The sequence below is a fragment of the Scyliorhinus canicula genome, chromosome 7, assembly GCF_902713615.1.
Source record: "Scyliorhinus canicula chromosome 7, sScyCan1.1, whole genome shotgun sequence".
NCBI classification, from domain to species: Eukaryota; Metazoa; Chordata; class Chondrichthyes; order Carcharhiniformes; family Scyliorhinidae; genus Scyliorhinus; species Scyliorhinus canicula.
The window spans coordinates 116,003,555-116,291,912 of NC_052152.1; the positions used below are offsets into that span (position 1 = coordinate 116,003,555).

Below are 288,358 nucleotides of genomic sequence, written 5' to 3' on the forward strand. Positions count from 1 at the left end.
GGCAGCCTGCAGAGTCCTCGGGGTGGGGGGGGGGGGGGGGGGGGGGGGGGGCGCGTGATCTGGCCCCGGGGGGTGCCCCCACGGTGGCCTGGCCCGCGATTGGGGCCCACCGATCCGCGGGCGGGCCTGGGCCGTGGGGGCACTCTTTCCCTCCGCACCAGCCATGGCGGAGTTGACAGCGGAAGAACACCCCTGCGCATGCGCTGGGATGACGCCAGCACACGCTGGCGCTCCCGCGCATGTGCCAACTCGCGGCAGTCAGCGGAGGCCCTTCGGCGCTGGTTGGCGTGGCACCAAGCCCTTCCACGCCAGCTGGCGTGGAGCCAAATGCTCCGCCGCTGGCCTAGCCCCTGAAGGTGCGGAGGATACCGTACCTTCGGGGTGGCCCACGGCGGAGTGGTTCACGCCACTCCTCGGCGCCGGAGTGGCCCGCCCTGTCGGTTCGCGGAGAATCCCACCTCCCGAGTGAAATGGAATACTCTCCACTTGCTTGGATGAGTGCAGCCCAACATCACTCAAGGAGCTTGACACCATCCAGGACAAAGCTGCCCGCTTGATTGCTCCCCCTTCCATAAACATTCAAACCGTCCACCACCGATGAACAGTGGCAGCCGTGTGTACCATCTACAAGATGCACTGCTGTAACTCACCAAGGCTCCTCAGGCAACACCTTCCGACCCACAATAACTACAATTTGGAAGGACAAGAGCAGCAAATACCTGGGAACGCCATCACCTGGCGGTTCCCCTCCAAGTCACTCACCATCCCGACTTGGAAATAGATCGCCGTTCTTTCATCCTCGCTGGAGTGACATCCTGGAACTCTCTCCCTAACAGCACAATAATTGCACTTACACCTCAAGGACTGCAGCGGTTCAAGAAGGCAACCCACCACCACCTTCTGAAGGGCAAATAGAGTGGGCAATAAATGTTGACCTAACCAACAATGCCTACATCCTATAAATGAATTGAAACAAAATGTCTGTCCCAGTGTCCTACTCTCGCACTCTCCTTTAGGTGCTGGTGACTGCTTGTCCCAATATCCTCCTCTCGCAGTCTTCTCTAGGTGCTGATCGGTGCTGGTTACTGCTGGTCCCAGCGTCCTCCTCTCGTGCTCTCCTGTCGGTGTTGCTGATAGTCTGTCCCGATGTCCTCCTCCCTCACTCTCCTCTCGGGCTGCTGACTGTCCCAGTGTCCTCCTCTCGCACTCTCCTCTAGCTTTTGCTGACTCTCCCGGTGTCCATCTCTGACACTCTACTCTAGGTGCTGACTGTCTGCTCCGATATCCTCCTCTCGTACTCTCCTCAAGCTACTGCTGACTGTCTGTTCTGCTGACCTCCTCTCGCACTCTAGTCTAGGTGATGACTGTCTGCTCGGATGTCCTCCTCTCACTCTCTCATCTAGGTGCTGTTGACTGTCTACCCCGGTGATCTTCTCTCACACTCTCCTCTCTCGGTGCTTGTGGTGAATGTACTTCATATAATTCACACTGTATAGTATTGTGTCCTTGTGGACTCTGTCTGTGAGCCGTTGCGCGGCTCTGCCCTCAGGGGGAGATGAGGAGCTTGTACAGGGCTCCACCCTCGGCTCTGCCCATGGCTCTGCCCATGGCCCCTTCCACAACTGGAAGTATAAAGTGCTGCAGCCGAGTGAGCCTGCCCTCAAGTTCTTCTGGTCCCAGGCAGGCTCAGTTGTAAGTCTATTAAAACCACAGTTTACATCCACTCGTGTCTCGAGTGACTTGATGGTCACATCAGTGCTTTTATCTGTCCCAGTGTTCTCCTCTCACACTCTCCTTTAAGTGCTGCTGACTGTCTCACTCAATGTCCTGCACGGTGGCGCAGTGGTTAGCATTGCTGCCACATAGTGCCAACAACCCAGCTTCCATTCTGACCCCGGGTGACTGTCCATGTGGAGATTGCACATTCCGTGACTGTGTGGGTCTCAGCCCACAACCCAAAATAATGTGCAGGGTAGGTTAATTGGTAATGCTAAATTTTCCTTAATTGGAGAAAAATAATTGGGTACTCTAAATTTATGTTCTCTCGCACTCTCCTCGAGGTGCTGCTGACTGTCCAGGTGTCCTCTCACACTCTCTTCTAGATGTTGCTGAATGTCTGTCCCTGGCACATCTGATGGGCAGCGGGCAGAACAAGGCAGAACCATTCCACCTGGGACACAGGAGAAGCAGCCTCATGTCCTGCCGATTCTCGCCCTCCCGCGCATCCTTCTTGCATGAGGAAGACTGACGTTCATCTCCCTCAACCAGCACATCGCCCCTCTGCCATGTGATGTTGTGGAGGATGCTGCAGGCCTCTACGATGTGAAAGACTCTCCTCGCACACAATCCTTGTGGAGGGCCCCTCCAGAGCGGTGCAAGCACCTGAACCGCATCTTCAGGATGCCGAAGCATCGCTCGATCCCAACCCTGGTCGCTGCATGGGCGTCTTTGGAGCATATCACCACCTCGGTCTGTGACCTCCAGATAGGTGTCATCAGTCACAACCGCTGTGGATAATGCATGTCTTTCGAGAGCCAACCCCCCAGCTGGGGTAGGTCACCTCGAATAAGTCAGGAACCATTGTGTGCCAGGATGAATGTGTCATGCACACTGCCTGGGTATCGGTTGCAGACGTGTATGATGCGCTCCGGACGGTCACACACCAAATACACGTTTAATCGAGTGGAACCCCTTTCGGTTTGTGTAGAGCGGCCTGTCATGGGCCTTTTCTTGTGGGGCAACATGCATCCCATCGATAACCCCCTGGACCTGGGGCATCCTGACGAGTTCAGTTCACATTGCATTTGATATATTGCACTGACCAGGCCGATAGGGCAGCCGTGGCGGCACCGATGCACCTGTTCGCTGAGCTCTGAGATTCCGGTCAGGTCTCCACTCGGCGCCTGGAAGGACCCCATTGCGTAAACATTCAGGGTGACCTTCGCCTTGACGGCCACCGGGAGCAGGTGTCCGTCCCCATTCCCCTGCAGTGCCAGTTGTGCCATGACCTAGCAATATGTCGCACTGTCCATCTGCTCAGCCGGAGTCTTCGACAATATGCCCGGTCCAGTAGGTCCTTGAATGACAGTCGCTGCCGGTTCACATGAGGCCTCATGTGGTGCCTCCTTAGCACCTCCTCCTCGGCCGTTTGTGTGGCCGGCTCTCCATCTTAACCGGCTGGCTCCTGTTCCTCTGGGGCAGACTCCTCTACTAAAGGCTCCTCCCTCAGCAGCTCCAGCTCACACAACCTCAGTGCATCCCCCAGGGCTGCGGCGACTAAGATGTAGGCCAGCATTCCTGGCTGAATTCCGAAGTCCATTGTCTTCAGTGGGTGAACGACAGACATGTTAGCATGGTGCGTACCCTCGTCCCCATCCTGGTCCACCGGGCTACACAGTGGCCCCAGTTTGCACTGAAGCCCTTGCCCCCGCATGTGCACCTACAGGCCCCCCCCCCATCCCCACATTCACCTTGCCGTACCTCCTGACACTGTGTCCACCGCATCCCTGGCCCTGTCAGTGTCCCAAACCATGTAGGCCTCTGGGCCTGGCACCTGTCACTACTGCCAGGGATACCGGTGGCTGGCACAACACTCATGCCGGCGCTACGCTCCGTGGCACCTGCCCTGCGCCCTCCTGTGGGGCTACTGTGGGCTTTGCCCTTGGGTGGCCACATGCACTTCCACTGGCAGGTGGCGGCCAGTTGGGGGAGGGGGGAGTGGCTCGTTGGGGTAGGGAGGTACCCGGTCCCATGGGGGGGGGGTCACCTTAGCCCCACAGCCCATCTCCTGGCAACACCCATCAAACCCGCTGCCCCCCCCAGGCTTGGCGGAGGCACAACGCCCCCCCCAGCCCTGGCAGCAGCAGGACTTACAGCCTCTGCGTGTCCGGCCTCGTCACTGTCCCTCGCCAGCCAGTCTTGTTTCCCGATTTCTAAAAGAACAAGGGACACTTGTCGTCGGGAATTCTCCCCAGCAGTAGCGGAGAATTGCGGAGGCACCGGAAAATACCGGGTCCAAGCCCGTTAATGATATCCATACACTGTTTACTGTACGTGCGGAGTAGAACGCATTGACGCCATTGTCGAGGCCCCAGAGCATTGAAAATTAGTGTGCACCAGCGCCCGGAGGATTATGGGATGTGCTCCCACTGTCGTTGGCAGGGAGGGTTCAGACTGTGAAAATGACGGTGCTGCCAAAGCTCTTATTTGTCTTTCAGAGCCCCCCAATCTTGGTCCCAAAATCATTTTTTAAGCAAGTCAATGCTTTGATTTTGGGGTTTGTATGGACGAGGAAAGCCCCAGGGGTTAAAAAGGTATTGCTGGAGTGGGGCGAGACGGGGGGATGGGTTGCTGGCCTTGTCAAATATAATGACTCATGTGGTGAATGTATAATGCATAATTCATACTGTGTATCACTGTGCCCCTGTGGGCTCCGTCTGTGAGCCGTTGCGCGGCTCTGCCCACAGGGGGAGATGAAGAGCTTGTACAGGGCTCCACCCTTGGCTCCGCCCATGACCCCTCCCACTACCGGAAGTATAAAGTGCTGCGGTCTTGTGAGTCTGCTCTCAATTCTTCTGGTCGCAGACAGGCACAGTTGTAAGTCTATTAAAGCCACAGTTTACTTCCTCTCGTGTCTTGAGTGAATTGATGGTCACATCAATTTAATAGACTTAAAAAAACCACCATGGAATCAGCCCTCAAACCTGACCGACTAGAGCTCGACCCGCAGGCCGCAGAAGCGAAGGAAATCTTTCTACACTGGCTTCGGTGCTTCAAGGCCTACCTGGCTGCGTCGACTACCTCCGCTACTACTGAAGAGCAGAAACTCAGTCTCCTACACGCACGGATGAGCCATCGCACCTCTACACAACTCGATAGTACCGACTCGTACACCGAAGCCCTCGCTATACTCAACCGCCTATACAACGGTGCACCGTTGCGACATTAACAATACAGGGCGCCAACTACTCTAACTTCCAGTTGTACGTACTCCCAGACCTCTGCGCCCCCCTCCTACTCGGGCTCAATTTTCAATGCAACCTTAGAAGCCTCACACTCAGCTTCAGTGGACCCCTGCCCCCTCTCACTATATGCAGCTTAGCAACTCTAAAAATTGAACCCCCTCCGCTCTTCGCTAATCTCACTGCTAATTGCAAACCCGTAGCCACTCGCAGCAGGCGGTATAGCCTGCAGGATAGGGTATTTATCAGAGCCGAAGTCCAGCGGCTCCAACGTGAGGGAGTCATAGAGGCCAGTAATAGTCCCTGGAGAGCTCAGGTGGTGGTCGTCAAGACCGGGGAAAAGTTCCGGATGGTGGTTGATTACAGCCAGACCATTAACCGGTTCACGCTCCTCGATGCAATCCCGGATTGCAGACATGGTGAATCAGATCGCCCAGTGCCGCATCTTCTCCACGGTGGATCTGAAGTCTGCATACCACCAGCTCCCAATCCGCCCGGAGGACCGCCACTTCACGGCGTTCGAGGCAGATGGCCGCCTCTTCCATTTCCTCCGGGGCCCCTTTGGCGTCATAAATGGGGTTTCGGCGTTCCAACGCGCGATGGACCGAATGGTGGACCAGTACGGGCTGAGGGCTACATTTCCATATTTAAATAACGTCACCGTCTGCAGTCATGACCAGCAGGACCACGACACCAACCTCCACCGATTTCTCCAAACCGCCCAGAAACTCAACCTCACATACAATAAGGAGAAATGCGTTTTCCGCACAACCAGACTAGCTATCCTCGGCTATGTCGCGGAAAAAAGGGTCCTTGCGCCTGACCCGGACCTTATGCAACTCCCTCTCCCTCATTGTTCCAGGGCCCTCAAGTGGTGCCTTGGATTTTTCTCCTATTACGTCCAGTGGGTCCCCCAGTATGCGGACAAAGCCCGCCCACTATTTAAGACCACACTCTTCCCACTGTCAGCCGAGGCCCGCCAGGCTTTCAAATTGCATCAAGGAAGTCAACGCCAAAGCCGCCATGCGGGCGGTGAATGAATCCGTCCCCTTTTAGGTGCAGAGCGACGCCTCAGAGGTCGCTCTCGCCGCCACTCTGAACCAGGCAGGGAGACCGGTAGCTTCTTCTCCCAAACCCTCTCCGCTTCAGACCTTCGACACTCCTCAGTCGAAAAAGAAGCTCAAGCCATTGTGGAAGCCATACGGCACTGGAGGCACTACCTCGCAGGTAGGAGGTTCACCCTCATCACCGACCAGAGATCGGTTGCCTTCATGTTCGGCAACTCGCAATGGGGCAAAATAAAAAACAATAAAATCTTGAGGTGGAGGATCAAACTCTCCACCTATACTTATGACATCATATGTCGGCCAGGGAAGCTCAACGAGCCCCCAGATGTCCTGTCCCACGGCACATGCGCCACCGCGCAAGACGACCAATTACAGACTATCCACAATGACCTCTGCCACCCGGGGGTCACCCAGCTCGCCCACTACATCAAAGCCCGAAATCTGCCTTTCTCCACCAAGAAGGTAAAAGCCATCACCAGGGATTGCCCGATCTGCGCGGAGTGCAAACCGCACTTCTATAGACCAGACAAGGCCCACTTGGTGAAGGCTTCCCGGCCCTTTGAACGCTTGAGCATCGATTTCACAGGGCCACTCCCCTCGACCATCATAATGTGTACTTTCTGAACGTCAGACGAATTCTCCCGTTTTACGTTTGCTATCCTGTGCCCCGATATGACCTCCCATACAGTCATCAGAGCCCTGCACAGTGTCTTCACCCTGTTCGGCTTCTCCAGCTACGTCCACAGCGACAGGGGTTCGTCCTTCATGAGCGACGAGCTGCGTCAGTACCTGCTCGACAAGGGCATTGCCTCGAGCAGGACTACCAGCTATAACTCCAGGGGTAACGGGCAGGTGGAGAGGGAGAACGCCACGGTCTGGAAGACCGTCCTACTGACCCTACGGTCCAGGAATCTCCCGACCTCCCACTGGCAGGAGGTCCTCCCCGACGCGCTCCATGCAATTAGGTCCCTCCTGTGCACTGCCACTAATCAGACCCCTCACGAGCGATTATTTGTTTTCCCTAGAGGCACTACCATGGGGGCTTCGTTCCCATCTTGGTTGAGGACACCGGACCCGGTTCTCCTCCGGAAGCACGTCCGGACACTTAAAACGGACCCACTAGTAGAGAGGGTACTACTGCTACACTCGAACCCACACTATGCCTTTATAGAACACCCCAACGGCCGGCAGGACACCGTATCCCTCCGGGACCTGGCGCCTGCAGGATCCACCACCACCACCACCAGCACTGCCGAGTTACCCCTCACATTACACCCCACCCGACCCCCCACGCCCTGCGCCCCCACTCCAACAGGTTTCCTACGCCCCCCTTCGCCCGTCGCAGCGGTCAGGAACGAAGCTCTGAACGAACCACTCCCGGAGCCCACCCTCAGATCCACACCGCCCGTCAGCACACAGCCATCCGAAGCGGCTGCAACCCCAGTGCTCCGCCAATCCCAGCGGACGACTCAGCCACCGGACCAGCTCAATCTGTAACCCGTCACCCCCGCCGGACTTGATTTTTTAACAGGGGGTGAATGTGGTGAATGTATAATGCATAATTCACACTGTGTATCACTGTGCCCCTGTGGGCTCCGACTGTGAGCCGTTGCGCGGCTCTGCCCACAGGGGGAGATGAGGAGCTTGGACAGGGCTCCACCCTCCGCTCTGCCCATGTCTCCGCCCATGGCCCCTCCTACTACCAGAAGTATAAAGTCCTGCAGCCTTGTGAGTCTGCCCTCAGTTCTTCTGGTCGCAGGCAGGGTCAGTTGTAAGTCTATTAAAGCCACAGTTTACTTCCTATCGTGTCTTGAGTGAATTGATGGTCACATCAATTTAATAGTCTTAAGAAAACTACTATGGAATCAGCCCTCAAACCTGATCGACTAGAACTCGACCCGCAGGCAGCAGAGGCGAAGGAAATCTTTCTGCACTGGCTTTGGTGTTTCAAGGCCTACCTGGCTGCGTCGACTACCTCCGCTACTACAGATGAGCAGAAACTCAGCCTACTGCACGCACGGGTGAGCCATCACATCTCTACGCAACTCAACAGTACCGACTCGTACACTGAGGCCCTCGCTATGCTCCACCGATTATACGTGCGGCCTGTAAACGAGGTCTACGCGTGGCATATTTTCGTTACCCGCCACCAACGCCCCGCACAGTTGCTAGAGGACTACCTGCGCGATTTAAAAGCCCTTGCATGGGAATGTAACTTTCAGGCTGTAACTGCCTCCCAGCATATGGAACTCGCTGGAATCCGTCCCCTTTCAGGTGGAGAGCGACACCTCAGAGGTCGCTCTCCCTGCCACTCTGAACCAGGCAGGGAGACCAGTAGCCTTCTTCTCCCGAACCCTCACCGCTTCGGAACTTCGACACTCCTCAGCCGAAAAAGAAGCTCAAGCCATTGTGGAAACCGTACGGCACTGGAGGCACTACCTCGCAGGTAGGAGGTTTACCCTCATCACCGACCAGAGATCGGTTGCCTTCATGTCCGACAACTTGCAAAGCTGCAAGACAAAAAACAATAAAATCTTGAGGTGGAGGATCAAACTCTCCACCAATAATTATGACATCATATATCGGCCTGGGAAGCACAACGGGCCCCCAGATGCCCTGTCCCGCGGCATATGCGCCAGCACGCAAGACAACCGATTAAAGACTATCCACAACGACCTCTGCCACTCAGGGGTCACCCACCTCGCCCACTACGTCAAAGCCCAAAATCTGCCTCTCACCAAACCCCACCCCGGTATCCCCTGCTCCGCTCACCATACCCCACCCCGGTAACCCCTGCTCCGCTCACCATACCCCACCCCGGTAACCCCTGCTCCGCTCACCATACCCCACCCCGGTAACCCCTGCTCCGCTCACCATACCCCACCCCGGTAACCCCTGCTCCGCTGACCATACCCCACCCAGGTAACCCCTGCTCCGCTGACCATACCCCACCCCGGTAACCCCTCTCCCCTCAGCATACCCCACCCCGGTAACCCCTGTACCGCTCACCATACCCCACCCCGGTAACCCCTGATCTGCTCACCAAACGCCACCTCGGTAACACCTGCTCCACTCACCATACCCCACCCCGGTAACCCCTGATCTGCTCACCAAACGCCACCCCGGTAACACCTGCTCCACTCACCATACCCCACCTCGGTAACCCCTGCTCCACTCACCATACCCCACCCCGGTAACCCCTGATCTGCTCACCAAATGCCACCCCGGTAACACCTGCTCCGCTCACCATACCCCACCCCGGTAACCCCTGCTCCGCTAACCATACCCCACCCCGGTAACCCCTGCTCCACTTACCATACCCCACCCCAGTAACCCTGCTCCGCTTACCATACCCCACCCCAGTAACCCCTGCTCTACTCACCATACCCCACCTCGGTAACCCCTGCTCAGCTCACCATACCCCATCCCAGTAACCCCTGCTCCGCTCACCAAACGCCACACTGGTAACGCCTCTCCGCTCAGCATACCCCACCCCGGTAACCCCTGTACCGCTCACCATACCCACCCCAGTAACCCCTGCTCCGCTCACCATACCCCACCCCAGTAACCCTGCTCCGCTCACCATACCCCAGCCCGGTAACCCCTGCTCAGCTCACCATACCCCACCCCAGTAACCCCTGCTCAGCTCACCGTACCCCACCCCGGTAACCCCTGCTCTGCTCACCATACCCCACCCCAGTAACCCCTGCTCCGCTCACCAAACGCCACACTGGTAACCCCTCTCCGCTCAGCATACCCCACCCCGGTAACCCCTGCTCTACTCACCATATCCCACCCCGGTAACCCCTGCTCAGCTCACCATACCCCACCCCGGTAACCCCTGCTCTGCTCACCATACCCCACCCCGGTAACCCCTGCTCCGCTCACCATACCCCACCCCGGTAACCCCTGCTCCGCTCACCATACCCCACCTCGGTAACCCCTGCTCAGCTCACCATACCCCACCCCAGTAACCCCTGCTCCGCTCACCAAATGCCACACTGGTAACCCCTCTCCGCTCAGCATACCCCACCCCGGTAACCCCTGCTCTACTCACCATATCCCACCCCGGTAACCCCTGCTCAGCTCACCATACCCCACCCCAGTAACCCCTGCTCTGCTCACCATACCCCACCCCGGTAACCCCTGCTCCGCTCACCATACCCCACCCCGGTAACCCCTGCTCCGCTCACCATACCCCACCCCGGTAACCCCTGCTCCGCTCACCAAACCCCACCACGGTAACCCCTGGTTCTGCTCACCATACCCCACCCCAGTAACCCCTGGTTCTGCTCACCGAACCCCACACCGACAGCCCCTCCATCCCCGCTCACCAAACCGTACCCTGGGAAATCCGACTCTGCTCACCAAACCAATTACCTGGCACCCCTGGTTTTGCCGATTGCCCGGAACCCCTGGTTCTGCACACTAAACCAACATTTGCCACCCCCGGGTCTGCTGACCATTGACCCCTTGATTTACTCTTAGTGTTTTGACATCACTGCCAAGTTAAAGGGCAGCACTCCTGAACTGGCTCCGCATCTGATAGGTCCAGCCATAAATCGATTAATGTGTCTCACCATTCACATCTGTTGATAACACAGGTTCCACACGCATGATGTCACATATTGCACTCAACTCGCCATGGTGACCTGATCCACGTTGTTATCCAGTGACATTGAGGTCACTAAGTCTGTGCAGAGAAGCCACAGGTCAATGATAAACTCTACCATTAATCTTCCTCCTAGATCGAGATCTCTCCCTTTGACCATGACACTTTACCTCTATAATCAGCTTCTTGACATTGATATTGTCGTTGTCCTGAAGCAATGATTTCGAACCAGCCGCAATCTGGACCTTGATCCTCTCCAGCTGCGGAGGGACACCCCTGATAATATGTTCGAGGACACTTAGTGTTCCCAGTCTCGTTTGTGAATTATTGATCTCCAGCTGGGGAAGGAGGAATTTCATGAGTGAGTTGCCATGGCCTTGGGCTGGAATGATGAAACAGCCAAGGATCTGATTTTGATTCTCTGCCACAAGCCATTTGTCACAATTAATTGGAACACAGAGCTGTTCATGCAAGTTCCTGAGTAGACCCTCTACCTGTGTTCTCAAACTTTGACTTCCCGTATTGATGGCAGCAACAAGAGTAAGACACAGATGCTGGGTGAGAGCAAGGTGTTCAGATTAACACACATACCGAGGCAGCATTCCAGGAATTAATCTTGGCAATTCTTCCTCTTTTGTCATCAGGGCAATGGTGTCACCAAGAACTTCTACTGCTTTGATATTTAATGGAGACTCCTCTTTCTCACTTGTTGAAGAGCAGCTCATGGGGTGTTCATCTCAGTGGTGAAGGATTCTTTTGTCATTGGCTGTCTGTGGCTCTTCACATTATCTATATAGAGTAGGATTTCTTGCTAAATGTCCCTAGTGCTCTGAGAGACACAGATTTAATGTTATCTGATGTTACTTCCATTAGTACAGGAACCATACGACCAAAGGTGTTCTTCATGAAAGGTACCATGCCATGGACATTGGCTGCTGACAGCATCCTTAATGTTTTTATCATATAAATGGAGGATGGAGATCCTTTCTTCATATCTTTACTGCCATCAATTCTTCTAAACACCTTTAATGCAATGGTCTCTATGAGGTTACAAGCAGTTTCCTTGCTTTGTTGATGTTCTATCAATGTAGTCATTCTGAGGGAAGCTGAAGTGATGACTGACTCCTCCACAGACGGCCCAATGTGGCTGAGATTGTCTTTGATGAGCATCTCCTTTGGTGTTTAGATCAATAGTCATCTGATCATCAGGGAGCCTGACATGTTGCTGGAGGTAGTAAGTGCAAGTGAGGAGGGGATATTCTGGTCACTAATGGCCCATTCTATATATGGTCTGGGATGTTTTATATCGAGTGCTGTCATCATTGTCATCCATCTCCTTGAATAGAGCCATCATCTTTTCACTTGGTGTCAGGAACATTTTTGTGCTCTCGATGGTTTCTTCAGCTCTTGCAATTCTCACTATAGACAGGAAATAAGGACAGAAAAAAAATGTCATTTCAACTATTGGCCATCTCTAGAAAACCAGCTCCCCCTGTCTATCTATCGAGTGTATGGTAAACTCCTCCAACCTTACCTGGTGGAGCGTTCCAAACAACGATCACTATTTGAGCAATAACCTTTTCTCCTGCCCCTCCACCACTTTCCCTATTTTTCCAGTAGATGTTGTAAGCAGATATATTTGGTCTCCACTCCTGACCACTTTGCTGCCATACCTTTCCTGAGCACCTTGTAGTTGGAAATATTTGCATCTTGTAGCTGGGAATATTAACTTCCGAATTCTCTCCTGCTTTGAACCAAGTCCCTCCCTGTTTTTGCTGATCGATCATAATCCCATGTGATGATGCGTGCCATCACCTCCTCAGGTTTCCTTACTATACTCATGCATTTACATATATAAACTCCAAACAATCTTAAGCTGATTTACCTTCACCCCTGTCAAGGGAAGGTATTGTGTCTAAGATAACAGGAGTGGTGCGTGAGATTATGGATGTGTGTGATGGGGAATATGTTGTTTCTGAGATTACTAGAGTGGTGTCTGAGATTGGAAATGATGTGTGTAATCTCGGTGGATGGCAGCACATAACCTCATAGTTCTCATGTAACCTCAGTGGATGACAGCACCATTTCAAGGCCAGTAACTTCTAGAATAAATGTAGAAAATCTTTGATCTGCTGGATTTTCCTGAGATGCTCAATGCAGAGATCCGGTGCCCAGGATATTCCTCAAATAAATCCCTGTTAGAATGTAGAACCCTCTCAACCCTCTCATACTGCTTCCAACCCTAGGACTCCCCACTGATTCCAAACCCTCCCTTGTGCCGTCAGACAGTCTCCAGTGTCCATCCTTTCACAATCACGCTTTACTCACTCGAATATATTCAGAACATTTAAACATTCAGTTTTTATGAACTTCATATTTTACTAATCAGAATGATAATAATCAATTCTACACAGAAAAAAGGCAGCCCTTTCCAGATAAACAGCATCATTTATAACATAATGAAAACAACTGCAGAGGAATTCTGCCAGGGGGACAATGTTTTGCTGTGAGCCTGCGGTTTGAGCTTTGTTCTGGGGTCACTGTCTGCCCTCCTGCACGACATCTATCACGCCATCTTGGACAATGCTACAGCTATCCTGCTGAACCCTGCCAAGGAGATTTACCCAAAATGGTACCAGGGATGAAAAGCTTCATGGAGCGATGAGAGAAACAGGTCTTGTTCTTCACAGAGCAGAGAACATTAAAGATCTGGTGTAGGGTGGATACGTTGGTTTGAGTAGGGTGATCATTGCTCGTCACAACATCGAGGGCCGAAGGGCCTGTTCTGTGCTGTACTGTTCTATGTTCTATGTTCTAAATCTCAATTTGATCTCCCTTCGTTCTTCTAAACTTTCGGGCATGTATATTTTTTAAATTTACAGCACCCAATTCTTTTTTTCTCCAATTACGGGTCAATTTAGCATGGCCAATTCACCTACCCAGTACATCTCTTTGGGTTGTGGGGGGGGGGGGGGTGTGTGTGTGTGTGTGTGTGAGACCAACACAAACACGGGGAGAATGTGCAAACTCCACATGGACAGCGATCTGGGGCTGGGATCAACCCCGGGTTCTCGGCACCATAAGGCAGCGTTGCTAACCACTGCACCATCATACTGCCCTTAACTCTAGAGAGTATAGGTCTAAACTGTACAATCTCTTTTCAAACCCTCATCTCTGGAATCTATCTAGTGAACCTTCTCTGAACGGCCTCCATTACCACTGCATCTTTCCTCAAATAAGGGGACCAAGACAGCACAATACTCCAGGTGCGGTCTCACCAAGTGCCTTGTACAGTTGCAACAACACCTTCTTACCTTTCTACTCTATTCCTTTAGGTATAAATGCCAAAATTCCATTTGCTTTATTTATTATCTGCTGTACCTGTGTTGAAATCTACCATGCGGTTTAAGTCTAGTCTCGTATACACTTTGAACTCAGTATAAATTTAAGTTACACGTCTCGGGTGCGAAATTAAATCTTTTATTGTGTCCACTGATTATAATTGAGAGTTTGAGATCTTCTTGTGGTTGCAAATCAAATGTTCTCAGTAAAGTACTTGCCAGCAGAAGACTTTAAGATATATAATCGTCTTAGTAGTTTACAAACAGATTTAACTTTCAAAATACCGTAATGGTTTCATGCTCAAAGCAAAAACAGCTTGCGCAGACTTTAAGAGTTAGAGTGGAAATATGAAAATATGAAATAAAGATAGCGAGTAATTAGGTAAAAGGTATAGAGTGATCCTGGATGTAAAATGGCTGCCCGGACCTCTATGTTTAAGGAGAATGTTATCAGTCTGACTCCATCTGTCCCTACCCCTGCAACGTGCTGATTGGCTTGGATGAGTCTCAAATGCAATCAGCTCTGGTTTCTGCTGGTTTTTCTGCTGACTGCTATACTTTCATAGGCTGAACAATGGTAGATTCATGTTGTCATGGTGCTTATTTTAACCTTGATCAGATTGTGGTAACGAAACTAATTTGAACTTCTGAAAATATGTTCATTAGAACAATGGACAGTTTATAATGTCAATTTAACTTTTCAGTAGAAATGTTGCATTTGCTTCTAGCTAGCCTGTAGATGTTTCAAATTCTGTTCTTTTATTACTGCAAGCTGTGTGTTTTTGTAATCTAAGGTTATGCTTGAAGTCTTATGTTGAAATCCATTTTAAAATGGATTTCAAACTGGGCTTTAGTATACATCAAAATGGCTAAAGCAATAACCCTTTTAACTATCAGAAATAGCTGGTTCCTTTCAGTCTGCATGCTAGTTTTCTGTGACTCATGAATGAGGACTCCCAGATTCCTCTACAAAGGAGCACTCTGAAGTCTCTTCCCATTTAGATAATAAGTTGCCTTCCCATTTTTCCGACCAAAATGCATGACCTCACACTTATCCACGTTAAACTCTATCTGCCAAGTTTTGACCCTCTCTCCTAACCTATCTATGTTCCTTTGTAAGGTTTTTCTTTCCTCATTGCAACTTACTATCCCATCTATTTTTGTGTTGTCTGCAAATTTGGCTATAGAACCTTCTAACCCTGATATAAGTCGTTTATATAGATTGCAAATAGCTGGGGCCCAAGGACCGAACCCTGTGGCACCCCACTAGTTACATCTGACCATCCAGAAAAAGACCCATTTATCCCAACTCTCTGCCTTCTGTCCGCCAGCCAACTTTCTATCCAAGCTAACAAATTACCCCGAATCCCATGTTGATTAACATTATGAATTAACCTTTTGTGTGGCACCTTATCAAACGCCTTCCGGAATTTCAGATATACTACATCCACAGGATCTCCATTATCCACTTGGCTTGTTACAACTTCGAAGAACTCCAGCAAATTAGGCAATCATGATATGCCCTTCATAAAACCATGCTGATTCTGATGGATAGCGTTTTGACTTTCCAAATGTTCTGATATTACTTCCTTGATAATTGATTCTAACAATTTCCCAACAACAGATTGTTAAACTAACTGGTCTGTAATTTCCCACATTCTGCCACCCTCACTTTTTGAATAGCATTTTTCCAATCCACTAGTTAATGTGAATCCTCACAAGGGCCTGGTGCCTCCCTAATTTACCCCATACCTCAGATAAATACTCTTTGTTCCCTTTTCCTGCTTTCCACCCTAAATTCCAATGGATTTTTAAAAATTATGCTAATTTTCCATGGACCGTCCATTGTTGTACATTGGTCGCTGTATACCTCCTCTCATTTCTTCCAACAATATCTTATAGATACCTTCTGATTCAAGGTGATTAAAGGATTGATACTCACCAGCTGCGACTGAGAGGATGTGACGTGGAGATGTTTAACTCTGGGTTAATGACTAATTTCCATCACTCCAGGATTACCCGGGGTTCCCCCCGGATGTCGGCCTGCATGTGTTCCTATGGAAACGGGAGAGCAGGGATGTATTCCTCGCTCTTCAGCCCCATTTTCCTTGTCTTTGTTTTATTTATTGTGACTATTTCCTGTTGAATCTGATGGACAATCTCAATGTTAAAATATTCCAATTCTTGGTGTAATTTTAATACAAGAATTAATTATTTCATTTACTCACAGCTTGAGGTCACATTTTGTCTCCTGATGACTTTGTGCTGATATTGGGAAGAAGAACTAACTGTCTGGTTCAAATCTGTGCAATTTAAGAACAGAGTAACAATAAGAAAACAGTTTTCAATGTCCACAGATTTGATTCAATTTCAAAAATTATTCAGAAACAATTGATTTACGTCCACAGATCCTGAAGTGGTTATAAACTGAGTGGTGTTAATAAATGATTTGGATCTCCACAGATGTTGAAGATTTTGGTAAGCATTAAACAAACTTGCTCCTTATTTGTCGAGAGTTTTTCAACAACTGGGCTTCAACGACTGGTGAAAACAACTTCACTCTGGGTTGCCGTGGTTGTCACTGTGATGTCATGTGACATCCCCTCCTCCATCATAATGTGGAGTGATGATGTAGCTCCAGTGTCGAGAGCCCATATAAGGACTGCACTCACCTGACTGTCCCTCTCCCACCTATCACCTGACCTTTTTCTCTCCTGCCCGTCACCTAAGCTTTCCCTCTCCTACCTGTCACCTGAATACCCTCTCACCTGCTTGGTCAGCACTGGGACCCACATTAATTAACATTAAAGCAATCCCCTCAAACCATCTCTGCTTTTAGTGCCTCCGATAATGCACAGAGCGAAACCTGTACAGCACCAGGTGAGAGATACTGTCCTGGAAGTGTAATGGTGGCATGGAAGTCAGGGCTCATGGGAAATAGGAGCAGGAGGAGGCCATTCGGCCCTTTGAGCCTGCTCCCCCATTCATTATGATCATGGCTGATCATCCACTCAGCAACTCCTCACTTTCCCCCATATCATTTGACCTCTTTAACCCCAAGAGTTACATCTAAATTCTTCTTGAAAACATACAATGTTTTGGCCTCAACTACTTTCCGTGGTCCCAAATTCCACAGACTCAGAACACTTAGATGAAGAAATTTCTCTTCATCTCAGTCCTAAAAGGTCTACCCCGTATCCTCAGACTGTGACCCCTGCTTCTGGACACCCCCACCATCAGGAACATCCTTCTTGCATCTACCCTGTCTAGCCTGGTTAGAGGTTTATACGTTTCTATGAGATCCTCCGCCTCACTCGTCTTATCTCCAGCAAATACAATCCTAACCGACTCAATCACTCGTCATACGTCAGTAACACCAACCCAGGAATCAGTGTGGAACATCTTCTCTGCACTCTCCTTACAGCAACAACATCTTTCCTTAGATAAGGAGACCAAAACTGTACACAATACTCCAGGTGCAGCCTCACCAAGGTATAATTGCACCAAGACATCCCTGATCCTGTACTCGAACACTCTCTCTTTGAATGCTAACACACCATTTGCCTTCTTTACCATCTACTGCATCTGCATGCTTACCTTCGGTGACTGATGTACGAACACACCCGGGTCTTGTTGCACATTCCCCTCTCTCAATTTATAGTCATTCAGATAATAATCTGCACATGGAGCTGTTAGCGGAATTTGGGGGCTTCTCGAATTTGGGGGCTATAAGTTAAATTTAGGCAAGAGTGAGGTATTTGTAGTACACCTGGGTGATCAGGAGGAGGGAATTGGGAGACTCCCGTTTAAGAGGGCAGTGAAGAGTTTCAGATACCTGGGGGTGCAGGTGGCCAGGAGTTGGGATTTAAAAGGTGGGACATGGTGCCGCTATCGTTGGCGGGTAGAGTGCAGTCCGTCAAAATGACAGTTCTCCCGAGGTTCTTGTTCCTTTTTCAGTGTTTGCCCATCTTTATCCCTAGGGCCTTTTTTAGAAGGGTGACTAGCAGCATCATGAGCTTTGTTTGGGCGCATGGGACCCCGAGGGGAAGAGGGTCTTCTTGGAGCGGGGTAGAGATGGGGGGGGCTGGCGTTACCCAATCTCTCGGGGTATTATTGGGCGGCCAATGTGTCGATGGTGCGCAAGTGGGTAATGGAGGGGGAGGGGGCAGCATGGAAACAGATGGAGAGGGCGTCCTGTGGAGATACAGGGCCTGGGGGCCCTGGTAACGGCGCCGTGGCCGCTCCCTCCTACGAGGTATACCACGAGTCCGGTAGTGGCGGCTACCCTCAAGATTTGGGGGCAGTGGAGGCGACATAGGGGAGAAGTGGGGGGCTCGATGGAGGCTCCGTTAAGGGGGAACCATAGGTTCGTCCCGGGGAACATTGATGGGGGATTTCAGGGTTGGTACAGGGCGGGCATCAGACAGCTGAGGGACCTGTTTATTGATGGGAGGTTTGCGAGCCTGGGGGAGTTGGAGGAGAAATTTGGGCTCCCCCCGGGGAACATGTTCAGGTATCTGCAGGTAAAGACATTTGCTAGGCGGCAGGTGGAGGGATTCCCTTCACTTCCCGCGAGGGGGGTGAGTGACAGGGTGCTTTCCGGGGTCTGGGTCGGAGAGGGGAAGATATCTGATATCTACAAGGTTATGCAGGAGGCGGAGGAGGCATCAGTAGAGGAGCTGAAAGCTAAGTGGGAGGGGGAACTGGGAGAACAGATCGAAGACGGGACATGGGCTGATGCCCTGGAGAGGGTTAATTCTTCCTCCTCGTGTGCGCGGCTTAGCCTCATCCAATTCAAGGTGCTGCACCGGGCCCACATGACTGGGACGAGGATGAGTAGGTTCTTTGGGGGTGAAGACAGGTGTGTCAGGTGCTCGGGGAGTCCAGCGAACCATGCCCATATGTTCTGGGCATGCCCGGCACTGGAGGAGTTCTGGAAGGGGGTGGCGAGGACGGTGTCGAGGGTGGTGGGATCCAGGGTCAAGCCAGGATGGGGACTCGCGATTTTAGGGGTTGGGGTGGATCCGGGAGTGCAGGAGGCGAAAGAGGCCGGTGTGCTGGCCTTTGCGTCCCTAGTAGCCCGGCGAAGGATCTTGCTACAATGGAAGGATGCGAGGCCCCCAAGCGTGGAGACCTGGATCAATTACATGGCGGGTTTCATTAAGCTAGAGAAGATCAAATTCGCCCTGAGAGGGTTGGTACAAGGGTTCTTTAGGCGGTGGCAACCTTTTCTCGACTTTCTGGCTCAACGATAGGGTACGGGGACAGTAGCAGCAGCAACCCGGGGGGGTGGGGGGAAAGGGGGAGGGAAAAGGTGTTGGGGGGGGGGGGGGGCGGACGATGACTATGTTTGTTTATTTAATTTAAATTTATTTTTAAGTTCTTCTATTGTTCATTGGGGTTGGGGGGGGGTGGGGGATGGGATACATGCGTCGATACGGTCTGGGGGTGATACAGTTATTATGGGTTATTTTGTTGCATTTCATTGTTTGTCGTTACGTTTTATATTTTCTGTAAAAAATTCCAATAAAAATTATATTAAAAAAAAAATAATAATCTGCATTCCAGTTTTTGCTACCAAAGTGGATAACCTCACATATCTCCAAATGATACTGCATCTGCCATGCATTTGCCCACTCACTCAACCTGTCCAAATCACACTGAAGGATCTCTGCATCCTCCTTCCAGCTCACCCTCCAACCCAGCATGGTGTCATCTGCAAATTTGGTGATATTACATTTAGTTCTCTCATCTAAATCATTAATATATATTGTGAATAGCTTGGGTCCGAGTACCGATCCCTGCGATATACCACTAGTCACTGCCTGCCACTTGGTAAAAGACCTGTTCATTTCTACTTTTTGCTTCCTGTCTGCCAACCAGTTTTCTATCCATCTCAATACATTATCCCCAATCCCCTGCACCTTAATTTCACGTGCTAATCTCTTAAACGGGACTTTGTCAAAATCCTCCTGAAAGTCCAAATAAACCACTGGCTCCACCTCATCAACTCTACTAATTACATCCTCAAATATTTCCAGTAGATTTGTTAAGCATGAGTTCCCTTTCATAAATCCATGCTGACTCTATCCAATCCTGTCACTGTTTTCCAAATGCTCCACTATTAAATCTTTGATAATGGACTCCATTACCGATATCAGGCTTACTGGTGTATAATTCCCTGTTTGCTCTCTATCCCCCTTTTAAAATAATGAAGTTACATTAGCTACTTTACAATCTCTAGGAACTGTTCCAGAGTCTATAGAATCTTGATAGCTGACCACCAATGCATTCATTATTTCTCAGGCCATTTCCTTAAGTAACCTGGGATATAGATAATCAGGCTTTTGGATTTATCAGCCTTCAATCACATCAATTTCACCAATACCAGTTGCCTACTAACACTAATTTCCTTCAGTTCCTCCTCCTCCTCACTAAACCCTGGGCTCCAGAACATTTCTGGTACGTTACGTGTGTCCTCATTTGTGAAGACAGAACAAAAGAATATCTTTAGTTGGTCAACCATTTATTTGTTTCCCATTATAATTTCCTCTGTTTCTGACCTCATGGAATCATACATTACAGAAGAGGTCCTTTGGCCCTTCAAGCATGCACCAACAAAAAACCTGCTCTAATATACACTAATCCCACCTCCCGGCACTTGGCCTACAGCCTTGAATGTTATGACATTTCAAGTGCTCATCCGAGTACTTTTTAAAGATTGTGAGGTTTCCTGCCTCAACTACCTTCCCAGGCAGTGCATTCCGGATTCCCACCGCCCTCTGGGTGAAAAATAAATTCCTCAAATCCCTTGTAAACCTCCTGCCTTTCACTTTAAAATTCTGTCCCCTTGTTCTTGACCTTTCAACTAAGGGTAGTACAATGGGTAGCACTGTCACTTCACAGCGCCAGTATTCCAGGTTCAATTTCCAGTTTGGGTCATTGTCTGTGCGGAGTCTGCACGTTGTCCCTATGTCTGCGTGGGTTCCCTCTGGGTGCTCCAGTTTCCTCCCACCAGTCCTGAAAGATGTGCTGTTAGGTCATTTGGATATTCTGAATTCTCCCTCCGTACCCGAACAGGTGCCGGAATGTGGCTTCTAGGGGCTTTTCACGGTAACTTCATTGCAGTGTTAATGTAAGCCTACTTGTGACAATAAAGATTATTATTACTATAAGGGGATTGGCTGCTTTTTATCCAGGCTTCCTGTGCCCCTCATTATCTTCATCAATCTCTTTCTCTTCATATACCTATAGATTTCATAGAATTTACAGTGCAGAAGGAGGCAATTCAGCCCATTGAGTCTGCACCGGCTCTTGGAAAGAGCACCCGACCCGAGGTCAACACCTCCACCCTATCCCCATAACCCAGTAACCCCACCCAACACTAAGGGCAATTTTGGACACTAAGGGCAATTTTGGACACTAAGGGCAATTTATCATGGCCAATCCACCTAACCTGCACATCTTTGGACTGTGGGAGGAAACCGGAGCACCCGGAGGAAACCCACGCACACACGGGGAGAACATGCAGACTCCGCACAGACAGTGACCCAAGCCGGAATCGAACCTGGGACCCTGGAGCTGTTAAGCATTTGTGCTATCCACAATGCTACCGTGCTGCAAGCTTACTTCAGTTAACATTTCTTAATAATTCCCATTGTGGTCCTTTGCTGAATTCCAAATTGCTCCCAATCCACACGTCTGTTGTTTTATTTTTGCACCAGATAGGAATGAACAATTGTTGCAATTCACCCATGAATGTTTACCATTGCTTATCCACCATTATTCCTTTAAGTAAAGTTTCCCAATCCATCATAGCCAACCCGTACCTCATACCATTGTAGTTTCCTTTATTAAGATTCGGGACGCTAGTAGTAACTGTCTATTTAAACAGTGCATTGTGTTAAACAGTCTGTTTAAATAGAGCTTGAGTGCAAACGTTCTTTTAAACAGTGTGCTACTGCACTTAAAACAGTGCCCTATATTTTTTTTTATAAATGTTTTTTATTGAGTTTTCATGTTTTATATATGACAAGTTACAAATTATTAGAGAGAAAAAAAAAGAAAACACAAAAATTTAACATGTATATTTACAGGTAAGCATCTTTATATCAACAATTGTGGCCGCCCCCTTTAGCCAGCATACATATTTTACATTCCCCAATATGGCTGAGGCACATGTTTATAGGCATTTATTTATAGTTTGGTTTTGGGCCTTAGCTTGCCATCAAACCCCCATAACGAACCCGTAACCCCCCCCCCCCCCCCCCCCCCACCGGCTACCTTCCCCCGATTCCCGTCCATTTTCCCCTGATTCTTGGCCACCCGGCTATTCTTCCTTTTGTACGTTGGCCACAAACAGGTCCCGGAACAGTTGCATGAATGGCTCCCACATTCTATGGAAGCCGTCGTCTGACCCTCGGATGGCGAATTTGATTTTCTCCATTTGGAGAGATTCCGAGAGGTCGGACAGCCAGTCTGCAGCTCTGGGCGGTGCTGCTGACCGCCAGCCAAACAGGATTCTATGGCAGGCGATCAGGGAGGCAAAGGCAAGGGCGTCCACCCTCCTCACCAGGAATAGATCTGGCTGGTCTGAAACCCCGAAGACCGCCACTATCGGGCATGGCTCCACCCTCACCCCCACCACTTTGGACATAGCCTCGAAGAAGGCTGTCCAGTAATCCACAAGTCTGGGGCAAGACCAGAACATGTGGGCGTGGTTGGCCGGGCCTCTTTGGCACCGTTCACATCTGTCCTCCACCTCCGGGAAGAACCTGCTCATACGGTTTCTCGTTAAGTGTGCTCTATGTACCACTTTTAGTTGCGTCAGGCTGAGCCTTGCGCACGTGGAGGTGGAGTTGACCCTATGCAGTGCTTCGCTCCAGAGTCCCCACTCTATCTCCATCCCTAGGTTGTCCTCCCATTTCCTTCTTGTTGCGTCCAGTACGGTGTCGTCCCTTTCTACCAGTCGGTCATACATGTCGCTACAGTTCCCTTTCTCTAGGATACTTGCGTCCAGTAGGTCTTCCAGTAGTGTCTGTCGTGGCGGTTGTGGGTACGTCCTTGTCTCCTTTCGTAGGAAGTTTTTGAGCTGCAGGTACCGTAGCTCGTTCCCCCCAGCTAGCCGAAATTTCTCTGTCAGTTCGTCCAGTGTTGCGATCCTGTCGTCCGTGTATAGGTCCCTGACTGTCAGTGTCCCCCCATCCTGCCTCCACCTTTTGAAGGTGGCGTCAGTCAGTGCTGGTGTGAACCTATGGTTGTTGCAGATGGGAGCCTTGTCCGACATTTTGGTCAGGCCAAATTGCTGCCGCAGTTGGTTCCAGGATTGGAGGGTGGCTGTCACCACTGGGCTGCTGGAGTGTTTTTTGGGTGGGGATGGGAGTGCTGCCGTGGCGAGGGCCCGGAGGGAGGTCCCCATGCAGGAGGCCTCCTCCGCACGCACCCACTCAGCCTCTGGCTCCTGGATCCATCCCCTTACTCGCTCGGCTGTTGCCGCCCAGTGGTAGAATTGTAGATTCGGGAGGGCTAGCCCCCCCCTGGATTTTGTTTTTTGTAGGACCTTCTTTGGGATCCTAGCATTTTTACCCCCCCATACGAACGCCATGATAAGTTTGTCCAGCGCTTTGAAAAAGGCCTTGGGGATGTAGATCGGAATGGATGTAAACAGGAAGCTGAACCTGGGCAGTACGTTCATTTTGATCGTCTGGACTCTCCCCGCGAAGGAGAGCGGGAGTGTGTTCCATCTTTGCAGGTCCTTTTTAACTTCCTCCGTCAGGCTGGTGAGGTTCCATTTGTGGATCCCTTTCCAGTCATGGGCTATTTGGATCCCAGGTAGCGGAATTTGTGTTGGGCTTGTTTGAACGGCAGCCCCTTTAGTGCTGCCCCCCCCCCCCCCCCCCCCCTTGCGGGTGTACTGGGAAGATCTCATTTTTGCTCATGTTGAGTTTGTAGCCCGAGAAGGCTCCAAACTCTTTCAGGAGCGCAATGATTCCGTCCATGCTGCTTTGTGGGTCCGAGATATAGAGGAGTAGATCATCCGCATAGAGTGAGACTCTGTGCTCTCTACCTCCCCTTCGGATCCCCCTCCAATTTTTTGCTGCCCTGAGTGCGATTGCTAGCGGTTCGATTGCTAGTGCGAACAGCAGCGGGGACAGTGGGCATCCTTGTCTGGTGCCCCTGTGCAGCTGGAAGTATTGGGAGTTGGTATTGTTGGTCCGTACACTCGCCATGGGAGCATTGTATGGGAGCTTTACCCAAGCGGTGAACCCTGTTCCAAGCCCGAACCGCTCCAGTACCTCTATGAGGTATTTCCATTCGACTCTGTCGAAGGCCTTTTCTGCGTCCAGGGAGACGATCACCTCTTGTGTTCTCTCCCCGGAGGGGGTCATTATCACATTCAACAGGCGCCTGATGTTTGCGGTAAGCTGTCTACCTTTGACGAAGCCCGTCTGGTCCTCTGTGACCACCTCAGGTACACAGTCTTCTAGCCTTTTGGCTAGGATTTTGGCCAGTATTTTGGCGTCTGCGTTCAGCAGAGATATGGGTCTGTATGACCCACATTCCATTGGGTCTTTGTCTTTCTTAGGTATCAGCGAGATTGAGGCCTGTGCTAACGTGGGTGGCAGACAGTGCCCTATATTAATCAGTTTACTTAAACATTGTCCTGCAGTAAACAATGTTTATTTGACAGTGCCCTACAGTAACCAGTCTGTTTCAACAGTATCCAACTGCCTTTTATTTAAAAAGTGCTCTACAGTTGGTTAATCAGTGTACTAATCTAAACAGTGAGTTGAACAGTTCCCTTCATTGAAAAAATAATAATTTAAACAGTACCCTAAAGGAAACAGAGTCTGTTTAAACAGTGCCATACAGGAAAGAGACCATGTAAACAGTGCCTCTAAAGGAAGCAAAGTCTACTTAATCAGTGCAAATCACAGGGTTCCATTCTGAATAGGACAACCAATCACAGAGGCTCCCTCCAATTATACAGCCAATCAAGTTGAGCTCACAATCCTTTTTGGACTCATTGTGTCGGTGGTTCTTGTATTGTTCTTGACGAGTGGCCTGATTTATATTACAAGAATACTTGTAGCTAAAGCTATAAATAATTTATTAACATTAACTGTGGGTAAATTAAACCTCACTCTGACATTCACTTATATACTCGTCAGACTCCTAATGGTCAGTCAGTGCATTACAACACAACCATTATATCACAACATCCCCTTTTCTTTGAAAGAATAAATTAATATTTTATCATCAGTATATTTACATGTGATATCATTAGCCTACGAGTCTAACAGTATTTTTTTTAATTTATAAAACTGGTTTAACAAATATATGTACATATATATTTATATTTACAATGTGTGTGTGTAAATATATATATACAGCAAGCATAGTGTGTACAAATAGTCCAAATCTACAAATTTAGTCAATCAGGTTTTCTTCTGACTCTGGTTGATCTTCTCAAAGTTTGACCTTGCTGCTCAGAAATTGTAGATTCAATGTTCTCCGTGACATACTCATGCTCAGGAACTGCTGAACTATCTGACACTAGTTTGCGCTGATTCTGACGTAGATTCGTCATCCATCACATTGTTGTTAAAGTCTTCTCTGGTTTTCAAGAGTGCGTGATGATTTCTTCTTAAAACCAACCCATCTTCTGCCTGTACATTGTAGGAATGAGGTGCTACTTCTCAACCAATTGCCTGAATCTTCTACTCTCACAATGTCATCACTACTCAGAGGTGATACAGTTCTAGATACTCTATCATATAACTTCTTTTGTTTTGCTTTAATGTTTTGCATCCTCCTCCTTCATTGCCAAGTATGGAAGTGTGGTATTCAACCTTCTATTCATGAGTAACTCTGCTGACGATCTACTGTGTGACAATGATGATGCTCTGTAACTCAATACTGCGAGATAGGGATCAGATCAGCTGTCCATTGCTTTCTTCAACAATTGCTTCACAATATACAACTTTTTCGGCTTTTCCATTGGCTTGTGGGTACAACGGACTCAACGTGACATGATTGAAATCATACGTCACTGCGAAGTGTTGCCACTCTTTGCAGCTAAAGCATGGACCATTGTCACTCATGGCGACTTGCGGAATTCTGTGTCTAGCATAAATTGACTTGGTATGCAGTATTACACTGCTAGACATTATGCTTGACAGTAGAGCCATTTCGGGATAGTTTGAAAAATAGTCTATGATCATTAAATAATCTTTCCGTCAGAGGTGATAGAGATCAATAGCTACTTTCTGCCATGGTGTTGTAGGTAACTCAGATATTTGCATAGGTTCTCTTGTTTGCTTGCAACGATACGCCTGGCATGTGTCACAACAACTAACCATCCTGTCAATATCCTAGTTTATACCTGGCCAGCAAACAGTCACAAGTTTTCCGTTTACATTTTTCGATCCCCAGATGTCCTTCATGTATCTGCTTTATCGAAGGATAATTATGGGAAGTTTAGGGAGCCTTGAATAAAGAGGGATATTGTGAACCTCGTCAAAAAGAAAAAGTCTAGAAGGGTGGGAACAATCAAAATCCTTGAGGAATATAAAGTAAATAGGAAGGTACTTAAGCGGGAAATGAGGAGGGCTAGGAGGGTCATGAAAAGTCCTTGACAAGTATGATTAAGGTGAATTCCAAAGCTTTTTCTTCATATGTAAAAAGAAAGAGGATGGCCAGGGAAAGGATTGGACCACTTAAGGACAGTAGGGGGAATCTATGTGTTGAGCCAGAGGAAATGGGCGAGGTCCTAAATGAGTACTTTGCATCAGTGTTCACCAAAGAATAGGGCTTTGTGGAAGATAATTCTTGGGTAGGGTGTGTGGATAGCCTGGGTCATGTTGACACCAAAAAGGAGGAGGTATTGGATGTTTTAAAAGACATTAAGGTTGATACGTAACCTGGGCCGGATGAGATTTACCCCAGAATACCTTTTTGGAAAAAGGCGGCAACTGGAGTGTTTTCCTCCAAGAAGACACCGCCATTACTGAGAAACATTTCAGAAGCTGTGCTGCTGGATCGTGAGCCTGACAAACTTTAACTGTTTGTTCCAAAGATACTCCCAATTCCCTCAGCAACCGTTCCCTCAGCTTATTTTCATTCACACCAAACACAATCTGGTCCCGAATTATGGAAGATTCCACTGCAGGAAAATTACAGGTTTTAGCTTTTAACTTTAAATCAGTGATGAAGTAATCTATGGACTCTCATATCTTTTGTCAACATGATATAAACACTTATCGGTCATAAATTTAATTCTTTCTGGGGCTGCAATATGCATCAAATCTTCGAATGACTTAACTAAACCTTTTTCTATCTTCATCATTTGCAAATTTAAATGTCTTAACACAGCAGTTGCTTTGGGCCCAGCGGCTGTTAGGATCATTGCTATCTTACTCAAATCTGATTGACCTTCTAAATTCACTGCAGTAAGAAACAAATTAAGTTGTTGTTTAAACACACACCCGTTGTTGTCCACATCACCATGAAATCTGAGACTCATTGGTGACCCCAATGACTCCGTGATGTTAATTCTTGCAATCTGCAAAATCTTCAAATCACTGTGGGCCTCATAGCAGGCTGATAGGTTTTTTTTCCTCAGTGTTTAATACCATCCAATCCTGGTACCATGTCATTTTCTTGTCAGATGGCCTGATTTATATTACAAGAGCACTTGCAGCTCAAGCTATAAATGATTTCTTAACATTAACTGTACAAATGGATAACAGTAAGATCAAGCACTAGAAACCTCTCTCCATCTTCCTTCAGCCAGTCTGAGGGGTCACCTGAGTGTAACATTCACTTATATTCCAGTGAGACTCCGAGTGGTCGGTTGGTGAATTACAGAACAACCATAATATCATTACACCGAATGCTTCAGACTGAAGGGGCAAAACTTTAAAACTGAGATGAGGAGAAATTTCTTCAGCCAAAGGGTGGTAAATCTGTGGAACACATTGCTGCAGAAGGCTGTGGAGACCAAATCACTGAGTGTCTTTAAGACAAAAATCGGTAGGTTCTTGATTAATAAAGGGATCGGGGGTTATGGGGAGAAGGTAGGAGAATGGGGATGGGAAACACAGCAGCCATGATTGAATGATGGCGGCATGGTGGCACAGTGGTTAACACTGCTCTCTCGCGGCAACAAGGACCTGGGTTTAATCCTGGCCCTGGGTCACTGTCATAGAACATAGAACATAGAACAGTACAGCACAGAACAGGCCCTTCGGCCCTCAATGTTGTGCCGAGCCATGATCACCCTACTCAAACCCACGTATCCACCCTATACCCATAACCCAACAACGCCCCCCCTCCCTTAACCTTACTTTTATTAGGACACTACGGGCAATTTAGCATGGCCAATCCACCTAACCCGCACATCTTTGGACTGTGGGAGGAAACCGGAGCACCCGGAGGAAACCCACGCACACAGGGGGAGGACGTGCAGACTCCACACAGACAGTGACCCAGCCGGGAATCGAACCTGGGACCCTGGAGCTGTGAAGCATTTATGCTAACCACCATGCTACCCTGCTGCCCCTCTATGTCCATGTGGAGCTTGTAAATTCTCCTCGGATCTGTGTGGGTCTCACCCCCACAACCCAAAGATGTTCAGGGTAAATAGATTGGCCATGCTAAATTGCCCTTTAATGGAGAAACAAGAATAATTGAGCACTTTTAATTTATTTTTTAAAAGCTATGATTGAATGGCGGAGCAGTCTCAATTGGCCAAATTGGCCGAATTCTGCTCCTATGTCTTGTGATCTTATTCAGATACTTTCAGGTGCTTGAATTTGTACGCAAGAAGCATCCTTCAATTCCCCTGGCACCAGCGTCCTTGCTTATGGATATGATCCTTTTCTTTACAAGCTAGGGGAGTGAAGGATCTCAGTTGTTGGCAATGGAGCGGGCATCACTATAAGTACAGAGGAAATGGGTGGAATGTTCTTGTCGGATGGCCTTATTTATATTACAAGAAAACTTGTAGCTAAAGCTATAAACGATAGATGAATACAGCATGATCATGCACAAGCAACCTTTCTCTTCCAGCTCTCCAGTCAGTCTAAGGTCACCTGACTCTAACATTCACTTATATACCAAGGAGACTCCTAGTGGTCAGTCGCTGAATTACAACACAACCATGATATCACGACAATGGGAGGACGAACTGGGTTTGGTCTTCAAGGGACGGTGTGATGTGAACCTCTTCATAGGGGTAACTTCAGCTCCTGTTGTGCAAGGTTAAGTCTGATGCAGTTCAAGATGGTGCACAGAGCGCACCTGACCAGGGTGCATATGAGTGGTTCTTCTTGGGGGTGGAGGATAGGTGTGAGCAGTGCTCTAGCAGACCAGTGCTCGAGCAGACCGGTGAACTACACACACATGTTCTGGTCCTGCTCAAACTTGTTAATTATTGGGTCTCCTTTTTGTAACAATATCAGGGATTCTGGCTGTTAAGCTGGAGCCATTCCTGTTCGCGGCCATTTTAGAACAGTCGGACTCGCCGATGCTGCAGGCAAGGATGAAGGTACATGTCTTGGCCTTCGCCTTGCCAGTAGCCCAGAGGTGAATCTTGCCTGGATGGAGGTCTCTGGTGCTGCCTAAGGCTTTGGCCTGGTTCGGCGACCTGATGGAATTTCTGTTCCTTGAGAAGATCAAGTATGCCATGAGGGGGGGGGGGGGGGGGGGGGGGTCAGTGGATGGGCTTTACTCAAGATGACAGCCGTTCATTGCCTTTTTCAGGGAGCTGGTTACTATCAGCTGTTAGCATGGGGGGGACAGTGTATAGTCAGCCTATTGGGGTCTTCTTTGTTGGGGGGGTGAGACTGGAGATGGATGTGGGGGGGTATTCTCGGTATAACACTGGGTTGGGATGGGTTGTGTTGTATTGGAGATATTTTTGTAATAATGAAAATTTTGTTTGGATAAAAATATTTTTTAAATCCCGTGAGGGTTTGAGTTGAGGTTCAACAGAAACGTAGGGTTCTATCTGTGTTTTTTCAATGGAGGCTTTTATTAATCAGTTGTAGTTTTGAGTGTTCTGTTGCTTCATTGCATTAGTTTAAAGTTCTTGTATTAGGACAGTGTTTCCACTGGGGGTCAGGTTATGTTTCCACCAGATTTGCGTAGCGTGCCCAGATTTGTGCTCTAGCTGGTTGGATACAAGCTTCCGCAGTTTAGGCCAGCGTCACTTTAAAAACATTTGTTTCAAAGTCTGACTTTAAATCACTGCTGTCAGAAAACAAAGCAGCCAGATGATAGCAAGAGCTACAAGTGGTCAGGAATGTGCTGATTTACTGGATGGACATCAAAGTAACAGGCTCGCCTGTAAAGGAAGAGGACATTGAGATTCCTTTGGGATTTGAGCTCAGTATAGATCTGTGTAATGTGGAAACATTGCAGGATGATAGTCCTGTTAGTCATCATGCTTTGACTTTTGTTCTCTCTTTATTTCAGAGTCCCAACCCTTCAGTGTAAAGGCTCGAGACAGAATCTGCTACGTGCCTGCCCCATCACCAGAGACCATGAGAATTTGGATGAATGTCATTGTGACAGGAGCTGAAGTTTATGCTCAGTTCATGGTTTAAAGGAGGATTTCATATAATTGTAACCTCATTGTGCATGCTAAGATTTTAATATATATGTGTGTGTGTGTGTGTAGGAAAGGAAACTCTTTTTAAAATCCCTGCTATAGCTTTATCTATTTTATCTTGAAGGTTGTGACAATCATACAGTTGTGATTGTTAAAGAAACAAATTGTTTGATGTCGTTGGAGCAGGTTTCTGCTTATACTTAAACTTGACACTTATATATGTGTCCAGGTGTGTATGCGTGTCTCAGTGTCCGATATATGTGTCCAGGTGTGTATGCGTGTCTCAGTGTCCGATATATGTGTCCAGTTGTGGGTGTGTCCCAGTGCCTGATATATGTGTCCAGGTGTGTGTGTGTGTGTGTGTGTGTATGTGTGTCTCAGTGTCTGATATATGTGTCCAGGTGTGTGTGTGTGTGTGTGTGTGTATGTGTGTCTCAGTGTCTGATAAATGTGTCCAAGTGTGTGTCTTAGTGTCTGATATATGAGTCCAGGTGTGTATGTGTCTCAGTGTCCGATATATGTGTCCAAATGTGTGTGTGTCCCAGTGTCTGATATATGTGTCCAAGTGTGTGTGTGTCTCAGTGTCTGATATATGTGTCCAGGTGTGTATGTGTCTCAGTGTCTGATATGTGTCCAGGTGTGTATGTGTCTCAGTGTCTGACATATGTGTCCAGGTGTGCGTGTGTGTCTCAGTGTCTGACATATATGTCCAGGTGTGCGTGTGTGTCTCAGTGTCTGACATATGTGTCCAGGTGTGTGTGTGTGTCTCAGTGCCTGATATATGTGCCCAGGTGTGTGTGTGTCTCAGTGTCTGACATATGTGTCCAGGTGTGTATGTGTCTCAGTGTCTGATATATGTGTCCAGGTGTGTGTGTCTCAGTGTCTGATATATGTGTCCAGGTGTGTATGTGTCTCAGTGTCTGATATATGTGTCCAGGTGTGTGTGTCTCAGTGTCTGATATATGTGTCCAGGTGTGTATGTGTCTTAGTGTCTGATATATGTGTCCAGGTGTGTATGTGTCTCAGTGTCTGATATATGTGTCCAGGTGTGTGTGTCTCAGTGTCTGATATATGTGTCCAGGTGTGTATGTGTCTTAGTGTCTGATATATGTGTCCAAGTGTGTGTGTGTCTCAGTGTCTGATATATGTGTCCAGGTGTGTGTGTCTCAGTGTCTGATATATGTGTCCAGGTGTGTATGTGTCTCAGTGTCTGATATATGTGTCCAGGTGTGTGTGTCTCAGTGTCTGATATATGTGTCCAGGTGTGTATGTGTCTCAGTGTCCGATATATGTGTCCAGGTTTGTGTGTGTGTGTGTGTCTCAGTGTCCGATATATGTGTTCAGGTTTGTGTGTGTGTGTGTGTGTCTCAGTTTCGGATATATGTGTCCAGGTGTGTGTGTGTCTCAGTGTCTGATATATGTGCCCAGGTGTGTGTGTGTCTCAGTGTCTGACATATGTGTCCAGGTGTGTATGTGTCTCAGTGTCTGATATATGTGTCCAGGTGTGTGTGTCTCAGTGTCTGATATATGTGTCCAGGTGTGTATGTGTCTTAGTGTCTGATATATGTGTCCAGGTGTGTGTGTCTCAGTGTCTGATATATGTGTCCAGGTTTGTGTGTGTGTGTGTGTCTCAGTGTCTGATATATGTGTCCAGGTGTGTGTGTGTCTCAGTGTCTGATATATGTGTCCAGGTGTGTGTGTCTCAGTGTCTGATATATGTGTCCAGGTGTGTATGTGTCTTAGTGTCTGATATATGTGTCCAGGTGTGTGTGTCTCAGTGTCTGATATATGTGTCCAGGTGTGTATGTGTCTTAGTGTCTGATATATGTGTCCAGGTGTGTGTGTCTCAGTGTCTGATATATGTGTCCAGGTTTGTGTGTGGGTGCCTCAGTGTCCGATATATGTGTTCAGGTTTGTGTGTGTGTGTGTGTGTCTCAGTTTCGGATATATGTGTCCAGGTGTGTGTGTGTCTCAGTGTCTGATATATGTGCCCAGGTGTGTGTGTGTGTGTCTCAGTGTCCGATATATGTGTCCAGGTGTGTGTGTGTCTCAGTGTCTGATATATGAGTCCAGGTGTGTATGTGTCTCAGTGTCTGATATATGTGTCCAAGTGTGTGTGTGTCTCAGTGTCTGATATATGTGTCCAAGTGTGTGTGTGTCTCAGTGTCTGATATATGTGTCCAGGTGTGTATGTGTCTCAGTGTCTCGTTATGTTCTCGCTCATACGAAACAAGGCCAGTGAATAGCGGAATTGGCCAAAAACGACAGCTGTGCAAGTGCCATACAGTTTGCGATACAACTGGCCTGCTCCCTTAGGTGAAATCGAGATCTCACCATAGCTTGATGAGAAACCACTTATCACCACATAAGCACCAATGCCATACAATTAACGAGAGCCACCCCATATCCAACAGCCTCCCGTCAGTCAGCGTCATCCCCAACAAATACTCCTTTTGAAAAACAGGAACCTGGCGGATGGGCTTTCTTGGGGAGCCAAGGAGGTGAGTAACCATCTTTGCTCACAGCCAAAGAGCCTGGGGGCATTGGGATTGCCACGCTAGTGCTCGGTTGCGTGTGAGGGACCCTCGGCTGGGGGTGGGGGCCCAACTTAGGGGTGGGCCATCATATGAGGGTTGAGGGGGCAAACGGCAGGCAACTGCTCTTGGCACCACCGTGCCAACCCCTGGAACGTTTACCCATTCCGGGGGCAACTCTTGTCCCTGCCCATCTCCCCAATGACCACCCATAACCCCCACCAACTGCCGAGGCCTCTGGCTGTGCAGCTGAAGACTATTTCTGATAGGGAATTGGCAATCCTGATTAAGTGAGCAATTTACACATCCCAAGTGGATACCACTGAGTGGGGGGGGCCATGTAGCATGTGAGAGTCATTGCCCAGCATCCCAATCACAACTTGATGCCTCGACACTGTGTTTGAACACTACGGGAGGCAACACCACACACACAACATCCGAGCACCCAGGGGATGACACACAGCTCCGGTGACATGTCCATGGCCGGAGGGTGGGTGACTGCCATGTTGAGGGGGGATGCATGGAGAGATGGGCAAAGGGTTCGGAGGTCAGCTCGCATTGTGGAAAAAAGTGACAGAGGCATCATTTGGGCGAAAAGGTGTTTAATGTGTTTTACAATCCACCACTCTTCCGATGGTGCTGCCCCTCATACACCCAACCCCCAGACCCTCTCCTCCCCATCCCCTACCTACCACCCCCACCCCCTCCCGCCTGCCCTGATGCCCACAACGATCCTCAACGTGCTTGGCCCTCCGAGGTCTACCACTACGTCTAGGTGTTTCCCAGGATGCACATCTGTGGTGGAGGCAGCCAGCTACTTACCTCGCCCCGTGGCTTTTGATGCCCCTGGCGGGCATCCTCTGGGAGCTCTGAGGCTGGGGGCCATGGCACACTTGTCGATGGCACATGCACAGCTGTGCAACCCAGTCCTGTGTGCTGACTTCAAGACGCAGCCTTATCAGAGGGGTGGAACTCGGGGAATTGGTGGCCACTGTCGCCACTCCATGGGACGGGTCCAGGTTGGTGTCCAGCGCCCACTCCTCCTGGCCAGTGCGCATAGGGCCCTGGGGCTCACCATGGATGGAGGGGTTGCCCCTGCATCATATGTCTCTGCCAGCCCTGGGCGGTTCCCCATAGTCCACACTATTGTGTCAACACCTTTGGCGATGCTCCTCAGTGACTGGGACATGCTCAGTGTCCGATATACTTGTGCATGTGGGCAGCATGGTAGCACAGTGGGTAGCACTGTTGCTTCACAGCGCCAGGGTCCCAGGTTCGATTCTCAGCTTGGGTCACTGTCTGTGTGAGTCTGCAGGTTCTCCCTGTGTCTGCGTGGGTTTCCTGCAGGTGCTCCGGTTTCCTCCCACATGTCCCAAAAGACGTGCTTGTTAGGTGAATTGGACATTCTGAATTCTCCCTCACTGTACCCGAACAGGTGCCAGAATGTGGCGACTAGGGGCTTTTCACAGTAACTTCATTGCAGTGTTAATGTAAGCCTATTTGTGACAATAAAGATTATTATTATTATATGTGTGTATGTCTCAGTGTCTGATATACATGTCCAGGTGTGTGTGTCTCTGTGTCTGATATACCTGTCCAGGTGTGTGTGTCTCGGTGTCTGATATACATGTCCAGGTGTGTGTGTCTCAGTGTCTGATATACATGTCCAGGTGTGTGTGTCTCAGTGTCTGATATACATGTCTGTGTGTGTGTCTCAGTGTCTGATATATATGTCCAGGTGTGTGTGTCTCGGTGTCTGATATACATGTCCAGGTGTGTGTGTCTCGGTGTCTGATATACATGTCCAGGTGTGTGTGTCTCTGTGTCTGATATACCTGTCCAGGTGTGTGTGTCTCTGTGTCTGATATACCTGTCCAGGTGTGTGTGTCTCAGTGTCTGATATACATGTCCAGGTGTGTGTGTCTCAGTGTCTGATATACATGTCCAGGTGTGTGTGTCTCAGTGTCTGATATACATGTCCAGGTGTGTGTGTCTCAGTGTCTGATATACATGTCCAGGTGTGTGTGTCTCGGTGTCTGATATACATGTCCAGGTGTGTGTGTCTCGGTGTCTGATATACATGTCCAGGTGTGTGTGTCTCGGTGTCTGATAGATATGTCCAGGTGTGTGTGTCTCAGTGTCTGATATACCTGTCCAGGTGTGTGTGTCTCGGTGTCTGATATACCTGTCCAGGTGTGTGTGTCTCTGTGTCTGATAGATATGTCCAGGTGTGTGTGTCTCAGTGTCTGATATACATGTCCAGGTGTGTGTGTCTCAGTGTCTGATATACATGTCCAGGTGTGTGTGTCTCAGTGTCTGATATACATGTCCAGGTGTGTGTGTCTCAGTGTCTGATATACATGTCCAGGTGTGTGTGTCTCGGTGTCTGATATACATGTCCAGGTGTGTGTGTCTCGGTGTCTGATATACATGTCCAGGTGTGTGTGTCTCGGTGTCTGATAGATATGTCCAGGTGTGTGTGTCTCAGTGTCTGATATACCTGTCCAGGTGTGTGTGTCTCAGTGTCTGATATACATGTCCAGGTGTGTGTGTCTCAGTGTCTGATATACATGTCCAGGTGTGTGTGTCTCGGTGTCTGATATACATGTCCAGGTGTGTGTGTCTCAGTGTCTGATATACATGTCCAGGTGTGTGTGTCTCGGTGTCTGATATACATGTCCAGGTGTGTGTGTCTCAGTGTCTGATATACATGTCCAGGTGTGTGTGTCTCAGTGTCTGATATACATGTCCAGGTGTGTGTGTCTCAGTGTCTGATATACATGTCCAGGTGTGTGTGTCTCTGTGTCTGATATACATGTCCAGGTGTGTGTGTCTCTGTGTCTGATATACATGTCCAGGTGTGTGCGTCTCAGTGTCTGATATACATGTCCAGGTGTGTGTGTCTCGGTGTCTGATATACATGTCCAGGTGTGTGTGTCTCAGTGTCTGATATACATGTCCAGGTGTGTGTGTCTCAGTGTCTGATATACATGTCCAGGTGTGTGTGTCTCTGTGTCTGATATACATGTCCAGGTGTGTGTGTTTCGGTGTCTGAAATACATATCCAGATGTGTGTATGTTTGACATACATGTCAGTGCTCAGTATAACTTTTACTGGTATGTGTGTGTTGATGTGGAATACACATTTCCAGGTGTGTGAATATGTCACCTGGAATATATGCCCAAGTGTGAGCGGCCTTCTCTAATCACTTGTCGGAGAATCCTGCTCGGCTGGTGATCAGCAGCACCACCCACAGCTGCAGACTGGCTCGCTGACCTTTCGGAATTTCTCCACCTGGAGAACATAGAACATTGAAAAATACAGCTCAGAACAGGCCCTTCGGCCCACAATGTTGTGCGGAACCTTTGTCCTAGATTAATCATAGATTAATCAAAGATGGAGAAGATTAAGTTTGCTATCCGAGGGTCGGAGGAAGGCTTCCTAGATACATGGGGGCAGTTTGTTGGCCTGGTCCAAAACCTGCTCGAGGCCAGCAATGAGGAGAAAGATAGGAAAACGGGAGAGAGGCAAAGAAAAAGAGGGAAGACAAGGGGAAAACTAAGATCGACGGGAACCAAAGGAACGCCCAACCTGGGGGGAAGGAGGGAGGAGGGGAGGAGGAGAAAGAGGAAAGGCTGGAAAGTCACAAAAACGGAGAAGATGTGGGGGGGGGGGCAACCCCCCTCCCAGATCACAAAGCAAACACCGCAAGGGGGGGGGGAGGGGAGAAAAGGGAGGGAGGGGAAAGGGGGAGGACACTTGGGGGCAGGGGGTGCTGGAGGTGGGGGTGGAAAGGACCAAGGGCCAAGTCAGAGGGCAGCGAAATGTACATGAAGTAAATTAAGGGAAGGACAGGATAAACCTTTCTGTGCAATAAAATAAATTAACGTCGTAAAAAAAAAAGTATGGAACTGTTTAGAAATGGGGAAAATGCCAATAAAAAGATTTTTGTTTTAAAAAAGAGTGAGCGGCCTTGACTGGGGCACTGAAGATGGAAAACCTACCTCAAAGTGTACTGCCAGGATTTGATACATACTAAACGGTTAGCTGGCCTACATTATACATAAGATCGCACGTACATATTTCAAATAATAACCTGCTTTTATGATGGGAGTTTCCCCGGGGGCAGCATTCCTGCCAATTTCAAAGACCCATTGGGACAAATGTCTAGTGCCTTAAACTATTGAGGATCTCTGTCAGTGCTGTATTATGTGATGTTGGGCTCTTGCCCACACATAAGCACACAGTTTGTTTCTCCAAATAGCTGTATAATGTTTCAAAGTAATCAGCCAATTTTCAAGATGGTCTTTGTACTGTTAATAATAAAAAGGCAGATGATGGCAGTAATTTTATATCTTGTCCATCAGCACTGACGTGAACCTCTGGCAGGTGCTGACAGTTCTTGTGGCCTCTACACGCTCAGAAAATTGATGCCAATACATTGAGATTAATGGCCAAAAGTTAGTGATAAGATCACCATGTTTCACAGAGATTTTATTATTAAACTAAACAAACCCCATTATATTGCAGTCATGATTGGATTAGTCAGTTTATCAGCTGATTCAACGTTCAATATTTATTCAGTAAATTTTTTAAAGTATATGTACGGAATAAAAATACCAAAGTAATTTCATATGTTATACAGTTCAGATTATTTTCCTATTTAAAATGTATTTGATATAGGAAATTCATATTCTCCGTGTATGATGAGGTACACACATTTATTATAAAGTTACAGATTTGTGCTCATTCATAGTTATATTTTTTCATTTGTCCTGGTATCAATAATATATATTGTTCAGAGAGTAGCTTTGTAGTTGCCAGAGAGAGTCTGGAAGTGTGAGGCTGAACTTCTCTTCGTGGAACAACTGACTGTATTCCACTTGCGACCTTATACCTGCCCAAGGGTTTTGCTGCCAATAGCTGCTTTATGCAGTTCTTCTGCAAGCTCCTCCAGTCTTTCCCTGAATTCTAAATTTTCGTATAGCCTTTTGGGAATGTTGGTCATTCCATAAAGTAGGCCGTAGAGACAGCCTGCAATTGATCCAGTGGCTCCACTCTCACCTGTTGGTATGAAACAAGATATTAAGTGTTTTCCTTCAATTGGTTAGGAAGTGTTGTTCTGGCTGAATGGCAGCAGCCAGTTTGTACACAGGAAGAATCCTGTACAGCAGAAAATCTCTTTTGATGCTGGCTGAGTGTGCAATATCAGCTGATGATATGGATCGTAATTGCATACTGATGCTTGAATACTAAGAGATGCCTTGATGGCACCAAGCATTATGGAGCCTCAGGGATTCTTCTCATGCTGAACATTATGTCCAGAGAGATACTCCAGAGAGCCTGAAATAAAAGCACCCATTGTACCCCCTGAAGGTATATTGGATGCAGCAGTCATAAGGCACCAGGAGAAATCCTGAACCCGCAAACGGATACTCATTTTGATATTTCAGGAGGGTTCAGTTGTGAACGTCATATCTGAGAAAGGATGAATTGGCCTTTTTAGGGAGTACAGCGCAACTTCATCAGGGCTACATTATGAGGCAAAATTGCATAAACGTAGGTTATATTCCTTTGCATCTGGAAGACTAAAGTGTAATTTAATCAAAATGTTTAAAAGGATTTGATAGGGTCACTATAGAGAAGTTATTTACTCCGGTGAGAGCGTTCAGAACTAAGGACCATGATTTTAAAATGCAAACAAGTCTGTTCAGAAGGGAAATCAGGGAAATGGTCAAAACAATAGTGAAAATTTGGAACCATCTTCATCCAAGAAGGGTGCTGGGGAACAATTGGAGCTTTTGAGATAAAGGGCAATGGAGTTTTATTTTGCTGGGGCCATCAAGGGCTTTATAGCAATGATGGATGAATGGAGTTGAGATGCAGATACAGCTATGATCTAATTGAATGATATATTTACGGCATCCAAATAATTTGCACTAAAAGCTGATTACCTTCCTCAATTACATTCCTCAACATTCTGAATGACTCACGGCTTCATGTATGGACAGTGAGGGCAGCACGGTGGCCTAGTGGTTAGCACAACCGCCTCACGGCACTGAGGTCCCAGGTTCGATCCCGGCTCTGGGTCACTGTCCGTGTGGAGTTTGCACGTTCTCCCCGTGTCTGCGTGGGTTTCGCCCCCACAACCCAAAAATGTGCAGAGTAGGTGGATTGGCCACGCTAAATTGCCCCTTAATTGGAAAAAATAATTGGCTAATCTAAATTTATTTTTAAAAAATGTATGGACAGTGTTTACGTCATTTTTCATAATATCTACAGTGCAGAAGGAGGCCATTCAGCCCATCGAGTCTGCATTGGCTCTTACCCTTCCCGACCGCACACCTCCACTCTATCCCCATAACCCAGCAACCCCATCCAATACTGAGGGCAATTTAGCATGACCAATCCACCTAACCTGCACATGTTTGGACTGTGGGAGGAAACGTATGAACTGAAATCATGAAATGTATTCCACCTGATGTCATATCTGACTTGTCATAGTCATATGAGGCAAGATCACTGTAGGCTGCCATTTCTAATCTGTTCAATAAATACTTGTACAAGAAGGGGAGTAGAGATAACCCCGGTAACTATAGGCCAGTGAGCCTTACTTCTGTTGTGGGAAAAGTCTTGGAAAGGTTTATAAGAGATAGGATGTATAATCATCTGGAAAGGAATAATTTGATTAGAGATAGTCAACATGGTTTTGTGAAGGGTAGGTCGTGCCTCACAAACCTCATTGAGTTCTTCAAGAAGGTGACCAAACAGGTGGATGAGGGTAAAGCAGTTGATGTGGTGTATATGGATTTCAGTAAAGCGTTTGATAAGGTTCCCCACGGTAGGCTATTGCAGAAAATACAGAGGCATGGGATTCAGGGTGATTTAGCAGTTTGGATCAGAAATTGGCTAGCTGATAGAAAACAAAGAGTGGTGGTTGATGGGAAATGCTCTGACTGGTGTCCAATTACTAGTGGTGTGCCAAAAGGATCTGTTTTGGGGCCACTGCTGTTTGTCATTTTTATAAATGACCTGGAGGAGGGCATAGAAGGATGGGTGAGTAAATTTGCAGATGACACTAAAGTCGGTGGAGTTGTGGACAGTGCAGAAGGATGTTATAAGTTACAGAGGGACATAGATAAGCTGCAGAGCTGGGCTGACAGGTGGCAAATGGAGTTTAATGGAGAAAAGTGTGATGTGATTCATTTTGGAAGGAATAACAGAAAGGCAGAGTACTGGGCTAATGGTAAGATTCTTGGTAGTGTGGACTAGCAGAGAGATCTCGGTGTCCATGTCCATAGATCCCTGAAAGTTGTCACCCAGGTTGAGAGAGTTGTTAAGAAGGCGTACGGTGTGTTAGCTTTTATTGGTAGAGGAATTGAGTTTCGGAGCCACGAGGTCATGTTGCAGTTGTACAAAACTCTGGTGCGGCCGCATTTGGAGTATTGTGTGCAGTTCTGGTCGCCACATTATAGGAAAGATGTGGAAGCTTTGGAAAGGGTACAGAGGAGATTTACAAGAATGTTGCCTGGTATGGAGGGAAGATCATATGAGGAAAGGCTGAAGGACATAAGGCTGTTTTTGTTAGAGAGAAGAAGGTTAAGAGGTGACTTAATTGAGGCATACAAGATGATCAGAGGATTAGATAGGGTGGACAGTGAGAGCCTTTTTCCTCGGATGATGATGTCCAGCATGAGGGGACATAGCTTTAAATTGAGGGGAGATAGATATAGGACAGATGTCAGAGGTAGGTTCTTTACTCAGAGAGTAGTAAGGGCGTGGAATGCCCTGCCTGCAACAGTAGTGGACTCGCCAACACTAAACGCATTCAAATGGTCATTGGATAGGCACATGGACGATAAGGGAATAGTGTAGAGGGACTTTAGAGGGGTTTCACAGGACGGCGCAACATCGTGGGCCGAAGGGCCTGTACTGCGCTGTAATGTTCTATGTTCTATGTACTCTCACTGTACCAGCCTCCCCGAACAGGCGCCGGAATGTGATGACTAGGGGCTTATCACAGTAACTTCATTTGAAGCCTACTTGTGACAATAAGCGATTTTCATTTCATTTTAATTTTTCATTTCACTGAGAAGACACTTAAGAAGCTCTGGGATAAAAGCAAATTACTGCGGATGCTGGAATCTGAAACATAAAGAGAAAATGCTGGACTATCCCAGCAAGTCTGACAGCATCTGTGGAGGGAGAATGGAGCTAACATTTCGAGCCTGGATGACTCTTTGTGAAAGCTTTGACGAAGCTTCACTGTCCTTAACTTGAAGCAAACAGTTCAGTGAACTCCTACCTCTAAACAATTTCCTTCGCCAGAGACTTAGTGGGTCACTGCTATTAAAGCAAAGGGGAATTTGATTAAAATATGTTTTGCAGTAACCCAAGGTGACCTCCATCCTTCAATCTCAGATTGTCAATGCTGCCCTGATTCCTGGGAATCTCCGGCAAATAATCCATGGTTGCATTGAAGCCTCTTACCTCCATGAAACATGGCATGATTACACAGTTCTGTCCAGTCACCCCCAGCAAAGAGGAGGGCATCATAGGCTATCATCGGAGCATCATGTCCTCTCCTCCCACCCACGCCTTCGGAGCTCCATTCCTTGTATACCTTTGATGGAGTAATTTGATATTATTCTTTTGTCTCCGGTTCTTTATTTGTATCATTTATTCTCCCAGTCCCTCCCTTCCATAATATATACACAATAACAAAATTCCTGAAAATTCTGAAATCTAAAACAAAGACAGAAAATTTTAGGGATATTCAGCAGTCCCTGCAGAGAGAGAGAAACATGCTTAATATTTCAGGCTAGTGACCTTTCATCAGAACTGGAAAAGTTAAAAACCTGACAATTTTGAAGCAAGTACTGGGAAAGGAACAAAGAGGGAGTACAGGGAGCGGATGGGAGGCAGAAGAGATTAAATTTAAAATGTGCTGATGGTGCAAGGCAAAAGGAGAGTGGCAGTGGGACAAGGAAAGAAACAAAATAGGGGTCTCGACATGAGGTTCTCAAATTGAGGTCCACAGAGAATTCCCAAGGACCTGCAAACTAAACCGCCTTTGTCACAAATTTCACCTGAAACATTGAAATAAAATGGTTTGTAAGCGAAGATTGCCTCAATACTGATAAATGAAATGATATTAACACTAATGATAACTTCCTCCACTCCGCTCACTGCCAAACCAATATCGATAAATCTCACCTCTATGGATATAGATTGTTCCTTTCTGGAGCTTTCCAGCCAAAGATTCTTTGTGCTAATCATGTGACACATTAACATCTAATTTGTTCAGAGAAATAGGTAGAATTGTCTTTTGAAAGCAGGCTTTGGTTTTAACCAATGGAGGTAGTTTTAGAGAGAATCTATTGGTAACTATTATTTAATCATTACAATAGGATCCCTAATCCTCAGGAACCCATTGAGGAAGGTAGATGTTGACGGCTCAGTAGCTTATTGGCTGGAGGCTCTCAGCTTCAGGTAAACGGCGATTGGATAACACATTGTAATGATCCTACCCACTATCTGTGATTCAATCAAGTCTACAAGGAAAAGAACATTGATTCCAAACCTATCCTTCTAGAATACAGATATAAAACCAACCAAGCTTGGCCTACCTAGTGCCACACTTTCTGGATCCCTCCATGTACAAATATGCCAACTGACTGCATACTGAGGATGCCACTGCCTCTCCCCTTACAAAGTCTTTCCACCAGTGTGCTTTAAGATCTCTTGCAGCTACATTCCAACACTGTGGCATTATGGCAATGCTCACTCTATCCCTGCGCCACCACAATTATAAAATCTTCAGGAGTCCCGAGGGTGTTACACAAATGAAGTTTCTTTGGCAAATAAAAATAAAGGCCGCAACCTCGCACACAAACATAAGTCACAGCCGGGACCACCGATCCTGGTCGACTTTTAAGTGCAAGATTCATGAGCCCCAGCTACTGAGCCTCCACCATTTAGCGGGGGAGCCCCTGTTCCAGGAGCCACACGGGGAGGTAAATTGGGTCACTCCCCCATGGGTCTCATGAGAGTTATTAATTCCTTCCCCCCCAAAAGTCCATTGGAGGTGGAGGAGATCTCCTTCGCTGCTTTGCCCACGGCTATGTTTCCAACATCTGTGGGGATGGCTCGAGGCCCATTTCGGGGACATCGCTTGCGCGCCGATTGTCTGAGGGTCCTGTCGGCAGTCACTCCCTGACCAAACTGTCATCCGAGATTATGGATGATTCATCTCTTTCTCTTGTGCTGAGGAATTCAAACATGGTGCGGATGTCCAGAATTGCAGCCGTAGGTTTTCCTCGTCGGCAGTGTAACACGTTCAGGAGTCCCAAGAAGGTTACACAAACAAAAGTTTATTTGGCAAACTAAAATAAAGACTGCAATGTGGTGTACAACACATCAGTCCCAATGGGGACTATCCATCATGCTGGTTCCAATCCTGACCAGCTTTTAAGTACACGATTCACCTGTTCCAGCTGTTAGGCCTCTGCCCCTCAGCAGGGGAGCTTGTATTCCATGAGCCTCACAGGAGATCACTTGGGTCATCCCGTGGGTCCCATGAGGGTTATTACAACAATACAGAGCCAACCTACTTGAGTGGTCATCTCTAGTGGTCCTCAGCACCTGGTACACAGCCAATCAGAGTGGGCAATCGTGAGAACACTCATTAACCAAAATGGTGGAAAGTAAGGCCACACTTTGACAAGATTCCCCGCCAGCTGGGAGACCTTTGCCAGGTGGGAAACAATTCTATTTGGCCATGTAGAGCTTCAAAATAACAGGAATTTAATTCAGATTTCAATATCAAATGCACCAACCTGATCTCTTTTCTCTGCGTCGTAATTCTTTGGAAATGTTGGTGTGTTCTGCCCTTCCTGTGCAATTCCTCTTTGTTCCAAATACGACTGCCACTTGGTTTCAAAATAAAACCAATTTTCTTGGTATTCTGAGGTAAAAGTTGCATTTTATTGAGTCCACTTCTACAATTTCAGGATGCCACTGAACCATTAAACAAAGAAAATAATTGTTCTTACGATATTTTCTTTAGAATGTTGCTAAAAAGGGAGACATGTTGCTGAAGTTTTTCATCTCACACTCATCAGGACAAATACAAAGAGTGCAAATTTCAAACAATCACAAAAATTTATTCTACAGGAGAAAAGAGTGTTGATTGGCTAGCAAGTTGACTTTAATTGGCTATGGCGTTGTCACGGAGAAAGCAACCATTTGAAATTTGGCATTCTTGTGTTTGTCCTGATAAGTGTGAGATGAAAAGCTCCAACAACATATCTTTCTTTTCAGCAATATTTTATTTTCTTGATTCCTCCTCCACTGAAGCCAGAGATTTGTCCGAAGTTTCCCTTGTCAAGGCAGCACACTTATCCTAGGCCTTTCCTACTGAGTCTGTGCATCTCCTAGTCTATCGTACTGAGAACTGGGGTTTGAGATCTGTACAAGGCCTCCCATGCTCAATGGCTGGTTATAACCAAATCCATAAAAGTATTTCTGGCAACTGGGTCTTCCATCTGGGGGTAACAATCAGCATCTCACCCTGTGGTGGGGAATAATGTAATCTAACTGTCACACGTCACAAAATAGAGCATTAAAATGAAACACCAACAGTCTTTGCCACCATCAGTGTGAGGCAACCCCACTTGGGTTAGTTTGATGTTACCATCATTCTCCATTTTCAGATGAAAGTTGAACAATGCTCTTATAGTTTTGACTCGTTTTATATTAATACTATTGATTTACAGCTAATTTAAGGATCAGATTTCACACTAGTTTGACAGCCGATTGTCGATTTTTCAGAGTCAGGTGATACTATCCTTCAGCTGGACTCTCTGGCCTTGGTTGTAAGAGGTCACTGGGACCAGCAGGAGAATGGTCAGGCTAGGTCCCTGGCACCTGCCTGCCTGCCACAATAGAATTTGTTTCTAGATTGTGAACTGACAGCTCCAAAGGGCCTCATGGGAAACTTGTTACTGCTTTCTTACAGGCCGCAACCCCGACTTTCCCTTTCCTCCCCACGCTTCCATTAATATCTCCCTCCATTTAAGCTCTCCTCCTGGAATCATAGCCATCATCTCGCCTTACTATCACATGTGGCTCCTCAATTTCCATCATCTCAATCACAGAGAAGGCCCATCTCTGGTCACTTTTATCTCTTCCAGCCATTTTCCCCTTCTACCTTCCTCATGTATCTGCCCTTGTAAGGAAAACACTGCCCCCAAGTTACCTACAATTGCCTGACCTTTGACCTTTAGTCACCACAGTATATCTGAAGTTTCTGATATCTTCAGTCATTTCCTCACTTTCACCTATGATGCACTTTTCCTTGGTTAAAACTGTTTTGGGCGCGATTCTCCCAGAGAGGGTGAAATCGTAAGGCTGCCGTCAAATCCGGGCGGGTTTGACGCCAGCCTCCCCCTCCCCGACCGGGAACCGATTCTGGTCCCCGGTCGGGGCTAGCATGCCGCCACCGTAAACTCTGGCATCGCGGGCTTAACGAATTTCGTTAAGCCCGCTTGCCAGAGTTTGCGCCGGCTGACGCGTCACATGACGTCAGCCGCGCATGCGCGGATTGGAAGACTCCAACCCGCGCATGCGCGGATGACGTCATCGCGCATTTGCGCGAAACCCGCGCATGCGCGGGCCGGGATGCCCCTCAGCCGCCCCGCGAAGTGATACAGCGGGGCAGCGGAAGGACAAAGAGTGCGCGGGTATCGGACCCGCTGCCCGCGATTGGTGCCCACCGATCGCGGGCCCATGGCACCCTTGGCACGGCCGTGGTACTGCCGTGCCAATCGGTGCCATGGTTTTAAAAATCGGCACTTTACGGCCGTTTTTACGAACGGCCAGACCAGGTGTGTTTGCCGTTCGTAAAAACAGCCGTAAAGGGCTTGGAACTCGGCCCATCGGCCAGCTGAGAATCGCTGCTGGCCGTAAAAAAAGGGCGGCGGCGATTCGTGTCGGGAGTCGGGCGCGGGGGGGGGGAAGAATAGCGGGAGGGCGTCAGACTAGCGTGGCCGTAAAATTTTACGAACCCCGCTATTCTCCGCACCGTCGTGAGTGCGGAGATTACCCTGGTCAGTGTTCTGGTATGACCACCATTATCTTTATTGCACAGTGCGGAGACTTGAACCCGAAAAATACATAAATGTATATAGGGCCCAGCTCTTCACCAAAACTGCCCACTATTCCAGGACCTCCAGCTTCCCTCCTGCAAACATTTTCATTTAGCCCCTCTCCCCCCCCCCCCCCAGTCCACCCTCACAAGTGCAATGATCTGATGGAATGTTTTGGGAGATTATCTGTTCAGCTGAATCTGTCACAACTCTGTCTTTTCCCTAATCCACTGAGCTAAACGACCTCTAAGATCCACCACCAGCCCCCCCCCCCCCCCCCACCCCCCCGCCCCCGGCACCCTTGCCCTCACCCTGAATTTTATGCACTTTCTTTCCATCGGACCACAGAATCTCTACAGTGTAGAAGGAAGTCAATCGGCCCATCGATTCTGCGCCGATCCCCTGAGAGAACACTGTGCCCAAGCTCACTCCCCCGCCCTATCCCTGTAATCCTGCCTAATCTTTGGACACTAAGGGGAAATTTTAGCATGGCCAATCCACCGAACCTGCACATCTTTGGACAGTGGGAGGAAACCGGAGCACCCGGAGGGGACCCACACAGACATGGGAAGAGCATGGAGACTCCACACAGACAGTCACTCAGGCCGGAACTGAACCCGGCTTTCTGGCGGTGTGAGGCAGCAGTGCTACACTACCTATCTTCAACCGCTCTTTGAGCTCACTTGCGCATGATCTCTTATTAACATGTTGCCACTAGGAGACATAAGATCATAAGAAATAAGAGCAGGAGTAGGTCACTTGGCCCCTTGAACCTGCTCAATAAGGTCACGGCTGATCAGATTTTGGGCTTTACTCCACTTTCCTGTTTGTCCTCAATAGCCTTTGACTCCCTTATTGATCAGAAATCTGCTGAACTCAGCCTTGAATATATTCAATGACCCAGCCTCCACTGCTCTCTGAGCAAGATAAGTCCACAGACTAGGGACCCACTGAGAGAACAAAAATCCTCCTCATCTCTGTCTTAAATGGGAGACCCCTTATTTTTAAACTGTGCCCCCTAGTTTCATCCTCTCCGCATCCACCCTGTCAAGCCCTCTCACAATCTTCTCTGTTTCAATAAGATTACCTCTCATTCTTCTAAACGCCAATGGGTACAGGCCCAGCCTGGCTGACCTTTCCTCATAAATCACCAAAAACCCAGTGTCATTTTCCACATGTTCACTGAGAATATTCAGCTCTCCCCCCAGCACCACCTCTCTCAAATCCTCCAAGATTTGTCTTGTCGGCTTGTTTTTCCAATATTTAGATCCCACCACAAACTCTGTTCCCTTTCCACTTACCAACTGCAACCTTCTCTCTGGCCACTGTCTGAGACTGATACTGATTGTCCAAAACCGGGCTATCTTATTCGGCCACAGCCTGAGCTTCCCACCTCATACCACCTCTGCTGTTAAGACAACCAATTCCCCCTCTGTAATATGGCTGACCCCTGCCCCTGCCTCAATACATTGGTTGCTGAAACCCTTACCCATTTCATTTTTTTTTCCAATTAAGGGGTAATTTAGCATGGGCCACTTCCTCCTTCACTTCTAGCATCCCACAAGAACTCTATATTTCTCCAAGCTGCCTTGGACATTTCCAAAAACTGTTATGTCTTCAACTGCCCATGTCCCAGGCTCTGCAATTTTCTTCTTAAATCTTTCTGCTTCTTTCTCCTCCTTAAAGACCTTAGAATCATAGAATCCCTACAGTGCATAAGGAGGCCATTTGGCCCATCCAATCTGCACTGACCCTCTGAAAGAGCACTCTACGTAGTCCCATTCCTCCACCCTTTCCTCAGAACCCCGCCTAACCTTTGGACATTAAGGGGAAAATGAATATGGCCAATCCACCAAACCTGCACATCTTTGGACTGTGGGAGGAAACTGAAGCACCCGGAGGAAACCCACACAGACACAGGGAGAAAGTGCAAACTCTACAGTCAGGCAGCACGGTAGCATTGTGGATAGCACAATTGCTTCACAGCTCCAAGGTCCCAGGGACAGTTCCGGCTTGGGTCACTGTCTGTGTGGAGTCTGCACATCCTCCCCGTGTGTGCATGGGTTTCCTCCGGGTGCTCCGGTTTCCTCCCACAGTCCAAAGATGTGCAGGTTAGGTGGATTGGCCATGCTAAATTGCCCTTAGTGTCCAAAATTGCCCTTAGTGTTGGGTGGGGTTACTGGGTTATGGGAATAGGGTGGAGGTGTTGACCTTGGGTAGGGTGCTCTTTCCAAGAGCCGGTGCAGACACGATGGGCCGAATGGCCTCCTTCTGCACTGTAAATTCTATGATAATCTATGATAAGGCTGGTATTGAACCCGGGTCCCTAGCGCAGTGCTACCCCTTCTCCATAACCTACCTAATTCAGAGTTTAGTCCCCGAATATCTTCTTTAACTCGGTGCCAATCTTTAATTATCCACCTGTGAAACACACTGGTACATTTTCCGCTGTTAAAGCTGCTATATAAATGAAAGATGGTGTGCAGAATATCGCCTGAATGTGCATCATAGTCACATCCTGGGGACTCACTTCAAATCCCAGATGCAAGAAACAAAGGCCAATCCATAGAAACATTTCATGGAATCTCTCCCACAGATTCAGATCTTAAACTGAGTTGCTTTTAATACAATATTTCTGTTAGACCCCCACCCTGCTCCCACCATAAAGCTCTTACCTGACATGTGACGGATGGTTTTCCTGCAGTAAGCCTCAGCCATACCAACAACCTTTAACATCCCCCTTCCCCATTCCACCATGGGCTTCCTCTGGACAGCATAGGATGCGAACAGAGCTGTGCACAGTGATCCCAGGAAACCTGCCATGAATAGAGACAAATGAGTGTGACAGGGGGGTGGAGGCAAATTCAGCAGCATCTCACCTAAGTGGACGCAAGTGAATATTCCCTCAAAAGAGAAAAACTATTCATTACGTCTTCACTGGAGTGATATCTCTAATTCTCTACAGCACACTTAGGGAAGACCTTGTGTACAGAATAGATTTAACAGGGTAGGACCAGGGATGATTTATGGGCAGCATAATAGCGCAGTGATTAGCACTGCTGCCTCATAGCGCCTGAGATCCAGGTTCAATTCCGGCATTGGGTGACTGTGTGGAGTTTGCACGTTCTCCCTCGTGGGTTTCCTCCAGGTGCTTTGGTTTCCTCCCACGGTCCAGAGATGTGCATGTTAGGTGGATTGGCTATGTGAAATTGCCCCTTAGTGTTGAAAGATGTGCAGGTTAGATAGGGTTATGGGCATAGAGCAGGGCCTGGCCCCATGTACGGTTCTCTTTCAGAGGGTCGGTGCAGACCAGATGGATCAGCTACCTCTTTCGGCACTGTAGTGATTCTATGATAGATTTCAATTGTGTGCAGAGATTAAAGCAGTCAAGAAGAGATTTAACAGAGGAGTTCAGAACGGTGAGAAGCTTTCAGAGAGTAGATGGGGAGCTGTTTCCAGGAACAGAAGGCTTTGTAACCAAGAAGACACAGCTTTAAAATAATTGGCAAAAGTACCAGATGAGAAATGAGAATTTGTTTTCCCTCAACTTGCTTAAATCAACTGACTAGTCACTGGGGACTTGCTCAAACCTTCGTGAGAGTTATTGGCTGTGGCACCAGCCCACATCACTGTCTATTTAATTCATGCTTTGCTTCTTTGTCACAATTTCAGCCTCTTTCATCTTTCATTCTCAGACATTTATAATTTCCCAGTCAGATGATTGATGGGCCCCAAGTAACATGTCAGATCATATGAACATAGAAACGAGTATTGGCCATTTAGCAACACCTGAGCCTGCTACATTATTTAATTATATTATGACTGAAGTACACAACTTCAGTCACCCACATTTGCTTCACATCCTTCGCTACTCTTAGCCAACAAAAAACTTATTGGTCGCCAATTGGCAACCCCAATTGTGCCAACATCAATAGCCTTTTGGGAAGAGATTCAGATAAGCTTTGGACATAAACTTTTTCACTCCTGAATGACCAATTTTCTGATTGTGTCCTCGTGCTCTGAATACCCCCAACAGAGGTCATTAGATGTTACAGCGGTACATCACAGAGAGAGGCCATTCAGCACATCAGGATCTCCATCAGCTCTTTCAAAGAGCAATCCATTTAGTTCCATTCCCGCATGCTTTCTAAATGTCCCTGCAATACTCTTTCTTCAAATATTTAACTAATTTGAATGCTATTCCTCAACCTGTGAGTTGGTCCACAATCACACTATCAAATTTTTTTGAACACTTTAAACATTTTTATTCGTTCACTCTTCAATTAATAGCAACAATTTGTAGTTATATAGTCCTTTTCCTGTGGTAAAATGTGCCCAGGCACTTCTCAACAGCGATTATCAAACAAGGGTTAGCACCGAGTCACATCAGGATGTATCAGGGCAGATGACCAAAAGCTTTGTCAAAGGCAGAGATTTTAAGGTGTGCCTTAAATCTAGGAACATAAGAAATAGGAGCAGGACTAGGCCATCCTACCCTTCAATCTCCTCCACTATTCAATAAGGTCATGGTTGATCTGATTGTGGTCTTAACTCCTCTTTCCTGCCTGTCCCCATAACCCTCAACTCCCTTTTAGGTTAAAAAATCTATATAACTCAGCCTTCAAAATGTTCGATGAATCAGCCTCCACTGTTTTCTGGAATGCAGATATTCAAAGATAACAACCGTCTGAGAGAAAATAGTCCTCTTTATCCCCCAGTTCCCCACAAAGGGATCCTCTCAGCATCTACTCTGCCAAGACCCCTCAGAATCACATATGTTTTGTCTCTCTTTCTTCAAAACTGCAATACATAGATACATAGAAGATAGAAGCAAGAGGAGGCTTTTTGGCTCTTCAAGCCTGCTCCACCATTTATCACGATCATGGCTGCTCATCCAACTCAATAGCTTAATCCTGCTTTCTCCCCATAACCTTTGACCACATTCGCCCCAAGTGCTATATCCAGCCACCTTTTGAATATATTCAATGTTTTAACATCAACTACTTCCTGTGGTAATGAATTCCACAGGCTCACCACTCTTTGGGTGAAGAAATGTCTCCTCATCTCTGTCCAAAATGGTTCACCCTGAATCCTCAGACTGTGACCCCTAGTTCTAGACCCACCCACTATCGGGAACATCTTTCCTGGATTTACCCTGTCTACCTGTTAGAATTTTATAAGTCTCTATGAAATCCCCCCTCATTCTTCTGAACTCCAGCGAGAACAATCCCAACCTAGTCAATCTCTCCTCATATGACAGTCCCGCCATCCCTGAAATCAGTCTGGTCAACATTCGCTGCACTCCCTCGAGAGCAAGAACATCCTTCCTCAGAAAAGGAGACCAAAACTGCACACAATATTCTAGGTGTGGCCTCACTAAGGCCCTACATAATTGCAACAACACAGCCCTGCTCCTGTACTCGAAACCTCTCGCAATGAAGGCCAACATACCATTAGCCTTCTTTACCGCCTGCTGCACCTGCATGCTTACCTTCAGCGAATGGTGCACAAGGGCATCCAGGTCCTGCTGCACACTCCCCACTCCCAATTTACAACCATTCAGGTAGTAATCTGCCTTTCTGCGTCCAAAGTGAATAACCTCACACTTATCCAAATTATACTGCATCTGCAATTGATTTGCCCACTCACCCAACCTGTGCAGATCATGCTGTAGGATCTCTGCATCCTCGTCACAGTTCAGCCTCCCACCCAACTTGGTATCATCTGTAAACTTTGTGATGTTATACTTTGTTCCCTCATCCAAATCATTAATCTATATTGTGAATAGCTGGAGTCCCAGCATTGATCCCTGTGGCACTTCACTAGTTACTGCCTACCAATTTGAAAAAGATCCATTAATTCCTGCTCTTTGTTTCCTCTCTGCCAAACTGGTTTCTATCTACCTCAATACACTTGCCCCAATCCCATGAGCTTTAATCTTGCGCAATAATCTCTTCTGTGGGACTTTGTCAAATGCCTTTTGACGGTCCAAATATATCACATCAACTGGCTCCCCTTTGTGTTAGTTACACCTTCAAAGAATTCCAACAGATTTGTCAAGCATGATTTCCCCTTCATGGATCCATGCTGACTCTGACTGATCCTGCCACTGCTTTCTAAATGTTCCGCTCGAAAGTCATTGATAATGGATTCAAGAATTTTCCCCACTACCTATGTTAGGCTTGCTGGTCTATAATTCCCTGCTTTCTCTCTACCTCTCTTTTTGAATGTTGGAATATCATTAGCAACCGTCCAATCTGCAGGGACTATTCCAGAGTCTACAGAATCCCTTGAAGATGACCACCACTGCGTCTACTATTCCCAGAGCCATCTCTTTAAGCTCTCTGGGATGCAGATTCTCAGGCCCTGGGGATTTATCCGCCTTCAATCCCATCAATTTTCCCAGCACCATTTCTGTACTAATGTTGATCTCCCCCTGTTCTTTCCTCTCACTAAACCTTTCATTCTCCAACATTTCTGGAATCTGATTTGTGTCCTCATTTGTGAAGACAGAACCAAAGTATATATTCAATTGCTCAGCCATTTCATTGTCCCTTATTAAACATTCCCCTGTTTCTGTCTATGTAGGGGGCCTATATTTGTCTTTACCAATCTCTTTCTTTTCACATATCTATATAAACTCTTAGTGTCAATCTTTATGTTCCCTGCAAGCTTACCTTTGTACTGTACTTTCCCCTTCTTAATCAGTGCCTTGGTCCTTCTTTGCTGAATTCTAAACTGCTCCCAAACCTCAGACTTATTATTTTTCTTGGCCAATCTGTATGCTTCTTCCTTGGATCAGGTACTGTTTCTAATTTCCTTTGTAAGCATGGATTGGCCCTCTTACCCATTTTTCTTTTGTGCTAGACAGGAATGAATAGTTGCTGTAGTTCCTCCATGAGTTACATGAATGTTTGCCATTGCCTATCCACTGTCATCCCTTTAAGTAACTCTCCCCAATCTATCAAGGCCAACTCACGCCTCATATCTTCATAGTTCCCTTTATTAAGATTCAGCACCCTAGTCTCTGAATTAACTACTTCACTGAGTACAGATAGGCCCAACACGTTCAACCATTCCTAAAAGATAACTCTTAAATCCCAAGAAACGAACCTAGTGAACCTTCTCTTTATTGCCTCCAGTAGAAGTATATTCCTCTTTAAATAAGGAGGCCAGAATTGTGCTCAAAGTGTGGTTTCACCAGTCCACTGTACAGTTGAAGGAAGATTTCTCTATTTTATACTCTATTCCCCCTTACAATGAAAGCTAAAATACCCATTTACCTTCCTAATTATTTGTTGTAACTGCATGCTAACCTCTTTTGATTCATGTTTGAGAACACCCAGATCCCTCTGTACTGCAGCATTCTGAGATCTCTTTCCGTTTATATAATATTTGATTTTCTATTCTTCTTGCCAAAATGGATAACCTTATGTTTTCCTACATTATGCTTCATCTACCAATTAATTTGCCCACTCGCTTAATCTATCTATATCCCTTTGTATCCTCCTCACAACTTGCTTTCCTACCTATCTTTGCATTGCTAGCAAATTTGGCTACCATATACTTGGTCCCTTCATTCAAGATAGTTCTATAGACTGTAGGTACTTGAGGCCACAGCACTAATCCCTACAGCACTCCACCATTTACAGTTTGCCAACGAGAAAACCATTCATCCTGAATCTCTATTCCTTGTTCATTAGCTAATCCTCTATCCATGTTAATACATCACCCCCAAGATGACTTCTTATCTTGTGTCATTACATGACATTTACCTCTTCCCCTTTATCAGCCCTCAAAGAACTCGAGTAAATTAATCAATCACAATTTCCCTTTCACATAATCAGATTGACTCTGTCTGATTGTATAATGTTTTTACAAATGTGCTGACACTACCTCCTCAGTAATGGATTCCAGCATTTTCCCAATGACAGATGTCACCTCTGGTGTCAGAATTCTGCTTGGAAACCACCCACAACTTTATAACCTTTATCCCCGATCCAACGAGTCATATTGAGAGCACTGGTGTGGTGTTTGTCTTTATTTGATACATGTACACTCTTGTTAAGTAGCAGCAAGAAACATACAAATGCCCCCAACTCCCCATCAAAGCTGATCTTGGATTCCCACCAAGCATGGACGAAGTCTAAACCACCTATTAAACATGAGAAGAATGAAAAAGCCACAGGAGTGCATGGGATCCCAGCAGAGATTTTCAAACATAGATGGGAAGAGATCGCCCATTACCTCCATCAGCTGTTCCTGAAAACCTGGGACAGAGAAGAAATTCCTACCGACTTCACGAATGCCATCATCACCACCATATTCAATAATGATAATAATCTTTATTGCCACAAGTAGGCTTACATTAATACTGCAATGAAATTACTGCGAAAAGCCCCTCGTCGCCACATTCCGGCACATGTTTGGGTACACAGAGGGAGAATTCAGAATGTCCAAATTACCTAACAAGCACGTCTTTGGGGGAGGAAACCGTGGCACCCGGAGGAAACCCACGCAGACACGGGGAGAACGTGCAGATTCCACACAGACAAGTGACCCAAGCCGGGAATCAAACCTGGGACCCTGGCGCTGTGAAGCAACAGTGGTACCCACTGTGCTACCGTGCCACCCATGAGAGAGAAAGCAGACTGCAGGAACTACCAAGGAATCACACTACTTTCCATTGCCGGGAAGATCAACGCCCAAATCATTTCTAGCCGTCTTCTCCCAGTCTTCCCAGGGTTAGGTGGATTGGCCATGCTAAATTGCCCGTAGTGTCCTAAAAAGTAAGGTTAAGGGGGGGGTTGTTGGGTTACGGGTATAGGGTGGATACTTGGGTTTGAGTAGGGTGATCATTGCTCGGCACAACATCGAGGGCCGAAGGGCCTGTTCTGTGCTGTACTGTTCTATGATACTGGGGCTCAAAGTATTAAATCACGAAGGCAATTTTGTATAAACCTGCCTTGTAATCCCGTGACTTCACTTGCCTTATTCCACTCTTAACTATCCAGTCATAACCAGAGGGTCACCACAATGGCTTCTCTTCTTGCTCCTGCTTTGTCATCTCTGGGGCGGGATTCTCCCCTACCCGGCGGATCGGGGGGTCCCGGCGGGATGGAGTGGCGTGAACCACTCCGGCGTTGGGCCGCCCCAAAGGAGGGGAATTCTCCGCACCTTTAGGGGCCAAGCCCCAACATTGAGGGGCTAGGCCCGTGTCGGAGTGGTTGGCGCCCCGCCGGCTGGCGGGAACGGCCTTTGGCACCACTGACGTCATACCGGCGGCTGCTGACGTCATACCGGCGCATGCGCATGGGAGGGGGTCACTTCCGCCTCCGCCATCGTGAAGACCATGGCGAAGGCAGAAGGAAAAGAGTGCCCCCACGGCACAGGCCCGCCCGCCAATCGGTGGGCCCCGATCGCAGGCCAGGCCACCGTGGGGGCACCCCCGGGGCCAGATCGCGCCCCCCCCCCCTCAGGACACCGGAGCCTGCCCGCGCCGCCTGGTCCCGCCGGTAAGGTAGGTGGTTTGATTCACGCCAGCAGGACCGGCATGACAGTGGCGGGACTTCGGCCTATCGCGGGCCGGAGAATCGCCGAGGGGGGTGGCCCGCCAACAGGCGCGGTGCGATTCCCGCCCCCGCCAAATCTCTGGTGCCGGAGACTTCGGGACACGGCGGGGGCAGAGAATCCCGCCCCTGGTGTCCCCCAAGGACCTATCCTTGGCCCCTTCCTATTTCTTATTTAAATGCTGCTCCTCCATGATATAATTTAAAGGCATGGTGTTAGTTTCCACATGAACACTGACGACAACCAGCTCTACCTCACCATTACCTCTCTCAATTCCTCCCCATTTCTAAATTGTCAGCGTAATCCAACCCCAAAAACTCTTTGAGACATTTTCACTCCTCCAATTCTGGGGATCTTCCAACCACACACCACCTCTAAACTTGGCTATTCCAATACCCCCCCCGGCCAACTTTCCATCAAACGCCCTAATGAAACTTGAGCGTATGTAAACTATGCTGTCTTACCCTAACTTGTTCCAGATCCCCTCTACCCATCGTCCACCCTTGAGATCTTTATACATCTTCAATTCTGGCATTTTGTGCATCAGCACTATTAATTTCTCTGCTATTAGCGGCCGTGCTTTCAGCTACCTTCGCCCGAAGCTCTGGAGTTCCATTAACACCCTCCAACCCTCTCCACCTCCCTCCCAAACCCTTTACGTTGCTTCTCAAAGCTTAACTCTTCGATGAAGCTTTTGGTTGTCGGCCCTGATATCTCTTTATGTAGCTTAGTGTTAAGTTTCAATTAATAAAACTCCTATCAATCACTTTGGATTATGGGCGCTATCATATCCAAGTTGTTGTTGCAATTACATGGAGTTGATGATTACCTGAAGGATGATTATCTGATTCACTATTGTCTTATAGAGGAGGATAGCTGTCACTCTTGCTTAGTCCGATCGAGTCATGACTGCAGGTCCACAGCAATGTGATTGACTCGTAACGGCCCATTAGCTAGTCACATGGTCATATCAAACTACAACAGGAAAATACACTGTCGATTTGGCTATACCACATTGGCTGCAGCGGTTTGAGAAGGCAGCTCACAAGAATTAGGGAAGAGCAGTAAATGTTGGCTTTGCCAGAGGGATTCCAGGGGAATCTCGTTATCGGGCCACCATCTTGAACGGGCAGCCTGATAGCTAAATCCTGTAGCCGGCACCCCCCCCCCCCCCCCCCCCCCCTCTCCACCCCTCCCAAGCACAAACCGGTCCTGACCCTCCCACCTCGCACCGCAAATCACCCCCTATCCCCCCTCTGCACCACAAATTGGCCCTGACACCCCTCCCCGCACCACAAATCTATCTTGAATACCCCAACCTGAGCCCTCCCCTCACTGCACGACAGTCCTCCATCCCCGAAGTACGGAGGTGACCCGATCCGCCCCTCCCGGGATCCCTATAATAGTGGCCCACCCAGGAACCCCTTTAATAGATAGACCCCCCCCCCCCCCCCCCAGAAACCATGGATTAGGGGGACCTCCCAGGGACACCTGTAATAGGGAATTGTGTAATGGGGCTCCTCACAGGAACACCCTGTCCATGGGAAATCCCTCCACACACTGACGACCCCCACCCACCCCCCCTCAGGAAAAAGGTCCGCTTCTGGAATCTAGAGCGCAGTCTAGACTAGGGCAGTAGGAAGCATTAAAGAACAAAGAACAAAGAAGAGTACAGCACAGGAACAGGCCCTTCGGCCCTCCAAGCCCGTGCCGAACATGTTGCCCGACTAAACTACAGTCTTCTACACTTCCTGGGTCCGTATCCCTCTATTCCCATCCTATTCATGTATTTGTCAAGATGCCCCTTAAATGTAACTAACGTCCCTGTTTCCACCACTTCCTCCGACCGCGAGTTCTAGGCACCCACTACCCTCTGTGTAAAAAACTTGTCTCGTACATCTCCTCTGAACCTTGCCCCTCACATCTTAAACCTATGCCCCCTAGTAATTTACCCCTCTACCCTGGGGAAAAGCCTCTTACTATCCACTCTGTCTATGCCCCTCCTAATTTTATAGACCTCTATCAGGTCACCCCTCAACCTCCGTCGTTCAGTGAGAACAAACCGAGTTTATTCAACCGCTCCTCATAGTTAATGCCCTCCATACCAGGCAACATCCTGGTAAATCTCTTCTGCATCCTCTCTAAAGCCTCCACATCCTTCTGGTAGTGTGGCAACCTGAATTAAACACTGGCCTAACTAAGGTTCTATACAGCTGCAACATGACTTGCCAATTCTTATACTCAATGCCCCGGCCAATGAAGGCAAGCATGCCGTATGCCTTCTTGACTCCCTTCTCCACCTGTGTTGCCCCTTTCAGTGACCTGTGGACCTGTACACCTAGATCTCTCTGACTTTCAATACTCTTGAGGGTTCTACCATTCACTGTACATTCCCTACCTGCATTAGACCTTCCAAAATGCATTACCTCACATTTGTCCAGATTAAACTCCATCTGCCTTCTCTGCGCCCAAGTCTCCAAGCGATCTAAATCCTGCTGTATCTTCTGACAGTCCTCATCGCTATCCGCAATTCCACCAACCTTTGTATCGTCTGCATACTTACTAATCAGACCAGTTACATTTTCCTCCAAATTATTTATATATAGCTGTAATACTTACCTTGCAGCTCCAAGTGTCCATTCCTCGAAGGAGAGCAGCTGTTCCTGTATTTAGTTCCCTCAGATCCACTATTTGAAAGTCATTCATACCTTTCCAGTAGTGGTCTATGATTGACAGCTCGTAAAAGCCATCTGCAGCTTTGATCTATTCCTATCCTTTCATGCTTCAGAGGCCTAAGTGGTGACCCCCCCCCCCCCCCCAATGTTTGGAAAGATTGACCACATTAAAGAGATGAAAGTGCAGTGAAATCACACACTTGAGTGATTGGAATGCATTTATTGCAACTTACATCTCTTTGATGTAAGTTTTTCACCCAAAGGGTTGTGAATCTATGGAATTCCTTGCCCAGTGAAGCAGTAGAGGCTCCTTCATTAAATGTTTTCAAGATAAAGATAGATAGTTTTTTGAAGAATAAAGGGATTAAGGGTTATGGTGTTCGGGCAGGAAAGTGGAGCTGAGTCCACAAAAGATCAGCCATGATCTCATTGAATGGTGGAGCAGGCTCGAGGGGCCGGATGGCCTACTCCTGCTCCTAGTTCTTATGTTCTTATCTGGTCAATGTTCACAAACATTGGGGTGTCACCACTGAGGCCACTGACACTTGAAAGGATATGTATGGATCAAAGCTGCAGAAGGCAAAAGATATGTTGGCTGTTATTAGAAGGGGGTTGGAGTTTAAAAATAAGGAAACTACAATTGCTATTGTTGTATTGGGTTTTGTTGAGACCACACTAGGAGTGCTCTGTACAATTTTGGTCTCTTTATCTAAGGAAGGATGTTCTTGCCTTAGGAGGCGTGCAATGGATCATTAGCTAGATTGGTTCCTGGGATCAAAGGGCTGTCAATTTAACAGGCTGAGCCTACAATCTCTGGAGTTTAGAAGAATGAGGGCTTAGTTGATACTGAGAAGCTGTTTCCCCAAGATGGTGTGCCGAGAAATATTAACCATACTCTTAGGAAAACGGCCTAGCCATTTCAGACTGAGATGAGGATAAATATTCAATGGAAAGGAAGATATTCAAGATTGCCAAAACTACTGAGGAATTAAACACCTCCCTCATAGCTTCAAGATATGGGAGAGAGCCATGGACCAGAGACTGAGAAAGATAGTGGAAATTCATGAAGGTCGGTTCAGAATAATTCCCAAATAGAAGCATCACCAATAATATTTCTTCTTTTAGACAAGTGTTAGAGAAATACCAGGAAGGCCAATGCAGCTCAATAATCATTGAGCTAGAGAAAACTTATTACTGGGCATCTAGGGAGGTAGTGTGAAGATATGTTAAAGTTCATGGAATCTCTAAGAAGTATGCACACGATTACAGGACATGTACAAGGACTCAAGTACCAGCCACAAGGAAACAAACAGTGTGGGGACAGCAGAATTTTCAAAGCCAAAGTTGGATTGCACCAAGGAGCCCCTTCCTCTTCCTCATTGTCATGGATGTTTTAACTAAAGCTAGTGAGACAGGAAGTGGCATGGTCAATGATGTTTGTAGATGGCATTGAGCTATGTGGTGGGGATGATACAAACATGACCAAGTATCTAGAGAAAAGCACTGGAAGACAGTGATAGGAAGATCAGACAACCAAAGTCCCAATTTCTGTACTGTATGTTTGAGCTGAGGGAAGAGGATCAGACTGAAGATGTAAAGATTCTGGATGAAGACTTGGAGAAAGTGAATAGGGTTAATGAGGGGAGAAGATGGAGGTATGGAAATGGAAATCAAACAATGAATTTTTCGCTCCATTTGGAGTCATTGAAAGAAGGGCGGTGAAGTGTTATGTGATGGAAACGCACTTCAGAAACTGAAACAAAGGGCAGAATTCTCTTTGGGCCAGAAAACCGGTCTGAATCCCACCAGTTTGTTCCAGCGTGATTCCCATCACAGTTCTCCCATCTTTAGTTCTTTTATAGCACCTTGGGTGAAACTCACCGTGAAAGTGTGTGGAACCTGAAGACAGAAAGCCCGGCCTCACAGAGATCAGGGTGCCCTTTTTAAAGGACACTCCAATCTCAAAGTGAGAGTACAGGTATCTCCTCCCCAAAGATCGTTCGCATCAGGCCCCTCCTAAAGGTTCTCCCTTCGGGTCTTGCCCCCTTCTAGCCTGCATCAAACCTTCCTCTAATTGCTGGCACAAATCCCTCTAATGGGATCACCAAATGCCCCTGCCCTTCATGCCTCACCACCTTTCAGGCCCACGCCCTCTTTCAAGCCCCATCCTTTGACAGTGCTCGTTGGCACCCTGGCAGTGCCAACCTCCAACTCTGTATAAGGATATGGACCAGACCCCGGGCGGAATTCTCCGCAACGCCCGACGCCGTCATGAAACCTGGAGTGTTTCACGACGGCGTTGGAGGCCGCTCCTTGCCCCCTATTCTCCCCCCCCCCCCCCCCCGAGGGCTAGGAGCGGCGTTCCGTAAATCTCGGCCGCCGGGCATTGATGCTGGCGTCAAGACGGCACGCCGAGAATGACGCGGCCGGCGGCGCCTAATGACATCAGCCACGCATGCGCAGGTTGGCTGGCTCCAACCCGCGCATGCACGGTTGCCGTCTTCCCCTCCGCTGCCCCGCAAGAAGTGGTGGCTTGATCTTGCTGGGCGGCGGAGGGGAAAGAGTGCGTCCCTTGGAGACGCCGGCCTGACAATCGGTGGGCACCGATCGCGGGCCAGTCTCCTCCCGAGCACGACCGTGGTGCTCGATCCCCTCTCCGCCCCCCACAGGCCCCAAACTTACCTTTTGCGCCATGTTCACGCCGGCAGCGACCAGGTGTGGTTGCCGCCGGCATGAACAGGTCGGGAATGGCAGGCCGCTCAGCCCGTCCGGGCCGGAGAATCGCAGGTCGCCGTGAAAAACGGCAACCTGCGATTCTCCGAGCGGCGTGTCGCAAAACGCATAACGCAAAACGCGACACGCCATTTTGGGGGGGTGGGAGAATCGCGGGGGTGCCAGAGCGGCCCTCCTGCAATTCTCCCACCCAGCGTGGGAGCGGAGAATCGCGCCCCCCAATTTTTGTCAGACACTGGGCCAGATCCCAATTTGTGTTTAAATTCCAGGCGGGAAACCCCAAACAATATTTCAATTTGTAAAACTGTGAGGAAAGGATATTTTACCCTAGGAGGGATGACTCTGACCAATATGTATCTTTCATGTTAAAACAAACTTTAATTTAAACACAAAATTAACCACATTATCATCAAAGAAATAGCTTTACCATTAACAGTTAAATAGTGCTCAAATAAAAAGAAAAATTTTAACTTATGCCATGAATATTCCAACCAACCAACCCCAATACAGTTCAAAATCCACTCATAAATAAAGTTTACAATGAAATGAAATGAAAATCAGAGTTACTTGCTGTTTTCTGTATAGACCTTTTGAGAGAGACCCTTTCAGGAACACTGAAAATCCTTCTGTCTTGTCAGACTCAAATCCTATGATAAAACTGCCAAAACTACAAACAGACCTGGCTCCTCCCATTAATTACATCATTTGTACCCCAATAAGATGTCACATGATCTGTTTAGATAGGACTAAACACCTTCCCTCAAATTATCTCCACGCCAGGGAATTGTCCAAATGTCAATAATATTCCATTAGCCATTTATAAGTAAACAAGGCAATGGTTAGAATTAATAATCACCTCACTTTTATCACACCTTAATTACAGCTTTAACAGACCAACTGCTTGTATGCATTTTAAACCTGGATTTTTAAAATAGCTTCACTGCCATAAATATAAAATAAAATACATAACAATTTCCTACATTCATCACCTGGTAGTGCCAACCTGGCACCCTGGCACTGCCAAACTCGCAGTGCAAGGTTGGCACTTCCAGGGTGCCAGGGCCCTGTCCCCAAATACCTGGGGCTCCAATGGCCTCCGAGCCCCTAAGTATGGGTTTCATGTCTGCTCTCCATTGGTGGAGATTAGTAGTGATTTCCGCCAGCCTCACGCGGCAACAAGGGGGGGGGAGGATCCCAGCAGCCAGGAGATTCTGGTTTGAGCGTATTTAAATGCCGATTTAAATATGCTTGCCTGGTTCACGTCCAGCGAGGGTGTGAACTAGATTGTGTACAGTGCCGCCGATCGGGAGCATTGCACTCTGTTCGGCACCCACGCAAACTCCATTTCGGGGCTCTCCCGCTATTATCCGGGAATAATGGGGTGTCCGCCAAAGAATCTACAAGTCAGTTGTGAGACTGCCCTGGTTATACAGTGCAAAAACTTGGGTAACATCAAAAAGAGAGGAACAACAATTGGATACTCATGAGATGTGGATGTTGAGATGGATGTGTGAAATAATACGAAAGGACAAATCAGGAACCAGCACATCAAGGGGCCAGTGAAGATCGAGCATCGAAAAAGTAGCTGAGAAGAGATTGAAATGATTGAGTTATCGGTTGTGGAGAGAGGGAGAAAATGTGGTGAGGTGAGTGATGTGGATGGGACTATCAGGAAGAAGAAGAGGAAATCTTGACCAGATGGGAAGCTGTGGTGGTGGGAGACTTAAACACAGCGGAACTGGAAGAGGAATGGGGGACTGGCAGGACTGGACTGACTGGATAACTATCATTGTGGTGACCAAAGTAAAATAGGAGAAGCCAAAAGGAGACTCAGGAGAAATGTCTTCACTTAAGGAGTTGTGAACCTTTAAACTTCTGTACCCCAGAGGGCTGTGAACATTGAGTACATTCAAAAGAGAGGGTGATGGACTTTTGGGGAATGAGGGAGTGGAGTGATTCATAGATGGGGGGTGTTCATGTCCAAGATCAATCATTATTTTATTGAATGGGAGAAGAAGTTTGAAGGGTTGAATGCTTTACTTCTGCTTTTGTTTCTAACGTTCTAAGACAGAGATGAAGGGGAAAAGAATCTTCTCTCAGAGGGTTGTGAGGCTTTGGAATTCTCTTCCTCAAAAGGTGTTTGAGCCAGAGTCTGCGGATATCTTTAGGGAAGAAGTAGATAGATGCTCGATAAGAAAGGGGGTGAAAGGTTGTTGAATTAGGCAGGAATATGAAGCTGAGGCTAAAATTAGAGCAGTCATGATCTTATTGCATGGCAGAGCAGGCTCAATAGGCCAAATGGCCAACTCCTGCTCCTAATTCATATGTTTGTATTACCTGTGGGATGATTACGAATGGGGTGATTACCTATGGGGGGGGGGTGATTAACTGTGGGGTGATTACCTGTTTGGGGGGGTAACTGTGGGATGATTACCTGTTGGGGGGGGGGGGGTAACTGTGGGATGATTACCTATGGGGGGGGGGTGATTAACTGTGGGGTGATTACCTGTTTGGGGGGGGGTAACTGTGGGATGATTACCTGTTGGGGGGGGGGGGGGGGTAACTGTGGGATGATTACCTATGGGGGGGGGTGATTAACTGTGGGGTGATTACCTGTTTGGGGGGGGGGGTAACTGTGGGATGATTACCTGCTGGGTGATTACCTGTGAGGGGGTGTGATTACCTGCAGGGTGTTTACCTGTGGGATGGTTGTGTGTCATTCGACCTGATTCAATGCTCACTTGCACAAGATTGTCTAGTTTCTCAGGTTGGCAGTATCTCATCCCGATGCACATGGCCTTTGTGGCTGCACCAAATCCCGACCCTTCAGAAAACAGAAATTGGGAGAGAAGAGAGTTCAGTTCTGTGGTCAAGCGTTGAGATGCTGCGGTTTGTCATTTTAGCATGCAGTGCCACGTGGGTACACGTACCTTTCACATTAAAAGGTGTGTGCCATCCCAGGATATAGTTATCAGGTTTGAGCTGAGTGCAGCCCTCAACAGTCGCTGGGTCTGGCCGTCTCTTATGGATTTTTTCAACAACATCAACATAAACCTTCACCATTTCGCGATAAAGATCCTCGAGGCACCAGAAATCTGAAAGTTCAGTTATGGACAAAGTTAATTCTTTTTTGAACTCTTAGAAATGTAGTTTCTTATTTCTCCACGGGCTCACCATCCCCATCTGCTCAGTCCTACAACCTTCTGAGACCTCTGTACTCCTCCAATTCTCCTCACATTTGCATCCCTAATTTAACACTCTTGCTGGTCATGTTTTCAGCTGTCTCGGCCTTAAACTCTGAAATTCCCTCCATAGATTCCTCCAAACACTCTACCTCACTTGTCCCTTGGTTCGCTTGCTAAAACCTAACACTTAGACCAAATATCTGGTCACCTGTCCCAATATCTCCTCATATGGTTCAATGTCAAATTTTGTCTGATAATCACTCCTTGGGACATCTTCCTACACTAGAGGTGTTACATGAATCCAAGTTACAGTTTGCCCTTATTTGGCCAAGCTAAAATAAAATTGATTAGAGAGGAGAGAATGGATAGATATTGAGAATCGAGAGGATTGCGCTAATAGGGGATGCGAGCAACAGTAATAATAATAATCATCACTTTTTTCACAAGTAGGCTTCAATGAAGTTACTGTGAAAAGCCCCTAGTTGGACCAGTGTTGGAGCCATTCAAAGGCACAATGGATGGAATGTTATAGCCCCTCCTGCCGGAGATCCCGCTGGAGTGAATGGACTTTTGTGGCTTTTCACGTTTTCTTGCTCGGTCCTGCGCCGTGATGGGGCAGTAAGATTCTGCCCCAGTGTAAAATAGAAATCAGCAGGGTGGGTAAATAAAAGCCGGCCCATAAACAGATACATTTTTCAAATAATGAGCATAACAAAGAAGGATGCTGTTTATTAACAAAAGGAAACAAAGAGATTGTTGACCAGTGACATACAGTTTGATTTCTGAAATGTGTGTGTGTGTGTGGATAATGGAACTATTCTTTGAGCTGAGGAGAAATTTCTTTACCCAGAAAGTGGTCGGCTTGCGGAATTCTCCTCCACAGAAAACAGTTGTGGCCACAACACTTTGGGCTGGATTCTCCTGCCTCACCCACCGCAGGAACGCCACGGGCGAGCCCCGTACAATGGAGAGCTCCATTGACCTCTGGTGGGATTTTCCGATCGCCGGGCGAATGCGGCCGGAGAATCCCGCCCTAGGTTTTCAAGAAGCAGTTCGATATAGCACTTGGAGCGAAGGGGATCAAAGGATATGGGGGGGAAGGTGGGATAATGCTATTAAGTTGGATGATCATAATGAATGGCAGAGCAGGCTGGAAGGGCCAAATGGCCTCCCCGTGCTCCTATTTTCTATGTTTCTATAGTGTTTGTGTGTGAGCCATACCTAGGCCCATAGTCCTCCTTGACAATGTGAATTGCTTCCCTGGTTAATTTTGGAGTATCCCCTCTTACTGACTTATCCCTAAATTTGCAGCATGTACCTTGGATTGGTTATTTCAGGGGCAGCCAGCTGGCAAGAATCTAAATATGAATATGAACAGGTCCTCCAGCCTCATGCTTAAAGAGTGATACACAAATGGAGTGTTTGACTCTGTTTATTTTCTGTTACATTAGTTTCCACGCTCATTACCATGGACTCTAATCTGCTACATGCTATTATGGGTGCCCGCAATCATATCTGAATAATGTGAATTATCAGTGGAACAGGATTCGGATGTCAAGCTAGTGAGTGAATGCAAATTCCTAGAATATCTCACATTCCATTTGAGTGTGAACGATCCGCAGCTCTTAGAAATAAGAGCTAGACAATGGGGGGCAGGGGGGAGGGATCTGTGTAAAGTACTTCCAAACACATTCAAAACTTAGGGATACTTTTTAGCCAATTTGATCATCAGTATTTTCCTTCAGTTCACCTTTGATCAAATAAACACTCAGTGTGAACAGCCAGGCATAAGAAATGGAGATAGCTTGAAGGGTTCTTTGATATAAACAGAGCACAGGGTGCTCCTCTGTGTCTTCAAGGCTGAGATTGATATACCTTTGGGCTCTGGGAAATCAAGGGATAAGGTGGAAGGGTGGAGTTGACGTCAAACTTCAGCATGATCTTATTGACTGGCGGAGGAGGTTCGAGGATCTTATGAGCTAGTTAATGCTGCACCCATTTCATGTGCTCTTGTGCTCAAAGGTGGCAAGTCAATGTTATTCTGGGGAGGGAGTTATTTTGGGGAGGCAGTGGTAGAGTGGTATTGTTGCTGGAATAGTAATTCAGAGACCTGGGTTCAAATCCCACCATGGCAGATGGTAGAATTTGAATTTAAAAAGTCTAATAATGACCATGAAACCATTGTTGTAAAAACCCATCAGGTTCACTATTGCCCTTCAGGGAAGGAAATCTGGGGGCCTTACTTGCCTGTCCCACAGGTGACTCTAGACCCACACAGTTGACTCTTAACCACCCTCTGAAATGGCTGCTCAGTTCAAGGGCAATTAGGGGTGGACAACAAATGCTGTCCTTGCCCACATCCCATAGAAGGATGAAGAAAAAAACATCTATCAGAAAACACTCGAAGATGCAAATAATATGGAAGGGGCGGAATAACATTTTAATCTATTTGTTCAAGGGATGTAAGAGTCGCTGGTGAGGCCAACATTTATTGCCATGCCCCAAATCCTCTTGAGAAGGTGGTGATGATTCACCTTCAGCTGCAGTCCATGTGATATTCTGTACTTATTGTATGTATGCTGTGGGAGTATTCTGGAGGTACTGTGTGTAGCATTGTGGATAGCACAATTGCTTCGCAGCTCCAGGGTCCCAGATTCGATTCCGGAGTCTGCACATCCTCCCCGTGTGTGCATGGGTTTCCTCCGGGTGCTCCGGTTTCCTCCCACAGTCCAAAGATGTGCAGGTTAGGTGGATTGGCCATGATAAATCGCCCTTAGTGTCCAAAATTGCCCTTCGTGTTGGGTGGGATTACTGGGTTATGGGGATAGGGTGGAGTTGTTGACCTTGGGTAGGGTGCTCTTTACAAGAGCCGGTGCAGACTCAATGGGCTGAATGGCCTCCTTCTGCACTGTAAATTCTATGATATCTATGATAATGTGGAAGCATTTTGCACACACTATACATAAATTATATATATTCAATATATATTCTACAAGTACTGGATGCATATTTTTGGATTAGTCTGCAGGTAGCATGTTTACACTGTATTGTATAAAGTCGAGATTGTGAGAATACTCTGGGAGTATTCTTCAGGCATTGCGTATATACTATGGGGTTGCTCTATAGGTACTCTCTGTACCTTATAGAAGCTAAGCACTCCCACAAGTCAGGTACCATGCTGACTCCAAACAGTGTGTTCCAGTATTACAGAACAGGACATTCATCACATTTGATATCGGGCGGGATTCTCCCTCCTGGGGACTAAGTCCCCAAGCCCGCCAGAAAACAGGTGAGAATCACTCCGGAAGTTTTCCTCGAACATCCGGGGTGATTCTCTGTTTTCCAGGGGGCTAGCAGAGCCCCAGCATGCGTCCCACAGCCAGCGCCGGCTCTAGGGTTGCTGGCGCCCCGGGCAAGCTGAACTTCGGCGCCCTTGGGGGAGGGGGGGGGGGGGGGGGGTGAGGCCAGGGGGGGCGGGGGTGAGGCCAGGGGGGGCGGGGCCGAGGGGCGGGGCCGAGGCCGAGGGGCGGGGGGGGGCGAGGCCGAGGAGGGGCGGGGGGGGCGAGGCCGAGGAGAGGCGGGGGGGGCGAGGCCGAGGAGGGGTGGGGGGGAGCGAGGCCGAGGAGGGGCGGGGCCGAGGAGGGGCGGACCCGAGGGGGGGGCGGACGCGGGGGGCGGACCCGAGGCCGGTGCGGGGGGGGCGGACCCGAAGGGGGGGCGGACCCGAGAGGGGGGCGGACACGCGGGGGGCGGACCCGAGGCCGGTGCGGGGGGGCGGACCCGAGGGGGGGCGGGGGGGGGGGACTGAGCGGGGGGGCGGACCGAGCCGGGGGGCCGCCCTGGGGGCGGGGGGCCACCGCGCATGCGCTGTTTGGCACCGGCCCAACTGCACATGCGCGGGACCCGAGTCTCTGGCGCCCCCGAGCACATGGCGCCCCGGGCGACTGCCCGAGTTGCCGGTGCCTTGAGCCGGCCCTGCCCAAAGCTCAGGCTGCCGGCGAGGCCCTGCTAGCCAGGCCGCATGGCTGTGCTTGCGCAGGGCGGCAGCAAGCGGGTCCGCAAATGCGCAGAGTGGCCCACCTCGGCATGGGCACCGCCGATATGGCAGAACCACACAGAGGCCCGCGCGGAGGAAGGTAGGTTCCTCCCAGATGGCGATGGCCCGCTGAGGCCCCCCCTCCCCACCGGAGTCAGATACCCCCCCACCAGGACTGCCACTACGGCCGTGGATCCCAGCTCCCGGTGGGTGGTACCATATATAAACCACGCTGGCGGGGTTGACTGCGGAGAATCCCCATAGGGGTCTGTTCCAACAGCCCCGACTGGCGGATCCGCGGAAGCGCCGTTGTACCAAAGTTCCGGCACGAACGGCTATTCTCCGCCCCCGCGCCAATCGCGGTTCCGGCCGAGAGGGTCGGAGAATCCTGCACATGATCTCCACCACATGGGGCGGGATTTTCCGATAATGGGGCAAAGTGTTGACGCCGCCGTAAATACCGGGGCGTTTTATGACGGCATCAACGGGCCCCATAGTCCACCGATTCAGCGGCCCACAAGGGGCCAGCACAAGCACCAAGAGAAGTGCCCAGGGGAACGGCCTGCAATCAGCGTCCGATACGCGGGACGGACACAGAGGACACGGACACACACAGGGGACAGACACACAGGGGGCGGACACACAGGGGACGGACACACAGGGGGCGGACACACAGGGGACGGACACACAGGGGGCGGACACACTGAGGCCGGACACACAGGGGACGGACACACAGGGGACGGACACACAGGGGGCGGACACACAGGGGGCGGACACACAGGGGACGGACACACGGGACAGATACACAGGGGGCGGACACACAGGGGGCGGACACACAGGGGACGGACACACGGGACAGACACACAGGGGGCGGACACACAGGGGGCGGACACACAGGGGACAGACACACAGGGGACGGACACACAGGGGGTGGACACACAGAGGACGGACACACAGGGGGCGGACACACGGGACGGACACACGGGGGGCGGACACACAGGGGACGGACACACAGGGGGCGGACACACAGGGGGCGGACACACAGGGGGCAGACACACAGTGGACGGACACACAGGGGGCGGACACACAGGGGGCGGACACACAGGGGACGGACACACAGGGGGCGGACACACAGAGGGCGGACACACTGGACGGACACACAGGGGACGGACACACAGGGGACGGACACACAGAGGATGGACACACAGGGGGCGGACACACAGAGGGCGGACACACTGGACGGACACACAGGGGACAGACACACAGGGGACAGACACACGGGCGGACACACAGGGGACAGACACACAGGGGACAGACACACAGGGGGCGGACACACAGGGGACGGACACACAGGGGACGGACACACAGGGGACAGACACACAGGGGACAGACACACGGGCGGACACACAGGGGACAGACACACAGGGGACAGACACACAGGGGGCGGACACACAGGGGACGGACACACAGGGGACAGACACACAGGGGACGGACACGCAGGGGACGGACACACAGGGGATGGACACACAGAGGACGGACACACAGGGGACAGACACACGGGACGGACACACGGGACGGACACACAGGGGACAGACACACGGGACGGACACACAGGGGGCGGACACACAGGGGACGGACACACAGGGGATGGACACACAGGGGACGGACACACAGGGGGCGGACACACGGGACGGACACACAGGGGGCGGACACACAGGGGACGGACACACAGGGGGCGGACACACAGGGGGCGGACACACGGGACGGACACACGGGACGGACACACAGGGGACGGACACACGGGACGGACACACGGGGCGGACACACAGGGGGCGGACACACGGGGGGCGGACACACAGGGCACGGACACACGGGACGGACACACAGGGGACGGACACACAGGGCACGGACACACGGGACGGACACACAGGGGACGGACACACAGGGGATGGACACACAGGGGGCGGACACACAGGGGGCGGACACACAGGGGGCGGACACACAGGGGATGGACACACAGGGGGCGGACACACAGGGGATGGACACACAGGGGGCGGACACACAGGGGGCGGACACACAGGGCACGGACACACGGGACGGACACACAGGGGACGGACACACAGGGGACGGACACACGGGTCGGACACACAGGGGACGGACACACAGGGGGCGGACACACAGGGGGCGGACACACAGGGGACGGACACACAGGGGGTGGACACACGGGGCGGACACACAGGGGATGGACACACAGGGGACGGACACACAGGGGGGAGACACACAGGGGACGGACACACGGGACGGACACACGGGACGGACACACAGGGGGCAGTCACACAGGGGACGGACACACGGGACGGACACACAGGGGGCAGACACACAGGGGACAGACACACAGGGGACGGACACACAGAGGACGTGATGTGTTAGGCAGGTTGGTTCGATGTGGACTGCACTCGATGCAGGGAAGCTAGAAACAGACGTCTAACACTGGAAAAGATGCAACATTGTTTTATTTAATGATAGAAGTGATAAACATATTCAGCTGTGGGTCGACACTATACTAAACTGACTGGAGACCTAGTAGTAGCCTGACCAGACTTACTAGCTACCGCATGGCGTTTGCACTGGCGAGCACGTGGACTCTGACTGTCTCAGTGGCTGGGCCCAGAGAGAGCGGGAAACCTCGTGCCCTCTGGCTTTATAGTGGTAGTGTCCTGTCTGGTGATTGGCTGCACTGTGCTGTGTGCTTACTGGTCATCCTGTGTGTCAATCACTTCCTGTCTGCACTCCATTATATACATAAGTGGATATTATGACATCTCCCCCCCTTTTTTTTTTAGATAAATAAATATATATGCATATGACTGACTATATACAACAGGTGTCTAAATTAACATATATACATAGGAAGGTGTCGATAGTGCAGATACATGGCCAACGAAACAATATTTACAGAGGTTAAATCGATGAAGTCACAAAATTTACAAAAGTTCAGTCTACAGATTCAGTCTTTGTGGTGGGCGACGGATTCTTGTCGATCGCCGCAGAGGTGGATCAGGAGCCGCCTGCACGTGGATAGGTGGGATCGCTGCCATCGCGGTGGTCGTGGGGACGGCAGGATTGCTGGTAGATCGGTGGCCTCGTGGCAGGGTACGTCCGGAGGAAGCATCGTAGGCGGCGGGGCACTTCGGTCAGGTAGCGGGCATGGAACTCTTCGCAGTGCCCGTCTGTAGCGCCATAGCAGGGAGCCATCAGCCATGCGGACAAGGAACGATCTTGGGGCCACTTGTTTGATCACAACAGCTGTGGCTGACCAGCCACCCTCAGGCAACTGGACACGAACATGATCAGTAGGAGCCAGCTCGGGTAGATCCGTGGCATGAGCATCGTATGTGGCTTTCTGTTGGGCCCGTGACTGCTGCATTTTCTGTACGACCGTGAGGTGGTCAAGGTCTGGAACATGGATGGCTGGAACTGTGGTCCTCAGAGTGCGATTCATGAGCATCTGCGCTGGAGACAACCCAGTGGGCAGCGGGGTTGCTCTGTATGCCAGCATCGCCAGGTTGAAGTCGGAGCCTGAGTCTGCAGCTTTGCACAGTAACCGCTTTATAATATGGACCCCTTTCTCAGCCTTCCCGTTTGACTGTGGGTAGTGGGGACTGGAGGTTACGTGATGGAAGTTGTAGGACTGTGCAAAATCAGACCATTCCTGGCTGTAAAAGCAAGGACCTTTGTCACTCATTACCGTGAGCGGTATCCCATGCCTGGCGAACGTTTCTTTGCAGGCTTTGATCACCGCCTTTGACGTGAGGTCGGACAGTTTCACCACTTCTGGGTAACTGGAGAAGTAGTTGACCAGGAGTACGTAGTCACGCCCCTAGGCGTGGAAAAGGTCTACACCTACTTTGGACCATGGAGAGGTGATGATCTCGTGCTGTTGCAGCGTTTACTTGGGTTGAGCCGGTTGAAACTTCTGACAGGTGGGGCAGTTGAGGACTGTGTCCGCAATGTCCTGGCTGATGCCCGGCCAATAGACCGCCCCCCGAGCTCTGCTTCGGGATTTCTCAACCTCAAGCTGACCCTCATGGAGTTGGCCCAGCAGCATAGCCCGCATGCTGTGAGGAATTACGATCCTGTCGAGTTTCAGAAGGATTCCCTCCACCACCGTCAGGTCGTCTTTTACGTTATAGAACTGGGGACATTGTCCCTTCTGCCGGCCATTGGTAAGGTGCTGCATCACACGCTGCAGCAAAGGATCCTTGGCCGTCTCTTCACGAATTTGGACCACCCGTTCGTCAAAGGCCGGAAGGTTGGTGGCACACAACTGTCACCTTCTTGAGGCGAGCGATGTGTTCCTGGGGCGTTGTGGACCAGATAATTACGTCGTCAACGTATACTCGCACTCTCTCGATGCCCTCCATCATCTGCTCCATGATGCAGTGAAATACTTTGGAGGCAGATATGATGCCGAAAGGCATGCGGTTGTAGCAGTGGCGACCGAACGGGGTGTTGAACGTGCACAGCTTGCGACTGGACAGCTGTATTTGCCAAAAATCCTTGGAGGCGTCCAGCTTAATAAAGAATTTGGCATGAGCCATCTCACTGGTTAACTCTTCACATTTCGGGATTGGGTAATGCTCCCGCATGATGCTGCGGTTTAGATCCTTAGGATCAATGCAAATGCGAAGCTCCCCTGACGGCTTCTTTACGCAGACCATGGAGCTGACCCAGTCTGTTGGCTCTTGACATTTGATATGATGCCCTGGTCTTGGAGGTCTTCTTCAGATGATCCTTGAGGGGTGCTGGCACCCGGCATGGTGCATGAATGACAGGGGTGGCGTTCGGCTTGAGCAGGATTTTATATCAGTACGGGAGCGTGCTCATTCCATCGAATACGCTGTGGTACTGCATGATAATGTCATCAATGTCGGCTTGCAAGTTTCCATCAGGCGAGGCCGTCGCTTGTGATGATGAGTCACTGAACCAGGTTCAGGAGCTTGCAGGCTCGAGCACCGAGCAGGGATGCTCTGTCAGGCCCGACGATTTCAAACCGTAGTGTTGCCTTGATCACCTTATTGGATACCCCTAGTTGACACGAGCCACTGGCAGCTATGGCATTGCCATTGCTGGCTGCTGAGCGGTGGAGCAGATCTGCAAAGGGCTGCGTAGTGGCCAAGCTTGCCACACTGTAGACACCGCCGTCCTTTTGCAGGACATTGCCGCTTTAAGTGGGTGGAGCCACAATTCGGACACGTCATGAAGCCAACGTCAGCACGTTCTGTGCGCCATCGCGCATGCGCAGTGCGGTCGGTCGGCGTACGCACCTGCGCAGTCGTGTTGTCGGTCTCGTCGTCCACTCGGTCGTGGCGCGCATGCACAGGGACCCAGGGAAAGTGTGCGAAATGGCCACTCTCCTCGATGTTCAGGCCCTGCATCTGAGCGATGGCCTGCTCCCGTTCCGTCTCGTGGGAGGCCAGCTTTGCAGTCTTTGTCGCCCTGATGTGGGAGTAACGATTCTTAGCATGCTCATGGACAACGCACGTCTCAATAGCGACAAGGAGGGTCAACTGTTTGACTTTCAGGAGCTGTTGCCGAAGGGAGTTGGAGTGGATCCTGAAAACGATCTGATCCTGGATCATGGAATCAGCCGTCGAGTCATAGTTACATGACTGCGCTAGGAGGCGGAGATGGGTCAAGAAGGACTGAAAAGGTTCATCCTTACCCTGAAGCCTCTGCTGGAAAACGTACCGTTCAAAGCTCTGATTTTGAAAACTCACCACTCATCTTAGAAATCCCACATACCAAAAAGGGCCGACATTCTAAATGGTGAACAGGGATTCTCACTCCCTGACTCCGATACAGGCTTCGGTGGGTACTATTCAGGTCAAACTATATTTTCAAGTTATCCCCCAGTATAACCCATACCTTCACCGAAGATTTTATCTACTTACCACTTAGTAGCATCGATGTCCGGGTCCTGCATTGCTAAGTAAGTAAAGTAGACTTTAGGAATAACCACTTTTTCAGGTTAAGTTAAGTTATTTTATTATTATATTTTTTCTTTTAAAAGCTGCAAACACTTTCTTTACAGAAAGGTAAAAAGGTCTTGCTTCTGGATCCTTCTGGTTGGTTGAAGGGACCTCCAGGCCCAACTTGACAATCAATCTTCTTTTAAAAATCTGGTCTTCTTTAGGTGTATTCGCTGGTGAACTCGGTTGCTGTGTCCTATCCTTCCCATGTACCGAGCTGTGAGAGCTGGCTCTGCTGTTCCCTTTCTTCGGGTTTATATTCTCTTTCGAACAGTTATTAAGTTTTAACGACTTTATTGTAAATTAGCTTATTTCACTTTGATTGTAAAAAATATCTTTGATCTAAAGATTCTAATACAACTAAGTATTCATTTTGGGCATGGCCTCACCTCTCAGATCTGATTACATTGTCCTTTGTTATGTTCAAAAAATACTTTGGTTTCAATAGGTGTTACTTTTAATTCCTGTCATCATTTCAATTGTTTAATTTCTCAATTGTCCCCAGCTCATAACTTTGCCTTTGATTTTGACTTTAAATTATGTTTCTCGTAGACAGATTGTCTCCAATTTTCTTTCAATTTACTTGGTATTAGTAGAATTTCACACTTAGAATTGACACCAAATTCAACTGAACATTCATTTCCTTTCCAGCTGTTTACTAAGAGAGTTAATTTCAATGAAGGTGCTTTTAGCTGTATGCTAAAATTTCACTTGGTTATGACTTGAAAGACCTGCCTGCTTTAAACATTCGTCACTTAATTCAATTGAAACTCTCATCCATACCTTTCCAGATGCTTCCTGAGGTAGTTACATTCAATGAAGGTGTGAGTCATTGTTTTAGCTTAATACATGAAACCTGTGTGTTTGCTAAACCTGTTTGTGAGAAATAATCTGCATTTTATAATCCTGCTCTTTGCAGCTGCTACTAACATTTTGTGGGATCTTTCCCTGTCTCCTCTCATGTTTCACTCAGACCAGATAGTGCCCGACTTCCATGCTTCAAATGACACATTTTTCTGTATTTTCATTCACCTCAATGTCGCAGTGGCTGTCAAACTTCAGCAGGACTGTTTTGAATTTTGTTTTGTCTTCGCCTTCAGCGAACTTAAGGGAGTTATAGATATGGATGGCGTGGTCCCCCGCGGTGGAGAGAAATAGCGCGATCTTCCTGGCATCCGATGCTGCTTCGAGGTCGGAGGCCACGATGTACAAGAGGAACTTTTGCTTGAAGATCTTCCAATTGGCGCCGAGGTTGCCAGAGATGCGGAGCTGCGGAGGAGGCCGGATATTTTCCATTTCACCAGATGGCTGCTTGCTGGGTTGACACTATACTGAACTGACTGGAGACCTAGCAGTAGCCTGACCAGACTTACCAGCTACCGCATGGTGTTTGCACTGGCTGGCTCACGAACTCTGACTGTCTCAGTGGCTGGGTCCAGAGAGAGCGGGAAACCTTGTGCCCTCTGACTTTATAGTGGTAGTGTCCTGTCTGGTGATTGGCTGCACTGTGTTGTGTGCTTACTGGTCATCCTGTGTGTCAATCACTGCCTGCCTGCACCTCATTATATACATAAGTGGATATTATGACAGGATGGACACACAGAGGACAGACACACACGGGACGGACACACACGGGATGGACACACACAGGGGACGGACACACAGGGGACGGACACACAGAGGACGGACACACAGAGGACAGACACACAGAGGACGGACACACACAGGACGGACACACAGGGGACGGACACACAGAGGACGGACACACAGAGGACGGACACACAGAGGACGGACACACACAGGACGGACACACAGAGGACGGACACACAGGGGACTGACACACGGCACGGTCACACAGAGGACAGACACACAGGGGACGGAGACAAGGCGACGGACACACAGAGGACGGACACACAGGGGACGGAGACAAGGGGACGGACACACAGAGGACGGACACACAGGGGACGGACACACAGGGGGCGGAGACAAGGGGACGGACACACAGAGGATGGACACACAGGGGACGGAGACAAGGGGACGGACACACAGAGGACAGGAACACAGGGGACAGTGACACAGGGATCACGAATGCACCACGAAACGACACAGGAGACCCCGGACTTTGGCTCTGATGAGGACATAGACTTTCCGTCACTGCAGTCCCCTACACCCTCCACCATCGCAGAGACACCAGCTGCCGCCCAGACAGGTCCCGCGTTCCTGGAATTTCCACACCCACCCATAGATCTGACGCAGTCAGCGACCCAAGGATGAGAGAACGGGATGACGGCCAGTTTCCAGCACCGGTAGACGCAGGTGGAGGAGTGCATCCGCGTGCAGGAGCAGGGAATGGTGCCACTCATGCTTGCCACCCAGGCCGAGACCGCACGGGTGGCATCTGCGGTGGAGGCAATGGGGGCGACGGTGTCGGACATGGGTCAGGTTATGCAAGGCCTGGAGATTTCAGTGCAGGTGGCGTCCGTGGCCCAGGACAGGGCTGCCCATTCACAGGCAGCCATGACCCAGAGCCAGGTGCAGATCGTAGCGGCGCTCATCATTGTGGCCCGGTCTCAGCAGGCCATCGCTCAGATCATCGGCGGCATTGCGCAGGTCCTGGCTGGCTTCGCACCGACCCAGAGGGAGGTGGCGCAGTCCCAGACAGGATGGCCCAATCCCTAGGCTCCATGGCCGCTAACGTATGGGGGGGGGCTGTTATCATCACCCATGCCATTGACCAGATCCGCTTTCATTAGCAACCGTGTGAGCCCAGCCTGTTGTGCCGCAGGTGGATGTGTAATGGAGGAGTGGTGTGCATGCGGTTGATGCGGTGGTGTGGGAGCTAAGGTTGGTCGGTGGTGGAGGATGTGTGTCTCATTGGTGTTGTGGGAAGTGAGGGTGGTGGGTGGTGCCATACTGTAGTGTTCGTGCCCCTGCTCAGCAAAACCACCCCCCCTAGTTACTGAAACGTATGCCAATTAAACCATCCCGTGCTCGCTGGCCCTGCCGGTGGTGTAATGCAGCCTCCAGTCTAGCCCCCATGTCCCGTACATTGACCCCCACCCCCTCCTCCTCAGCTGGAGAGGCGTGCCCTTCCTCGTGATCCTCTCCCTCCCCCTCTTCCTCCTCCAGCACATCGCCCCTCTACTGGGCTATATTGTGGAGGACGCAGCAGACCACATGTGGTAGTCACCACTGATGTACTATACTGTATATATGGGTATTACGGTAAGGCCCCAGGTACGGGGTAGATCCCTGCCTGCTGGCTCCGCCCAGTAGGCGGAGTATAAATGTGTGTGCTCTCCGAACAGCAGCCATTTCATCAGCTGCTGTAGGAGGCCACACATCTCTGTGTAATAAAGCCTCGATTAAATTCTACTCTCATCTCATCGTAATTGATAGTGCATCACCACAACAATGCAGCCGACCCTCCTTGAGTTGTACTGGGGGGCCCCTCCAGAGCGGTCCAGGAGCCTGACGTGCATCTTCAGCACCCCAAAGCACCTCTCCACCACATCCCTGGTCACACAATGGGCCTGATTGTAGCGGTGCTCCGAGTCGGTCTGTGGCCTCCGTGTAGGTGTCATCAGCCACGATCGCAATGGGTAACCCTGTCGCCCAGCAGCCAGCCCTGCAGCCGGGGGGGGGGGATGTCCCATGAACATGCCGGGGATGAATGCTTGCGCCAGGAGAAACGAGTCATGTACACTGCCAGGGTACCGGGCACAGACTTGCAGGATCCTCATCTGGTGGTGTCACCTGAATGTTCATGGATTGGTACTTCTTCCTGTTCATGAACATCGGCCTGTTTTCCGCTGGTGGCCACAAGGCGACATGCACTCCATCAATTACTCCCTGAACATGGGTATCCTGGCGGCGGAGGCAAGGCCAGCTGCCTGGCATCCTGGTGGGCGTGGTCCACAGGAAACTGAATGTAACCGTCGGCAAGGTCATACAGGGCATCAGTCACTGCACGGATACACCTGTGCGCCGATGGCGAGGAAATACCGGAGAGGTCCCCACCCGGCGACTGGAATGACCCCGTTGCATAGAAGTTGAGGGCGACCGTCACCTTGACGGCCACCAGGAGAGGGTATCATCCCTCGTCCCACACGGTGCCAGGTTTCATCATGTGGCAGTGCCCCCTCCCCCCCCACCCACCCACAGACGTCCATACGTAAATACTTACCTGACCAGTGATACCCATATCCTGTGGTCATTGCTATTTCTCTTTTATTTATTAAATTTCCAGGACTTTTATTCCACCTCAATGATAGATCTTCAGGTGGATCAAGTCAGGCCTAACTACTTCAGAGATTGGCATCAATTTGCTAACTTTGTTCCCACTGGACAGATATGTGGCAGAGCTTGCTGGAGTCCACAGAGAAGGGCCCATGGATACTTGAGGTCCAGTGCTAGCTACCTTCAGTTTATTGAAGAGCAGTACATAAGTGCTTGGTCTCCGAGGATGCTGTCATCCTGTGTGTCACCTCACTCAAGGCCTGCAAACTGTTACCTACTGATCCTAAAAACATTGGGCTAGATACTCCGCTGTTGGGATTCTCCGTTGCACTGGCAGCCTGGGAATTTCCCGACAGCGTGGGGCTGTCCACAATGGGAAAGCCCATTGGCCAACTGGCAAGATGGAAATCTGCTGTGGCGGGACGGAGAATCCCCCCACCCTGCTGTGGCGGGACGGAAAATCCCCCCACCCTGCTGTGGCGGGACGGAAAATCCCCCCACCCTGCTGTGGCGGGACGGAGAATCCCCCCACCCTGCTGTGGCGGGACGCGGAATCCCCCCACCCTGCTGTGGCGGGACGGAGAATCCCCCCACCCTGCTGTGGCGGGACGGAGAATTCCCCCCCCCCGGTGTGGTGGGACGGAGAATCCCCCCCCCGGTGCGGTGGGACAGAGAATCCCCCCCCCCCCCCGGTGCGGGGGGACGGAGAATCCCCCCCTGGTGTGGGGGGACGGAGAATCCCCCCCCCTGGTGCGGGGGGACGGAGAATCCCCCCCTGGTGCGGGGGAACGGAGAATTCCCGCCCCTGGTGCAGCAGGACGGAGAATCCCCCCCCCCCCCCCAGTGCGGTGGGACAGAGAATCCCCCCCCCCCCCCCGGTGCGGGGGGACGGAGAATCCCCCCCTGGTGTGGGGGGACGGGGAATTCCCCCCCCCCTGGTGCGGGGGGACGGAGAATCCCCCCCCCCCGGTGCGGTGGGACGGAGAATCCCCCCCCCCCCGGTGTGGGGGGAACGGAGAATTCCCGCCCCTGGTGCAGCAGGACGGAGAATCCCCCCCCCCCCCCCCCCCGGTGCGGTGGGACGGAGAATCCCCCCCCCCCTGGTGCGGGGGAACGGAGAATTCCCCCCCCTGGTGCGGGGGAACGGAGAATTCCCGCCCCTGGTGCAGCAGGACGGAGAATCCCCCCCCCCCCCTGGTGCGGGGGGACGGAGAATCCCCCACCCCCTGGTGCGGGGGGACGGAGAATCCCCCCCCCTGGTGCGGTGGGACGGAGAATCCCCCCCTCTGGTGCGGGGGAACGGAGAATTCCCGCCCCTGGTGCAGCAGGACGGAGAATCCCCCCCCCCTGGTGCGGGGGGACGGAGAATCCCCCCCCCCCTGCTGTGGCGGGACGGAGAATTCCTGCCCCTGGTGCAGCAGGACGGAGAATTCCCCCCCCCCCCCCCCCCCCCCCCCCCGGTGCGGTGGGACGGAGAATCCCCCCCCCCCCCCGGTGTGGGGGGACGGAGAATCCCCTCCCCTGGTGCGGTGGGACGGAGAATCCCCCCCCCTGGTGCGGTGGGACGGAGAATCCCCCCCCCCTGGTGCGGTGGGACGGAGAATCCCCCCCCCCTGGTGTGGGGGGACGGAGAATCCCCCCCCCTGGTGCGGTGGGACGGAGAATCCCCCCCCTGGTGCGGGGGGACGGAGAATCCCCCCCCCCTGGTGCGGGGGGACGGAGAATCCCCCCCCGGTGCGGTGGGACGGAGAATCCCCCCCCCCCGGTGCGGTGGGACGGAGAATCCCCCACCCCCCGTAAGGTGGGACAGAGAATCCCCCCCCCCCCCCCCCGGTGCGGGGGGACGGAGAATCCCCCCCCCCCCGGTGTGGGGGGATGGAGAATCCCCTCCCCTGGTGCGGGGGGACGGAGAATCCCCCCCCCCCCCCGGTGTGGGGGGACGGAGAATCCCCTCCCCTGGTGCGGTGGGACGGAGAATCCCCCCCCTGGTGCGGGGGGACGGAGAATCCCCCCCCCCCTGCTGCGGTGGGACGGAGAATCCCCCCCCCTGGTGTGGGGGGACGGAGAATCCCCCTCCCCCTGGTGCGGTGGGACGGAGAATCCCCCCCCCCTGGTGCGGGGGGACGGAGAATCCCCCCCCCTGGTGCGGGGGGACGGAGAATCCCCCCCCGGTGCGGTGGGACGGAGAATCTCCCCCCCCCCCGGTGCGGTGGGACGGAGAATCCCCCCCCCCTAGTGCGGTGGGACGGAGAATCCCCCCCCCCCCCCCCCCCAGGTGCGGTGGGATGGAGAATCCCGTCCATTGTAGTTTCCATCAAAGCAACACCAGCCCTTCATTTTCCTTGAATCAGATATTAGAAATAGTAACATTCGATAAGCGTAGCATACCTGCGTCAAAAGCCTGACTGATGCTCTATTTGGTAAAGAAAACCAGGTGAGGATGTCCCTGATGGACAACCTGGACAAAGAAGATAAGTCCAGTTCACATTGACTACTTCTGTTACTATTGGCACTCTAACCAGTGAGACCGAAGCCTTCATGAACCATATGGGTTTCTGTTCTCTTCATATTCAATCATTGTGTGATCCATATCAGTGCATGGAGCAAGTCTTTGCCCACTTTCCTGGTAACTATCATGGTGTCTCCTTACTCTGCCAGTGCTAAAACTTCTCTTTTGTCTTTGACCTTGTAGAGCAAGCCAGAGGTTGGTAGCTTAGGCACAAGAGTTCTCCCCTTCTTCTCAGGCGAATGTTGCATGCCCCCACCCCTGTCTCCCCCCCCCCCCCCCCCCACCCCGGATTTTGATGCACCCTGAGGCAAGTGGGCATAAGATATCGACTGGAGAGCCCCAGAAATGGTTCCTTAACCTGGACAGTTCTGGGGCTTGTTTGCAACAAAACTGTGTGAGTCAGCTAATGGCCAACTGCTACATTTCCCACCACATCCCTCTACAATGGAGTCAGCAAACCTGAACCGCCACAGTATGAGAGGCACCTACCAGCTGCTGAGGATTCACCACTGGGTAAAGACCATGGGCGGCATGGTAGCACTGTTGCTTCACAGCGACAGGGTCCCGAGTTTGATTCCCGGCTTGGGTCACTGTCTGTATGGAATCTGCACCTTCTCCCTGTGTCTGCGTGGGTTTCTTCTGGGTGCTCCGGTTTCCTCCCACAAGTCCCAAAAGATGTGCTGTCAGGTGAATTGGACATTCTGAATTCTCCCTCACTGTACCTGAACAGGCTGGGTCCGCACGTGGCCGGCGCCATGTTGTACAGCGCGGCCGCTGCAGGCCACCGCCGTGCGCATGCGCGGCCACGAACCCAGCAATTCTCCAGCTGTATCTCCAGCCAGAGCTGCGCTGTGTGCCTGCTAGCTCCTCACCAGACGGAGGATCGATGGAGTTTTTGCGCTGTTTGTTCGGGCGTAAAACGCCTCTGTTTCCAGCACTTAGTCTCAAAATCGGAAAATTCAGCCCATTGCATTTATAAAGCGACTATTACAAAGTCAGGGCACCTTAAGTACATTACAACAGCGACTACAATTCAAAATTGCTTCAATGTACGATACTTGGCAACAGCCAATTTGCGCACAGCCAACCCACATAAACAGCAATGCAATAATGGACAGATCATCTGTCTCAGTGATATTGGGCCAGTGATAAATATTAGTGGGAAAAACTGCCCAGTTCTTCTCAAATGGCGTTGTGACATATTTTACATCAACCTAGGAGGGTGGATAACACCGCGGTTTAGCATCTCATCCAAAAGACTGCACCCCAGGGATGCACTGGAATTAATGCAATGAAGCACCAAGTCATTTCACAAAGTTCTTACCTGACACAAGTGCCTCTGCTGTCACTATGTGCATAACCGTATCATCACTGACCGGCCAGTTGTCCTCTGTTAAGATAATGCTTTCCAGTCCACCTAGAGCTTTCAATTCAGCTTGAATTACCACACCTGAAGGACAGTTCTCCCACCTTGAGTTCCTGTAGCCCAGAGCATCTCCCACTCCCCCTAGCACCATGGCAGCCTTGTAATGTTCCATTGCAAGAGGATATGCTCAGCGACTTGCCTTAGTATGTTTTGGACAGAACAGTCAGACCTTAAGAGCAGCTCTCGACTGGTTAGCCGGTTATATATAGTGACTCAATCGAAGGCAATGTCAACCTTATGTGGATTGCCTATTGTTATTTGCATTCTCTGCATACTGCAGACTGCTGGAGTATTTTTGGAAATGGCAACTCAGGAGATAACAATTAGTTTATACAGAACTTATATTCTCCAACAATTCCAAAACAAATGCGGGCCAGCGCCAACTACAATAGTCAGATATACTATAGTCAGATATACTATGAACCAAGGATTGCTCTTACTTGTAATTTTATTTTTATTTATCATTCACCTACCCTTGTCCACCTCAGCCAGGATATTGGAAACACTACAAAGTACACGTACCACCTTACTGGGCTCTCTGAGCATGACTGGTTACAGAACATAAACACTTGCAAAGGCACAGATTCAATGGAGACATTAAAAACAGCTTTTCTTTGTTTTCTTACCAATCTACGGTCACCTTTCTCATTCTGAACTTTAAATTGTGGGATGTGGGCATCACTGGTTAGGCCAGCAGTTATATGCCCTTGAGAAGATGCTGGTAAACTGCCTTCTTGATACGCTGCAGTTTATCTGGTGCAGGTACACCCTTAGTGCTCTTAGGGAGTTCCAGGATTTTGACCCAGTGAGAGTGAAGGAACGATATGTTTCCAGGTCAAGATGGTGCGTGGGCTGGAGGGTGATGCTGTAAGTGATGCTGTTCCCATGCATCTGCTGCCCTTGTCTTCCTAGGTGGTCAAGCTCACTGGTTTGCAAGGTGCTGTCAAAGGAGCTTTGGTGAGTTGCTGCAGTGCATCTTTGTTGATGGTACACACTGAATGATGGAAGGAGTGAATATTTAAATTGGTGAATGGGGTGCCAACCAAGCAGCTATTTTGTCCTGGATGGTGTTTAGCTTCTTGAGTGTAGTTGGAGCTGCACTCATGCAAGTGGGGAGCATACTCTCAGACTCTTGACTTGTGCCTTGTAGATGGTGGCACACTTTGGGGAGTCACATGAGTTACATGCCTCATATTCCCAGATTATGACCTGCTCATAAAGCCACAGTATTTATATAGCTATCCCGTTCAGTTTCTGGTCAATGGTACATCCCCAAAATATTAATGAGGGTGGGTGGTGGGTGTTGGGATTCAGTGATATCAATGCCATTGAATGTCAAGGAGAGATGGTTACATTCTCTATTGTTGGAGATGATTCTTGACTGGAACTTGTATGATCTAAATCTTACTTACCACTTATCAACCCAACCCTGAATGTTGGTCAGGTCTTGCTGCATATTAGCATGGGCTGCTTCAGTATCTGAGGAGTTGCAAATGGTGCTGAACAGTGTGCAGTCATCAATTAACATCCCCACTTCTAACCTTACGAAGGAAGGGAGGTTATTGATGAAGCAGCTGAAGATGGTTGGGTCTCGGGCACAACCCTAAGGAACTCCTGCTGCGATGTCCTGGAGCTGAAATGACTGACCTCTAATAACCACAATCATCTTCCTTGGCGCTCGCTATGACTCGAACTAGCAAATTTTTGTCTTAATATCATTGACTTCAGTTTAGCTGGGGCTCCTTGATGCCACACTTGATCAAAGTTCCCTTGATGTCAAGGGCAGTCACTCTCACCTCATCTCTGGAATTCAGCTCTTTTGTCCATGTTTGGACCAAGGCTGTAATATTTTATAAAAATCTTTATATGCATTTAAAAACAGAACTTTACAGAAAAAAAAAATGGGAACATCAATAGTAATAACCAATAGTAACGACACATGGGCTCGAGTCCCAGTTCTATCCTACATTATTTACATTAGTTCGTGTTTATTATGCAATTTTTTGATGGGTTCTTACTGGAACTCTTACCGCTAAGTGTTTTTTTAAATTTAGAGTACCCAATTATTTTTTTCGGATTAAGGAGCAATTTAGCATGGCCAATCCACCTACCGGCACATCTTTGGGTTCTTGGGGTGAAACCCACGCAGACACGGGGAGAATGTGCAAACTCCACACAGACAGGGCTGGGATTGAACCCGGGTGCTCGGCGCCGTAGGTGCTAACCACTGCGCCAACGTGCCGCCCTAGAAATGATATGGTTCAGAAGTCAAAGACTTTTATAAAAGCTCAGGAGACCTGAGAAGGTAAGATAAACAGTATTTCATAAACCAGCATAAAGTACGCCGTAATGTGGCTTACAGTTCAAGGATCCCAACTGGGACTACCGATCATGCCAGTCTTAGTCCGCGCCAGCTTTTAGGAGGCAGATTTTATGAGCCCCAGCTGGGTGGGCCTCCGCCCACTAGCGCAGGAGCTTGTATTCCACAAGTCCCTTCGGCAGATCGATTGAGGTGCCCCCATGGGTATCATGAGGGTTATTCCATCCCTCCCCCCCCCCCCCCCCCCCCCCCCCCCCACACCCCCCACCAAAGCCCAAAGGTTCCCCTGCAACAGATTGTAGAGGGGGTCTCCTTCGCCGGTTCACCTGTTTTTGTGCTTCTGGCAGCTATGGGGCTGGGTTGGGGCGCTTCTTTTTCAAGTAGAATGCTGAAGGGGTCCTATTGGGGGCCTGTCTCTGATTGCCATTTCCTCCGGGAGCACTGAGGATTCTGTGTCCCTATATGATGCTGAGTCGTCCACATCCTGCTAGTCCGGACATGGGTCCCTGGTGGGAAGTGCTTCCTGGCTAAAGGACGACAGACAGGATGATCAAGGTACAGATTCATCCGGCGTGGCTTCCTCTGGGGCGGGCTCTTTGCCCTTGAGATGGTCCACATGCTTTTGCACAGTCACTCTCTGCTCCTGAATGTGTATGTATCGCTGGCTACTAAGCTCAGTAGCAAAGGACCATCTCATACCTCTTACCCATTATTTTGAACCTTCACCACCCCCCCCCCCCCCTCCCCCACCATGTATCTGTCCGTGCGTGTCTAGTTGGAGGGCGGGATGGAGTTTAGGGAATAGATAGATTAACAGACCATTGTTCCATTCTTACCATTATAGATTCATCTTTTTCCTTGTTATAAATAAACAGTTTTTAATGTTTTACTTCTAAATACGGTGTCTGCAACTCATTGGAGCAGTCTTGGGCTCAAAATCTCAACATGTTTATAAGAATTATTTGTTAATTCACTTATGTTGTGACTCTGTGTCAAGCAGGGCTGGAATTAGCTGCACACGCCCAGGATGTCATAACATAAATTGGGGGCTCGTCCAAGATTTGAAACGTTAGGGGGTGAATTTGGGGTACAGAGTAAATTAGAAAGAGACACCACATTTATAATAATATAACAGGATGGCGTTGGAAGCAGTTAAGCATTTCCTCCAGGTGGAAGACTTATTTCTGGTTTACTTATTGGGGCTGCCCAAAGACAAGCTTGTTGAGTTGGCAGGTTCATTATAACTGGATGTATCGGCTAAAGCTACAAAGGTGGAGGTAGTTGCTGTGATTGCTAAACGTTAATATTTTACACAGGTGCCAGGAGCACATGGAAGCTGATGAACGATATAGCATCAGAGACATCTTCTGGTGGGGAAACGGAATTGGAGAGAACTTGGTTGCAATTGGAGCATCAAAGGGATTTTATTTTAAATGGAGACGAAGCAGAAAGAAATGGAGATGGAAATGAAGTGAGAGGAAAGAGATAGAGTGAGAGAGGAAAGAGAAATGGAGAGTGATAATAGGAACCCAAATGGAATGGTCAAAAGAGAAGTGGACATTAACCTTGCAGAGTAAGTTGATGGGGTGGGCACAGGAAGTTTATGCCACCTTGTCAGAGCAGGAATCTAGGGATTATGACATGGTCAAAAAAAACTATTTGAGATGCGTTCAAACTTGTTCCTCATCATCAACTCCTCCTGGTGCTTGGATGTGGTGACCCTGGCGACCTACTGCTCCCCAGACCTGGAATACCTGACCGTAAAGTGCCGCCCATACTATCTTCCACGTGAGTTCACTTCAGCCATTATCACAGCGGTCTACATCCCACCCCAGGCAGAAGTGAGGAAGGCGCTGGATGAACTGTACACAGTCATAAACAACCATGAAACAGAACACCCGGAGGCCTTGTTCATTGTGGCTGGAGACTTCAACAAAGCCAACCTCAAGAGTGTACTGCCAAAATTCCACCAGCACATCTCCTGTACCACCCGGGGCGACAACACTCTTGACCACTGCTACTCAAAAATCAAGGGCGCCTACTGTTCCATCCCCCGACCGCACTTTGGGAAATCAGACCATAAGACTGTGCTCCTTCTCCCGGCTTACAAGCAGAAACTCAAGCGGGAGAATCCAGCTAAGAAGGTTGTGCAGTGCTGGTCTGAGGAGACAGAAGAGCTCTTACGTGACTGCTTGGAGACAGTGGACTGGTCCATATTTAAGAACTCAGCGACTAACTTAAATGAGTATGTCACCACCGTCACAGACTTCATCAGCAAATGTGTGGACGACTGCGTGCCAAAGGAAGCAGTACGTACGTTCCCCAACCGGAAACCATGGCTCAACCGCGAGATTGACTCCCTACTGAAGGACAGATCTGAGGCGTTCAAGGCAGACGACCCTGTCCTATACAAGAAATCCAGGTACGATCTCCGCAAAGCCATCCGAGATGCCAAGAGAGAATATCAAACTAAGCTAGAGTCACAGACAGACTCTCGGCGGTTGTGGCAAGGACTAAGCAACATAACGGGCTACAAAGCGAAGCCGAGCAGTATCTCTGGCAGCAGTGCACCCCTCCCCGATGAACTTAACGCATTCTATGCTCGATTTGAGCAGGTAACCAACAACCCGCTATCGAGTGCCCCAGCAACCCATAATTCACCCATACCCACCATCACAGTTTCCGAAGTCAGATCGGCCTTCCTGAAAGTGAACCCACGGAAGGCGATGGGCCCGGACGGGATCCCTGGTCGTGCACTCAGAACCTGCGCGGACCAGCTGGCAGAGGTTTTCACAGACATCTTTAACCTATCCCTACTCCACTCCGAGGTCCCCACCTGCTTCAAGAAGACCACCATCATACCGGTACCAAAGAAGAACCAGGCAATGTGCCTCAATGACTACCGCCCGGTGGCCCTGACGTCAGTTGTAATGAAGTGCTTTGAGAGGCTGATCATGAAGCGCATCACCTCCATACTCCCGGAACGCCTTGACCCACTTCAATTCGCATACCGTCGCAACCGGTCCACATCAGAAGCCATTTCCCTGGCCCTACACTCATCCCTAGAGCATCTCGAAAACAAGGACTCCTACATCAGACTCTTATTTATTGACTACAGCTCCGCCTTCAACACCATAATCCCAGCCAAGCTCATATCAAAGCTCCAAAACCTAGGACTTGGCTCTCCACTCTGCAACTGGATCCTTGACTTTCTGACCAACAGACCACAGTCAGTAAGAATGAACACCAACACCTCCTCCACAATAGTCCTCAACACCGGTGCCCCGCAAGGCTGCGTACTTAGCCCCCTACTCTACTCCCTGTACACACACGACTGCATGGCAAAACTTGGTTCCAACTCCATCTACAAGTTTGCTGACGATACGACCATAGTGGGCCGGATCTCGAACAATGACGAGTCTGAATACAGGAGGGAGATAGAGAACTTAGTGGAGTGGTGCAATGACAACAATCTCTCCCTTAATGCCAGCAAAACTAAAGAGCTGGTCATCTACTTCAGGAAGCATAGTACTGTACACACCCCTGTCAGCATCAACGGAGCCGAGGTAGAGATGGTGAGCAGTTTCAAATTCCTAGGGGTGCACATCACCAAAAATCTATCCAGGTCCACTCATGTCGACGCTATCACCAAGAAAGCACAACAGCGCCTTTACTTCCTCAGGAAACTAAGGAAATTTGGCATGTCCACATTAACCCTTACCAACTTTTACAGATGCACTATAGAGAGCATCCTCTCGGGCTGCATCACAGCCTGGTATGGCAACTGCTCGGCCCAGGACCGCAAGGAACTTCAGAGAGTCGTGAATACCGCCCAGTCCATCACACGAACCTGCCTCCCATCCATTGATTCCATCTACACCTCCCGCTGCCGGGGGAAAGCAGGCAGCATAATCAAGGATCCCTCCCACCCGGCTTACTCACTTTTCCAACTTCTTCCATCGGGCAGGAGATTCAGAAGTCTGAGAACACGGACGAACAGACTCAAAAACAGCTTCTTCCCCACTGTCACCAGACTCCTAAATGACCCTTTTATGGACTGTCCTCATTAACACTACACCCTGTCTGCTTCATCCGATGCCAATGCTTATGTAGTTACATTGTATATCTTGTGTTGCCCTATTATGTATTCTCATGTATTTTCTTGAATTCTGTTCAATTCCCTTTTCTTCCCATGTACTGAATGATCTGTTGAGCTGCTTGCAGAAAAATACTTTTCACTGTACCTCGGTACACGTGACAATAAACAAATCCAATCCAATCCAATCCTGAAGCATATAGGCAGAAATTTTGGAATTTAAGGATAGAGTCAGGACCGACTTCTGCAGAATTTGAAAGGGGTAGGCAGAACAATTTTAATAGATGAGTATGAGCATTGGGAGTTTAGACTATCTATGAGGTTCTGAGAGAGATCATTCTCCTTGAGGATTTTGAGAATTCCTTACCTTCAATAATAAGAACCCATGTTGAAGATCAGAAGGTACAAACCGCTAGGCAAGCAGCAATTATGGCAGACGATTATGAGCTAATCTATTAACTTAAATCTTTATTCCATAATTTTGAACAGGATAGGTATTGGGAGAGTGCAAGGAAGGCAGGTAGCCAAGGTAATGAATGGATAGCTGGGAAGGCTCTGAAATCTCCTCCTCAGACCAAAAGAGGTATTGGGCGTGGAAGTGAGACTTGGAAGCCTATGTGTTACCATTGTAACAAGGCAGGACACGTTCGGTCAGCAAGTTGCAGGGAAAACCCATGGGACTTGTGGGGGCTCAGAAGAAGGATTCTGAGAAGGGAGTGAAAGTAGAGAATGCTACGTTGCCGACGGTAGTGCTAACTGAACTTAGGAGACCTAAGGTGATCACTGCTGTGGGAGCAGGTGTAGAGAATGAGGTAGATGAGAGGTATGCCAGTTTTTGTCTAAGGGGAACATCACTCATTTTCCTCGCCAGAAGTTGCCAAACCCATAACAATTTTAAGAAACACAGGGACTAATCAAACTGTTGTGCTGAAGAAGGATTTGTTTTTCCTCCAGAGAGCTCAGGAAAGCTGGGGTATTTGTGAATGAAATGGGCGGAGGTTGTATCCCAGTTCCATTGTATGTAGTACAGTTGGAATGTGTTTTAGTGTCAGGTCCAGTAGATGTTGGAGTAGTTAAGGAATCCCCAGTGCAAGGAGTAGATGTAGTTTTGGGAACTTATTTAGTGGGAGTGAAGGTGGTAGCTTCACCCAAGATGACAGAGTCTGAAGGAACTATTGCAGTTGGCACCTGAAATGTCAACAGTGGGGCATGAGGGAGCTAGGAAAACTCATTGGACAGTAGAGGACTGAGAGAAAGAGGAGTTTACAACTGTTGATCACATTTCAAGTGACAGTGGTAGTGAACAGATCCTGAGCATTCTGAGGCCGAGGGTGACCCTAAGGATGAAGAGGCAGATGAGGGTCTTGATTTCAATTTTGGTTCTGATTATGAGGTAGTGGTGAACAGTTGTTACCAGAGTGTTGATAAAGAGGAACTTTCAGATGAATGTTTTGACTTTGACCTAGGTTCTGATTCCGAAATAATGGTAAACAGTTGGTGCAAGAGGGAAGGCAGGGAGGAAGGGTCAGGCGACAGCCTTGACTCTGATTTTAGGACTGACTATGACGCAATGATGATCAGTTGTTCCTGAGTAGACTCAATTGAACTTGGACCATTGGCAAGTGATTCTTCAAAAGCTAGTAAAGGAGTTAGCAACCCAAATGAAGTAGGTGAGTTGGACTTGCCTAAAAGTACTTTTTTACCACCTCTTGTAGTAAACCCATTGCCATTCCCTTCAGGTAAAAGGTTCCCAGAGCAAGCTTGCTCTGAAGGAAAGTATACCTGACTGCACGGCATCCTTTAGTCAGGCCAAAAGCAGTAAGGACTATGGAGTGGTACCAAGCAGGCAACTGGTGGCTAATGAGTTGGCTCAAGTGCCTGTGCCTTGCCAGGTGGCCAGTGGAAATTTGTTCTGGTCCCTTTGCCATGTTTCTTTTTAATAATAATCTTTATTAGTGTCACAAGTAGGCTTACATTAACACTGCAATGAAGTTACTGTGAAAATCCCCTGGTCGCCACACTATGGCGCCGGTTTGGGTACACAGAGGGAGAATTCAAAATGTCCAATGTGCAAGCAACAAGCACGTCTTTCGGGACTTGTGGGAGGAAAGCGGAGCACCGGAAGGAAACCCACACAGACACAAGGAGAGCATGCAGACTCCACCCAGACAGTGATCCAAATCGGAAATCGAACCTGGAGCTGTGAAGGAACAGTGCTAACTACTGTGCTACCGTGCTGGTCTTAGTGTCCCAAGGCTGGAGTTTGTTTCATTTTCAATTCTGCAAGCTGGATGGAGGGATCTAACCAACTCACTCCAGGAATATCCAATTAATCCTCACCAAAGGGCCACATGTCTCTTCAGAAAAGGCTGTGCAAACTGAATCCAGAGTCTGATAACGCTCTGTCTTGAAAAAAAGGCTGATGTGAAGCAGAGACCAGAATCTGATAACTTTTTAAGAACAAGCTGATGTGAAGCCAGAGGTCTCTCCTGGAAATTATGCATGATATACTGCTGATGCTGAGCTGCAAAGAAAATAATTACAAGCTGAAGACCAGAGAATTTAATCCAATCTCATACTGTGAAGAGAATGCACTAAAGGACTCATCATCTAGAGCAAGGACTCTTTTCTTTTTGTTTATAAATTTAAAGTACCCAATTCTTTTTTTTCCAATTAAGAGGCAATTTAGCGTGGCCAATCTACCTACCCTCCACATCACATGGGGGTGAGACCCACGCAAACACGAGTGAATGTGCAAACTTCACACGGACAGTGACCCAGTGCTAGGTCCTCAGTGTCGTGATGCAGCAGTGATAACCACTGCGCCACCTCAAGGACTCTTATCTTTTGACCTCAATTCTTATCCTTATTCATCCCTTTCCTTCCCCTCAGTGTTTGTCTATCTTGTGTGTGTGGGTAGAGGGTGGGGCAGTTAAGGCACATTTAAAGGACATTTTAAGGGACAGTTAAATGACATTTAACAAACTGTATTCACAGTATATTTCATCTTTATTCCAGTGTCATAAATAAACAGCAATTTTGTTTAAACTTACAAATCTGGTGATTGTAATTATTGGGCAGCCAAGGGCCAAAGATTTTGGGCATTTTTATACGAATGGTTAATTCACTTGTGCTGTGAATCCAGGTTACATGGGGATGGAATCCATCACACCCTAGCCCAGGATGGTGTAACAGTACATTATAGTCTACCAACTAGAAGGATAGAGAGAGAGGAGTAAATGGTCAGGCAAATTGTTTCCAAGTTTGGCAATCCTCAAAGTAGAAAGGTGATCTAGTCCTGATGATGATGATGATTACTGAGGGAAAGATGTAAATTGTGGAGGATCTGACCACAATGTTCGAAGATATGGAATCATAAAATTGTTACAGCACAGTAGGCCATTCAGCCCATCATTCCCATTTTGGCTCTCTACCAGAACAGCACTCACCTAGACCCCCTTCTTGCCTTTTGCCTGTAAACTTGCAAATATTTTTCTTTTCTGATAATGATCCAATGCTCTTTCGAAAGCTACGATTGAAACTGCCTTCACCTCACTCTCAGGCAGCACAGTCCAGATCTAAGTCACAAGCTGAATTTAAAAGTTTCTCCTCCTGTCTCCATTGCTTCTTTTGCCAATCAACTCAAATCTGTGTCCTCTAGTTCTCAATTCTTCCACCAATGGGAACAGTTTCTCCCTGTCGACTCTGTTCAGGGCCCTCGTGATTTAGAATACCTCGAATAAATCTCTCAATCTTCTTTGAGGACAAAAGGCCCCGGCTTTTCCAATGTATCCTCATAACTGAAGTTCCTCATCCCTGGAAGCATCCTCGTGCATCTTTTCTGCACTCTCTACAAATGCCTTCACATCCTTACTAAAGTGCTACGCCCATAACTGGCGACAATACTCCAGTTGAGGCAAAACTGGTGTTCTAGTGCTGTATAACTCTAATTATAAAGCCCAAGAGCCCATATGCTTTATTAACCACTCTCAAATGGTCCAGCCGCTTTCAATGGTTTGGATTGGATTTGTTTATTGTCACGTGTACCAAGATACAGTGAAAAGTATTTTTCTGCGTGCAGCTCAAACAGATCATTTAGTATTTGAAAAGAAAAAATACATAATTGGGCATTATTATTATTATTAACACAAGGTACATGATGTAAATACCTAGACACCGGCATTGGGTGGAGCATACAGGAGTGTAGTATTAATCAGGTCAGTCCATAAGAGGGTCGATTAAGTCTGGTAACAGCGGAGAATGTTTTTCAATTTGTTCGTGCGTGTTCTCAAATTTTTGTAACTCCAGCATGATGGAAAAAGTTGGAAGAGTAAGCAAGGTGGGAGGGGTCTTTGATTATGCTGCCCACTTCCCAAGGCAGCGGGAGGTGTAGATGGAGTCCATGGATGGGAGCGGGTTTGTGTGATGGACTGGGTGGTGTTCACGACTCTCTGATGTTGCTTGCGATCTTGGGCCGAGCAGTTGCCATACCAGGCTATGATTCAGCCAGATAGGATACTTTCTATGATGCACCTGTAAAAGTTGGTAAGAGTTAGTGTGAGGACATGCCGAATTTCCTTAGTTTCCTGAGGCAGTATAGGCGCTGTTGTGCTTTCTTGGTCCAAAGATGTGCAGGTTAGGTGGATTGGCCATGATAAAGTGCCCTAAGTGTCCAAAATTGCCCTTAGTGTTGGGTGGGGTTACTGGGTTATTGGGATAGGGTGGAGGTGTTGAACTTGGGTAGGGTGCTCTTTCCAAGAGCCAGTGCAGACTCGATGGGCCGAATGGCCTCCTTCTGCATTGTAAATTCTATGATCTATGATAACGTCGATGTGGGTGGACCAGGGCAGATTTTTGATGATGTGCACACTTAGGAATTTGAAGCTGACAATCATCTCCACCTCAACACCGTTGATCCAGACAAGGGTGTGTATAGTACTTTGCTTCCTGAAGTCAATGACCAGCTCTTTAGTTTTGCTGGCATTGAGGGATAGATTGTTGTCGTTGCACATATACACGCATTTCACTCTGCTCCGCACCCCTTTTTACTGTCTGTCCTCATTCTTCCTGCCAAAATGTGATGAATTTCATCTGCTCTGTGTCCGTCCATTCCTACAGACTGTCCTCCTGAAGTGTTATCAATATCCTTCTCATTGTTTATATTATTTCCAAGATTTCGGTCATCCGCAAATTTTGAAACTGCGCCCTATACACCCAAATCTAGGTAATCAATCATCTACTTCTCATGGACCAATTTCTTTATTGTACTTGGTGTGAGCTCCCCATGTCCTTATTAAATTGCCAGGGGGCCAGTCATAACAACTTACTTCCTCCAAATAAAAGGTGTTGTTACGGGTACCCGTGTGGGTCCCAGCTATGCCTGCCCTTTTGAAGGTTATGTTGGAACATTCCTTGTTCCAGTCCTACTCAGGTCTCTCCCACGTCTTTCTCTCTCCCAGAATAGTATGTTAATTACTATTTCTGTGTTGTTTCCTACTCCTGCCATGAACAAAAAAACATTGTCAACCGTGTTTGCAATTCCCACTCTTCCCTCAGTTTCACATGTTTATCCCCAACTCTTCCCTTCCTTGACTTCGGTCACTATTTCTGGGGCTAGGCCCTTAATCAAGATTCATTATAGGGCCACTGACTCCCATAGGTAACTCCACTATACTTCTACACCACCTGCTTCCTGTAAAAACTCAATTCCATTCTCCCAGTTTCTCCACCTCCTTTGCATCTGTTCACATGATGCAACCTTCCTTTTTCCTAAATCAAGGATCCCATGCCTCCCCCAAGCACACACCCTCATCCCACTGTGGTTGCCAGAGGCCTCGAAAATGTCCTGCCCATTTCATGCATTTCTGACCTCACTCCTTCCGCTCCCTCCCAGATATGCTACCCTTGGTTATCATCAGATCATTGTTATTTCTACTGCCTCCATTCAGCAAGTCATCATTATACATATTTGCCCCAACCATTTCGGCATTCTCTCTGTTACCCTGCTAAACTCCTCACTTCTCCCCCCTCGCCCCCAAAACACCGTGTCTCCTCTGCACGGCAGCTTCCCACAGGTGCAGGAGTTGTAACACATGCCTCCTTACCTCCTCCCTCCTCAAACACTCCTTTCTAGGTGGAAGAGCGAGTTATGTGTCTGATGTGAGTTATGTGTCTTTCTACCTCGTCTGCATTCCTTGCTCGCAACGTGATCCCCTCTACATTGGAGCGATTAGACATGGATTGAGTGACCATTTTGCGAGGCAATGGTCACTCAGTCCGTAAGTGTCACCCGCTCTCCGTCGGCCACCTTGGCTCTGGTGAAACACAAACATGAACTGGAGTAAGAGGGCCTTAATTTTTCCGTCTGGTCTTTCACCGACAATTTCAGATTTCACATTGTGATTTCTGCCCTAATTTTGTTTCCTGTCTCTATTTCACTATTGATCTCAGTTTTACTATTTCTTTCAGGTGGCAGGCCTTCATTGTCCTGCCATTCACACCTCCTCTAGCCACATTGTTGGTTTCTTTTCTTGACCCACTGCCACTCGCTCTCGATCGGCATCACCATCGATTTCTCTCCTCTCTCCCACTTTATCAAGCATTTTCCCTCCTGATCTTTTTCACTTCCCACTATTCCCAGTATTGATGGCAGGTTATTGACCTGAAACACTCCCTCCCCTCTCCCCCACCCTCTCCGGCCTGCTGACCCTTTCCAGAATGTTCTCCATATTCCCCCAGCTGCCAGCAGACGGCGCGCCAGAGCTCCCTATGGGCGGGGCCCGGGTGACGGGCGTCCCTGATAGACACTCAGAGGATCCAATAAGAGACCGCGCTGAGCACATCCGGTAAGGTTGATTGGCTCAGCGACACTGAGGCCGGTCGCCATGAGGAAAGCTGAGCCAATGACAGTGGCGAATGTGAGGGAAGGCGGGGTTTGTCACGCGATGTCAGCCAATTAGAATGGAGGACCTCCAAGAGGGCGGGGTTGGCCCTGGCGGTCAGCCAATCGGAATGGCTGGCTTGCTGAGGGCGGGGTTTGCGTGGGGTGTCAGCCAATCAAAATGGCTGGCTTGCTGAGGGCGGGGTTTGCGGGGGCTTTCAGCCAATCAAAATGACTGGCTTGCTGAGGGCGGGGTTTGCCCGGGCGGTCAGTCAATGGTAATAGGTGCTTTGGACGAGGTCGAGGTTCCTCGGGGATATCAGCCAATGAGGACTCGACTGCGGACGAGGAAGAGGCGGGGTTATCTCTGGGATATTAGCCAATCAGAAAGGTGCCTGTGGGAGTCGTCGAGCAGCCAGGACTATTAGCCAATGAAAATAGCGGATATGTTGGTGGGCGGGGTCCCCCGGGGTTTCCCAGCCAATGAGAATGGCGTCCGGGTTATGGGCGTGGTTTTGGCGGAGGTGGCCGGGGTAAGATGGCGGCTGTGAGCGGCCTGTCGGGTCCCGAGTTACTGGAGGACGCGGCCCACGCCCGGGCCTTACTCCGGGAGCTCAAATCGTTCTACGATGCCCGGCTGCTGGTGGATGTGACGCTGGAGGTGGAGAGCGGCAGCCGCTTCCTGTGCAACCGCAATGTCTTGGCTGCTGCCAGCCCCTATTTCAGGAGTATGTTCACTGGCGGCCTGTTCGAGAGCAAACAGCAGCGAATCACCATCCATGAGGTGGACTCAGACTCCATGGCTCTGATCATTGATTACTGTTACACAGGCCGGGTCACCGTCTCCGAGGCCAGCGTCCAGAAACTCTATGTCGCCGCCAATATGCTGCAGCTCGAGTACGTTCGGCAGGCGTGCGCCGCCTTCATGGCCCGGAGACTGGATCTGTACAACTGCACCGGCCTCTTCAAGGTGAGGGAGGGAAATTGGATGGGGGTGGCGGGGAAGAGGCGATATGGGAGTAAGGAATTGGTGGCAACGGGAAGTGGAGGTGGAATGGGGGCGGGCAATAGGAAGGGGGCGATGGAGGTGAGCAAGAGGAGGAGGGAATGGGGTGGGCAAGAGTGAGGGAATGGGATGGGCAAGAGGAGGGGGGAATGGGGGTGGGCGAGGAGGGGGAAGGGGGTGGGCAAGAGGAGAGGAATGGGGGTGGGCAAGAGGAGGGGGGAATGGGGGTGGGCGAGGAGGGGGAAGGGGGTGGGCAAGAGGAGAGGAATGGGGGTGGGCGTGGAGGGGGAAGGGGGTGGGCAAGAGGAGGGGGGAATGGGGGGGGCAAGAGGAGGGGGGAATGGGGGTGGGCAAGAGGAGGGGGGAATGGGGGTGGGCAAGAGGAGGGGGGAATGGGGGTGGGCAAGAGGAGAGGGGAATGGGGTTGGGCAAGAGGAGGGGGGAATGGGGGTGGGCAAGAGGAGGGGGGTGGGGGTGGGCAAGAGGAGGGGGGTGGGGGTGGACAAGAGGAGGGGGGAATGGGGGTGGGCAAGAGGAGGGGGGATGGGGTGGACAAGAGGAGGGGGGTATGGGGGTGGACAAGAGGAGGGGGGAATGGGGGTGGGCAAGAGGAGGGGGGATGGGGTGGACAAGAGGAGGGGGGTATGGGGGTGGACAAGAGGAGGGGGAATGGGGGTGGACAAGAGGAGGGGGAATGGGGGGGGACAAGAGGAGGGGGGGAATGGGGGTGGGCAAGAGGAAGGGGGGAATGGGGGTGGGCAAGAGGAGGGGGGAATGGGGGTGGGCAAGAGGAGGGGGGAATGGGGGTGGGCAAGAGGAGGGGGGAATGGGGCTGGGCAAGAGGAGAGGGGAATGGGGCTGGGCAAGAGGAGGGGGGAATGGGGGTGGGCAAGAGGAGGGGGGATGGGGTGGGCAAGAGGAGGGGGGGTGGGAGTGGGCAAGAGGAGGGGGGAATGGGGGTGGGCAAGAGGAGGGGGGATGGGGTGGACAGGAGGGGGGTATGGGGGTGGACAAGAGGAGGGGGGAATGGGGGTGGGCAAGAGGAGGGGGGATGGGGTGGACAAGAGGAGGGGGGTATGGGGGTGGACAAGAGGAGGGGGAATGGGGGGGGACAAGAGGAGGGGGGAATGGGGTGGGCAAGAGGAAGGGGGGAATGGGGGTGGGCAAGAGGAGGGGGGAATGGGGGTGGGAAAGGGGAATGGGGGTAGGAAGGCAATGGGGGTGGGCAAGAGGAGGGGGTTTGGAGGAGGGTGGAATGGGGGTGGGCAAGAGGAAGGGGGAATGGGGGTGGGCAAGAGGAGGGAGAAATGGGGGCAAATGGGCAAGAGGAAGGGGGAAGGGAGTGGACGGTCAAGAGGAGGGGAGAAGGGAGAGGACGGGCAAGGAATGGGGGTGGGCAACAGGAGGGGGGAATGGGGTGGGAAAGGGCAATGGGCGTGGGCAACAGGAGGGGGTTTGGAGGAATGTGGAATGTGGGTGGGCAAGAGGAAGGGGGAATGGGGGTGGACAACAGGAGGGAGAAATGGGGGCAAATGGGCAAGAGGCGGGGGGGGGGAGGGAGTGGCCGGACAAGAGGGTGGGATGGGGCGGGCAAGAGGAGGGGGGAATGGGGGCGGGCAAAAGGAGTGGGGAATGGGGGTGGGCAAGAGGAGGGGGGAATGGGGTGAGTGGGCAGAGGATTAGGGCAGCCAGAGTGAAAGATGGGAGCTCGGAGAGATTGCAACAAAGTGGTGGTGTTGTTGTCGTCGACTTAATTGATTCTCTGTTATCCCTTGTGGGAGTACTGTAAAGTTGTACCATTACTTCTAAATTGTATGTGAAGACTTTATTTTTAACTTCATAAACCCGCTTATGGTCTCTGCTCCCCAAATAGTTGGAGCTGCGGGCTGAAAAGAGCCCAGGTCCTAATGGACTTCATCCTAGGGTCTTAAATGTAAGTGTCTATTGAGAAAGTTGTTGCATTGATCTTAATTTTCCAAATTTCAGGAATTCCTAGTGCATGAATCACAAAAGGCTAGTATCCCAGTACTGCAATTAATGAGGAAAGCCAATAGAATGGCTTTCCGTGGGGCCTCACGGTAGCATGGTGGTTAGCATCAATGCTTCACAGCTCCAGGGTCCCAGGTTCGATTCCCGGCTGGGTCACTGTCTGTGTGGAGTCTGCACGTCCTCCCCGTGTGTGCGTGGGTTTCCTCCGGGTGCTCCGGTTTCCTCCCACAGTCCAAAGATGTGCGGGTTAGGTGGATTGGCCATGCTAAATTGCCCGTAGTGTAAGGTTAATGGGGGGATTGTTGGGTTATGGGTATACGGGTTACGTGGGTTTAAGTAGGGTGATCATTGTTCGGCACAACATCGAGGGCCGAAGGGCCTGTTCTGTGCTGTACTGTTCTATGTTCTATGTTCTAATGTTATTGCTCATTGTGAGGAGAATTGAATACAAGAGTAGGGAAGTAATGCTTCAGTAATCAAGGGTATTGATGAGACCACATCTGGAATATTGTATACAGTATTGATCTACTTATTTAAAGAAGGATGTAAATGTATTGGAGGCAGTTCAGAGAAGGTTGACCAGACTAATACCTGGAATGAATGGATGAGGAAAGGTTGGACAGGTTAGGTGTGCATCTATTGGAGTTTAGAAGAGTACGAGGTGACTTGATTGAAACATACAAGATCTGGGCCTTGACAGGGTGGGTGTGGAGAGGATGTTTCCTCGTGTGGGAGAATCTAGAACTAGGGGTCATTGTTTAAAAATAAGGTGTCGTTCATTTAAAACAGACTAGGTGAAATATTTTCTCTGTGGGTCGCGACCCTTTGAACCTCAAGATGATGGAAGCAGAATATTTTTAAGGCAAAAGTGCATAGATTCTTGGTCTGTGAGGGGGTGAGTGGGATGCAGATTTGAGGTTACTCGGATCAGCCACAATTTTATTAAATGACTGAGCAGGCTCGAGGGGCTGAATGGCCTACTCTTTGTTCGTGTGTTATTGATTCTATTTGTAAAACTGTCCATATGTCAGGTTTCCCTGCAGAAATGCTCATCAACTCTGTAACTGTGCCTTAGTTTGCAGATGCCTTTGACAATATGGAGCTGAAAGAGAAGGCGCTTGCTTTTATCGCACGCAACCTGCAACATCTGTGCAGAACCGAGGAATTGTGCGAGCTGTCACCTGAGCAGATGAAAGAAATCCTGAAGCTGGACACATTGGATGTTGACAGTGAGAGGAAGGTGTGCATGGTTGCAATTCAGTGGATTAAAGCAAATGTCGTCGAGCGAGCTGCACATGCCCTGGATGTACTGAAGTGTGTCCGCTGGCATCATTTCACTGAAAAGGACCGAATGTACATCGATGCTCTAAAATCTCAGCCCATGGTCAAAAACAAGCCTCTAGGCTCCATTGTAGATGATCTTTCTACATTCCAAGGTGTGCCTGCACCTCTGCAAAACACTTCAAAGAGGATTGGATTTACTGCAAAGGAAATGGTTATATTCTTTGGCCATCGAAAGGAACCTTTCCTCTGTTACGACCCATACACTGGTGACATTTATACAATGACTTCCCCCTTGACTAGTCCTGCTCTTACCAAGTCCATCAGTTCCCTTGCCGTCTGTGTTTCACCAGACAATGATGTGTTCTTGGCAACACAGCCAACCAAACAGCTTTGGGTGTTTAATGCAGTTCGAAACAGTTGGCAACAACTTGCTGAGCGGCTGTTGGCGAGAGAGGGGATGGATGTTGCCTATCTGAATGGATATATTTACATTCTGGGTGGTCGAGATCCATCTACAGGCCTGAAAATTAAGGAGGTTGAGTGTTACAGTATTCAGAGAAACCAGTGGATTTTTGTGACGCCTCTGCCTCATGCGTTGCATTTATTTGAGCTGATTACAGTGGGAGATTGCTTATACGCTGTTAATAATAAGAGGATGCTGTGTTACGTGCCAGAGAGGAATCAGTGGCTGAACTGTGCCTCTTTAAAACGGAGTGAGTTCCAGGAAGCATGCGTCTTCAATGACGAAATCTATTGCATTTGTGACATTCCCGTCATAAAGGTTTACAACCCTTCGAAGGGTGAGTGGCGAAGGATTAATGATGTCCCGATCGATGCCTATATCCATAATTTTCAAATCGTTAGTCATGGGAACAAACTGCTTCTCATAACCACCACCGTTCCACAGTGGAAGAAAAACAGGGTGACCGTTCATCAGTATGATGCAGGTGGCGATCAGTGGGTCAACATTGGTACAATGTTGGGATTGCTACACTACGACAGTGACTTCATATGCCTTTCGGCACGGTTGTATCCTTCTTGCTTGGAGCCGGGCCAGAGTTTTATTAGTGAGGAGGATGATGTCCGCAGTGAGTCGAGTGCAGATTGGGATTTTGAAGGCTCAAGTGACATTGACTCAGAGTCAGGGAGCTCCAGCTCGTTTTCAGATGACGATTGGCAGCCACCAGAAGGACTGAGAGTTGAACGAATACAGCGGAATGGCCACTTGATCCTGCCCGACAACAGAGCGCCTCACATCAATGGCCAGATTGGAAACTAACTGGCTCCATTTTAAACAGTCATTAATGAGACAAATCCAAAATCGTAAAAATAACTAGTATTTTTTTCTGATTGTTGCAGATATGGTAGTTTTTGGACAAATAAGTTATATTTTGCGGTACATGTTTAAAGTGTCTTTGGAGGAACTGAAAGAATAAAAATTGCATTGAAATGATTATTTTTTTCCCTTATTGGCAGATGTGCCATGAATTTGTTTTGCTCTTTGTTTGATCCTATTCAATCCTATTCCAAGTAAGCCCACTTTTTTTTAAAGAAATGAAAAGGTAGTTTAACTCGATTCACAATTCCCCTTCGGAATGATGGAGACCTGAGCATTAAGTCTCTTTTTGCTGTTGTACTGCACACCTGTGTATACTTCATGGAATCTCCAAAACCTTGTACAATAAAAGCACTCTGAAGATGTCTTGCCGTTTTGCTGCTGCTGAATTCATGGCCTGCTGTTTTCGCTGGCTAGGCCAGCATTTATTGTCCATCCCTTCAAAAAATGTAATGTACCCGTTTCTGAATAGGCACAGCGACATTGGTTTTGTACAAGCTTCAGGAGGGACAGGCTCGAGTTTATTGAAGGGGGACACTCTACTTTCAAGAACGAGCCCAGAGTTTAATCCTGCCACCTTTTTAATGAGTAACTTGTGGATTTATGCTGTTTCTAAATGCAAGAGGGTTAATTCTTCCATAAAGCTGGCTGTTTTAAGAACTTGTGGTAATGCTTGGGAAATTAGTCACACTGTTGAAAGTCTTTTGTGTGCATTTGTATAAATTTCTAATTTGTTTGTTCTGTTTTACTGCAAGTAACCATATCAATGATGACCAGTGAGAATGCTGCGGTTTCTCGTCAACCTAACTGCATAAAGTACAGCATCACAGGTAACGATCTATAAGGAAATATGTGTAAGTGTAGAAGTATCATTGCTGATATTTTCCACAAGGGTCCTTCAGAACTAATCTCACTGCTCGTGCTGCCTCCCACAGCTCTGCATGGTCCTCTGCAATATATATCCTGAACACACGGTCTGCTTCAGCCTTCTCTTTGTTGATTTTCTTTGGTCAGGTAAAGATATTTGAGGTTTGACCTTTTGTGGTGTGGTGGCTAGCATCCCTACCTCTGACCCAGAAGCTGCCACCCCAGGATTCTTTGGGCACGGAAGGTGAGGTCATAACACGGCCAAACGGGTTAATTATCAGCCTGTACATACTTCTAATATGCCTGATGGCAGACGGTAAGACCAGGAAAGATTTCTGGTCAGCCAGACTGAAGAAGGCAATGACAAACCACTGCAGTACTTTGTCAAACATAATCATGGGCCAATCCAATGGAAACCCATGGTCGCCAATGCCCCTCTTAGGGCCATGGTATCTGGAGGAGGGTTAGGGTACAAAGATGAGATAAAGATCAGACATGATCTGGTGGACTGACGGAGGGGTTGAGTGGCTGAATATTGTTCCTTTCTGAAGCTTTTCATGTGTGATAATCTCTGACCATTTTAAAAGTTTCTGAAACTGATGAAGGCAGACTAGAATAAATATCTACAGCCCATCAAGCTAAAAGGATCACAATTGTGATGCAAAGTAGCTAAACGTCTTTGAAAATACAAGGCCACTTTGTGATATCTTTTTCAGTTTTTTTTATTCGTCATGGGACGTGCACGTGGCAGGCTGGGCCAGCATTTATGGCCCATCCCTAATTGCCCTTGAGGCAGTTAAGAATCAACCACATTGCTATGGGTCTGGAGTCACATGTAGACCAGACTAGGTAAGGATGGCAGATTTCCTTCCCTAAAGGAACCAGATGGCTTTTTACAACAATTGACAATGGTTTCATGGTCATCATTAGACTTCTTCATTCCAGATATTTTATTGAGTTTAAATTCTATCACCTGCCGTGGTGGGATTCGAATCCGGGTCCCCAGATTATTATCCTGGGTCTCTGGATTACTAGTCTAGAGACAATACCTCTACACCACCACCTCCCCTTCCTCTTCTATTAGCTCCCGTGGTGACATTGTGCCAGAGGCCGATCACCAAATGGCTTCTTTAGTCACTTTATTCCGTAACGTTGAAAGCGAAAGATCTCAATCTTCTCCATATTCAGTTTGTACCCTGAAAACCACCGGATAACAGCCTCAGAAATTGTGTGTGATTGAAACCAGAGATATATTTTAAAATTACTGAACTGACTGACTTTTTAAGTCCATACAATTGCTTTAAAACAAATTAATCACGCAGTCATTTAAACAGGTGACCTGTTCAATCAATGTCATTTGTTGTCCCTTCAAAGTTGGATAACTGGAATATATGCTGTTTCAAATGGACATTTTAAATGTTTTCATTTTTTAGATGCCTAATTTTATTTACTGCTTACATAAGTAACTTAACCTACAGTAACGTAAGCTGCAGTAGGCAAAGGGAAGCATTGAATTGAACCCTCTTCTTCCCCAACTTAACATTTTTCAACAGAAGAATTGAACATTGCGGTATGTTTTAAAGTATTTTCCATCCATTTACTTGGAAAGTACCAACAAGCAGAAGACTTGAGTTATCCAGAGGGACATCTTTCTGTGCTCTTGTTCCTACGTGTCAGTGTTTGGTGTAATTTGATTTAAAAGACAGTGTTTTAACTTCCATTAACCAGTAAATTAATCTTTGTGAACTAATTTAAAGGAGTTTTTTCTGGAACTGGCTTCCCTCACTCCAAGGTTCAAAAGATATTAGTTTGGTTTACAAAATCCTCACTATCTCTCCTGGCTTTCAAAGAGTGGTTTAAAAACTTGAATGCAAATACGCATCAATACAAATCGGCAGCAATACAGGTTGCCTGGATTGTTTAAAATACAGTTCCAGGTGCAAAGGTTTTCCAAGGCATGACGCACCATTTGCTATTTTGTAAAATGGCTTGTTACGTGATAGTCAGCTAGCCCAATACCCATAGACCGCTTTTTGTTTATCTGTAATACTATCACAACTTTTAATAAAGACTATCTTTTGTGCCTGTCTCGAATTATTGAGAAATTTGTTACTTGTGATAATCTTGGTGTCAAATTATGGGCATTGTTGTGTAATGCAGTTGGTTTGTTCACAAGCATAAATGTGATTCAAATGTGTCCATTGTATAATTATGAATTAATGAAAGTGTTGCACTACCTTTCAAACTGTCTGAAATGTGGACATGAAGGTTCAGGAATGAAATAGACTTGACCATGAACTGATTCCAAAGCTATTTCATTTGTTTAAAATTCATGGTGTGGCAGCCAGCCACCATGTGGGGAAGTGAGATTTGGCACAAAATCTGATTAATTGTCTTTGAGGGATTTTTTTTTTTTTTAAAAAGCTGCTGAGTTTGTCATACACACTTTAGTCACAGAAAATGGTTCACCTTCAAGAACCAAGAACATTCTGGAAGAATGTGTTTTTAAAAAGACACTGTCCCTTAAAAGGTTAGTGCGAGGACACTGGTTGCTGCTGTTCCTTGACAAGATAACATTTTACAAGAAAAGGTAATGAGCAATTTTCAAGAAGCTGGAAACCTCCTGATCCTGGCGGAGGTTTACACGTCACATGATAGTTTATGGCTTTGAGGAAAAGATAACATGCCGAGAAAACTGTTTTAAAAGCTGGCAGGGTGGTTTTGCTTTTTAGGGAAAAAATAAGAAGGATCAAGTTCTTGGGTAAAGAAGACAACTGCTCCTGAAACTCCTGACCCAGTCGTAAGTGAATGAAAGTTGCTCTGAAGTCGATCTACATTCTGAAATTGAAGCCTGCCTGGAGAGTAGTACAAGAATCAATGATTGTTTTGCAAAATATGATAAGGGGTTGCTATTCCAACTGCATAACCCGAACACCATTTCAAGGACTCTTATCATCTTTCCTTATCCCTTGAACCATTGACTTTTAACCTTGGTGTGTGTGGGTATTTAGAGTAATTATTATATTTCATTCTGTATATTAACGAGCTTTGCCTTCTACTTGACTAGTCTGGCTTTATAATAAACTAATAATGTTGTTTATTAAAGAAATCTGGGCATTGAGTGGTCATTCTGAGATTCATCGGGAAAACACATATTTGGCCATAGAACACGCTGGAGAAATTCTTTAAATATATCTTGTGACCTGTGGAGTAGTGGAGCTGGACAGACAGCACCCCTCCCATCTCGGTCGTAACGGAGTTTAATTAGGTTAGTTTGAAGACATCAATGTTTAATTGTCTTTGTTCCATGTAGTCTTAGCAGCAAGAAAATGGCCAACATATTTAATATAAGCTTTAAGTAGCAAACATCTTTTGTTCCCAAACATTGCAGTGTGCTCTTCCAGCAATTGTGTTTCTATAATGTCCAACAATGCTACTTAATGGTTCTCTTAAATCAATAACCTGTGCAATGCAAGTTGTCTTATTTTCCTGGTGCTTCTAACCTCTTGTACCAGCAAATTTACAATCTACATTTATAAAGTGTCTTTCTATGATGTTGTAAAATCTTCGAAGGAGCATATGCTTTTAATTGTAAAATCTCTGTACCTAAGCTGTAACTAAGGTTGAGAAAGATGAAGTAGATAATGACCTGAGTTTTCATAGACTCCCTATAGTACAGGAGGCCATTCAGCTCATCGAGTTTTCACCGATCCTCTGAAAGAGCACCCTACCTGGTCCCACTCCCACGTAACCACATCTTTGAACATTAAGGGGTCATTTAGCATGGCCAGCCCACCTCACCTGCACATCTTTGGACTGTGGAAGGAGATAGGAGCACTTGAAGGAAACCCACGCAGGCAGGGGGAGAAAGTGCAAACACCACAGTTAGCCAAAGCCGGATTTGAAACCGGGTCCTGGTGCTGTGAGGCAGCAATGCTAACATCTATGCCAGCATGCTGCCGTTCTCAAATGTGTCTTCACAGAAAGTTCCAGTTCATTGAACTGTAACAGTGCGGAAGGCAAACAGTTGGCTTTGATGGCTTTTTTGAAGACCAAATCATATTCACTCCACTCTCCTGTTTTAATATTGCAAAATCCCTGCAAAGTATTTCTCCCAAGTACAGATCCAGTTCCCTTTTCCTTTTAATCCAGTTCCGTTTTCCTTTGAAGACTATTAGTGAATCTATAATGAAAGGGTAAAGACCTGTACCGCAAGATGTGTTTCTGTTGTCTTCGAAAGACAGTCAAGTATTTATTGCAAACACTGCCGGTACACAGGGACTCTTAACGAGTCATAAAAGAGCTCATCTTAAATATTTTTATTGTTGATTTATTACTGGTTTATCTTCCATCTCTTGATGTTGGATTGGCATTGTGCGGTGCTGGCTCGAAAATACATCTCCATGGAACTAGAAGCCAGGCTTATAGGAATTAAGAGCAGAAGTAGGCAATTCAGCCTTTTGAGTCTTCTCCATGGCTGATTTCTTCCTGGTCTCAAATCGACCTCCCTGCCTGTTCCTTATATCCTTTTGACCCATTTTTGTTTTTTTAAATCTATTTTAGAGTACCCAATTATTTTTTCCAATTAAGGGGCAATTTAGCGTGGCCAATCCACCTATCCTGCACATCTTTTGGGTTGTGGGGGTGAAACCCACGCAGACACGGGGAGAATGTGCAAACTCCTCGGGGACAGTGACCCAGAGCCAGGATTCGAACCCGGGTCCTCAGCGCCGTAGGCAGCAATGCTAACCACTGTGCCACCGTGTTGCCCCTTTTGACCCATTTTTAATAATATATCTACCTCCTTGAAGCCATTTAATGACTCCCAATTCCACTGCAAAATGAGGCAGTAAGCTCTGCAAGAAGTAGTTCCTCCTCTTTTCGGTTCTACATCTACCACCTCTCAAACCTATATCTGGGACAAGGCTTTGATTAGGCAAAGCTGGAACTGAACCTGTACCTTGAAATGTAAATATCGTTAGAGGGTCATTGCTCCTATAGCGATCGTTCCCCTAGATTTGAATCGAGTTTCTAGTTGTAGACCTGGATTAAACTTCATTCAAGCCCTCCTAATTCATTTTTTAAAATATAAATTTAGAGTACCCAATTATTTTTTTTCCATTTAAGGGGCAATTTATCATGGCCAATCCACCTAACCTGCTCATCTTTGGGTTGTGGGGGTGAAACCCACGCAGATACGAGGAGAATGTTCAAACTCCACACACAGTGACCCAGAGCCGGGATCAAACCCGGGTTCTCAGTGCCGTAGGCAGCAGTGCTAGCCACCATGCCGCCCTTCCTCCTGATTCAGAAGTAATCTGAAGTTCTACACTATTCACGCAGTTCACAATGTTTCTAAATTTCATATGTGAACCTCAAAATTGTGTCCTGTACACCATGGTTTAGATCATTAATATATATCAGTAAAAGCAAGGGTCACAACCCTGACATCCGGAGAGCTCCGCTACAAACATTCCTCCAGCCCAATAAACATCCACTAGCCACTACTGTTTCCTGTCACTCAGCCAATTTCGTATTGATGTTTGTCTTTTTTTATTCCATGAGCTTTTGCTCCAGTCCATTTTGTCACTTTGTAAAATGTCTTTTGGAAATCCATTAACCCTCTCTGTTACTTCTTTAAAACAATGATTAATTTTATCCTGAATTATTGTTTCTCTAAGATTTCCCATCACAGAAGTTAAACTGACTAGCCTGTAGTTGCTGGGCTCCTTTGTTTTTGAACAATTGCCGTCTTCTGCTCTGATATCTTAAAAAGTTTATAGTCAGTGTCTCCGCAATTTCCATTCTCACTTTTGTGACCTTGCATGCATTTCCTCCAATCTAGATGCTGAGACGTTGTCTTCCCTTTGTAGGACAGTCTAGGACCAGAGGGCATCATCTCAGAGTAAGGGGGTCACCCATTTAAGATGGATGAGGGGGGAATGCTGGAAAATCTCAGCAAGTCTGGCAGCAGGGTAGCATGGTGGTTAGCATAAATGCTTCACAGCTCCAGGGTCCCAGGTTCGATTCCCGGCTGGGTCACTGTCTGTGTGGAGTCTGCACGTCCTCCCCCTGTGTGCGTGGGTTTCCTCCGGGTGCTCCGGTTTCCTCCCACAGTCCAAAGATGTGCGGGTTAGGTGGATTGGCCATGCTAAATTGCCCGTAGTGTCCTAATTAAAGTAAGGTTAATGGGGGGGGGGGTTGTTGGGTTACGGGTATAGGGGTTTGAGTAGGGTGATCATGGCTCGGCACAACATTGAGGGCCGAAGGGCCTGTTCTGTGCTGTACTGTTCTATGTTCTATCTGTAGGGAGAGAAAGCTAACGTTTCGAGTCCGATGACTCTTTGTCAAAGCTAAAGTTAGCTTTGACAAAGAGTCATCAGACTAGAAACGTTAGCTCTTTTCTCTCCCGACAGATGCTGCCAGACTTGCTGAGGTTTTCCAGCATTTTCCCTTTCATTTCAGATTCCAGCATCCGCAGTAATTTGCTTTTATTAAGATGGGTGAGGAATGTCTTGAGGGAGTGAATGTGGAATTCTTTACTGCAGAGGGCCGAAGAGACTGGGTTGTTAAGTATGTTCAAGGTTGAGATAGACAGATTTCTAATCACTAAGGGAATCAAGGATTATGGGGATGAGGGAAAGTGGAGTTGAGGATTATCAGATCAGTCATGATCTCATTGAATGTTGGAGCAGAACCGATGGGCTGAGGGTTGAATGGCCTATTTCTACTCCTATGTCTTCGTCTTATGGTACAGGCAGCCTATACATTTTGAACCCGTCTGTCTGAATTACCTCCTCTTTCACCATGGTTTGAGTAACATCCTCCTTGATACAGAGGCAAAGTATTCATTGAATACTTCAGCTATGCCCTTTGCCTCCTCCATGCGTAAACTCCCTTTTTGATCCCTAATTGGCCCCACTCCTTTTACCACATATACATCTATAGGTGATTTTCGGATTCTGTAAACTAACAATGAAGGCTAGTAAACATGTTCACACTGGCTAGATATCCTGTCGGCTTCTGCTTCTTGCTCCAATCTGCCTCACCTTCATGCAAGGAAAAGCTTATATTGTTTTGGGATGGAGTAATTACCTATCTGTTAGCTACATCTTCAAACCACAGGATTCATCCACATACTGTACAGGGCATTCCTGGAACAATGATTTAATAACGTTCTGGTAGAAGTCATTGATGCCGTTGCGGAAAGGATTTATTCTGTGATCTCTGTAGTTCGCTATCAGTAAATAACTAGAATGGGGAGTATCTGTTGAATGTGCTGCTAATATTTTCCGGATAGATTTCAGGAGACCCAGACTGGTTGCCGAGGTTCTCATTTATGGACTTTTTAAAAAATTAATTCATGGGATGCGTGCATCGCTGGCTAGGCCAGCATTTACTGCCTTCTGCTGCAGTCCATGAGGTGTAGGTACGTCCTCAGTGCTATTAGGGAGGTAATTCCAGGGTTTTAACCCAGCAACTGTGAAAGAACAACGCTATGTTTCCAAGTCAGGATGGTGAGTGACTTGGAAGGGAACTCCCAGATGGTGATTTTCACGTGCATTTTGATGCCCTTGTCCCTCTAGATGTTTATGGTAGTGTAAGGGCGCTTCCTATTGATTTGCTTTTCCCCCTTTATTTTTGCTGTTATCATCTTTATCCGTGCAGGCTTAGTGAGCATATTTCTTCTAAGTTGAACGGGGAAAAGAGGAATTCAAAAATTACAAAAGCGAACACTGTGCGAGCCTTCAGACAGAAGAACTGACTTTTCGGCACCAGAGAGATTGGTGAAATTGTTTGAATGGTTGGCTGGTGGATAGTGAATTGTCCAAAAGGATGTATTCTGCCTGGTAACAGGCAGTGATTGGATCCTACCTTAGTGGAATGTTTTTTTTCAGAGAACCAATAAGAGTCCTGGACCCGCAGAGGAAAGAAGCTACTCTCATTTTTCTCCCAAAAGGCTGTATATCTAAAATGGTAGAGACCTGAATGAATCTACAGTAAAACCATTACAGACTGGAAACAGAAACTCTGAACTGAAAGCCTGGACTGAAGAACGGTATGCTAGAAGACCACCATCTGAAACAAAGACTCATCATTTTACTTACTTTTTATGCCCCTCTTTCCTCCCCCCCCCCCCCCCCCCCGTGTTTGTCTGCCATGTGTGTGGGAGTGAGTTAAGTGGAAGGTTGTTTAGGAATTAGATAAATTAACCTCTTGTATTTGCTGCATATTCAGTCATAGTTATTAATAAAATGAATTGTTTCAATTTACCAATATGGTGACTAGTTATTGGGCAGCTAAGTGCCAAAGACACGGAGTGTTTTTTGAAAAATTATTTATCAATTTTCAATTGTGTTGCGAGTCTGGGTCAAGTGGGGCTGGAATTGACCACGCATTACCTAGGGGGTTGTAACAGTCGTGGGTTTGGAAGGTGCTGTCGAAGGAGCCTTGTAAGTTCCTTCCATGCATCGTGTAGATAGCTGCCACTGTTCCTCAGTGACTGTTCACGGATAGGGTGCAAATCTCTGGATGGTATTGAGCTTCTTGATTGTTGTTGAAACTTCACTTATTCCGGGAAGGGGAGAGTATTCCATCTGGCATGCGATAAATAAGCTGCTCAGTTGAGTAAAATAAACTCCACAGCAATACAAATCAGCATCTCGCCTTAAATTGGTAAGAATTATCCAACTTTCCAGGAATAGTCAAAGGGTAGTGGGTGGCAGAAGATAAACAGGAACTGGGAGTTAATCTGTCCAGGGCTTCAATTTAAAGGAACGGACCACTTTTAATCAGACCCCAAATAGCAAGATATACTTCACATCCTTCCTGGAATAATTTGAGTTTCTAGCAAATAACTTGGAGGGAAACATTTGAATAATTGTCATAACCTTTTGGATAGTAATTTTATTCTGTTCGAAGTGTGACATTCCATATCATTTTGTAAAATATTCTAATTTTTACACCAGATGCAAGTGTCACTGGAGTCTTCCTGACTGAATCCTTCCCAGTATTAGCTTCCTCCACAGGCTTTTGCAAGTGGAATGAAATCAAAGGAACCAGGATACTGCAAATGAATTTGCCCCCAAGTTCATGCAAGCCCCTAGCTCTGAGACTTCATCTCTACCTAGATGGGACTTTCTGATCCATAAGCCTGAGACTCTTCTGGATGGCAGCGAGTTCCTGGGGTCGGACTGCCTACCTCCACCTGCTCTACCAGAGCAGCTGTGCGGTGCACAGCAGTGAGTATCCCAGGAGCCTCTTCACTAACATGCCCAATCAAGGTAAATGTCTCTGGGATGGTAGAGGGTGATGGAGATAGCTGTGACGGAAAATCACTGTCATCCTCCGACCCGAGCTCCAGGGTGTCCTGCATCTCGGGTTGAGGGCTGGTGGCCGAGCTGCTCTCAGCGTCACTGCTCCGCTCATGTGGGGGGCTCTGCCTGTGGCTACCAGATGGACCTGCCCCATCTCCAACACGTCCTTCAAGACTCAAGGTGAGGTGAATGGTTAGACCGTGGGCCGGGTGGGTGGTAGTGGTATGGGGATGGTATAGGGTGAGAGTGGTGTATGGCGGGGGCGGGGGGGGGGGGGGGGGGGGGGAGAAAGAGTTGGCACCCGTATTACGGGGAACCCAACCCAGCCGGGTCTCACTTGCTCACCCGCAGCTGAGCTTCACCTCGCTGACCTCCCTTTCCTCCAGGCCACCAACCACGTCCAGGGCCCTCTGCTCGGCCACGGTGAAGGGCCGCAGGTCTGGCCGTCCCCGTCCTGTCTTCTCCCAGCGCATGTGCGGGCCTTCTGGGGGGGGGGGGGGGGGACACAAATTGAGTTTTAGACAGTCCGATGCAAACAGCCCAAGGGATGGGTAGTTGATGGCCAGGGCACCTGGCAGCCAGTATTGGTGCCAGCATGTGGGGGGTTTCTCTTCCCCCCCCCCCCCCCCCCCCACCCACTTGCGGGTATGTGAGGGGTTGGTGGCCCTGAGAAGGTTATGCAGTTTCTTCCAGCTCAACTGGATGGTCTGGATAGTGTTGCCTACGGCCTCTGCCAACTGCACCCAGGGACGACGAAAGGCAGTGGCTGGCAGCCTCCTTCCCAGACCAGGGTACAGGGTCATCCACCTCTCCTCCACCACGTGCAAAAGGGTCTCCACCTTGGCGTCTGGGAACCCCAGGGCTGCTCTCCTCGCTGCCATCTTGTTCGCTGGGATGTGTTTGTGTGTGGGGGGGGGTGAATAGGTTATATGCGGCTGCAAGATTGTCAATTGGTCAGGTGTCAATTGCGAAACCAGTGAATCCTGCACCGTTTCTCATTGGAATCGATTGTGCTCCACATAGCCTTTAACAGTAGCGGAATCAGTCCAGGTGCGGCGGCAGTTTTTCTATCATGAAAATCCTCGAATTCTGCATTGGCGTCAACACTTAGTCTCAGAAATGGAGAATCCCGCCCTTAGTTTTCAACATTGGAAGAATAATCAAAATCTGACTGTACCAATTTGGGTGATGAGGTATATTAAAAATATATAGCAGAACTTATTATAGAATTTTTACGCTTGCTCTGATATTTAACACAGTAACACTAACATTGCCCAGTGTTGAGGTTTTGCTTCACCGAGTAAGCTTCTAGCTCTATGCCGATGGGTCAAAGAGCTGGAGCTGAAATGTATCATGGAATCCCAACAGTACGAGGCCATTCGGTCTGGAGTCCGCACCAGCCCTCTGAACTAAACCTAGACACCCCCACCCCCCACACACACCTTATCCCAGTAACCCCACCTAAACAGCACATCGTTTCCTGGAGACTGGAGCTGTGCAGCAACCACCTGAGGCAGTTTGTTTCCTCACAGGAGAGGATGGTTTACACTGCCGTGCATAGCACTGTGAATGAGCAGCACCACCTCAAATAACCAAATTAGACAGAGATTTGATATAAGACGTGGTGCCACATGATTGTATCCATGTGGCCACAAAATTATACACCTTTCAAAGGAAAGTTTACAATTCGCAGTAGCTAGTACTTGAATGTTAATGTGAAGTCGCTGCTTGAGGTAAATCTAGGTAGAATCAGCTTGCATTTTATTTGTTTTGAACATTTCAGGCTTTGACTATTATAGCTTTAATTCCCCTCAGTAGTTCCTTTATTACATGTTTCTATAAATTCCAGGATAGCTTCCTTTTCTGCTGACTCCAGGAGCTTATTAATCAGTCCATCCAGCTGTTTCCCACCGCACAGAAGCTCCTAGAATAGAACAGAAGTGTAAGCCAAAGGACAAGATATGGGCTGCTTGTAAACAAGTGGCCAATTTAACTAAAAAAATTGGGCCGGTAATCCAATGTGCTAAAATGTTTTTTTATCATAAAGGCTTGTAGCTCTCCATCAAAATAGCAGATTGCAGTTTCCCGTCATCTAACTGCAGGCAACAGCACTCTTTTCTAAAGCTTCACTGAATCCTGGAATCCTTACAGCGCAGAAGGAAGCCATTCAGCCCTTCATGTTTGCAACAGCTCTCCGAATGCGCATTTCACCGAGTGCCATTATCCCACCTTCTCCCTGTAAACCTGCAGATTATTTCTTTATCATAAATCATCCAGTTTCCCCTTGAATACTGCACTTGAACCTGCCTTCATCGCACACTCAGGCAGAGCTTAACCACTCGCTGCGGGGAAAAAGGTTTTCATAGACTTATCATAGAAACCCTACAGTGCAGGAGGAGGCCATTTGGCCCATCGAGTCTGCACTGACCCTCCAAAAGAGCACCCCACCCAGGCCCACTTCCCCCGCCCTATCCCTGGACAATAAGGGGCAATTTAACATGGCCAATCCACCTACCCTGCACACCTTTGGACACTAGAGAGTAATTTAGCATGGCCAATCCACCTAACCTGCACATCTTTGGCCTGTGGGAGGAAACCGGAGTACCCGGAAAAAACCCTACAAATACAGAAAAAATGTGAAAATTCCACACAGTCACCCGAGGTCAGAGTCGAACCCGGGTCTCCCGCTGTGAGGCAGTAGTGCTAACTGCTCTGCCAACGTACCACACTGTCGTCTTTACTTCTTTTGCCAATTACTTTAAATTGGTGCCCTCTCGTTCTCAATCCTTTCACACATTTCTCCCTGTCGACTCTGTCCAGCCCCCTCATTATTTTGAACATCTCTTTGAAATCACCTCTCAATCTTCTAAATGAATATTTTTTCACACAGTGTTCACACAGGAAAAAAGACAATGTTGTCGAGGGAAATATTCAGATACAGGCTATTAGACTAAAAGGGCTTGAGGTTCATAAGGAGGAGGTGTTAGCGATTCTGGAAAGTGTGAAAATAGATAAGTCCCCTGGGCCGGATGGGATTTATCCTAGGATTCTCTAGGAAGCTAGGGAGGAGATTGCTGAGCCTTTGGCTTTGATCTTTAAGTCATCTTTTGTCTACAGGAATAGTGCCGGAAGACTGGAGGATAGCAAATGTTGTCCCCTTGTTCAAGAAGGGGAGTAGAGACAACCCCGGTAACGATAGACCAGTGAGCCTTACTTCTGTTGTGGGCAAAGTATTGGAAAGGTTTATAAGAGATAGGATGTATAATCATCTGGAAAGGAATAATTTGATTAGAGATAGTCAACATGGTTTTGTGAAGGGTAGGTCGTGCCTCACAAACCTTTATTGAGTTCTTTGAGAAGGTGACCAAACAGGTGGATGAGGGTAAAGCAGTTGATGTGTATATGGATTTCAGTAAAGCGTTTGATAAGGTTCCCCACGGTAGGCTATTGCAGAAAATACGGAGGCATGGGATTCAAGGTGATTTAGCAATTTGGATCAGAAATTGGCTAGCTGGAAGACGACAAAGGGTGGTGGTTGATGGGAAATGTTCTGACTGGAGTCCAGTTACTAGTGGTGTACCACAAGGATCTGTTTTGGGGCCACTGCTGTTTGTCATTTTTAGGCTTTGAAGGATGGGTGAGTAAATTTGCAGATGACATTAAAGTTGGTGGAGTTGTGGCCAGTGCAGAAGGACGTTACAAGTTACAGAGGGACATAGATACGCTGCAGAGCTGGGCTGTCAGGTGGTAAATGGAGTTTAATGCAGAAAAGTGTGAGGTGATTCATTTTGGAAGGAATAACAGGAAGACAGAGTACTGGGCTAATGGTAAGATTCTTGGTAGTGTGGATGAGCAGAGATCTCGGTGTCATGGTTAAGAAGGTGTGCGGTGTGTTAGCTTTTATTGGTAGAGGAATTGAGTTTCAGAGCCATGAGGTCATGTTGTAGTTGTACAAAACTCTGGTGCGGCCGCATTTGGAGTATTGCATGCAGTTCTGGTTGCCGCATTGTAGGAAGGATGTGGAAGCATTGGAAAGGGTGCAGAGGAGATTTACCAGGATGTTGCCTGGTATGGAGGGAAGATCTTATGAAGAAAGGCTGAGGGACTTGAGGTTGTTTTCGTTAGAGAGAAGGTTAAGAGGTGACTTAATTGAGGCACACAAGATGATCAGAGGATTAGATAGGGTGGACAGTAAGAGCCTTTTTCCTCGGATGGTGATGTCTAGCACGAGGGGACATAGCTTTAAATTGAGGGGAGATAGATATAGGACAGATGTCAGAGGTAGGTTCCTTACTCAGAGCAGTACGGGCGTGGAATGCCCTGCCTGCAACAGCAGTGGACTCGCCAACACTAAGGGCATTCAAATGGTCATTGGATAGACATATGGACGATAAGGGAATAGTGTAGATGGGCTTTAGAGGGGTTTCACAGGTCGGCGCAACATCGAGGGCCGAAGGGCCTGTACTGCTCTGTAATGTTCTATGTTCTTTTCTCCAAGGAAAGAGTCCCAACTTCTCCAATTTATCTTCATAACCGACGTTCCTCATTTTGACCCCATCCATTCTGAAAGATTTATTCCCCAATTATAAATAAACCTTGATGATAGATCCCTCACCTTGATATCCCTCAGAATGTAGTTAATCCGGTGATCTGTAACCCTGTCCTGGGTGAAGTTATAGGTACGAATTCTCTCAGATTGTGCTCTTGTCCCAACCTAGTGGAAACAAATCTTCAAGTGAATCCCCTACTATAATTCAAAGCTGTACATCATTTAGTAAAAGCTATTGTTCTGAACTTGAAAATTAATCAAGTGGAGCGTTAAAACACCGGAGTAAAAAGTGTGAGGATTATCCATTCATCCATTATATGAACATATATATTCCAATGTGACAGCTTTACAATTCTTTATGGGGTGTGTGGAGAGTGGGATTGGTAGGAAGTTTCACCAGATCTTTATAGGCCATGTAGTTCAGCAAACCCCAGAATACACACACATGCGGAGCTGTGAGGGAATAGCTGCTTTGAGGTATTTCAAAACCATTAATGCAACAAATCACAGCACAGCCAATGATCAAAGAGCCCAAACACTCCATAGAATTCCTACAGTGCAGAAGGGGGCTATTCTGCCCATCCAATCCACACCGACCCTCTGAAAGAGCACTCCACCCAGGCCCACATCCCCATAACCCAACCCAACCTGCACATCCCCGGGCACCAACGGGCAATTTAGCATGACCAATCCACCTAATGTGCACACCTTTGGACTGTGGGAGGAAACCGGAGCACACGGGAGGAAATCCACACAGAATCGAGAAGAATGTACAAACTCCACACAGTTACCCAAGGCCAGAATCGAACCCGGGTCCCTAAACTCCGACGGCCACATTTTGGCCCACTCATTTAACCTATCTATATCCATTTCTAAGGTCTATTTCCTCATAGCAACTTACTGTCCCACCTATTTTTGTGTCATCTGCAAATTTGGCAATAGAACCTTCTATCCCTGTATCCAAGTCGTTAATATAGATTGTCAATAGTTGGGGCCCAAGGACCAAACCCTGTGCACACCATCTTGCCATCCAGAAAAAGACCCATTAATCCTGACTCTCTGTCTTCTGTCTGTCAGACAGTCTTCCATCCAAGCTAATAAATTATCCCTAATCCCATGTGATCTAATCTTGTGTATTCCAGTGACTTCAAATTTCAGGAAATGATGAACTCTGGTCAAACCTGTAACCTACTAATGAGTTGGTCGGTGCGATACATTGTTCCTTATGGATTTACCTGGAGTTTCCGGGTACTCTGCCTCTGCTCCAGATCCTTTTCTGCAGCCTGCTGGTACAGTTTTGCTTTCAATATACGAATGGCCAGCTTTCTGTTCTCTAACTGTGAACGGTGTTGTTGGCATTCTATTGTTAAACCTAGGAAGGTTAAACTGCATTAATGACAATCTGGTTATTAGCACCCAAAAAAAACACATGTTTTTCAGGAATCTTACAAATTTCAGATCTGCCTCAGTTACTCTTTCTCAGATTCAGTGGTATAGGTCAGTCCTGTAAGCGATCTTTGTACATGCAGCAATGTGCCTGCACTACCCAACATCTAATCACAGGTGTAACACCAGGATCCCTTTGCAATTTGAGCCAGCCAGCATGCTATCAGTTTGTGTCCGGCTCCAAGTTGACAGGAGGCAGACGGAAACATTTTAGTGAGATGAGGTCTGGTTTAAATTAAGTAAGTTTACAGTTTATCTTGGAGACATAAGGAGCAACACAGGGTAAAGGGTATAAGTAAATCAAACTTAGTGGCTAACTGACTTTCTCATCTTCTGCCCCATTGCAGGATTTCTGCCCTGGGCAGCACGGTAGCATTGTGGATAGCACAATCGCTTCACAGCTCCAAGGTCCCAGGTTCGATTCCGGCTTGGGTCACTGTCTGTGCGGAGTCTGCACATCCTCCCCGTGTGTGCGTGGGTTTCCTCCGGGTGCTCCGGTTTCCTCCCACACTCCAAAGATGTGCAGGTTAGGTGGATTGGCCATGATAAATTGCCCTTAGTGTCCAAAATTGCCCTTAGTGTTGGGTGGGGTTACTGGGTTATGGGGATGGGGCGGAGGTGTTAACCTTGGGTAGGGTGCTCTTTCCAGGAGCCGGTGCAGACTCGATGGGCCGAATGGCCTCCTTCTGCACTGTAAAATTCTATGATCAACCTGTCAATAAAGCCAAGAGAATTTTCTCCATTCAGTAAGGCAGGGAAGAGGGAGTTTTCCCAACCATGCTGAATGGAGAAAATGCTCTTGTCAAATGAGTGTGAACCCTGCTGAATTAACAGCCTCAATATTAACCTTCCTTATCCTCGCTACCACATTACAGCGGGCAGGAGAGCTGAAACTCTGTCCACGGGGTATGTTAAATTGCCCCAAGTGCCCAAACAAAATGTGTAGGTTAGGTTAAGGGGTCATTGGGATAGAATGCGGGAGTGAGCTTGGATGGAATGCTCTTTCAGAGGGTCGGTGCAGATTTGATAGTCCGAATGGCCTCCTTTTGCACTGTGAGGATTCTATGAGGGATTCTATTTTGGCCATTGGCTGTTAGGCAGGGCATTAGAAGTAAAAATCATGATGAGGTATGATGCACGATCAATAACTCAAAGCGAGATTGGTGTACAATTGAAGGCTTTATTGGACTAGATGTTTCCCCCAGCAGCGCAGGTACAGAATGCAGCAGCTGGGGAGACACTGACTCTTATACTCCGCCTTACTGGGTGGAACCAGCAGGCAGGCTTCACCAATGATCTTAGAGCATCAACCTAGGTACCGTAATACCTCTAATACTGACTACCACAAGGTACTGCTGTTAAATTCAGCGGGACCTCCAGGTTCCCAGTCTTCCTGTGTTCCTTGGCTGTTTCTGGTCTCATCCAACACTCTGTAAATATCATGACCAACAAGTTAACTAACTCCTGTCTGAGTTTAAATGTAGGCTATTAACATTCAACACACTGCCCAGCTTTAATGCATTTCTGCAATACCTGATCCATTAAGGTATAAACTTACATTCCTAGTGGCTCGATGGACACTTCAACGTAAACATCCTTCTGAAATGCAACTTGTTTCCAACTCTTTGTGGGGAAATGGTCTAGGAATTTCAATAGTGGATGGTACCAGTGGCAGGAATATTGGTGCAATATGTTCCTCAGATAGGCTGCACATTATTGCACAGGAAAACCAAAGAATTTAACAGAAAAAGTGGACAGTTACTCACTTGTTGGGATATGAACAATTCTCACTGCACTGTCTGTTGTATTTACATGTTGTCCTCCAGCTCCTTTGGCTCGAAAGGTATCAATCCTCAAATCATTGAGATCTACTTTGATATCTATCTGAAACAAAGAGTGGGTTAAAACAGAGCATTAACTGTTTGTGTCATTGAAGTGACCCGAGCAATTCAGTTTTCTGAGAACCAACTTTCTCACACCAACATGTTCTGAAGTGCCCAGTCATTTAAATGCATTGGCTACATCATCAGTAACACTCTCAGTAATATTGCAGGATTTCTGCAATTGACAGTATCTGAAACTCAAAACTGGACACAGACAAGAAAGCAAACTAAACCTCACAGAGTCACTGGCAGAGTTTCTGTAACATTCTTGGCAGCCTTCTGTCTCGCAAGATGATGGTTTGCGCCAAGGTGGCCAAGTCTGTGTTAACCTGGTGTGTCTCAGGAGTCCCACTCGGATATGGTGGTCTCGGCCATATTTGCTGCAGAGGAGGATGTTGGGCTGAGAAGCATCACAATTTGCCAGCCTCTCTGGACCCTCTGCTTGGCCAGATTACCTTTTCATTTCTGCTAGCCTCTGCCAACATCCTTGAGACCATTAGCCTCCATAAGTCAAGGCCATCTCCCAGTTGTCAGTGCCAATGTCTGCCATCTTCATATGTCGCTTGTAGCAGAGGTATGGCTGCCCAGGAGGTTGTGACCCTGGCGCAGCCATATTGGCTTAGCAAGGAACATATGTGGGAAGAATTGGCACACTTCAGGACCTCTGAGTCGGTGACCATGTCCTGCCAAGAAATGCTGAGAAGACATCTGAGACGGTGAAGGTGGTTAAATATTCAACCTTCTGCCCAGCATCTGTTGTCCAGGTCTCACTACTATAGAGGGCAGCGCTGAGGACGCAGACTTGGTTGACTCTCAGTTTGGTGTTTTTAGTCAGGTTGCTGCTGTTCCGTACTTTTACTCAGCATGGACATAACAGCTGCAGCTTTTGTGATGTTGTTGATCTTAACATCAAGATACAGATTGTTGGTGATTGTGGAGTCTCAATATGTGAAGATCCCAGCAACCTCCCAGCTTCACATTGTCAATGCCGATCGATGGCAGTATGTCAACATCCTGGACCATGGCATTTGTCTTCCTGATGGTGATGGTCAAACTAAACTGAGTCTGTCTATTTGCTGCTGAAGGTGTTCCTCAGTATGGAGTGTTAGCGTGGCATCATCAATGTCGAGCAACTCTCTATTGAGGACTTAGTGAACCTTTGTCTTGGATCCCAGGGAGCAAAGCTGAGCAGTTTTCTATCAGTTCTGGTATGTACGTCCATACCCTGTGTGGATCACTTGAACACACGTGACAGCAGCAAGGAGAAGGAAATTCCAAAGATATATGTCAGAACAAAACTCTATTTGACCCCACTGTGGATGTGAAAGGTCCCAACATTGTCCTGTCATAGCGGACATTACCCATCATGTTGTCATGAGAAGAGGAGATCACATTGAGCAGCTTCAGTGCGGCAGCTAATGTTCTACAGCAACTTAAATAAGACTGCCCCTGCTGACATGGTCAAATTCCTTGGTGACGACAAAGGCGATATATACTGATCTCCTTTGCTCATGATACATCTCCTGTAACTGCTGGGCTGGGAAGATCATGTGAAATTCTAGATTTTCCAGTTCTGGATTCATACTGGGATTTGGGAGAAATGCATTCAGCCAGGATGTGCAGTCTGACAAGGGTAACACTGGCAAATACCTTTCCCATGATGCTTCGCAAGGAGATGCCTCAATAGTTGTTTCAATTACTCTGGTCACCCTTGTTCTTACACAGGGTCACAATGTTTGGATCACACATCGTGAGGCACTGCTCCCTCCCTCCCTCCAGCAGCTGAAGTTTGTGCAGAAGCTGCAGGGTTATCGGTTTCCTGTGACTGATGAGTTCAGGCAGTATAGCATCAGCACTTGGGAGTTTTCCCCATGGCAAATGAGTCATTTTTGCTTAGTTCCTCCACTGTGGGTTTGATATCCAGCTCTGCCATGACAGGCAGGCTTTCGAGGTATCTTGAGCTTTCTCGGTGGCATTGTTCTCCCCCGACCACAACTCAAGGTAGTGCTTCACCAATCTCTCCAAATGTTAAATGCAGTTGGTGATGACTTCCACTGCTTTTGTTTTCAAAGGAGCTATTCTCTTTGCTGAAAGACCTGTTGCCTTTTTGATCTCTTCATATATGCCCCCAGCATCCCGTGTCGAAAGACATCTGGATATTCTGTCAAGAGTTGTAACCAGAAATTATTGATGTGCCACTTAGCAATCTGTTAGGCTTCGGTCTGAACACTCAGAGTCTTCTCTCGCGGATCCCTCGTGTAATTAATGCGAGTGAACCACTTGGCTTTGATGACAGGTTATATCACAGTGATGTTAGCCTTAAATCAGTCAGCAATTTTCTGCTCTTGCTTTCCATATGTTGAGAGTGTGGTATCAGAGATGGAGTTTCAAAGCAAGTTCCAATCGCTGTTTCTTTCCATTAAATAGTATTCCTTGACGTTAAGAGTTGCAAGTTGGTGCAGTTTTGTTAAATACAGGTGAGGATGGGCTTACCACCCAAAGAAGCAATAGAAGTGCCCCAGCCTTCACCTGCAATAAGCCCATTTAAAATCACTGACTTTAAAAACTAGAATTTTATTTTAGATTTTCTTTATTCTTTCAATAGATGTAGGTGTCACTGACAAGTCCAGCATTTGTTTCCCATCCCTAATTGCCCTTGGAGCTGATTGGCTTACCACACCATTTGAGAGTCACCCACGTTGCTGTGGGCCTGGAATCACATGTGCACCAGACCGGGTAAGCATTGCAGATTTCCTACCTTAGAGGACATCAGTGAACGAGATTGGCTTTTATGGCAAATAACAATTGTTTCATGAGACTCATTACCTATTACTGTAGTTACTATTACCATTACTGAGACTAGTTTTTCAATTCCCAGATTTATTCATTAAATTTTATATTCCAACTGCCGTGGTGGGATTTGAACCCATGTTCCCAGAGCATTGGCCTGGCTTCTGGATATGACGTCCAGTGACATCATCATTATGCCACCATCTCCCTCCCCGAACCACTTGCTACTTGCCCTCGTTTCCAAAATTAAAAATTGTTTGATGTGAAAAGAATACTGTATAAAGGTCCTGACGATGGCCAGAGAACATGAACACAATTTAAAGAGCCTCTGAACTCGATGTCAGCTTGGAGGCGTGGTCATCCTTGTGAGCTACGCCTAATTCAGCAAATTAAATCTTCAATCAGTATAAAAGGATTGTGGAAAGTACGACTGTGGGTTTTATTTTGTGGGTGGAACCAATTCACTAACATTTAAAGCTCGCCAATGTTTCCTCTGCTTTGACCCATTCCATCCAGGTGGCATTGATATTGCTGGCAAAACCCAATGGAAATTCTACCCAATGATTCTCAGTTATTTCCAGATTAAGATTACAAATGCATTTACTAATTGAAAATCAAGACACTGATAACATTTCCAACCAGCATGAAACAGTATGATGGGATCACAGGGTCAAACAACTGGAGAAAGTTGATCAAATCCACAAAAGATGACCATGCAGATATTTGAAATGAAATGAAAATCGCTTATTGTCACAAGTAGACTTCAATGAAGTTACTGTGAAAAGCCCCTAGTCGCCACATTCCGGCGCCTGTCCGGGGAGGCTGGTACGGGAATCGAACCGTGCTGCTGGCCTGCTTGGTCTGCTTTAAAAGCCAGCGATTTAGCCCACTGAGCTAAACCAGCCCCTGGTCTACTACAATCATTCATGCTTCCCCGTCAGACAATTCCTTCCAACAAAACTTTCCGGTGAAAACGATTTGGGCAGCCACTGTAATCTGAGATGTGTTTAGTATTAACACCTGGAGTGAGGAGCTCAAGCAGGGAAGTGGTGGCACAGTGGTTAGCACTCCCACAGTCCAAAGATGTGGAGGTTAGGTGGATTGGCCATGCTAAATTGTCCCTTAGTGTCCACAGATGTGCAGGTTAGGTGGGGTTAAGGGAATAGGGTGGGGGATGGGCCTAGGTATGCTCTTTCAGATGGTAGGTGCAGACACAATGGCCTCCTTCTGCACTGCAGAGATTCAATGGAACTATGGAACAGCCAGGAAACTCGAGCTGTCATAAATCGCCCGTTAGTGTCCAAAGATATGTAGGTTAGGTGGGATAGGGCAGGGGAGTGGGCCTAGATAGGATGCCATTTCCCGAACAGCCTCTTCTGCATTGTAGGAATTCAATGGTCCAGCGTCCCACCATGTTACAGCCATTTGCATTAAAAAGAGACTGTTTACTTGGCCTACACCCCTTCCCCACCACATTTTTTGTATTAAACAGAATACCGTTCACGGTCTGTTCACTTCCGTCTTACCTCATCAATACAGGGCAAAACATGGTGTCAAGGATGGGTGTGGTGGGACAGTGGCAAGGAGGGCAGTGCCAGCATGCATGTGTTGACTATCTCACCTCATCAATTTGGGGTAGGACGATGACTGTCATGGTGCCAGTATGGATGCGCTGCATTCGCGATGACAGGCCCACTGCAGGAATCCTCTGAACTCTGTGGGTTCCACCTTCAAACTTTAAAAAGCGATAAACATAATCCCCTGAAATACATGCCGATGCATGATGTAATCCTCCTTAAAAGGGGAGAACATAAATTAAAACAGCTCAGTAAAAGGAATCCACCAACAGTCCATGATGTGGAGCAACAAAACACCCCCACGCTCCATTCATGACTGGATTGTGGGACAGGGGGAAGATCAACATTTACTTTAGCTACCCTCTTCCTTTTAATGTACTTGTAAAAGCTCTTAACACCTGTTTTGTATTCCTGGCTTTTTATAACATTTTGGTGGCACTTTATGAGTCTCGGTCTACTAATCTCTCACTTCCTAATCCTCTTTAATTTGGGGATTTCTGGTTTGGTTTTTCTAACTGATTGGATGATTCCTTTTGACCCCATTTTCCCTTTCATTATGACTCCCACTCCCCCTCATGCCCTATTGTGTTAACAATAATTATTCAGCAGTCACCTAGGGGGACATCAGGTTACAGGAAGTGCATTCGAAATGCCACTGACTTATAAAATAGCCACAGCACTGAAGGAGGTCATTTGACCCACCGGGTCCCTGCTGGCTCTCTGCGAGAGATATTTAGTTAGTCCTACTACCCAGGCCCATTCCACGTAGCCCTGCAATCTTTTTTTCTCTTTAGATAATGATCCAATTCCCATTTGAAAGCCACAGTTGAATCTGTCTCCACCACATTCTCATGCAACACATTCTAGATCCTAACCACTCATCGTGTAAAAAAGGTTTCACCTGATGTCGTTTCTGGTTCTTTTGCCGATCATCTTAAATCTGTTTCCTCAGGTTCTCGTCCCTTCCACCAATGGGAGCAGTTTCTCACTATCTGTTCTGTCCAGACCCCTCATGATTTTGAACACCTCTGTCAAATCTGCTCTCAACCTTCTCTTCTCCAAGAAGGATGGCCCCAACTTCTCATGAATCTTTTCTGCACCCTCTCTGATGCCTTCACATTCTTCCTAAAATGTGATGCCCAGAATTGGACACAAAACTCCAGTTGAGACTGAACTACTGTTTTATAAAGGTTCATTAATGTCTTGCTTCTGTACACTGTGCCTCTATTTATAAAACCCAGGATTGTGCGTGCCATTTTAACCAGTTTTGCCACCTACTCTACCATCTTCAACAACCTGGGCACATATATCCCAAGGTCTTCTGCTCCAATGGCATCTTTAGAATTACACCCTTTTGTTTTTATTCCCTCTCCTGATTTCCCTACCAATATGTATCGCATCACACTTCTCTGCATTGAATTCCATCTGGCACGTACCAATCATTCCACCAAATCTCTCTGTCCTCTTGAAGTCTATCACTATCCTCCTCACAGTTTTTTTAAAAATTTAGTGTACCCAATTCATTTTTTCCAATTCAGGGGCAATTTTAACGTGGCCAATCCACCAACCTTGCACATTTTTGGGTTGTGGGGGTGAAACCCACGCAAACACGGGAGAATGTGCAAACTCCACATGGACAGTGACCCAGAGCCGGGATCGGACCTGGGACCTCGCTGCCGTGAGGCTGCAGGGCTAACCACTGCGCCACCGTGCTGCCCTATCTTCCTCACAGTGGGCTATACTACCAAGTCTTTTTTTTTTTAAATTTAGATTACCCAATTATTTTTTCCAATTAAGGGGCAATTTAGCGTGGCCAATCCACCTACTCTGCACATTTTTGGGTTGTGGGGGTGAAACCCACGCAGACACGGGGAGAATGTGCAAACTCCACACAGACAGTGACCCAGAGCCGGGATTGAACCTGGGACCTCAGCGCCGTGAGGCGGTTGTGCTAACCACTAGGCCACCGTGCTGCCCTGGCTATACTACCAAGTCTTGTGTCACCTGCATTATTTGAAATCGTGCCCCGTGCACCTAAATCTAAGTCATTGATATAATATTCTAAAATTAACCTCTGGGAAACTCCATTGCACATCTTTCTATAAACAGAAAAACAACCGTTCACACCACTACTCTGTTTTCTGTCATTTAGCCAATTCTGTATCCATGCTGCCTCTGTCCCTTTTATTCCATGAACTTCGAGTCCAGTATTCCAGGACATTCTCTTTCTCCATCAGTTATATTCTCCTTAAATCATACTGTCACCCTCTTCCTTTCATTCCTTCTCTATTTTTCCTGCACACCTTGTAGTCAGGAATATTTTGCACCCTTTTTTCAAGCTAGGACCTCGTTATTGCTACAAATGAAATTTCCATGAGGCTAAAGAAGCCTGCAGCTCACCAATCTCATTTGCCACACTTCTTGCATTTACATCAAGCAAATTTAGATCTTAATTTGACCCCAACTAATACCTTACTGTTTTTCTGACGCCAGTGCTATCTCCCAATCTTTTTTGAACCTTATCTCTTCTTACTGATGCCATTCATTTAGATGGTCTTTCTGGAATATTGGAGACTACAGGAGAATATTCTCCCTTTGCACAGCTTTCTGGGTGTGCTGGCTCTGATTCAGGAATGGTGTTAGCAGGCTGTGTTTACACGCTGTAGGCCCGGAGCGTTTGGGAGCTTTGTCTCCACGCTGGAATGAAAACCAATTACCATAGTCAGCAGGTGTATAGTTCAGTACTTCAAAGTTCCAGTCTTTGAAGTGTGCGTATCGCTCGTACATGTCAAAAACCTCCCTTGTAAACTGCTGGCAAATGTCACCTGAAGAACAAGGAAACCAGGAGTCAACACAGGTTGGTTGAGAGAAGCAGGAAAAGTCTTTCTAATTTCCTTCCCTTTCTGATGGCCCGAACACAGCAGAACCCCTCAAGCAATTCACCCAATAGCAGCCTCGACAAGGAACAGGCGGTTTACTATTGAGCTAGAGGTCGTCAGAATCGAGCCTACTCCACTCTGGAAAGAGGACCCTACTTAAGCGCACACCTTCACCCTATCCCCATAACCCAGCAGCCCCACCTAGTCTTTTGGACACTAAAGGGCAATTTAGCATGGCCAATCCACCAAAAGCAGGTGCATGTTTCTCTGCTTATGTATGAATGATATTTGTGTGTTGCATGTTTCAAGCTTTATTTATTTTTTTCTGATATTGTGACTTTGGGATCAAAGTTTAAGTGATTTAAGCTAAACAGCTAAAAGGGAAGTGTATTGAATAAAGCTTTCTTTTCAAAAGTTATCAACATGTATTCATGTTTACTGGCCAGAAGTATGATTACAGGATATTTTGATAAACATGTGGGAATTTTATTGGACACAAATTCACACATGAGAATGAAAGTTTTTATTTGATAGGGTTAATTAATACTTGGGATACCTGAAATGATTATGACCAATCCTGTGTTGGATTGATCTTGGGTTAAAACCGCTTGTCAAGTCCAGAGTTATTCCTGGCACAAAGAAAAAGGAAAGGTATGAGATTGGATACCGAGGAAAAGGTTGAAAATGAGAGATTGTGAAATAAAAATGAGTCTCAGATCGTGTTCTTGGTTGATTAAAACAAAATAAGGATGGTGACATAATGACGTCCATTTGAGAACTTTTACTGTACCCCTTTTCAAACTAGCAAGAGAATTAACTCATCTGCTCACAGCTGTAGCACATCACAGCTGAAGATGTACTTACATTTTTGCATGAATTGAGAATTACAGCATTTTGAATTTTCAGATATGCTCAGATGAATTAACCCATTTTGCCCCAAGCAGGATGGATCTTCTATGTTTTGTTTTACAGGTAACTGCAAGTTGAACAAGATTTGAAGTAGCTTTAATAATTTGAGAATTTGTTTGTAGACACTGAATGTTGCAGCAATAATCAGCTCATTTTAAAATCTAGTAAAAGGGGGGGCGGGCATCTAGTGAGGAGTTACAAAAGACAGAAAGGATGGAGGAGTGCGAGGTTACATTCACAATCTTGAACAACATCTAGGCACAGCACTGGCGTGGGTGGTCAAAGTGAATGAACCGATCATAATGCTGGGGGAAAGTAGACAGTTTCTGACGCCAGAAGGGCTCAATGGGAGAGCTTACTACTCCCCACAAATAGGTGGATTTCCATAGTTAGTGAAACAACAGAGTGGGGCATCAGTATTGAGGAAAAGGACCATGTATGTGCTGTGCATATGGGAGATGAAGAAGTGAATAGGGTCAGAGAAGAGCCATTAGAGGAGGCCGATGTGACCCTGTTTGTTGACGGGTTACAGCAGAGTGAATGGCGAACCAAGTACAGGATGGGCAATAGTTGAACCAGGCAGGACGAAATTAAAAGTGGAATTTATTTAATGGGTAACGAGAACAACGATGATGAAAAAAAAGACATTTAAAGGGATTTTAAGGCAACAATTAAAAAAAACATACACACAGTTTAGGTGGTTTCTATAGATACAAGAACAAAGTTTCTTTTGAAGAAGATAATATTGCCACAACTGCATAAACACAGCTGGATAATGTGTTGTTCCTCGTGTCTTAATAAAGCTCGTAGTCTCAAATGTGGAAGATGCTTTATTGTGAATTCGTTCTCTCTTCAGAGCTTAACTTACGGCTACCTCAAATGCTGCCTGCTTATCTGTGTCCTGCTACGAGTTCTGCCTTCCGTAAAGTGTGTCCTCACTTGTAAGTTAAGTTCTGAAGAGAGAATGAATTCACAATAAAGCATCTTCTCCACATTTGAGACTACGAGCTTTATTAAGACACGAGGAACAACACATGGTACCAGGAGTGCCTTCAGATGCTTACTACAGGACAACTCAGCTGCAGACACAAAAAGAACAAAATGGCATGGAAATCTCCCACTGGACATTCGACTTGGGAAGACATCGCTGATTCGAGGATGTGATATGGATACCCACCTCAGTTGGACACGACTGGCAATGTAAGAAATGTCTGGAAAATGTTTAAACAATTGTTCGATTTATATATCATAGCTAATGATGCAGCAGCAGCCTCAGACGAAATTAAAATAGCAATGCTCATCGCAGGACATGAAGCTAGGAAAGTATATAATGGATTTAAATACTCAAAAGATGAAGACAGCAACATGTGTTGTTCCTCATGCCTTAATAAAGCTCGTAGTCTCAAATGTGGAGAAGATGCTTTATTGTGAATTTGTTCTCTCTTCAGAGCTTAACTTACGGCTACCTCAAATGCTGCCTGCTTGTGTGTCTGTGTCCTGCTACGAGTTCTGCCTTCCGTGAAGTGTGTCCTCACTTCCTGTCCCGGTGTATTTATAGCTCCCCCATGCTCCCTCTAGTGCTTGCTCAGTTGTATTGCATCTACTCAGATCTACGATCACCACAGATAATATTGCAGAGACTGTATAAGCAGAGCTGGATAATATTGCAGAGACTGTATAAGTACAGCTGGATAATATTGCAGGGACTGTATAAACACAGTTGGATAATGTTGCAGGACTGGATATTCACAGCTGGGTAATATTGAAGAGACTGTATAAACACAGCTGGGTAATATTGCAGGGACTGCATAAACACAGTTGGATAATATTGCTGGGACTGCATAAACACAGTTGGATAATATTGCTGGGACTGCATAAACACAGTTGGATAATATTGCAGGGACTATATAAACACAGCTGGACAATATTATAGGGACTGTATAAACAGATGGAGAATATTGCAGGGACTACATAAACGCAGCTGGACAATATTACAGGGACTGTACAAACAGCTGGAGAATATTGCAGGGGCTATGAACCCAGCTGGGTAATATTGCAAGGACTGGATATTCACAGCTGGATAATATTGAAGAGACTGTATGAACACAGCTGGACAATATTACATGGAATGTATATATACATCTGGGTAATATTGCAAGGACTATATATTCACAGTTGGATAATATTGCGGGGTCTGAATATTCACAGCTGGATAATATTGCAGGGACTGTATAAACACAGCTGAATAATATTGTAGAGACTAACACAGCTGGGTAATATTGCAGGGACTGTATAAATACAGCTGGATAATATTATACATACTGTGACACTGTGGCTGTGCCCGTGCCCAAACCAAACCTGAGCTATGCTGTCGTCCACACACAACTCCATGCAGGAGTAGTCAGAGCAAACCTTTCCAATATTTTCTAGCAGGAGCATTGACTCCACTGGTTGTTGCCCGAACTGATAGCACAGCACAGAGTGCGCACATGTTTGTGCTGTTAAGATTCGGCCCCTGATCACGAGAGCATGGAGTCCAAGAGAGCTCGAGCAAAGTATACAATGGTGATTCTGTCTTGTGCAAATTCTCACCTCCTGTTGTTCTTCCAGCTGTCACCTCAAGAATCACGTTGCTATCATCATGTTCCTCCTTTTGCACCAAAGTCTGAAGGAGCTGAAGATGTAGAAAAAGAAGCAATTTAAGCTGCATGTTGAAAACACTGCTGCCCTGCAGTTTCTTGTTTTCAGGAAGATATACTTTCACAAATGTTCCTTAAATATCGTACTCCAAGGGCGGCATGGTGGCACATTGGTTAGCACTGTTGCCTCACGACACTGAGGACCTGGGTTCAATCCCAGCCCCGGGTCACTGTCCATGGGGAGTTTGCACATTCTCCCCGTGTCTACGTGGATCTCACCCCCCACAACCCAGAGTAGGTGGATTGACCATGTACAATTGCCCCTTAATTGGAAAAAAAAATAATTGGGTACTCTAAATTTATTTTTTTAAATATCATACTCCAGTCACTACACATACTCCTCAGCCTCCAGCCAACAGACTTCACAGCAACATGCTCACTATTAATCAGCAGCAAATATGAACATACAAGAAAGAGCAGGGAAATAAATTCCAAGATGCTAGCGGTTTGAGCTTTACGAGAACAGTCAATGATCCCTAGGTGCTGTCCAGAGGACAGTGCTGACCCAAATGCATTGAACAAAGAACAAAGTGGGCAGCACAGTAGCACAAGTGGATAGCACTGTGGCTTCACAGCGCCAGGGTCCCAGGTTCGATTCCCCGCTGGGTCACTGTCTGTGCGGAGTCTGCACGTTCTCCCTGCATCTGCATGTGTTTTCTCCGGGTACTCCGGTGTCCTCCCACTGTCCAAAGACATACAGGTTAGGTGGATTTGCCATGCTAAATTGTCCTTAGAACATAGAACATAGAACGATACAGCGCAGTACAGGCCCTTCGGCCCTCGATGTTGCACCAACATGGAAAAAACTACAGGCCATCTAACCTACACTATGCCCTTATCATCCATATGCTTATCCAATAAACTTTTAAATGCCCTCAATGTTGGCGAGTTCACTACTGTTGCTGGTAGGGCAGTCCACGGCCTCACCACTCTTTGCGTAAAAAACCCACCTCTGACCTCTGTCCTATATCTATTACCCCTCAATTTAAGGCTATGTCCCCTCATGCTAGCCACCTCCATCCGCGGGAGAAGGCTCTCGCTGTCCACCCTATCTAACCCTCTGATCATTTTGTATGCCTCTATTAAGTCACCTCTTAACCTTCTTCTCTCTAACGAAAACAACCTCAAGTCCAAAACAACCTTAGTACCCAAAAAGGTTAGGAGGGGTTATTGGGTTACGGAGATAGGGTGGAAGTGAGGACTTAAGTAGATCGGTGCAGACTCGATGGGCCGAATGGCCTCCTTCTGCACTGTATGTTCTATGTTCTAAAGAAAAGTACAGCACAGGAACAGGCCCTTCAGCCTTCCAAGCCTGTGCCGACCATGCTGCCCGTCTAAACTAAAATCTTCTACACTTCTGGGGTCCTTATCCCTCTATTCCCATCCTATTCATGTATTTGTCAAGATGCCCCTTAAACGTCACTATCATCCCTGTTTCCACCACCTCCTCCAGCAGCAAGTTCCAGGCACCCACTGTGTAAAAGACTTGCCTCGTACATCTCCTCTAAACCTTGCCCCTCGCACCTTAAACCTATGCCCCCTAGTAATTGACCCCTCTACCCTGGGAAAAAGTCTGACTATCCACTCTGTCTATGCCTCTCATAATTTTGTAGACCTCTATCAGATCGCCCCTCAACCTCCATCGTTCCAGTGAGAACAAACCAAGTTTATTCAACTTCTCATCATAGCCAACGTTCTCCATACCAGGCAACATCCTGGTAAATCTCTTCTGCACCCTCTCTAAAGCCTTCACATCCTCTGGTAGTGTGGTGACCAGAATTGAGCACTATACTCCAAGTGTGGCCTAACTAAGGTTCTATATTGCTGCTGTGACCCGTTATGCCAGGGCCGGGCAAACTGCAGCTTACGGCCTCATCTGGCCCCTGGTAACTCTTTATCCAACCCTCAAATCGCATCATGTTTGAACAATTGTTTCAGTTCTTGTGCGGAGAATCGAAGATTTTGAGAGGAGACAGAAATCAGATTATCTGCGTTTATCTGTAAGGTGTAGAGCTGCGTTTGATGAATTGCCACACAGTATGGTCCAAGGTAACCGATGAGTGACTGCATGTCATGTGAGAGGAGGGAAGTGCACATGGAGCAGCAGCGAGAGCAGCACAAAGATTCAAAATGTGAGTAACCCTCTGATTGGAGGCAGCAGGTGCCAGTGGTTAGCACTGCTGCCTCATTGGAACGACGGAGGTTGAGGGGCAACCTGATAGAGGTCTACAAAATTATGAAGGGTGTAGACAGGGTGGATAGTCAGAGGCTTTTCCCCAGGGTCGAGGGGTCAATTACTAGGGGGCATTAGGTTTAAGGTGCGAGGGGCAAGGTTTAGAGGAGATGTACAAGGCAAGTTTTTTTACACAGAGGGTAGTGGGTGCCTGGAACTCGCTGCCGGAGGAGGTGGTGGAAGCAGGGATGATAGTGACGTTTAAGGGGCATCTTGACAAATATATGAATAGGATGGGAATAGAGGGATATGGACCCCGGAAGTGTAGAAGATTTTAGTTTAGACGGGCAGCATGGTCGGCAAAGGCTTGGAGGGCCAAAGGGCCTATTCCTGTGCTGTACTTTTCTTTGTTCGATCCTGGCCCCGGGTCACTCTCCGTGTGGAGTTTGCACATTCTCCCCATGTCTGCCACGGGTCTCACCCCCACAACCCAAAGATATGCAGGGTAGGTAGATTGATTATGCAAAATTGCTCCTTAATGGGGGAAAAAACCCTCTGATTGTATCCTGATTCATGCTGAGTTTGTGCTGAGCACTGGAACCAATTTAACTGAAGTTCTGAAGTGGCAGTGAGTATAGAATAGGTGGGTTATTGAGAGATCCTCTGCCTATTATTATCAAATATTTTCACTGATTTGGCTACAAACATATATGAGGTTGTGTTAAAATATATTTAAATAGATGAGTGTTAGTACAAGATTTGTTTCTTATCTATAATTGTTAATTTAAATACACATTTGAGGTGTTACTGGTTCAGGACCCAATATAGCTCAGCGAACACAGGGGTGAATGGGACTTTGCTGCCCTTATCCTAACTCGCACTGAGTTTTGGATGAGCTTATTTTTTCGAATTTATGATCGTATAGAGAATGGAAGACTAGCCAGGAGGTAATGAAGACACAAATTAAGGTTTTAGCAACAGATGAACTGAATTAGTAGCAGAATGAGGTAGAGATGGAGATGGAAGTAGGAAACACTGGCAAAAGTTGAAACATAGACTCATAAGAATTATGATCAGGAGTAGACCATTCAGCCCCTCGAACCTGCTCTGCCATTCAATAAGATCATGGCTGATTTGACTGCAGCCTCAACTCGCCTGCCTGTCCCCAGGGACACTTGACTCCCTTGTCAATCAAAAATCTATTTAACTCAATCTTGAATATGTTCAATGATGCAGCCTCCACTGCACTCTAGGAAACAGAATTTCAAAGATTAACAACACTCTGATGGAAGAAATTTTTTTCATCTCCATTTGAAATAAAAGACCACTTATTCTGAAACGATGACTCCTAGTTCAAGGTTACCTCAGAAGAAGAAACATCTTCTCCGCACTTACCCTGTCAAGCCCCCTCAGAATCTTATATGTTTCAATAAGATCACCTCTTATTCCTCTAAACCCAATGAGTATAGGGAAATCTGCTCAACCTTTCCTCATAAGACAATCCCCTTCAGCCCAGGAATCAGCCTGCTGAACCTCCTCTGCTTCCAAACCAGGAATATTATTCCTAAAATAAGGAGACCAAAACTGGACACTACTCTTGATGCTGTCTGACCAATGTTCTCTACAGCTGTGGTAAGACCTCCCTACTTTTCTACTCCATGCCCTGAGAATGGAAGCCAACATTCCACTTGCTTTCCCAATTACTTGCTGTAGCTGCATGATAACCTTTTGTAATTCATGTACAAGGATACCAAGATCCCTCTGTACTGGGGGAGGTTGTGGGGTAATGGTATTGCGATCCAGTTAATGTTCTGGGACCTGGGTTTGAATCCCACCAATCCCCTTTTCCATCTCTTTTTTTAAAGGGCAATTTAGCATGGCCAATCCATCTTATTTTTTTTGAAAGGGGCAATTTAGCATGGCCAATCCACCTAACCTGCACACCTTTGGACTCATCGTCCACTTTCTCGCCCTTTCCCCATAACCCTTGATTCCCTTGCTGATCAAGAATCTATCTATCTCAGCCTTGAATATACACAAGGATTCTTCCCCCTCAGCTCTCTGTGGCAATGAGTTCCAAACACTCACTACCCTCAGAGAAGAAATTCCACCTCATCTCAGTCTTAAATTGACACCCCTTTATTCCGAGACTCTGTCCGTGAGGGGAAACATCTTGGGATCAAATATGACACCAAGGTCACAAAGAATGTGGTTCAGCCTCAGCCAGAAGTGAGAGAGAAGGATGGCGTCAGGGGCTAGACAACAGAGATGGTGGGGGTCAAAGGAAGACAATTGTTTCAGTTTTCCCAACCTTTAGTTGGAGGAAATTTCTGCTGCTCCAGTACCGGATGTCAGACAGGCAGTGCACCAAACTATTTGTCCCTCTTTGTGAGGAATTCCTAAGTAGCACAGTTACACTCACTTTTCCCTGTAAAGCTGCAATGATTTTGCTGAGCTGCTGCTGTTCTTCAAGAACCAATGGTATCAGCTCCCGGTCATCTCTGGCCTTCAGACCTGAAAGTAAGTAGGCTAAAAATGTAAAAATAATGGTTGTAAAACTGAAATGAAATTAAAATATTTTGTTGTTTAATTTCAGTGTGTAATGGTTTTGGCCGCTCACAAGTAGGTCATGTTAAGTTAAGTATCAAGTGGTCAGCACTGGAATCAACCAAACAACCTTTCCATCTCATCTACTTCAGCTTCACTTGATTACTCCCATCACCACCATTCTTGGCTTTTAAATTGAATTTGACAGCACCAAACCACGCTATTCAGTCGACAAGTCATTTTAGCATTGAAGCTTCCTTCCTCCCTTTGTCATCTCCCTCTCTCAAACTATCATTCCAGTCCTTTATCCTTCTTGTACGTATCTAGAACCATAGAATACCTACAGTGCAGAAGGTGGCCATTTGACCCATTAAGTGCACTGACCCTCTGAAAGGGCACCCTACCCAGGTGACCCTCCCACCCAACCCCACCTAACCTACACATTACATCCCTGGACACTAAGGGGCAATTTCTTCTAATAATAATAGTTATTGTCACAAGTAGGCTTACATTAACACTGCAATGAAGTTACTGTGAAAAGCCCCTAGTCGCCACATTCCGCCGCCTGTTCGGGTACACAGAGGGTATTCTCAGCCTGTACGGGAATTGAACCCGCGCTGCTGGACTTGTTCTGCATCACAAACCAGCTGTCTAGCCCACTGAACTAAATAGCCTCGGCTCACTGTTCCCTTTTCGAGAGGGGGTTTGGGCTTTGACTTTTTGGCAGTTAGTCACCAACAATTTGTAATTATATTGAGTCTCCAATGAAGATAAGGCCTCAAGAGTTCCCAGAGACGAAAAGGGACACTGAGCGCCCTGGGAAATGAAGGGGAAATGACCAAAAGCATGGCTGGAAAACAAAAGATAAATCCGGAGAATATTTTCAAAAATAGAAAGAGGTAATAAAGGTAGAGTGCTTCAGGAAGGGAGTACCTGAGAGAAAAGCCAAGAGGCTGAAGCCTCTGGTGCTGATGGTGGAGGGGCGGGCTTTCGGGGACAGTGAGGGGGAATGCATCCATGAACAGGGATCACATTCTGGGATATAAAACGAGTGGAAAATGCCCAGTTTTTCTCCTTACTAAAAATATAATTAATTTGGGCTTTGCTTTCTCTGTCCACGGAGTTACACACAACCGGCAGTATAACTTAGCACTGCTGTCCCCAGGCTGGTACCAATCAACAGTATAAAAGCACCATGAGGTCACAAAGAGATATAGATACCTATAATATAAACTTGCATCCTTTTAAGACCTTATATAATCTCAAGATCTCTCAAAGCATCTTACAGCCAATGAAATATCTTTAAAGCAGAGTCACTCTTATATTGAGAAATGCAGCAGCCAAATTGTGCCCAGTAAGCTCCCACAAACAGCAATGTAATTAGGATTGTATAATCTGTTATATGTTGTTGAAAAATAAATTCAGTTCAGAGTTCTCAAATTAACTGGACCAACTATTTAAATACAATGGCTACTAGTGCAGGTCACAGGGAATTCTGTGTTGATTCCCCAAAGCCTGTCCACCACCTACAATGTGCAAGTCAGGAGTGTGATGGAATAGTCCCCACTTTCCTGGATGAGTGCAATACTTAAGAAGCTCAACACCATCCAGGTCAAAGCAGCTCTGCTTGATCAGCTCCCCATTCACCACTTCCATCTTTCACTCCCTCCACCACTGACCACAGTAGCAGCCGTGTGTACCATCTACACTGCAGCAATTCACCCAAGCTCCTTCGATATCACATTCCAAATCCGTGACCTCTATCATATAGAAGGACAGCAGATACATGGGATCACCACCACCTGCAAGTTCCCCTTCAAGTCACAAACCATCCTGACTTGGAAATATATCGCCGTTCCTTCACTGTCGTTGGGTCCAAATCCTGGAACTCCTTCCCTAACAGTGCTGTGGGTGGACCTGTACCACATGGACTGCAGCGGTTCAAGGCAGAAGCTCCCCACCACTTTCTCAAGGGCAATTAGGGATGGGCAATAAATACTGGCCTAGCCAGAGGCTCCTCCATCCCATGAATGAATAAAATAAATATTTAGCATAAATATTTCGAAAAATAGTGTGGTAAAACGAACAAGGAAGCGAAGATGATCAATGATTTTGAAAGGAAATTGGATGGGTACTTGAAGGAAATACACTTGCCGAGTTATGGGGACCGAGCGTAGGAATGGATCTGACTGGATTGTGCCATGAGGAGACGGCACAGGCTCAATGGGCTGAAGACCCTTCTTCTGTGCTATAGGACAAAGGGGAGATTTCCCTGCTCTATTTTGAAATGGCTCAATGGGAAGCTTAACATCCAAGAGGACTGATGTAGCCCAGTTTAACATTTCATCTGAAACACAGCATCTCTGACAGTGCAGCGCTCCCTCAGTACTACATAGCATTGTTAGCCTTGATTCTCTGCTCAAGTCTCTGGTGTGGGATGCGATGATATGAGAGATGTGAAATATTGCCTATATTTTTATGCGTTTGATCACAAAGCTGTGGCACCTTCACAGAATGCTTGTTAGGATCTAGCTCAACGTTCTGTGCATTGGGGAAGACTGCGCCTGATTTTAATTGTGCCACAAATACTTCAGGACCTTGGCATGGAGTCAGTTTAAATCTTCAGTTTTACAGCTTATTCTTAGGATTTATTTATCAATGGGCATTTTGGGGCGGCATGGTAGTGCAGTGGTTAGCACTGCTGCCTGCGGCGCTGAGGACCCGGATTCGATCCCGGCCCTGGGTCACCATCCGTGTGGAGTTTGCACATTCTCTGTGTGTCTGCGTGGGTTTCACCCCTGTGGTGATGTGCATCACTGTAGATACACAAGGGGTTAATGTAAATACACGTAGACTAGCTAGACACTAGAGGGCGCACCATTGACATGACACACAGACACTCAACCAATAGGTCAGTAAGATAGGACACGACCAATAGGCATTCACGATGCACACAGTGGTGACACTACCACAGGGGGGCATTACACCAACCCATATATAAAGGACACAGCACACATGATCTTCCTCTTTCCAGTGGAGACACTCAGTGAGTACAGACACAGGGTTGATTCAACATCAGACCCGCCACGTGGATTGTAGCAGACTGGTTCGTCAGTCTGAGTAGCTATAGAAGGATTAACAGTAGTGGCGAACCCGAGTAGCAGAATCGTAAATAGTTCAATAAACGTGTTGAAGTTATCTCCACGTCTGAACCTTCCTTTGTCAGAGTGCACATCAAGGAAGCCGCTTATGCTACGCCAAGAGCATAACAAGACAACCCCCACAACCTAAAGATGTGCAGGTTCGGTGGATTGGCCATGCTAAATTGCCCCTTAATTGGAAAAAAATAATTGGGTACTCTAAATTATTATTTTTTTAATCAATGGGGATTTTGGGTACCCTTTTGAAATTCACAAAGATTCAACCAAACTATGGCCATGGTATTGGTCAAATTTGTAGTTTCACAGAGGGAGGAACATGAGAGCTTGTGGGAAATGCTGCCCTCTCATTTTTTCTGAAGTGCAACTATGCTACACTGTCAAGCTTTTAACATTGTAGCAAACGGACACATTAACGGACACTTTCCCCAACGAGGATGTTTGATGCTGACGTTAGGTTTAATCAGCAGATTGTTGTTGCATTCGCCAGCGCTGATATCCCACGTCTCTGATGGGGATTGGAGTTACTTTATACTGTTTGAACCCCAGTGTTGGCATCACCTTTAACACTCAGAATTTCAAACTAAACCAAGGTCGCAGCCAGTGGGCAGCACGGTAGCATAATGGTTAGCACAATTGCTTCACAGCTCCAGGGTCCCAGGTTCGATTCCCGGCTTGGATCACTGTTTGTGCGGAGTCTGCACATTCTCCCGTGTGTGGGGGGTTTCCTCCGGGTGCTCCGGTTTCCTCCCACAGTCCAAAGATGTGCAGGCTAGGTGGATTGGCCATGCTAAATTGCCCTTAGTGTCCAAAATTGCCCTTAATGTTGGGTGGGGTTACTGGGTTATGGGGATAGGGTGGAGGTGTGGACCTTGGGTAGGGTGCTTTTTCCAAGAGCCGGTGCAGACTTGATGGGCCGAATGGCCTCCTTCTTCACTTTAAATTCTATGTACTGTTGGTTTTGTCCTAGCTTCCCTCTCTATTGGCCCTCACTTCTCTTCTCCAGGAAGTGAGTGAATCTGGATTTCATGGCACTAACCCACAATCCATGCTATACCCTGGAGCCCTAACGTCCTTCTGCGAATACTACCATCAACTGTTAACTTAGAATTTCCAGCACAGAACCAGGCCATTCAGCCCACCTGCTCCATGTCAGTGTTTATGCTCCATTCTAGCCTCCTCCCAGCTGAGTTCATTTCACCCTATCAGTATATCCCTCAGTCTTTTATCCCTCATTTAGTTTATTAGCGCGTCCCTCCTCAATGTGATGGTGGGTTCCACTCACCCCCCCCCCCCCCCCTCCCCCAACAACACAAGTTGGCTATAAACAGCAGCCAATTACTTATTGAAGGTCTCCCATTAAATGGTTACACAAAATGCCAAAGATTGACAGAGGACATGAAGGGCGGGATTCTCCAGTTCCCCAGCCTCGTGCTTCTCGGTGGCGCGCCGTTCGCTGGCAGCGGGATTCTCTACTCGCGCCGCTTGTCAATGGGATTTCCCACTGAAACCACCCCACGCCGCCGGGAAACCCACAGGCGGAGCTGCCCTGCCGGCAGGAACAGACAATCCCAACGGCCGGACAATTCCAGCCGCGGTTTCAAGGCAAAATGTAAAAGTGGAACTTTGATTACTGTTGCACATTGATTCCAACTCGAACAAGTCTTTCTCTGATGACTGCAACTCTTCCAACAGCGAAGCAAGTGGAGCCAGCTCAACGTGACGTCGACTTGACTTTCCATCTTCCTCATGTGGCTGGATGCTACTAAGCCTGTTGCTAATTCCTTTGTATTCTTCCTTCAAGTCCTCAATGTACTTCCTCACAGCTTCCAGCCGAAGGAGCTCACCAAAATAATTATGACAATGCCTCTCTGACTGTTGCCTATGAATGGCATTCGGCACATTTCCAGGGAGGCACGATGACCAAAGTCTGGCTGTCGGTCTGCGTGTCAGCCTCAGCCTGCAGAAACGGCTACAGGTCCTTCCACGGTAACTCTGCCTCCGGGCTATGTTGACAATGAACCAATCGAGTCCACGTTTCATCTTCTGAACAGTTTGTCAAGCTCATCACAGGAGAATTCAGTTATCTGGTGGAGTTGTGAATCAACAGATTAGTTGGAGGTAAATACAAGCAGCATATTGTCAGACATTTGGCAGGCAATGTTGTGAAACTCCTTTTGAGAGATTGACTTGAGGCATGAGGGACTGGAGCAGCTGGAATTGTTCTAAGGGTACAGAAGGTGAAGAGGAGATTTAATAGAGGTGTTCAAAATGAAGAGGGGTTTGAAAGGGCAGCACGGTGGCAAGCACTGCTGCCTCACAGAGCCAGGGACCCAGATTCGATTCCAACCATGGGTAAATTGTCTGTGTGGAGTTTTCACGTTCACCCCGTGTCGGCGTGGATTTCCTCCAGGTTTATCTCAAAGTCCAAAGATTTGTAGGTTAGGTGGGTTGGCCACACTGAAAATTGCCCCTTAGTGTGCACTGATGCGGAGGTTAACGGGGGTTACAGGGATAGGGTGGGGCAATGGGCCTAGGTGGGGTGTTATTTCAGAATGTTGTTGGGCTGAATGGCCTCCTTCTGCACTGTAGGGATTCTAGCATTAAGGAGAAACTGTTGTCACTTGCAGAAAGAGAGTAACCAGAGGATATGGCTTTAGTGTAATTGACAAAAGAGCCAGAAATAGCAAGACTTTTTTTTTAAAAAGACACCGTGTAATCCTGAAAGGACATAGAACATACAATGCAGAAGGAAGCCATTCGGCCCATCGAGTCTGCACCAATCCACTTAAGCCCTCACTTCCACCCTATCTCCGTAACCCAATAACCCCTCCTCACCTTTTTGGACACGAAGGGCAATTTAGCATGGCCAATCCACCGAGCCTGCACATCTTTGGACTGTGGGAGGAAACCCACGCAGACACGGGGTTTGAAAGTGCAGACTCCACACAGAGTGACCCAGCGGGGAATCGAATCTGGGACCCTGGCGCTGTGAAGCCACAGTGCTAGCTACCGTGCTGCCCACAGGAGAATGATGGAAGCAGATTCAGTATTAACTTTTAACAGGGGACTGGAGAAAAATCTGTAAGGCAGAAACAGCTGCAGGGCCTTCCAAGGTCTAACCTTTTCCTCCCCGACCACGATGAGACCTCTTCTTTAACCAACAAGATATCTCAGCATGGCAGGCAAAATGGCCGGGCAGGCAGCCCTGTCCCCATAGCAGAGACTGTTCACAAGGTTATTATACAGACATTCCCCACACACTGTTCCTCATCGAAAATAAAAGAACTCTGTTCAGGACTGTACTAAATAACCGAGAGCTATCCAGACAGAAATAGATATTTATTAATGGCGAAATCCAAAAAGATCAGATTAAGAAACAGTCACTTTCCTTTTATATCATAAAAGGTAAAGAGTATGAAAGGTAAAGAAAATGCGCCATGTAGACGAGTCTGAGCAGCACACTTTGTTTGCTTGTTTGTACCTTAAATCGTAGTGTATAACTCAACTTGGCGGAGATGACCCATTGTGTTTAGGTCTGCACAAGGCTGATAAGTTAACCCACCCCCCCTCCCCCCCCAATCACATTTTCTGCTCATAGATTTCTTCAGTCTACCAATTTTGGAAGCATAATTATTTTTTAAATGTTTAAATGCAGTACGATTATATAATTCCAAGGGACATAACACTGAATTTTATAAAAGAATACTTATGACCTGTAAAGGGCAGCATGATAGCACAATGGCACTGCTGCCTCACAGTGCCAGGGACCCGAGTGTGCACGTTCTTCCCGTGTCTGCGTGGGTTTCCTCTGAGTTTCCTCCCATAGTCTAAAAATGTGCAGGTTGGGTAGATTGGCCATGCTAAATTACCCCTTCGTGTCCAAAACGTTGTGCAGGTTGAGTGGTGTTACAGTGCTACGGCGTGGCAGTGGGTCTCGGTAGGGTGCTCTTTCAGAGGTTTGGTGCAAACTCAATGGACCGAATGGCCTCCTTCTGCACTGTTGGGAGTCTATGGATTCTCTCCAGTGGACAAAGCTCTCAGGGTGATGTGTGTAAATATCAGCAGATCGGTTTTGAGGACTGCCGTAACCTGCAGCAACCTGAGATCTTATTATTTGTGGAACTTGAGGTATGGACACTGGTGGACAGTAAAAAGCAATTGGATATGGGTGGACAGTTGGGTCTTTTTAATAAATGAATATGTGAGTGTTGCTGCAAAACGCAACATGCTGCCAAAGCTTTTCATTTTGCATTCATCAGGCCAGTTCACCAGAATTTATGAAACTAAACGGGGAACAACAATTTATACTGCATGAGTGTTAATTGGTTTGCAAGTGGATATTGGTTGGTGGTGTTGTCATGGAGAATGCAGCATGGAATAGTTAACTGCCCAGCTCTGTTCAAATTCTAAACTAGCAGTTCGACTGATTGATCAAGTGACTGTTTGAATGCAAGATGAAAAACTTTGATGTCACGTCTCCTTTTTTCAGCACTACCGAACGGTGAAATGAACATTTTTACGTTAACTGACCATTCACAATTTCGGTTGATTTGAAGCAAGAACATTTTTGTTTTCACAGAATTACGTTTGCATCACTTAATCAAATATAAATCAAAGGTCTCCCATGTTATTTTTCGACTGGCAGATTATACTAGGGAGAAAGGGCAAGGCTTGAATTTCGCCATTGAATTTAGCATATGTTCAGTATGTATCTTATTGCTGGGTGCAGTTGAATGGGCGGAAAGTGATTTATTTTATTTTACTTCAGCAGAAATGTCTTGTTAGATACCAGAGCAAACTGGTCGGGAAGGTACAGGAGGAACAACCAACTAATCAGAAGAGGTGAGCCATTGCCGTGTGCGAGAGAGATCCTGTTTGACCAATCTCAAGAGTCGGGGGGGGGGAGCACAGAAATCTTGTGGTTAACAGCGGCTGGCTGGATGCTTGTCGATGTTTCAGTAAAGAAGTCATTAAAGGATTATTCTGATTTCAGGTGAAGTGCTTGTGATATGGATCAGAAAATGGATCAACAATCAGCCAGGAGGTAACGAGTGAGGTAACGAGTGAGGTAACGAGTGAGGTAAATGAGGGATCAGCTAGGAGGTAGTATTGGCTGCTTCCTGTAGCGAAAGAGAATCTCTTGGAAATTAAGCAAAACCTCCTCCACCACATCGATACCACCCTGCGCATCCACCCCGATACCCCGTCGCTCCTTGTCCCCGATACCCCCTTCGCTCCACCCCCGTACCCTCTCGCTCCACCTCCCCGTACCCTCTCGCTCCACCTCCCGTACCCCCTCGCTCCACCTCCCCGTACTCCCTCGCTCCACCCCCCGTACCCCCTCGCTCCACCCCCCGTACCCTCTCGCTCCACCCCCGTACCCTCTCGCTCCACCTCCCCGTACCCTCTCGCTCCACCTCCCCGTACTCCCTCGCTCCACCCCCCGTACCCTCTCGCTCCACCTCCCCGTACCCTCTCGCTCCACCTCCCCGTACTCCCTCGCTCCACCCCCTGTACCCTCTCGCTCCACCTCCCCGTACTCCCTCGCTCCACCCCCCGTACCCTCTCGCTCCACCTCCCCGTACCCTCTCGCTCCACCTCCCCGTACTCCCTCGCTCCACCCCCCCGTTCCACCCCACCGTACCCCCTCGCTCCACCCCCCGTACCCTCTCGCTCCACCCCCCGTACCCTCTCACTCCACCCCCCGTACCCTCTCGCTCCACCTCCCCGTACTCCCTCGCTCCACCTCCCCGTACCCTCTCGCTCCACCTCCCCGTACTCCCTCGCTCCACCCCCCCGTTCCACCCCACCGTACCCCCTCGCTCCACCCCCCCGTACCCTCTCGCTCCACCCCCCGTACCCTCTCGCTCCACCTCCCCGTACTCCCTCGCTCCACCTCCCCGTACTCCCTCGCTCCACCTCCCCGTACTCCCTCGCTCCACCTCCCCGTACTCCCTCGCTCCACCTCCCCGTACTCCCTCGCTCCACCTCCCCGTACCCTCTCGCTCCACCTCCCCGTACTCCCTCGCTCCACCCCCCCCGTACCCTCTCGCTCCACCTCCTCGTACCCTCTCGCTCCACCCCCCAGTTCCACCCCCCCGTACCCTCTCGTTCCACCCCCCAGTTCCACCCCCCCCGTACCCTCTCGCTCCACCCCCCCGTACTCCCTCGCTCCATCCCCTCCGTACCCCCTTGCACCTCCCATGCTCCACCCCCTTGCACCTCCCCCGCTCCACCCCCCGTACCCTCTCGCTCCACCTCCCCGTACCCTCGCTACACCTCCCCGTACTCCCTCGCTCCAGCCCCCCTGTTCCACCCCCCCGTACCCCCTCGCACCACCCCCGCTCCACCCCCTCGCACATCCCCCGCTCCACACCTCCGTACTCCCTCGCTCCACCCCCCCGTACCCCCTCGCTCCACCCCCCTTACCCCCTCGCTCCATCCCCCCGTACTCCCTCGCTCCACCCCCCGTACCCCCTCGCTCCACCCCCCCGTACCCCTTCGCTCCACCTCCCCGTACCCCCTCGCTCCACCTCCCCGTACCCCCTCGCTCCACCCCTCCGTACCCCCTAGCTCCATCCCCCCGTACTCCCTCGCTCCACCCCCTCCGTACCCCCTCGCACCTCCCCGCTCCACCTCCCCGTACCCCCTCGCTCCACCTCCCCGTACCCTCCCGCTCCACCTCCCCGTACTCACCTCGCTCCACCCCGCCGTACCCCCTCGCTCCACCTCCCCGTACCCCCTCGCTCCACCTCCCCGTACCCTCCCGCTCCACCTCCCCGTACTCACCTCGCTCCACCCCGCCGTACCCCCTCGCTCCACCCCGCCGTACCCCCTCGCTCCACCCCTCTGTACCCCCTCGCTCCACCCCGCCGTACCCCCTCGCACCACCCCTCTGTACCCCCTCGCTCCACCCCTCTGTACCCCCTCGCTCCACCCCTTTGTACCCCCTCGCCCCACCCCCTCGTACCTCCCCCGCTCCACCCCCCTCGCACCTCCCCCGCTCCACCCCTCCGTACCCCCTCGCTCCACCCCCTCCCGCACCCCCTCGCTCCACCCTCCCCGTACCCCCTCGCTCCTCCCTCCCGTACCCCCTCGATCCTCCCTCCACGGTACCCCCTCGCTCCTCCTCCACCCCCGTTCCCCCTTGCATCTCCTCCTCCCCCTCCCCCTCGCATCTCCTCCTCCCCCTCCCCCTCCGTTCCCCCTCCCCCTCCGTTCCCCCTTGCATCTCCTCCTCCCCCTCCCCCTCCGTTCCCCCTCCCCCTCCGTTCCCCTTGCATCTCCTCCTCCCCCTCCGTACCTCCTCGCTCCTCCTCCGTACCCCCTCGCTCCTCCTCCCCGTACCGCCCCACTGCCCCACCCCCGTACCGCCCCACTGCCCCACCCCCGTGCCCCCTCTTCCCCACCCCGCGTACCCCCTCTGCCCCACCCCGCGCACCCCCTCTGCCCTACACCCCGTACCCCCTCTGCCCCACCCCCGTACCCCTCTGCCCCACCCCCGTACCCAATCTGCCCCACCCCCCCGTACCCCCTCTGCCCCACCCCCCCGTACCCCCTCTGCCCCACCCCCCGTACCCCCTCTGCCCCACCCCCGTACCCCCTCTGCCCCACCCCCGTACCCCCTCTGCCCCACCCCCGTACCCCCTCTGCCCCACCCCCGTACCCCCTCTGCCCCACCCCCCGTACCCCCTCTGCCCCACCCCCCGTACCCCCTCTGCCCCAACCCCCGTGCCCCCTCTGCCCCACCCCCGTGCCCCCTCTGCCCCACCCCCCCTGTACCCCCTCTGCCCCACCCCCGTACCTCCTCTGCCCCACCCCACCCCACCCGTACCCTCTGCCCCACCGCCCGTACCCCTCTGCCCCAACCCCCCTAATCCCTCTGCCCCAACCCCCTAACCCCTCTGCCCCACCCCGTACCCTCTGCCTCACCCCCACCCGTACCCCCTCTGCCTCACCCCCACCCGTACCCCCTCTGCCTCACCCCCACCCGTACCCCCTCTGCCTCACCCCCACCCGTACCCCCTCTGCCTCACCCCCACCCGTACCCCCTCTGCCTCACCCCACCCGTACCCCCTCTGCCTCACCCCCCCCGTACCCGTACCCCCCTCTGCCTCACCCCACCCGTACCCCCTCTGCCTCACCCCCACCCGTACCCCCTCTGCCTCACCCCCCGTACCCCTTCTGCCTCACCCCCCCGTACCCCTTCTGCCTCACCCCCCCGTACCCCTTCTGCCTCACCCCCCCGTACCCCTTCTGCCTCACCCCCCCGTACCCCTTCTGCCTCACCCCCCCCGTACCCCTTCTGCCTCCCCCCCCGTACCCCTTCTGCCTCACCCCCCCCCGTACCCCTTCTGCCTCACCCCCCCCCGTACCCCTTCTGCCTCACCCCCCCCCGTACCCCTTCTGCCTCACCCCCCCCGTACCCCTTCTGCCTCACCCCCCCCGTACCCCTTCTGCCTCACCCCCCCCGTACCCCCTCTCCCGTAACCCCTCTGCCTAGATACCCCTCCTGCACCATCACCCCGATTAACCCCTCCACAAAGCTCAATGTAATTTTGAATCATCGTCACCTGATCCCCAGTGTTCCCTCCTGCGGTGTCCGCCTCACACCCGCCGTGCACATGCGCATCTTCCCTGGAGCGCGAGGCGCTGTGGGAAATGTGGGCGAGAACTACATTACCCAGCGGGCTGTGCGGTAGGCGTTTCCGGTCTACCCACAGACGGAGGATGCTGGGTCCAGGCAAAGCCTGATAAACAGCTCCATCCACCGACCCTAACCCTGAACTCCAGCTTTACCCGCACTCCCCAACAGCAGCTCCGAATCTGACCCCCCTGGTGACTCAGGTGCAGGGATTTAAACACGGGCAGGGATGAAATGTGAGGTGCTTGGAGACAGCATGAAGCACAGGCTGTGTCTGGTGGGTGGCTGGACTGGGTATTGGACCGATGGAGAGCAAAGGTTTTCAGGAATGGGAGTCCTGGGGTTACCTTTGACCAGAAACCGAACTGGACTAGCCATATAAATAGTCCTGCGGCTACCAGAGCAGGTCAGAGGCTGGGACTCCTTTGTGAGTAACTCACCTCCTCATCCCCCAAAGTCTATCCACCATCTACGAGGCAAAAGTCAGGAGTGTGATGGAATACTGTCCACCTGCCTGGATGAGTGCAGCTCTAACAACACCATTCAGGACAAAGCAGGTCCGCTTGCTTGACATCCCACCACAAACATTCACCACCGACGCACAGTGTCAACCGTGTGTACCATGTGCAAGATGCACTGCTGGAACTCCCCAAGGCTCCCTAAGTGACACCTTCCAAACCCGTGTCCATTCCATCTAGAAGGACAAGAGCAGCAGATACCTGGAAAAACAAAGATGTGGCGGGAGCCACCTAATGGGTGACCTCCTCCCTGTCACCACCGGAGGTGGTTCCCGTCCAAGTCATTCATTACCCTGACTTGCAAATATACTGTAATTTCTACACCATCGCTGGATCAAAATCCTCAAATTCCCTCCATAACATCACTGAGTGTGTACCTACACCACATGAACTGCAGCGGTTAAATAAGACAGCTCACCACCTTCTCGGGCAATTAGGAATGGCCAACAAATGCCGGCCTAGCCGGTGATACCCATATTCTGTGGTTAAATAAATAGGTAAAAAATCTAAAGTGCCATTATTTTGCTGAAGAGCTGAGGCAGAGGATTGAAGATGTTGAAGCCTATTAACATAAAAGAATCACCAACGAATCCAATAGAATGCAGAAATGTAATTACCAAAGAATGAGAATGACTAACTAGGATGGCAGGGTGGCACAGTGGGGGGGGGGGGGGGGCGGCACAGTTGCACAGTGGTTAGCACTGTTGCTTCACAGTGCCAGGGACCCGGGTTCGTTCCCTGCTTGGGTTACTGTCTGTGCGAAGTCTGCACATTCTCCCTATGTCTGCGTGAGTTTCCTTCGGGTGCTCTGGTTTCCTTCCACAGTCCAAAGATGCACGGGGTCGGCGGATTGGTCATGCTAAATTGCTCTGTAGTGTCCAAAATGTTAGGTGGGGTTGCTGAGTTACGGGGATAGGAAGGAGGTGTGGGTTTAGGTAGGGTGCTCACCATAGACTCAATGAGCCGAATGTCCTCCTTCTGCACTGTAAATTCTATGAAATCTATGAGGATGCCAGCTTTCTCTAAAGTCAAAACCGGGACCTCGGGTGGTGACAGGGAGGAGAAGGTCACCCGTTAGGTGGCTCCCGCCACATCCTTGTTTTTCCAGGATTTTGGTCGTCAAAACTGGCCCATCATAAGGAATAAGGAATTTGTCGGCGGAAATATGTTGAAATCTACGAAGAAGGTTGGTGGTAAGAAGATTACAGGGGGTAATCCTTCGACAGAGTCAGAAAGGCCGCAAAGCTCAGTAGGAGGGACGGTGGTGGCTCCGGCCTTGGGTGGGCTGCTCATCACGGTGGAAACACTGAGTGAGGGATGGCACAGGAGTTTGAAAAGCAATTAGCAAAGCATTTTGATAAGCAGGGCAGGGTGATGATGGAAACCCTTAAGTGGTCAATTGGATTTGGATTTCATTTATTGTCACGTGTACCAAGGTACAGTGAAAAGTATTGTTCTGTGTACAGTCCAGGCAGATCGTTCCATACATGAAAAAAACAGGACATACATAAATACACAATGTAAATACATAGGCACAGGCATCGGATGAGCAAACAAAGTGGTAGTACTACTCCGTAGAAAAGGTATGTGAAGAGGTCAGTTCATAAGAGAGTCATTCAGCAGTCTGATAACAGCAGGTAAGAAGCTGTTTTTCAACCTGTTTGTGTGTGTTCTCAGACTTTCGTATCTCCTGCCTGATAGAAGAAGTTGGAAGGGAGAATAATTGGGGTGGGAGGGGTCTTTGATTATGCTGCCCGCTTTCCCAAGGCAGCATAAGATGTAGACAGTCAATGGATGGGAGGCGGGTTCACATGATGGACTGGGCTGTATTCATGACTTTGTAGTTTCTTACGGTCTTGGTTGGGCCGAGCAGTTGCTATACCAGGCTGTGATGCAGTCAGATAGGATGCTTTCTATGGTGCATCTGTAAAAATTGGTAAGAGCCAATGTGGACATGCCGAATTTCCTTAGCTTCCTGAGGAAGTATAGACGCTGTTGTACTTTCTTGGTCGTAGCATCAATGTGGGTGGACCAGGACAGTTTGTTGGTGATGTGCACACCGAGGAATCTGAAGCTTGTCAACCATCTCCACCTCATCACCATCGATTCGAACAGGGGTGTATACAATACTTTGCTTCCTGAAGTCAATGACCAGCTCCTTAGATTTGCTGACCATGAGGGAGAGTTTGTTGTTGTTGCACCATGCCACTAGGTTCTCTATCTCCCTCCTGTACTCAGACTCATCATTGTTTGAGATCTGATCTACTACGGTCGTGTCATCAACAAGCTTGTGGATGGAGTTGGAACCAACTTTTGCCACACAATTGACGAGAAATGTGGCCCAATTCAGGAGAAGCTGGGAAAAACCTTGGATGCGGTGAAGGAGCATGGGGAGTCACTGAAGAGTGTGAAGGCAGCCTTGCCACGCCATGGTGATTGAATCGCCCCGTTGGAAGCTGAGATGTTGATGATGGAGGAGAGGAACAAGGCTCTGAGGGCAAAAGTGGATGACTTGGACAACAGGTCGAGGAGATGGAACCTCAGAATCATGGGTTTACTGGAGGGAGTGGAGGGCCCGAAGTTGACTGAGTATATTACTCAGATGTGTTTCAAGCTTTTGTGGGGGGGGGGGGGGGGGGGGGGGGTGGAGAGATGACAGTTATTGTCCCCTCCACAGTTGTACCGGGCCCACCGAGTAAATACGATGGAAGCCTCAAGGAAATCATCTGCCACGGGGAGATTTTTGTATTCCATAGGTTCCAGGAAAAGGAGTGGGTTCTGCAATGACACAAAGTGAACCAAGATTTGAGATGGGAAGGAAGCATCATTAGGATATACCAAGATGTCAGTGTGGAGTTGGGGAAGCGGCATGCGGCTTTGAATAAGGCAAAGTCAGCGCTATTCAGGAGTGGAGTCAGGTTTGGAGTGGTGTACCTGGTGAGGCTGAGCGTGACTTTTCGGTCGAAAGATAATTTTTTAATACACCAGAAGAGGTGTTTGTCAAGGAACATGGACTTGGGTCTGATTCAAAGGATTCGACTGGGACTTTAGTTGGGAAGGGTAGTTTGCATCTGGTGTATGTTTGGTATTGAGGGGGCTATGGTTGTCGGGGTAGTGGTCAGGTTAACAGTTCAGGGAATATATGCCCCCCGGACAGGACTTTTAAGTATTGTAATGTTAGGCTTTGAAAACTACCGTAGCTGGAACGGGGTGGGGAGTGTTGATTTTTAATCTTTGCTCTTTGAACAGACATCCTGAGTGGGGGGTTACCTTTGCTCGCTGTAAAGTTTCAGCTGGTGAACAGGAGTGAGGTGGGGGGGGGGGGGGGGGCTGCAGCTAGTTGGACCTGCTTGGGTACGGATCAGTGGGTCTTGTTTGGTGGAGGAAGAGAGGATGGGGTTGTGTCTCTGGAAAACTTTTTTCAGGTTTATGGGTGGGAGGGGTAAGGACCTGACTGGGACTAACAGCTTTTAAGTGTCTCATCCTCAGGGCAGGGTTGGTGGCTGTCTTGGGTGGTTCCTCGGCCCGACTGGTCGGCCGGAGGTGGCGACCTTTGTCTTTTATCTTCAGGAATTGGTCACAGTCAATGGGCCAGGAGGGCGTTATGTTTTTTTTTCTTCCAAGGGTAGGGGTTTGTAAATGCTATTTCGTTTGTATGGATTTATTTATTTTGTATCTTATGAAATGAAAACTAATAAAAACATTTTTTTTTAAGTCAAAACCGGGACACATTGAAAAGTCATGCGATGGCAGGGCACTGTGATGATGTACATGTTGCGCCATCAATGTCAGGAATTGAGTTTGAACGTCAAAGTTCATGTGATGACATCACTCGGAATGTGACTAGCAAGTGTTGGTGACCCTGAAGAAACCCAATCATTGAAGACAGCAGTCACGAACCACAAACTTTTGTTTCAATTACATTTCTGCTCCATTTTGTTGACAAAAACTGAACCAGTTTGTCATAAGATCCCAGCTGGAATCCTCTATTCTTCAGGACAACAGTAAGACCATCGCCATTTAAAATTTCAATTTGCACACTTGCTCCTAACAGTTGACATTTTCAGTTAGACGGTGGATTTAAAACTCGTGAATGTACTCAAGTGTGGGAGCCTTGGGTTGGATTCTCCGACAAATTGCCGGGGTCCGGCGTGAATCCCGCCCCCGCCGGCTGCCGAATTCTCTGGCACCGGATATTCGGTGGGGGCGGGAATCACGCCGGTCGGCGCCCCCTTCCCCCCCCCCCCCCCAGCGATTCTCCGGTCCACGATGGGCCGAAGTCCCACTGCTGTAATTCCGCCGCCGTGAATCAAACCACCTCCCTTACCGGTGGGACTGGCGGCGCGGGTGGGCTCCGGGGTCCTGGGGGGGGGGCGCGGGGCGATCTAGCCCCGGGGGGTGCCCCACGGTGGCCTGGCCCGCGATCGAGGCCCACCGATCCGCGTTGACCGACGGGGAAGTGACACCCTCCCCTGCGCATGCGCGGGGATGGCGTCAGCAGCCGCTGACGCTCTGGCGCATGCGTGGACTTCCGCCCGCCGGCCAAGTCCCTTCGGCCCTGGCTGGTGTGGCGCCAAAGGCCTTCCACGCCAGCCGGTGGGACAGGAACCACTCCGGCGCGGGCGTAGCCCCTCAAGGTGAGGGCTTGGCCCCTAAAGGTGTGGAGAAATCCGCACCTTTGGGGCGGCCCGACACCGGAGTGGTTCACGCCACTCCTACATCCAATTCATTTATATAGATTGTAAATAGTTGAGGCCCCAGCACTGATCCCAGTGCCACACCACTAGTTCCAGCTTGCCAACATGAAAGGCTAACTAGCTAATATTTTATCCATGCTAATATGTTATCCCCTATAACATATGTTCATGTGCTCTGTACTACCCTTTGATGTGATACCTTATCAATTGCTTTTTGAAATCCAAGTGCACCACATCCACAGGTTTCCCTTTCTCCACTTTGCATGTTACTTCCTCAAAAAACTCTAATAAATTAGTTAAGGATGATTTTCTTTCACAAAACCATGTTGACTCGACCTGATCACATCATGGTTGCCTAAGTATCCAGCTATAACCTCCTTCACACTGGATTCTAGCAATTTCACTAAGATAGAGTTAGGCTAACTGGCCTAAAGATTCCTACTTTCTGTCCCCTTCCTTGAATAGAGGTATTAATGAAATGAAAATCGCTTATTGTCACAAGTAGGCTTCAAATGAAGTTACTGTGAAAAGCCCCCAGTCGCCACATTCCGGCGCCTGTTCAGGGAGGTTGGTACGGGTAATTACGTTAACTACTTTCCAGTCTGCTTGAACCCTTTCAGAATCTGAGGAAATTTGGAAGATTATAACTAATGGTTCCCTTTTAAGACCCTGGGGTGCAGGACCCTATGGTCCTGGCGAACTGTCAGCCTTTAGGTCTCATAGTTTTTTATTTATTTACAGGATTTGGACATCGCTGGTTAGGCCAGCATTTATTTCCCACCCCTAGTTACCCTTAAGAAGGTGGTGGTGAGTTGCCTTCTTGAACCGCTGCAGTCCCTGAAGTGTAGGTACACCCACTGTGCTGTTAGGGAGGGAGTTCCAGGATATTACCCCAGCGACAGTGAAGGAACAGCGATATAATTCCAAGTCGGGATGGTGAGTGACTTGGAGGGGAACCTCCAGGTGATGGGGTTCCCAGGTATCTGCAGCTCTTGTCCTTCTAAATAGTAGTGGTAATGGGTTTGGAAGGTGCTGTCTAAGGAACCTTGGCGAATTACTGCAGTGCATCTTGTAAATGGTACACATGGTTGCCACTGTTTGTCGGTGGGGGATTTTTGAGGAAGGGGGAATAATTAAGCGAGCTGCTTTGTCCTGGACGGTGTTGAGCTTCTTGAGTGTTGCACTCATCCAATAAAGTGGAGAGTATTCCATTACAGTCCTGACTTGTGTTTTGTAGATGGTGGACAGGCTTTGGGGGTCAGGAGGTAAGTTTTTAAAAAATAAATTAAGAGTACCCAATTCCTTTTTTTCCAATTAAGGGACAATTCACCTACCCTGCACATTGTTTTGCGTTGTGGGGGTGAGACTCACGCAGACATGGGGAGAGTGTGCAAACTCCACATGGACAGTGACCCGGGACCTGGATCGAACCTGGATCCTCAGCGCTGTGAGGCAGCAGTGCAAACCGCTGCACCACCGTGCTGCCCAGGAGGCGAGTTACTCGCCGTAGGATTCCGAGCCTTTGACCTGCCCTGGTAGCCAGAATATTTATGTGGCTAGTCCAGTTCAGTTTCTGATCAATGATAATCCCCAAGATGTTGATTGTGGGGGATTCAGTGATGGTAATGCCATTGAGTGTCAAGGGGTGATGGTTAGATCCTCTTTTGTAGGAGATGGTCATTGCCCGACACTTATGTGGTGCAAATGTAACTTGCCGCTTGTTAGCCCAAGCCTGGATATTGCGTAGGTCTTGCTGCATTTGGACATGAACTGCTTTATTATCTGCGGAGTCGCAAGTAACTTCATTGTAATGTTAATGTAACCCTACTTGTGACAATAATAAAGATTATTATTGTTATTAAAAATGTGCTGGGCATTGTGCAGTCATCTGCGAACATCCCCACTTCTGACTTTATGACGGAAGGGAGATCATTGATGAAGTAGCGGAAGATGGTTGGGCCTGAACACCACCCTGAGGAACTATTGCAGGATGTCCTGGAACTGAAATGATTGACCTCCAACCACCATTTATTTTTTTTAAAATATTTTTATTAAGGTATTTGAACATTTTTACAATAATAACATTAACAATGACATGAACATGGTATAATAAACATTTGCACCCCCATCCCAATCTTCACACACCCCCAACCATAAAACAACAATTCTCCCCCCCCTCCGGAATACTGCATCCGCTGACATTTAATATCCCCCCCCCCCCCCCGGGAATACTGCATCTGCTGACATTTAATTTTCCCCGAGAAAGTCGGCGAACATGACCATTGACCCTCTTAAGGCAAACTTTATCTTCTCGAGACTGAGAAACCCAGCCATGTCACTAACCTAGGTCTCTGCACTCGGGGGCTTCGAGTCCCTCCACATTAACAAGATCCGTCTCCGGGCAACCAGGGAGGCAAAGGCCAAGACGTCGGCCTCTTTTGCCCCCTGAACTCCAGGCTCTTTGGACTGTCCAAAGATCGCTACCTCCGGAATGGAACACAATGTTGACAAATATGAGGTTATCCATTTTGGTAGGAATAACAGCAAACGGGATTATTATTTAAACAATAAAATATTAAAGATATTTGCCGCTTGTCAGCCCAACATTACAATGAAGTTACTTGCGACTCCGCAGATAATAAAGCAGTTCATGTCCAAATGCAGCATAAAAATATGTGCAGAGACCTGGGTGTGCTAGTGCATGAGTAAGGGATTTAGGGTTATGGTGTTCGGGCCAAAAAGTGGAGCTGAGTCCACAAAAGATCAGCCATGATCTCATTGAATGGCGGAGCAGGCTCGAGGGGCCAGATGGCCTACTCCTGCTCCTAGTTCTTATGTTCTTATATGGCTGGTTTGGATTTGTCCTGTTTCTTGTGTACATGGCACGGTGCTATGTCTTTTCGTCCGACGTCATTTCGTCCAACGACACTTCGTCCACGTCTTTTGGTCCAACGTCTTTTTGTCCGCCCGTCTTTTGGTCCAACGTCTTTTTGTCCGATGATTTTTTTTGTCAAAGACTTTTTGTAACTTGACTTTTTGTAACTTGCTTAGTAGCACTCCACTCCACTCCCCACATTAACTTTTTGTAAATAGAAATCTTCTCTAATGCACATAGCAAGGTATAATATGCAATAAAGGATTTTTATTACCGGTCTCTTTCCTTTAACGAGCCTCGTTAAAGGATAGTTATTTTCGTTCGCTTTCCTTTAACGAGCCTCGTTAAAGGATAGATATTATCGTTCTCTTTCTTAATTCGCCCATCCCGAAATGGCAAAGTTCATTGTGTCAACGAAGAGTAAAAGGAAGGTAGCTGATGGAGACCTCAAAAGATTGGTCGTTGAATATGATTCTACAACAAAAATTGATTTCTTGAGGAATGTCGCTTACAATTTACATCAATTTTAAGTAATTTCGGGAATTAGATTAGATTTTAACTGCATTTTTAGATTTTTTAACTGCATTTTTCAACTTGCATTTTAGATTTTTTTTTTTTATAAATGTTTTTATTCAGTTTTCATATTTTATATTGAACAAATTACAAATTGTTAGGAGAAAGAAAAAAGAAAAAAAACAAACACGCAAAAATTAACATACATATTTACAGGTAAGCATCTTCGTAGTAGTAACTGCGCCCCCCCCCCCCCCCCCCCCCCCCCCTCAACATGTTTATTTAGTTTGGTTTTGGGCCTTAGCTAGCCATCGAACCCCCGTAACGAACCTGTAGCCCCCCCCCCCCCTCCCGCTACCTTCCCCCGACTATTCTTCCTCTTGTACATTGGCCACAAATAGGTCCCGGAACAGTTGCATGAATGGCTCCCACGTTCTGTGGAAGCCGTCGTCCGACCCTCGGATGGCAAATTTGATTTTCTCCATTTGGAGAGATTCCGAGAGGTCGGACAGCCAGTCCGCAGCTCTGGGCGGTGCTGCTGACCGCCAGCCAAACAGGATTCTACGGCGGGCGATCAGGGAGGCAAAGGCAAGGGCGTCTGCCCTCCTCCCCAGGAATAGATCTGGCTGTTCTGAAACCCCGAAGACCGCCACTATCGGGCATGGCTCCACCCTCACTCCCACCACTTTGGACATAACCTCAAAGAAGGCTGTCCAGTACTCCACGAGTCTGGGGCAAGACCAGAACATGTGGGCGTGGTTGGCCGGGCCTCTTTGGCACCGTTCACATCTGTCTTCCACCTCCGGGAAGAACCTACTCATACGGGTTCTTGTCAAGTGGGCTCTATGTACCACTTTTAGTTGCGTCAGGCTGAGCCTTGCGCACGTGGAGGTGGAGTTGACCCTATGCAGTGCTTCGCTCCAGAGTCCCCACCCGATCTCCATCCCCAGGTCGTCCTCCCATTTCCTCCTTGTTGCGTCCAGTACGGTGTCGTCCCTATCTACCAGTCGGTCATACATGTCACTACAGTTCCCTTTCTCTAGGATACTTGCGTCCAGTAGGTCTTCCAGTAGTGTCTGTCGTGGCGGTTGTGGGTACGTCCTTGTCTCCTTTCGTAGGAAGTTTTGAGCTGCAGGTACCGTAGCTCGTTCCCCCCAGCTAGCTGAAATTTCTCTGTCAGTTCGTCCAGTGTTGCGATCCTGTCGTCCGTGTATAGGTCCCTGACTGTCAGTGTCCCCCCGTCCTGCCTCCACCTTTTGAAGGTGGCGTCGGTCAGTGCTGGTTTGAACCTATGGTTGTTGCAGATGGGAGCCCTGTTCGACATTTTGGTCAGGCCAAGTTGCTGCCGCAGTTGGTTCCAGGATTGGAGGGTGGCTGTCACCACTGGGCTGCTGGAGTGTTTTTTGGGTGGGGATGGGAGTGCTGCCGTGGCGAGGGCCCGAAGGGAGGTTCCCATGCAGGAGGCCTCCTCCGCACGCACCCACTCAGCTTCTGGCTCCTGGATCCATCCCCTTACTCGCTCGGCTGTTGCTGCCCAGTGGTAGAATTGTAGATTCGGGAGGGCTAACCCTCCCCTGGTTTTTGTTTTTTGTAAGACCTTCTTTGGGATCCTAGCATTTTTACCCCCCCATACGAACGCCATGATGAGTTTGTCCAGCGCTTTGAAAAAGGCCTTGGGGATGTAGATCGGAATGGATCTAAACAGGAAGAGGAACCTGGGCAGTACGTTCATTTTGATCGTCTGAACTCTCCCCGCGAGGGAGAGCGGGAGTGTGTTCTATCTTTGCAGGTCCTTTTTAACTTCCTCCGTCAGGCTGGTGAGGTTCCATTTGTGGATCCCTTTCCAGTCATGGGCTATTTGGATCCCCAGGTAGCGGAATTTATGTCGGGCTTGTTTGAACGGCAGCCCCTTTAGTGCTGCCCCCCCCCCCCCCCCCCCCCCCCCCCCCCCCTTGCGGCTGTACTGGGAAGATCTCACTTTTGCTCATGTTGAGTTTGTAGCCCGAGAAGGCTCCAAACTCTTTCAGGAGCGCGATGATTCCGTCCATGCTGCTTTGTGGGTCCGAGATATAGAGGAGCAGATCATCCGCATAGAGTGAGACTCTGTGCTCTCTACCTCCCCTTCGGATCCCCCTCCAATTTTTTGCTGCCCTGAGCGCGATTGCTAGCGGTTCAATTGCTAGTGCGAACAGCAGCGGGGACAGTGGGCATCCTTGTCTGGTGCCCCTGTGCAGCTGGAAGTATTGGGAGTTGGTATTGTTGGTCTGTACACTCGCCATGGGAGCGTTGTACAGGAGCTTTACCCAAGCGGTGAACCCTGTTCCAAGCCCGAACCGCTCCAGTACCTCTATGAGGTATTTCCACTCGACTCTGTCGAAGGCCTTTTCTGCGTCCAGGGAGACGATCACCTCTTGTGTTCTCTCCCCGGAGGGGGTCATTATCACGTTCAGCAGGCGCCTGATGTTCGCGGTCAGCTGTCTACCTTTGACAAAGCCCGTCTGGTCCTCTGTGACCACCTCAGGTACACAGTCTTCTAGCCTTTTGGCTAGGATTTTGGCCAGTATTTTGGCGTCTGCATTCAGCAGAGATATGGGTCTGTATGACCCACATTCCGTTGGGTCTTTGTCTTTCTTAGGTATCAGCGAGATTGAGGCCTGTGCTAACGTGGGTGGCAACGTGCCCCTAGCTAGCGAGTCTGTGAACATCTCCCGCAGGTGCGGGGCCAGCGCTGCCGCAAATTTTTTGTAGAAGTCCGCCGGGAATCCGTCCGGTCCCGGCGCCTTCCCCGCCTGCATGGAGCTAATGCTCTCCATGATCTCTCCCAGTGCTAGTGGTGCTTCCAGATCCCGTTTTCTGCCCTCTCCCACAACTGGTATGTTCAGTCCGTCAAGAAACCGGTTCATCCCAGCCTTCCCCGTTGGGGGCTCTGAGGTGTACAGCTCTTGGTAGAAGGCCTTGAAGGTTTTGTTAATCCTCTCTGGTTCTGTTTCCAACGTGCCTCTGGTATCTCTGATTTGCGCAATTTCTCTGCTGGCTGCCTGCTTTCTCAGCTGGTGGGCCAACAGGCGGCTGGCTTTGTCTCCGTGTTCGTATAGGGCCCCGCGTGCCTGGCGGAGTTGGTGTACTGCTTTCCTGGTGGAGAGCAGGTCAAAGTTCCTTTATAATTCTTTTCTCTCCGCCAGGAGTTCTACAGTCGGGGCCTCGGAGTATTTATGGTCTACCTCCAGTATGGAGTCGACCAGCTTCTGCCTAGCCACCCTTTCCTCCCTATCTCTTTGCGCTTTGTAGGCTATGATTTCCCCTCTTAGTACGGCCTTAAGCGCTTCCCAGAACGTGGAGGGTGAGACCTCCCCGTTTTGGTTGATCTCAGTGTACTCCGCTATGGCCTGCGCTATCCTTTCGCTGAAGGCCTTGTCAGCTAGTAAGGCACCGTCCAACCTCCATTTGGGGCGCTGGGCCCTTCCCGTCTCTAGCCGCACATCCATGTAGTGTGGAGCGTGGTCTGATATCACAATTGCGGAGTATTCCACCTTGTCTATCTCTGGAAGCACCGTTTTCCCCACCACAAAGAAGTCAATTCTGGTGTACACGTTGTGTACTGGGGAGAAGAAAGAGAATTCTTTCTCCCCCGGGTGGGCGAATCTCCAAGGGTCTACTGCTCCCATCTGCTCCATATAGTGGCTGAGTTCCCTTGCCATGTTTGAGGTTCTCCCCGTTCTGGGGTTTGATCTGTCCGTCGTTGGGTCCTGTACACAGTTGAAGTCCCCCCCCATGATTAGTCGGTGCGTCGCTATGTCCGGGATTTCTGCCATGGTCTTTTGGATGAAGCTCGTGTCGTCCCAGTTGGGCGCGTACACGTTAACTAGAACTACCGGCGCCCCATCCAGGGCCCCGCTGACCATGACATACCGTCCCCCTGGGTCCGTAACCGTCTTTGTCGCCCTAAACATTGTCCTCTTGCCAATCAGGATCGCCACCCCCCTGGCCCTTGCCCCATAACAGGAATGATAGGTTTGTCCCACCCAGCCCTTTCTTACCCGCAGTTGGTCCTGCTCCCTCAAGTGCGTCTCTTGGAGGAAGACTATGTCGGCCCTCATGTTTCTAAGGTGGGTGAGGACTCTAGATCTCTTCACTGGGCCGTTAAGTCCCCTTACGTTCCAGGTGACTATTCTGGTGGGGGGCTTCTGCCCCCTTGCTCCTGTGGGGTTAACCATATTTGTCCGGTGGACGCGCCCCTGCCCTCTGGGGTTTCCCTTTGTTAGGGGGCCGTCCAGGATGTCCACTATCACTGCTCTCCCCATGCGGTCGGGTCCCTGCGCTCCGGGGTTCCCCCTTGTCCCGGGGACACCCACCATGGCCGTCCACTGTGTGTCCGCCACGCGGGTAGTCCCCTGCACTCCGGGGGGCCCCTTCACCCACAGACCGTACTGGGTGGGTGCTTGCAGCAGTTCCCTGTTTCGAGCCCTTGTCTGTGGCACTTTGTGGCCCTATTCCCTTACTGGCCTCCTTTGTCCCTTCGTCCCTGCATTTCCCCTCCCTGGTCTCTCGCCCCCCGAGTGCCCCCCCCCCCCCCCGCTCTATCCCTTTCGGGGATACCCCTGTATACCCCTCCATTGCCCCTCTCTCCCCCATTCCTGTCCCCATTTGCTCTCCCACCTTTGATGGGTGATCCCCCCCCTCCCCTGCCTGGCGCCTTCCCCCCTGTTGGGGGTGCGCTGCGGCCCTGCTCTGTTGCGCGCCCCCTTCGCTAGCTTTCCTGCTAGCACGGTGGCTCCCCTCTCGGAGGTTGCTGTCCCGCTTCCCCTCTCCCCTCTCCAGTACTCCCGTTCCCTCGTGCCGGGGCCTGGCCTCCCACCTGGAGCGGGCCCTTGGGCATTGGGTTGTTTTTCGTTCTAGGTGTTCCTGCCAGGGGGGAGGGGGCTGGCTTTGCCTCGCCCCTCCCCACCCCCCCGTTGGCATGACGTATCTCCTTGCCATGGGCCCCTCGTCCCTACTTCCCATTTATTTTTTCCAGCCCGTGCTCCTCGACGAATCTATTCGCCTCGGCAGGGGCTGTAAAGAAATATTCCTTGTGTTGGTATGTGACCCAGAGTTTTGCTGGGTACAGCATACCAAAACGTACTTTGTTCTTATAGAGAGCTGCTTTCGCTCTGTTGAACTCCGCCCGTCTCTTAGCTATGTCCGCTCCAAAATCCTCGTAGATTCGGATGGCGTGCCCGTCCCAATTGCAGGCTCTATTCTCCTTGGCCCAGCGCAGGATTGTCTCCCTATCCCGGTACCGGTGCAGTCTGGCTATAACTGCTCTCGGTTTTTCCCCTTCCTTGGGCTTCGGGCGCAGTGACCGATGAGCTCTGTCCATTTCCGGTGGGGTGGGAAAAGTTTCCCGCCCCACTAAGGAGCCCAGCATTGCAGCCACGAATGTTGTGGGATTTCTACCCTCTATCCCCTCTGGCAGGCCCACTATCTTAATATTTTGCCTTCTCGAGCTGATCTCCTGGTCGTCTACCCTGCCCTTCAGGCTCCCCTGTGTTGCCCTCAGTTTCACCATTCCCCTCTCCAGGGATATGCCCCGGTCGCTCGCGTCAGTCGCTGCCTTCTCCAGCTCTTTAATGGTTGCCCCCTGGGCTTCCAGTATCTTCCCTTGGGCATCCACTTTCTTCTCCAGTCTGGTCAGAACCTGCTGCACCCCTGACATGGCCCTGGTCACTGCTGCCTGTGCTGCGGCCTCTGCGTCTGCTTTTAACTCTGCCTTGATTGCCTGCAGCTGCTCCCTCACCACCTCGGCAAAGGCTTCCTTCCAATTCACGCCCCCCTCTAACCCCAGGGGAGAGGTTGCCCGCCCGTCCAGCTCTTCTGGATGCGGCGAAACATTCTTCCCGCCGCTTCGCGTGTTGACTCGTTCGCCCGAGCTGGCTTGCCCTTTGCCCCGTCTACTTCCGGTGCCCCCTTTCTCTTGGTTCCCTTCTGGCATTTTTTTTCTCCCCCTTCCCCTTCATCTTTTCTTCTCTCCTTGTTCTTCTTTTCCCCCTTTTCCGCACCCTATTTTTATTTTATTTATTATTATATATCTATATATATATATATATATATATATTTTTTTTTTTTAATTCTTTTTTTTAAATTTATTTCCCCTACCCCTTTTCTCTTTACCAGTTTTCTTTTGGGTTGAACAGAAATACAAGTCTCTTTTTTTCTTTTTTGTCTTCTCTCCCCACTCAACCAGGAGAGAGAGAGAGAGAGTCCCTTTGTCTCTTTGTCCTTGCCACGTGGTGGTCACTGCAGTTGGGGGGGGGGGGAGTGGGCCGGTGGTCGCTGCCGGTTTGGGGGGGGGGGTGTCCCCGCTGCCGGTTGGGGGGGGGGGGTGTCCCCGCTGCTGGCTTTGGGGGGGGGGGGTGTCCCCGCTGCTTTGGGGGGGGGGGGCCCCCGCTGCTTGTGGGGGGGGGGGGGGTGTCCCCGCTGCTTGTGGGGGGGGGTGTCCCCGCTGCTTGTGGGGGGGGTGTCCCCTCTGCTTGTGGGGGGGGGGTGCCCCGCTGCTGGCTGGGGGGGGGGGGTGTCCCCGCTGCTGGCTGGGGGGGGGGGAGAGAGAAGAGGGGCCGCCGCCGCCGCACCGCTCCTGGCCCGCGTGGGGGGGGGGGGAGAGAAGAGGGGCCGCCGTCGCCGCACCGCTCCTGGCCCGCGTGGGGGGGGGGGGGGGAAGAGAAGAGGGGCCGCCGCCGCTGCACCGCTCCTGGCCCGCGTGGGGGGGGGGGGGGAGGAGAAGGGGGGCCGCCGCCGCTGCACCGCTCCTGGCCCGCGTGGGGGGGGGGGGGGGGGAAGAGAAGAGGGGCCGCCGCCGCCGCCCCGCTCCTGGCCCGCGGGGGGGGGGGGGGGGAAGAGAAGAGGGGCCGCCGCCGCTGCACCGCTCCTGGCCCGCGTGGGGGGGGGGGGGGGAAGAGAAGAGGGGCCGCCGCCGCCGCACCGCTCCTGGCCCGCGTGGAGGGGGGGGGGGGGGGGGGGGGGGAGGGAGAGGGGTTGGACCTGCTGCTGTTGGGCCCCCCAGTCGCTTCCTCTGCCGTCGCCACTCCGCTGCCGCTCCTCCGCTCCGGCTCCTGCGCTCCGGCTCCTCCGCTGCCGCGCTCCGGCTCCTCCGCTGCCGTCCTCCGGCTCCTCCGCTGCCGCGCTCCGGCTCCTCCGCTGCCGTCCTCCGGCTCCTCCGCTGCCGCGCTCCGGCTCCTCCGGCTCCTCCGCTGCCGCGCTCCGGCTCCTCCGCTGCCGTCCTCCGGCTCCTCCGCTGCCGCGCTCCGGCTCCTCCGCTGCCGTCCTCCGGCTCCTCCGCTGCCGCGCTCCGGCTCCTCCGGCTCCTCCGCTGCCGCGCTCCGGCTCCTCCGGCTCCTCCGCTGCCGCGCTCCGGCTCCTCCGGCTCCTCCGCTGCCGCGCTCCGGCTCCTCCGGCTCCTCCGCTGCCGCGCTCCGGCTCCTCCGCTGCCGCTCTCCGGCTCCTCCGCTGCCGCGCTCCGGCTCCTCTTCCGCCGTCCGGCCTGTCGGGGGGGGGGGGTGTTCTCCTTGTTTGGCGCTTGCGGGAGCCCCTCTCCCTGCGACCTCCTTGCTCGCCGCCCGGAAGTCGAATCCATTTTAGATTTTTTAACTGCATTTTTAGATTTTTTAACTGCATTTTTCAACTTGCATTTTACTTGCATTTTATCAATTACTTGCATTTTAGCAATTAAATTCACTTGCTGTATTGTACTTGCATTTTATCAATTAAATGGTTTTATACGGAGTTAATTTGTAATTGGATAATTGGACAAAAAGACGTTGGACCAAAAGACGTGCGGACAAAAAGACGTGGACGAAGTGTCGTTGGACGAAGTGACGTCGGACGAAAAGACGCGACACGACATGGCACACCTGGAAAACTTTCCACATTTCCGGGTAGATGCCAGTGTTGTAGCTGTACTGGGACAGCTTGGCTGGGCATGTGGCAAGTTCTGGAGCACAAGTCTTCAGTACTGGTGCCGGAATATTGTCAGGGCACATAGCCTTTGCAGAAAGCGGGATTAGGCTATCGAGTTGGATGATCAGCCATGATTATAATGAATGACGGAGCAGGCTCAAAGGGCTGGATGACTTCCTCCTACTCCTATTTCCTATGTTTCTCTGTCTATGTTTCTATCCCGTGCCTTCAGCCTATTCTTGCTATCACGTGGAGTGAATCGTATTGGCAGAAGTCTGACATCTGTGATACTGGGGACCTTTGGAGGAGACCGAGATGATCATCCACTCGGCACTTCTGGCTGAAGATTGTTCAAATGCTTCAGCCTTGTCTTTTGCACATATATGCTGGGCTCCTCCATCAACGAGGATGAGGATATTTGTGGCGCCTCTTCCTCCAGTAAGTTGTTTAATTGTCCACCACCATTCATGGGTGGATGTGGCAGGACTGTAGAGCTGAGATCTGATGTGTACTTTGTGGGATCACTTAGCTCTGTCTATTACTTGCTGTTTATGCTGTTTGGCACAGAAGTAGGCCTATGTTATAGCTTCACCAAGTCGACACCTCCATTTCGATATGCCTGGTGTTGCTATTGACAGGCTCTCCTGCACTCTTCATTGAGCCAGGGTTGATCCCCTGGCTTGGCAGTAATGGGAGAGTGGGGGATATGCTGGGCTATGAGGTTGCAGATTGTGGTTGAATTCTGATGCTGCTGATGGTCCACAGCGCCTCATGGATGCCCAGTCTTGAGTTGCTAGATCTGTTCAAAATCTGTACCATTTTAGCATGGTAGTAGTGCCACACAATAAGATGGAGGGTATCCTCAGTGTGAAGACGGGACTTTGTCTCCACAAGGACTGGGCAGTGGTCACTTCTACTGATACTGTCATGGACAGGTACATCTGCGGCAGACAGGTTGGTGAGGATAAGGTCAAGTATGTTTTTCTGTCTTGTTGGTTCCATCACCATCTACTGCAGCCCAGTCTGGCAGCTATGTCCTTTAGGACCCGGCCAGCTTAGTCTGTGGTGGTACTACCGAACCACCCTTGGTGATGCACATTGAAGTCCCCCACCCAGAGTATATTCTGCATCCTTGCCACCCTCACTGCTTCCTCCAAGTGGTGTTCAACATGGAAGAGTACTGATTCATAGTGGTCGGAACATAGTAACCTGTGGGAGGTTTCCTCACCCATGTTTAACCTGTAACCAGGGCCGGCTCAAGGCACCGGCAACTCGGGCAGTCGCCCGGGGCGCCATGTGCCAGAGACTCGGGTCCCGCGCATGCGCAGTTGGGCCGGTGCCAACCAGCGCATGCGCGGTGGCCGCCCTCCCCCAGGGCGGCCTCGCTCGGTCCGCCCCCCCTTCGGGTCCGCCCCCCCCTCGGGTCCGCCCCCCCCTCGGGTCCGCCCCCCCCCGCCCCCCCCCCCCCCCCCCCCCCAAGGGCACCTAAGTTCAGCTTGCCCGGGGCGCCAGCAACCCTAGGGCCGGCGCTGCCTGTAACCGTGAGACTTCATGGGGTCCAGAGTTTGTTTTTTTAAATATTAAATTTTTAAAAAAAATTTAGAGTGCCCAATTCATTTTTTTCCAATTAAGGGGAAATTTAACGTGGCCAATCCACCTACCCTGCACATCTTTGGGTTGTGAGGGTGAAACCCACACAAACACGAGGAGAATGTGCAAACTGCACACGGACAGTGACCCAGAGCCCGGATCAAACCTGGGACCGCGGCGCTGTGAGGCTGCAATGCTAACCACTGTGCTGCCCCAGAGTTGATGTTGAGGACTCCCAGGGCAACTCCTTCCCGAATACCACTGTGCCATACCACCTCTCCTGGGTCTGTCCCACCAGTGAGACTGGACATTAAGGAATGGTGATCGTGGTGTCTGGTATATTGTCTGTCAGGTATGATTGTGTGAGTATGACGATGTCAGGCTGTTGCTTTATTAGTCTGAGTCAGGTCTCCCAACTTTGGCAAAAGCCCCAGATGTTAGTAAGGAAGATTTTGCAGAGTCGACAGGGCTGGGTTTACCTTTGTCGTTTCTAGTGCTTGGTGGCCTGTCGAGTTTCATTCCTTTTTTGCAGTGATTGAATACAACTGAGTTGGTTGCTCGTCCATTTCAGCGGGCATTTAAGAGTCAACAACAGAATCTGGAGTCACATGTAGGCCAGACCGGGTAAGGATGACAGATTTCCTTCCCTGAAGGGCATTAGTGAACCAGATGGATTTTTATAACGGTGGTTTCATGGCTTTTTATTCCAGATATTTTATTGAGATTACATTCCACCACCTACCGTGGTGGGATTTGAACCCGGGTTCAAAGTCCAGATCATCATCTGGACTAGCGACAATACCACCATGCCACCACCTCCCACCTTTTCCCTAATGATGGTGATTGTTTTAAGTTCCTCTCTCCCCTTCACCTCTTAATTTTCCAGTATATTTGGAAAGTTTTCTAACTCTTCTATTGTTGATGATTTACCCAATTTAACCCAGTCAATGAAAAGGCTAAGAATTTATTCAGCTGAAAATCCTTTGCAGAAAGCAGAAAGAGACAGCAGTAATATTACACACACATGCAGACATAGGCCTTGAGAAAGACATCTCCAGACAGGCAAACAAGCGATAACACTGCAACTGTTTCGACAAAATGTATTATTTTTAATTTTACTCCTCAAGAAGTACTCAAACAAAAGGGTCTAACAGTAAGGCAGACAATGATTAGGTTATTCTGAAGACAACAGATTTTCTTTAAATTAGTAATTTTGGTTGGGCGGCGCAGTAGTTAGCACTGCTGCCTCACGACCCTCAGGACTCGGATTCGATCCCAGCCCTGGGACACTGTCCATGTGGTGTTTGCACATTCTCCCCGTGTCTGCGCGAGTCTCATCCCCACAACCCAAAGATGTGCAGGGTAGGTGAATTGGCCACGCTAAATTGCCCATTAGTTGGGGGAAAAAAATTGGATGCTCTGAATCTATTTTTTAAAATATTGGTAACAAGTCAGTCAGTTTGGGGCAAGTTACGACTTAATTAAATTTCCTCTCAAGCTAAGACAAAGACAGCCAAAAATACTGTTGATTGTGAGTAATAGAACATAGAGCATACAGTGCAGAAGGAGGCCATTCGGCCCATCGAGTCTGCACCAACCCACGTAAGCCATCGCTTCCACCCTATCCCCGTAACCCAATAACCCTATCTAAACTTTTTGGACACTAAGGGAAATTTAGCATGGCCAATCCACCTAACCTGCACGTCATTGGACTGTGGGAGGGAACCGGAGCACCCGGAGGAAACCCACGCAGACACGGGGAGAACATGCAAACTCTGCAAATTAATGCAAATTAATTGGGTACTCTAAAAAAAATTTTTTTAAGGTTTATTGGCCATGGGGGCGGCACGTCGTGCAGTAGTTAGCATGAGGACTGCAGCGCTGAGGACCCGGGTTCGGATCCCGGCCCTGGGTTACTGTCCATGTGGAGTTTGCACATTCTCCCCGTGTCTGTGTGGGTTTCACCCCCACAACCCAAAGATGTACAGGTAAGGTGGATTGGCCACACTAAATTGCCCCTTAATTGGAAAAAACTAAATAAATAAATGGGTACTCTAAATTAAAAAAAAAGATTTATTGGCCATGATAAATTGCCCCTTAGCGTCCAAAGGTTATGTGGGGTTATGGGGATTGGGCAGGGTATAAGGCCTAGGTAGGGTGCTCTTTCAGAGGCTAGTGCAGACTCAATGGGCTGAATGGCCTCATTCTGCACTGACAGGATTCTATGATAAATTTAGACGAGGAAAGATGGGATAAGGCTCAATGGGATCATAAACGCTGACATGGATTGAGAGTGCTGAATAGCCTGTTTCTGCAGCATATTTCCTTTGTAAACATATGTATGTAATAAACATATGTGTGTAATGTGACAGAACGGGAATTGGGCTGCCCTTATGACAGAGACAGTATCCGAGATAAGAAGTTAGGTGGGTTAGGTGGATTGGCCGTGCTAAATTGCCCGTAGTGTCCTAAAAAAAGTAAGGTTAAGGGGGGGTTGTTGGGTTACGGGTATAGGGTGGATACGTGGGTTTGAGTGGGGTGATCATTGCTCAGCACAACATCGAGGGCCGAAGGGCCTGTTCTGTGCTGTACTGTTCTATGTTCTATGTTCTAAGTTCAGCCAAAGTTAAATAGGATCCCAAGCAAACAGTCCAGTTCACCCTAAGAGCAGGGGAAAGAATTAGTGGCTAGGAAATAACATGGCGGCAAGGTCCTCGGGCAATGAGTTTGGTTCGCCTAACGCCTGCTCTTTGAAGACTGCACGTTGGACTGTCGAGGCAGTCGATGGGTTGAGACAGATGGTGGTGCTATAGAGCTGGGTGTCCTGAGTATCATATGGAGGGAGACCTGATTTTCTGAAAAGGAATTTTGCTGAAACACTAGCATTATCTAACTGGTCTATTCTACTCTTGCCTTTTATAAAAGTTACCTGCAGCTCTTTGAATCAAAATATGAAATTGTGGATGAATTTTATGGACTATGATCTTAATTTATTGATTAACAACATGAAGTTGTCGATGAATGATTTCACCTGTGGGGAGGACAGCAATTTGTGTGAATCCAGGGTTACTTTCATTAAACATTGACATTGTAAGCCTTTGGCGGCACAGCAGTTAGCCCTGCTGTCTCATGGCACTGAGGTCCCAGGTTCGATCCCGGCCCTGGGTCACTGTCCGTGTGGAGTTTGCACTCGGGGCTGGTTTAGCACAGTGGGCTAAGACAGCTGGCTTGTAATGCAGAACAAGACCAGCAGCGCGGGTTCAATTCCCGTTCCAGCTCCCCGAACAGGCGCTGGAATGTGGAGACTAGGGGCTTTTCACAGTAACTTCATTTGTGACAATAAGCGATTATTATTATTATTATTATTCTCCCCGTGTCTGCGTGGGTCTCACCCCCACAACCCAAAGATGTGCAGAGTTGCTTGCCATGCTAAATTGCCCCTTAGAGAGAGAGAGAGAGAAATACAGCACAGAACAGGCCCTTCGGCCCACGATGTTGCGCCGAACTTTTGTCCTAGGTTAATCATAGAATTTTGGACAATTTGTCATGGCCAATCCACCCAACCTGCACATCTTTGGACTGTGGGAGGAAACCGGAGTACCCGGAGGAAACCCACGCAGTCACGGGGAGGATGTGCCGACTCCACACAGACAGTGACCCAAGTCGAAATCGAACTTGGGACCCTGGAGCTGTGAAGCAATTGTGCTATCCACAATGCTACCGTGCTGCCCTTAAGAAGTTAACCTACACTCCCTTATTCTACCCTAATCCAAGTACCTATCCAATAGCCGCTTGAAGGTCCATAAATTTTCCGACTCAACTACTACCACAGGCAGTGCATTCCATGCCCCCACTACTCTCTGGGTAAAGAACCTACCTCTGACATCCCCTCTATATCTTCCACCATTTATCTTAAATTTATGTCCCCTTGTAATGGTGTGTTCCACCTGGGGAAAAAGTCTCTGACTGTCTACTCTATCTATTCCCCTGATCATCTTATAAACCTCTATCAAGTCGCCCCTCATCCTTCTCCGTTCCAATGAGAAAAGGCCCAGCACCCTCAATCTTTCCTCGTATGACCTACTCTCCATTCCAGGCAACATCCTGGTAAATCTCCTCTGCACCTTTTCCAAAGCTTCCACATCCTTCCTAAAATGAGGTGACCAGAACTGCACACAGTACTCCAAATGTGGCCTAACCAAGGTTTTGTACAGCTGCATCATCACCTCACGGCTCTTAAATTCAATCCCTCTGCTAATGAACGCTAGCACACCATAGGCCTTCTTCACAGCTCTATCCACTTGAGTGGCAACTTTCAAAGAACAATGAACATAGACCCCAAGATCTCTCTGCTCCTCCACATTGCCAAGAACCCTACCATTAACCCTGTATTCCGCATTCAGATTTGTCCTTCCAAAATGGACAACCTCACACTTGTCAGGGTTAAACTCCATCTGCCACTTCTCAGCCCAGCTCTGCATTCTATCTATGTCTCTTTGAAGCCGACAACAGCCCTCCTCACTATCCACAACTCCACCAATCTTCGTATCATCTGCAAATTTACTGACCCACCCTTCAACTCCCTCATCCAAGTCGTTAATGAAAATCACAAACAGCAGAGGACCCAGAACTGATCCCTGCGGTACGCCACTGATAACTGGGCTCCAGGCTGAATATTTGCCATCCACCACAACTCTCTGTCTTCTATCGGTTAGCCAGTTTGTTATCCAACTGGCCAAATTTCCCACTATCCCATGCCTCCTTACTTTCTGCATAAGCCTACCATGGGGAACCTTATCAAATGCCTTACTAAAATCCATGTACACTACATCCACTGCTTTACCTTCATCCACATGCTTGGTCACCTCCTCAAAGAATTCAATAAGACTTGTAAGGCAAGACCTTCCCCTCACAAATCCGTGCTGACTATCCCTAATCAAGCAATGCCTTTCCAGATGCTCAGAAATCCTATCCCTCAGTACCCTTTCCATTACTTTGCCTACCACCGAAGTAAGACTAACTGGCCTGTAATTCCCAAGGTTATCCCTATTCCCTTTTTTGAACAGGGGCACGACATTCGCCACTCTCCAATCCTCTGGTACCACCCCTGTTGACAGCGAGGACGAAAAGATCATTGCCAACGGCTCTGCAATTTCATTTCTTGCTTCCCATAGAATCCTTGGATATATCCCGTCAGGCCCGGGGGACTTGTCTATCCTCAAGTTTTTCAAAACGCGCAACACATCTTCCTTCCTGACAAGTATCTCCTCAAGCTTATCAGTCTGCTTCACGCTGTCCTCTCCAACAATATGGCCCCTCTCATTTGTAAATACTGAAGAAAAATACTTGTTCAAGACCTCTCCTATCTCTTCAGACTCAATACACAATCTCCCGCTACTGTCCTTAATCGGACCTACTCTCACTCTAGTCATTCTCATATTTCTCACATATGTGTAAAAGGCCTTGGGGTTTTCCTTGATCCTACCCGCCAAAGATTTTTCATGCCCTCTCTTAGCTCTCCTAATCCCTTTCTTCAGTTCCCTCCTGGCTATCTTGTATCCCTCCAGCGCCCTGTCTGAACCTTGTTTTTTCAGCCTTACATAAGTCTCCTTCTTCCTCTTAACAAGACATTCAACCTCTCTTGTCAACCATGGTTCCCTCACTCGACCATCTCTTCCCTGCAGGGACATACATATCAAAGACACGCAGTACCTGACCCTTGAACAAGTTCCACATTTCACTTGTGTCCTTCCCTGACAGCCTATGTTCCCAACTTCTGCACTTCAATTCTTGTCTGACAGCATTGTATTTACCCTTCCCCCAATTATAAACCTTGCCCTGTTGCTCGCACCTATCCCTCTCCATTACTAAAGTGAAAGTCACAGAATTGTGGTCACTACCTCCAAAATGCTCCCCCACTAACAAATCTATCACCTGCCCTGGTTCATTACCAAGTACTAAATCCAATATGGCCTCCCCTCTGGTCGGACAATCTACATACTGTGTTAGAAAAGCTTCCTGGACACACTGCACAAACACTACCCCATCCAAACTATTTGATCTAAAGAGTTTCCACTCAATGTTTGGGAAGTTGAAGTCGCCCATGACTACTACCCTGTGACTTCTGCACCTTTCCAGAATCTGTTTCCCAATCTGTTCCTCCACATCTCTGCTGCTATTGGGGGGCCTATAGAACACTCCCAACAAGGTGACTGCTCCTTTCCTATTTCTAACTTCAACCCATATTACCTCAGTAGGCAGATCCCCCTCGAACTGCCTTTCTGCAGCTGTTATACTATCTCTAATTAACAATGCCACCCCCCCACCTCTTTTACCATCCTCCCTAATCTTGTTGAAACATCTATAACCAGGGACCTCCAACAACCATTTCTGGCCCTCTTCTATCCAAGTTTCCGTGATGGCCACCACATCGTAGTCCCAAGTACCGATCCATGCCTTAAGTTCACCCACCTTATTCCTGATGCTTCTTGCATTAAAGTATACACACTTCATCCCATCTCCTTGCCTGCAAGTACTCTCCTTTGTCATTGTTACCTTCCCCACTGCATCACTACATGCTTTGGCGTCCTGACTATCGTCTACCTTAGTTGCTGGACTACAGATCCGGTTCCCATTCCCCTGCCAAATTAGTTTAAACCCTCCCGAAGAGTACTAGAAAACCTCCCCCCCAGGATATTGGTGCCCCTCTGGTTAAGATGCAACCCGTCCTGCTTGTACAGGTCCCACCTTCCCCAGAATGCGCTCCAATTATCCAAATACCTGAAGCCCTCCCTCCTACACCATTCCTGCAGCCACGTGTTCAACTGCACTCTCTCCCTATTCCTAGCCTCGCTATCACGTGGCACCGGCAACAAACCAGAGATGACAACTCTGTCTGTCCTGGCCCTTAACTTCCAGCCTAACTCCCTAAACTTGTTTATTACCTCCACACCCTTTTTCCTACCTACATCGTTGGTACCAATGTGCACCACGACTTCTGGCTGCTCACCCTCCCCCTTCAGGATCCTGAAGACACGATCAGAGACATCCCTGGCCCTGGCACCCGGGAGGCAACATACCTTTCGGGAGTCTCGCTCGCGACCACAGAATCTCCTATCTATTCCCCTAACCATTGAATCTCCTATTACTATTGCTTTTCTATGCTCCCCCCTTCCCTTCTGAGCCCCAGAGCCAGACTCAGTGCCAGAGACCTGGCCGCTGGGGCCTTCCCCCGGTAGGTCATCCCCCCCAACAGCATCCAAAACGGTATACTTGTTTTGAAGGGGAATGGCCACGAGGGATCCCTGCACTGTCTGCCTGTTAGTTTTCTTTCCCCTGACTGTAACCCAGCTACTCTTGTCCAGTACCTTTGGTGTGGCTACCTCCCTGTAACTCTTCTCTATGACCCCCTCTGCCTCCCGGATGATCCGAAGTTCATCCAGCTCCAGCTCCAGTACCTTAACACGGTCTCTGAGGAGCTGGAGTTGGGTGCACTTCCCGCAGGTATAGTCAGCGGGGACACCAGTGGTATCCCTCACCACCCACATCCTACAGGAGGAGCATGCAACTGCCCTAGCTTCCATCCCCTCTTACTTTACAGAATTAGCTGCCCTGTGGACCAACTGGACCTCCGCCCTCCGACTCTGCTCCCAGTCAGCTGTACTCTAAACTCCTGGTTCCCTTCACGCTCTTTGATAAATATAGGAAATGAAATGTAAGGAGCACCTTACTCCCTCCTCACCTAACTCCCTCAGTCACCAAACTCTCACTGTAGCACTCAAATGCCACAAGCTCAGCACTCCCTCAGTCACCAAACTCTCACTGTAGCACTCAAATGCCACAAGCTCAGCACTCCCTCAGTCACCAAACTCTCACTGTAGCACTCAAATGCCACAAGCTCAGCACTCCCTCAGTCACCAAACTCTCACTGTAGCACTCAAATGCCACAAGCTCAGCACTCAGTGCAAACAAAGTCTGCACTGTATCTAGCCCCTATTTATACTGTGACTCTAGCTTCTAAAAACTGGCCTAATGCAATTAACTAATTAACAAGCTCCAGCTGCAAGTAAGTCCAAGTAGAACCTTGTTTAAAGCTGATTCAAAATTCACCTTCTTATAGACCAAACAGCAACTTTTAAGTTAATTAACTAAATAAAAGAAATACTAGACTTTAAATAACCCTTATACTCCCTCAGTCACCAAACTCTCACTGTAGCACTCAAATGCCACAAGCTCAGCACTCAGTGCAAAAAATTGGAAAAAAAATAATTGGATACTCTAGGTTAATTTAAAAAAAGACTTTATAAGCTTGATTTGCCAGGTAGTGTGGATTTTGATAAGGATCATTACTTTCTTTATTGAATTTAGGCTGTTTTTTGAGTGGGGCCTGATGGATTCGTTAAAAGAAAGTTCTCCAGCAGTGTTTCAAAAAAACACCTTGAATCTTCTTGCTTATAATGAAGGATCGATGTGCATGTCCATCCTGTATGTCATTTTATCATGTACATTGCATGCTGCATGTGTTATATTCAGTGTGTAATGTAGTTAAAGCACCACCCACTGACACCACTAATTATTTCTATCAGGAATTTTTCCATGTGATTGGACATCGCAGTTGTAACACATGGAAGAAACTCCTGGGATCTTGCCCAATTCAGAGCCGCTCACGCTCACTAATGAGAATGAGGAAGGGTAAAGTGTAGGCTAATGAATAACCAGGAATCTTCAGAATGGCTGTGCAGAAATCTGAAGCTCCTGAATACAGTAAGAGAGAACTGGGAATTTTTGAATGGAAAAGAGTCAGAACGAGGATTTGAAAAGGTAAAAAGGTGAGGCCAAGCAGCAGAAGGTGACAAAAAATTGTTGGAGCTCATTTAGAGTTGGGACTGGAACATATCGCTGAGTTGGAGGAAGAAACCGACTGGGCTTTCGGTGGGTTGGCAGTAGGATGGTGGTGAAGAAGGATTTTGTGTTGGAAGAGGTTGGGTTGGTGATGGGGTGGGTTGGTGATAGGGGTAAGTTGGCAGCAGGGAGTAAGGCTCACTGGTCTATAGTTACCGGGGTTGTCTCTACTCCCCTTCTTTAACAAGGGGACAACATTTGCTATCCTCCAGTCTTCTGGCACGGTTTTCCCAATTCTAATATTCTTCGGAGAGCCACTTATGAATTGATTCAAAAGCAAAACACTGCAGATGTGGGAAACCCAAAATAAAAACAGAATATGCTGGGAATACTCAGCAGGTCACACAGCATAGGAGAGAGAAGCACAGTGAACCTTTCAGCTCACTGAAAACCTTTGATCAGAATGTTTTCATTGATCTCTGTGTGCTTCTGTTTTACCCTATTGTATAATCATGTGAAAATGTTCTTTTGTGAATCATACTCACAGCTAATTTGTTTTTTTTTTCATTCATGGGATGTGGTTGTCATTGGCTTGGCCAGCATTCATTGCTCTTCCCTAAATGCCCTTTGAGAAGGTGGCGGTGGACTTCCGGTTGCGGTGATGCGGAGCTAAGCCGCACGTTCGGCAGCTTCCGCTATTAAAGGACTTTTGGGCCTGTTTTAGGGCCCCAAACGGCGCTGTTTCGACGATTCCCGGTGGGGGAAGGTGTTTGGAGGAACATTCCCCGAAATTTATGGTGCGTACCCAGAGTGGGGCAAAGGAAAAGGCTGCAGCAGCTCCCCAGAAAAAGCGGGGGAAGAAGGTCAAAATGGCGGCCGGCGGAGCACCCGAGGATTGGTGGAAGTGGACGCTGGAGCAGCAAGCTGCTCTTCTGCGCTGTTTTGCGGAGCTGAAGGCTGAGTTGCTGGACTCGCTGAATGCGACTACCAACAAGCTGCTTGAGACCCAGACAGCCCAGGGGGCGGCCATTCAGGAGTTGCAGCGGCAGGTCGCTGAGCGGGAGGAGGAGGGCGTGGTCCTCATGGGGAAGGTGGAGTTGCACGAGGCACTTCACAAAAAGTGGCAAGACCTCTTGGAGGAACTGGACTTTCGCACGAGGCGAAAGAATTTGAGGATCCTGGGCCTGGCGGAGGGGCTGGAGGGGTCGGATATCCCGGCGTATGTGACCACGATGTTGAGCTCGTTGATGGGGGCGGGGCCCTTCCATTTGCCCCTGGAGCTTGAGGGAGCTCACAGAGTGCTGGCCAGGAGGCCCAAGACGAATGAACCCCCGCGGGCGGTGCTGGTGCGGTTCCATCGATTCAGTGACCGGGAGTGTGTGCTGCGCTGGGCCAAGAAAGAGAGGAGCAGTAAGTGGGAGAATTCGGTAGTGCGAATCTACCAGGACTGGAGTGCGGAGGTGGCTAAGCGGCGGGCCAGGTTTAACCGGACGAAGGCGGTGCTGCATGCCAATCAGGTCAAATTTGGAATGCTGCAGCCTGCGCGTCTGTGGGTGACATATAAGGACCGGCACCACTACTTCGAGTCCCCGGAGGAGGCGTGGGCCTTTGTACAGGCGGAGAAGCTGGACTCGAACTAGGGTCTGGGGGCTGCGGGGTCCGGTGTACTACGGTCGTTGCTGTTTTTGCTGTTGCTGTTTTTGTAATTTTGACATGTCTTTTCTATGCTGGTTTTTGCTCTGTTTCCGGGTGGGACTGTTGGGTATGGTTTTGTGTTATGTGGGGAATGTTGGGGATTTGTTTTTTTTCTTTCTTCTGTACGGGGCTGGGGGATGGGGTGGAGCTGGAATTTGGGAGCTGCGTCAGAAGGGTGGGGTGGGGCAGTGTGAAAGCGCGGGCTTTCCTCTGGTTTCCCGCGCAGCGGGGCAGGAGGGGTGGAGCTGGCGGTGGGGGCGTGGCCTCTACTGTTTTTTTCCCGCGCTGAAGCGTGCCAAGGAGCCGTGGCAGGCGTGAGATGACCCCATGTCGGGAGGGGCCGGGCTTTGGCGGGAGTTGCCGGGGTCAGCAGAAGTCAGCTGACTCACGGAAGTACCATGGAGGGTGCGTCGCGGCTAGGAGGGGTCCTAGCCTGGGGGGGGGGGGGGGGGGGGGGGGGGGAGACACCGGGTTGCTGCTGGAAGGGCCAGGAAGGAGCTGGTGTGGGCCGGGGGGGGTAGAGGGGAGGCAGTATCTTCATGGGGAACGGGTCGGGCGGGGTGTGCTGGCCTGGGGCGAGCAGTCGATGAGCTATGGCTAGTCGGCGGGGAAGGGGGGCGGGGTGCCCTCTGATCCGGCTGATCACCTGGAACGTGAGGGGGCTGAATGGGCTGGTTAAGCGGGCTCGGGTATTTTCTCATTTGAAGGGGCTGAATGCGGACGTGGTTATGCTCCAGGAGACACACTTGAAGGTGGCGGACTAGGTTCGTCTCAGGAAGGGGTGGGAGGGGCAGGTTTTCCACTCAGGATTAGACGCGAAGAACCGGGGGGTGGCGATTCTGGTGGGGAAGAGGGTGGCGTTCGAGGCGTCTGAGGTGGTGGCGGACAAGGAGGGCAGATTTATTATGGTGAAGAGTAGGCTGCAGGGGGAGAAGGTGGTGCTGGTAAATGTGTATGCCCCGAATTGAGATGAGGCGCATGTTGGGCCGCACTCCGGACCTGGAGGCAGGGGGCCTGATCATGTGGGGAGACTTTAACACGGTGCTAGATCCCCCACTGGACCAGTCCAGTTCAAGGACGGGTAGGAGACCGGCGGTGGTCAAGGTGCTGAAGAGGTTTATGGACCAGATGGGAGGGGTGGATCCCTGGAGGTTTGGGAGGCCGAGGGCGCGGGAGTATTCCTTTTTCTCCCATGTGCATAGGGTTTACTCCCGAATAGATTTTTTCGTCCTGAGCAGGGGATTGATCCCGAAGGTGCAGGATGCCAAGTATTCGGCCATAGCAATTTCAGACCATGCTCCGCACTGGGTCGATCTGGAGATGGGGGAGGCGCGGGACCAGCGCCCGCTGTGGCGTCTGGATGTGGGGATGCTGGCTGATGAGGAGGTGTGTAGGAGGGTCCGGGGAAGTATTGAGGGGTATCTTGAGACCAACGACACGGGGGAGGTCCGGGTGGGGATGGTCTGGGAGGCTCTGAAAGCAGTGATCCGGGGGGAGCTGATTTCCCTCCGGGCCCATAGGGAAAGGAGGGAGAGGAGGGAGAGGGAGAGACTGGTGGGGGAGCTCCTGGATGTGGATACGAGGTACGCGGAGGCCCCGGAGGAGGGGTTGCTGGGGTAACGGCGTAGTTTGCAGGCCAAGTTCGACTTGCTGACCGCCAGAAAAGCGGAGACACAGTGGAGGAGGGCGCAAGGCACGGTATATGAGTATGGGGAGAAGGCGAGCAGGATGTTGGTGCATCAGCTCGCAGGAGAGATGCGGGTAGGGAAATTGGTGGAGTGACGGATAAGGGTGGGAATGTGGTGCAGAAGGGGGCAGAGATGAACAGGGTCTTTAGGGACTTTTACGAGGAACTGTACCGGTCGGAGCCACTGGTGGGGGGGGGGGGGGGGGGGTGGAGAGCTTCATGAACAGGCTACGCTTCCCAAAGGTGCAGGAGGAGCTGGTGGAGCGGCTGGGGGCGCCGATAGAGTTGGAAGAGCTAGTTAGGGGGATTGGTCAAATGCAGTCAGGTAAGGCGCCGGGGCCGGATGGGTTCCCGGTGGAATTTTATAAAAAGTATGCGGATCTGGTGGGCCCCCTGTTGGTGCGAGCCTTCAATGACGCATAGGAGGGAGGGGCTTTGCCCCCGACGATGTCACGGGCGCTGATCTCTCTGATCCTGAAGCGGGATAAGGACCCCTTGCAGTGTGGATCATACAGGCCAATCTCGCTCCTCAATGTGGATGCTAAGTTGCTGGCGAAGATCCTGGCCACCAGGATAGAGGACTGTGTGCCAGGGGTGATACACAAGGATCAGACAGGATTTGTCAAGGGAAGACAGCTTAACACGGAGCACCCGGAGGAAACCACGGTAACATTGTGGATAGCACAATGGCTTCACAGCTCCAGGGTCCCAGGTTCGATTCCGGCTTGGGTCACTGTCTGTGCGGAGTCTGCACATCCTCCCCGTGTGTGCGTGGGTTTCCTCCGGGTGCTCCGGTTTCCTCCCACAGTCCAAAGATGTGCAGGTTAGGTGGATTGGCCATGATAAATTGCCCTTAGTGTCCAAAATTGCCCTTAGTGTTGGGTGGGGTTACTGGGTTATTGGGTTAGGGGGAGGTGTTGACCTTGGGTAGGGTGCTCTTTCCAAGAGCCGGTGCAGACTCAATGGGCCGAATGGCCTCCTTCTGCACTGTAAATTCTATGTAATTCTACGTAAAAAAAACCACGACACAGTGAGAATGTGCAAACTCCACAGTCACCCGATGTCGGAATCAAACCCAGGTCCCTGGTATTGTGAGGCAGCAGTGCTAATCACTGAGCCACCATGCCACCCCTTCTTAACCTTAACACATTAGTTCCCATTAACCAGCACTTCAACACAACATGCAGTTCTCATGCCACTTACACAGTCAAACAAAGGCAATACTTGCATTTACAAAGCAATTTTTCTTCTGTTAGGGAAAATCATTCAGAACCCTTTTCCAAGCCTGACTCAGTGGCAATTTCCATGTCCTCTCCCGGTAGATTTCCTAATCCTTCTCCTGTACCTGTTCAGAACAGGATTCTTTTTCCCTCTTTCTAAGCTCCGCCCAGCACCTCAAACAAACGTTGTTGCGGTCCAGAGTTGAACCCATAAGCGTTAGCTTGGCTGTTTGATGGCCCACTCTTGTTCACACAAAAGAACAGAACCATGCTATTTTTTTATTTTTTTTTAAAATAATTTTTATTGAAATTTTTTGAAAAATAAATATCAACAAAACAATACAATAATAACAATAATAATAATAAACACCCCCTGGCACCCGTAACAACGCATAGAACAAACCACCCCCCCCCCCCCAACCCCAATAAACAACAGGATAAATTAACAATAAGCAAATTAACTTAAGTACTATCCCCCTAAACCCCCCCCCCCCCTTTCCCCTTCCCCTTCCCCTTCCCCTTCCCCTTCCCCTTCCCCTTCCCCTTCCCCCCCCCCCCCCCCCGGGTGTTGCTGCTGCTGCTGACCTGGTACCTTATCGTTGAACCAGAAAGTCGAGGAAAGGCTGCCACCTCCTAAAGAACCCTTGTATCGACCCCCTCACGGCGAACTTGACCCTTTCCAACTTAATGAATCCCGCCATGTCATTAATCCAGGTCTCCACACTCGGAGGTCTTGCATCTTTCCACTGCAGCAAGATCCTCTGCCGGGCTACTAGGGACGCAAAGGCCAAGACATCGGCCTCTTTCGCCTCCTGCACTCCCGGCTCCACCCCAACCCCAAATATCGCGAGTCCCCAACCTGGCTTGACCCTGGATCCCACCACCCTCGACACCATCCTCGCCACCCCCTTCCAGAACTCCTCCAGTGCCGGGCATGCCCAGAACATATGGGCATGGTTCGCTGGACTCCCCGAACACCTGACGCACCTGTCTTTGCCCCCAAAGAACCTACTCATCCTAGATCCGGACATGTGGGCCCGGTGCAGCACCTTGAACTGGATGAGACTAAGCCTCGCACATGAAGAGGAGGAGTTCACCCTCTCCAGGGCGTCCACCCATGTCCCCTCCTCAATCTGCTCCCCCAGCTCCACCTCCCACTTAGCCTTCAGCTCCTCTTTCTATTAAGGGGCAATGTAGCGTGGCCAATCCACCTACTCTGCACATTTTTGGGTTGTGGGGGCGAAACCCACGCAGACACGGGGAGAATGTGCAAACTCCACACGGACAGTGACCCAGAGCCGGGATGGAACCTGGGACCTCAGCGCCGTGAGGCGGTTGTGCTAACCACTAGGCCACCGTGCTGCCCTCCCACCTTTTAAATTCCTCCTCCATCTGCTCCACCAACCTAGTAAAATTGAGCTTGTGCAGAGTCCCCCAGCTCCTAGCCACCTGAACCCCCAGGTACCTAAAATTCCTCACTGCCCTCTTTAGCGGGAGCCTACCAATCCCCTCCTCCTGATCTCCCGGGTGCACGACAAACAGCTCACTCTTGCCCAGGTTCAATTTATATCCCGAGAAACTCCCGAACTCAGCAAGAATCTCCACCACCTCCGGCATTCACCCCACCGGGTCTGCTACATACAACAGCAAGTCGTCCGCATACAGCGACACTCGGTGCTCCTCCCCACCTTGCACCAAACCCCTCCACCTCCTCGACTCCCTGAGAGCCATGGCAAGAGGCTCTATTGCCAGCGCAAAAAGCAAGGGGGACAGGGGGCACCTCTGCCTCGTCCCACGGTGGAGCCTGAAGTACTCGTCCCTCCTCCCATTTGTCGCTACACTCGCCATCGGGGCCTCGTACAGCAACCTCACCCATTTAATAAACCCCACCCCAAACCCGAACCTTTCCAACTCCTCCCACAAGTACCCCCACTCAACCCTGTCAAAGGCCTTCTCCGCATCCAATGCCACCACAATCTCCGCCTCTCCTTCTGCTGCCGGCATCATTATCACATTTAGCAGCCTTCGCACGTTAGTGTTCAGCTGCCTCCCCTTCACAAAACCCATCTGATCTTCATGTATCACCCCCGGCACACAGTCCTCTATTCTAGTGGCCAAGATCTTCGCCAGCAACTTGGCGTCTACATTCAGCAATGAAATCGGCCTGTATGAACCGCACTGCAAGGGGTCCTTATCACGCTTCAGGATCAGGGAGATTAGTGCCCGAGACATCGTCGTGGGCAGAACACCCCCCTCCCATGCCTCGTTAAAGGCCCTGACCAACAGGGGCCCCAGCAGGTCCGCATATTTCTTACAAAATTCAACCGGGAACCCATCCGGTCCCGGCGCCTTCCCCGACTGCATGTGGCCAATCCCACTGACCAGCTCCTCCAACTCGATCGGCGCCCCCAGTCCCTCCACCTGCTCCTCCTGCGCCCTTGGAAATCGGAGCCTGTCCAAAAAATTCTCCATTCCCCCTCCCACCGCCGGCGGCTCCGACCGGTACAGTTCCCTATAGAAGTCCCTAAAGACCTCATTGACCTCTGCTCCCTGCCGCACCACATTCCCATCTCTATCCTTCACTCCACCAATCTCTCTAGCCGCGTCCCGCTTACGCAGCTGGTGCGCCAGCATCCTGCTCGCCTTCTCTCCATACTCATAGACCGCTCCCTGCGCCTTCCTCCACTGTGTCTCTGCCTTTCTGGTGGTCAATATATCAAACTTGGCCTGCAAGCTACGCTGTTCCCCCAGCAATCCCTCCTCCGGGGCCTCCGCGTACCTCCTATCCACACTCAACAGCTCCTCCGCCAGTCTCTCCCTCTCCCTCCTCTCCCTATGGGCACGGATGGAGATCAGCTCCCCCCTAATCGCTGCCTTCAGAGCCTCCCACACCATCCCCACCTGGACCTCACCAGTATCATTGACCTCGAGCTACCTCTCGATACATCCCCGAACCCTCCTACACACCTCATCAGCCAACAACCCCACGTCCAGACGCCAAAGCGGGCGCTGGTCCCGCGCCTCCCCCATCTCCAGATCCACCCAATGCGGAGCATGGTCCGAAATCGCAAAAGCCGAATATTTGGCCTCCTCCACCCTCGGGACCAGTCCCCTGCTCAGAACAAAGAAATCAATGGGGGATTAAACCCTGTGCACATGGGAGAAAAAGGAATACTCTCGAGCCCTCGGCCTCCCGAACCTCCAGGGATCCACTCCTCCTATCTGGTCCATAAACCCCCTCAATACCTTGGCCGCCGCTGGCCTCCTGCCTGTCCTTGAACTAGAACAATCCAGTAGGGGATCCAGCACCGTATTGAAGTTCCCCCCCCCCATGATCAAGCCCCCACCTCCAGGCCAGGAATGCGGCCCAACATACGCCTCATGAAACCAGCATCATCCCAATTTGGGGCGTACACATTAACCAACACCACCCTCTCCCCCTGCAGCTTACCGCTCACCATCACATATCTGCCGCCACTATCAGCCACAACCTCAGACGCCTCAAACGCCACCCTCTTCCCCACCAGGATCGCCACCCCCCGGTTCTTCGAGTCGAGCCCTGAGTGGAAAACCTGCTCCACCCACCCCTTCCTCAGACAGACCTGGTCCGCCACCTTCAGGTGGGTCTCCTGGAGCATGGCCACGTCCGCCTTCAGCCCCTTCAGATGCGAAAATACCCGGGCCCGCTTAACCGGCCCATTCAACCCCCTCACGTTCCATGTAATCAGCCGGATCAGGGGACATCCCGCCCCCCTCCCCCGTCGACTAGCCATAACCCATCGACTGCTCGCCCCTGGCCATCACCCATTCGGCCCGTTTCCCACGGCGATAGAACCTCACCCCGACCCCCCCCCCCCGAACACCTCCCTGGCCAATCCAGCAGCAACCCGGTATCCCCCCCCAGGCTAGGACCCCTCCTAGCCGCGACTCTCCCTCCACTGTACTCCCGTGAGCCAGCTGACTTCTGCTGCCCCCGGCAGCTCCCGCTCTAACTCCGACCCCTCCCGATATGAGGTCCCCCCTCCTCCACTGCATCAGCTCCTGGGCACCGCTTCAGCGTGGGAAACCCCGTCTAATAGCCACGCCCCTCGCCACCAGCTCCACCCCCTCGTCCCGCAGCGCGGGAAACCAGAGAAAAGCCCGCGCTTTCACACTGCCCCACCCCACCAACGCAGCTCCCAAACCGCAGTCCCAAGCCAACCACCAACTCCGTACAAACAAAGACACAGATTAACCACAAACCCCAGTACCCCCCTTAGAACACAAAATCATAACCCACATCGTCCGAAAGCGAGGAAAAAACAAGAACAAACAGAATAACCCGCTACAGCATAAACCATGATACATGAATAGAATAGAAAAACTCCCACAGCCCCCAATCTCTAGTTCAAGTCCAGCTTTTCAGCCTGCACAAAGGCCCACGCTTCCTCCGGGGACTCAAAGTAGTGATGTCGGTCCTTGTAGGTGACCCACAGGCGCGCAGGCGGCAACATGCCGAACTTCACCTGCTTTCCATGGAGCACCGCCTTCGTCCGGTTAAACCCGGCTCTCCGCTTGGCCAACTCCACACTCCAGTCCTGGTAGATACGCACTACCGCATTCTCCCACTTACTGCTCCTCACCTTCTTGGCCTATCGGAGAACACACCCCCGGTCGCTGAACCGATGGAACCGCACCAGCACCGCCCGCGGGGGTTCATTCGCCTTAGGCCGCCTGGCCAGTACTCTGTGGGCCCCCTCCAGCTCCAGAAGCAGATGGAAGGATCCTGCCCCCACCAGCGAGTTCAACATCACGGCCACATAGGCCGGCAGGTCCAACCCCTCCAGCCCCTCCTCGAGGCCCAGTATCCGCAGGTTCCTCCTCCGTGACCGAACCTCCATCTCCTCGAACCGATCTTGCCACTTTTTATGAAGTGCCTCGTGTATCTCCACCTTCCCCACGAGGGCCGAAACTTCCTCCTCGCGCTCAGAGGCCTGCTGCTGCAACTCGAGTATCGCTGCACCCTGGGTTGTCTGGGTCTCCAGCGGTTTACTTGTCGTCACCTTCAGGGATTCCAACAACTCCCCTTTCAGCTCCGTGAAATAGCGCAGAAGGGCCGCCTGGTGCTCCTCAGCCCACTGCCTCCACTCCTGAGGGGCTCCACCGGCCGCCATTTTGTCCACCTTCCCCCGCTTTTCCAGGGGAGCTGCTGCCGTTTTTCTCCTCGCCCCACTTCAAGTCCGAACCATAAATCCCGGGGGGTTTTGCTCCAGACCCCTTTATCCACCGGGAATTGGCGAATCAGCGCCGTTTGGGGCCCTTAAAAGAGCCCACAAGTCCTTTTGAAGCGGGAGCTGCCGAACGTGCGGCTTAGCTCCGCATAGCCGCAACCGGAAGTCTTCAGAGCCATGCTATTAATATGCAACTAACCTCCAATACCTGGGATCAACCTAGTGAAACTTCTCTGGACTGCCTCAATGGCCAGTATATCTTTCCTAAATAAGGGAACCAAAACTGTTCACAGTATTCCAGGTGTGTTCTAACCAGTTAATGCCTTGTATAGTTTTTGCAAGACTCTCTATTGTTATACTCCATTCCCTTTGAAATAAAGGCTAAAATTCCATTTGCCTTCCTAATTACTGAATTTCTGCTGATGTTGCATGGCAGCTTTTCGTGATTTATGCCCGAGGATCCCCAAATCCCTGTGTGCTGCAGCTTTCTGCAGTCTTTCTCAATTTAAAGGTGGTATTTACCAACTGTTCACGCCGGGGGTAAATTCTGGTCCCACGCCGTGCACAGATTTTCCGGTGACAAGGGGTGCTCTCAACGGAAAAACCGTTGTAAATGTTGGACCGGTAGATCCCGCTTGCGGGCTGCCTCCCCCACTGATAAACGTGCGGGGTGATCGGAAAATACCATCCTAAATAATATTCAGCGCCTTTATTTTTCCTACCAAAGTGCATAACTTTGCATTTTTCTACATTATATTCCATCTGCCAAGTTTTTGTCCAGTACTCATTTCACCTGTTGATATCCCACTGTAGACACTTCATGTAACCTCACCACTTGCCTTCCCACCAATTTTTGTTTCATCCACAAACTTGGAAATAGTGCATTCACTTCCCTTGGACTGCATTCACTTCCCTTGTCCAAGTCATTAACATAAATTGTAAATAATTGTGGCGTCAGCACTGATCCCTGTGGCACTCCACTAGTTTAGGCTGCCATCCTGAAATAGTTCGATCTTCAAGAGGCAAGAAAATATGAACCTAGACTGTGCAACCAGCTCACAGAATTTTAACCCTTTTGGACAGGTTACCTTTCTGATGAATCTGCCAAGTCCCTTCCCAGGTCGATTTATCCTTTCTGTGGCCAGATCTGACTGCAGTTGGTCTAACCAGAGATTGATATAATTCAGTTCTGAAGAAACCAGACTCGAAATGTTAACGTGTTTCTCTCGCCACAGATGCTGCCAGATCTTGTGAGTTCATGCAGCATTGTCTGTTTTTATTAATGATGTAACTAACATCGCTTCCACCCCTTTCCACTGTAGCCTCTTTAAGATAATGCTCAACATTCCATTAATCTTTTGACTAATTTTGTATCTGCCCATTAACTTTGTGATTTTTGTACTTGGATTCCCTAAATCTCTGTTCCTTCACAGCTCCTAATTTCTCATCATTTAGAAAATACTCTGGTCTCTTTTTGTTCTTTCTCTTCTGATTTGAGAGTTCTCCTAGCAGCCCCATTCCATCAAGAATGACAGGAATACACACTTCAGTCTAGGAGAAGCCGCAGGAGGCGTCTACGTCAAAGGGGAGCTTAGGATATGGACGTCAAGTCCAGCAGTGACTGTCTGGGATAAGGAGGGAAATCCTTTCAGATGCAAACACTCTCATTCAGCTCCTTTGAAGTGCCACTGAAAACTAACCACAAGTGAGGATTGATGTATGTTGGCAGCTAATTTCAGGCCCAGGGACACCAGCAGTCAGGATTTCATCTGTTCGAAGGAGGGAGGGAAGTTCCCTGCCCCACAATGTGAGGCTGCCTGGGAGCTCCCTATTGAAATGGTAATTGCAAAGAGAGAGCTTTAATCACCAATCAGCATGGTTGTTGAAACTAGTCCTGGCTTGTAACAGGAGCTGGGTCCAGGTCTCTCTCTGTTCTTAATCACTTTTTGAGTGTGGAAGCCAGTAATGGCTCCTCTGAGTCAGCTCACTATATGTTTCACAGTGATTTCCTTGTGCTCTGTCGGACTGTGTGAGCTGCTGGGTTCTCAGGTTCAGGAAAAGGCCTTTCTAAAAGCATTGGGTTTGTGGAGCAGACCCCAGCCCTCTGATCCCAGGCCTGTCCCAGCTCGGTTATGGAAGATGTTCCAGAAGAGATCCACGCCCCTCACCCAGGGTAATTCTGAAGCTGAAGTATGCAGAGTTGAGGAGCTAGGGGTGGATGGAGACACCCTCCGTCACCTCCCCAGTCTCGGTAAGTAAACCTAACAAGGGGTGGGGTGGGGGAGAGGGCTTGGACCAGCCAGGGTAGTTCTCTTAATCCAGAGTCAGATTAGCATGTGGTAGTACCATATAGAGTGGCTGAGACAAACTTTATAAATACATTTTGAAGGGAGACTACCACTGCTGTCTCATAGAGCCAGGGACCAGGTTTGATTCAGGCCTTGGTTGACTGTGGAATTTGTATGTTCTCCCCGTGTCTGCATGTGTTTCCTCCAGTTTCCTCCCACAGTCCAAGTTAGGTGGGGTTATGGAGCTAGACCCTCCTTCAGAAGGTCGATGCAGACTCAATGGGCCGAATAGCCTCCTCCTACACTGTAGGGAATGGATTATATTGATATGCTGATGGGGTGGGAGGAAGCTCATGAGGGTAAACTGAAGCTGGGTCTCGGAGTTGATTGGGAAGGTTGTGTATATTCTCCGTGATTTCTGCCTGAACAGCAAGTAAAACCCTTAAAGGGAGTCAGACTGTCATCTTGATGGGGGTTGCAGGATGCTCACAGTTCCGTCTGTTTCCTGGCGGGGGTGAGGTGTGAGGTGTCAGTCTGGGGCTGGGAGCGTTGCTTGAGGCTGGAGGAACAAAGGGTTCCGGAGGACCCAATGTGCACATTGAAGGTTGCAGGGCAGATTGAGAGCAAGGTCAACAAAGCATATGGGACCCAAAATAAATTGCTGCTTTAATTACAAAAACAAGTTATATTAAACCTTTCTAAAACGCTAGGTCAGCCTCAATTGGAGTATTGTGTCTAGTTCTGGGCACCACACTTTAGGAAGGCAATAGATAGGGTGCAGAAAAGATTCACAAGAATGGTTTGGGGCATGAGGAACTTCAGTTACGAATATAGTTCGGAGAAATAGGGATACTTTTCCTTGGAGAAGAGATGGTTGAGAGGAGATTTGATAGAGCTTTTCAAAATTATGGGGTCTGCACAGAATAGACGGGGAGAAACTGTTCCCATTGGTGGAAGGGTTGAGAGCCAAAGGACACAGATTTTAAAGAGATTTGGAAAAGTAGCAAGGGTGACTTGAAGGAAATCTTTTTCTATGCAGATCTGGAATGCACGGCCTGAGTGTGTGTGTATGTGTGGTGGTGTGGGGGGCAGATTAAACATGCCTTTCAAAACAGATTTGGATCATTATCTGAAGTTGAGGAATTTGTAGGTTTACAGGAAGGTAATGGAGAGGGACTGGGTAAGTTGCTCTTTTCAAGGATCATCACAGATAACCAAGATGATTGGGCTCTTTGGGTGCACTTTTACCAAAATTTGTCAGAGTGTCAGGCTTTGACTGAAAACTGGCATGTATCCATCCAGATGCACAGCCGAGTGTTAAGACCATATGTTCTGGCACTCAGTGCACAGAAAAACTGGGGGCGTGCTTCGCACCGTCACTCTGGTGGGGTGGGGCCTGATAGAGCTGGCAAGGCTGGCTCCACAGAGATCCGGGCTCCACAGAGATCTACACAATGTAGAGGAGACCACATTGGGAGCAGCAAAGAGAATACAGTAGACCAGATTAGATTGAAAGAAGTACAAGTGAAACGCTGATTAACCTGAAAGGAATACTTGGTGCCATGAACAGTGAGGAGGGAGGAGGCAATCACAGTAGGTATAACACCTGTGTTATGTAATTTGGAATAATACAAGCTGCCACTTGATGCAGTTTTGAGTAAAAGATGCTCCAGACATTGAAGTGAGTTCAATGTGTTATATGGAACTATTAGCACAGTTCTCAATGAGTTTGACTCTCTGCTAATCTAAATGTAGTAACTCAGTCTAACTGAACCAGCCTTGCTCTAAGCCACGTGCTGGGGTGTGATGCTGAGGATGCACCCTGTCTCACTCTGCAGATGTTGGTCTGTAGAAGGAGGTGGGGTGTGAGTGCCTCATCTCTTTTATAGTGAGATACCACCCCTGAGTGTCCTGACTGCTCATTGGTCGTGTCCTATTCTATGTGTTCATTAGCTGCATGTTTGCATATCATGACAACACCTGCCCCTTTACCCTCTCCCTCTTCATCCTTCAAAGCTTCTACACTGGGGAGTTTAAACACAGACTGGGTGACAGCTTGGTGGAACACCTTTCTTTTGCTCTAACACGGGCATTGTCAATGTCGGGTGGGTCGCAGAGCCGACGTCATGACGCTCCCAATTGCGCAAATCCGCGCACAAGAGCCGCAGCAGCCGGCTTTTAATAATGCCGGCTGCAAGCGGCCTTCAAAATGGCCACGGACATATAAAACAAATGCGGCCGCACTGCACATGCGTGCCCCGTTGAGCGGTCACGCATGCGCAGTGTGGCCGCATTTTTTGAAATCTGCTTGCAGCCTTTTTCTAAATTTAGAGTACCCAATTATTTTTTTCCAATTTAAGGGGCAATTTAGCCTGGCCAATCCACCTACCCTGCACATCTTTGGGTTGTGGGGGCGAAACCCACGCAAACACTGGGAGAATGTGCAAACTCCACACGGACAGTGACCCAGAGCCGGGATTGAACCTGGGACCTCGGCGCCGTGAGGCTGCAGGGCTCACCCACTGTGCCACCGTGCTGCCCTGCTTGCAGCGTTTTGGAAAGGCCGCAGCAGCGGCATTGCTAAAAGCAGGCTGCAAAAAGTTTGGGGAGAATGATGTGATTGGATGCTTTCTGAACTTTGATGCTGATGAAGTGGAAGTCTCTTACTCCAAGAATGGTGAGTGATCCAAAGATGGTTTCACTGTAGCTGTAACTTCAACCAAGAGATGTCAACTTTTTTAATCTTGATTTTTGAACATTCCAAAACAACGTGCCTGCAGGTCGTGTTTCGAAGCTTTATTAATTAATGATTTTTAAGTGTTTTTTTTTTAACCTTTTTTTAATTGTAATGTTTAGGTGAAATGTGATGAACCTCCCAATTTTAGAGGATGAAAACATTTCCAGTTTCTGCATTTTATTTCCTGTAAGTTTTTTATCAAATAAACCGCCCCCCACCGAACTTGTAAAAAACAAGCCGGCTGCTGAGGCTGTTGCCCGTTAATTTGTGCAATCGGAGACGCAGAAGATTTTAAAAAAATTCTAAGTAATCTTCCTGCCTGAAGGGAGGCAGAGAGCAGGTCATGCTCCCCGAACATTGACATCACGTGCTTTGGCGCGATTGTGATTTCTCCATTTTGTCAGCAGCAAACAAGGTAAGAGAAAATGGTGGGTTGCGAAGGTTGGTAAAAATGGGTCCCTGGAAAAAAAGTTTGAAAAACACAGCAATAACATTGTCCCTCCTTTCAGTTCCGACCAAGCATCCAAGGCTTGATGCGTTAATTCAGTTTCTCTCCTGATAGATGCTGGCATACCTGCTGAGGTTTTTCCTCCATTCTTGCTCAGATGATGAACTCTTTGACCTTCTCTTTTGTCAGGTGGTCCAATCTCCGAACTGGGATCCCTGCCATGGCTGTGCATGCGGACACGACTTTATTTCAATCTGTCGGTGCTGGAAGAAGTGGAAGAACTCACATTTGCACAGTTGGAGCTGACTCTCCTCGGAGACCCTTACCCAATCCCCGGAGCAGCAGCAACCTGCACCCTGTCCATCTGGAAGGCAGGGGAGACCCCCAGCTCCAGGCAGGAACTCATCGCCTCGCAATCCTTCCAGACCTTGCACGGCTCCCTCTACTTCGACCTGACCCGGATCACCAGGGCTTGGAGACGCCCGAGCAGTAACCAGGGGGCATTCCTGGAGGTGGGAAGCTCCTCGACGGGGGATGAGCGGGCATCGAGCACAGCCTGCGCTCAGATTGCCCGGGAGCTGCGCGTCTCCCTGTTGGTGGTCACCTTGAATCGGGAAAAATGCAAAGCATCCAGGAAGAAGAGGAGCTCCTTCCAGTTGCCCCTTGCGTTCAGCCGTGTCTGCAAACGAAGGAGGCTCCACATCCAGTTCAAGGATGTAGGCTGGCAACACTGGATCATCGCCCCCCAGGGCTACATGGCTAACTACTGCCATGGCGAGTGCCCCTACCCCCTGAGTGAGAGCCTGAACGGTACCAACCATGCCATTCTGCAAACTCTGGTGCATGCCACTGACCCTGACCACACTCCCCAACCCTGCTGTGTCCCCATTAAACTCTCTCCTATTTCAATGCTTTATTATGATAACAATGACAACGTGGTTTTGAGACATTATGATGATATGGTGGTGGATGAGTGCGGTTGTAGATGAGATCTTCCTATGAATTAAGTTGTTTTTAACTCCTACAGAACTGGTCTCCATCTTTTAGAAATCTTTGTCATTTCTTTCCCTCTCCACACAATAAATGCTTGCTTTCTAACAATGATGCTTTTGTTTTTGGGTGAAGCGTGAAACCTTGGATTGAGCCTTTATTTCCAGAGGCTGACTGAGTGACAATGTTACAGACTTTTCCAACTGGTTTCACTTGGTAGCTTTGACAGCTGAACCATGTTCATTTGAATGGTCAGCATGGTAGCATGGTGGTTAGCATAAATGCTTCACAGCTCCAGGGTCCCAGGTTCAATTCCCGGCTGGGTCACTGTCTGTGCGGAGTCTGCACGTCCTCCCAGTGTGTGCGTGGGTTTCCTCCGGGTGCTCCGGTTTCCTCCCACAGTCCAAAGATGTGCAGGTTAGGTGGATTGGCCATGCTAAATTGCCCGTAGTGTCCTAAAAAGTAAGGTTAAAGTAAGGTTTGTTGGGTTACGGGTATAGGGTGGATACGTGGGTTTGAGTAGGGTGATCATTGCTCGGCACAACATCGAGGGCCGAAGGGCCTGTTCTGTGCTGTACTGTTCTATGTTCACCTGCAGAGCAGATTACGAATATCCTGTGTAACCCTGAACACTCAGATGTATTCTTCTGTGAGACCAGAGACTAATGAGCTCTGTAGAATTTGTTGTAGAGTTACAATTATATTTGGAGGTTCATTTTACTTGGTTTACAGTGAGCCTCAAAATAAACTCTGGCCACATTTCTTCTGCGAAGGAGCTGAACAGTTAATGTAAAGAACCCGCTCAGTGCATTGTTCAAAGTAGGACTCCTGTGCTATGTTTGGAATCAACCTCCTCCTTGTCACCTCTTTGTGATCTAAAGAGAAATGTTTTCAAGTCTCAAGACCTGTAGCATAGATCGTGATTTATATGTCTACTGTTGAAGACTCTTAAAATTCTTTGACAATCGGGAGCCAACTTCTCTGCTGAGTACAAAATGTCCACCATTGGTGTTGGTGCAAGAGGGTCCATTTCTTTTTTTTGAATTAGAGTACCCAATTCACTTTTTTCCAATTAAGGGGCAATTTAATGTGGCCAATCCACCTACCCTGCACATCTTTGGGTTGTGGGAGTGAAAACCACGCAAACATGGGGAGAATGTGCAAACTCCACATGGACAGTGACCCAGAGCTGGGATCGAACCTGGGCCCTCAGCGCCATGAGGCAGCAGTGCTAACCACTGTGCCACCTTGCTGCCCTCTTGGAGAGTCCATTTCTGCTCATCAGTCACGTTCTGCTCTGTTTGGGCATGTCTTAAATTCCTATAAATCTTCTTGGCAACATGGCTGTATCACCTGCTTGATCCAATGCGGTTGCCGTAACCCTAAACAAATCTCTTGAGGAATTGCGGCCAGCTCATGCACGTATAGCTGAGAAATTTGACGGCGGGGGGGTGGATTGACGTGTACACCGAGTAGAGGCCTAAACTTACATTCTGTCGCTGAATAAATGAGGCCATATTATCCAGCAGATTGATTTATATGCTGCATTTTATCGTAGTTATCATTTGAGTTAGATAATAAATCCGCATTGTGCTCCTTTCAATGAAGGCTAACTGAGTGAAGGTTTTCTTGTAGCTTCCCCCCTCAAACTCTGCACCCTAGGGGACAGCAGGATTATGGTAATATTGCTGCCTTCTCCCCATAATCCCTGATCACCTTATTGATCAAAAACCTATGTATCTCTGCCTTAAAGACATTCAGTGATTTGGCTCCACATCCTTTTGAGGCAAAGAGTTCCACAGATTCACCACCCTCTGGCTGAAGAAGTTCCTCTTCCTCTCTTTTTTTTTAAAGGTTCGTCCCTTTAGTCTGAGATTGTGTCCTCTGCTAAGTGGAAACATCCTCTCCATGTCCACTCCATCCAGGCCATGCAGGATCCTGTAAGTTTCAGTAAGGTCCCCCCTCATCCTTCTAAACTCCAACGAGTAAAGACCCAGAGTCCTCAACCGTTCCTCGTACGACAAGCTCTTCATTCCAGGGATCATTCTTGTGAACTTCCTCTGGACCCTTTCCAAGGCCAGCACATCTTTCCTTAGATATGGGGCCCAAAGGCAGCACGGTGGCCTAGTGGTTAGCACAACCGCCTCACGGAGCTGAGGTCCCAGGTTCGATTCCGGCTCTGGGTCACTGTCCGTGTGGAGTTTGCACATTCTCCCCGTGTCTGCGTGAGTTTCGCCCCACAACCCAAAAATGTGCAGAATAGGTGGATTGGCTACGCTAAATTGCCCCTTAATTGGAAAAAAATAATTGGGTAATCTAAATTTATTTTAAAAAGATATGGGGCCCAAAACCGCTGACAATACTCCAAATGGGGTCTGACCAGAGCCTTATATAGCCTCAGAAGTACATCCCTGGTCTTTTATTCTAGCCCTCTCGACATTGTGTTTGCCTACTTAACTGCCGACTGAATCTGCACGTTAAACTTAAGAGAATCATGTACACGCTTTCCCAAGTCCCTTTGTGCTTCTGATTTGCTAAGCATCTTCCTATTTCGAAAATGGTCTATACCTCCATTTCTCCTTTAAAGTACATAACCTCACACTTTTCCACATTGTATTCCATCTGCCACTTCTTTGCCCACTCTCCTCACCTATCTAAGTATTTCTGCAGCCCACCTACTTCCTCAATACTATCTGTCCCTCTACAGATCATTATATCATCTGCAAATTTAGCAACAGTTCCTTCCTCCAGATCATTAATGTATATTGCGAAAAGTTGTGGTCCCAGCACCGACCCCTGAGGTCCACCACTAGTCACTGGCTGCCATCCTGAAAAGACCTCTTTATCCCCACCCTCTGTCAGTCAGCCAATCCTCTATCCATGCCAAGATCATACCCTTAACACCATTGGCTCTTAACTTATTTAACACTCACGTGCCACCTTGTTAAAGGCCATCTGGAAATCTAAATAAATCACGTCCACTAGTTCTCCTTTGTTTAACTTCCTTTGTTACTTTGTCAAAGAACTGTGTGGACTTGTCAAAGAAAAGTGCAGTGTGGAGCTTAGTGTCTGATTGGTTGAAGCTGCCCCCACCCTAATTGCTGAGAGGCAGTTATCTGTCAATCACCTGAGGCCTGTTGAGGCCTGTTTAGGGGCACATTGTATTATTCTCTTTGAAGTTAAGGTTTTTTTTTGAGTCATCGGTTAGCTGAGGTCTGTATAAAAGACAGACAGAGAGCGCACGCAGTAAGCGAGCACTTTTCCAGGAGACACATCCGGAGTGAGACTCGTACAGAGTGGGAGATTTAAACTTGGTAATTTGGTGCAGTGAGGTAAATCGGTGCAGAGTGTGAGGAGGTGCTTTTTAACCCTGGTAAGTGACTGGTAAGTAGTCTCTCTTTTTATTTTCATTGTCTAATTTATTTATTTTTATTTTGAAATTCTAGTTGTTTAAGTTTACCAAGGGTTTAAGACATGGCAGGAGATCCCAGACCCGTGTCATGCTCCTCGTGTGCGATGTGGGAGCTCAGGGACACGTCCACTGTCCCTGGCTCCTTCACGTGCAAGAAGTGTGTTCAGTTGCAGCTCTTGTTAGACCGCTTGACGGCTCTGGAGCTGCGGATGGACTCACTTTGGAGCATCCGCGATGCTGAGGAGGTCGTGGATAGCACGTTTAGCGAGTTGGTCACACCGCAGGTGAAGGTTACTGAGGGAGATAGAAAATGGGTGACCAAAAGAAAGAGCAAGAGTAGGAAGGCAGTGCAGGTGTCCCCTGCGGTCATCTCCCTGCAAAACAGATATACCGCTTTGGATACTGTTGAGGGAGATGGCTCACCAGGGGAAGGCAGCAGCAGCCAGGTTCATGGCACCGTGGCTGGCTCTGCTGCACAGCAGGGCAGGAAGAAAAATGACAGGGCTATAGTGATAGGGGACTCGATCGTAAGGGGAATAGACAGGCGGTTCTGTGGACGCAATCGAGACTCCAGGATGGTATGTTGCCTCCCTGGTGCAAGGGTCAAGGATGTCTCGGAGCGGCTGCAGGACATTCTGGGGGGGGGGGAGGGTGAACAGCCAGCTGTCGTGGTGCACATAGGCACCAACGATATAGGTAAAAAACGGGATGAGGTCCTACAAGCGGAATTCAGGGAGTTAGGAGTTAAACTAAAAAGTAGGACCTCAAAGGTAGTAATCTCAGGATTGCTACCAGTGCCACGAGCTAGTCAGAGTAGGAATGTCAGGATAGATAGGATGAATGCGTGGCTTGAGAGATGGTGCAAGAGGGAGGGATTCAAATTCCTGGGGCATTGGGACCGGTTCTGGGGGAGGTGGGACCAGTACAAACCGGACGGTCTGCACTTGGGCAGGACTGGAACCGATGTCCTAGGGGGGGTGTTTTCTAGAGCTGTTGGGGAGGGTTTAAACTAATGTGGCAGGGGGATGGGAACCAATGCTGGAAGTTGGAAGGTAGGAAAACAGGGACAGAAACAAAAGGAAGTAAGGGGAAAAGTGCAAGGCAGAGAAGACATAGTCAGAAATCCATAAGGGCGACAGTACAAGGTACAGTGACTGAGGGGAGCACAGTGAATAGGCCCAGTAATAACAAAAGGAATAAAACTGGAGATGTTAAGATTCAAAACAGAGGTAAAAAAACCAACATAAGTGTACTTTACCTGAATGCTCGTAGTATTCGGAATAAAGTAAATGAGTTGGTGGCACAAATCATCGTAAATGACTATGATTTAGTGGCCATTACTGAAACATGGTTAAAGGATGGTCACGACTGGGAGTTAAATATCCGAGGGTATCAAACTATTCGGAAGGACAGAGTGGATGGTAAGGGAGGTGGTGTTGCTCTGTTATTTAAGGATGTCATCCGGGCAATAGTAAGGGATGACATCGGTGCTATGGAGGATAAGGTTGAATCCATTTGGGTGGAAATCAGGAATAGTAAGGCGAAAAAGTCACTGATAGGAGTAGTCTATCGGCCACCAAATAGTAACAAGATGGTGGGGCAGGCAATAAACAAAGAAATAACTGATGCATGTAGAAATAGTACAGCAGTTATCATGGGGGATTTTAATCTACATGTCGATTGGTTTAACCAGGTCGGTCAAGGCAACCGTGAGGAGGAGTTTATAGAATGTATCCGCGATAGTTTCCTAGAACAGTATGTAATGGAACCTATGAGGGAACAAGCGGTCCTAGATCTTGTCCTGTGTAATGAGACAGGATTGATTCATGATCTCATAGTTAGGGATCCTCTCGGAAGGAGCGATCACAATATGGTGGAATTTAAAATACAGATGGAGGGTGAGAAAGTAAAATCAAATACTAGTGTTTTGTGTTTAAACAAAGGAGATTACAAGGGGATGAGAGAAGAACTAGCTAAGGTAGACTGGGAGCTAAGACTTTATGGTGGAACAGTTGAGGAACAGTGGAGAACCTTCCAAGCGATTCTTCACAGTGCTCAGCAAAGGTTTATACCAACAAAAAGGAAGGACGGAAGAAAGAGGGAAAATCGACCGTGGATATCTAAGGAAATAAGGGAGAGTATCAAATTGAAGGAAAAAGCATATAAAGTGGCAAAGATTGCTGGGAGATTAGAGGACTGGGAAATCTTTAGGGGGCAACAGAAAGCTACTAAAAAAGCTATAAAGAAGAGTAAGATAGAGTATGAGAGTAAACTTGCTCAGAATATAAAAACAGACAGTAAAAGTTTTTACAAATATATAAGACAAAAAATAGTGGCTCAGGTAAATATTGGTCCTTTAGAGGATGAGAAGGGAGTTTTAATAATGGGAAATGAGGAAATGGCTGAGGAACTGAACAGGTTTTTTGGGTCGGTCTTCACAGTGGAAGACACAAATAACATGCCAGCGACTGATAGAAATGAGGCTATGACAGGTGAGGACCTTGAGAGGATTGTTATCACTAAGGAGGGAGTGATGGGCAAGCTAATGGGGCTAAAGGTAGACAAGTCTCCTGGCCCTGATGGAATGCATCCCAGAGTGCTAAAAGAGATGGCTAGGGAAATTGCAGATGCACTAGTGATAATTTACCGAAATTCACTAGACTCTGGGGTGGTCCCGGTGGATTGGAAATTAGCAAACGTGACGCCACTGTTTAAAAAAAGAGGTAGGCAGAAAGCAGGAAATTATAGGCCAGTGAGTTTAACTTCGGTAATAGGGAAGATGCTGGAATCTATCATCAAGTAAGAAATTGCGAGGCATCTGGATAGAAATTGTCCCATTGGGCAGACGCAGCATGGGCTCGTTAAAGGCAGGTCATGCCTAACTAATTTAGTGGAATTTTTTGAGGACATTACCAGTGCAGTAGATAACGGGGAGCCGATGGATGTGGTATATCTGGATTTCCAGAAAGCCTTTGACAAGGTGCCACACAAAAGGTTGCTGCATAAGATAAAGATGCATGGCATTAAGGGTAAAGTAGTAGCATGGATAGAGGATTGGTTAATTAATAGAAAGCAAAGAGTTGGGATAAATGGGTGTTTCTCTGGTTGGCAATCAGTAGCTAGTGGTGTCCCTCAGGGATCCGTGTTGGGCCCACAATTGTTCACAATTTACATTGATGATTTGGAGTTGGGGACCAAGGGCAATGTGTCCAAGTTTGTAGATGACACTAAGATGAGTGGTAAAGCGAAAAGTGCAGAGGATACTGGAAGTCTGCAGAGGGATTTGGATAGGTTAAGTGAATGGGCTCAGGTCTGGCAGATGGAATACAATGTTGACAAATGTGAGGTTATCCATTTTGGTAGGAATAACAGCAAACGGGATTATTATTTAAACGATAAAATATTAAAGCATGCCGCTGTTCAGAGAGACTTGGGTGTGCTAGTGCATGAGTCACAGAAGGTTGGTTTACAAGTGCAACAGGTGATTAAGAAGGCAAATGGAATTTTGTCCTTCATTGCTAGAGGGATGGAGTTTAAGACTAGGGAGGTTATGTTGCAATTGTATAAGGTGTTAGTGCGGCCACACCTGGAGTATTGTGTTCAGTTTTGGTCTCCTTACTTGAGAAAGGACGTACTGGCGCTGGAGGGTGTGCAGAGGAGATTCACTAGGTTAATCCCAGAGCTGAAGGGGTTGGATTATGAGGAGAGGTTGAGTAGACTGGGACTGTACTCGTTGGAATTTAGAAGGATGAGGGGGGATCTTATAGAAACATTTAAAATTATGAAGGGAATAGATAGGATAAATGCGGGCAGGTTGTTTCCACTGGCGGGTGACAGCAGAACTAGGGGGCATAGCCTCAAAATAAGGGGAAGTAGATTTAGGACTGAGTTTAGGAGGAACTTCTTCACCCAAAGGGTTGTGAATCTATGGAATTCCTTGCCCAGTGAAGCAGTTGAGGCTCCTTCATTACATGTTTTTAAGGTAAAGATAGATAGTTTTTTGAAGAATAAAGGGATTAAGGGTTATGGTGTTCGGGCCGGAAAGTGGAGCTGAGTCCACAAAAGATCAGCCATGATCTAATTGAATGGCGGAGCAGGCTCGAGGGGCTAGATGGCCTACTCCTGCTCCTAGTTCTTATGTTCTTATGTTAACTCTAACAGATTTGTTAGACATGACCTCCCCTTGACAAAGCCATGCTGACTCGGCCTAATCTATCATGCACTTCTAAGTATTCCGCAATCTCATTTTTAATAATGGACTTAATGACTGAAGTCAGGCTAAGCGGCCTATAATTTCCCATCTTCTGCCTCCCTCCCTTCTTAAACAGTGGTGTTACATTAGCCACTTTCCAGGCCTCTGGGACCCTACCTGCCTCCAGTGATTCCTGAAAGATCATCACCAATGCCTCCACAATCTCCTCAGCTATCTCTTTTAGAACCCTGGGGTGTAGACCATCTGGTCCAGGTGATTTATCTACTTGAGACCTTTCAGTTTTTCCAGAACCTTCTCCTTAGTAATGGTCACTGCACTCAACTCTGCCCCTTGGTTCTCCTGGAGCTCTGGCATCCCACTGGTGTCTTCCACCGTGAAGACTGAGGCAAAGTAACTATTCAGTTCATCTGCCATTTCTTTGTTTCCTATTATTACTTCTCCAGCCACATTTTCCAGTGGTCCAATGTCTATTCTTGCCTCTCTCTTACCTTTTATAGATACGACAGCTGGGGGTAAATCTAACTTCAATAATTAATGAATCTTCAATAAAATACAATACCCGATTTGTGAAATTTGCTGGCCTGGTCTGGCCTAAGCATGACTCCATACCCACAGCATTGTGGCTGGTTGACCCTCTGAAATGGCCTAGCAATTCAATCATAAAATTCCTACAGTGCAGAAGGAGGCCATTCAGCATATCGAGTCTGCATCAACCCTTTGAAAGGGCACCTCATCTCGGCCCACACTCTGTCTGGGCCATGTTCCACCCTATCCCTGTAACTCAGTAACCCCACCTAACATTTTTCACACTAAGGGACAATTTAGCATAGCCAATCCACAATATCTACACCTTTGGACTGTGGGAAAAATCCGGAGCACCCGGAGGAATCCCACGCAAACACTGGGAGAATGTACAAACTCCACACAGTCAGTCACGAGAATTGAACTTGAGTCCCTGGCTAACCATTGTGCCCCTGTGTCGCACTATCAACTGTATCAAACTGCTACAGAAGTACCTACATACATGAACTTCAGCTGTTCAAAGAGGTGGCTTACCACCATCTTTTTGAGGCCAATTTGAAATGGGCAATAAACGCTGACCTTGCCTGTGATGCTCACTGCCCAAGGGTGATTATTTAAAAAAGGCACTGATTCTATTCCTCTCACCATCCACTGGTTCAGCTTGAACCAGCTAAGCTCACTGTCGTATACTGCCTTGGACTGAGCCTTCAGCTGCTATCTCCGCTCCTACCAAAGCCCATGCATTGCTGAAATCCTCAGCAATGCTTTAGTCATCTCCATTTTCAACTATTCCAGTATACTAGCTTAGTGATCCAGGACTTGTCAAATATTCTGCTGCCCTGATCAGTCCTGTTCACTCTAGTTGACTACTGTTTGCTCCAGGTCTATCAATATTTTCAATCCTCAACCTAGGGCAGGCATTTTCAAAGTTGGGGTCGCGACCGGCGAATGGGTGTCGGGAGGGTCGCGGAGCTGTCTGTCGCGGTGCTCCCGATTGCACAAATTGCCGTGCAACAGCCGCAGCAGCCGGCTTTTAACAATGTCGGCTGCGAGCGACCTTCAAAATGCCGGCCGCGACCATATAAAAAAAATGCGGGTGCACTGCACTTGCGTGTCCGCTCATCGGTGCGCATGCACAGAACTAAGCGGTCCTGCGCATGCGCACCGATGAGCTGGCACGCATGTGTAGTGCGCCTGCATTTTTTAATATGGTCGCAGCCGTCATTTTGAAGGCCGCTCGCAGCCGGCATTGTTAAAAGCCGGCTGCTGCTACTGTTGCGCGGGAATTTGTGCAATCAGAGGGGCAGAAGATTTTTTTTTAAAAATGCAATATAATCTTCCTGCATGGAGACAGAGTGCAAGTCATGTGCCCTGAACCTCGACGTCACGAGTGTTGGGCATGATTGCGATTCCTCCATTTTGTCAGCAGCAAACAAGGTAAGAGAAAATGGTGCATCCTGAAGGTTGGCCGATTGGTAAAAATGGGTCCCCGGAAAAAAAGTTTGAAAAACACTGATGTAGGAGGTTATGCTGCCGCCATGCAAAGCCCTAAATAGATCAAACCTGGAGTTGCTGTGAACAGTTCTGGACATCACACTTTAGAAAGGATATATTGGCCTCATACGAAGCACTGTGCAGGTTTACCAGAATGATGCCTGGACACCCCAAGGGTTAAACGAGGAGAGGTTATGTAAATTAGGATTGTATTTTGTATTCCCTGAAATTCGGAAACATTTCTCCACAGAAATGGTGGTAGAAGTTTGAAACTCTCTTCCACAAATACTGGCTGATGCTGGATGCGCTGTTCATTTTAAATCTGAGATTGATATATTTTTGTTGATCGTAGGTTAAGGGGATTTATGGGGCAACGGTGGGTATATGGAGTTAGACAACAGGTCAGCCACAATCTCATTGAATGGTGGTGAAACACGGCCAATTCCTTTTCTTCCTTTCCGTTCTCTATCTCTGCAACTCTCTCCAACCTTCCCATCATTTACCTGATCCTTTATACATCTTGCCTCCCTTCCCTGACTGCCTTCAGCTGTTTGAGCCCAACACTTTCGAATTCCCTCTCTAAGGATCCTTCAGTTCAACCTTCTTAAAACCCACCTCTTTGAGTGGGGCTTTGTTTTTCATTCCTATTACCTCCTCTCCTTTATCTTGATGCCCATTTCTACAAGGTTGCGTGTGTCTTGGCCTCCTGCACTGTAGGGATTCTGTGATTCTATGAAATGAAAATCGCTTATTGTCACGAGTAGGCTTCAATGAAGTTACTGTGAAAAGCCACTAGTCGCCACATTCCGGCGCCTGTTTGGGGAGGCTGGTACGGGATCTTTGCTGGTGAAATTTGTCTTTGATGAAGGCCATCAACTGCTCCATCTGGAGCTTTCTCACTGGCGATGACCCTTCCCCCGTGCCATTTGCACAACCGTCGCTGCGCCTCGGGTCCCCTCCAAACTCCTTAGCCAGGTCTGTTTTTTGCCGGGTCTGGTAGCCAGTAAACATGCCAATCTTGGGGAGGACCTCTCCCTCTACACCACCTGCACCACTTTCCTGCCAGAGCTACCCCACTAACAGGTATAAAGTGCCCAGACCAATGCCTTCAAGCCAGATCTGCCCTGTGTGTGACCACTCACTTCATGACTGCCACCGGAAGTCATCCCTAATTGCCCTTGACACGGGTGATTTTTTAAAAATAAATTTAGATTACCCAATTATTTTTTCTATTAAGGGGCAATGTAGCGTGGCCAATCCACCTACTCTGCACATTTTTGGGTTGTGGGGGCGAAACCCACGCAGACACGGGGAGAATTTGCAAACTCCACACAGACAGTGACCCAGAGCCGGGATCGAACCTGGGACCTCAGCTCCGTGAGGCGGTTGTGCTAACCACTAGGCCACCGTGCTGCCCTTGACACGGGTGATAAGGGCCAACCACGTTGCTGTGGGTCTGAAGTCACATGGAGGCCAGACCAGGTAAGGGTGGCAGATTTCCTTCCCTAAAGGGCATTAGTGAACCAGCTGGGTTTTTATGACAATTGAGAATGGTTTCATGATCATCATTAGACCTTTAATTCCAGATTTTTATTGAATTCAAATTTGTTCCGATGTTGACGATGACATTTTATGTGCTGTAACTGCTTTGCAAAGATACCTATGGCTTGTTTCTCCTTTTATTTTGTTTTGATGTGACTGATGTAGAAAACTTGAAAACTTCAATAAAAACACAGGCTTGGGCAGACAAGTGGCAAGTAACATTTCTGTCACACAAGTGGCAGGCAATGACCATTTCCAACAAAAGAGAATCTTTCCATTGCCCTTTGACATTCAAAGGAATTACCCTCACTGATTCCCCACTGTCAATATCCTGGGAATTTACATTGACCAGAAAATAAACTGGACTGGTCATATAAATATTGTGCTACAAGAACAGGTCAGATGCTAGGAATTCTGTGGCAGTTAACTGTCCTCCTGACACCCCAAAGCCTGTCCACCATCTCCAAAGCACAAGTCAGGAGTGTGATGGAATACTCCCCATTTGCCTGGATAAGTGCAGCTCCAACAACATGTATGAAGCTCGATACCATCCAGGATAAAGCAGTTGGTTTGATTGGCACTCCATCCACAAACATTCACTCTCTTCACCACCGATACACAGACACAGCAGTGTGTACCATCTACAAGATGCATTGCAGGAACTCACTAATGCTCCTTAGATAGCACCTTCCAAAGCCTCAACCTCTACCACCTAGGACAAGGACAGTAGTTATATGGGAACACCACCACCTGTGAGTTCCCCTCCAAGCCACTCACCATCCTGATCTGGAAATATATCACTGTCCCTGGGTCAAAATCCTGGAATTCCCTCCTGAACAGCCCTTTGGGGGCACCTACACCACAGGGACTGTAGCGGCTGAAGAAGGCACCTCACTGCCACCTTCTCAAGGGCAGTTCAGCATAGGCAATAAATGTTGGCCCAGCCAGCAAACCCACATCACTTGAATGAATCAAAAAGGTTTTATAAATGGTGCAAGGGAGTGAGAAAGTTATGACGAACCTTTAAAAAAACCTCAACCTTAACTGGAGATGTCCAATATCGGACATGGTGAAGGCTTTGGAGAGAGTGCAGGGTTCCAGAGGTGAGGAACTTCATTTATCTAGCTTGATTGGAGAATCTGGGTTCTGCTCCTTGAAGATGAGAGAACAACGAATTAAAACAATTGGCAAAAGAGTCAAGTAGGCAACATAAGTAAGTTTTTGCAGTATGTGATTAGAATCTGAAATACACTGAGTGACTATATTGGTTCCTGGTTGAGCAACGTCTCACTTTTCAAATTCTCATCCTTGAAAAATCCTTGTTTTTCCAGACTGTTTACATGTCAGATCATAGAGGGACTGGCATCTCCCAGTGCCCTGGAGCCTTCCAAGGAGGGTATTGATTGTTGAAGTTGACCGTCTCCTTTGTATGTTTTCTTTCCGGATGCTGATGTAAATAAATGGGATGAATCACTCAACAACATTTGAGAAATAGGAACAGGAGTCGGCCTTTTAGCCCCTCGCATCTATTCAACCATTCAATCAGAATGTAGCTGCCCTGTATCTTGATTCCACACCCTGTTGATCATTATTAACAAAAAGCTATGAATGTGGAATTTTCAGCTGATTCCCAGTGTCAACAGCTTTTTTGGGTCAGAGAGTTCCAGATTTCTTCTCCCCTTTGAATCCTGACATCACCCTGAAAGGTCGACATCTGATTTTAAGATTCTAATCCCTTCTTGTGTTTTCCACCACCAGAGGAACAGGTTCTCTCTGTCTACACATCAACCCATTTCAATCCTTAAACACCTCAAATCGATCACTCTTTAATCTTCCATATTTAATTGAATAGTAAAGTTTTCACAGTCCCAGATCCCATAGGCTGCTTTGAAAGGGGGGGGGGGGGTGGATTTAACCTGAGGATAGCAAGGTTGAGAAGGTGGAGCCTTCATGGATAGAGTCAGCCGGCATGGGGGTTGAACCCACACTGTTGGCCTTGTTCTGGATCGTAAACCAGCTGTTCAACCAACTGAGCTAAACCCCCTCCCCCATATTTCGCTATTATATTTCAATCCAATTCAAGCCTGGCTGATGCAACCTATCCTCACAATTTAACCCACTTAGCCCAGATTTCACAGACAACAATGCTTGGGGAGTCCCTGTTCAGCCTGGCTAATTGCACTGGCATGAGAGTGAAGAAATTAGCACCAGACATGGCACCTTAAGAACCTGATTACCATTTGTGATGCTCTTGTATTATTCATCAAGGAAAAAACAAGAGCCTTATCATCACTTTCAGTGCCTTTGAAACTGTAAAACAAGAGCTTTATATTCACTCTCAGTGCCTTTGAAAGTATAAAAGCAGCATGAAACCTGATTCCAACGTTGACTATGGATGCACGCTCTCCCCGGCCACTTCTACCAATAGTACTCTCTTGCTACCCATTGGCCCTTTACCGTGGTCTCAAGTTTAAGACAATGTCACTTTGAGTTTGTCATTAGAAGCAGCTGGGGTGAGTCACAAATTCTAATCAAGATCTCCTGTCCTGGAAACCTGCACCGCATGCTACAACTTGAAGGTGGTAGGGTGAATCGATAAGGCTGTTTAAAAAAACACATGCAGGATCCTTGATTTGTTAATAGAGGTTAATAGAGCACAGAAGCAAGGAAGTTATGTTAAATCATTATATATCACTGGGGCTAGGCCTCAATAGGAGAACTGTACCCAATTACCATAGAACAAATCATAGAATCCCTACAGTGCAGACAGAGGCCATTCAGCTCGTCCTAAAAAAAAAGTAAGGTTAAGGGGGGAGTTGTTGGGTTACGGGTATAGGGTGGATACGTGGGTTTGAGTAGGGTGATCATTGCTCGGCACAACATCGAGGGCCAAAGGGCCTGTTCTGTGCTGTACTGTTCTATGAGTATGCACCAACCTTCTGAAAGAGCACCCTGCACAGGCCCACTCCTGGTCTCATCCCCGTAACCCCATCAAACCTTTTGGACACAAAGGAGTAATTTAGCATGGCCAGTCCACCTAACCTGCATATCTTTGGGAGGAAACCGGAGCATCCGGAGGAAACCCACGCAGACACGGGGAGAATGTGCAAACTCCACACAGTAACCCAAGGTCAGAATTTAACCTGGATCCGTGGTGCTGTGAGGCAGCAGTGCTAACCACTGTGCCACTGTACCAGTCCCTTATGGGCACCACCCTTTAGAAAAAGTGTGAAAGCCTTAGAGAGGAGACTTTTTATATAGTGCCAGGGATGAGGGACTTCAGTTATGTGGAAAGAGTCTCTCTCTTTTGATCACGAAAGGTGAGAGGGACATTCAAAATTCTGAGGGTTTTTCTTAGCATATAGAGGGAGAACCAGTTCCACTGGCAGGAGGATTGGTAACCAGTGGACACAGATTTAAGGTCTCTGGCAAAAGATTTGATTTTACATGGTAGGCCATAGCCGAAAAAAGGCACGTGCAATCAAAACTTTTTGTCTTGTACTCATCCAGACAGATTCACAAGAATACCAATCAAAAGGGAACAACAATTTATACTGCATGATTCGTTGGCAAGTGAATTTAAAATTGTGAAAGAAATGGGGCAGGATAGAAACAGCAGATTGTATTTAATAATTGAAAGATCTAGACCAGTAATGGGCAACCCAGGAGAGTGAGTGTAAGACCATAAGACATAGGAGCAGAATTAGGCCACTCGGCCCATCGGGTCTGTGTGCCACAACAGTGGCCCTCCTTCATCTGAGTGGGCTGCAAGATTGAAATCAGGCTTGTTCACTAACCATGACCCCAAGAATAAGATTGAAGACATGTAACACATGGTGAATATTTCATAACAAGTTAGAGAAAATGTTTAGTCATATATTTATTAATAGAATTGTCATCACTTCAAATGGTAAAATCAAAAAGATTTTGCTTTGATTGGAACCAGAGGGTTTCACAGTCAATGTCGTGGGCAATCAGCATGCATCTCACTTCGCGTGCCCTTACTTTGCACGCAAATTACTTCAGTCATACTGGTTGGAAAAAAATCTACATGGACAAAAAAGAGCAGAATCTGGCAACCCTGCATGTGGTCAACAGTCAGCAATATGTCTTGTGGGCCGCACTCAGTACCCTGAGTGACCGCGTGTAGCCGACAAGCCATAGGCTGCCACCACTGATAGAACCACTGAATTCTTAAAGTACAGAAGAATGCCATTCGGCCCATCAAGTCTACACCGACCCTCTGAAAGAGTGCCCTACCTAGGCCCACTCCCCCACCCTATTCCCGTAACCCCACTTAACCTGCACATCTTTGGGCATTAAGAGTAATTTTAGATCTAGACTGAGGAGCCATGGGGGTAGGTTGGAATTGATTTAGGAAGAGAGGAGGTAGAAACTCTCCAGAGAGAGTCATGAGGCTTGTGGAGGTCACTTTCAGTTTAGTAATTGAGATAAAAACTATATCAACATTCAAGGTTAGATTGTTGGGTGGATGAAGGACAAGGGAAAGAAGGGTTATGGGTAGCGGTTGCGTCAATGTGATTAGGATTATTTGCTCATGCGGATGGTAAATGCTGCAACTGACTAATTAGGTCATATGTTGGAGTGTAATAGGCTGAGGCCATTACAACATGAGCAGCTCACTCAGGGATGAATTCAGGAACTTCAAATAGGTGACTGAACGACCTTCACCCCAACCTACACTTACTGTAGAAACACTTCTGCCATTCCATTGCACCTACAAAGAGGGCAGCACGCTAGCACAGTGGTTAGCACAGTTGCTTCATAGCTTCAGGGTCCCAGGTTTGATTCCCGGCTTGTGTGGCGTCTGCACGTTCTCCCAGTATCTGCATGGGTTTCCTCCGGGTGCTCCGGTTTCATCCCACAGTTCAAAGATGTGCAGGTTAGATGGATTGGCCATGCTAAATTGCCCTTAGTGTCCAAAAAAGGTTAGGTTGGGTTACTGGGTTAGGGGGATAGGGTGGAGGGTGCACTTTCCAAGGGTCGGTGCATACTCGATGGGCCAAATGGCCTCCTTCTGCACTGTAAATTCTATGATTCTAGGACAAACAGCCACCTGTCACTCACACACACACACATACCTACACAAGTGAGCACAAACTGGTGAAGTTCCAACACAGGACTCCTTGTAATAATAATTTTTATTAGTGTCACAAGTAGGCTTACATTAACACTGCAAAAAGTCACTGTGAAAAGTACCTCGTCACCACAATCCTACGCCGGTTCGGGTACACGGCGGGAGAATTCAGAATGTCCAATTAACCTAACAAACATGTTTTTTTTGGGGGGAGTTTTGGGAGGAAACCGAAGGAAACCCACACAGACGCGGGGATAACGTGCAGACTCTGCACAGACAATGACCCAAGCTGGGAAATGAGCCTGGGACCCTGGAGCTGTGAAGCAACAGGGCTAACCAGTGTGCCACCATAATAAGCAACAGGGCTAACCAGTGTGCCAAATAACGGAATCAGCATGTGATAGACAGAGCTAAGTGATCCCACAATCAATGGGTCAGGTTCAGTCATGAATGGTAGTGGACTATTAAACCAATTAACTAGAGGAGGAAACTCCACAAATATTACGAACCTCACTGGTGGAGGAGCCCAGCAGATCAGTACAAAAGATAAAACTGAAGTATTTGCAGTGATCTTCAGCTAGAAGTACCGAGTGGATGATCCATCTCGGTCTCCTTCAGAGGTCCCCAGCATCACAGATGTCAGTCTTCAGCCAATTTGATTCACTCCACATGATGACAATAAATGGCTGAAGGCACTAGATACTGCAAAGTCTATGGGCTCTGACAATATTCCAGCAATATTACTGAGGACTTGTGCTCCAGAACTTGCCGCGCCCCTAGCCAAGCTGTTCCAGTACAGCTACAACACTGGCATCTACCCGGCCACGTGGAAAAATGCCCAGCTGTGTCCTGTGCATATAAAGGACAAATCCATCCCAACCAATTACTGTCCTATCAGTCTACTTTTGATCATCAGTAAAGTGATGAAAAGGATCATGAACAGTGCTATCAAGTGGCACTTACTCTGCAATAACCTGTTCACTGATGCTCAGTTGGGTTCTGCTCGGGTCACTTAGCACTTGATCTCATTACAGCCTTGGTTCAAACATGGACAAAAGAGCTGAACTCCAGAGGGGAGGTCAGAGTGACTGCAGCATTTGACCGAGTATGGCATCAAGGAACCCGAGCTAAACTGGAGTCAATGGGAATCAGGAGGAAAGCTCTCTGCTGGTTGGAGTCATACCTGGCACGGTCCCAGGTTCGATTCTTGGCTTGGGTCTGCACATTCTCCCGGTGTCTGTGTGGGTTTGGCCAGGTGCTCCGGTTTCCTCCCACAAGTCCTGAAAGGCATGAATTGGACATTCTGAATTCTCCCTCTGTGTACCCGAACAGTAACTTCACTGCAGTGTTAATGTAAGCCTACCTGTGGCAATAAAGGTTATTATTATAAAAAAGGAAGATGTTTGTGATTGTTGGAAGCTAATCATCTCATCCCTGGGACATCATTGCAGATATTCCTCAGGGTAGTGTTCAAGCAGGTCTTCTGCTGCTTCATCAATGACCTTCCCTTCATCATTAGGTCAGAAGTGGGGATGTTCACTGATAATTGCACAATGCTCAGCACTATTCACGATTCCAGATACTGGATTCCAGATGCCAGTATGGAGTAAGCCCAAGACATCATTTAGGCTTGACTTGCCAAATAGTAAGTAACATTTATACCACACAAGAGCCAGTCAATGACCAACTCCAACAAGAGAAAATCTAACCATCATCCCTTAACATTCAATGGCATTAGCATCGCTGAATCTCCCAGTATCAACATCCTGGGGGTTACGTTTTTAAAAATAAATTTAGAGTAGCCAGTAATTTTTCTTTTCCAATTAAGGGGCAATTTAGCATGGGCAATTTAGCATAGCCAATCCACCTAACCAGCACGTCTTTTGGGTTGTGGTGGTGAAACCCACGCAGACAATGGGAGAATGTGCAAACTCCACATGGACAGTGACCCAGGGCTGGGATTCGAACCCGGGTCATCAGCGCCGCACTCCCAGTGCTAACCACTGCGCCACATGCCGCCCTCTGGGGGGGGTTACTGTTGGCCAAATACTGAACTGGACTAACTATATAAATACTGCGGCTACAAGAGCAGGTCAGAGGCTGGGAATCCTGTGGAGAGTAACTCACCTTCTGAATCCCTCCAAACCCTGTCCACCATCTACAAGGACACAAGTTGTGAGTGTGAAAGAATACTCTCCACTTGCCTGGATGACTTCAGCTCCAACAAAACGCAAGAAGCTTGAGACCATCCAGGACATAGAAGCCTAGTTGACTGGCCTCCTATCCACAAATATTCACCCCCTCCATCAATGGAGAGATTTTCTTATGAGAGTTAGGTAGCTTTAGCATATACTCATTGGAGTTTAGAAGAATGAGAGATGACCTTATTGAGACATTTAGGATTCTGGGGGGGCTTGACGGATAGATGCTGAAATTATCATTTCAGATCAATCATGATATTGGATGGGCCAAGTGACCTGGCCTACTTCTGCTCCTATATCTTATGGTCTAATTGAGATATTTTAGATGATTAAAAGACTTAATAGGTTAGATAGGGAGAAACTATCTCTTGTTACAGGGGAGTCCAGAACAATACAGTATAACCTTAAAATTAGAGTTACACCATTCAGGAATGAAGTTGGGATGTCTTTTTCATAAAGATAGTGGAATCTAAAATTCTCTCCTCAGAAAAACTGTTGAAACTGAGATGGGTAGTTGTTGTTAGATAAGGAACACAGAACCAACACGGGTAAGTGGAGTTAAGGTACTGATCAGCCTTGATCCAATTGAATGAACTGGATGGGCTACCCCCAGTTCCTAATCTAGAAAATACGTCCCTGTTGCAGCGATTCCTCCCCTTGAGCAGTACAAAAGAAAAGTTTGATTGCTAGCAATTGTGCAATTCATGTACCAGGTGCTAACACTATCAGTGACCATCTGGAATAGACAGAAAACACCTTTCAGATGCAGACACTCTCATTCAGCTCCTTTGAAGTACCACTGAAAACTAACCACAAGTGAAGATTGATGTATGTTGGCAGTCGATTTCAGACATTCAGGCCCAGGGACACCAGCAGTCAGGGTCTCAGCTGTTCAAGGGAGGGAGGGAAGTTTCCTGCCCCACAATGTGAGGCTGACCCTGGGAGCTCCCTAAAATGGTAATTGCAAAGAGAGAGCTTTAATCACCAATCAGCATAGTTGTTGAAACTAGTCCTGATTTGTAACAGGAGCTGGGTCCAGGTCTCTCTCTGTTCTTTGTCGCTCCTTGGAAGCCAGCAATGGCTCCTCTGAGTCAGCTCACTATATGTTTCACAGTGATTTCCTTCTGCTCTGTCGGACTGTGTGAGCTGCTGGATGCTCGGGTCCAGGAAAAGGCCTTTCTGCGACAAGGTCAGAAGTGGGGATGTTCGCTGATGATTGCACAATGTTCAGCACCATTCATGACTCCTCACACACTGAAGCAGTCCACATGCAAATGCAACAAGACCTGGACAATATCCAGGCTTGGGCTGACATTTGCACCACACAAGTGGCAGGCAATGACCATCTCCAACAAGAGAGGATCTAACCATTGCCACTTTACACTTACTAGCATCACCATCACTGAATCCCCCACTATCAGGAGTGGTCACCATTGACCAGAAACTGAACTGGCCTATCCATATTACTACTGTTACTTCGAGCCATGAATCCTACAGCGAGTAGCGCACCACCTGGCTCCCCAAAGCCATAGGCTGGATTATCCGATTCAGGGGCAATGTCCCCACGCTGGGGTGGGAATGGTGGCATTTTATGCCAGAAAAACCTGGCGGAAAATGGCCAACATTTCCCCGTTTTTCTGGTGGCAATAGGATGGCAGTGTAGAGCACCGGGCTCTAGCTGCTGACGCACCGGAGAATTGCCGGGTCTGTGGCCATGTATGGCGGCGGCTTACAGCGGCTGTGCCGGGCTACATGGCGGATGCAGCCTGCGGACCCGGCCCGTGAATAGTGCCCCCCCCCCCCAGTGCCCGTGAAATAGTTCCCCAGACCACCGCCCCACAGTGCCCCCAGCCCCGAATAATGTCCCCCCTGCCCGCGGATCGGCCCTCCCCCGGCTGGGGCGGAGCTGGACTGAGTCCACAGCGGCCATGCCGAATTGCCGACGGATGAGACCATAAGAGACCCACGGTGTCGGGAACTCAGCTGGTCGGGGACGGAGCATTGGGCCTCAGGCAATGTCCTGAGGCCGTCGATACGTGGTGTGGCGTACTCCTAGAGTACGCTACTTTGGAGGGGCCGGAGCATCACAAAAGCAGCACCACCCCCGATTGGTCGTAAACTTGGATTCTCCGGCTGTTTGCCCAACGCGATTTCAGCGTCGGCGACTGGAGAATCCAGCCACTTTCCTTTATCTTCAAGGCACAATTCAGGAGTGTGATAGAATACTCTCCACTTTCCTGGATGAGTGCAGCTCCAACAATACTCAAGAAGCTCAACACCATCCAGGAGAAAGCAGCCCACTTGATTGCTCCATCTTCTACAAACATTCACTCTCTCCACCACCGGCATACAAAGTGGCAAAGATTAGTGGGAGACTAGAGGACTGGGAAATCTTTAGGGGGCAACAGAAAGCTACTAAAAAAGCTATAAAGAAGAGTAAGATAGATTATGAGAGTAAACTTGCTCAGAATATAAAAACAGATAGTAAAAGTTTCTACAAATATATAAAACAAAAAAGAGTGGCTAAGGTAAATATTGGTCCTTTAGAGGATGAGAAGGGAGATTTAATAATGGGAGATGAGGAAATAGCTGAGAAACTGAACAGGTTTTTTGGGTCGGTCTTCACAATGGCTGATGGAACATGCCAGTGACTGATGGAAATGAGGCTATGACAGGTGAGGACCTTGAGATGATTGTTATCACTAAGGAAGTAGCGATGGGCAAGCTAATGGGGCTAAAGGTGCACAAGTCTCCTGGCCCTGATGGAATGCATCCCAGAGTGCTAAAAGAGATGGCTAGGAAAATTGCAGATGCACAAGGGATAATTTACCAAAACTAGACTCTGGGGTGGTCCCGGCGGATTGGAAATTAGCAAACGTGACACCACTGTTTAAAAAAGGAGGTGGGCAGAAAGCGGGTAATTATAGGCCAGTTAAATTAACTTCGGCATTAGGGAAGATGCTGGAATCTATCATCAAGGAAGAAATAGCGAGGCATCTGGATGGATATTGTCCCATTGGGCAGACGCAGCATGGGTTCATAAAGGGCAGGTCGTGCCTAATTTCGTGGAATTTTTTGAGGACATTACCAGTGTGGTAGATAACGGGGAGCCAATGGATGTCGTATATCTGGATTTCCAGAAAGCTTTTGACAAGGTGCCACACAAAAGATTGCTGCATAAGATAAAGATGCATGGCATTAAGGGTAAAGTAGTAGCATGGATAGAGGATTGGTTAATTAATAGAAAGCAAAGAGTGGGGATTAATGGGTGTTTCTCTGGTTGGCAATCAGTAGCTAGTGGTGTCCCTCAGGGATCCGTGTTGGGCCCACAATTGTTCACAATTTACATAGATGATTTGGAGTTGGGGACCAAGTGCAATGTGTCCAAGTTTGCAGACGACACTAAGATGAGTGGTAAAGCAAAAAGTGCAGAGGATACCGGACATCTGTAGAGGGATTTGGATAGGTTAAGTGAATGGGCTAGGGTCTGGCAGATGGAATACAATGTTGACAAATGTGAGATTATCCATTATGGTAGGAATAACAGCAAACGGGATTATTATTTTAATGATAAAATATTAAAACATGCCGCCGTGCAGAGATTCTTGGGTGTGCTAGTGCATGAGTCACAGAAGGTTGGTTTACAGGTGCAACAGGTGATTAAGAAGGCAAATGGAGTTTTGTCCTTCATTTCTAGAGGGATGGAGTTTAAGACTAGGGAGGTTATGTTGCAATTGTATAAGGTGTTAGTGAGGCCACACCTGGAGTATTGTGTTCAGTTTTGGTCTCCTTAACTGAAAAAGGACGTACTGGCGCTGGAGGGTGTGCAGAGGAGATTCACAAGGTTAATCCCAGAGCTGAGGGGGTTGGATTATGAGGAGAGGTTGAGTAGACTGGGACTGTACTCGTTGGAATTTAGAAGGATGAGGGGGGATCTTATAGAAACATATAAAATTATGAAGGGAATAGATAGGATAGATGCGGGTAGATTGTTTTCACTGGAGGGTGAAAGCAGAACTAGGGGCATAGCCTCAAAATAAGGCGAAGTAGATTCAGGACTGAGTTTAGGATGAACTTCTTGACCCAAAGGGTTGTGAATCTATGGAATTCCTTGCCTAGTGAAGCAGTTGAGGCTCCTTCATTAAATGTTTTTAAGATAAAGATAGATCGTTTTTTGAAGAATAAAGGGATTTAGGGTTATGGTGTTCGGGCCGGAAAGTGGAGCTGAGTCCACAAAAGATCAGCCATGATCTCATTGAATGGCAGAGCAGGCTCGAGGGTCCAGATGGCCTACTCCTGCTCATAGTTCTTATATGTTCTTATGACACACAGTCTGTACAATATACAAGATACACCGCAGGAACTCATCAAAGTTCCTTTGGCAGCACCTTCCTCACTCACCATCCTGACTTGTAAATATATCACCATTCCTTCTCTGGTGCTGGATCAAAATCCTGGAATTCCCTCCCCAACAGCACTGTGGGTGTACCTCAACCACAGGGTCTGCACGGGTTCAAGAAGGCAGCTCACCACCACCTTCTCAAGGGCAACTAGGGGTCGGCAATAAATACTGGCCTGAACAGCGAAGCCTATTTACTGTAAATGAATAAAAAACTGAACTGGCAAATTAAGTTAAGGGATGGGTTAATAGACTATTTAAAAAAATTTAGAGTATCCAATTCATTTTTTCCAATTAAGGGGTAATTTAGCGTTGCCAACCCTGCACATCTTTTGGGTTGTGGGGGCAAAACCCACGCGAACACAGGGAGAATGTGCAAACTCCACACAGACAGTGACCCAGAGCCGAGATCGAACCTGAGACCTTGGCGCCGTGAGGCAGCAGTGCTAACCGTTGCCCCACCGTGTTGCCCATTGATAGACATACAATGGCAGGCATTTAACTGGATATTTCAAAATACACAATAGATACATTCCAATGAGAAATAAAAATTCCAAGGGGAGGACCCACCTTCCATGGTTAACTAAAAAAGTTAAAGATAGTTTCATACTTAAAGAAAAAGCATATAATTGCATAAGGATGGGCGGCAGGTCAGAATATTAGACAGAATATAAAAAATATCAAAGAATGTCTAAAAGATGAATAAAATTACAATCACCGGGGAAGTGACACTCGGCCAATAGTTAGAGCTGTAGGCTGACCAGTCCCTGGCTCCAGATGGACTTCTCTGTCTGTTCTTAAAAGAAGTGGCTTGTGAGATAGTTGATTTTAATTGTCCAAACTTCCCTCGGTTTCGGAAAGGTTCTATTAGATTGGAAAATAGGAATTGTAACTTCTTTATTCAAAAAGGGAGGGCGACAGAAAGCAAAAACTACAGACCAGTTATCCTAACGTCTGTCACAGGGAAAATGTTAGAATTTATTATTAAAGATGTTATAACAGGGCACTGGGATAAATTCAAGGCAATCAAACAGAGAGTGAGCATGGTTTTGTGAAAGGGAAATCATGTTTAAAGAAGATGTGGAGATGCCAGCGTTGGACTGGGGTGAGCACAGTAAGAAGCCTTACAACACCAGGTTAAAGTCCAACATGTTTGTTTCAAAATACTAGCTTTCCGAGCGCAAATCCTTCCTCAGGTGAATGAAGAGGTAGGTTCCAGACACATATATATATATAGACGTCTGCATATATGTTTCTGGAACCTACCTCTTCATTCACCTGGAGTGTTGAAACCTAAAATACCAAAAGGGTATTAGTGGAGCACATGTTTTTTTTTACAATCAATGACCGTTTCATGATCACCATTACTGAGACTAGCTTTATATTCCAGATTTATTAACTGAATTTCAATCCATCAGCTGCTGTGATGGGATTTGAACCCCTGCTCCTACTCAGCTCCTGGGTCTCTAGATTTACTAGTCCAGTAACATTACCACTGTGCCACCACTTTCCCACTAAACTGAGATACAGCTGTCAGGGACTACCTTCTATTTAAACTAAAGAAAAATCAGAAGAGAGTTAGGTCTGACAAGAGTGTTTGAAACCTACTCCGAGCTGTAACATTGGTGTAACGCACCTGTTCCAGATGAGTTATGGTGACCTTTACAGGACACGAAGAAAGAGTTTTCACTTCATCATGTTTCTACCTTGATCACTTTGTATGATAGCGTCTAATGAGCAGGTTCCGAGTTACAAATCATATGTTGCAGTAATCTCCAAAAGCCAACAACAGTTTTGGCTTTTATAATCTTATCAAGTCTCACCTTTACTGCACATGCGATAGGAAACTTTATTATGCAGTCACATGATGGTGGTGGTGTTCTGCTGCCCTTGATCTACTAAGTGGTTGAGGTCGTGTGTTTGGAAGGTGATGTTGAAGAAGCAGGTCCTTTGTAATGAATGAGGCAAGAATCATTAATATCCTTTCCTTTCACTACCAAGTAACTCCCCAGCTCCACTTCAAAACAGTGCCTTTGATGCCAACCTGAGAGGGCAGATAAGGGCCGGAATTCTCCGGCCGTTCACTGACGTCGGTATTCTTTGGTTTCCCGGTGGCGTGGGGTGGCTTCAAAGAGAAATCCCTCTGGCCGAGGCAGGAGCAGAGAATCCCACTGCCAGTGAACGCCTTGCCACCTCGAAACACGTGTCCGGGAGGCCAGAGAATCCAGCCCAAGGCCTTCATTTAGTGTCTCATCTGAAGCACAGTGCCTCCAACAGCACAGCACTCCCTCAGTAATGGAGTGCCAGTTTGGGTATTATAGTCAATTACCTGGTTTGAGATTTAGGACAGTTTTCCAACAGAAGTGGTGAAATTCACTGTCCTCACTTTATTTTGGTCTGAGTGACTAGCATCTACAAAATAAACTGTGCAACAAATTAGTAACGAATGGGTCATTTACCAGGTTTTCCATATCTGTCCTGTCCAAACCCCTCATGATTTTGAATACCTCTCAGCATTCATTTCTCTCAGGAAAACAGTCCTAACTTCTCCAATCTAACTTCATTTAAAATTTTTTTTAGAGTACCCAATTCATTTTTTCCAATTAAGGGGGCAATTTAGCATGGCCAATTCACCTAGCCTGCACATCTTTGGGTTGTGGGGGCGAAACCCACACAAACATGGGGAAAATGTGCAAACTCCACACGGACAGTGACCCAGAGCCGGGATCGAACCTGGGACCTCAGCACCGTGAGGTTCCAGGGCTAACCCACTGCGCCACCGTGCTGCCGCCAATCTATCTTCATAACTGAAGTTCCCCATCCCATTCTTGTGAATCTTGGCTGCACCCTCTCGAATGTCTTCACATCCTTCCTAAAGTGTGGCACCCAGAACAGGACTCAACACGCCAGCTGAGGACAAACTAGTGAATTTTACATGTTCAACACAACCTCCTTGCTCCTAATCCATGCCCAGATTAATAATGCCCAGAATACTGTATACTTTATCTTCGACTCTCAGCTGTTTCCCAAGTTGCAGCTGTGGTCTTTTAACCTGGGAGGACCACAGAATAGTTGAGACCCACCCACTGGAAGGGGAAATAACCTGAGTGGCAGTGCCTGCTGCAAAACAGTCAGCAAATCAGGAAACATCTGGAAAGGAAGGCCGAACCCTTCATCTGACCAAGGCAAGGTCTGAAACAGTTTCCTTTCTCCACAGGGGCTGCTTGGCTGGCAGAGTGTTAACAGCATTGACTGTTTGAGTTGCCTAGCGCCTGGTTTGTTTCACAGGTGAAAGAACTGGTTGTGGAGACCTGTGCACACATATTATGGGCGAAGTGTGTTGTCACTGATGTTGCACCATGTGTAGAGGTATCAGTTGGGTGGCTGTAACATTACTGGTAGAGAGTGTATGGGAGCCGCACTCTCACAACCTGGATTCCCAATGCTCTAGTTGAATTCAGAAAATCTGGTAATTTGTAGACTCTGTAACATGACCAAGAAAACTGGCGAGTTGTTGTAAAACCCTAACTGGTTCACTCATGTCTTTCAGGGATACCCGCGATCTGGTTTGGTCTGCACATGACTTCAGTCCCACGCTGTGCAGTTGACTCAGTGCTTCTTGGGGCAAGGAGGGATGATATTAAATACCACCCTTGCCAGTGTCCCTCACCTCCCAAGATGCATTTATTTTAGAAAGGAATGGGTTGGCAGGAAATTAAGGTCAGGATGTAAATACTGAGATGGGTGGTTTATTGAAAAGCTTGGGAATATTCAGAGCAGGCTTGTAGAAGGAAAAGTGTGTGTGGCGATTCGGTTAAAGTGGTCAGTTTAATAAACCTTCCACTGAAAGCTGTAAAATACTAGAAGGCAGAAACATGAGGAGGCCTTGGCCAATGCACGTTCGGGCATTGAACTCTATCCGCCATGACTTTGCCAACCCACTTTGTTGTCTTTGCCTCAGGGTCTCACGCACACAACTTCCTGGATATCCTTAAACATTTTTTAAAATCCCATTCTTAATGTTACAAGCCAACGCAGAGAGGACAGGGCAAGCCCTTAATCCATCTCATTACTTGCTCCAAAAACCAGTTCAAATTCAATTCAATTCATGGTCTCCACAAGAGAGACATACAAGATCCAAGCTGATAGGAAAAGGCATTGCACCTCATCTTGGGCTTGATCTGACACTTGAGCTTAGGCAAAAGGCTGAGATGTCACCCTCACATATGGAAAGTAACACCATAATTCCATGCCATGGCAAAATGCTGGTCCTCACAAATAAGTCAACTAGGATTACATCAAGGGCAGCACAGTGGTGCAGTAGTTAACACTGCTGCCTCCAGCGCTGAGGACCCATGTCGCTGTCTGCAATTAGCACATTCTCCCCATGTCTGTGTGAGTTTCACCCCCACAACCCAAAGATGTGCAGGTTAGGTGGATTGGTCATGCTAAATTGTCCCTTAATTGGAAAAAAATAATTGGGTACTCTAAATTTATTTTTAAAAATTAGGATTACAGCCAAATACAGCCAATTGGAGACTGCGCTCTTTATCCTGAATCCTTTCAACAATTGACCAGAAATTGGATTTTCATGAACTCCCACCTACCTCGAGCAACATGGAGCCCAGTTACCTTTGCTGTCCTGCGCATCTGCACATGGGAAATGTGAGAAGGAAGTTTCCATCTATTCTTGCCTGTGCTGTGAGATTGTCAATGGATTCCAATTGGAGCTACAGCTGTCCATCCCATGCCTGAAAAGAGGGAGTAAAATAGATCAGGAGGAACTGATCTCCAGTGAGTTTAACATTCCATTATAACTCATCTGTGCGAAATGGGGAGGAAGATCGTCCCCATTATCTCTTTGGCTGAGCTCATTTCTGCAGCCACAATTGGAAGTCAGCTTCTTCTCCTTTGGGGCCTTCAGTGCATGACTTTCAAAGGCCTGTACAGGTAGAATCTCAGTTTTGAGGTGTGTGGTGAACGTAATATATATGATATGATAATTCACACTGTCTTTGTAAGCACAGTAGCGTTACCCAACCACTAAGGGGAGTAGATCTGGGAGTACTCAGGAACTTGTACTGGGCTCCACCCTTGGCTCCGCCCTCGACTCCTCCCCCGAGTGCTGCTGTATAAATACCCTTGTCCAGAGTCAGCCTGAGTTCACTAAGAGTTCACCAACGGGTAACAGGCTGGCTCTGAAGTAAGTCGATTAAAGCCTAGATTCAAATCGGAAACACGTGTCTGGTGAATTGATGGTTCCATCAATTTAATCGACTTAAGAACAGTAAAAGATCGATCATGGAATCGGCCCTCAAGCCTGGACGCCTGGAACTCGACCCGCAGGATGCAGAGGCTAAAGAAATCTTTTCCCATTGGCTGCGGTGCTTCAAGGCCTACCTGGCAGAAGAGAGCACAGCCGAAACGACAGAGGATCAGAAGCTAAGTCTACTGCACACGAGGGTGAGCCACAGAATCTCTACTCAACTAAACTCAGCCAGTTCATATACTGCAGCGCTAGCAGTTCTCGATAAAATTTATGTAAGGCCCATTAATGAAGTTTACGCTCGCCATGTGTTCGCGACTTGCCGCCAGCGGCCTACAGAATCACTTGCTGAATTTCTAAGGGAACTCAATAATTTGTCCAATGACTGTAATTATCAAGCGGTTACCGCGGCTGAACGCGATGTTTTTGGAGCAGGCCTCAGGTCTAACTATGTGCGCCAGCGACTGGTGGAAAAGGGGGCCCAGGACTTAGAAACGACTGTGGAAGCTGCTACCACAATGGAGGTCTCCTTCCGCAGCCTTAACTCGTTCCCCACAGACCCCACGACCCAATCAATGGCCCCCGACCAGCGACTCCCCCAGGCCTGTGCTACACGGCCACCCAGCCGCCATGCTGCCCCAGCCAGCCACTATGCTGCTCCAGCCAGCCACTATGCTGCTCCAGCCAGCCACTATGCTGCTCCAGCCTGCCATTTCTGCGGCCAGAGCCAGCACCCGCGGCAGCACTGCCCGGCCCGCAACGCGACCTGCAGCAGCTGCGGGCGAAAAGGCCATTACGCAAGAGTGTGCCTCGCTAAAAGGGCCCCAGCTTCCAACTCCCCAGCGACTCAAAGTAATCGCTCCCCTCACTCGCAGTCCCGCGGGGCCCGAAACGCTGCGGCCTATGCCCCGACTCCGCCCCCTCCAGCCACGTGCGATCCATGGGGGCCGCCATCTTGGAAAACCTCCACCACGCGGCCGGCCACGTGCGACTCATGGGAGCCGCCATCTTGGACGCCATCTTCCTCGCCGCCCGCCACGTGCGGTCCACGGGCCCGATCGGCATCTCCGCGCTCGGACAACTCAGCGGAAGAATACAACTATGAACTCAGAGGGCAGTCATCACGGGGCCACTCCAGCACAGCTGATCAAGCCGCCGACTACCCGCAACTCAGCGCGGTCACCCTGGACCAATCACGACCAAAGAATCTACGAAACTCGATGGCAGAGGTCCATATCAACGGGTACAAAACGCCATGCCTCTTCGACTCCGGGAGCACTGAGAGCTTCATACATCCAGACCTGGTGAGACGCTGTTTGCTCCCCGTTTACCCCGTGCAGCAAACTATCTCGCTCGCTTCAGGCTCCCATTTGGTCCAGATCCAGGGCGCACCGCCGCGACACTCACAATCCGAGGCGCTAGCTACTCGAAATTCAAACTCTACGTTTTGCCCGAACTCTGCGTGCCATTCTTATTAGGCCTAGACTTCCAATGTAACCTCAAGAGCCTCACCCTCAGCTTCGGAGGGCCCCTGCCCCCACTCACGATCTGCAGCCTCGCTACGCTGCGAATCTCCCCCCCTCCTCTCTTCGCCAATCTCACAAAGGACTGTAAACCCGTAGCCACTCGGAGCAGGCGGTACAGCCTGCAGGATAGGGTATTTATCAGAACAGAGGTCCGAAGGCTACTCAGTGAGGGGGTTATAGAGGTCAGCAATAGTCCCTGGAGAGCTCAGGTGGTGGTCGCTAAGATCGGGGAAAAATTCCGCATGGTTGTCGACTATAGTCAGACCATAAATAGATTTACGCTCCTCGACGCGTATCCCCTCCCCAGGATTGCAGACATGGTAAACCAGATCGCCCAGTACCGGCTCTTTTCCACGGTGGATCTGAAGTCTGCATACCACCAGCTCCCAATCCGCCCGGAGGACCGCCACTACATGGCATTCGAGGCCGATGGCCACCTCTTCCATTTCCTCCGGGTCCCTTTCGGCGTCACTAATGGGGTCTCGTTGTTGCAACGAGCAATAGACCAAATGGTGGACCAGTACGGGCTGCGGGCCACGTTGCTGTATTTGGACAATGTCACCATCTATGACCAGCTATGACCAGCAGGACCACGACACCAACCTCCACCGTTTTCTCCAGACGGCACAGAAACTGAATCTCACGTACAACAAGGAGAAATGCGTTTTCCGCACAACCAGACTAGCCATCCTCGGCTATGTCGTGGAAAACGGAGTCCTGGGCCCAGACCCGGACCGTATGCACTCCCTCTTAGAACTCCCCCTCCCCCATTGCCCCAAGGCCCTCAAACGGTGCTTGGGCTTCTTCTCCTACTACGCCCAGTGGGTCCCTCAATATGCGGACAAAGCCCGCCCACTCTTTAGGGCCGCACGATTTCCCCTGTCAGCCTAGGCACTCCAGGCCTTCAACAGCATCAAGGAGGACATCGCCAAAGCAGCCATGCGGGCGGTGGATGAATCCACCCCCTTTCAGGTAGAGAGAGACGCCTCAGAGGTAGCTCTTGCAGCCACGTTAAATCAGGCAGAGACCAGTCGCATTTTTCTCCCGTAATCTCTCCGCTTCAGAACTCCGACACTCCTCAGTCGAGAAAGAAGCACAAGCCATTGTGGAGGCTATCCGTTACTGGAGGCACTACCTCACAGGTAGGAGGTTCACCCTCATCACCGACCAAAGATCGGTCGCCTTCATGTTCGACAACTCGCAAAGGGGAAAAATTAAAAACGACAAAATTCTGAGGTGGAGGATCGAACTCTCCGCCTACAATTACGATATTAAATATTGACCGGGAAGCTCAACGAGCCTCCGGATGCCCTATCCCGCGGGACATGCGCCAGCGCGCAGATCGACCGATTAAAAATCATCCACAATGACCTCTGCCACCCGGGGGTCACCCGGCTCGCCCACTACATCAGGGCCCGAAACCTGCCTTTCTCCAACGAGGAGGTAAAAGCGGTCACCAGGGACTGCCCGATCTGTGCAGAGTGCAAACCGCACTTCTATAGACCAGACAGGGCCCACCTGGTCAAGGCTTCTAGGCCCTTTGAACGCCTCGCGATTGATTTCAAAGGGCCACTCCCCTCAACTAACAAGAACGTTTACTTTTTAAACATCGTAGACGGGTTCTCCCGTTTCCCATTCGCTATCCCGTGCCCCGACATGACCTCCCACACAGTCATTAGGGCCCTGCATAGCATCTTCACCCTGTTTGGTTTCCCCAGCTACGTACACAGCGACCGGGGTTCGTCCTTCATGAGCGACGATCTGCGTCAGTACCTGCTCGACAAGGGCATTGCCTCGAGCAGGACTACCAGCTATAACCCCAGGGGGAACGGGCAGGTGGAGAGGGAGAACGCGACGGTTTGGAAGACCGTCCTACTGACCCTCCGGTCTAGAAAGCTCCAAGTCTCCCAGTGGCAGGAAGTCCTCCCAGACGCGCCACACTATTAGGTCCCTTTTGTGCACGGTGACCAATCAGACCCCTCACGAGAGGCTCTTCATTTTTTCCAGGGGCACCATCACGGGGGTCTCACTTCCCGCATGGCTGAGGACGCCAGGCCCCGTACTTCTGAGGAAACACGTCAGGGCACACACAACCGACCCCATTGTTGAAAAGGTGCGCCTGCTCCACTCCAACCCCCAGTACTCATTCGTCGAGTTCCCTGACGGCCTTCAGGACACTGTATCCCTCCGGGATCTGGCACTCACCGGATCCAGCGCCCCCTCTACCCCACAGAAGGACCCCTCACCCTGCACCCCATGCTGCCGCCCCCTTGCGCGCCCGAGCCCACGAGCTTGCTCCACCAGTTCCGCGCATCCGGGTCAGCCAGCCCCCAGCGCCCCCAGTCCCCGGTCGAACCAGGAGAGTATGAAGCTCAGATACAACCCCCCCTGGAGTCCGCCATCGTACCCCAGCACACAACACCCATCCAGCCACCGCAAGAGGCTGCAACCCCGGTGCTCCGCAGATCACAGCGGACAATTCTACCACCAGACAGACTGACGTTGTAGACCACCACCCCCGCCGGACTTTATTTTTTTGCAGGGGGTGAATGTGGTGAATGTAATATATATGATATGATAATTCACACTGTCTTTGTAAGCGCAGTAGCGTTATCCAACCACTAGGGGGAGTAGCTCTGTGAGTACTCAGGAATTTGTACTGGGCTCCACCCTTGGCTCCGCCCTCGACTTCTCCCCCTAGTGCTGCTGTATAAATACCCTTGTCCAGAGTCAGCCTGAGTTCACTAAGAGTTCATCAACGGGTAACAGGCTGGCTCTGAAGAAGATCGATTAAAGCCTAGATTCATATCGGAAACACGTGTCTGGTGAATTGATGGTTCCATCAAGGTGGTCCTCAAGATCAATGTGCTTCCACGATGATTAAATGTAGCAGTCAATTCCTGCTTGGTCTTTTTTCACCCAGGCAAGTCACATAGGGAGCCTCAAATGAAATCTCCTTCCTTTCCTCTGCTTGCTATTGGGCACAGTGGTGCCACAGATCACCTGGGACAGGACTGTACATTATTGTGTGGCTCACATTGCTGCCACTCTGTGCCAGTGGTGTGGGGAGTGGAAGTTGATGGTGGTGGATGGGCTGCCTATCAAGTGGCTGCATTGCCCTGCATGTTGGTGGTTGAGTATTATTAGAGATAGATAGAGATAAATAAATACAGCACTGGATCCCGGCAAGTGGAGAGTATTCCATCAAATGCCTGACTTGCGCCTTGTAGATGGTGGACAGGCTTTGGAGAGTCAGGAGGTGAGTTACTCACACAAAGGGCGGGATTCTCTCAGCCCGGGGCCAAGCCGGAGAATCTCCGTGACCGGCAAGAATTGTGCCATGATTCTCCGCTCATTGACGATGGCGTGGTCGAAGCAGCATTGGCCGGGGGCCGCTCTACGGGGCTCCCCTCCCGGGATGGGCCGAACGGCCGTGTCAAAAAACCCGAGTCCCGCCGGTGCCGTTCACATCTGCTCTCAGCCGGCGGGAACTCGGCGTGGAAGGGTTGAGGGGGGGTCCCTGGTGGGGGAGGGGTGGTCCGACCCCTGGGGGGGCCTCTGATGTGGCCTTGTCCGTGATCGGGGCCGATCGATCGGCAGGCCGGCCTCTCTGGCGGGGGCATCCTTTCTTCCTCGCCGGCCCCTGTAGCCCTGCGCCATGTTGTGTCGGGGCCGGCGCAGAGAAATGAAATGAAATGAGATGAAAATCTCTCATTGTCACAAATAGGCTTCAATGAAGTTACTGTGGAGAAGGAAGACACCGCGCATGCGGGCGTTGGCGTCGGTGCCACTGCACATGTGCAGGTTGGCACTGGCCCCACTGCGCATGTGCAGACCCAGCGGCGCCCAGTTCACGCCAGGATCAGCAGCTGGAACGGCGAGAGTCACTCCAGTGCCTTGCTGGCCCCCTGTTGACGGCGTCAGGATCGGAGAATCTGCCCAGAATTCCCAACGCCTGATCTGCTCTTGTAGCCACAGTGTGTATATAGCTAGTCCAGTTCAGTTTCTGGTCAATGGTTTGTCCCAGGATGTTAATTCTCTTGTGTTGGCAATGGCCATTGCCTGACACTTCTGTGGTGTGAATCTTACTTGCCATTTAGTTCATTGTTCTCCCAAAAGCTGTGACAGCAGCAAACATTGTGCACCCAGTATTTTAAGGACATATTTGCTTCTAGATAGAATGATTGCGCGAGCGATTGGTTGGTTTTCCGGTACCATGTCAAGTTAAGTTGCAGCTCAATGGTGGAAATTTCACTTGGTTAGTCAGACTACATTGAAGGGCTGGAGTGTGCAAGGTTGGTGATGTGGCTCTTGGCTGGGTACCATGCCATCTGTTGCCTCATGGCACGAAATGTCAGGTGCTCATTATCCCCCCAACCAGGACAATGTCCTTTGTTCAAAAGTGAATGAGCGGCTAATGAATTTTATTTACATAAAAATCATCAAGCATAGTTATAGTTATCACCTCTTGTGTCACAGGAATATTATGAACTCTCCAACGCACGTTTTGGAAAGTTGTTTCATGTGAACTCAGTTAGTTATTGACATTTTCACTAATCTAAACAGTGCTGATATCTTTGGAATGCCATTAACTCCTGTAATTAACGCAATTGGTTCGAGCTCTGTGTCACCACGTAACTGCTATAAAAGATTGCTCAGTTTCTCCACCCTCCCCCCAACTTCTTCATTTGTTCTACTTGACATCGGCCTATTTAGAACAATAACTGTTCCACTTGACATCGGCCAATTTGGAACAGTAACTGGGGAAAATGGCTACCTTCAATGAAAAGAAGACATGTAGCCAGCGCATGGAAGCTTTCGGACGCTTTCTCTGGAATCCAGACACAAAAGAGTTAATGGGACGGACACCTAAAAACTGGGGTATGTGAGTCCTCGAGACAACTCATGGGTTGGACAGCATCCAGAAACAATTGAGTTTTTTTTTAATTTTTAAAATAAATTTAGAGTGCATAATTCTTTTTTTCCAATTAAGGAGCAATTTAGCTTGGCCAATCCACCTACCCTGCGCATCTTTGTGTTGTGGGGGTGAAACCCACGCAAACACGGGGAGAATGTGCAAACTCCACACGGACAGTGACCCAGAGTCAGGATCGAACCTGGGATCTCGGCGCTGTGAGGGAGCAATTGAGTTAAGAAACCCTCAGAGGACACAGAGTGCAGAATGAGAGAAGCAATGATGAGTTTATACTGAGCATTGCTTAGTCTGCAGTTAAGGATTGTGGCCTGTCTGTTATAGAAAAGATATTTAAAATATTTATTGAGAGTGCACGCCATAGATTCACCACGATAGTGCCAGGAATAGGAAAATATAGTTATCAGTAAAGAATTGAAATACTGCAACTAATTCTGGGACTGTGGAGGATTGTTTAGGATTGATTGGGGGGAGAGGGAGCAGTGGGATTCGTTTTGGATTGATACTAGGCTATGTGGAGAGAGTGGGGCTGTGAGATAAGTTTGGGTTTGATACAGTGCTGCGAGAAGAGAGTGGGACAATGAGATTTGTTTTGAGTTGATACAGGGCTATGAGGAGAGAGTGGGGCAGTGGGATTAGTTTGGGTTTGATATAGGGCTATGGGTAGAGAGTGGGCAGTGGGATTCGTTTGGGATAGATACAGGGCTATGAGAAGAGAGAGTGGGAAGTGGGATTTGTTTGAGATAGATACAGGGCTATGGGAAGAGAGTGGGTCACTGAGATTAGTTTGGGGTTGATACAGGGCTATGGAGAAAGAGTGGGGGCAGTGGGATTAGTTTGGGATTGACACAGGAACATAGGGAGAGTGAGGCAGTGGGATTAGTTTGAAGATTAATTCAGGGCTATGAGGCGGACGTGGGGCAGAGCTATTACTTTGAGATTGATACAGGGCTACGGGGAAAGAGAGGGAAGTGGCATTAGCGTGGGATTGATACAGGGCCTGGGGAAAGAGAAGAGCAGTGGGATTAGTTTGGGATTGGTAAAGGGCTATGGGGAGAGAGTGGGGCATGGGGATAGGATGGGATTGTACTAGAACATAGAACATAGAACATTACAGCGCAGTACAGGCCCTTCGGCCCTCGATGTTGCGCCGACCTGTGAAACCCCTCTAAAGCCCATCTACACTATTCCCTTATCATCCATATGTCCCACCTTTTCCCCCACCTTTGGGCAGCACGGTGGCATTGTGGATAGCACAATTGCTTCACAGCTCCAGGGTCCCAGGTTCGATTCCGGCTTGGGTCACTGTCTGTGCGGAGTCTGCACATCCTCCCCATGTGTGCGTGGGTTTCCTCCGGGTGCTCCGGTTTCCTCCCACAGTCCAAAGATGTGCAGGTTAGGTGGATTGGCCATGATAAATTGCCCTTAGTGTCCAAAATTGCCCTTAGTGTTGGGTGGGCTAACTGGGTTATGGGGATAGGGTGGAGATGTTGACCTTGAGACGGGTGCTCTTTCCAAGAGCTGGTGCAGACTCGATGGGCCGGATGGCCTCCTTCTACACTGTAAATTCTATGATAATCTATGCCTATCCAATGGCCATTTGAATGCCCTTAGTGTTGGCGAGTCCACTACTGTTGCAAGCAGGGCATTCCACGCCCCTACTACTCTCTGAGTAAAGAACCTACCTCTGACATCTGTCCTATATCTATCTCCCCTCAATTTAAAGCTATGTCCCCTCGTGCTGGACATCACCATCTGAGGAAAAAGGCTCTCACTGTCCACACTATCTAATACTAGTCTGGAAAGAATTGGCACAGTCACATTGGGCCACATTGTGCTGTAACATTCATTGGTTTGAATTACTTTTCAAAAATTGCTGATCTTTCAGTGTTTTGCACATCTGTCTGTAAACCTTTTAAGGTAGGGTAGCCTTCCAATCCTTTTTGCATAGCAGGAAATTTGACAAGAAGTAATCTCAAACTTTCAATTGATAATCAGTTACAATTCCAAGTGACAGCCTCTAAACGTTTCCATTAACTGTGCAGATAATGTACATCTATACAAATCCGACAAGTAACATAAAGGTTTGTAGTGTGATCAATAAGGGCTGATTTTGGCACCCTTTCATATAACAGAAGATATTTCATGAGAGGAGTTCATTTTCTGCAACAATGCAAGAGAACTATTCTTTATCTTCTATAAAAATCTGGGGCTGGATTCTCCGTCGGGGCGCGCCACATTTCTGTTTCACCCCGCCGGCGGGATGCTCCATTACGCTGGCTGGTCAATGGGGTTTCCCATTGTGGGGCAGCCTCGTCGGGAAACCCCTGGGCTGCTGGCAAAATGGAACATGCCACCGCCGGAGAATCCAGACCATGATCTATTTTTGGCCTGGAGCTTTTTGTCAGCAGCGATACCGTTACTAACTTTGGAGAGAGCTGCCCATAAAGATTTAGCGGGCACTGTGGCACCATATTTCCCCCGATTGTGACTTTAATTTGATTCTGCCACCACCTTTGGTGATCTCTGGTTGCCCTGCAAGCAGGCTGTTTGGCCAATCAGAATGAAGAACTCTGAGGCAGCAAACCACAAATTTAAAAAAAAACAAAGACTGCCATTCATTTTTTGTATAATTTTACAGAGAGTGAACAAAAGTTTGGGATACATGAGTTATTGGCAGAATCTGAAGTATGAGCAAACATGCATGATTTTAAAAATCATTGGAATGTTTATCATGGAATGGAAGGAGTGATACTCCAGTCTTCTAAGACTAGTGTTTCAAGGCCAGCGAGAATGTTGAGCAGTAACTGTAACTTCAGTGTTAAAGAACCTCATTCGTGGCGCAATGGTTAGCACTGCTGCGTCACGACGCTGAGGATGCTTGATCCCGGCTCTGGGTCACTGTCTGTGTGGAGTTTGCACATTCTCTCCGTGTTTGCGTGGGTTTCACCCCCACAACCCAAAGATGTGCAGGCTAGGTGGATTGGCCATGCTAAATTGCCCCTTAATTGGGGAAAAGAAAAATTGGGGACTCTAAATTTTTTTAAAAACTCATTCAGCGTAACGTTTTTAAAAACAACATACTGTGGATTCTGGAGATCAGAAATAAAAGAAAGGGACAATAAACGATACAAATATAAATGTAAACATAGTTCAGTGCGTAACCCAACCCTCCATCTCCCACTGTTCCCGCCTACTCTAAACACAAAATAGCCTAACTCCCCCCTACCCCACACCCCCCCCCCCTTATCCACACCCCCCTTATTGAATCTGCTGACAGTTTAGTTTTCTCCGAAGAAGTCGATAAAAGGCTGCCACCTCCGAACGGACCCTAATGTTGATCCTCTCAAGGTGAACTTCATTTTCTCAAGCCAAAGAAACCCAGCTATGTCGGTAAACCAAACCCCTGATTTTGGGGGCTTCGAGTCCATCCACGCTAGCAATGTCCGTCTCCAGGCTACCAAGGAGGCAAAGGCCAAAATATCAGCCTCTCTCGCACCCTAGACTCCCGAATCTTCCGACACTCCAATAATCGCCACCTCTGGACTCAGCGCCACCCTCGTTTTCAAAACTATGGACATGACATCCGCAAATCCCTGCCAGTATCTCCTAAGCTTCGGGCATGCCCAAAACATGTGGACATGATTTGCAGGTCCTCCCGCACACCTCACTCACCCATCCTCCACACCAAAGAACTTGCTCATCCGGGCCACCGTCATGTGTGCCCGGTGAACCACCTTGAATTGCATCAGGCTGAGCCTGGCACAAGATGAGGACATGTTGACTCTGCTCAGATCATCCTCCCACAGAACCACCTCTGCCTCCCCTCCCAGCTCATCTCCCCATTCACACATCTGGGTTTCCTCCCACTCCATAAATTCTTTGTGTGGAGATCCTCAGGTAAAATCACCACCAGTCAGCTCACCTCCCTAAAAGGGGAAAGCAGCCTATGGTCATTTGGAACTATGGACACTTTACTTTATTACTTACATCTGGAATAAAGTTCACATCAAATCACAACTTCTGCACTGATTCGATCAGCGAATGTTGCAGAAGTGATCCAAGGGGAGAAGCAGCTTCTAACTGAGAACCAAACCAGCATTTTCACTTTTTTAAAAAATCCAATTAAGGAGCAATTTAGTGTGGCCATCTTTGGGTTGTGGGGGTGAGACACAGGGAGAATATGCAAACTCCACACAGCAGTGACCAGGAGCCGGGGTCAAACCCAGGTCCTTAGTGCTAACCACTGCACCACAGTGCCGCCCAGCATTTTCACATTCAACTGTGATTGTGCCGACACTGGACGTTGCTGTCAGTTTCGCACAGTAATTATCATAGAATTTACAGTGCAGAAAGAGGCCAGTCGGCCCATCGAGTCTGCACCGCCTCTTGGAAAGAGCAGCCTACCCGAGGTCAACACCTCCACCCTATCCCCATAACCCCACCCAACACTAAGGGCAATTTTGGACACTAAGGGTAATTTATCATGGCCAATCCACCAAACCTGCACATCTTTGGACTGTGGGAGGAAACCGGAGCACCCGGAGGAAACCCACTCAGAAACGGGGAGGATGTGCAGACTCCGCACAGACAGTGACCCAAGCCGGAATCGAACCTGGGACCCTGGAGCTGTGAAGCAATTGTGCTATCCACAATGCTACTGTGCTGCCCTTTAATGACACTGAACATTTACAGTTTAAGAGTTAATGTGAGCATAAATTCCAGGCCATTAAAGATGGCAAATATCGTGTCCTACCAGATTCGAAGGAGCTGTGGAATTTCAATTGAATGTTTTTAGAGTTTGAACAAAGTTATAGGATTACGGATAGTGAAGCTTATGAGGGAGAAAGGAATACAGAGTTAAACTGACAGATTCAATGCTGGGAGGAGGCTTGAATGGAGCAACAAGGAGTGATTTTGGGGCCAGTGCCGTACATCCAATCTAATTCTGTACATCGTTTTGTCTCTCCTATCCCAGTTTTCATCAGTCTGTACTATGCAGCCTTCTACGTTGTAATGTGTGCATTGTTCGCACTGTCCCTCTTTGTGCTGTTGTACACGACAGATCCGTACACACCAACATACCAAGACCGGCTCAAAACACCAGGTAAGGTGCAAGATTCAAACATTAAAGGGTAAGTGTGTCTCTCACTGTGATTCTCAGTGCTGTGTAATGGTCAGTGTTTCTCACTGTGATTCTCAGCACGGTGTAATGGTCAGTGTCTCTCACTGTGATTCTCAGCGCTGTGTAATGGTCAGTGTCTCTCACTGTGATTCTCAGCGCTGTGTAATGGTCAGTGTCTAACTGTGATTCTCAGCACTGTCCAATGGTCAGTGTGTCTCACTGTGATTCTCAGCACTGTGTAATGGTCAGTGTGCCTGCCTGTGATTCTCAGCGCTGTGTAATGGTCAGTGTCTCTCACTGTGATTCTCAGCACTGTGTAATGGTCAGCGTGTCTCACTGTGATTCTCAGCGCTGTGTAATGGTCAGTGTGCCTGCCTGTGATTCTCAGCGCTGTGTAATGGTCAGTGTCACTCACTGTGATTCTCAGCGCTGTGTAATGGTCAGTGTTTCTCACTGTGATTCTCAGCGCTGTGTAATGGTCAGTGTGTCTCACTGTGATTCTCAGCGCTGTGTAATGGTCAGTGTTTCTCACTGTGATTCTCAGCGCTGTGTAATGGTCAGTGTCTCTCACTGTGATTCTCAGCACTGTGTAATGGTCAGTGTGTCTCACTGTGATTCTCAGCGCAGAATAATGGTCAGTGTCTCTCACTGATTCCCAGCGCTGTGTAATGGTCAGTGTCTCTTAATGTGATTCTCGGCACTGTGTAATGGTCAGTGTTTCTCACTGTGATTCTCAGCACTGTGTAATGGTCAGTGTTTCTCACTGTGATTCTCAGCGCTGTGTAATGGTCAGCGTCTCTCACTGTGATTCTCAGCACTGTGTAATGGTCAGTGTCTCACTGTGATTCTAGCGCTGTGTAATGGTCAGTGTCTCACTGTGATTCTCAGCGCTGTGTAATGGTCAGTGTTTCTCACTGTGATTCTCAGCGCTGTGTAATGGTCAGTGTCTCTCACTGTGATTCTCAGCACTGTCCAATGGTCAGTAAGTGTCCCTGTGATCCTCAGCACTGTGCAAAGGTCTGCATAGCTCACTGTAATTCTCAGCAATCTGTAATGGTTTGGGTCTCCGAGTGGTTCTCAGCACTGTGTAGAGTCCATTGTGTCTCGCTCCCATTCTCAGGACTGTTTTATGATCAGTGTGAATGACTGTGTAATGGACAGTGTGTCTCTGTATCATTCTTTGATTTGATTTGATTTGATTTTGATTTTGATTTGATTTATCGTCACATGTAACGAAGAACAGTGAAAAGTATTTTTCTGTGGCCGAGGAATGTACACAGTACGTACACAGTAGAAGCAAGAATAATCAACAGAGAACATTGAAAAATGGTCATTGACAGAACACTGATTCGTTAGTGTGGAACAATCACTGTCACTGTTTCCACTGTGATTCTCAGCGCTGTATAATGGTCAGTGTCTCTCACTGTGATTCTCAGCACTGTGTAGTGGTCACTGTTTCTCACTGTGATTCTCAGCACTGTGTAATGGTCAGTGTCTCTCACTGTGATTCTCAGCACTGTGTAATGGTCACTGTTTCTCACTGTGATTCTCAGCACTGTGTAATGGTCAGTGTCTCTCACGGTGATTCTCAGCACTGTGTAATGGTCAGTGTCTCTCACTGTGATTCTCAGCACTGTGTAATGGTCACTGTTTCTCACTGTGATTCTCAGCGCCGTGTAATGGTCAGTGTCTCTCACTGTGATTCTCAGCACTGTGTAATGGTCAGTGTCTCTCACTGTGATTCTCAGCGCTGTGTAATGGTAAGTGCCTCACTGTGATTCTCAGCATTGCATAATGGTCAGTGTGTCGAACTCCGTAATGGTCAGTACATTTAAATGTGATTCTCAGCAGTAATCATTCTGCCTCACACTGTAATTAACAGGATTGTTTAACGGTCAATAAGTCTCACTGATTGTCAGCACTGTTGAATGGTCAGTGAGTCTTACTGATTCTCAGCACTGTGGAATGTTCAGTGTGTCTCAGTGAATCGCAGCATTGTGTAATGGTCAGTGTGTCTTACCGTGTGTCCCACTCTGATTCTCAGCATCTCAGCACTGTGTGATGGTCAGTGTCTCTCACTGTGATCCTCAGCACTGTGTAATGGTCAGTGTGTCTCACTGTGATTCTCAGCACTGTGTAATGGTCAGCGTGTCTCACTGTGATTCTCAGCGCTGTGTAATGGTCAGTGTGTCTCACTGTGATTCTCAGCGCTGTGTAATGGTCAGTGTGTCTCACTGTGATTCTCAGCGCTGTGTAATGGTCAGCGTGTCTCACTGTGATTCTCAGCGCTGTGTAATGGTCAGTGTGTCTCACTGTGATTCTCAGCGCTGTGTAATGGTCAGCGTGTCTCACTGTGATTCTCAGCGCTGTGTAATGGTCAGTGTGTCTCACTGTGATTCTCAGCACTGTGTAATGGTCAGCGTGTCTCACTGTGATTCTCAGCGCTGTGTAATGGTCAGCGTGTCTCACTGTGATTCTCAGCGCTGTGTAATGGTCAGTGTGTCTCACTGTGATTCTCAGCGCTGTGTAATGGTCAGTGTGTCTCACTGTGATTCTCAGCGCTGTGTAATGGTCAGTGTGTCTCACTGTGATTCTCAGCGCTGTGTAATGGTCAGTGTGTCTCACGGTGATTCTCAGCGCTGTGTAATGGTCAGTGTGTTTCACTGTGATTCTCAGCGCTGTGTAATGGTCAGTGTCTCTCATTCTGATTCTCAGCATTGTATTTGACTGTGTCGAACTCTGTAATGATCAGTACATTTAAATGTGACTCTCAGCAGTAATCAGTCTGCCTCACTGTAATTAACAGGATTCTTTAACGGTCAATAAGTCTCACTGATGAGACTTTTGAATGGTCAGTGAGTTTTACTGATTCTCAGCACTGCGGAATGGTCAGTGTGTCTCAGTGAATCGCAGCATTGTGTAATGATCATTGTGTCTCACCATGTGTCCCACTTTGATTTTCAGCATTTCTGCACTGTGTGATGGTCAGTGTCACTCACTGTGATTCTCAGCGCTGTGTGATGGTCAGTGTCTCTCACTCTGATTCTCAGCACTGTGTAATGGTCAGTGTGTCTCAATGTGATTCTCAGCACCGTGTAAAGGTCAGTGTCTCTCACTGTGATTCTCAGCACTGTGTGATGGTCAGAGTCTCTCACTGTCATTCTGAGCACTGTGTAATGGTCAGTGTTTCTCACTGTGATTCTCAGCGCTGTGTAATGGTCAGTGTGTCTCACTGTGATTCTCAGCGATGTGTAATAGTCAGTGTCACTCACTGTGATTCTCAGCGCCGTGTAATGGTCAGTGTTTCTATTGTGATTCTCAGCACTGTGTAATGGTCAGTATATCTCACTGATTCTCAGTGCTGTGCAATGGTCAGTGTCTCACTTTGGTTCTCAGCGATGTGGAATGGTCAGTGACTCACTGTGATTCTCAGCGATGTGTAATGGTCAGTGTCACTCAATGTGATTCTCAGCACTGTGTAATGGTCAGTGTCTCTCACTGTGATTCTCAGCGCTGTGTAGTGATCAGAATCTCTCACTGTGATTCTCAGCACTGTCCAATGGTCAGTAAATGTCCCTGTGATTCTCAGCGCTGTGTAATGGTCAGTGTGTCTCACTGTGATTCACAGCACTGTGTAATGGTCAGTGTGTCTCTCACTGATTCTCAGCACTGTGTAATGGTCAGTGTTTCTCACTGTGATTCTCAGCACTGTGTAATGGTCAGTGTCACTCACTGTGATTCTCAGTGCTGTGTAATGGTAGTGTCTCTCACTGTGATTCTCAGCGCTGTGTAATGGTCAGTGTGTCTCACTGTGATTCACAGCACTGTGTAATGGTCAGTGTGTCTCACTGTGATTCTCAGCACTGTGTAATGGTCAGTGACTCTCACTATGATTCTCAGCACCGTGTAATGGTCAGTGTCTCTCACTGTGATTCTCAGTGCTGTGTAATGGTCAGTGTCTCTCACTGTGATTCTCAGCACTGTGTAATGGTCAGTGTGTCTCACTGTGATTCTCAGTGCTGTGTAATGGTCAGTGTGTCTCACTGTGATTCTCAGCGCTGTGTAATGGTCAGCGTGTCTCACGGTGATTCTCAGCGCTGTGGAATGGTCAGTGTGTCTCACTGTGATTCTCAGCGCTGTGTAATGGTAAGTGTCTCACTGTGATTCTCAGCGCTGTGTAATGGTCAGTGTCTCTCACTGTGATTCTCAGTATTGTATTTGACTGTGTCGAACTCTGTAATAATCAGTACATTTAAATGTGACTCTCAGCAGTAATCAGTCTGCCTCACTGTAATTAAGAGGATTGTTTAACGGTCAATAAGTCTCACTGATTGTCAGCACTTTTGAATGGTCAGTGAGTTTTACTGATTCTCAGCACTGTGGAAGGGTCAGTGTGTCTCAGTGAATCTCAGCATTGTGTAATGATCATTGTGTCTCACCGTGTGTCCCACTATGATTCTCAGCATTTCAGCACTGTGTAAAAGTCAGAGTCTCTCGCTGTGATTCTCAGCGCTGCGTAAAGGTCTGTGTCTCTCACTGTGATTCTCAGTGCTGTGTAATGGTCAGTGTGTCTCACTGTGATTCTCAGCGCTGTGTAATGGTCACTGTCTCTCACTGTGATTCTCAGCGCTGTGTAATGGTCAGTGTGTCTCACTGTGATTCTCTGCAATCTGTAATGGTCAGTATGTCTCACTGTGATTCTCAGCATTGTATAATGGTCAGTGTGTCGAACTCCGTAATGGTCAGTACATTTAAATGTGATTCTCAGCAGTAATCATTCTGCCTCACACTGTAATTAACAGGATTGTTTAACGGTCAATAAGTCTCACTGATTGTCAGCACTGTTGAATGGTCAGTGAGTCTTACTGATTCTCAGCACTGTGGAATGTTCAGTGTGTCTCAGTGAATCGCAGCATTGTGTAATGGTCAGTGTGTCTTACCGTGTGTCCCACTCTGATTCTCAGCATCTCAGCACTGTGTGATGGTCAGTGTCTCTCACTGTGATCCTCAGCACTGTGTAATGGTCAGTGTGTCTCACTGTGATTCTCAGCACTGTGTAATGGTCAGTGTGTCTCACTGTGATTCTCAGCGCTGTGTAATGGTCAGCGTGTCTCACTGTGATTCTCAGCGCTGTGTAATGGTCAGCGTGTCTCACTGTGATTCTCAGCGCTGTGTAATGGTCAGCGTGTCTCACTGTGATTCTCAGCGCTGTGTAATGGTCAGTGTGTCTCACTGTGATTCTCAGCGCTGTGTAATGGTCAGTGTGTCTCACTGTGATTCTCAGCGCTGTGTAATGGTCAGTGTGTCTCACTGTGATTCTCAGCGCTGTGTAATGGTCAGTGTGTCTCACGGTGATTCTCAGCGCTGTGTAATGGTCAGTGTGTTTCACTGTGATTCTCAGCGCTGTGTAATGGTCAGTGTCTCTCATTCTGATTCTCAGCATTGTATTTGACTGTGTCGAACTCTGTAATGATCAGTACATTTAAATGTGACTCTCAGCAGTAATCAGTCTGCCTCACTGTAATTAACAGGATTCTTTAACGGTCAATAAGTCTCACTGATGAGACTTTTGAATGGTCAGTGAGTTTTACTGATTCTCAGCACTGCGGAATGGTCAGTGTGTCTCAGTGAATCGCAGCATTGTGTAATGATCATTGTGTCTCACCATGTGTCCCACTTTGATTTTCAGCATTTCTGCACTGTGTGATGGTCAGTGTCACTCACTGTGATTCTCAGCGCTGTGTGATGGTCAGTGTCTCTCACTCTGATTCTCAGCACTGTGTAATGGTCAGTGTGTCTCAATGTGATTCTCAGCACCGTGTAAAGGTCAGTGTCTCTCACTGTGATTCTCAGCACTGTGTGATGGTCAGAGTCTCTCACTGTCATTCTGAGCACTGTGTAATGGTCAGTGTTTCTCACTGTGATTCTCAGCGCTGTGTAATGGTCAGTGTGTCTCACTGTGATTCTCAGCGATGTGTAATAGTCAGTGTCACTCACTGTGATTCTCAGCGCCGTGTAATGGTCAGTGTTTCTATTGTGATTCTCAGCACTGTGTAATGGTCAGTATATCTCACTGATTCTCAGTGCTGTGCAATGGTCAGTGTCTCACTTTGGTTCTCAGCGATGTGGAATGGTCAGTGACTCACTGTGATTCTCAGCGATGTGTAATGGTCAGTGTCACTCAATGTGATTCTCAGCACTGTGTAATGGTCAGTGTCTCTCACTGTGATTCTCAGCGCTGTGTAGTGATCAGAATCTCTCACTGTGATTCTCAGCACTGTCCAATGGTCAGTAAATGTCCCTGTGATTCTCAGCGCTGTGTAATGGTCAGTGTGTCTCACTGTGATTCACAGCACTGTGTAATGGTCAGTGTGTCTCTCACTGATTCTCAGCACTGTGTAATGGTCAGTGTTTCTCACTGTGATTCTCAGCACTGTGTAATGGTCAGTGTCACTCACTGTGATTCTCAGTGCTGTGTAATGGTAGTGTCTCTCACTGTGATTCTCAGCGCTGTGTAATGGTCAGTGTGTCTCACTGTGATTCACAGCACTGTGTAATGGTCAGTGTGTCTCACTGTGATTCTCAGCACTGTGTAATGGTCAGTGACTCTCACTATGATTCTCAGCACCGTGTAATGGTCAGTGTCTCTCACTGTGATTCTCAGTGCTGTGTAATGGTCAGTGTCTCTCACTGTGATTCTCAGCACTGTGTAATGGTCAGTGTGTCTCACTGTGATTCTCAGTGCAGTGTAATGGTCAGTGTGTCTCACTGTGATTCTCAGCGCTGTGTAATGGTCAGCGTGTCTCACGGTGATTCTCAGCGCTGTGGAATGGTCAGTGTGTCTCACTGTGATTCTCAGCGCTGTGTAATGGTCAGCGTGTCTCACTGTGATTCTCAGCGCTGTGTAATGGTCAGTGTCTCTCACTGTGATTCTCAGTATTGTATTTGACTGTGTCGAACTCTGTAATAATCAGTACATTTAAATGTGACTCTCAGCAGTAATCAGTCTGCCTCACTGTAATTAAGAGGATTGTTTAACGGTCAATAAGTCTCACTGATTGTCAGCACTTTTGAATGGTCAGTGAGTTTTACTGATTCTCAGCACTGTGGAAGGGTCAGTGTGTCTCAGTGAATCTCAGCATTGTGTAATGATCATTGTGTCTCACCGTGTGTCCCACTATGATTCTCAGCATTTCAGCACTGTGTAAAAGTCAGAGTCTCTCGCTGTGATTCTCAGCGCTGCGTAAAGGTCTGTGTCTCTCACTGTGATTCTCAGTGCTGTGTAATGGTCAGTGTGTCTCACTGTGATTCTCAGCGCTGTGTAATGGTCACTGTCTCTCACTGTGATTCTCAGCGCTGTGTAATGGTCAGTGTGTCTCACTGTGATTCTCAGCACTGTGGTCAGTGTCTCTCACTGTGATTCTCAGCACTGTGTAATGGTCAGTGTGTCTCACTGTGATTCTCAGTGCTGTGTAATGGTCAGTGTCTCTCACTGTGATTCTCAGTGCTGAGTAATGGTCAGTGTGTCTCACTGTGATTCTCAGCACTGTGTAATAGTCAGTGTCTCTCACTGCGATTCTCAGCACTGTGTAATGGTCAGTGTTTCTCACTGTGATTCTCAGCGCTGTGTAATGGTCAGTGTCTCTCACTGATTCTCAGCGCTGTGTAATGGTCAGTGTTTCTCACTGTGATTCTCAGCACTGTGTAATTGTCAGTGTCACTCACTGTGATTCTCAGTGCTGTGTAATGGTCAGTGTCTCTCACTGTAATTCTCAGTGCTGAGTAATCGTCAGTGTGTCTCACTGTGATTCTCAGCACTGTGTAATGGTCAGTGTCTCTCACTGTGATTCTCAGCGCTGTGTAATGGTCAGTGTGTCTCACTGTGATTCACAGCACTGTGTAATGGTCAGTGTGTCTCACTGTGATTCTCAGCACTGTGTAATGGTCAGTGACTCTCACTATGATTCTCAGCACCGTGTAATGGTCAGTGTCTCTCACTGTGATTCTCAGTGCTGTGTAATGGTCAGTGTCTCTCACTGTGATTCTCAGCACTGTGTAATGGTCAGTGTGTCTCACTGTGATTCTCAGTGCTGTGTAATGGTCAGTGTGTCTCACTGTGATTCTCAGGACCGTGTAATGGTCAGTGTGTCTCACTGTGATTCTCAGCACTGTGTAATGGTCAGTGTCTCTCACTGTGATTCTCAGCGCTGTGTAATGGTCAGCGTGTCTCACTGTGATTCTCAGCACTGTGGTCAGTGTCTCTCACTGTGATTCTCAGCGCTGTGTAATGGTCAGTGTCTCTCACTGTGATTCTCTGCACTGTGTTATGGTCAGTGTGTCTCACTGTGATTCTCAGCATGGCTTAATGGTCAGTGTTTCTCACTGTGATTCTCAGCGCTGTGTAATGGTCAGTGTCTCTCACTGTGATTCTCAGCACTGTGTAATGGTCAGTGTGTCCCACTGTGATTCTCAGCACTGTGTAATGGTCAGTGTCTCTCACTGTGATTCTCAGCACTGTGTAATGGTCAGTGTGTCCCACTGTGATTCTCAGCACTGTGTAATGGTCAGTGTGTCTCACTGCGATTCTCAGCACTGTGTAATGGTCAGTGTCTCTCACTGTGATTCTCAGCGCTGTGTAATGGTCAGTGTCTCACTGTGATTCTCAGCGCTGTGTAATGGTCAGTGTCTCACTGTGATTCTCAGCGCTGCGTAATGGTCTGTGTCTCACTGTGATTCTCAGCACTGTGTAATGGTCTGTGTCTCTCACTGTGATTCTCAGCGCTGTGTAATGGTCAGTGTTTCACTGTGATTCTCAGCGCTGTGTAATGGTCAGCGTGTCTCACTGTGATTCTCAGCACTGTGTAATGGTCAGTGTCTCACTGTGATTCTCAGCGCTGTGTAATGGTCAGTGTCTCACTGTGATCCTAGCGCTGTGTAATGGTCAGCGTCTCTCACTGTGATTCTCGGCACTGTGTACTGGTCAGTGTTTCTCACTGTGATTCTCAGCACTGTGTAATGGTCAGCGTCTCTCACTGTGATTCTCGGCACTGTGTAATGGTCAGTGACTCTCACTGTGATTCTCGGCACTGCGTAATGGCCTGTGTCTCTCACTGTGATTCTCAGCACTGTGTAATGGTCAGTGTGTCTCACTGTGATTCTCGGCACTGTGTACTGGTCAGTGTTTCTCACTGTGATTCTCAGCACTGTGTAATGGTCAGTGTCTCTCACTGTGATTCTCGGCACTGTGTACTGGTCAGTGTTTCTCACTGTGATTCTCAGCACTGTGTAATGGTCAGTGTCTCTCACTGTTATTCTCAGCACTGTCCAATGGTCAGTAAGTGTCCCTGTGATTCTCAGCACTGTGCAAAGTTCTGCATGGCTCACTGTGATTCTCAGCAATCTTTAGTGCTTTGGGTCTCTGAGTGGTTCTCACTACTGTGTAGAGGCGATTGTGTCTCACTGTGATTCTCAGCGTTGTGTAATGGTCAGTGTTCTCACTGTGATTCTCTGCAATCTGTAATGGTCAGTATGTCTGACTGTAATGCTCAGCATTGTATAATGGTCAGTGTGTCGCACTCCGTAATGGTCAGTACATTTAAATGTGATTCTCAGCAGTAATCATTCTGCCTCACTCTGTGACTAACAGGATTGTGTAACAGTCAATAAGTCTGACTGATTGTCAGCACTGTTGAATGTTTAGTGAGTCTTACTAATTCTCTGCACTGTGGAATAGTCAGTGTGTCACAGTGAATTTCAGCATTGTGTAATGTTCAGTGTCTCTCACAGTGATTCTCAGCACTGCGTAATGGTCAGTGTCTCTCACTGTGATTCTCAGCACTGTGTAAAGGTCAGTGTCTCACTGTTATTCTCAGCACTGTGTAATGGTCAGTGTCTCTCACTGTGCTTCTCAGCACTGTGTAATGGTCAGCATGTCTCACTGTGATTCTCAGCACTGTGTAATGGTGAGTGTCTCTCACTGTGATTCTCAGCGCTGTGTAATGGTCAGTGTGTCTCACTGTGATTCTCAGCGCTGTGTAATTGTCAGTGTCTCTCACTGTGATTCTCAGCGCTGTGTAATGGTCAGTGTGTCTCACTGTGATTTTCAGCGCTGTGTAATTGTCAGTGTCTCTCACTGTGATTCTCAGCACTGTGTAATGGTCAGTGTGTCTCACTGTGATGCTGCGCACTGTGTAATGGTCAGTGTCTCTCACTGTGATTCTCAGCACTGTCTAATGGTCAGTGTCTCTCACTGTGATTCTCAGCACTGTGTAATGGTCAGTGTCACTCACTGTGATTCTCAGCAATGTGTAATGGTCAGTGTCTCTTATTGTGATTTTCAGCGCTGTGTAATGGTCAGCGTGTCTCACTGTGATTCTCAGCGCTGTGTAATGGTCAGTCTGTCTCACTGAGATTCTAAGCACTGTGTAACGGTCAGTGTCTCTCACTGTGATTCACAGCACTGTGTAATGGTCAGCATGTCTCACTGTGATTCTCAGCACTGTGTAATGGTCAGTGTCACTCACTGTGATTCTCAGCACTGTTCAATGGTCAGTAAGTGTCCCTGTGATTCTCAGCACTGTGCAAAGTTCTGCATGTCTCACTGTGTAATTCTCAGCAATCTCTACTGGTTTGGGTCTCTGAGTGGTTCTCAGCACTGTGTAGAGGACATTGTGTCTCACTGTGATTCTCAGCGCTGCATAATGGTCAGTGTGTCTCACTCTGATTCTCAGCGCTGTGTAATGGTCAGTGTGTCTCACTGTGATTCTCAGCGCTGTGTTAAGGTCAGTGTGTCTCACTGTGATTCTCAGCACTGTGTAATGGTCAGTGTCTCTCACTGTGATTCTCAGCGCTGTGTAATTGTCAGTGTCTCTCACTGTGATTCTCAGCGCTGTGTAATGGTCAGTGTGTCTCACTGTGATTCTCAGCGCTGTGTAATGGTCAGTGTGTCTCACTGTGATTCTGAGCCCTCAGCACAGGGGCTGTTTAGCTCAGGGCTAAATCGCTGGCTTTGAAAGCAGACCAAGCAGGCCAGCAGCACGTTTCAATTCCCGTAACAGCCTACCCGAACAGGCGCCGGAATGTGGCGACTAGGGGCTTTTCACAGTAACTTCATTGAAGCTTACTCGTGACAATAAGCGATTTTCATTTCATTTTCATTTCATAATGGTCAGTGTCTCTCACTGTGATTCTCAGCACTGTGTAATGGTCAGTGTGTCTCACTGTGATTCTCAGCGCTGTGTAATGGTCAGTGTCTCTCACTGTGATTCTCAGCACTTTGTAATGGTCAGTGTTTCTCACTGTGATTCTCAGCACTGTGTAATGGTCAGCGTCTCTCACTGTGATTCTCGGCACTGTGTAATGGTCAGTGACTCTCACTGTGATTCTCGGCACTGCGTAATGGCCTGTGTCTCTCACTGTGATTCTCAGCACTGTGTAATGGTCAGTGTGTCTCACTGTGATTCTCGGCCCTGTGTACTGGTCAGTGTTTCTCACTGTGATTCTCAGCACTGTGTAATGGTCAGTGTCTCTCACTGTGATTCTCGGCACTGTGTACTGGTCAGTGTTTCTCACTGTGATTCTCAGCACTGTGTAATGGTCAGTGTCTCTCACTGTTATTCTCAGCACTGTCCAATGGTCAGTAAGTGTCCCTGTGATTCTCAGCACTGTGCAAAGTTCTGCATGGCTCACTGTGATTCTCAGCAATCTTTAGTGCTTTGGGTCTCTGAGTGGTTCTCACTACTGTGTAGAGGCGATTGTGTCTCACTGTGATTCTCAGCGTTGTGTAATGGTCAGTGTTCTCACTGTGATTCTCTGCAATCTGTAATGGTCAGTATGTCTGACTGTAATGCTCAGCATTGTATAATGGTCAGTGTGTCGCACTCCGTAATGGTCAGTACATTTAAATGTGATTCTCAGCAGTAATCATTCTGCCTCACTCTGTGACTAACAGGATTGTGTAACAGTCAATAAGTCTGACTGATTGTCAGCACTGTTGAATGTTTAGTGAGTCTTACTAATTCTCTGCACTGTGGAATAGTCAGTGTGTCACAGTGAATTTCAGCATTGTGTAATGTTCAGTGTCTCTCACAGTGATTCTCAGCACTGCGTAATGGTCAGTGTCTCTCACTGTGATTCTCAGCACTGTGTAAAGGTCAGTGTCTCACTGTGATTCTAGTGCTGTGTAATGGTCAGCGTCTCTCACTGTGATTCCCGGCACTGTGTACTGGTCAGTGTTTCTCACTGTGATTCTCAGCACTGTGTAATGGTCAGTGTCTCTCACTGTGATTCCCAGCACTGTGTAATGGTCAGCATGTCTCACTGTGATTCTCAGCGCTGTGTAATGGTCAGCATGTCTCACTGTGATTCTCAGCGCTGTGTAATGGTGAGCGTGTCTCACTGTTATTCTCAGCACTGTGTAATGGTCAGTGTCTCTCACTGTGCTTCTCAGCACTGTGTAATGGTCAGCATGTCTCACTGTGATTCTCAGCACTGTGTAATGGTGAGTGTCTCTCACTGTGATTCTCAGCGCTGTGTAATGGTCAGTGTGTCTCACTGTGATTCTCAGCGCTGTGTAATGGTCAGTGTCTCTCACTGTGATTCTCAGCACTGTGTAATGGTCAGTGTCTCTCACTGTGATTCTCAGCACTGTGTAATGGTCAGTGTGTCTCACTGTGATTTTCAGCGCTGTGTAATGGTCAGTGTCTCTCACTGTGATTCTCAGCACTGTGTAATGGTCAGTGTCTCTCACTGTGATTCTCAGCACTGTCTAATGGTCAGTGTCTCTCACTGTGATTCTCAGCACTGTGTAATGGTCAGTGTCACTCACTGTGATTCTCAGCAATGTGTAATGGTCAGTGTCTCTTATTGTGATTTTCAGCGCTGTGTAATGGTCAGCGTGTCTCACTGTGATTCTCAGCGCTGTGTAATGGTCAGTCTGTCTCACTGAGATTCTAAGCACTGTGTAACGGTCAGTGTCTCTCACTGTGATTCACAGCACTGTGTAATGGTCAGTGTCACTCACTGTGATTCTCAGCACTGTTCAATGGTCAGTAAGTGTCCCTGTGATTCTCAGCACTGTGCAAAGTTCTGCATGTCTCACTGTGTAATTCTCAGCAATCTCTACTGGTTTGGGTCTCTGAGTGGTTCTCAGCACTGTGTAGAGGACATTGTGTCTCACTGTGATTCTCAGCGCTGCATAATGGTCAGTGTGTCTCACTCTGATTCTCAGCGCTGTGTAATGGTCAGTGTGTCTCACTGTGATTCTCAGCGCTGTGTTAAGGTCAGTGTGTCTCACTGTGATTCTCAGCACTGTGTAATGGTCAGTGTCTCTCACTGTGATTCTCAGCGCTGTGTAATTGTCAGTGTCTCTCACTGTGATTCTCAGCGCTGTGTAATTGTCAGTGTCTCTCACTGTGATTCTCAGCGCTGTGTAATGGTCAGTGTCTCTCACTGTGATTCTCAGCGCTGTGTAATGGTCAGTGTCTCTCACTGTGATTCTCAGCGCTGTGTAATTGTCAGTGTCTCTCACTGTGATTCTCAGCGCTGTGTAATTGTCAGTGTCTCTCACTGTGATTCTCAGCGCTGTGTAATTGTCAGTGTCTCTCACTGTGATTCTCAGCGCTGTGTAATTGTCAGTGTCTCTCACTGTGATTCTCAGCGCTGTGTAATGGTCAGTGTCTCTCACTGTGATTCTCAGCGCTGTGTAATTGTCAGTGTCTCTCACTGTGATTCTCAGCGCTGTGTAATTGTCAGTGTCTCTCACTGTGATTCTCAGCGCTGTGTAATGGTCAGTGTGTCTCACTGTGATTCTCAGCGCTGTGTAATGGTCAGTGTGTCTCACTGTGATTCTGAGCCCTCAGCACAGGGGCTGTTTAGCTCAGGGCTAAATCGCTGGCTTTGAAAGCAGACGAAGCAGGCCAGCAGCACGTTTCAATTCCCGTAACAGCCTACCCGAACAGGCGCCGGAATGTGGCGACTAGGGGCTTTTCACAGTAACTTCATTGAAGCTTACTCGTGACAATAAGCGATTTTCATTTCATTTTCATTTCATAATGGTCAGTGTCTCTCACTGTGATTCTCAGCACTGTGTAATGGTCAGTGTGTCTCACTGTGATTCTCAGCGCTGTGTAATGGTCAGTGTCTCTCACTGTGATTCTCAGCACTTTGTAATGGTCAGTGTCTCTCACTGTGATTCTCCGCGCTGTGTAATGGTCAGTGTCTCTCACTGTGATTCTCAGCGCTGTGTAATGGTCAGTGTCTCTCACTGTGATTCTCAGCACTGTGTAATGGTCAGTGTCTCTCACTGCGATTCTCAGCGCTGTGTAATGGTCACTGTCTCTCACTGTGATTCTCAGCACTTTGTAATGGTCAGTGTCTCTCACTGTGATTCTCAGCGCTGTGTAATGGTCAGTGTGTCTCACTGTGATGCTGCGCACTGTGTAATGGTCAGTGTCTCTCACTGTGATTCTCAGCACTGTGTGATGGTCAGTATTTCTCACGGTGATTCTCAGCGCTGTGTAATGGTCAGTGTCTCTCACTGTGATTCTCAGCACTGTGTAATGGTCAGTGTGTCTCACTGTGATGCTGCGCACTGTGTAATGGTCAGTGTCTCTCACTGTGATTCTCAGCACTGTGTAATGGTCAGTGTCTCTCACTGTGATTCTCAGCACTGTCCAATGGTCAGTGTCTCTCACTGCGATTCTCAGCGCTGTGTAATGGTCAGTGTCTCTCACTGTGATTCTCAGCACTTTGTAATGGTCAGTGTCTCTCACTGTGATTCTCAGCACTGTGTAATGGTCAGTGTCTCTCACTGTGATTCTCAGCACTGTGTAATGGTCAGTGTCTCTCACTGTGATTCTCAGCGCTGTGTAATGGTCAGCATGTCTCACTGTGATTCTCAGCGCTGTGTAATGGTCAGTGTCTCTCACTGTGATTCACAGCGCTGCATAATGGTCAGTGTGTCTCACTCTGATTCTCAGCGCTGTGTAATGGTCAGTGTGTCTCACTGTGATTCTCAGCGCTGTGTTAAGGTCAGTGTGTCTCACTGTGATTCTCAGCACTGTGTAATGGTCAGTGTCTCTTATTGTGATTTTCAGCGCTGTGTAATGGTCAGTGTCTCTCACTGTGATTCTCAGCGCTGTGTAATTGTCAGTGTCTCTCACTGTGATTCTCAGCGCTGTGTAATGGTCAGTGTGTCTCACTGTGATTCTCAGCGCTGTGTAATGGTCAGTGTGTCTCACTGTGATTCTGAGCCCTCAGCACAGGGGCTGTTTAGCTCAGGGCTAAATCGCTGGCTTTGAAAGCAGACCAAGCAGGCCAGCAGCACGTTTCAATTCCCGTAACAGCCTACCCGAACAGGCGCCGGAATGTGGCGACTAGGGGCTTTTCACAGTAACTTCATTGAAGCTTACTCGTGACAATAAGCGATTTTCATTTCATTTTCATTTCATAATGGTCAGTGTCTCTCACTGTGATTCTCAGCACTGTGTAATGGTCAGTGTCTCTCACTGTGATTCTCAGCACTGTGTAATGGTCAGTGTCTCTCACAATGATTCTCAGCACTGTGTAATGGTCAGTGTGTCTCACTGTGATTCTCCGCGCTGTGTAATGGTCAGTGTCTCTCACTGTGATTCTCAGCACTTTGTAATGGTCAGTGTCTCTCACTGTGATTCTCCGCGCTGTGTAATGGTCAGTGTCTCTCACTGTGATTCTCAGCGCTGTGTAATGGTCAGTGTCTCTCACTGTGATTCTCAGCACTGTGTAATGGTCAGTGTCTCTCACTGCGATTCTCAGCGCTGTGTAATGGTCAGTGTCTCTCACTGTGATTCTCAGCACTTTGTAATGGTCAGTGTCTCTCACTGTGATTCTCAGCGCTGTGTAATGGTCAGTGTCTCTCACTGTGATTCTCAGCACTGTGTAATGGTCAGTGTTTCTCACTGTGATTCTGAGCGCTGTGTAATGGCCAGTGTTCTCACTGTGATTCTCTGCAATCTGTAATGGTCAGTATGTCTTACTGTAATTCTCAGCATTGTATAATGGTCAGTGTGTCGCTCTCCGTAATGATCAGGACATTTAAATGTGATTCTCAGCCGTAATCAGTCTGCCTCACTCTGTAACTAACAGTATTGTGTAACGGTCAATAAGTCTCACTGATTGTCAGCACTGTTGAATGGTAAGTGAGTCTTACTGATTCTCAGCACTGTGCAATGGTCAATGTGTCACAGTGAATCTCAGCATTGTGTAATGATCATTGTTTCTCCCCGTGTGTCCTACTCTGATTCTCAGCATTTCAGCACTGTGTAAAGGTCAGTGTCTCTCACTGTGATTCTCAACGCTGTGTAAAGGTCAGTGTCTCTCACTGTGATTCTCAGCACTGTGTAAAGGTCAGTGTCGCTCACTGTGATTCTCAGCGCTGTGTAATGGTCAGCGTCTTTCACTGTGATTCTAGCGCTGCGTATTGGTCAGTGTCTCTCACTGTGATTCTCAGCACTGTGTAATGGTCAGTGTCTCACTGTGATTCTAGCGCTGTGTAATGGTCAGTGTCTCACTGTGATTCTAGCGCCGTGTAATGGTCAGCGTCTCTCATTGTGATTCTCAGCACTGTGTAAAGGTCAGTGTCGCTCACTGTGATTCTCAGCGCTGTGTAATGGTCAGCGTCTTTCACTGTGATTCTAGCGCTGCGTATTGGTCAGTGTCTCTCACTGTGATTCTCAACGCTGTGTAAAGGTCAGTGTCTCTCACTGTGATTCTCAGCACTGTGTAAAGGTCAGTGTCGCTCACTGTGTTTCTCAGCACTGTGTAATGGTCAGTGTTTCTCACTGTGATTCTCAGCACTGTATAATGGACAGTGTCTCTCACTGTGATTCTCAGCGCTGTGTAATGGTCAGCGTCTCTCATTGTGATTCTCAGCACTGTGTAATGGTCAGTGTCTCTCACTGTCATTATCAGCACTGTGTAATGGTCAGTGTGTCTCACTCTGATTCTCAGCACTGTGTAATGGTCAGTGTCTCTCACTGTCATTATCAGCACTGTGTAATGGTCAGTGTGTCTCACTGTGATTCTTAGCGCTGTGTAATGGTCAGTGTGTCTCACTGTGATTCTCATCGCTGAGTAATGGTCAGTGTCTCTCACTGTGATACTCAGCGCTGTGTCATGGTCAGTGTCTCACTGTGATTCTCAGCACCGTGAAATGGTCAGTGTGTCTCACTGTGATTCTCAGCGCTGTGTAATGGTCAGTGTGTCTCACTGTGATTCTTAGCATTGTGTAATGGTCAGTGTGTCTCACTGTGATTCTCATCGCTGAGTAATGGTCAGTGTCTCTCACTGTGATTCTCAGCACTGTGTAATGGTCAGTGTCTCTCACTGTGATTCTCAGCACTGTGTAATGGTCAGTGTGTCTCACTGTGATTCTCAGCGCTGTGTAATGGTCAGTGTCACTCACTGTGATTCTCAGCGCTGTGTAATGGTCAGTGTCACTCACTGTGATTCTCAGTGCTGTGTAATGGTCAGTGTGTCTCACTGTGATTATCAGCGCTGTGTTATCGTCAGTGTCTCTCACAGTAATTCGCAGCACTGTGTAATGGTCAGTGTTTCTCACTGTGATTCTCCGCGCTGTGTAATGGTCAGTGTTTCTCACGGTGATTCTCAGCGCTGTGTCATGGTCAGTGTCTCTCACTGTGATTCTCAGCACTGTGTAATGGTCAGTGTCTCACTGTGATTCTAGCGCTGTGTAATTGTCAGTGTCTCACTGTGATTCTAGCACTGTGTAATGGTCAGCGTCTCTCATTGTGATACTCAGCACTGTGTACTGGTCAGTTAGTGTCCCTGTGATTCTCAGCACTGTGTAATGGTCTGTGTATCTTACTGTGATTCTCAGATCTGTGTAATGGTCAGTGTCTCTCACTGTGATTCTCAGCGCTGTGTAATGGTCAGTGTCTCACTGTGATTCTCAGCACTGTGTAATGGTCAGTGTGTCTCACCGTGATTCTCAGCACTGTGTAATGGTCAGTGTCTCACTGTGATTCTCTGCAATCTGTAATGGTCAGTATGTCTCACTGTGATTCTCAGCATTGTATAATGGTCAGTGTGTCGCTCTCCGTAATGGTCAGTACATTTAAATGTGATTCTCAGCAGTAATAATTCTGCCTCACTCTGTAACTAACAGGATTGTTTAACGGTCAATAAGTCTCACTGATTGTCAGCACTGTTGAATGGTCAGTGAGTCTTTCTGATTCTCAGCACTGTGGAAAGGTCAGTGAGTCTCAGTGAATCTCAGCATTGTGTAATGATCATTGTGTCTCACCGTGTGTCCCACTATGATTCTCAGCATTTCAGCACTGTGTCAAGGTCAGTGTCTCTCACTGTGATTCTCAGCACTATGTAATGGTCAGTGTCTCTCACTGTGATTCTCAGTGCTGTGTAATGGTCAGTGTCTCTCACTATGATTCTCAGCGCTGTGTAATGGTCAGTGTGTCTCACTATGATTCTCAGCACTGTGTAATGGTCAGTGTGTCTCACTGTGATTCTCAGCACTGTGAAATGGTCAGTGATCTCACTGTGATTCTCTGCAATCTGTAATGGTCAGTATGTCTCACTGTAATTCTCAGCATTGTATAATGGTCAGTGTGCCGCTCTCCGTAATGATCAGGACATTTAAATGTGATTCTCAGCCGTAATCAGTCTGCCTCACTCTGTAACTAACAGGATTGTGTAACGGTCAATAAGTCTGACTGATTGTCAGCACTGTTGAATGGTAAGTGAGTCTTACTGATTCTCAGCACTGTGCAATGGTCAATGTGTTTCACTGTGATTCTCAGCACTGTGTAAATGTCAGTGTCTCTCACTGTGATTCTCAGTGCTGTGTAATGGTCAGTGTGTCTCACTGTGATTCTCAGCACTGTGTAAGTGTCAGTGACTCTCACTGTGATTCTCAGCACTGTATAATGGACAGTGTCTCTCACTGTGATTCTCAGCGCTGTGTAATTGTCAGTGTCTCTCATTGTGATTCTCAGCACTGTGTAATGGTCAGTGTCTCTCACTGTGATTCTCAGCACTGTGTAATGGTCAGTGTCTCTCATTGTGATTCTCAGCACTGTGTAATGGTCAGTGTGTCTCACTGTGATTCTCAGCACTGTGTAATGTTCAGTGTGTCTCACTGTGATTCTCAGCGCTGTGTAATGGTCAGTGTCTCTCACTGTGATTCTCAGCACTGTGTAACGGTCAGTGTCTCTCACTGTGATTCTCAGCACTGTGTAATGGTCAGTGTTTCTCACTGTGATTCTCAGCACTTTGTAAGGGTCAATGTGTCTCACAGTGATTCTTAGCATTGTGTCATAGCCTTTTGTTTTTCATTCTTTCGCAGGTGATTGGCGTGTTTGACAATAAATGTTGCTTTTGCCAATCTCTAATTGCCCTTGCAAAGTTGTTGTTGTGCTTATGCCTTTACCACTGTCATCCATGTGGTCTTGGTATACCCATCGTGCTTTTAGTGATTGTGATCTTAGATTGGGCATTGTGACTTAGAAGGAACGGCTGTATCTTTCCAAGTCAGAATCGTACGTGACGTGCCTGGGTACATGCAGCTTGGTGTTCTCCCTGTTTTTTCGCCCCTTGTCTTTCTCGCTTGAAGAGGTTATGGGTTTGGATGGTGCTGTGGCAGATGCGGTTGTTGCAGTGTATCTTACATATCTTACATTTTGATGCCACTATGTGGTGGTTGTGAATGGGGTACCCATCAAGCAGGCTGCTTTGCTCTGGATGGTGTCAAGCTTGACAGTTGTTGGAGTTGCTCTCATCTAGACTAGTGCTTCCATCATACGCCTAATCTGTACCTTGTCGATGGTGGACAGGCTTTGGGGAGTCAGGAGGTGGCTTACTACTCAAAATTCCCAGACTCTGACCTGCTCTTGTAGCCACAATAGTTATATGGCTTGCCCAGTTCAGTTTCCGGTCAATGGTAACCCCCAGGGTATTGTGCGGGATTCAAAAATGCCATTGAACGTAGAGGGAAGATGGTTAGATTCTCCCTTATTGGAGGCTGTCATTGTCTGACACTTGTGTTGGACCAGTATTCCTTGTCACTTTCCAGACCGTGACTGAATGTTGTTGTGGTGATATGATTTGCATACCTGTCTGCCATTGGGGCAGAACACCGGCTTACCATTGGCCCTGGTCGGTCATGTGCCTCTCGACTGATTGGTCGAGAGGCTGAGTTAACCACGCCTCCTTGCCGAGGTATAAATAGTCAAACGCCCGGCGGCCGTCCATTTTATTGTAGACAACCGCAGGGTTAAGTTCTCTAGTTTATTAAAGCCTAACTTTTGTAAAGCAACTCGTCTCTCGTGCAATTGATGGCACATCAATTTAATAAACTAGATTTTTGAAGATGGAGTTCCGGTTCAAGCCCGAATGCCTCCGCATCAGCCCGCAAACTCCGAACTCTGCAGAACTTTTTCAATTTTGGCTGACATGCCTCGAAGGATACCTGGAGTCTGCAACCAGCCCCCCCCCCCCCACCGTGGCACAAAAGCTGCACGTCCTCCACTCCAGCCTGGGTATCGACGCCTATGCGATAGTCAAGGAGGAAAAGGATTATGATGCAGCAATACTAAAACTGAAGGGACAATTCATTAAACCAGTCAACAGGGTATTCGCCCGACATCTGCTGGCCACCAGACGGCAGCTCCCCGGTGAGTCATTAAACCAATATTACCAGGCCCTCGCTATCCTGGGGAGGAATTGCTCCTGCGTCGCAGTCTCAGCTACGGAGCACATGGAACTACTGATCAGAGACACTTACGTGGCTGGGATGCAGTCCCCCGCTATTCGCCAGCGGATGCTGGAGAGAGACGACCTCAGCTTAACTGAGGCACGGACTCTCTCCTCCTCCCTGGAGGTCGCCGATCAAAACGCCCGCGCCTATGTCCCCAGCCAGGCCTCCTGGCACGCTTCCCCCCGCCATCCGCCGCTCCCGACCTCCCTCAGGCCTGTGCCGCGGGACGCCCCGACAAGTCCACGGGGCCCAACTGCTACTTTTGCAGGTTTGCAAAACACCCTCGCCCGCGCTGCCCAGCCCGCTCCGCCCTCTGTAAGAGCTGCGGGAAGAAGGGCCACTTCTCCACTGTCTGCCAGGCCAAAACGGTCGCTGCGGTTCCTCTAGACGCCACACAACACTCCCCCCCCTCCCCCCCCCCCCCCCCCCGCCCTCGGGCCCCTGCGCCCGGCCTGTGCGCCTCTCTCTCTCCTCCCGGCCCCCTCCTTGTCGGCGCGTCTCTCTCCCCCCACCCCTCCCGGGCCCCGGCGCCCGACCTGCGCGCCTCTCTCGCATCTCTGGGCCCTCCCGGTCCCCTCCTAACCATCGCGCGAAACTCCCCCCCCCCCCCCCCCCCCCCCTCCGCCCCCGGGCCCCCGCGCCTGGCCCGCTCGCCTCTCTCTCTCCTCCGGGGCCGCTCCAGCGCACCGCACTCCTCCCAGCATGCGCCCTGGCGCCCGACTTGCGTGCCTCTCTTGCTCTCCGGGCCCTCCCGGCCCCCTCCTAACCGCCGCGCAACACTCCCCCCCCCCCCCCCCCCGCCCCTGGGCCCCCGCGCCTGGCCTGCTCGTCTCTCTCTCTCCTCCAGGGCCGCTCCAGCGCACCGCGCTCCTCCCAGCTCGCCGCCCCCGTGCATGGCCTGCGCACCTCACTGCCCCCGCTCGCAGCCGCTCCAATCGGCCCGCCGGCAACGCTAGCCCCACTCCCAGCAACCACGAGGGCGCCACGGGCGCCGCCATCTTGAGGCGCCGATTCCACGTGCGGGTCCTGGGCGCTGCCATCTTGGGATCCCGACTCCACATGCGGATCCTGGCCACCGCCTTCCGGGACTGGAACGCAAGGTTCTTCCAGAATCTACTCGGATGGCGACGACGGATACGGATTTTCTCCACGGCTCGCGGCCATTCAGCTCGACCAGTCACGTCCACGCACGCTCGCCAAAACGACGACGCTCATCTACCTCAACTGCCACGAGACGGGCTGCCTGCTGGACTCCGGGAGCACAGAAAGCTTCGTTCACCCTGCCACGGTAAGACGCTGCGCGCTCCCTGTCCATCCTGTAAAACACAAAATCGGGTTAGCCTCAGGTTCGCACTCCGTCCACATCACCGGGTGCTGCATCGCGGACCTCACGGTCCAGGGGAAGGTTTTTAAAAATTATAAACTCCTTGCCCTACCTGACCTTTGCGCACCAGCACTCCTAGGACTGGACTTCCAGTGCAACCTGCAGAGCTTGACCTTCCAATTCGGCGGCCCTATACCCCCCTCACTGTCTGCAGCCTCGCGTCCCTCAAAGTGGACCCCCCCTCCTTGTTTGCTAATCTCACCCCCGATTGCAAACCCGTCGCCACACGGAGCAGACGGTACAGCGCCCAGGACCGGACCTTCAGCAGGTCCGAGGTCCAGAGGTTGCTGAAGGAAGGGGTCATCGAGGCCAGCAACAGTCCCTGGCGAGCCCAAGTGCTGGTGGTCCGGACTGGGGAGAAAAACCGGATAGTCATCGATTATAGCAAAACCATCAATCGGTTTACGCAACTGGACGCGTATCCTCTGCCCCGTATTTCCGCCATGGTAAACGAGATCGCGAAATACAAGGTCTTCTCCACTGTGGACCTTAAGCCCGCTTACCACCAGCTCCCCCTCCGCGCGAGTGACCGCAAATACACCGCGTTTGAGGCAGATGGGCGCCTCTACCACTTCCTTAGGGTTCCATTTGGTGTCACAAATGGGGTCTCGGTCTTCCAACGGGAGATGGACCGAATGGTCGACAAGTACGGATTACGGGCTACCTTCCCGTATCTTGATAATGTCACCATCTGCGGCCACGATCAGCAGGACCATGACGCCAACCTCCAGCAATTCCTCCAAACCGCAAAACTCCTTAACCTCACGTACAATAAGGATAAGTGCGTGTTTAGCACCGACCGTCTAGCCATCCTCGGCTACGTAGTGCGTAACGGAGTGATAGGCCCCGACCCCGAACGCATGCGCCCCCTAATGGAACTCCCTCTCCCCAATACCCTCAAATCCCTCAAATGCTGCCTGGGGTTTTTCGCTTACTACGCCCAATGGGTTCCCAACTACGCTGACAAGGCCCGTCCCCTCATTCAAACCACGACCTTCCCGCCGTCGACAGAGGCCTGCCAGGCCTTTAGCCGCATCAAAGCAGACATCGCAAAGGCCACGATGCGCGCCATCGACGAGTCCCTCCCCTTCCAGGTCGAGAGCGACGCATCAGAAGTTGCTCTGGCGGCCACCCTGAACCAAGCGGGCAGACCCGTGGCCTTCTTCTCCAGAACTCTCCAGGCTTCCGAACTCCATCACCCCTCTGTGGAAAAGGAAGCCCAGGCCATAGTCGAAGCCGTGCGACATTGGAGGCACTATTTGGCCGGCAGGAGGTTTACCCTCCTCACAGACCAACGGTCAGTAGCCTTCATGTTTGACAATGCATAAAGGGGCAAGATCAAGAATGACAAGATCTTATGGAGGCGGATCGAGTTGTCCACGTACAACTATGAGATCTTGTATCGTCCTGGGAAGCTCAATGAGCCTCCTGATGCCCTGTCCCGCGGTACCTGCGCCAGCGCGCAGATAGACCGCCTCCGCTCCCTCCACGCGGACCTCTGCCATCCAGGGGTGACCCGCCTCTACCATTTCATTAAGGCCCGCAACCTGCCTTTCTCCATCGCGGAAGTCAGGACAGTAACCCGTGACTGCCACATCTGCGCAGAGTGCAAACCGCACTTCTACCGCCCCGAGCGCGCACACCTGATCAAAGCATCCCGCCCCTTCGAACGTCTCAGCATTGACTTCAAGGGGCCCCTTCCCTCTAACAACTGCAACATTTACTTCCTGGCGGTAATTGACGAATTCTCCCGCTTCCCCTTTGCCATTCCCTGCCCCGTCGTGACCACATCGACCGTCATTAAGGCCCTCCTCTCCATCTTCTCCCTGTTCGGCTACCCCACGTACATACACAGCGATCGGGGGTCCTCCTTTATGAGCGACGAGCTGCGTCAATTCCTGCTCAACAGGGGCATTGCCTCTAGCAGGACGACCAGCTATAATCCCTGGGGTAACGGACAGGTCAAGCGGGAGAATGGTACCATCTGGAAGACCATACTACTGGCCCTCCGGTCCAGAGACCTCCCTATTTCCCGATGGCAAGAGGTTATCCCCGATGCCCTACATTCTATCCGCTCCCTCCTCTGTACCGCAACTAATCAGACACCTCATGAACGTCTTCTTGTTTTCCCCAGGAAGTCATCCTCCGGATCCCCTCTCCCGACGTGGCTGGTCACCCCCGGACCCATCTTGCTCCGGAAGCATGTGCGGGTGCACAAGTCCGACCCGTTGGTGGAACAAGTCCAGTTACTCCACGCTAACCCGCAGTATGCGTATGTGGAGTACCCCGACGGTCGGCAGGACACGGTCTCCCTCCGGGACCTGGCACCCGCCGGCGTGCGGCCTTCCCCCCCCCCCTCCACCACAGACCCCCCCCCGTTTTTTTCCCCCCAGCGCCCTACCCAGGCCACCCCTTCCCCATCCATGGCATCTCCACAGCCAGCTCGGGTGATGGAGACTGTTCAAGGACCATCGCTCCCGGACTCCAGGACGTCAGCGGAACCACCACCATCGGCCGACCTGACGTCACCTCCTCCACTGCGGCGGTCTGCCAGAACGTCACGGGCCACGAGAAGACCGATCGAATCGATCTAAATTTCGACAGCTCCATGGACTTTGTGTAATATTGCTTATTGTCTGGGCCAGTGGGAAGCCCCCAAATTCGATAAAAGAAAGGAGAGAAAATTTTGTCCTCCAGGCTGCTACTCATATCACCAGTTCTCCCCCCCCCCACCCCGGCTCTCGTTGATACCCCCCCCCCCCCCCCCCCCCCACCTCCGGCTTCTTTCTCCGCAAGGGGTGAATGTGGTGATATTATTTGCATACCTGTCTTCCATTGGGGCAGAACACCGCCTTACCATTGGCCCCGGTCGGTCATGTGCCTCTCGACCAATTGGTCAAGAGGCTGAGATAACCACGCCTCCTTGCCGAGGTATAAATAGTCAATCGCCCGGCGGTCGTCCATTTTATTGTAGACAACCGCAGGGCTAAGTTCTCTAGTTTATTAAAGCCTAACTTTTGTAAAGCAACTCATCTCTCGTGCAATTGATGGCACATCAGTTGTCCAGGTGTTAAGGGAGCTGACTGCTGTAGGTGGAACCTCCTGTTCCATCTAGTTGTTTAATTGTCCACTACCATTCACAACTGGATCTGAACTGCTGATTGTGGAATCGCTTAGTTCTGACTACTATATGTTACTTCTGCTGTTTGATGCACTTGTCGTCCTGAGCCATCGCTTGACCAGATTGAGTGTTTTGCACACTCCTCTTATGTGCTGTCCTGTACTTCCTCCGTTGTTCTTGCAAGTAACATCTTCAACAGCCTTCTTTAAGAATATTTATGGGCAGTTTTTTTAAAAAAAGGTAATGCAATTAGCAAAAAATCTTAATCAACTGGTAAAACTTAGATATATTGAATTCTTCATGGTGAAATGGTGGAAGATGATCACTCCCTTTGGGGACGTTGCCTGTTTTATCACTGCAATAGTTTTACACTGAGCCCCATTCAACTCTGGCCTGTTTCAGGTGTGACAATACAACCACAACCAAAAGATTTGAGGATCTCCTTTAATGTATCAAATCCAAAATCCTGGAAGTATTATGTCAACGCTCTTCAAGATTTCCTTTCAGGTAGGAACAAGTGCACCTGTCTGAACAACATGTGAGTAAACAATTGGAAGTTTGGATTGATTTAGCTTTCGGCCAATTTTAGGCCAAATGTCTGGCACAACTTCAATTGTTAATTTGAATTGACATTGTTCCTCTGGCGGACTTACATATGAACAGGCCAGATCTATACACCCTGTACTCCTGTATTCTCACTCTTCTCTCCCTGTGAATTACAATCTGAGTTGAATTTCAAAACCTAGACTATCATTAGCACGATGGCAATCGTTCACTCACCTTTGCTCTGCCATACAGGACAGAAAGAACACTAATGAGTCCTTTTCTCACTTCTTTCTGACTTCAAACCAGCTTCTTTACACCCTTCACCTCGGTCCAACCATTGCCCAATCAAGCGATCCATGAGGAATTGTTTCCGTCATCCCCATCCCATTTCAACTCCCTTTGGCGCTTTTTGTGCCTGACTGGGATTTGAGACATATCTCCCAATTGTCAGTTCCAGAGTTATTATTGAAGTCATGACAGTATTGAAGGATACCATTGGACCCCTTGACTCCACTCCTATCTCTGTTCTAATTTGGTTTGCCCTCTTGCAAATCTTAAGTGTTAACAGACAGGATGATCTGGGTCAAACTCATTTGCGTAATCCTCCACAAGATCAAAGGAGTACAAATTCAAGGAGTGATATTGGCGAAAGGAGGGGAGAGTTGATTTGCGGGGTATTGTAAAAGGGATGGGAACAATTTAGAGGGCAGCACGGTGGCACAGTGGTTAGCACTGCTGTCTCACGGCACTGAGGTCCCTGTTCGATCCTGGCTCTGGGTCACTATCTGTATGGGGTTTGCACATTCTCCCCGTGTTTGCGTGGGTTTCATCCCCACAACATAAAGATATGCAGGGTGGGTAGATTGGTCATGCTAAATTGACCCTGAATTGGAATAAATGAATTGGGTGCTCTAAATTTATTTTACAAAACTCACCCCCATCCCTTTGCTAATGAATGACCAATTCCTTAAAGTGCAATATAAACGGATGCCATTAAGATAGAACCCGTCAATCGACCCCTCACAGTGAACTTTACCTTTTCCAGGGCAGTACGGTGGCCTAGTGGTTAGCACAACCGCCTCACGGCGCTGAGGTCCCAGGTTCGATCCCAGCTCTGGGTCACTGTCCGTGTGGAATTTGCACATTCTCCCCGTGTCTGCGTGGGTTTCGCCCCCACAACCCAAAAATGTGCAGAGTAGGTGGATTGGCCACGCTAAATTGCCCCTTAATTGGAAAAAATAATTGGGTAATCTAAATTTTAAAAAAAAACTTTACCTTTTCGAGGTACAGAAGCTCCATCAAGCCACCTAGCAGGCTGAGACACGAGGTGGTGCTGCCTGCCTCAGCGTAATCCGCCACCGGGTAATCAAGGAAGTGAATGCCAGGACACCCGCTCCCACACCTGCCCTTAACTCTGACTGGTCCAACACCCTGAATATAGTTACTAATGAACAAGGCTCTAACTCAATATTGAGGATTGCCGATATGGTGCAGAGAAAAGACCCCCAAATACCCACCAATTTGGGTTAGGATCAGAACATGTGCGTGTGGTTCGTAGGCCTTCTCGAACACTGCTTGGACCTATCCTCAACCACTGCAGGAAATCGGCTCATCCTGACCTTGGTGAGATGCACCCTGAACATCACTTTGAGCTGTATCAAACTCAACCTCGCACAGGATGATGCAGCATTCACCTTGCGGAGGGACTCACTCCATACCTCCTCCCCCAGAATGGGTCCCAGCTCCTCCTCCCACCTAGCATTCACTTCTTCACCCGAAACTGGCTCTTCCCCCAAGATCCATCCACACATCCCAGGTGTGCTGCTCGCTTTCAACCCCGCACAGCAGAGTACCCTCTCCAATAAAATAGACGGTGGCGCAACCAGGAATGTCGGAAATGACCGCCGTGCAAAGTACTGAACGTATCCACCTGCCCAAGTCCTGCTTTCTCCTTCAACTCCTCCAAGCTGGCAAGCCACCCTTCCAAAAACAAATCCCTCACCCTATCCAGCCCCTTTGCCTTTCCACCCTCCAAATGTATTCGCCGGGTCAAACAAATGATTCCTGCAGATAGGAGCCCATCTTGACACTGCCCCAGCTTAAAATGCTGACTGAGTTGCCGTTTCAAAGTGGAAACAACCACCGGGTTCAAAGAATATTTCACTGGGGCAAACGGCAGCGATGCTGTCACCCTGCCACCATCCACACCCAACAAACATCCTGTCCCACATGACCCCAACACCTTCTCCACATTCACCGCACAATAATAAAACGTCAAATCCGCAGGAACCTCCCCCCCCCCCCCCCCCCCCCCCCCCCCTCCACGCCTGCCTATCCCTCTTCAGGACACTCCCTCCGAATCCGAGGAGTTCTCCCTGCCCATGTAAAGACTGATATGAGCCGCTCCAGCCCTCAAAAATCAATTAGGTAGACAAAGCGGGAGTCATTGAAATAAGAACACAAATCATGGCAAGATATTCATCTTAATGGATTGAACTCTCCCCGCCAATGATAGGGGAAGGCTGTCCCACCTTTATGGATCCGCCCTGACCCTAGGCTAGTGTAATTCAAATTTGCAAAGCTGCATACAATCCTGAGCCACCTAGACCACCAGATACCGGAAACTGGTCCCAGCCAAATAGAATGGCAGCCCCACAAATGGCAAACCACAAAATACTTGCTCTTTAGTTTATACTAGCATTTAATTTATACCCCGAAAAGGAGCCAAACCTCTTCAATATACCTATAATGTCCTGTATAATTGGTCCATGGATTCCTTACGTACAACAAAAGGTCATCCGCATACAGGGGCACCCTATGTTCTACCTTACCCCTCACTTATCTGAGGCCTTCAAAACGATAACCAAAAGAGGAGACATTGGACAACCCTGCCTCATCTCCCTATGCAGCCTAAACATTCTCCAAGTGTTAGTGCACAGACTAGCAGGCAGAGCTTCATATAACATCCGCACCCATGACAGAAACCCAGGACCCATCCCAAACCTCTCCAGGACCACAAAAAGATAGCTTCACTCAACCCTATCAAATGCTTCTTCTGCATCCAGAGACATGGTTATCCCCGGCTCTGGCCCTGCTGCCGATGTGGATCTTCATTGAAGTTGTGTTCCACAATGTAACTTGGACTTCTACAGCTCTCTGTGAACTCTCGTAAATCCCAAATCAAACATCCCAGGGTCTGGATTTGGTTAAGTGGTAGGGACAGGGTTTGTTAAATGTGTACACCTATCTTCTGAATGTCGTAGCACATCTGTTTTTTAAAATAAATTTAGAATACCCAATTAATTTTTTTTCCAAATAAGGAACAATTTAGCGTGGCCAATCCACCTAACCTGCACATCTTTGTGCTGTGGGGGTGAAACCCACGCAGACACAAGGAGAATGTGCAACTCCACACAAACAGTGACCCAGGGCCGGTATCGAATCTGGGTCCTCAGCGCCATAGGCAGCAATGCTAACCACTGTGCTGCCCCCATAGCATTTCTGTTAACCACCAAACCATTTTTCCTAGATCTGATTCCTCTCTTTCCGCCTCAGCATATAACGAGTCCGTGCAGGCTAAAATCAACCGGAACTGCACCAGTGGGAACTACACCATCCAGTCAGGATATGGACCAAAGTCAAAGTTCGCTTGCCAGTTCAATCGGGAGATGCTGAAGAACTGCTCTGGGCTCGAAGATCCCACCTTTGGATACAAGACTGGTCAACCCTGCATCCTAATTCGACTGAATAGGGTATGTCTTATGGTCTTATGGTCTGGTTGCAAAGAAAGAATGAGCATTTCTGTATTACCTTTCATAGCCTCGGTACATCCCAAAGCACTCCAAAGCCAATGAAACATTTTTTGAATTGTAATCAGCCATGTGATGTCGGGTTCACAGCAGCCAATTTGGGCACAGCAAGCTCCCACAGATGGCCGTGAGGTAAATGAGCAAATCATTTGTTTCAAAGATGTTGTTTAAGGGAAAGGAATATTGCACAGGCCGCTCACTCTTTTACTTAGAAATACTGACACGGGACCTTTTCCAACTACTGGAGTGAGACATTGGCCTTCAGTTTAATATCTCGCCAAAGGACAGCACTCCCTCAGTACTCCACTGGACTTTCAACCTGGGCTCAGGCCTCTGGAGTGGAACTTGATGATGTAGGATGTTGCCCGATTGGCTGAAGATCCTCTGAAGGGGGAGGGTGAACAGCCACCGGTCATGGTCCATATCGATACCAATATATTTGGAAAAAGGGGATGAAATCATTTGGCAAGATTTAGGAAGCTGGGGGAGAAATTTAGCAAGCAGGACCTAAAAGTTAGTAAATCTGCAGATTACCCCAAGAAGCAAGCCGGAGTGAGCAACGGGAGGCAGGAGTTCCATCACCACACCAATATTTATTTACAATAACGATATTACAGGAGCAGCTACAAACAGTGCTGTTAGCAGTCCAGTCAACTTAAGACTGGCTCACAAAGCCTACACAGGTGCTTATATGGGCCCTCTCAATGAGCTATCATTGAGGGAGCTCATACTCCAATTGGCCAACCAATAAAGCCAATTGGAGTTCATTACAGTGTGGAAGTAGGAGAATAAAGCAGATTAATGTATGGCTGGAGCGATAGTGCAGGAGGGAGGGCTTTAGGTTCCTGGAACACTGCGACCACTTCTGAAGGAGACAGGACCTGTACTGTGTTAAATCCATTAATAACATATGGTGGAGGAATAAGTCAGAAGCCTGCCGGGGCGGCATGGTGGAGTCGTGGTTAGCCCTGCTGCCTCACAGCAGAAAAGCCAGGTTCGATCCCGTTCCCGGGTTACTGTCCATGTGGAAATAGAACATAGAACATTACAGCGCAGTACGGGCCCTTCGGCCCTCGATGTTGCGCCGACCTGTGAAACCATCTGAAGCCTATCTGACCTACACTATTCCATTTCATCCATAAGTCTATCCAGTGACCACTTAAATGCCCTTAAAGTTGGCGAGTCTACTACTGTTGCAGGCAGGGCGTTCCACACCCCTACTACTCTCTGAGTAAAGAAACTGCCTCTGACATCTCTCCTATATCTACCACCCCTCAATTTAAAGCTATGTCCCCTCGTGTTGGTCATCACCATCCGAGGAAAGAGACTCTCACTGTCCACCCTATCTAACCCTCTGACTATCTTGTATGTCTCTATTAAGTCACCTCTCAGCCTTCTCCTCTCTAACGAAAACAACCTCAAGTCCCGGAGCCTTTCTTCGTAAGACCTTCCCTCCATACCAGGCAACATCCTAGTAAATCTCCTCTGAACCCTTTCCAAAGCTTCCACATCCTTCCTATAATGTGGTGACCAGAACTGCACGCAGTACTCCAGGAGCGGCCGCACCAGAGTTATGTACAGCTGCAGCAGATTCTCCCGTGTCTGCGTGGCCCCACAATCCAAAGGGGTGGCACGGTGGCATAGTGGTTAGTACTGCTGCCTCACAACTCCAGGGACCTGGGTGTAATTCTGGCCTCGGTTGACCCGTGTTTGCGTGGGTTTCCTCCGGGTGCTCCGGTTTCCTCCCACAGGTAGGTGGATTGACTAAAATGCCCCTTAATTGGAATTTTTTTTAAATGTCTGAAGCCTGTCTTTTACCGTAAGAAAGTTGACACTCAGACCAGCTCAGCGGAACACCAGCCACATAGACATAAATGCTGAGTGGGAAAGACAGATAGCACAGAAGTAAAAATACAAAGGTTTTACGTGGGGGCAGATTGAGAGGAAATGTTATCAAATCTGAATTCATGTTACTGTACACAATAGTGAATGGGTTGAATGTGGGAAATAAGGTTGGTGATCGAGCCACATGCACTAATAGCAGCGTGGGATGATGTTCTAGTGATAATGAAGACCTAGTTCAAAGAAGGACAGGGCTGGATACAAGGTGTTGAAGAAAGGAAGAAAAGGAGGAGGAGTGGGCATATTGAGTAAAGTGAACATTTACAGTGCTGGAGAGAGAGGATGGCTCAATCAAGGACACAATCTATTTTATAATAATAATAATCTTTATTAGTGTCACAAGTAGGCTTACAGTAACGCTGCAATGAAGTTACTGTGAAATTTCCCTCGTCGCCTGTTCGGGTACACCAAGGAAGAATTCAGAATGTCCAATTCACCTAACAAGCACGTCTTGCGGAACTTGTGGGAGGAAACTGGAGCAACCGGAGGAAACCCATGCAAACACGGGGAGAACATGCAGACACCACACAGACAGTGACCCAAGCCAGGAATCGAACCCGTGACCCTAGCACTGTGAAGCAACAGTGCTAACCACTGTGCTACCGTGCTGCCCTAAAGCTAAGGAACAAAAACGGTGCAAGTATATTGCTCAGTGTAGTCTATAGGCCACCGACTAGTGAGAAAGATATAGAAGAACAAATTTGCAAAGAAATCAAGGACATACAATGGGGGACTTTAATTTTCTGAAGATAGACTAAGGTAGCAATAGTGTAAAGGATAAAGAGGGACAACAGTTCCTGGAGTGTGTTCAGGATAATTTGTTTTTTACATCTGCATGTTTCCAGTTGGACAAGAAAGGAGGCATTTCGGGATCTCGCTCTGGGGAACGAGGCAGATCAGTAGCATTCTAAGGTTTAGGTTGGCTACAGAAAGGACAGGAGATATCGAGAATAAAAATCTAATTAGGAGGGGGGAGCAATTTCAATGGAGTGAGAATGGATCTAGCCCAGGCTAATTGGAATCAAAGATTTGCAGGCAAAACTGTTACTGAACTATGTGCTTTATTAAAAATAAATTTAGAGTGACCAATTATTTTTTTCCAATTAAGGGACAATTTAGCGTGGCCAATCTACCTACCCTGCATATCTTTGGGTTGTGGGGGTGAGACCCACGCAGAAACAGGAGAATGTGCAAACTCCACACGACAGCGACCCGGGGCACAGATCGAACCTGGGTCCTCGGTGCCGTGAGGCATCAGTGCTAACCACTGTGCCACCATGCCACTCTACTGAACTATGTGCTGCCTTGAAAAAGGAGCCAGTTTGGGTACAGTCAAGGGGCACTCCCACATGGAGGAAAGGCAGGGCAAACACATCCAAAGCTCCCTGGATAGCGAAAGCGAGAGTGAGCAAAATGAAGCCAAGGGGGGGAACCACGTGGAATTTGTAATTTAGAGGTGAAGTGTGGAAACAAAGAGAGACTATGAGATAAGATTGGAACTGACATTTTAAAAATCCCAAATTCTTATCATAGAATCATAGAATTTACAGTGTAGAAGGGGGTCATTCAGCCCATCGAGTCTGCACCAGCCCTTGGAAAGAGCATCCACCCTATCCCTGTAACTCAGTAATCCCACTTACCCTTTTTGGACACTAAGGGGGGATTTAACATGGCTAATTCACCTAACCTGCACATCTTTGGACTGTGAGAGAAAACCAGAGCACCCGGAGGAAACCCACGCGGATACGGGGACAACGTACAAATTCCACACAGTCACCTGAGGCCGGAATTGGGCACGGGGCCCTGGAGCTGAGGCAGCAGTGCTAACCACTGTGCCACCGTGCCACCCTTCTATAGAGTATAGAAATAGGAACAGCATTGTAAATGGAACAGTTGGGCTGTTTCAGAACAAAAGGGTGCTATTCATGGAGACAAAGTGGTCTGGTTGAGGTACCATCTGAGTACTTTGCATCTGACTTTACCAAGGAGAAGATGCTGCCTAAATCATTGTGAAAGATGAGATAGTTGAGACATTGGATGGGTTAAAAATTGATAGGGAGTGATATAATAAAGGCTATATATACTTAAAGTTGATATGTCATTAGGACCAGATGCGATACATCTCAGCATACTGTAGGAGGTAAGGATGGAAATTGCAGAAGCACTGGCCATTTTCCAATCTTCCTTAGATACGGGGGGGTGTCAGAGAACAGGACAATTGCAAATATTACACCATTGTTCAAAAAAGTGTTGAAAGGCTAAACACAGTTACAACAGGCCAGTCAGTTTAACCCCTGTGGTGGGAAAACTTTGGAAACAATAATTTGGGACAAAATTATCAGACACTGGACAAGTGTGGATTAATTAAGGAATGTTAGCATGGAGTTATAAGAGCACATTGGGTTTAACTAACTTGCTTAAGCTTTTTGATGAGCGAGCAGAGAGGGTAGATAAGGGTAATGTGGTTGATGTGGTGTGCATGGACTTAAAAAAGGCATTTGATGAATGTTACATAACAGGCTTGTCAGCAAAGCTCAAACTCATAGAATAGAAGGGACACAAAATTGACAGGGTGTTAAGAAGCAGTGGTGAATTAGTTGTTTTTCCAAACCGAAGGAAAGTGGTTCCCAGGAAATCAGCGTTCTGACCTCTGCTTGTCGTGATGTACATTAATGGCCCAGACTTGGGTGCACAGGACACCAGACCAAAACTTGTGGATGACACAAAATTCGTACGTATTGTGAGCTGTGACCAGAATAGCAGGGCAGCAGGGTAGCATGGTGGTTAGCATAAATGCTTCACAGCTCCAGGGTCCCAGGTTCGATTCCCGGCTGGGTCACTGTCTGTGTGGAGTCTGCACGTCCTCCCCCTGTGTGCGTGGGTTTCCTCCGGGTGCTCTGGTTTCCTCCCACAGTCCAAAGATGTGCGGGTTAGGTGGATTGGCCATGCTAAATTGCCCGTAGTGTCCTAATAAAAGTAAGGTTAAGGGGGGGGTTGTTGGATTACGGGTATAGGGTGGATACGTGGGTTTGAGTAGGGTGATCATGGCTCGGCGCAACATTGAGGGCCGAAGGGCCTGTTCTGTGCTGTACTGTTCTATGTTCTATGTTCTAATAGTTCGAAACTTCAAAAGGACAGAATGGACAGACTGATAGAATCAGATAACGGATGCAATTTAAAGTCGAGAAATATGAAGTGATTAATTTTGGTAGGAAGAACAGGGAGAAGCAACATAAAATAAAGGGTACAATTTTAATAAAGATATAGAACACAAGTGGCAGGGCAGGTTGAGAAAGCAGTTAATAAACTCCACTGGGTCCTGGGCTTTATAAATGGGCACAGTAAGAGGTCTGACAACACCAGGTCAAAGTCCAACATGTTTGTTTCAAACACTAGCTTTCGGAGCACTGCTCCTTCCTCAGGTCCTGAGGAAGTGGATTCCTCAGGAACTGGAATGGACTGTCTGAGAGTGTGGTGGAGCCAGATTTAATTGAATAGGGGCTGGTTTAGCTCACTGGACTAATCGCTGGCTTTTAAAGCAGACCAAGCAGGCCAGCAGCAATAAGTTCGATTCCCGTACTAGCCTCCCTGGACAGGCGCCGGAATGTGGCGACTAGGGGCTTTTCACAGTAACTTCATTGAAGCCTACTCGTGACAATAAGCGATTTTCACTTCATCTTTCATTTCATTTCATTTCATTTATTTAATTGTGGCTTTCAAAAAGGGAATTGGGTCATAATCTGAAGAGGAACCAGTAGAGAAGAGATGGGATGGAGGGGAGTGAAATCAGAGAGCTATCATGGACATAATAAACTGAATGGCCTCCTTCTGTGATGTAACCATTTTATGATTCTCTCAACATAGTGAGCAGAGTTCTACCAATAGAGCCAGAACTGATAAATGTCCAGATTAAATTGGTGGAATATATCCAATTGTACAAAACCGATGAATAATCTGCAACATTATTCAGATAATGTTTGCGAACGATAAAATCCGACTAACTAGTTTTTTGTTGGAATTTCAGATTATCAACTTATTGGTTGGAGAAGGAACCACTCCAAATGTGACATGTGCTGTTCTGGTGAGTTTAGGCGGCAAGGGATTGTTGTTTGTGGATTTGATGAGGCCGGACATTTTCTGGGGACTGCTTTTACTTTGCAGCCTGGCATTCAACATTACTACAGCAGAATTCTTAATCGCACGTGCATGTGAGATTTCTGCTGCCACTTCCAGTGGAGTTACACCAGCGGAGCTGGCAGGAAATGTAGTCCAAGGATAAAGGAACCAATGAAAGCTTTTTTTTTATTTTTTATTTTTTCATAATTTGGAGGACCCAATTTTTTTTTTCCAATTGAGGAGCAATTTTAGCGTAGCCATTCACCAACCTTGCACATCTTTTTGGGTTGTGGGGGTGAGACCTACGCAGACCTAGAAGAATGTGCAAACTCCACACGGACAGTGACCCGGGGCCAGGATCGCACCCGGGTCTTTGGCGCAGTGAGGCAGCAGTGCTAACCACTGCACCACCGTGCCGCCCCCAATTAAAGTGTTTGTGTACCCCACCGGTTGCCAATGTCCAAACATCATCAACCTGGAATTTTTGCAGGAGTCCTTTCATTAACCTCCATAATTCTGAAATGGACAGTTCTAGTTCCTGATGGTAATGCCATTGGCATCAAGAGGAGATGATTAGATTCCCTCTTGTTGGATACAGTCATTACCTGACACTTGTTTGGCATGAATGTTACTTCCACTTATCATCCCAAGCCTGAATGTTGTCCAGGTATTGGTGTATGTGTATGTGAGTGAGGAATTGCGAATGGTTTTGAACACTGATTTGCGAAAATCAGTGAACACCCTAATTTCTGACCTTATGATGGAGGGATGATCACTGACAAAGCAGCTGAAGATGGTTGGGTCTAGGACACCTTGAGGAAATCCTGCAACGATATCCTGGTACTGAGACGATTGTCCTCCAACAATCTTCATTTGAGGGCAGCACGGTGGCGCAGTGGGTTAGCCCTGCTGCCTCACGGCGCCGAGGTCCCAGGTTCGATCCCGGCTCTGGGTCACTGTCCGTGTGGAGTTTGCACATTCTCCCCGTGTCTGCGTGGGTTTCGCCCCCACAACCCAAAGATGTGCAGGGTAGGTCAATTGGGCACATTAAATTGCCCCTTAATTGGAGAAAATGAATTGGTACACTAAATTTATTTTTAAAAAAAAATATCTTCATTTGTGTTGAGTATGACTCCAGCCATTGGAGAGTTCCCCCCCTGATTCCCATTGACTCTAGTTTTGCATGATTCCTTGATGCCACATTTGGCCTTGATGTCAAGGGCAGTGACTGTCGCTTGAATATAATTTCTCGGTTTTTCAATTCTCTTCCTCAGGAGTTGTAACCAGCTTTTGATATGAGTTTGTTAATCTGCACTGCCACATTTGATCTATTTGCTCACCTCCTCCATCAGATTTTTTTCCCCCCCCAGGATATGAGGCCTCCTAATTCCTCCTACCAAAATTTACCCCTCAAATTTATTTATACTGAAGTTCATTAACCATTAACATGGTTATTTTTGCAAGTTTATTAATACGTTGTGTCTTTTCCCAATATTCCTTACTGCCATTACATGATTTTTCCTTTTCTTATATTTTAAGTTTGTCGATCCTTTCGTATTTAATCTTTTGTCTAAGGATTCCATTATATTTCCCATCCTTAACTATTGACCCCCAACTTGATGTCATCACAAATTTTTAAATTGTATTTCTGATTCCCAAGTCCAAGTCTTTTCTGTAAATGATGAACAACAATGGTCCCAGCAATGATGCTTGTGGAACACCACTTCCCATCTTCTAGTAGTCTGAATAACTACCAGTTTCCTGTTCTATAGCTTGCTCTCCAGTCTGCTACATGTCCCTGACTCCACAAATTCTGACATTAGTCTGCTGTGAGGTACCTTATCAAAGACCTTCTAGGAGGCCTTGTGGCGCAGTTGTAGCTCTGGGTTCGAGTCCACTGGCAGGACCTGTAGCCACGGAAGGGCCATTCGTAATGTGGTTCACTGGGCTGATAATCAGCTCAGAAATCCTTGCACCACTTTCCCCACTATTCCCCTAAAGGTACAAAAACAGTTTGGGTGTGAAGATTGGCTTAAAAAAAAGACCTTCTGAAAAGCCATAAATATTACATCCACTACGTTACCCTTATTCATATTACATTGTTATGGTTTATTAATATCTTGTCAATTACAATGTTAATGTTATGGGAAGCATATGATGGGTACTGATTGTTTTTGAACTGGTCGACACAGTGCTTAGCACTGCTGCCTACAGCGCTGAGGACCTGAGTTCGAAACCGAGCCCTGAGTCACTGTCTGTGTGAGTTTGCACATTCTCCCCGTGTCTCCGGGGGTTTCAACACCACGACCCAAAGATGTGCAGGGTCGGTGGATTGGCCACGCTAAATTGCCCCTTAATTAGGAAAAAAAATTGGTACTCTATTGTCTTTGAGCGTATATAAATAGGGGATGGCTGGGACACTGGGCTGTATTGGAGAAGCACTGTGAAACTGAATAAGTTGATAAGCTCTCTCAATATAGTAAAGCTCTGCATCTTGGTTTTGGCTTGAATTCATTTGGCAATTCATTCTTTCTGTTAATTCAAGGAATTCAGTAAGATTGGCGAAGCATGAATTTCCTTTTGGTATCCATGATGGCTACTCTTTCTTACTTTTTCAGTTTTGAGATATCTTTCTGAATACAAATACGGGTTAAAGAGATATGGGGATGAGGTAGGGAGGTGGATTTGAGGCCAGGAAGAGATCAGCCATGATCAGCCATGAATCGCGCCACAGCAAAAAACCGCACCGACCTCCTCAGAAGACAAACACGGGACACCACTGACAGAGTACCCTTCGTCGTCCAGTACTTTCCTGGGGCGGAGAAACTACGACATCTTCTTCGCAGCCTCCAACACATCATCAGCGAGGATGGACATCTTGCCAAGGTCATCCCCACACCCCCACTACTGGCCTTCAAACAACCGCGCAACCTCAAACAAACCATTGTTTGCAGCAAATTACCCAGCCTTCAGAACAGCAACCACAACACCACAAAACCCTGCCAGGGTAATCTCTGCAAGACATGCCAGATCATCGACATGGACACCACCATTACACGTGGAAACACCACCCACCAGGTACGCGGCGCATACTCGTGCGACTCGACCAATGTAGTCTACCTCATACGCTGCAGGAAAGGATGTCCCGAAGCGTGGTACATTGGCGAGACCATGCAGACACTGCGACAACGAATAAACGGGCATCGTGCGACTATCAACAGGCAGGACTGTTCCCTTCCAGTTGGGGAACACTTCAGCAGTCAAGGACATTCAGCCTCTGATCTCCGGGTCAGCATTCTACAAGGAGGCCTTCAGGAGACGCGACAACGCAAAATTGCTGAGCAAAAACTTATAGCTAAGTTCCGCACGCATGAATGCGGACTCAACCGGGATCTGGGATTCATGTCGCATTACATTCGGCCCCCACCAACAAGCCTGGACTTGCAGAGGCCTACCGACTGAACTGGCTTGGGACAATTCACACCTCTTTAACCTGGAGTTACCTCTCTCTCTGCATCTTTGATGATTTGATTGCCTGCAGGTGCTCGCATTCCGGGACCTGTTATGGTTAATGAACTTGGTGCTGTATATTTTCATATGGGTGGGGGGGGGGGGGGGGTGCAGGGGTAAAGTCCCCACCAGTTTTCAGTCTCCCAGATCAATTAATTGGGAATTTGCTACAGTTCAGAACAACTGCTTCCCGACTAGAAATTCCTCTCGACCACTTCCTCGGCATCATCTATAAAGAAGCTTCAGGCAGTAGACTACAGTCATAGAGCTATTTATGGTACAGAGGGAAACCATTCAGCCCATTGATTCAATGCCAGACCTCCATGGAGAAATCCAATCGGACCTGTCCACCATGCTCTATCTTTGCTGCCCTGCAAGTGCCCAACCGGTTTCATTAAAAATCATTGATTATCTCCACTTCCACTGCTCTCATAGGCAACAGGTTCTAGCTGCGTAAAAATGTATTTCCTCATTTCACACCTGGGCTGGGATTCTCCCCTACCCGGTGGGGCGGGGGGTCCCGGAGTGTTGGAGTGGCGTGAACCAGTCCGGCGTTGGGCCGCCCTAAAGGTGCGGAAGTCTCTGCACCTTTAGAAGCCAAGCCCTCACATTGAGGGGCTAGGCCCGCGCCGGAGTGGTTCCCACTCCGCCGGCTGGCGTGAACGGCCTTTGGCGCCGTGCCAGCCGGGGCCGAAAGGACTTCGCCGGCCGGCATAAGTCTGCGCATGCGCCGGAGCGTCAGCAGCTGCTGACGTCATACCGGCGCATGCGCAGGGGAGGGGGTCATTTCTGCCTCTGCCATGGTGATGACCATGGTGAAGGTGGAAGAAAAAGAACGTCCCCACGGCACAGGCCCGCCCGCCGATCGGTGGGCCCCGATCGTGGGCCAGGCCACAGAGGGGGCACCCCCCGGGGCCAGATCACTCCGCGCCCCCCCCTCCCAGGACCCCGGCGCCCGCCCGCGCTGCCTGCTCCCGCCGGTAAGGTAGGTGGTTTAATCCATGACGGCGGGAGAGGCTTGTCAGCGGCGGGACTTCGGCCCAAACGCTGGCCTGCTGACTGCCGCGGGGGGCCCGCCGACCAGCGCGGTGCGATTCCCTCCTCCACCGAATCTCAGGGGGCGGAGAATTCGGGACACGGTGGGGGCGGGATTAACGCCGGCCCCGGGCGATTCTCCGACCCAGTGGGGGTTTGGAGAATCCCGCCCCACGTCTCGTGCCCAAAGCCTCAGCTAACAGGAGCAGCTTTTCTGTATCTACTTAATCTAAACCTCTCAATGTCTTGTTCACCTCAATTATATCTCCCCTGTGTCTCCTTTGCTCCAAGAAAAACAACACAATTTCTCCAACTTAGCTTTATAACCAAAAGCCCCCAATCTCAGGAACAATTCCGGTAAAGCTTCCTCCGCAGCCTCGCAAGGAACCCCACACCATTCTGAAGTTTCCGGACCAGCACTGTTCTAGTTGTGGCGGCACGGTGGCACAGTGGTTAGCACTGCTGCCTCACAGTGCCAGGGACCCGGGTTCAATTCCGGCCTTGGGTGATTGTGTGGAGTTTGCAGGTTCTCCCCGCATCTGTGTGGGTTTCTTCCGGATGCTCCAGTTTCCTCCCACAGTCCAAAGATGTGCAGTTAGATGGATTGGCCATGATAAATTGCCCTTCAGTGTCCAAAGGTTAGGTGGGGTTATGGAGATAGGAAGGGTGAGCGGGCCTGGGTGGGTGCTCTTTCAGAGGGTTGGTGCAGACTCGATGGGCCGAATAACCTCCTTCTGCACTGTAGGGAGTCTATAACCAGAATTTTATAAATGTTCTGCATAGCTTCCCTTGTCATACCCAATACCTCCATTTATGAAGTGAGTCCCTCACTGGTTTAGCACAGTGGGCTAAACAGCTGGCTTGTAATGCAGAACAAGACCAGCAGCGCGGGTTCAATTCCCGTACTGGCCTCCCTGAACAGGTGCTGGAATGTGACCACTAGGGGCTTTTCACAGTAATTTCATTGAAGCCTATTTGTGACAATAAGCGATTATTATTCTGTTTCCTGTCAGTTGCCACTTCTGACCCAACCTCCCAGTGATCATGTCCCTGTATACCTTTATGGGCTTTTTGCAATTTACAACTCAGGATTTTCTGTATGTCAAAGGACACTGGCCAAATGTCTATGGCCAGGGCCCAGGTGAATTACCAACCATTTATAACTGATCGGTCAGATGAGTAAATGCTATACCTCAAAAGGAAATTCCATTTTCAAATCTTAATTGATCATTTTGCAGTAAAATACATGGAATTAAAGTCATGCTAATCAAATATTTCTATTAACAATAGCATGCCTACCCGGAGAGTATTGGAAATATGGCATTTTACCCTGAAAATGGCACCTTTGACCTGTCATATTTTCCTTACTACGGTCGACAACCGCAGGTATGAAGTCTCATTCTGTTTCAAAAGGTTTTTACATTTATTGTCCTCCTGTTCTTTGCCTATTGAATACCTCACTCCTTTATTTTTCTGTACAGCCAACCTACACCAATCCTTTAGTTGCAGTGAAATTTTTGACTCTGAAAAAGAACAGAGAACTTGAAATTCAGTGCAAGATTAACGGACCCGGAATCATCAGTGACAACCCTTACGAAAAGTTTGAAGGAAGAGTGATCTTTCATCTGGACATCAAAAAATGAAGATGACCTTCACGGAGGAAGTTTCATGTGGCAGTTCATGTGTTTTCTGTATATTTATATCATTGGCTGTGCTGCAAGGAATATAAACAAGGTTATAGATTATGTACTTGCACTATCTATAGTTAAACATTCTTCAACATTATCTCTGTAATAATGCAAATGTATTACACATATATAGAAACATGCATGTGCCAAGTGTATATTAAGAGTGATGAATGACTTCGCCCTATCTTCGGCACACTTGATTTTTAAAGATAACTGCAGTACTTGTTACGCTTGCAGATCGCATTGTTGTGTGATTTATTTTCAAAGTTAAATGTCACCTCACCCTTTCTTCATCCCCTTGTTCTTGTCCTCTTTCGCTCTTTCTAAACCGTCTACATTCAGCCTGGTTGTCATTTGTATTAATCACCATCATACACACCCTTTTTTGCTCCAGCTTGCTCTCTCTTTTGTCATCCAGGGAGCGCTGGCTTTGTTTAATGTACCTTTCCCCCCATTGAATGTACCTTGACTGTATCTGAATGATCTCTTTAAATACAACCCATTGGTCAGGTCTCCCCTCAGCCTCCATCTTTCTAACAAAAATAATCTGAGTTTATCGAACCTCTCCTTATAGCTAACAACCTCCAGATCAGGCAACCTGGTAAACTTTCTTTGCATTCTCTCCAAAGCATCCACGTCCTTCTAGTGGTGTTGCAACCAGAAATGCACGCAATATTTCAAATGGCCGAAATACTTTCTTTTCTGGATGTCACTTTTTTTTAAATTTAGAGTACCCAATTATTGTATTTTTTTTTTTCAATTAAGGGGCAATTTAGCGTGGCCAATCCATCTAACCTGCCCATGTTTGGGTTGTGGGGGGGAAACCCACGCAGACATGGGAAGAATGTGCAAACCCCACATGGACAGTTGACTAGATGTCACGTTTAAGAGTTCTTTTGGGGCAGCACGGTGGCACAGTGAGTAGCACTGCTGCCTCACGGCGCCGAGGTCCCAGGTTCGATCCCGGCTCTGGGTCACTGTCTGTGTGGAGTTTGCACATTCTCCCCGTGTTTGCGTGGGTTTCGCCCCCACAACCCAAAAATGTGCAGGCTAGGTGGATTGACCATGCTAAATTGCCCCTTAATTGGAAAAATGAATTGGCTTATCTAAATTTATAAAAAAAAAGAAAAAAAAAAAATGAAAAAAAAAAAAAGAGTTCTTTTGTCCTTACAATTCCAAGAACCTCTTCATTTATCTTTTGGTCTGTACATAGAATTTTTTAGCACATGTCTTAGCCTTGTCTTATGAAGAGATAGAAGAGATCTAATTGAGGTATACAAGATGATAATAGGTATTGACAAAGTAGACATAGAGCGGATGCTTGCTCTTTGGGGAAATCTAGAATGAGAGGTCATAGTTTTAAGATGGGAGTTAGCAGATTTAAAACAGAGATGAGGAGAAATCACTACACCAGAGTGCGGGGAGTAAATTTCAGGAGGAGATGGACAGATTTTTAATTAGAAATGGGTTGAAGGGTTATGAGGAAACGGGTAGTAAAGTGGAGTTGATGCCAAGAGGAGATCAGCCATGTTTGTATAGAATGGCGGAGCGGGCACGAGGGACTGAATTGGCTACGCCTGTTTATATCCATATTACAAAGGCCTTGATTTTCTTCCATACGTCTTTATTTATTGTCCAGGTTTCTGAGGCAGATAGGGTAATAGATAAAATGCAGCATCTTGTGAGTTTTTTTTCCTTGTTACAAGCTTGAGTTTTCTTGTTGTTAACACATCCTTCATCTTCACAAAATTAATTCTGGCTATCTCTATCCTTCTAATTTTGACATTGCATCTACCATTATCAGTTAACATTTGTCCCCAAATACAAACACATATCTACTTGTTCCAGTGTGACACCATCCACTTCACTCATCTAATGTATTCCTTCTAACTACCATTATTTTGTCATTTTGGTGTTCATCCTCAGTCCACGTTCCAAACTTCTAGATCTTCATCTCTGATGTTTTGTGGGGTGTCTTCTAACTCTGAAGTCGTGTTGTGTTGTCAGAGTACCGCCAGTGTGTTATGCACTTGCCTCCAGGAAGTACAATTCTCCGAACATTTGTTCTGTGTACAGATTGAATAATTTTGCCGACAGTGCACAGCCTTGCTGTACTCCTCTCTTCTTCACTTGAAACATATCTCATTGTCTGTCAGCATGTTGCGCGCTATCTGGTGCCAAAATAGGCTGCGGATAATTCTCACATCTTTCCTGTCAATGTCACATTTCAACAACATGACTATTAGCTTTGGATGTTAAACATGATTGAACGATATTTTACCAAATATTTATGGAAGATTGTTCTGAGGTTAAATATTCCCTCACTTGTTCCTACTCTAGGTCTAAATCAAGACTATGATTCACCGATTTCTGCTTCAAATGTACTATTTCTTTCTGTTTCGATTTTCAAGATGAATGAGATGACTTATTCAGATTATAGTTCTAAAATGATTGCACTCCTTGCTTTGAGTTTTTTTGGGTAATTTGATGAATAATGAATGTTTCAAGAGACTTGGAATATATCCTGTGGTATATATTTGATCACAGATTTCTGTTATCACTTCTAATTCTGTTTCTCCAAAGACGTTTAGATGTTATATCATCTATGCCTGGATTGTTTTCTCATCAATTATATGATGATCAATGCTCCCCGACAGGCAGTTGACCCACCTCATTCCCTAGCACCAGGAAGGAAAATAATGTGCAAAGGCAGATGGAGTCCCATGACATCACCTCAGGAGTTCCTCAGTGTAATGTCCTATACCCGACCAAATTCAGCTGCTTCATCAATGATCTTCCCCTCCATGCTAAGTTCAGAAGCGTGGATGTTCGCTGATGACTGCATAATATTCAGCAGCATATCTACTCTTCAGATACTGAAGTAGTCCACGCCCAAATGCAGCAAGTCCTGGACAACATTCAGGCCTAATAAGGGGTAAGTAACAGTCATGCAACACAATGGTGTGCAGGGTAGGTGGGATTAGCCATGCTAAAATTGCCCCTCAGTGTTCAAAGATGTGTGGGTTAGGTTGTGGACATAGGGCAGGGTAGTGGGCCTAGATAGTTGTGGGCCTAGGTAGAATGCTCTTTAGGAGGGTCGGTACAGACTTGATGGGCCGAATGGCCTCCTTCTGCTCTGTAGGGATTCTATGGATTCTCTGAACACACAAGCCAGGCAATAATCACCTACAACAAAAGAGAATCTAACAATCTCCCTCTGACTTTCAATGGTATTCCTATTGTTTAATGCTCCACTATCGGCACCCTGGGGGTTACCATTTACCAGAAACTGAACTGGACTAGCCATATAAATACTGTGGCTACAGAGCAGGTCAAAGTCTGGGAATTCTATGTTTTTAAGCATTTATTCAGAATTTTTTTCAATTGTCACAGACAGAATAGTCTAGCAAATTGATAGACTTTTATAAAAATATCCCCCTCCACCCCCCATACCCCCCCCTCGCCTATCCAGCCCCCCTTTATTTGCTGATGATAACCACCTTCTTAAAGACGGTAATGAACGGCATCCACCTCGAGTAGAACCCCTCCTCTGATCCCCTCACGGCGTACTTATTTTTTTCCAAATGCAGAAGTTCTGACAAATTCCCCAAAACCACCACCACCTTGGGTGGCATCGGTACCCTCCATCCGAGCAAGACTCACCTCCAGGCTCTCCCTGCAGCCCCGGCAAAGCGTGACACTCCAAAGATCACCGCTATTGGGCACGCCTCCACTCGAACTTCCAAAATCTCTGACATGTTTCGAAGAAGGAAACCCAGAACTTAACCAGCTTGTGCCAGTGGTTCACCGGTCGCCTTGAACAACGCACGCATCTATCCTCTATCCCTGCGGAGAACCCATTCATATGTGTCCTGGTCAAGTGTGCCCTGTGCAACACTTTATTCCTTTTTTAAAAATTTAGAGTACCCAATTCTTTTTTCCCACTTAAGGGACACTTTAGCGTGGTCAATTTACATACACTGCACATCTTTTTGGGTTGTAGCGGTAAGACCCACGCAGACACAGGGAGAATGTGCAACACTTTAAAGTATTAAACTTAATCTCGCACATGAGGAGGTAACATTAACCCTTTGCACAACCTCGCTTCACACACCCCACCTCCCCAAACCAAACCTAACTCTTCCTCCCATTTCCCCTTTACTTCTTCCAGCAAAGTCTTCTCCATCGCCACCATCTGCCCATATGTTTGCTATTTTTCCCTATCCTGTCAAGAGACAACACCTTATCTAAAATTAAGGCGTCGGCAACGCAGGAAACAAAGTGAGTTCCTTACAAACAAAGTTCTACACCTGCAAATCGTAAACTCATTCCCTCTCAGGAGTTGGAACCTCTCCACCAACTCCTCAGTGCAGCAAACCTACGCTCCATGAACAAATCTCGAAACCTCTCAGACCCCTCCCTCTTCCAGATCTTATAGGTCAAATCTATCCCAGCCGATACAAATCTATGGATCCCATTGATCGATGCCTGCAGCGACATAAACCCTAATTTAACATGCTGTCTGAATTGATTTCATATTCTCACTATTACCACTGGGCTTGAAGAGAACCTACCCGAAGAGAACAAAAGAGCAGCAGTAACAAGTGCCATTAAGCTCAAAGCTATACAAGAAGCCTCCTCCATCTGACCCCGGATCCTTAAACCCAGCCCCCCGCTTTTTCAATGTTTGTCGCCCAATAATAATTAGGTAATGTCAATCCCCCTGACTGCCTATCCTTCTCCAAGAAACCTTTTGCGCCAAATAAAAGTCAAAATTAACTTGTTGACCCTACTAAAAAAAGACTTGGAAGAAAGACTTGGAGACATTGAAACACAGACAAGAACCTTGGAAGAAGTGTTCATCTTAACCATCTGCACCCTTCCCACCTGTGGTGAATGTATTCACTGAATATGAACTGTCTGTATAGTACTGTGACCTATGACGAGGAAATGATAATACAATCTACTTCCAGGTATTGTACTGGAACCCCAGTGGGCTCCGCCCTCCCCGGGGCGATATATAGACCGGCCACCTGTGGGCGGCACTCATTAGTACAGCAGACACTGGCAGGTAAGTTCCTGGATAATAAAGCTTAATAATGTTCACTCGTTCTCACAGTCTCGCAGTGAATTGATGTATATCACCACCAAGGGCAAAGGGACGGATCTGACCTCTTCAAGCCTGGCTTCATCCCCTCTACCAGACTGGCCAGGTTCAACTTATGTAATGAAGACGAGTCATGAGCCACCCGTATTCCCAGGTACCTAAAACTAGCCCTGGCCAGCCAAAATGATAGCCTCTCCAGATCTGCTCCCATCGCCAGAGGGTTCACCGGGAAAAACCTGGCTCTTGCCCATTTTCAAACTATATCTGGAGAAGGAACCAAACTTCTTAAGCATCTCCATTATCCTCCCCACATTTGAGAGTGGATCTTTGACATATAACATCAGATCGTCCACACATAGGACACCCTATGTTCTCTATCTCCCGTCTCAATACCTTACCCCGGCCGATGACCTAAATGCAATGGCCAGCGGCACAATCCCCAAAGTCTTGCCTCCCTGCCTTGTACCCCTTTATCACTGAAAGTACCCCAAACTCAGTCCATTGGTTGGATGCTTGCAGTGGGGATTCGGTACAAAATCCGAACCCATGAAATAAATTGAAGTCCAAAGCCGAATTGTCCCAATACCTCCAAAAGGTACCCCCACTCCACATAGTCGAACGCTGTTTCCATGTCCATGGAGATGATTACCTCTGGATCGACCCCCAATGTGGGCGACGACACCACATTCAGCAGTCTCCTAATGTTGGCCGACAACTGTCTTAACAAAGCCTGTCTGATCCTCACACATTACCCCCAGCAGGCACTCCTCCAAATGGGTTTCCAGCATCTTGGCTAGCAACTTTGCATCTGTATTCAACAGAGAGATGAGCCGAAATGACCCACACTCCTTGGGAACCTTAACCTTTTGCATGATCAGCGAGATCGATGCCTATGCCTGTGTGGCCCATAATATCCCCAGAACAAAGAATCATTACACATATCCAACGGGTGTGGTCCAAACATAATCACAAACCATTTGTAAAATTCCACAAGGAATCCATCCGGGCTCGGTACCTTGCCCGATTGCATTGAACAAATACATTTCATAATTTCCTCCAACCCAAGCGATGCCTCCAGAACCGGCCTTCTTACCCATTCCACCCCAACCCATCCAGTAACTGTACCATAACCGAGTCTTCCTCCAGAGGCTCAGACTTGTACAGACCCAGTAAAAGATCTCAAACACCCTGTTGATTTTTTTCCGGCGCAAAAACCAACCCCCCCCCCCCCCCCCCCCCCCCCCCCCGCCGAGTCCTTAACCTGGACTATCTCCCAAGAGGCTGCCTGATGCCTAATAAATGTCTAGCCTCTCCCTCATACTCATAAAATGTTCCCTCACACGACAGGGTAGGTAGATTGACCATGCTAAATTGCCCCTTAATTGGAAAAAATAATTGGGTACTCTAAATTTTTTTTTAAAGAAATCAATACGGGGTAGACCTGATGCATACGCAAAAAGAAAGGTAGCTCCTTCCCCCTCGGGTATCTAAATCTCCATGGGTCCCACCCCCCAATCTGTTCCATGTATACTAGCATCTCCTTAGCCACCCCCAATGCTGCAAATTAATTTCGAGCTCGCCCTATCCAGCCTGGGGTCTAACAGGGAATAAAGGTCTCCCTCCTCCACCATTATTAACTGATGAGAGTCAAGCTCGGGATGGCCGCCAGCCAATGTCATCCCAATTCGGCACGTATACGTTCACCAAGACCGCTAGAGCACCTGCCAACACCCCACTCACTATCATATATCTTCCCCCTGAGTCCACCAAAATATTAGCCACCGAAGGTTCGCCCTCCTATTGATCAGCACCACAGTCCCCCTCTACACTCGTTACCTTAATGAACAATAAAACAAGAAACCTCCCCCTTCCAGGTAACCAGCCGTAGCTCTCTCCCTCACTTTGCTTCCATTAACTAGCATAACTGCTAGCAGCATGACCCCCACCTGGGGAAAAATCAAAGTTATAAACCCAATGAATCAGTAAACAGCCCACCTACCCGAATCCAACTTTAATGACAAACATCTAGGAAGATAACCCATACCCTCACCTGCACCCTCTCCCCTCCCAACAATACCAACAACTTCCAACAATACAATAATCAACGTAACACCAATAATTCAGAAAAAAGACAACAAAATAACAGAAACATTCGGTTGTAGCCAACAACTTAATTCAATCCTCCCCAGTCCATGCTTTCTTTACAAAGTCATTCGCCTCCTCCGGCATATCGAAATAACGATCCCTGACTCTGAATGTGACCCGAAGGCGAGCCGGGTACACACTCCAAACCACACTTTGCACTTGTACAGTGCCGCTTTGACCTTATTAAACCCAGCATGCCTTTTTTGCAAGTTCTGCCCTAATGTCCCGATAAATTCTCACATGGTGGCCTTCCCATTTACATTCTCGAGTGTCCTACGCTCACATTGGGATCATTTCCTTATCCAAATACCTGTGGAGTCAGACTATGATCAGCTGTGGTGGCTCTCCAGATCTGGGCTTCTGTGCAACAACTGGTGGGCCCGGTTTACTTCGGAAGTTCCCCTCGCCCACCAGCTTCCTAAACATCTTCGCCAGATAACCAGTGGCACTCGCATCATCAATGCCCTCCAGCTGCCCGATGATCCTCAAGATTTGGAGTGTGGAGCGAATCTCCAGGTCACCAGCCTTGGCCTTCAATATCTTCAATATCCTGCATCGCCATCACTGCCTCCAAGGAGGTGATCCAATCAGATGGTCCATGACTGTCTCCTCCACTTCTGAATCAATGAACCATGCACTTCCAGTCATTGTTCCAGCCTGTCCAAACTTACATGAATGGGTGCCACCTCAACTGCCTTCACTGGGTCACCTGTTTCTTAAACTCCTCTGTTAGGAATTCCATCAGCCTCTCAGAGTGATGTGTTGGGCAAGCTGGGTCTATGTGGACTGCGTTTGATGCAGTGTAGAGAGAGACAGGCTTCCAACACTTGATGAGATGCAACACGATTTTATTGAACATCTAACTATAAACCAGGGGCTGGTTTAGCTCACCAGGCTAAATCGCTGGCTTTTAAAGTAGACCAAGCAGGCCAGCAGCACGGTTCAATTTCTGTACCAGCCTCCCCGGACAGGCGCCGGAATGTGGTGACTAGGGGCTTTTCACAGTAACTTCATTGAAGCCTACTCGTGACAATAAGTGATTTTCATTCATTTCATTTCATTACATGCTTAACTGTGTGTTGACACTATGCTGACTTGACTGGCGATCTGAGGCTATCCTGACCAGACTAACTGACTACCACATGGTGTTTGTACTAGCTGCTGCTCACGAGCTCTGACTGTCTCAGAGGCTGGATCCCGAGAGAGCGGGAAAACTGGCGCCCTCTGGCTTTATAGTGGTCGTGTCCTGTCTGGTGATTGGCTGCTGTGTTCTGTGTGCTCACTGGTCATCCTGTGTGTCAATCACTGCCTGTCTGCACTCCATCATATACATGGATGTATATTATGATTGGATTGGATTTGTTTATTGTCACGTGTACCGAGGTACAGTGAAAAGTATTTTTCTGCAAGCAGCTCAACAGATCATTCAGTACATGGAAGAAAAGGGAATTAAACAAAATTGAAGAAAATACAAGAAAATACATGAGAATATATAATAGGGCAACACAAGATATACAATGTAACTACGTAAGCATTGGCATCGGTTGAAGCATACAGGGTGCAGTGTTAATGAGGTCAGTCCATAAGAGGGTCATTTAGGAGTCTGGTAACAGTGGGGAAGAAGCTGTTTTTGAGTCTGTTCGTGCGTGTTCTCAGACTTCTGTATCTCCTGTCCGATGGAAGAAGTTGGAAAAGTGAGTAAGCCGGGTGGGAGGGATCCTTGATTATGCTGCCCGCTTTCTCTCGGCAGCGGGTGGTGTAGATGGAGTCCATGGATGGGAGGCAGGTTCGTGTGATGGACTGGGCGGTATTCACAACTCTCCGAAGTTCCTTGCGGTCCTGGGCCGAGCAGTTGCCATGCCAGGCTGTGATGCAGCCCGATAGGATGCTTTCCATAGTGCATCTGTAAAAGTTGGTAAGGGTTAATGTGGACATGCCGAATTTCCTTAGTTTCCTGAGGACGTATAGGCGCTGTTGTACTTTCTTGGTGATAGCGTCGACGTGAGTGGACCAGGACTGATTTTTGGTGATGTGCACCCCAAGGAATTTGAAACTGCTAACCATCTGCACCTCGGCCCCGTTGATGCTGACAGGGGTGTGTACAGTACTTTGCTTCCTGAAGTCGATAACTAGCTCTTGAGTTTTGCTGGCATTGAGGGAGAGAATGTTGTTGTTACACCACTCCACTAGGTTCTCTATCTCCCTCCTGTATTCAGACTCATCGTTATTCGAGATCCGGCCCACTATGGTCATATCGTCAGCAAACTTGTAGATAGAGTTGGAACCAAGTTTTGCCACGCAGTCGTGTGTGTACAGGGAGTAGAGTAGGGGGCTAAGTACGCAGCCTTGCAGGGCACCGGTATTGAGGACTATTGTGGAGGAGGTGTTGGTGTTCATTCTTACTGATTGTGGTCTGTTGGTCAGAAAGTCAAGGATCCAGTTGCAGAGAGGAGAGCCAAGTCCTAGGTTTTGGAGCTTTGATATGAGCTTGGCTGGGATTATGGTGTTGAAGGTGGAGCTGTAGTCAATAAATAGGAGTCTGACAGAGAGGACAACGGCAACACAGGGTCCTTACTCCATTTTCTCTGTTCTGTCACCTTCCAAGTCAGATGAGGATCCCTTATTCAACTTGTTCCTCGTATTATTATTTTTTTCCCAACTAAGGGGCAATTTAGCATGACCAATCCACCTAGCCTGCACATCTTTGGGTTGTAGGGGCAAAACCCACGCAAACACGGGGAGAATATGCAAACTCCATACAGACAGTGACCCAGATCCGGGATTCGAACACAGGACCTCAGCATCATAGGCAGCAGTGCTAACCACTGAGCCACATGCCGCCCCTTTTTCTTGTATTTTAACCTCCAGATATCACATGCCCGTGGAGGAACCAAAACTCTCAAACTACACCACTTTTCTTCCTAAACAGCACTCATCAAATGGGCAAAGAGGTCCAAAATCCGAATCCCCAAGTGGGAGCCATCTTATGTGTGACCGTTCACCTCATGGCCACCACCAGAAGTTAGAGTCTGAGACTTCTAATGGGAAGCAACACAACACTTGACTCCATAAAACCTTTACCACTGATGCACAGTGGCAGCAATGTGTGCACTGCAAAAACTCACAAAGACTCGTTTGACAGAATCTCCCAAACTTGCAACCTGTACAAGAGGAACAGACACAGGAGACACCACCACCTGCAAGTTCCCCTATAAATTATACACCAACCAGACTTAGAAATATATCACCATTCCTTCAATGTCACTCAGTAAAAATATGGGAACTGCCTTTCTAATAGCACTGTGAGTGTACCTACAACTGGTGCAGAGTAGCAATTCCAGAAGGCAGCTGGCTACAGTCTTTGCAAGGGCTATTAGGAATGTACAAATAAATTACAAAAATTATCAGAGGGATATTCCTATCCTGTGAATGAATCAAAATACATTGGGTGCGATTTAACAGATGTGAAGCAGAGTCCCGTTTCGTGCACTTTTAGGTAACTCCAGCGCGAACATATTGAAGTGAGATTAACTGCAAACATAAATATGAAAATCTATGTCCAATGCATTAAGGGTGCTACCCAGATTGCAACTCTTTGTGAGATCGAGTTAGATGTCATGAAGCATAACAAACTTTGTGAATCCGCAAGACTGGCCCCATCGCATCCCGAATCAGGAGTGGCAGGGCCGTTAGATTGCGCCCATTTTATCATTCTCCAAGGCACCCAGAGGGAAGGTGACACAAGAATAGAAAGGACAGCAGAGTTTGCTACAAGTGTAACAGACAGTGACAGAGTTATAACATTAGAGATCAACACCGTTGTAACGTTAGAGAGAGACACAATTGTAACATTAGAGAGTGATAAGTTATAACATTAGAGACACAATTATAACATTAGAGATACAGTTAAAACATTAGAGATGCAGTTATAACATTATAGATACAGTTATAACATTAGAGAGCAACACCGTTGTAACATTAGAGAGTAACAAGTTATATCATTAGAGATACAGTTATAACATTAGAGATACAGTTATAATATTAGTAATAAAGTTATAACATTAGAGATACAGTTATAATATTAGTAATACAGTTATAACATTAGAGACACAGTTATAACATTAGAGATACAGTTATAACATTAGAGATACAGTATAGCATTAGAGATACAGTTATAACATTAGATACAGTTATAACATTAGAGATATAGTTATAACATTAGAGATACAGTTATAACATTAGAGATACAGTTATAACATTAGAGATACAGTATAGCATTAGAGATACAGTTATAATATTAGAGATATAGTTATAACATTAGAGATACAGTAGAGCATTAGAGATACAGTTATAACATTAGATACAGTTATAACATTAGAGATACAGTTATAACATTAGAGATACAGTATAGCATTAGAGATACAGTTATAACATTAGAGATACAGTTATAACATTAGAGATACAGTATAGCATTAGAGATACAGTTATAACATTAGAGATACAGTTATAACATTAGAGATACAGTTATAACATTAGAGATATAGTTATAACATTAGAGATACAGTTATAACATTAGAGATATAGTTATAACATTAGATACAGTTATAACATTAGAGATACAGTTATAACATTAGAGATATAGTTATAACATTAGATACACAGTTATAACATTAGAGATACAGTTATAACATTAGATACAGTTATAACATTGGAGATACAGTTATAACATTAGAGATACAGTTATAACATTAGATACAGTTATAACATTAGAGATACAGTTATAACATTAGAGATATAGTTATAACATTAGATACACAGTTATAACATTAGAGATACAGTTATAACATTAGATACAGTTATAACATTAGAGATACATTTATAACATTAGAGACGTAGTTATAACATTCGAGATACAGTTATAACATTAGAGATACAGTTATAACATTAGATACACAGTTATAACATTAGAGATACAGTTATAACATTACATACACAGTTATAACATTAGAGACACAGTTATAACATTAGAGATACAGTTATAACATTAGAGATATGGTTATAACATTAGAGACACACTAATAACATTAGATACAGTTATAACATTAGAGACACACTAATAACATTAGATACAGTTATAACATTAGAGATACAGTTATAACATTAGATACAGTTATAACATTAGAGAGATATAGTTATAACATTAGATACACAGTTATAACATTAGAGATACAGTTATAACATTAGATACAGTTATAACATTAGAGATACAGTTATAACATTAGAGACACAGTTATAACATTAGAGATACAGTTATAACATTAGAGATACAGGTATAACATTAGAGACACAGTTATAACATTAGATACAGTTATAACATTAGAGATACAGTTATAACATTAGATACAGTTATAACATTAGAGATACAGTTATAACATTAGAGACACAGTTATAACTTTAGAGATACAGTTATAACATTAGAGATACAATTATAACATTAGAGATACAGTTATAACATTAGAGATACAGTTATAACATAAGAGACACAGTTATAACATTAGAGATACAGTTATAACATTAGAGATACAGTTATAACATTAGACATACAGTTATAGCATTAGAGATATAGTTGTGACATTAGAGATACAGTTATAACATTAGAGATACAGTTATAACATTAGACATACAGTTATAGCATTAGAGATACAGTTATAACATTAGACATACAGTTATAGCATTAGAGATATAGTTGTGACATTAGAGATACAGTTATAACATTAGACATACAGTTATAACATTAGACATACAGTTATAGCATTAGAGATACAGTTATAACATTAGACATACAGTTATAGCATTAGAGATATAGTTGTGACATTAGAGATACAGTTATAACATTAGACATACAGTTATAGCATTAGAGATATAGTTGTGACATTAGAGAGTGACACAGGGCGGATCTCCGCAACGGCCGACGCCGTCGTGAAACCCAGAGTGTTTCACGATGGTGTTGGAGGCCACTCCTCGCCCCCTATTCTCTCCCCCCCCCCCCCCCCCCCCCCCCCCCCCGGGGGGGGGGGGGCAGGAGCAGCGTTTCGTGAAACTCAGCCGCCGGGCCTTGATGCTGGCGTCAAGGCGGCGCGCTGATAATGACGCGGCCGGCGGCGCCTTAGTGACGTCAGCCGCGCATGCGCGGTTGCCGTCTTCCCCTCCTGTGCCCCGCAAGACGTGGCGGCTTGGTCTTGCGGGGCGGTGGAGGGGAAAGAGTGCGTCTCTTAGAGATGCCGGCCCGACGATCGGTGGGCACCGATCGCGGGCCAGTCCCCTCCCGAGCATGGCCGTGGTGCTCGATACCCTCTTTGCCCCCCCCACAGGCCCCAAACTTACCTTTCGTGCTATGTTCAAGGCCGGCAGCAACCAGGTGTGGTTGCCACCGGCATGAACAGGTCGGCAGGCCGCTCGGCCCATCCGGGCCGGAGAATCATGGGTCGCCGTGAGAAACGGCGACCCGCGATTCTCCGAGCGGCGTGTCGCAAAACGCGACACGTCATTTTGGGGGGGGTGGGAGAATCGCGGGATGTGCCAGAGCGGACCTCCCGCGATTCTCCCACCCGGCCTGGGGAGCGGAGAACTGCGCCCACAGTTCTAATAATAATAATCACTTATTGTCACAAGTAGGCTTCAATGAAGTTACTGTGAAAAGCCCCTAGTCGGCACTTTCCGGCACCTTTTCAGGGAAGCCAGTACGGGAATTGAACCCGTGCTGCTGGCATTGTGCTGCATTGTTCTGCATTACAAGCCAGCTGTTTAGCCCACTGTGCTAAACTAATGATAAGAGTGAGTCACTTATAACATTAAGAGTGGCAGCGTTATATCATTAGCGAATGATACAGTTAGAACATGGGGGAGTGACTATGTTTTAACATTAGAGAGTGATATGCTTATATCATACGTGATTGACAGGGATATTAAAGGAAATGCACAGAGGAGACAGGAAGAAAGGAATTACTTGGTGTGAGAATTATTTATAAGTGGATAATGTCTTTATTTAAGATGTTGACTCAGGATTATTTCTGTTGCTGCTATTCGCTCTTTCTAATAAAGTCGGACAAGCATTGGGTGAGATTAAGATTAAGGGAGCTGAGAGAGTGTAATATGAATCACACTCTGGGCTCAGTCAGTCATGTCAGTGGCACAGGCAGTCATCAGATTTCCTATATTAGTTTGAGTTGGTTGGATGTTGAGCATGCTGTAGTCTCTCAGGATCTCCAGGAGTTTGCTGCTCTGTGCTGTTAGTATCATCTGTCTCATGTTTTCGCTCTGTTTGAAGTGAATCAGCAACAGAAGAGATCAGGATGGATTTGGGAAGTCTGGAAACAGTGGTGGCTAACTCTGCCTACATCTCCGCCCGGGGCAGTTTCGATGGCAGCTCCAATGTGCAGATGGCTAGAGATAAAAAATATCGAGCCAAACTCAAACTCCCTCACATCACACAGAGCGAGACCCTTAAAGACAAGATTGACTTGGAGTTTGAAAACATCTGTGTCAAACAGCCCATTGGGAAGAAGTTATTCCAGCAGTACTTAGACACGGTGGCAGAGTACCAACCAGCCTATGAGCTCTGGAAGGCCATTGAAGATTACGACACAGCAGAAGATGAAGAGAGGCTTCAGAAAGCTCAAAGTGTGGTTAGCAAGTTCTTGGAGTCAGGGGCTGAGTTTTTCTGTAGTTTTTTGGAAGAGAAATGTGTCTTGCGGGTCAAGGAAGATTACGTGAATGTCAGAGAGGATCTATTCAAGGAATGCAAGGAAGCTACCATGATATTTTTAAAGAGCGGCCATCCCTTTGTGGGCTACAAAGAGAGTATGTATTTCATGAGGTTCTTGCAGTGGAAGTGGCTGGAAGCTCAACCCATCGGAGAGGACTGGTTCCTGGACTTTCGGGTCCTGGGGAAGGGAGGGTTTGGGGAGGTGTCTGCCTGTCAGATGAAGGCGACCGGGAAGTTATACGCCTGCAAAAAGCTGGGCAAGAAAAGACTGAAGAAAAGAAAAGGAAATCAAGTAAGATCGAGTCGCGTAAAATCTAGAACTTTACTGTACCAGAGAACAAAATGAAATAGATGTTGAGATCCTTTGCAGAATGTGGGTTAGAGTAATTGGATAAAGGGTCATGATAACCTCCTGAAAGGATCATCTTAATAACCTTCCTGTGAACCTGACCTCGGAACAGATTAGCTGGTTGTCAGATTCCGATGCCTCTGCAGCTTTTTCTCATTTCAAATGCAAAACACAAACTTACATTTAGTGACAGGAACCGATGCAGGTTGTAAATAAATTGATCAACGCAAATAGAAATGATAATTTTCAGAATCCAACATAATTGCTCGAGTGAAACTTTAAAAAAAATATATTTTTACTGGTTTTACAATTATTCATATTAACATTTGCCAGGGTAGGGCAGCACGGTGGCGAAGTGGTTAGCACTGCTGCCTCACAGTTTGATCCCGGCTCTGGGTCACTGTCCGTGTGGAGTTTACACATTCTCTCCGTGTTTGCATGGATTTCGCCCCCACAATCCACAGATGTGCAGGTTAGATGGATTGGGGGCAGCACGGTGGCGCAGTGGGTTAGCACTGTGGCCTCACGGCGCCGAGGTCCCAGGTTCGATCCCGGCTCTGGGTCACTGTCCATGTGGAGTTTGCACATTCTCCCCGTGTTTGCGTGGGTTTCACCCCCACAACCCAAAGATGTGCAGGCTAGGTGGATTGGCCACGCTAAATTGCCCCTCAATTGGAAAAAATGAATTGGGTACTCTAAATTTATTTTTAAAAAAGGTTAGGTGGATTGGCCACGCTAAATTGCCTCTTAATTGGGAAAAAAAAATAATTGGGACACTAAATTTAAAAAAAACACTTGCCAAAACGATCACACAATAGAGGAAAAATGGGTATACAAAAAGGAAAAACATAGAAGACAGACGAACAGGTGTACATCCAAAATTAACAGATGTAGAGATGTGGGGCCCCAATTTGTGGGCCCCGGTGGTTGGTTACTGCAACTGCACCGGTTTAATTCTGTACACACAGCCCCCTGGTATTAGAACATGCCAGGGGGTGCGTTTGGTGTCAACCGGGAGTGTCTTGGTGTTGCTGATGTGGTCGCACCCATGTGTTCATCGCCACTTGTCCTTCCTGGCCCCTCTGTTGCCAACGCCCCCCCCC

At 48.3% G+C, this 288,358-nt stretch overlaps 6 protein-coding genes and 1 long non-coding RNA gene across 10 annotated transcripts in view; 4 read left to right on the plus strand and 3 right to left on the minus strand.

The window, feature by feature from the left end:
* Positions 1–8,500: 8,500 nt before the first annotated feature.
* Positions 8,501–16,486, minus strand: LOC119969298. The gene is made up of 5 exons (XR_005461327.1): positions 16,382–16,486; positions 16,210–16,284; positions 15,924–16,129; positions 10,609–12,059; positions 8,501–8,538 (listed from the first exon to the last, which is right to left on the minus strand). It is a non-coding gene; the product is annotated as an uncharacterized LOC119969298 (long non-coding RNA).
* Positions 16,487–37,680: 21,194 nt separating this feature from the next.
* Positions 37,681–82,856, minus strand: adprhl1 (ADP-ribosylhydrolase like 1). 2 transcript variants are annotated; one of them, XM_038802745.1, is made up of 7 exons: positions 82,583–82,856; positions 64,188–64,352; positions 63,941–64,081; positions 48,955–49,095; positions 43,970–44,097; positions 41,622–41,754; positions 37,681–38,195 (listed from the first exon to the last, which is right to left on the minus strand). In XM_038802745.1, the coding sequence occupies exons 1-7, from the start codon at positions 82,794–82,796 to the stop codon at positions 38,023–38,025; spliced, it is 1,095 nt and encodes a 364-aa protein (XP_038658673.1). In that variant the 5' UTR covers positions 82,797–82,856; the 3' UTR covers positions 37,681–38,022. The 2 variants fall into 2 exon arrangements, with proteins under 2 accessions (XP_038658673.1, XP_038658674.1); XM_038802746.1 differs by having other exon boundaries at positions 63,956–64,081; positions 82,583–82,796.
* A 13,623-nt stretch (positions 82,857–96,479) lies between these two features.
* Positions 96,480–104,547, plus strand: kbtbd7 (kelch repeat and BTB (POZ) domain containing 7). The gene is made up of 3 exons (XM_038802747.1): positions 96,480–96,950; positions 100,051–102,425; positions 104,016–104,547. Exons 1-2 carry the CDS (start codon positions 96,519–96,521, stop codon positions 101,536–101,538), a joined length of 1,920 nt encoding a protein of 639 aa, XP_038658675.1. The 5' UTR covers positions 96,480–96,518; the 3' UTR covers positions 101,539–102,425; positions 104,016–104,547.
* Positions 104,548–113,517: 8,970 nt separating this feature from the next.
* Positions 113,518–147,031, minus strand: mtrf1 (mitochondrial translational release factor 1). Of its 3 annotated transcripts, none has more exons than XM_038802749.1 (10): positions 146,966–147,031; positions 140,024–140,476; positions 135,107–135,198; positions 130,405–130,486; positions 126,742–126,849; positions 124,069–124,241; positions 119,541–119,658; positions 117,564–117,700; positions 116,395–116,493; positions 113,518–113,703 (listed from the first exon to the last, which is right to left on the minus strand). In XM_038802749.1, exons 2-10 carry the CDS (start codon positions 140,430–140,432, stop codon positions 113,581–113,583), a joined length of 1,341 nt encoding a protein of 446 aa, XP_038658677.1. In that variant the 5' UTR covers positions 140,433–140,476; positions 146,966–147,031; the 3' UTR covers positions 113,518–113,580. The 3 variants fall into 3 exon arrangements, with proteins under 3 accessions (XP_038658677.1, XP_038658676.1, XP_038658678.1); XM_038802748.1 differs by having other exon boundaries at positions 135,107–135,213; XM_038802750.1 differs by lacking the exons at positions 135,107–135,198; positions 146,966–147,031 and having other exon boundaries at positions 140,024–140,240.
* Positions 140,467–190,386, plus strand: gdf3 (growth differentiation factor 3; the record flags this gene model as incomplete). Its single annotated transcript, XM_038802336.1, has 4 exons — positions 140,467–140,510; positions 143,161–143,234; positions 143,386–143,436; positions 189,477–190,386. Coding segments are annotated over 4 exons (969 nt in total), but the record flags the coding sequence as incomplete, so codon positions are not given.
* Positions 190,387–224,628: 34,242 nt separating this feature from the next.
* On the plus strand, positions 224,629–272,182 carry LOC119969302 (potassium-transporting ATPase subunit beta-like). Its single transcript, XM_038802752.1, has 7 exons — positions 224,629–224,831; positions 229,862–229,990; positions 255,686–255,790; positions 259,385–259,581; positions 265,565–265,621; positions 271,492–271,587; positions 271,683–272,182. The coding sequence occupies exons 1-7, from the start codon at positions 224,720–224,722 to the stop codon at positions 271,842–271,844; spliced, it is 858 nt and encodes a 285-aa protein (XP_038658680.1). The 5' UTR covers positions 224,629–224,719; the 3' UTR covers positions 271,845–272,182.
* A 14,112-nt stretch (positions 272,183–286,294) lies between these two features.
* grk1a (G protein-coupled receptor kinase 1 a) overlaps positions 286,295–288,358 on the plus strand; it is a 105,871-nt gene continuing 103,807 nt past the window's right edge. The window contains exon 1 of the mRNA XM_038802753.1: positions 286,295–287,198. Within this exon, the coding sequence (XP_038658681.1) occupies positions 286,494–287,198 (705 nt within the window). The 5' untranslated portion in view covers positions 286,295–286,493. The remainder of the gene's footprint in view (positions 287,199–288,358) is intronic.

What these genes read in the sequence shown, in the direction of transcription:
- adprhl1 (XM_038802745.1), bottom strand. Translation starts at nt 82,796, where the DNA reads ATGGAACATTACAAGGCTGCCATGGTGCTAGGGGGAGTGGGAGATGCT. An exon ending in AGCAGAGGCACTTGTGTCAG is followed by an intron (nt 64,353 to 82,582) that starts GTAAGAACTTTG and finishes CTGAACTTTCAG; the next exon opens with ATTTCTGGTGCCTCGAGGAT. An exon ending in CACAGGTAAACACCCTGCAG is followed by an intron (nt 49,096 to 63,940) that starts GTAATCACACCC and finishes TATTCATGGCAG; the next exon opens with GTTTCCTGGGATCACTGTGC.
- kbtbd7 (XM_038802747.1), top strand. Translation starts at nt 96,519, where the DNA reads ATGGCGGCTGTGAGCGGCCTGTCGGGTCCCGAGTTACTGGAGGACGCG. An exon ending in ACTGCACCGGCCTCTTCAAG is followed by an intron (nt 96,951 to 100,050) that starts GTGAGGGAGGGA and finishes ACTGTGCCTTAG; the next exon opens with TTTGCAGATGCCTTTGACAA.
- mtrf1 (XM_038802748.1), bottom strand. Translation starts at nt 140,432, where the DNA reads ATGAAACGTGGACTCGATTGGTTCATTGTCAACATAGCCCGGAGGCAG. An exon ending in AATTGTTCATATCCCAACAA is followed by an intron (nt 117,701 to 119,540) that starts GTGAGTAACTGT and finishes TAACCTTCCTAG; the next exon opens with GTTTAACAATAGAATGCCAA. An exon ending in AGAGTACCCGGAAACTCCAG is followed by an intron (nt 116,494 to 117,563) that starts GTAAATCCATAA and finishes TGTTTCCACTAG; the next exon opens with GTTGGGACAAGAGCACAATC.
- LOC119969302 (XM_038802752.1), top strand. Translation starts at nt 224,720, where the DNA reads ATGGCTACCTTCAATGAAAAGAAGACATGTAGCCAGCGCATGGAAGCT. An exon ending in AGACCGGCTCAAAACACCAG is followed by an intron (nt 229,991 to 255,685) that starts GTAAGGTGCAAG and finishes GGCCTGTTTCAG; the next exon opens with GTGTGACAATACAACCACAA. An exon ending in ATGTGACATGTGCTGTTCTG is followed by an intron (nt 265,622 to 271,491) that starts GTGAGTTTAGGC and finishes TATTAACAATAG; the next exon opens with CATGCCTACCCGGAGAGTAT.